Here is a 277,067-nt window from a genome sequence, read left to right as displayed (position 1 = left end):
ACTTAAGATCATCTAGGCAAGCTACACAGTTGGGATCTGCATGACTCCCAAGGTTTGAGCCTATGATAGACAGCCTCTTGGATGGGTAAGGGGTCTGTGTTTAGACATAGCTAGAACAGGCACCGTGACAGAACGTGTCTGTCACAGAGAACTCAGTGTAGCAATGAGGGATCATTCATTCAAGACTAACGTGATGTTACAGACGTAAAATTCCCCACCTCCTGCCAGAACTCAACAATGGATTCCTCCATGCTCTTACTGAAATTAAGTTACCACAGCCCTGGCCAGGTAGCTCAGTTGGTTAGAGTATTATCCTGATATGCCAAGGTTGCAGGTTAGATCCCTGGTCAGGGCACCAGTAAGTGAATAAATAAATGGAACAGCAAATTGATGTCTCTCTCTCTCTCTAAAAATCAGTAAAAAAATTAAGTTATTATAGTTAGGGGAGGTGGTATATGTGAAATTAATAGCTTTGACTCAGCTTCACTGGAGAGGACACTCCAGCGTCATCGCAAGATGTCGATTCAACACAGGAGGAGACAGATACCGTGTCACTCCCGAGTCGGACTGCACAGCCATTCTCGGCGGTGCAGATAGACTCTTAAGAAGCTACACCATCGTCTCTCGAGACGGACGGCTGCCGACGAATAGCTTTGACTTATTTCTGTCTTTTGTGAAATTTCTTAACAAACATATTATGCAGGTCCATAGAAATCATTCTGACTATCCCACTGGATGATGAGCTCCAGGTAGCAGAGATGGATCTTCTTCCAGCTGTCTCCCCAGCACCTAACAATGTCTGATACACAGTAGGTGTTCAATAAAATATCTGTAGAATGAATGAGTGAGGCTCAGAGGAAGTAAATTGACTTGTCAAGGTCACACATACCAAGGTTCTGTTTACATCCACCTGATTTAGAAGCTCATGCTATCACTTCTACACCTTCCTGCCTCTTGGGAAGAGTCAAGAGAAAGATGACTCCAGATCAAGGATCATGAGTCCAGGAGCTTCTACTTCTTTGGACTCCTGTAGAGTAAGGAGTTGGTGGAAGTGGTGATAGGGGTAAGCACCTACTAATTAAGCCATTATCTACCATAATACCTTTTGGAAACCACACATTATAGTCTTGACAACCCTGAGCCTGGCTCTTAGGGTATTTACAGAGGGTGGCAGGGTACAAAGGACAGGCCCTAGGTTTTCCATTGGCTAAGTTCCCATTTCCGTTCTGCTGTGTGACCTTGACCTTTAATTGCCCCTTTCTGAGCCTCCTTCCTGCACCCTGTGGATAAAAAAGCTTTATTTATGGGGTTATCGGGTTGAAATGAGATAATCAATGGAATTGGCTGCTCGATAATTGTGGATTTTTTGGAAGCCTACCAGCCTGAGGAGGACTGTTGACATTGAGAACAGTCTTATCAGGATCAGCCAGGCTTAGGGCCAAGGGGCCCCATCTATCAAGCCTGTGCTGCTGTCAAGTGGGTATTAATAGATACAGAAGGCCCTTATCTCTTCCTTCTTTCACCTGGGAATTCTAGTCTTCGCTCCTTTCTGCTGAGCAGGAGAAGAGGGATTGTGGGAAGGAGTGCATCTGCTTCTACCTGGGAGGGTGTGTGCTTGAATACTTTGGAGAGGGTAGGGCTTTGGAAAACCCCTGGCTTTGACCTACCAAACCTGAATAATAGACTTTTCACTGCTAGGTAAGCTCCTGTCTTTTGGGTCTCAAGTTTCCTCATCATAAAATGGGTCAATAATAACTATGTCTTCCTTCTCCAGCAACCAGTACAGTGCTTGGCACATGACAGGTGATCAATAAGTGTTTGCTGAATGACTTTTGGGTATGAGAGGGCTTTAAAAAGTGAATATTACTGTTACTGAAACCCTTTGGGAAGATGTGAAGAAAGGAAACTTCATCTTGAATGGGAATGTTGCTGAATTCTCTCACCCTCTGTCAGGTTCTAGCTTGTTTTTTTAAAAAACAAGACTTATCATTCAATGGTAATTTCTCTAGAAGGAAAAGGGAGATAGCTGACCCCATAGCTGGGAATCCAGTTGTAGGCCAGATTCTATCACTGGCAGGCTTCAAAAGTCCCTCCCTACCCCTAATGGGCCTCCATTTTCTCATCTTAATATGTATAGCAAGAAACTACATAGTCTCTATGGTCATTTTTCATGCTGACACAGTCTAGGATTTGCAATGAATAATTTCACAAACTGCTTAGGAGACTCCTACTGTTTTCCTAAACCACTTCATAGTTTATAAACTACTTTGAGATCCCTTATGCTTTTCATCCTCATGGCAACCCTGGAAGAGGCCAGGGCAATTTGCCCATCCTACAGATGAGAAGTGTCCTCAAAGGGCTGTAATTTGAGACTGCACCATTTTGATTTAACAGGTATACCAATTTGTTCTCAAGTGTAATCGTGCATAAAAATCACCTAGATGGGGGTGGGGGCTTGTTTGTGCAAATGTGGATTCCTGAACACTTAGAGATTCTAAATTGGCAGGGGCTCAGGTGGGCCCAAAGTGAACAAGTGCCCAGGTGATTCTGAAGCTAGGGGCCTAAGGACTATTCTTGGAGAACGAGGGCCTCCTGTTGCTTTCTAGATAGCCTCCAGCATCAGCCTGTTTTCCTTCATAATCCCTCTCAGCACCTGCTTTGAGCTGTGCTCACGCTAGTATTGGGAGGAATCTGGTAGGGGAGGCAGATGGAAAAACTGTGTGTAGTCAGTGCTGGAACAGAGGCAATATCAGGCAATGGAAGAAGTGAGTAACTCTGGAGGGCTCTCTGGAGGAAGTGATGTTTATACTGGGCCTAGGGATTTGATTCTCGTTTGTCTTTCAGTTACTTTTTTTTTCTTTTTGTGGGGCATCCCCACCAGATGGCAGGCAAGTTCATAGAAATGATGAAGTCTTTCACATCTCTGCCCTCAGTGCTGGAACAAAGGAAAGGACAATATTGGTCAAATCAGCTGATCTGAGCAATGAAAATGGCGGATGGAGAGGTCCCAGGGTCTCAGAATTAAATGCATTTTCATTTTTAGCATCTTCACCTCCTCCCTTTGTGAGAACTAATATGGAGTTAGTTTAATGGTGTAAACATGTTACCTCTCTGCTTCCCCTCCTCCCCTTTCCACTAGACTAAGCTCCTCAAGGTCTGAACTAAGAATGAGGCACAGAGCAGTCTCTCAAAATGTTTGTTGAATGAATGAATGAATGAATGAATGAGTTCCATCAGCTGTGCTTGGCTATTGAAGATAAAAGGGAGCTTGCATGAAAACCCCAAACTGTATTGGGGCAGACATCTCCGCATTTCCTGGCAGCCCCCTTCTGCTTTGACTCTGGGTGAGAGGGATAGGGTGGGCGCAGGCTTTTAAAGTAAATGGCATTCGTGGGCCAAGGATGGGAGATGTGTCTGGGGCTTAAGAGGTGGACTTGAGAACCGGGAAAAGAGGAGGGGCAGATTCTACAGATTTGGGCTGAAAGCACTGGGGCTACAGGTGTATGTGGGGGTGCCTGGGGGGTCAACTGGTGTTTGCTGACGGTGAGATGTACACACTGGACATCCCGTCCTTAAGGTCTACACTTATAGAGGGATCGACTGTGCGAGAGGTGTTGGACCCGCTAGCACGCCGCACGCAGGGGACTCCCTGCCTGGGGGCGGGGATTGAGAACGCGCCTGGCACCGCCCCGACAAAGCCTGCGCGCGCCCCGTTCCGCGATTGGCAGTGCTTCCTCGCACCGCCGCCCCGTTCCGCCCTCTGCCTCCGGTCCGGCGCGCTGAAGCCAATGGGCGCCATCGCCGTCGCCTTCGTCACTGTCTGCACAGCCTATCGTGGCAGAGCTCGGCGGCTCGTGGCTCTTTCGCGGCAAAAAGGATTTGGCGCGCAAAAGTGGCCGGGACTTTGCAGGCAGCGGCAGCCGGGGGCGGAGCGGGATCCAGAGTGGGAACTAGCTCTCACCGCGGCCTGCCACCATGGGCCCGCGCCGCCGCCGCCGCCTGCCACCCGGGCCGCGCGGGCCGTGAGCGCCATGGCCGTGGCCCCCGCGGGCGGCCCATGCGCGCCGGCGCTGGAGGCCCTGCTCGGGGCTGGCGCGCTGCGGCTGCTTGACTCCTCGCAGATCGTCATTATCTCCACGGCGCAGGACGCCAGTGCCCCGTCGGCTCCCACTGGCCCCGAAGTGCCTGCCACGCGCCCCCGTGACCCCGACCTGCTGCTCTTCGCTACGCCGCAGGCACCCCGGCCCACACCCAGCGCGTCGCGCCCTGCTCTCGGCCGCCCGCCGGTACGGACAGCAGGGACACTGGGCCAAATGTTCTGCTTGGACTCCCCGCGCGGACCCTGGTGGGGTGCGGTTTTGAACCCGGAGGCAGCAAGAGCGGGGGAGGGGTGGACTGAGGCACCGGGGCTGGGTTGGGCCTCCGGGCCCCGCCCCGGGGTTCGGGGTGACCTAGGGCCAGTGCCTGTTTGCTCCGCTGTGCTCTGCGCCTCAGCTTCCTCACTGGAGCCGGCCAGACTCAGTAATAATAATGGCCCACGTGTATTCAGCTGCCGCTGCCTGCGTGCCAGGCCTCTGGCCGACTTCAAGCCAGCTAAATCTTACAGCCAGGGCTGTGAGCTCGGTGTTGTCACAGTGCCCATCTAAACTGAGGCCCAGAAAGGGGAAATGACTTGCCCTGGGTCACACGGCTGCAAGTGGTAGGACCGGGATTTGAACTGAGTTGTTCTGGCTTCATACCAAAACTTGTGGCTGCTTGGGGAGGTGGAGGGGGGCATCCTGGGATCAGACTGAAGAGCCATTGAGAAAGCCCTCTTCTTGCCTTGATGCTAGACTGCCAGGTGCAGGCCTTGGCCTCTGGGGCTCTGAGGACAGGCCTGGCTGGGAGGCCTTCTCTGCAGGGCGGGGTGGCTAGGCCAGCTGCTGATTCCCCTCCTTCTGCCTGTCCTTCCATCTGCTACCCTCCACCCTCCCAGGCTCTGGTTGCCATGGAACCTCATTAATCAGGCAAGCAGACCCCTGGGCCCCTTGGAAGTAGGGGGTGGGCTGGGCCTCTGGGAGCTGGAGAGGAAGGAGGCTCCTAGTGTCAGGAGAGAGTAAACATCCTGGGGAGATGTCTCGATAAAGTGCTCCCTGAGTGGCAAGAGGCTCAAGATCAGTTCATGTTGGGGGTAAAGAAGAGATGGCTAAATTACTTGGGAAGGAGGGGGCGGAGCCCTGGAGCTTGGACCTGTGGGCTGCAGGACAGGGCGTGGTGACCAGTTTGACTGGCGCCACCAGTGGGTGAAGGTAGTGCACAGACTGGCAGGCAGGGACTACTTGCCAGGCAGAATAGGGTCTCAGCAGGGGGCTTGGAGCTGGTGGGAGGGGTAAGGCAGGGCCCAGGGTGAGGAGGTGGAAGCTGCTCAACTGCCGCTGGAGGCCTAGGTGGCAGCTGGTCCCTGAGGCATCCCTTAACCCCTTTGGCCCTGTGCCCAGTGCTGCCTTCCTTCCGGAATCACCAAGATGCTAATAATAATAATAGTAGCACCATTGTTCTGGGCCGATTTTGTTTGTCAGGCTCTGTGCTAAGCACTCTACCCAATTAACTCATTTAACCCTCTCAACAACCTTCCCCTTTTTAAAGATGTGGAAGCTGAGGCCGAGAGATGTTAGAACCTTACCTAGTCATTCAGCTAGTGAATGGTGGGACCAGTCCAAATTTTGTGAGTGGTTAACCTAACCATTGGGTGTCTTGCCTACCGGAGATGCTAATAGAGATAGAAGGAAGCCCAGGGGCCCTTCTACCTAATAGGTGAGGAGGTGGGAGGGGGTGTGGACCAGGGGAGGGTCCTCTGGCTTATCTCCTTTACCCCAGTGGCCTGTGCCTGCTAGTACCGGCTATGGGTCCTGCCCTCAGGGAACTGAATTCCAGGCTCAGAATGACTCTGCCAACAAACTGCCCTCTGCTCCACCCCCAGTGGTGTCCAAGGGCCTGAGCATTCCACTCATTCAACAGTTGTTGAGTTAGTGAGGCCTCTGCCCTCACAGTACTTAGGGCCAATAGGTATTTTCTGGTGGTGGTGCCAGTTGGGGGCTGGCACCATCCTGGAGTTGAAGTCCAGAAAAATTGGGCCCAGCTTTTGCCCACCAACACTTCCCCACTCATATTTTGGGTCGCCACTGGCCATATGAGCTGTGGCCTCCACCGACCCACTGCATTAGTGTTTTCTGGGGGGCAGTTCTTGAAACAAGCTACAGGCTCAGCTTCTGCATCAGTGAGCATTCATTGAATACCTCCTGCAAACAAGGCTCTGCCATTCAGCCATTTCTCTTGGCCCTTCCTATCTACCTCAACCTGTTGTCATGGCTTAAAAAAAAAACACCAAAAAAAAAACAACTAAGTATAATACACGCTAACTATAGAAAAAGATTTAAGAGACTAAAAAGTTGAAGGAGGCAGAATCCCAGCTCCATCCATTTTTCCTTCTGTTTTCTTTTTCTAAGCCTATCTTTATTTTTAGGTGGTTATGACCGTTTTCTTTTTCTCAAATTAAAAAAATTGTGGCCTTTATTTTCATGTTCAAACTGCACAATCTTTAACAATCCCCCATGGCCCTTCCCCCATACATAGGTTACCCCTGAGATGCATTCTGTAATAATAGAAACAACCAGAGAAAAAAGCTTTCATGAGCATTCTTAATCCAAAAGGGGATTATATACATACATTGCCCTAGAACGATGTTTTTCTTGTCAGTGTCTTTGAGAGGATTCTGTGTTGACCTGCCTCAGTCTTTCACAGTTGTGTGGCATTCCAGAGTCTGGGGGAACTACAGTTTCTGTAGCTTCCTTCCATGGTTGAGTACTGGAGCTGTTCAGATTTTTTCACCAGTCTTCTATGCCTTTTGGGGCCCCTGTGCCTCAGTCTGTAGAGAGCATTGGCAGGAATGGTCGTCCATCTGCTTGAGCCCTTGCTTTAGAGTGTGGCATTGACCTGCCTTCAGGTGGGCAAAGGCATGGGGAGCAGGGAGAAGGCAAGGGATGCGCTTGTCAGGGCCTGCTAGTGTTCAGGCTATAGGGGAAAGCTAGAGAGGGGGAACATTCTGGTTGGCTTTTAGGGGCCTGGCTTCTGGGCTAGGGTCTAGGGAGGCAGGACCTGTGGTGGATGTTAATGTGGGCTCTCTGCCAGCCTATTAAGGTTTAAATCCTGCCTCCACCTCTCACTGTCTTGTGTGGCCTCTCAGGCGCGGGCTCCTCATGAAGTGGAGGTCATGATAGCACCTGCTGCGAGGTTTGGTTGGGGGGTGTGATGAATGAATGTAGGTGAAACAGTTAATGGGTTGGCCAAAAAGTCCGTATGTTTTTTTTTTTTTTTTTTTTGTAAAACAAAAGGCATTTTTCATTTTCACCAACAACTATTGATTTGGATATTTTGAGTATGTCAGCCATCTCCCACGTGGTAAATTGTCGATTGTTCTCCGTGTCCCAGTTTGATCGCTATCCACCTCAACTGGTCTACCTGACCGTGGAGCATCGTCCAGCGAGAAATCTCCAGCATGAAACTTCACAAACCACTTTTGACATGTTCGATCAGTCACAGCACCTTCTCCATACGCTGCACAAATCTTTTTTTCTGCATTTCAGTTGCATTTTTACTTTTCTTGCAATAATAAAGCTTATTTTCTATCCTCAATATAAAAATGGCTACATAAAGATTCACCAATTTTGAGAAGCTTTTTTTTTTAAAAATGGATCCTGATATGACAGCTGTCACAATACAATCTAAGAAAATTGTTTCAAATTAATTAAAGACAACTAAGCACTAGAGTCATCGTATGGAAAAAAACTAACGAACTTTTTGACCAACCCAAAGCATGGGCAGTACACAGGAAGTATCCCACGTGTGTTAGCTCTTTTACCCCTGGGACACCTGAGGGAATCCATGAGTGTATGTGAGAGGGGGTACCCAGGTCCGTCAGCATGTGGAGAGGTTCATACAGGAAACATTTGTTGATGCCAGGCTCTGTTCCAGACACTACAGAGATTATTTGGACCCAGTGCCTGCCTCTCAGGGGCTCCCTGGCTTCTTGGTGAGGCACACACCTGCAGTAATTTGTAGTGAGAGACAATGTGGGATAAGGTTAGATCCCAGGCAATTCCAGGGGCGGGGAGGCCCAGTCTGTTGCAGGGTCAGACAGACTTAGGTGCCTGCCCACAGAAGTCAACAGAGTAGGTGTGAAGGGTAGGAAGGAGGAAGTCAGGCAATCTGGGAGGGAACCAGCATGGGCTAAGGCTTGGAGGCACACAAGTTTTTGAAGGAACATGTCAGCAGAGGTTTATGTGGAGAAGTGACAGATGAGGATACTAAGGCAGAAGGGGACAGATGGATGCGGGGGGACCAGTGGGGAGACGGCTGAAAGGTCCAGATGGGAGGTAGTAGTGGCTCTGGTGATAGGATTTCTTCGAAAGTAGATGTGATAAGGTCAGCATCAGGGCTAAATGAGGTTCTAGCTTGGGAAACCCTGTGGAGTGGGGAGGGGAGGTACGTCTGGTTCTGGATGTGTTTGAGATGCCTCTGAGACTTAGAGGACAGTCTCCATCCTTGCGCGTGTGTAACTGAATCTGAGAAACCTGGCTCTGCCACTTTCTGGCTGTATGACCTTGGGCCTCGCTGGGCCTCAGTAGCTTTTTCTGTAAAATGGGGCTGTTGTGCTGCTAGTCCATAGGATAGAAGGAACTACTCTGCAAAGTACATGGTGAACACTAGCTGCTGCCGTGTTCTCAGACAGAAACCAGAGAGGGTTGGTGACTTGCCCAAGGGTCCTGTATCCAAGTGGCTTAAAACATACATTTATTATCATATAGTTTCTGTGGGGAGACTTAGTTGGGTGCTTCTTGCTCAGGGTGTCTTCTGAGATTGCAGCTAAAATGTTGGACTCGGCTACTGTCGTCAAAAGGCAGGACTATTTCTAAGCTTACCCATGTTGGGAAGAGGCCTCAGTTCCCTGTCATGTGGTCCTGTCCTTAAGGCTACTTGAGGACCTGCATGACATGGCAGCTGGCTCCCCAGAGTGAGTGATCCAAAATAGCAAGGGGGAAGCTCCAGGGGGTCTCTGATCCAGTCTCAGAAGAGACAGTCACTTCTCTCACACTCAGTTCATTAGAAGCAAGTTACCAGATCTGGCCCATATTTAAGGGGATCCTCCACCTTGTGAAAGGAGTAGTATCGAAATTTTTACAGACATATTTTAAAATCACCACAAGTCTCCAGGTAGGTGGCGGTAGAGCTAGGACTTGAATGTGTTTTCTGCCTTCAGTTGAGTGGTCTGTCCTGTGTGGTAGAGTTGTGTACTGTAAGGTCTCCCCTCACATAGGCATCCTAGTAGAGAAACTGAGGCAGGGTAGCCCAGGAGCCTCAGCTAGGTCTCCTGTGGCCTCACTCTTTGTTACTGGGTATCCTTCCATTATTTTTGCCACAGGTGAAGCGGAGGCTGGACCTGGAAACTGATCATCAATATTTGGCTGAGAGCAGTGGGCCAGCCAGGGGGAGAGGCCGCCATCCAGGAAAAGGTACCTCCAGAGCTCAGGCTACAGCAGGCCCCCTGACTGGGCCCAGGTTGGGGGTGTGGACAGACAAACATGCTTGCAAACTAAGCTCTGGTCTGTCAGGCCTGGGCCCGAGCCAGGCCTCTGGGGGCCTCAAAGGGCAGCTGGAGTGGCCGCCTGGCATGGCTTCCCCAGGCCCCAGGGGTGGGGAGTTCCCGGCGGGAAAAGGAATGCTGTGGTTGGCAGGCAGCAGCCTCAGGGCCTCCCTGCTTAGCCTCACCAAGGGAAGGAGCCATCTGCCCACCCCAGCCCCATCCTCCTACCCTGCATTGCCAGGGAGGCTGGCCTAACTGGGAGTGGGGTTGGTCCTGAAGGACCCTGCCCTGCCTGTCCCTTCCCCAAGGTGTGAAATCTCCAGGGGAGAAGTCACGCTATGAGACATCCCTGAATCTGACCACCAAACGCTTCCTGGAGCTGCTGAGCCGCTCAGCTGATGGTGTTGTTGACCTGAACTGGGCAGCTGAGGTGCTGAAGGTGCAGAAACGGCGCATCTATGACATCACCAATGTCCTTGAGGGCATCCAGCTCATTGCCAAGAAGTCCAAGAACCATATCCAATGGCTGTAGGTACCCGCCAAACAGGAGGGCGGGCAGAGGCCTGGGCCAGGGCAGCCTGGAGGAGCTGACAACAAGGCCACTGTGGCACTGCATCCTCATCCTGTAGCTGGGGAAATTGAGGCTTACAGGGGAGAGGTGTCTTTCCTGAGGTGACAGATGCAGGAAAGTACACAAATTTTGTATATCCGGCTCAGTGCAGCTTTGCATATTTCTTCACCTGGGCAGCCACCCTCCAGATCAGGATAAAAGAGCATTTTCAGCACCCCAGGAAGTTTCCTTGTGCCCTTCCCAATCGTTGCACACCAATCATACCACCAGGTGACCACTATTCTGGCTTCTGTTGCCAGAAATGAGATTGTCTAACATACGTGTTTTATTCTTGTTAATTTTTAAATTTTTTCCTTCTAGCCTCTTCCCCTGGTCTTCCTACTTTCCTCTCCTTGACACATCTGCCTTTTCCTTTTCTTTCTTTCTTTTTTCCAATTACAGTTTGCATTCCAAATTATTTTGTATTAGTTTCAGGTATGCAACATAGTGCTTAGGCAATCACACTTTATAGTGTCCCCCCCAATATTTCCAGTACCCAATGGCACCATACATAGTTATTATAATATTATTAACTATAGTCCCTATGATGTACTTTATATCCCTGTGACTGTTTTGTTACTAACAATCCATACTTCTCAATTCCTTCAACTTTTCCACCCAGTTCCCCAATCCCCTACCCCTCTGGCAACCATCAGTCTGTTCTCTGTACCTATGCATCTGTTTCTGTTTTGTTTATATTGTTCTTCAGATTCCACATAGTATATGTGAAATCATATGGTATTTGTCTTTCTATTACTGACTTATTTCACTTAGCTTACTACCCTTTAGGTCCATCCATGCTGTTGCAATGGTAAGATTTCATTTTTTATGGCTGAGTAATATTTCATTTTATATATGTGTACCACAGCTTTTTTATCCACTTGTCTATTGATGGCACTTGTGTTGCTTCCATACCTTAGCTATTGTAAATAATGCTACAATGAACAAAGTGCTACATATATCCTTTTGAATTAGTGTTTTGGATTTCTTTGGATATATACCCAGAAGTGGAATCACTGGGTTATATGCCTTTTCAGTTTTTGATAGCTCATTTCATTCTGCATCTTTTTTCTTCTTTTTACTCGACAGCATCTTAGTACTTCTGTGTCTGTATAGAGGGTCAGGGCTCCTTGGCAGAGGGCCCAGGAGCTGTTAACCCTCTCTGCCTTCCCACAGAGGCAGCCATGCAACGGTGGGGATCAGTGGGCGGCTTGAAGAACTGACCCAGGACCTCCAGCAACTGCAAGAGAATGAGCAGCAGCTGGACCACCTGATCCACGCCTGTACCACTCAACTTCGGCTGCTCTCTGAGGATGCTGACAGCCAACGATATCCTTGGACTGTGTGGAGGGCAGGCCTGGCAGGCTGGACCCTACCCAAGTGAGACTAGAGAGGCTACCTCAGGCCTGGATTCAGGAGAGGGCTCTGGCTTTGCGTGCAAGTGCTGGCTCATTGATGCTGAACAAGTTACATAAGCTCTCTGAGACTCAGCTTCATCTGTAAAAGGAGGGAAAAAACCCAATTCCAACATTACTAAATTAAAACAAGAAAAGCGAGTACCAGCAATAATAAGCATTTAGTACAGTGATTCAGCACATGATTGTAGCTTCAAGGTTAGAGATAGAAGTTTTTATATCACAAAAATAGACACTTTAGTTTAAAATAACCTTTCTTTTTCTTTTAAGTGAATACCCAAATTATGTTTATAAATTTTGGACAACTACTAATTGACACCAAGATCATGAGTCAATAAATTCTCAGCACCAGGCCTTATTGCAGGCAGCCATCATTACCTTGAGATTAGATGGGTAGAATGGACTCATCGTACAGATGTGGAAATCGAGGTTCAGGGGCACAAGATAGGCTTGAGCACCCACTATTTACCAACTGAAGGATGGAGGGGACACGAGTGAGTAAGCAAGTGTGGACTCTGCCTTAGTTAAGTGGGTGGCCTCCCAGAGATCAAAGGTCATGTGGCTCTTGACTCCACCAACCCTGGCCTATGTGACTTGCCAGGACCTTCGTAGCATCGCAGACCCTGCAGAGCAGATGGTCATGGTGATCAAGGCCCCTCCTGAGACCCAGCTTCAAGCCATGGACTCCTCAGAGGTGAGGCGTGGGACCTCAGGCCCAACCAAGGTAGGCTGGGCTGTGGTGGTAGTTAGAACCTCAGTTTACCCTGTCTCCTGCCTCCACCCAGACCTTTCAGATCTCCCTTAAGAGCAAACAAGGCCCCATTGATGTTTTCCTGTGCCCTGAGGAGAGTGTGGGCGGGATCAGCCCTGAGAAGAACCCGTCCCAGGGGCCAGCTTCTGGGGAGGAGGACAAGGCAGCTGATCCTACCACCACAGTGCCACCATCATCATCTCCCCTTTCAACCCCCAACACGGATCCCAGCCAGTCCCTGCTCAGCCTGGAGCAAGGTAAGTGAAGGGTGAGTGGGTGAAAGGTAGGTGGGTGGCATGACAGGCCCCTCTGCCCTCCCTGCTGGGGCATCCCTGGCCTGTGATGCTCCCCCATCTCCTCAGAACCTCTGCTTTCCCGGACGGGTGGCCTGCGGGCCCCCATGGACGAGGACCACCTGTCCCCGCTGGTGGCGGCCGACTCACTCCTGGAGCATGTGCGGGAGGACTTCTCCAACCTCCTCCCTGAGGAGTTCATCAGCCTGTCTCCCCCTGATGGGGCCCTCGACTACCACTTTGGCCTTGAGGAGGGCGAGGGCATCAGAGACCTCTTTGACTGTGACTTCGGCGACATCACCCCCCTGGATTTCTGATGGGGCTTACAGAGTCTGGGGCCTCCTGGGATGTCCTCCCTGTCTCTGCAGTCCTGGAGTCCCTGCCCCTGACTGTTGTCCTACCTGATTGGAAATGTTTAACTTATACCCCTTTTCCCTATCTCCAGAAGCTTCTAGCTCTGGAGTCTGGCTACTGCCAAGAGACTAAACAAGCCAGGAAGGGAAGGATTCAGTTTGTGGTGTGTATGCGCATGCACCCAGCACCCAACACGTGTATACACGGGGTGAGTGGTGTGTAAGCATGTGTGTGTGCATGAACCGGGGAATGAAGGTGAACACATCTGTGTGTGCACTGAAAACATGCCCCAGTGTGTCCACATGTGTGTGCATGAGTGTGTGTGTGTGTGTGTGTGTATGTGGTGGGGGCTCTAACTGCACTTTTGGTCTCCTTGCTCTAGGGGCCCCACAAGGCCCAGGGTGGCCACCTGCCCCCAGAATCCTGCATCCTGACCAGGCCAGGTGGTAAGGCCTTGGCCAGCTTGTGTGCAGGACAGCGAGAGCACTTCTGTTGTCTTAAAGGTTTTTCTGATTGAAGCTTTAATGGAGCGTTATTTATTTATCAAGGCCTCTTTGGCAAGCCTGGGGCACCAGCAAAGGGTAGGAGGGATGTGGGCTGATGTCCTAACTTCCTATACCCCTGAGTGAGGGCAGGGGTCTCTAAGCGGTTCTTTGCCCCACTCTGAAGGAGCTGAGGCCTGAGCGGTTTTATTTATTGGGAGAGTGAGGGAGGAAGACTGACTGACTGACTGACAGCCACGGGTGGATGAAGGGGGTGGTCCCTCCCCAGGGGATCACTGCAGGGCTCCAGCTGCCCCCCAGGACGGATGTGAGATGGGAGAGGTGAGTGGGGGACCTTCACTGACAGGGTGGGCAGGAGGGGTGGGTGAAGGGCCTCCCTCGCAAGCCCAGCCCACTGTGGCATCTGAAGTGCCCCCAACCACTCCACTTGCTCTGCCCCACCCTCCAATCTGCACTTTGATTTGCCTTCCTAACAGCTCTGTTCCTCCTGCTTTGGTTTCAATAAATGTTTTGATGGTTTGCCTGGGTTTTGGGACTGTTTACTGAGAACAAATCTAGGGGTAGAAAAGGTCAAGATTGCTGGGAAAATGCCCATTCTCTACTCCCCTTCTCCCTGTCTGCTCGGTTTCCTATCTTTTGAGCCTCACAGCCACAAGAAAGAAGGTAGGCCTCATCACCATTTTTGTCCCAACTTAAAAACTGGCTTAATAAAGTAATGGGAACTCACCTCCTTTCCTCACCCTGAGACAGACTACTCCTCTGTGTTCCTTCCAGATGTTTCCGGACATTTGGAAACATGCAACAAATAATTACAACTGGCCAGTTCTGTGTCAGTATCTTTCAGGTTCCTTCCCCTGATGGGACTCAGGGTCTGGAGGAGACTCACACAAATAAGAAACAGGGAAGGCTTCCTGAAAGAGATGGTGCTTGAGCTGAGAGTAGTAGATAGTTAACAGAGGAGGAAAACATGAACACACTAAGCAGAGGGCAGTGTGGACAAAGGCCCTGGGCCAGGAGGGAGCAAGGCACAGGACCGGAGGTGAGGGCCAGAGTGGAGGGAAGTTCAGTGGGCTTTGAGCCAGTCCCAGTTCTTAAGCCCTATTACCCCCATTTTGCAAAGAGGATACAGATGCTCAGAGGTGAAGTCGCTTGTGGTTTAACCTACAAGGTGTCACAGTATTGCACCGCAGTTTGCTGACCCTACAATGGCGTGGGACCTACCCTTGGGCAAGTGCAGTCCCTCTTCCTGGCTGTATAGTACTCCCAAAATGACATTTTTCTCAGCCTGTCCTCGGTGGAAAACCCTGTGTGGTTCCTTAATGGTGACTACCCTGCCAGGAACCTCTGGTGGCAGAACCTTGAAGGTGAATGGTGTTAGGAGTCTCCATTGTGCAGCTTTTAATAACCTACCGGCTGGAGTTCGCTCCCTTTTGCCAGACTGGGAAACGGGCCCTGCAGGAGCGTGCAGAGGGCTCCCCGCCGGTGGGGAGGGGGCTCGGCAGCCGGTCTACAGTGGGCGGGGCCGCGGGGCGGGGCCCTGGTGTCTGCGCCGGCGCCGATCGTCGATGGTCGACGCTCCCTCCGCATTTACCCAGTCCCTGGCGGCGGCGGCGACCAGAGCCCGGATCCTCAGCCCAGCGCTGGCGGCGCCATGGCGTGCGCGGGGCTGCTCACCGTGTGCCTGATCCAGCCGCCTGCGCCCCAGCTCCCGCGGCCCCCCACGCCAGCCACTGGTTCTGCTGGACACGCGCTATTCCAGGATGTGAGTGGGGGGCGGGCCGGGGGCTTCGGCAGCCGCGGCCCTGCGGGGTCGCAGTGTCTGGCAGTCTCTCCAGGGCTTGCCTCTCCCTGTGTCTCACTGAGCTGTCCTTCTCTCACTGTCTACTTGTTCCTGCCTCTTCCCTGTCAGTGTCGCGCCCTCCAGGTCTGTGGGGCCATGTCTCTCACTTTCTCTGGCTCTGCTGTCTGTTTCCATGTCTCCCTTATCTCGCTGCCTTTGGGTCTCGTTCTGTCTCTCACTCTTCCTCACATCTTTGGTTCAGTGTCACTGCCCCTGTGCCCGTGCCCCCTGCCCTCTGAACCCACCCCATCTGTGTGTCTGGTAAGGGGGAGGCTATCAACACTTGATCACAGGAGCAGTTGCAACACTCCTCTATGGCAGCCCCTGGCTGGGCTGGTCCACCCAGGGGACCTGGAAGAATAAGACCCAGTTCTGACCCCAGAGTCCCTTAGACCTGACCCAAGGGCTGTGGAGGTTGTCCATAATCATCCTCTGTGGTCTGTACACCCTTGTGGTGGCAGGTGGCCTGCAGTCCCCATGGGCACCAGCGTGGAGCAGCCTGGCCTGGCTTAGTCGCTGCCCTGAACCCCTTTCCCACCTTTCCCCCCAGGGCACAGTCCCTGTCTGGCCCTCTCCCACTCCTAGAGGTCCCTGCCTGTGGGAAAGGCTGTACTCCTGTTTCTTCCCCACTGCCCCCTGGTGACTCAGCACCTTGACCACAGTCCTGGCTGGAAAGGGACCTGACCCTCCCATTTCTCGGAAAAACTGCCCCCCGGGTCCTCATTCCCAGCTTAGCACCTCCAGCATCTCTGTCTCCTCAAGCCAGCGGCAGACCTCTGAGTTAGGCTTCTGGTTAGTAGTTAGATTCATCCCTGAGCCTCATCTACACTGAGAAAAAGCCAAAGGTGGGTGGCGTTTAGAACCTGGAGCTGATCGGGGCTCTGACCAGGCTGTGGCCTGCCCCTCCTTGACAGGCTGCTGGTCTCCTTTGCTGGGCTGGTTTGGGTGACCTGGGATTCTCTGGTCTCCCTGGGAGAGGCAGGACCGTGTCTTGACTCTGCGCCTCTCTGTTTACCTGCCTCTGTTATCCTGCATCTCTGCTTCTCTAAATACAATTCATCCACCCTTGCCTACCACCACCCTCCCTGGCCCCTGCATGCACACATGCGTACACACACAGACACATTCTGAGTCAGCCTCAAGGCCAGCCCCAGCCCTGGAAGGGTTAACCCCAGCCTGCTCTCCCATGTCCTAGGGCAAAAACTGAGGCACCCACCAAGGAAGGACAAAGCACACAAGGGTGGGCGAAGTCTGGGATAGACCATGGCCACACAGCAGAGTTGAGGGTTCAGGTCTGGGACAGTTGCCCAGGATTCTCAGGCCACATCTTGGCTCATCTCCCTACCTTCCTCAAGCTGGGGCTGTGCCAAGGGCTGATGCATCAAACAGAAGTCAGGATAGACTCTGTGGAAGATGGGTGTACAGGGAGCTGGCCTAGAGCAGCCCCCTATGAGGCCAGGCCCTGCGGGGGGTTGGGGGGCGTGGAGTGAGCAAGCAGTTGGACCTGCTGTGTACTCTTCCTCTGCTCCTCTCATTGGAAAATCTCCTGCAGGGCTGAGCTGGGGAGGAGGAAAAGCTAGGCAGGGGGCCGGCTGGTCAGCTGGAGCTCTGTTGAGTTGGGTGGGGGCCTCTTACTTCCCAGACTCCGCTCACTGCTCCCATCCATGCCCCTTTGTCCTCTAGGTTTTTCGCAGAGCAGACAAGAATGGTGAGTGTGGCTTCCCCTGGGTTCCACAGTGCGGCGGGGAAAGGTTGGGGACATCATGGAGGCTGGGTGGGGATTTGGAGGCACAGTCTAGAACACAGAGAAATCTTGGGGGACTCAAATCAAGAGATGCAATCAAGGCTTCCTTCCCAGAGGAAGTGCTGTTTTGAGCCAAGTTCAGCAGGATGGAGAGTGGTAGGAATGTTCTTTAACCAGAGGCTGAAAGTAGAGGCTTACTTTCATGCACTGCCCTGTACAGGGGTGGGTACCTTCCTGTGTATGACCTTGTGTTCTTACCACATTTCACAGACAAAGGAGTAGGGGCCCAGAGAAGTGAAGCTGGTTGCCTGAGGTAGCACAGCCTTTAAATAGTGGACCTTGAACCCAGGTCTGTGTGATACTTGGTCCTAGGCTCCCTGTGTGAGAGGCTGGGAAGTGTGGGCTAATAGAAATGAGGCCCTGTGAGTGTAAGGTTTTTAGAGGGTACAGTAACTTTGCGTATGACCAACCATCTGGACCCAGGGAGGGCCTAGGCATGATAAAGCTGGCTTTAGGGAATCAGCTCCTTCTGTCCTGGGTCCTGGGAAAACCTTGAAAGCAGGGCACCCTGCAAGCAAGCAGATTACTGCTCAGAGATGACCCAAAACAGCCCAGTGTACCCTGACTGGCCAGCTCAGGATCTGAGCTGAGACTTTCTATTTGGGGTCTTCAGATCCTCTTGTGTTTCAGCCCCCTTGAGAGAGGATTGTGCCCCACCCTTTGGCCTTCCTCCTTGGGTCTCTTCAAATTGGTGGAGACCAAATTCCCAGCGCACTGATCAGGATGCACAGCCTCATTTGGATCAGAGTATTCTGTCTGCTCCCCCTGCTTAGAAACCTTACAGGCCAGATCCCCAGTGTCCTTGGCCACCCCACTTAAGTGCTCTCAGCCTCTGCTGCGTCTCTCCTGTGACAGGGAAGTTATCCCCTCTGGGGCCAGCCTCCTACTGCTTTTTTCTTTTTCTTTCTTTCTTTCTTTTATTTATTTTTTAGAGAGAGGGTAAGGGAGGGAGAAAGAGAGAAACATTGAATTGTTGCTTCTTGCACACGCCCTAACTGGGGACCAAACCTGCAACCCAGGCATGTGCCCAGACTGGGAATCAAACCAGCAACCTTTTGCTTTGCAGCATGATGCCCAGCTGAGCCACACCAGTCGGGGCAGCCTGCTGCTTCTTACAGGCGCCACAACCCTTAGGCAGTTCTTATCAGCCTCCCTATGGCTTCTTAGTGAAGGGCCTGGCTCCACACCACAAAGGTTCCCTCTACCCTGAGGCCAGGATGGCCAGCATGTGGGGCAGAGTCTCAGCCCCCAAATTCTCCAGGAGACCCTGCCATGATCTGGCTGCGTCCCAGGCTGTTGTTCATTTGTTTCCTTATTTGGCAAATATTTACTGAGTCCATACCCAATGGCGAGTGTGTAATGCCCTGTCCCTAGGGTGCATGCAAAGTGGTCCCTGTTGCCTTAAGTGGGCATCTCTGGGGGCTCCAGCCCTTTTGTCTCCAACAGTGAGGTCCCCCACCAAGCTCAGAATCCCAATGTATCTGGCTGGGTGGGTGTGAAATGCTGTGAGGACTTTGGAGAACCTGGACCTGGTGGCAGGGGTGCAGCCAGGGGTCAGGGGTATTGACTGCTTCCTGTCTACCCATCAGATGATGGTAAGCTCTCATTTGAGGAATTCCGGAATTACTTTGCCGATGGAGTTCTCAGCCCTGGGGAGCTGCGAGAGCTGTTCAGCGGCATTGATGGGCATTCCACCGAGTGAGTACAAGAGGGAGAAGGAGGAGCCATGGATAGATGTAAGGCCAGGCTGTCCCTACCCCACTAGGTCCCCTGCTGCTTTGGTTCCTTATGGAGGACAGGAGGAGCAGGGAAGTAGGGAGAGGGGTGCCAGGGCCTAGTGCCAAGTTTTTCCTGCCCACTTACTGCCTCCATCTCCAGTCTTGTCCATCACACTACTTGCAACTGGGACCCTAAAATAGCCAGGTCTGAGTCACCACCCATGGTTCAGCCCACAGGTGCCCCCTCTCAATCCCACTTTCTACAGGGAACAGAGGATGCCTGGGACAGCTGGGTCCTGCCTGCTTTCACCCATGGGTGCAGGTGCATGAACACGCACATACCTCCCCACGTATACTCCCACATCTACAGGCCTTTGCATGAGTTTGCATGCTTTCCTCCTCATACTTCCTCACATGGGTACAACAAACACACACAGCTGTCCCTCCATCTCACTTCCCTTCCTCCCTCATCTCCTTAGAATACATTTGAGACTCTGGGTCGACATTGAAGGCTCCTATGCCCCCAACCCTCCATCCTGAGGCTTGGACTGGACCCTTTGCACCACCCCCTATAAGATAGTTCAGTCAAATTCCTTGTCCTTCACGGCCTGACATAGGCAGCCACTCCTCCAGGAAGCCCTCCCTAGTCTAAGTAATACCCCATGCCTTCTCTGTACTTTCCCAGCCCTGGCTTTCCCTTCTCAGCTCTGACCACTCCTCTCTGGCCTGTGTCCACATCTGCTTCTCTTGGCCTGAAATTTCCTTGAAGGCCAAGAGCTTTTGCCCTCAGACACTGTTCGATGGGGTAGTAGTATCCTTGTCCCCGCCACCCCCACCCCACAACATCTGTGCCCTGAGCAACTTAACCTGCGGTGGAGGCAGGAGTTGCCACCTTGTCAGACTGAACTGGGTGGGGAGAGGAGAGGAGCGTTGGCTTTAAAGTCCCAGTTCACCAGGCTCAAATGGGAGGGTCTGAAGGGCACCTTCTCTTTTCCCTGCAGCGATCTGGAAACGGAGAAACTGTGTGGTGAGTAGGCCCACTGGAGCTCTTGTCTCTCGGGACCTCTGGGCAGGTGGGTGTGATGAGGGTCCCTTGCTGGTCTCCTGGTAGAGTAGGATGGTCTGGGCTCACAATGTGAGGCCTGGTTGGCTGTGGAGGAATTCTGGGTTGGGTAGATGGGGGTGCGGGGAAGAACCTTGGAGCACCCCCTCTGCCCACAGACTACTTCTCAGAACACCTGGGTGTCTACCGGCCTGTGCTGGCAGCGCTGGAGTCCCTGAACCGTGCAGTGCTCACTGCCATGGACACTACCAAGTTGGTGAGTGAAAGGGCTGGTAGTATAGCTGAAGGGCCCAAAATGAGCACAGGGGGTGTCTGCGGTACTGTGGGGGCCTCCACTGTCTTACGGCTATGGAGCTAGAAGCATGGGTTCAAATCCTAGCTCTCCCACTCTCTGTGCACTTTCCCCTCTCTGGGCCTCGGTTCCCTCATCTGTAAACTGGGGATGAACATAGAGCCTGCCTCCATACACTTGTAACAAATGAGAATGAAGGCAGAGGTTTCGTCTATCTTGTTCTCTGTCCTCATTACCCAGAATTATGCGTGGCACACAGTAGGTGTGTAATACCTGGCAGTGCTGCTGCTACTGTTTTTATTATTGGCCAGACCTAACTATTATGGGATATCAAGCCTTGGACCCAGTAGAGATGGGCTGGGGTGTGGTGTGCTTGCACTTGTCCACAGGCCCATGCTGCTGTGCAAAGCCTTTGGGGGCAGAGCCTGGCCTGAGGACATGTAGGAGTAGGCAGGCATGTGTACACCCATGTTTGTGTGCACATGTGGATGTGTGTGTAAGCATAAACAGTGCTCACAGCCAGAGCTTCAGGCCTTTGTATGGTGACTTCAAAAAATCCACAAGCCACCCTTGTCTTTATGGTGTTTCCTTTAGAGATAGTTCCTCTTCTCTTTGTCCCATAGCTCTTAATAAGGGGGCAAGGAGGGAGCAGTGAGCAAGCCTGGGATTGTGCCTGACTTTTTTATAGAAGGGGAAACTGATGCCTTCAGCCAGTGGATGATCAGCTGAGGACAGTGCTACCCCTCTGGTTGCTTTCACATGGGATCTAGTGGCTGTTCAAAGGGTCACCCCTTGGAGTCTGGCATGGGATGGGAATCCAAATGGTACAATATGAGGGGCTGGCATGTTGCAGCAACTTTTGCATCTGTGGCCTATACACAAGTGTGGTCGTTGCCTTTCTTATTGCCATTGAAATGGCACTGGGTGTGGACAGCTGGAGTGCATTCTCTTGAGCTGGCACTGGTTAGGGGGAATTCAAAACTACAGGTCACAGTGAAGGCCCCAGACCACCTCCTCCTCCTGGCCCAGCAAGGGATAGGAGGTGACCCAGCACCACACGATGACTGCCAACTCCAATCATCTGAGACTTTTATCTGGCACTCTGTGCCTCTGATAGAGCTTCAGCTCAGCCTGCCAAGCCTCTGCCTCTGCAGCCCCTGGGTGGCACCACCTCTTCTAGTATAGTATGACTCAGTCAAAGACTTTATGTACCAGCCTGGAGCCACACTCCTGGTACATGGCCCGGGTCATCCAGTGGCGTTGGAAGTTGTGCAGTGAGGCCACCATGGAGCCACCTGTCCACACTGCTGTGCCACGCCCAGGCTTGGCCACTAGGTGTGGCTGCAGTGCCCCATAGCCATGCTGCCGGCACTGGGCTTCCAGCTCCAGCTCCAGGCGCTCAGTGAAACCAGGGAAAAGTGTGGAGCCACCGGCCAGCACCACAGTGTCAGCCAGCCTCCTCCGCAGTGTTTCAGGCACCCTCTGCAGTGCCCAGAAAGCCAGAGTGGGCAGTCCTGGCTCAGCGTGGCCTAGCAGACCAGGCTGAAAGATGGGTTCAGGGCAGCGGAAGCGCTCGCTGCTGAGGCAGACTGAGCATCCATTGCCTAAGCAGAAACTGGCTGGATGGTGGCGGGCAGGATTATGGAGGTCCCCCTCAAAGTCCAGCGACACGTAGCAGCAGCGCTTCTTGAGCTGTGTGATGGCCTTTCGGGGTAGGGTTTGCTGCATTAGATCAGGACACGCTGCCATCAGCAGATCCCGCAGATAGCGCGACAGGGTGGTGCCTGCCACCTGCAGTCGGAAAGTGGCCTTGCGCCATGAGTGGCCCGCATAGATGGGAGTGGCATGGCACACACCCGCGCCTGCCTCCACGGCCAGCCCGCTGAACGCACCTGTGGAGCAGAGAGCCAACATCGCCGTACTCGCCATGTGGCACGCGGGTACTGCCAGGGATTCGAAGAGCAGCTCGATCAGCCTCTCGCGGCTTGAGGGCGGCGCCGACGGTGAATCGCTAACCAGCACTGGCCACTGCTCTGGGCACACCCGCAGACCGCCGACCAGCAGTCGTTCCCAGAGCCCCTCCAGCGCCTCCCAGTCCACCACCACACCATGCTTGATGGGGTGCGCCCGTGCCACGCCGCCCGCCAGCTCACAGCCCGGCGCCCCAGGCAGCACGGGCCGGTCCCAGCTGGGCACTAGACTGGAGCTCTTCAGCACCAGACGCGGTTGTTTCTCGCCCGCGAAGCCCGCCTTGGTGAATCCCGAGCCCTGGTCCACCACCACGGCAATGCGGCCCAGCGAAGGCGGCCGCTGGACCCGGCGGCTCCCAGACGCCGACGCCACCTTGCGGGCTCAGCTCCGCCCCAAGAGTCTTGGCTCTGCCCGCTGGCCTAGAAGAAGACCCGCCTTTCAGCTCTTGGCTCTGCCCCTTGGGCCTAAATCCCTACCTTGACAGATTAGATAAGTACTCTGTCAGTTCTTGGCTCCGCCCTTTTGTCCCGAGGGTCGTTTTTTCTTCTGGCCTGAGTGGAGGTCTCTTCAGCTTTGGCTCTGTCCTTGGACCTGAGGCCCCTCCTCTGTTTTCCACTCTTGCTGTGATCCCGCAGTTACTTGCCCTCTAGGTCCACCTCTGGCTCAAGGCCCCCACCTTGCACTGGGTCGCACCCTCTGAGGACTGACTGGCCTTGTGGCTCCGCTCCTTCAGCCCTTGCAGAGGTGGATGATGAGAGTGTCGGGCCAAACCCTTTTAGATATTGAGAAGCCGTCAGGAGCCGCTTTGAGAATAAAGGGACCTTGTGGCAACTGTCATCCGGACATACATGCCCTCCTTGGGGACCCAGGAGTCCAGCCCCGTCCTTGAGCCACAGGCAATGTCTTGGACCTCTCACCTGAGCTTGAAGTACTTCCTGGTTGTGGAGGTGGGAGGGGGTCGTCAGAGAAGGAAGGAAAAGAACTTGGATCTAATTGTGACCTCAGTCCTCAGCATCTGCTGTGCTTCCGCAGCCTTCTCCTCCAATGAAAACACCCTGGACCCATCCTCTCTCCTGGGACTGCGGGTCTGGCAGCAGCTACCCAGCAAAATCAATCTGATTCCTTCCCCAAACCACTTTGGATTATCTGATGTACTCTGGCCAAATGTGGGGGCTCCTCCCCTCCCAATGCTGAAGAGAAAGCCCTTAATTGTAATCACAGATCCCCAGCCACCCTGAGTATCTGTGTGCTCATCTTTGAGGGGCCCAGGCCTCCCACAGAGGTAATCTACTTTCAGGGGCACCCACCCGTGGGCCTGAGTTTGTGACTCAGTTCTGAAGCTGACTCTGTGAAAGCAAGTCCTAATCTCCAAGTTCAGGTTCTTCCTGCAAGAGGTAGTAATCCTCACACAGAAAAGAGTCCACTTTTGTTCTCTACGGAATCTCATTAATCTCTTTAGGGCCATTTTGGTTGAAAGTTGAAGACCCACTCACATGAGTGTAAGCTAAAATAGGGATTTTATTACAAGTATCTTGTATGTATTACCGATACCAAGGCAAAAGGGTGAAATCAGGTTTCAGGAACAGACTGGAAGCAGGGCCTGACTGCAGGGCTGTGGGGAACCCAGGATGTGCAGTGACTGCACTATGTTTTTATTCTTCTGAAGACTGGCTTCAGCCTGTGCATGTTCATGTAGAAAACAGTCTCTTATAGCTCCTGAACTACCGTCCCAGGGAAGGGGCTGATACCAGCTTGGGCTGCTGGCTTACGGCCAGGAGGTGTGGCCACATCGAGGAACATGGTTACCCTGATTGTAATCATGTGGATGGTAGGGAAGGGTCAGTTCTTACAAGCATCGGGGAGTTGCTATGGGTTGTGCAGCCTTCAATATGCTGTAGGCAATGTGGAGGGGACGTTGATGGTGACGAAAGTGCATCTTTAGCAGAAGCTGGACTGTGGCTTTAGTGAGCTGGGACCGTCACCTGCTGCATCTGACCCCAAAAGGGGCATTCTAAGGTTGGTCACCAGTGGAAAACAGGCTGCAGATTGGGAAGGGCTGGGGACACTCTAGGTTCTGGAACTGGAATTGGGAGTGAAGAGAAGCAGTTGCACGTGGAAAATGTGCTGGGCCTCTCATGGGTGAATTAGGGAGGTGAGCCTCATACTGGAGACCGCAAGCAGCAATATACCCAGAGCAGGGGTGAGAGTGGAAGTCGCTGAGAAGCCCTAGAGAGGAGGACAGGTAGGGGGCTGGGACTGCACATCCCAGTAATAGGTTTGTGGGCAATGGAGAACCAGTGTGAGCTTAGGAGCAGAGTGAACTGCCCTGCAGATAAGTGGTTTTGAAGGCTACTTCGGCTGTAATGTGGAGAAGGGGATGGGACCGGGGATGGGTTGGGAGACAAGTGACTGTTGTTGCCTGTGCGTTACCAAGCAGAGTGGGACAGCAGTGAGAAGTCAAGAGGCTGAGGAACCCTGGTTCCGACTGGGTGCTCACAAGCAGAGGAGTCTCAGCCCTCCACCCCTACCCCCGCTGACCGTAGGATCCTCATAGTTCTTCTCCAAAGTGGTGGCTGTTTGCCTGGGACCCTCCCTCTGCTTGAGAAGGACTGGTGAATGCTGGAGACTCTTGGAGATGCCATGCTTCTACCCCTTATGGCCAAGACTGGGTTTGCCCAAGCTCACTTATCTTGGGCCTACAGACCTGGCAAGGTCTGACCTAAGCCTGGAGTTGTGGTGGGAAGGGGTAACAGCCTCCCTTCTCCACTGTGGTAAGATGCCCTCCTCCCCAGGGGCAGGGGTTCTGACCCTTGGGTCACAAGGAAGGAGAAATCAGTTGGCTCCAGACCATGTCCCTTGCTCAGCCCTCAATCCGCCTGTCCATCCCTGTCTCGCTGTCGCACATGGACATCTCAGACAGAACTAGAAGAATCCAGGATTGCTATGCACTCTTTATTGGGCCGGGGTTGGGGGCCTGGGCAGCGGTGCCTCTTGCGCGTGTGCTCCTTAAGTAGGGTCGGCCTCGTTCTCGGTCACCAGGCGAGTGCAGAGCCGCTGCCGGCCCTGCGCGGGCCAGGCCCCGCCCCCGGTCCCGCCCGCTGGGCGGTGTCCGGCCTGCATCCGCGAGGGCAGTGACAGCTCCGGGACCAGGATCTTCATCTTGTGCGTGCGCGCACTCGGGCAACTCCGCGCAGTCGCCAGCTCCTCTCATCATGGGTGGCGGGGAACCCACCTGGGCGCCCATCGCCTCCTCACTCCGCTGCCCGGACTGCGTACGTGGGCCCGCCGCCACCTCAGCTAGCTGCTGCCGCTTGTCCGGGAGTAAAAGCAGCACGATCTTGGTCTTGGGTAGGGCAGCGGTGGGAGGGAAAAATGTGCGCCCTGCTTTCTTCTCCGAACCCTCACCCACCCCGGTCCTATCTCCCAAGACTGCCGGAACTCCCGCCATACTTACACGCCTGGTAGGGGGATCCCCACCCTGCCCCATCATCAGGGACCCCTGTCTCTCCTGGAAATCCTCACCCACCCAGGCTAACCGAGAACCCGGTTGTCAGACCCCTGCTTGCCCTCCCAGCCTTGATGCTGGACCCTCTCTGAGAGCGTCCGCCCATTTGAAGAGGCTGATTTGAGGCCGGAGGAGGAACAGGGGCATAAGGAACTCCTGGTGCTCATAGCCCAATGATACCAACCATGCTGGGACCTCCACCCATTCATCCAGGTTGTGGAATCCCCTCCTGCCCACCTTTCTGACTCCCAAGTCTTATCCAGCTCCTGGTTTCTGGAATCCCTGCTTTCCCTTTTGGGCTTTTAGGACTCCATCCACACCAATGTGGGTCTCTGGGATCCTCATCCTCAGGAGGGGTTCTCTAACCCCATAGTCCATGTCCCTAGGACTTAGGCCCACAAGGCCTAGACTCTCAACATTCCCTCCTGCCCACCTGTCTGTGTTTCCCCCACCTGCCTCTCACCCCCTGGCACTTAGGCCTGGCTTCTGCCTGAGATGGCTGATGAACTGCTGGTTCCTGTGGGCCTTGTTCATATCAGTGGCCTCTCTTTGCCAACCTACTTGGGCACTTTGGTCCTCTTGTGGGAACTGTTGTTTCCCATGGAAAGGCTGGTCAACACTGGAGTCTACAGCCCATGCTGCTCTGCCCTGCCCTCTGGCTAGGGGTCCCCTGCCCTACCAGTGTCCCAGAGAGGCCACATTGTGACCTCACCAGTTGACCTCACCAGCTCCAGGCACTGAGTGTCTTCCAGAACCCACAGGTGAATCTTGGCGCTATTCACTGTGACTTCTGTCCTTGGTTTCTCAGCTGTAAAAGGGCTAGTGATCATAAATGAGGTGTTTCATTATTGGGTCAGGTATAATAATGAAGGTGCTAAGATGAGTACAGGGGAATTTCTGTGGCCTGAGTTTGAATTCTGGCTCTGTCACTAGTTGCGTGACTTTGGCCAAGGTGATCTACTGCTCTAGGCCTCTCAGTCTTCTCATCTGCAAAATGGGGTAAGTTGTTATAAGGATTAAATGAAATTATGCTTGGAACAGGGCCTGGCACAGAATGGGTGTGTATATCAGCAGGGTTCTTTGGTTGCAAGCAACAGAAACTGACCAATCATTTTTGTTTAAGATTTTATGGATTTATTTTTAGAAAGAGGAGAAGGCAGAGAGGAAGAGAGGGAGAGAAACATCAATGTGCAAGAGAAACATTGATTGGTTGCCTCTCATATGCCCCCAGCTGGGGACCTGGCCTGCATCCTAGGCATGTGTCCTGCCTGGGAATCAAACCAGTGACCTTTCAGTTTGCAGGCTGGTGCTCAACCCACTGAGATGCACCAGTCAGTGCTGACCAATCATTTTAAGTGCCCAAAAAAGAATTTATTGGAAGGATTTTAGAGAGCTCAGAGTGTGGCCAGGAAGACGGGTAGGACAGAAGTCTAGACAGAGAACATAAACCACTGGCCTGTTTGAGAATGAGAGGACCCATCCTCCTCTCTGTCCTTGCGTCCCTTAAGCCTCCTCATAAGCCTGCCCCAGCAGGGTCCATCTGAGGCAGGTCATGGGCAGGAGACAAAGCCCCTGATGGATGGTGCCTCTGGGGCCCCTTGTAGATTGAGGGCAGGAACCTGGACCACAGCTCCCGAGGGCCAGGCACATGGTCTGCCTCTCTCTCCCTCTTTGCCCTTCAGAGGCTGGGGTGTGTGTGCTATGACAGTAACTTGGCTGTCTTGTGTCTGCAGCTCCTAGTGAAAGGTGCTCGGTACATGTTTGTTACATTGATAGATGAATGGATGAATGCATGTATACATAGACTGTGTGTTTGTGGTCAGCTGGTGAGTAGGGGGCACACCACACCATCATTTTGTCTCGTGTCAAAATAGGCCTTTGGATGTCCTGTGACCTGCCCTACCCCCAACCCCCCACCAGCCTAGCTGTGCAGGGACCTCACTGGCTGAAGGTGGAAGCCCCAGTATGGAAGTGGCCTTGGGGCCCAGAGAATGGCAGATGCCTCCCTGTAAGTTGGCCTCATACTTCCCAGGAAGGGAGGCCAGGCCCTGCCCCTGGTCCCTGTGCCCTCCTGCTTATGCCAGGTCTGCAGGCCTCTGTTGTGCTGATGGGGAGGAGGTGGAGGAACAGGGGAGTGTCTCCCCATTCAGAACAACATGCTTGGGGTCTAGGTGTGCTGACTATGCGCCTCTGCCCGCAGGAGTATGAGCAGGCCTCCAAGGTGGACCAGTTTGTGACACGCTTCCTACTGCGGGAGACGGTGAGCCAGCTACAAGCCCTGCAGAGCTCTCTGGAGGGGGCGTCAGATACCTTGGAGGCCCAGGCCCAGGCCTGTGGGCCACGGTATGTGAGGAGCCCTGCCGTCTACAGGTCCAGTTCATGATACCCATTATCCCCACATTCCAAGTCCCAGAGCTTTGATTACATCCCTTAGTTTCAGCAGCCTGGAGCACAATTTTTATTTTTATTTTTTAAGATTTTATTTATTTATTTATTTTTAGAGATTGGGAAAGGGAGGGAGAAAGAAAGAGAGAGAGAGAGAGAAAAAAACTGATCGGTTGCCTCTCACACACCCCCGCCTGGGGGCCTGGCTTGCAACCCAGGCATGTGCTCTGACTGGGAATCCAACAGGCAACCGTTGGGTTTGCAGGACAACGCCCAACCCTCTCAGCCCCGCCAGCTAGGGCGTGGAGCCCAAATTCTTGTTCTGGGGCAGGAAGGCCAAGAAGGTGTGAGAGGGTAGCTGGCATGTCCCTGGAAGCCTGTCCTGCCCCACCCTGACCTCGCCCTGTTTTGGGACCCCTGAGGGCCTGCCAGCAGTGGACTGAGCCCCCACTTCCCTTAGGTCAGATGAAGAGAGAGTGGAGGTACAGAGCAGGCCCCGTGGCAGCCGGCGGGCAGGGCGCAGGGTCTTGCGGAGCATCAGTCGGTCACCCACCTGGTCTCCTGACTCCTCTGACACAGGTGTGCCTGTGGGGGGTGGGAGGGCTGGCTGAGGAGGGTCCAGAGCAGTGCCCCCAATGCCTGCTCCTTCACTGCCCCTCAGTTCACCCTGAGAGACCTCCCAGCCTAATGTCCCACGGGCTCCCACACTCAGGACGGAGTTCAGAGGCCGAGATGCAGTGGCGGCTCCAGGTCAACCGTCTGCAGGAGCTCATTGACCAACTCGAGTGCAAAGTGAGTGTCCAAGTGGCCAGCGCCCCATGGGGGTAGACCTTCCTGGAGTCTGTCCAAGACAGGCACCTGGCCCACACTCTGTCCCTCACAGGGCCCTCGGCTGGAACCCCTACGTGAAGAGGAGCTTACCAAGGGGCCTGACTCGGTGAGTCTGGGAAAGGGATAGACAGCTAGGTATTGGGGGGTGGGTATCATGAAGAGAGGGGGTTCACAGGGCACCTACAGACCTGGCCTCTGCCTTGCACACATACCTCCTTTCCCAATTTTGGCCCAGCCCTCATCCCCCAGGCCCTGCAGGTAGATGCTGGGTTGTGGTTCTTACTCTGTGGCCCTGCAGAAATTGCTGCCCCTCTCTGGGCATCAGTGTCCCTTATCTGCATTTCTGAAAGCTGGGTCTGGGGCAGTGTGGATGGAGGCTGGAGGGGCCAGTAAGAAGTGGTGGCCTGCTGTAGGAGAAAGGGACAATGTACTGGATCAAGGTAGTAGTGGCCTTGGTGATGGGGAGAGGAGGATGGAGTCAGGGATGTTGGGGGCCAGGTTGGGACAGGAGCCCAGCCTCAAGGTAGGCCAGGTCTGGTGCAAGTCAAGGAGGGTGGGGTCCCCTTGGAGGCTACAGCCAGTCCCTCACTGTGTCTTGCCCTACCTGAGTTAACTGGCTACCTCTCTTGCCAGCATATCCTCGTGGCCCAGAGGCAGGTGCAGGTGGCAGAAGCAGCCCTGCAGGACTTCCACTGTGCCCTGAGCTGCTACGTGGACTTCACAGAGGCCCAGAGCCATTGCCTGCAGTGAGTCCCTAGCCCCCTAGTGGGCCGGCCAAGTCCAGGGGATGAGTGGGGAGGGACACTGGGGCTGCTGGGTGGGCAGCGCTGGTGGCAGCCCAGGCCTGGCCTGGCCGGCCATCTCTTTGGCTCTGCAGTGTATCTGCCCGGAAGATGCTAGACAAGGGCTCCTTCACCCTGTACGAGTTCTGGCAGGATGAGGCCTCCTGGAGAAGGTATGAGTGATGGCTTAACAGCTAATGTTTATAGAGTATGGGCCCTGGAGTGAGTCAGGCCTGGTACAAATCCTCTCCTCCTACTCATTGGCTATGTGACCTCAGGAGGGTTACTTAACCCCTCTGAGCCCTAGTGGCCTCCTTTCCAAAATGGGAGTGATGACAGTCCATCCTCATTTGAGCTGAATGAGATGAGGTATAAATAACTGAACACAGAGCCAGGTACACAGTAGGTGCTCCATGAATATACACTGTCACCATTGTGTCACATCCTATGCCAAGTACCTGTGTGGTACTTCATGGAATCCTCACAGTTTCCTAGTACAGTAGAGATTATTGTCCCATTTCACAGAGAAAACTGAGGCTCAGAGGCAGTATGAGGATGAATTGGGATCTAAATCCAGGCAGCAGGACTGGGGAGGGAGTGGGGAGCTTTTTCTTGATCACTGGGGGACTAGCTTGAGTCTACCCCATGGCCCTCCCCAGGCACCAGCAGTCTGCTTGCAGTAAGGCCTTCCAGCGCATCCTCATTGACCATCTGCGGGCTCCGGACACCCTTACCACTGTGTTCTTCCCAGGTGTGCTGAAGCCCCCATCCCTCTCCGTAGCCCTGGGACGTGAGGAGGGTCAGTGGGCCCCCGATGGCCTCTGACTCCCAACCTCTGACCCCCAGCCTCCTGGTGGATTATGAATAATAATTGAGCCTGACCTGCATTAGCCAAGGACCCTGGGGCCCTGCCTGCCTCCTTCTGGAGCTTCTGGACTGCTCCATTCAGCACCAAGACCAAGGACGCTGCTGCTCCTAGACCTGGAGCCTGGCTCTCAGAGGCCTCCCAGGGATCAGGGACCAGGCTGCTTGCTTTCTGTTTGTCAGTGTATTTGTAGTTTTGGTCTCTGATGCACTCTGGCCTCTGCCTGGCTCAGGAGGCCTGGATTCTGGTTCCCTCTGCCTCTGCCTTGCTGTATGACCCAGGACAGATCTCTTCCCTCTCTGGGTGGGCCTCGGGCTGTCTGGCTGCCTACTGGGTGCCCTGCTTTCTTTCTGCTGTCTTGGGGCCAAGTTTCTGCTCTTCCTCAACCAACAGCAGAACCAGGACTGATGCTCAGGGACCCCCCAACCCTACCCTGCACCTCGACCCTTCTGGCTGGGCTGGATCTATCTGCAGTGTGGGGTAAGGACCTGGGTGTCCCCATCACCTTCCTGGGCTGGCAGGCTTCTGACTCTTCCAGCATCCTCCACTGCACGAGAGACATCTGGAAGATCCTGGGTTGGTTTGCATGTCATTTGCATATTATTTGCATGTCCATGCCCACCTATACTCAGCATACTATGGGAAGCCCCAAGGTGACCTTGCCAAGTAGCAATAACCCAGCCCACGACCCCAGCAGAGAGACAATAAAGGCAGTGCTCACCTCCGGTGTCGCATCCTGTCTCTCCCTTGGCAAGAAGGCCAGACTGTGGGGCTGGTTTGCATCTTAGACCACAGGCTCAGGGCAGGAAGCCTTTCTTCAGAAATTAATCCATTCCCATCTCAAGCGCCCCTGCCTGCAGATGGTGGGAACTTCATCATCACTGCTGACCCAGTTTTCCCCAATTCAGGGCCCTCTCACCCCCACAAGCCCTGGTTCTGGGAGTGAATATGGTCTGTGTTTTCAGTGCCCCCCAACAGTTGGCAGGGTGCTAGCTTTACCCCCTACCTTGCTGAAAGGGTGTGCAATGGAGTTGAGGACTATGCACAGAACCTTCTCAGCGTCACAGGGACCATGGTTGGGTTCTGTGAAACGTGTTCCCAGACAGGACCTCCCCTCTGCCCTTCCTCACCCCCTTCCAGGCCACCTCTGCCATGTGACATAGAGCAGTTCTGGGAGAGTGAAGGCCCAGGTGGTCTGTCCAGCCTCGGGGGTGGGGGAGCTGGGGGCATGGGGGCATGGGGGCATGGAGGGCGATGACTGACATGAGAGCACCGGATGTCCTCTGACCTTGTCTAGGGGGTCTTCGGTCAGGACTTTTTCCGGATTTCAGGGGAAAGAACTTGCTTTGTTGAACTGAAAGAAGCCCAGCACTGGGCTGCGGCTGGGATGAAGGGGAAGTGGGCTGAAGCCAAGGTGGGGAGGTGTCAGCATCTCGAAAGTGCTTCATCCTGAGGAAGCCATGGCGGGTTTTAAGCCAAGGGTGACTGGCGGACATGTGACCAATGTTCTTGAATGCCCTGGTGGTGCCAGGTCTTTGCTGGGCACTGGGGTGTGGCCAGGAACACAGCTCAGGGCCAATGTCCTTGTCTGGGACTCCAGGCAGGATCTTCCCTGGGGTTTTATTCCCCAGTGACCCCTGTGGGGATTGAGACTTGTAGGGACACATGGAGCTGCTCCCATTGGCCTGGCCACCCATAGAACCAGCACAGGGCTCCCCGGTGGCTCCTTGGCCAGTGCTGTGCCAGGCTGCCCTCCTGCCACCCCACTTCCCAGACTCCTGCCAGCACCTGTGCCACATGGCTCTGAGGAGGTTTCAGTATCTGTCCTTGTTAGAGAAGAAGCCCACCCGGGAGAAATAATCGTGCTTTCTGTTCTGTATTCGAATTCCCCTGTTTTCTCCACAAAAACAGCAACAGCCAACCTTCAAAACTAAAAAGAAATTTCCTGTTGCCATCTTTGAACAAAGATGCTGAAATCCTTAAACTGACACCTTTTCAAGTTTCTCCTTAAATTTGGCACCCTTGCCTGCCTCACTCTGCAGTGGGGTTGTAAAAGTTTAACACCTTAAAAAATATAGAACCCTGGCCAGGTAGCTCAGCTGGTTAGAGCCTTGGCCTGATACACCAAGGTTGTGGGTTTGATCCCTGGGCAGGGCACATACAAGTATCAACCAATTAATGCATAAATTAGTGGAACAACAAATTGCACTCTTTCTAAAACAAAAACAATGAGTAAATAAGATGGGCTGAGTCCTCCCTCCCTTGCTGAAGGCTTGGAGATGCTGGGACAGCCCTGCAGGGTCAGGGAAGGCCTCTTGAAGATGGTGATATTTGCTAGAGCTGTGCAACATGAGTAGGGGTCTCCAGACAGATATGGGGGGCAGATAGTGAGAATACTGCAAAGGGAGCAGAAGGTGGAACCTCTTAAGTGTAAGGAACTGGAGGCAAGCCTGGGTGGCCAGGCCAGAGGGAGTTTTAATGATATCTTGCAGGTAATAGAGAGCAAGGAGGTTGCCAGACAGGAGTTTCTGGGTGGGCATGGGGGCTGGACCACAGACAGGAGGCTGGAGTTAGAGCCGCAGGAAGAACAAAGCTCTGAGTTGGAGCTGTGGGGGCACAGAGGGAGTCCCCAGGCCTTTACATTGTGTCTATTTAACTGTCACAAGCAAGCCCCCCTTCATCTCCAACTTGCCATCCCTCTACCCCCAGGTCTTGACCACCATCATCTCTGGCTTGGAAGACTATGGTGACCTCTTTTTTGGTCTTCTTGTCCCCACCCCATCCTTAACAGTCCATTCCCCATAATGGAACAGCCAGAAGAGCTTTCAAAACATTGTCATGATGACCCCACCCTTTTTGCTAAGATCCTTCAATGCCTAACTCCCTTTACCCCCTGGAACTGTCTTCAGTATCAAGATCAAGTTTGGGCCCTGGCTGGGTAACTCAGTTGGTTAGAGCATGGTCCCAATATGCCAAGGTTGCAGGTTCGATCCCTGGTCAGGGCAAATACAAGAATGAACTAATGAATGTGTCAATAAGTGGAACAACAAATAGAAGTTTACTTCTCTCCCTCTCTCTCCAAAAATCAATACAAATTTTTTTTAAAAAGTCAGCGAATAAATGCCTAAATAAGTGGAACAGCAAATTGATGTTTCTCTCTCCTCTCTAAAATCAATAAATGAAATTAAAAAAAAAAAAAAGATCAAGTTTGATTTCTTGACTTGGCATTCGAGGCCCTTAGCAATCAGCCCCCATTCCCAGAATGTGCAGCCTCCTCTCCATAAAACACACTCCAGATAAGCTGGGCTATTTACAACCTTAGTCATCCCCACTCTTGGCCTTTGTTCTCCCCCACCTCTACTCACTACAGAAACACCTTAGCCTTTGTATATATAAGGTTAAAGCTATCAGGTCTGGGTTACCTTTCCCAATTCTTGCTCTCAATATCCTGCTCTTGCTGGCTCTGCAGCTAATTTCAACAGCCACTGGGAACCTGCTTTGTGGAAGTGCTGGGGATGACGAAATGTCTTGGGCTGGTGATAGTACCCAGGTCAAGGGCTGACAGAGTACTGAAGCTGGCAGAGCTCTCGGCTCCGTCCAGTAGCTGCCACTCCCCACCCATTCACCCATTCCCTACACCTGCCTCCTCACCTTCCTCCCACCTGCGCCAGTGACTCACCTGCATACATTCAAACCTGTCCTAGGGAATGGCCTAGTGCCAGGCCAGGTGTTAAGAATCTAGGTTGCTGCCACTGGCCTCCAGTGCTCAATGAGAAACACACCAAGTGCACTTAACAGCCTCTGATGGGGTGAAATGGACTGAGAATTCGGTGGGCCTTCACGAAGTTATTCCCAAAACAAATACTATTTGAATCAGGCTCCAGGCAGGATGCTGGGACAAAGATGAATCCTCAGGGGAATGATATACTGGCAGAGAGAGAAGCAGGTTGTGATGGCATCCTCTGTTTACAGGGACTTCCTGGGTGCTAGGGTGACTCCTATAGGACCACATTTCATCTCACAGCAACCAAATGACGTAAGCGTCGTTTGCACCCCCAGGTTGCAGATGGAGAACACAGACGCTCTGTGAGCAAATACCCTGCTCCGGGTCACTCCGCTGGATCTACTCCCGGGCACCAATGTGACTAGCGGGGAGGGAGATGGGCACCCTCTGATAACGGAAACCGGCTCAGAGCTGGAGGACAGTGGCAGCTATAACAAAATGAGTGGGGCCAAGCCCTGGGGCTGCAGGGTGGCAAATGGGGCAGCAAGAAAAGAGCCATGGGATCAAAGCACGGAGCACAAGGTGGCGGGTGCTTCTGGTACGGACTATCCAGGGCGATGCAGGGCTACCCACCTCAGAAGGTAGGTGGTGGTGGAGCCAAAGTTCATTTCTGGAACTTCTTAGGAGGCACTCAGAGAATGTTAGCTAAATTCGTGGGGCAGAAAGGCAGGCTCAGAAAACGTTGGTGCAAAGAAAGCAAACGTTGCTGGGGTGTGTGCCCTTGATAGGTATCTGGCTTGTGGTTGGAGGCGGCAGAGGTAGCATGTCTGGCTTTGTCCACAAGAGGGCACCCGGCACCAAGCAAAGAAAGCTGTCCTGGCGAATGGCGGGGTGGGGGGGTGGTTTGCTGTTGTTTTTCCCAGCCCCTCAGAGGAAGGAACTGGATACATCCAACTCACGACCCTGAAATTCCAGCAGTTAGGAAACAAGCACAGACGGGCACGATGGGTTTATAGATCGGTGTATGTTTGCTTATTCTGAGATTATATCATCATCTGAGACCAAGTATTTCCCTTTCTACTGAGAAACACAAGTCAACGAGCTCCTTGACTCTACCAGGTAAAATGTGAAAGGTTTCTCCTCTAGCAATTATCTTCCAGAAGAAATAACCTATTTTCCGTCTCTTTGTCTATGACAAAGATTCATGTAGTAATGCTTCACTCATTTTCAGATTAATTGAATATGTTGTATTTATTTCATGACTGTCATTTTTAGAATTCTATTTTCAAATCTGCCTAGTTTTATTATTATTTTTTTTAAGCTTGATTATTGCTTTGTCCCTCCCAGATTAGAGGCCCTGGGAGGGCTGTCTGCCTAGTTATTTTTAGTCTCATAGTTTTTGCTATTATTTTCTAGAGGTTTCTGTATCTGATACTGTAATAACAATATCTGAAGTCCCAGGGGTCTAAATTGATGGTTTATTGCTCCTGCTGACTCTTGCTTATAAATGGGTCATTTTCCATGGAAGTTCACTAATTTTTCTGAATAGTTTACAATTGGTTGATATGCAATATTATTTTGGTATTTTTCTCTGGAGGATCTTCATTTTTGCTCCTGCCAGACACCTGGAGGTACTGCAAGCCTAGAATCATCTTCATTTCTCAGCCCAGAGATTCTTTGACCTTGGAGTAATGAAAATCTGAACCCCCAGTAGAGGGCAGACATACATAATAGTCTCTGGTCAGATTTTTTTTTCCCCCTTCACACAGGGGCAGAATGTTCTGCTCAGTTCCCTTTTATAGACAGGCATGTTTTCCTGCTTGCCTTTTCACTGCAGCCAAAGCCAAAGTGATCTTGCCTCTAGCCTCATGGAGAGGTCTCGGTTTTGTTCTTTTTGTATAGACTCAAAGCTCAGTCTCATGTTTCCCATACAGGCAACCAACTCCTCAAATTCTTCACTTCAAGAATGTCTTGCTCCCCGCTCCCCTGCAGCACAGGTTTCCTCTTTTGTGTTCAACTACCTCTGTGGCTCAGTTGAACTCAACTTTTTCCTGGCCCTTAAGCATATCCAACTTTCTTATCTGTGACCACAGCAATGCAGTTACAAGCACATTCATTAAAGTTTACCCTATATCTGGGTGTTCCATGGTAATGGCAAATTTAACACAGCATTTCACTATGTTATCACTAGGGTCCCTGGGATCCTTTATTTCCAGAGCTAAGGCAGACTGTGGACTCCTGACTTGTCTACCGAATGTGGTTTTTATGGTGAGTTGCCAGTCTCAGGGCTGAGATCCCATTAATTGTTCTGGGTGGTGGATTGCAGTGCTGGGCAGCTGCGGAGGGGCAAGCAGTTGGTACCATGCGCATATATTAAGATCATGCAGCTGAGCCCCCACCTTGCCTACTGGTGCCAAGGCTACAGCTCAGCTGTTCTCCCTACCCTGAGATTTAGTAGCCAACCCCCTCCCTTTGCATTTTGGAGGCCTGTGACACAGATGGTGCCAGTATGCCCTTTGGGCAAGATTGCTCAGTAGGGCAGAGGCCAGAACTGGATATTCAGGCAACAGTGAGGCCTTAGATCACCAGCTAAGAAAACAGACTGACACCCAGGACTCCATACACACAGGTGCACACAAGTATGCCCATACAAATCTGTGTCATGTCACAGCTGGTTAAACCATATCAGAGTCCGGGAAAGTATGGCCTGGGGCCTGCTGGAGGCACAGCAAACTGGTGCGCTTTCAGGGATCTGAAAAGTGTTCAGTTGCAGAAATCCCATTTCAAAAAATTATTCCAAAGAAAGCAAGTGAAGGAAGATGTTCAGTTCAGTATGCTGGACAGGGAAAATGGGAAAGCAATCCAATTGCCCAGCAGGAGGTGAAGAGTTAAGAAAATTATGGCCTAGATTAAGTCACATGACCATTAAGCAAATAAATGGGAAGGCAATGATAAAATTTATGATTTAACATCAGTGTGAAAAGGACATGAAAAATTTCAAACTTTTTGTGGTTGTAGTTTCGTTATTAAATCACTTAAGGGTGAAGAAACTTAAGGAACTGGGAGTGTCTGTGAGCTGTTATTGGCATTTAACTGCAGGTGGGCAGGGAAGTCATGGCCTAGGCCCCTCAGCTGGCTTCCCAGAGGCCCAGCAACTGGAACCATCTCCTTGGCAGCAGGGTCTGATTTCATCCCCCCACCCCAAGTGCTCTTTAGGCCATAGCAAGGACCACTGGAGGTCCCCCCACCCCACCTTCCAGCCAAAGATTGGGGAACAAGGGGGTGAGAACACAAAAGGACATCTCACGGTGTACGGTGTACATACCACCTTCCCTCCCAGCAGCATTCCAGCGTGAGTCAAAAAAGGAATATAGCCTTTTTATTGACTACTTTAAGTAGAACAAACTAAATACATATTTAACAGTTTTGGTTCATTTATACAGTACATTAAATAAGTTATGCACAGAGTTAAGTAACAAAGTTCCTACCATAGAAATGACAAAACACAGAAAAACCAGACTCTACTGCATCCTGTGGGTGGTTTCACATTCATCATCTCTTTAAAAATCATGCTTGGAGGCTTAGTTTTTCAATTTATTTACATTATTGGCTTTCTTTTTAGAAATGGAGCTTTTTTAGCCTCATCAGGAACTTGGAAAGGTGTGAAAGTGGACCGAAGGCCTCTTGGCCAAACAGCACTTTCACCATTCACCTAATGCTTATTGCTGCTTCTCTGCCAACTCCAATGCAGGGACACGCTGTCCCTGCCAGCCACCAGCCACACATGCCCTATTTGGTATAAGCATCAATGAGTGTACACTGGGCAGCAGTGGGTCTGACCAGGTGGGGTCTGCAGGGGAAGCACCATCTCTGTGGCTTGGAGGGAAGGGGGACATGCAAGGTCTGCTGCCCTCAGACCGCCTTTTTCTTGGCTCTCGGTGGAAAAGGCCACCTGCACCATCATCTTTGGAAATGAGCAAGTCAATGCATGTGGGCAAAGAGGCAGGGAGTCAATGTTTTGGTTTCACAAGAACTAGACACCCAGAGTTGGAAGGGCCCTATTGGGCAGCTAGCCCAGCACCCCACCCCACCCTGAGCAGGACTCCTGACAGCTGGCTGTTTGGCCCAGGTTGCAACAGCCCAGGTTCCTCTGGCTTTTCTTACATTTGGTTCAAACACACCATTCAGTTCTCTGCAAATAGCTAAAAAGTAATAGTAAATTTAAGAAGCTGACTTGGTCTACTGACCCAGGAGTCTAGAAACCAGTTCTGAAGAAAGCCTCCGGGATGTGTTCCATTTTAAATGATTTATTCAATCCACAGTTCCTTCCACAACTTCCAGGATGGCCACCTGCTCATTACCTATGCTTTCATTCTGAAGAACTCACTAGCAAACAATTCCAATATGTGTTGCTGAACCTTCAAATCCACTTGCTATTTTCTGGAACTGCTTAGAACAAGGTCTACACCCTTTGCTAGCAGGTGGCAGCATTGGGCATAAATCTGACTTTGGAACAAGGCTGTACAAAGTGAAGTGTAGCTTCCCTGTCTAGAAGCTGAAGATACTCACACTGACACCAAGAAGTGAGGAGCTCCTGGTAGACTAACTGGCCTGGATGGGCAAAGAACATCAGCATGCAGAGAGCACACTGATGCTGGGCAGATACGTCCTGTTTCCAGACAGATCCATTGAGACATACACCCATGACTCAGCACTGTCCAAGAAGAAATCCACTCGCTCTGAGACCTCAGGGCCGCATGACCCCTGGAGCCGCACAGCCCTCCCAAGTGGAGTGCTCACACCTCATAAGGTAGAATGGCTATTTTTGCGCAGGTGGAAATAACAAACTTCTTCCACAGTCAATTTTCATCACTGGATAGTCAAGCATGCTGCAGGAAGTGCAGACCGAAAGGATGAGTGGAGACATGAGGATCCAGTCCTCGAGTGTCCCTTGGAACATTTAGAAATGGCCCCCACATTGCCCTCTTTTGGTCTTTGGTTCCTGCAACCGTTCCTCACCAGACAGGACAATATCCTGTCACTTGTCAGTGTCCTCAGTGGGCGATGCTGAACACTGGCCTTATCCTCTCGATGTGCTCTGACAGTTGGGCAGGCTCATGTCACATTTGCTTTTATTTCTAGGATAACATCAAAGAGCCTGTGACTGCACTGACAACACCTTCAGTATCATCACTTTGAACCCTTCTGCCTTTTTGTCCCCCCAAATATTAACTATAAAAGTTGGTCCTCTAAGCAGCCTGATTATATTGTTTAAAATTCAACTAGATGAAAGTGGGAGGCCTGACATTGGACCCCCAACCTGGTAGCTGGGGTGGTGTCAGCAGAAACTGGAAATGAAGTGGGGCACTTTGAGTGACCCCTGCCTCTCCAGCCCTGTCACCCCACCCCAATACATTGCCCTTCTTCCTTCCAACCAGAGAGCTGGAGAACTTCAGAAAGGAGGGAGCTAGAGAAAGGGATTCTTTGAAGCTTAATCAGTAAGTCTTGGACAGATGCCTGCAACCTATGTGTGAAACCGACCAAAATGAACATAGCAGGTGGTTTGAGAACTGATCTACAGCGTGAAATATTGCCCAGGTTTTCAGTTTGGCCTCTGGGTAGCACAGGAGCAAAGCAGTGTCTAGCAGCATTACAAAAACTCTGAAAACTAAGCTGTCATTGGAACCACAGCCCAGAGTCAGCTAGGACCTGCACAAGTAAACCTAAGCCTTAACTTAAAAAAAAAAAAAAAAAGACATCAAGCTCTGATGAATAATCTTTTGTTGGTTTTGGATCTTTATTCCCGGAAAAATCTGGTTTACCCTGACTACTCCTGTGGTCACTGAAGATTAAAAGGACCTGCCTAGGTGTTCATCCGACTGGCCAAAAAGTGAGCGAGCTGAAGACAGACCCAGTGGACACCACAGGACCTTGCTATAACTGATTTATAGGCTCCCTGGTCTCTCTATGGGACACCCTACATCTTAATGAAAATGTAGGCAAGTCCTGTCAGGGGTGCCAATTTCATCCATTGAAGTCATAACACCCCACCAGCTACTGTAGCTTCAAGAGTTCCAAATTAATATAACATGACTCTGCTATTCCTTTTCTGGGTATACTTTACCTTGTGCAATGGAAATACAGGTATTTTAAAGGTGTCTTGTATGGAGTTTCTTTATAAGATAGAAAATCCTTGGGTAAGGTAAAATGGGGAGTAAAAATTCTTAAACACACACCAAATGCAAGGACAATGCTATTATGCTGACTACTGTTCCTTTATAGGACTAAGAGCTTTTATTTCACTCTCGTCAGTGCACAGAAAAGGCGGCCACCGAAAGCTGGGCTTTCAAGTGCCAGCAGGAGCAGGGTCAACAAACTCACCCCACCTGATTCCATGGGGAGAGAGGGTGCTGGCGGCATGGGGGTGGAGTGGAAAGGTCAGGGTCCTTGGGCTCCCAACAAAACCCGAAAGGCAGGGGAAAATGTGTGTGCCAGTTCTTAACATTTTAAAAGGGGTTTAGGTGATGTCTTACTTGGAGAGCCAGGTCAGCAGCTGGAAACTCCCTGAAGACAGGAAGAAAAATTGGTCAGGTTCTCAAAACAGTTCTTGCGTTAGACAACATTTCTTAGCTCAAAGGGTACTTATCAAACATACGAGGAAATCTGAGACTGTTTGCCCAATAATAAACTGACGTACTATGTTTAATGACGTGAAACCATGAGGTCTGAAGAATTCCTTCAGGTCCAGGAGGGCTGCTCAGAAGTGGCCGGTCTAGTCACAGCATGTCATATCCTATGGGGCAACTGTGGCTTAAGAGGCGCCAAACAGAGACCCCAGGATGAAGATCCACACAGTCATTTGGACACACGTGGTCTGATAAAGGGACACAGAACAAGGTGACTGTGCCAACAGCCAAGCGGTGACAAAAGGTCCTGCGTTTCCAATAGATGATCCGTTCAGTAACTTGACGACAGTAGTTGGCCAACATGCTCAGAGGGAACAGACTATCCACAACAGAGTCTCATTCTCCCTCAGACCAATCCATGCGCTGGAAACTATTTTCTGCACAAGCAAAATTAAATGAGAGAGAAAACAGGGTCTCAAAGTAAAGCAGCCCCAGGCTGGAAAGTCTTGTCCAAAATTCTTTGTGATGCTTGGTGGAAGTGTTACTATTTTTTATTGTTATGGGTACTTTTACTGAAATGGTGACTTTCCTGTAGTTTCTGAGAATCTTAAAAAGTCTGAACAGCAGGGTCAAGGGAGTCCTGAGTGCTGCTTTTTGCCTCCCCGAAGTCCCTGTGGGGAAATGGGGCTCATCCGAGCTGTTGGGAGCGAGGGGGCCGTTCCCTATCAGGAGGGCCTCCTCCATGGCCTGCTGTCAGCCTCCAGGCCTCACAGGAGGACAGAGGAGCAGGAGATTGTGCATGGGCGAGCTGCCTCAAGCCTGGCTGGGCACATTTGACAATCTGCTGCCCCAAGAGGCAGAGAGGGGAGCTGGTGATCTACACTGAAAAGGGGCCCGCCATGCCAGCTCCAGCTGGGAGAGGAACAAACCAGAAAGCCTTGGAGGAGGGAACTCCTGCCAGCTGCCTGTGTGCAGAGAGAACAGACACTAGGTCTCCTAGGACACAGATGGGAAACAGGCAAATGTCTGCAGAGGCTGCGGAGCAGTGTTTGCTGGGCTTGGGCTCTTTCTGTCTCCACCCCCCTTCTTGCTGATGACCCAACAGCTACTTGCACTGGTCCAAACAGCCAGCCTTTGTGTTGTGAGGTCATCAGGGGGAAGTGAGTCTGGGGTTCAGAGTCCATTGGTATCGATGGCTGTCACAGAGGCAGGTGTGGAGGAACGCGAGGTGGTTGCTGAGGTCTTGTCCAAGGCTGGGCTTGGAACACTGCAATCGGTGGACCTGGCTGATCTCCCTCCAGGAAGCAATGGCCGGCTCTGGCTGTGAGGACTCTGGCCGTGCAGGTTCTGGCCACAGAGGCGGTGGTGGCGCTCCCAGTCCTTATGCTGGCAGAAAGAGCCGCAGTATCGCGCGATGTTGCAGCCACTGCAGGTCTCGCTGGCTTTGCGGCCACAGTTCCAGCAGTTCTGCAAGACATCGGCATGGGTTAGTTGCTTGGGTATTGTGGGGCAGACTTGTCATCACTTGTCATTTGCACTGTAGAAGAGGGGCCTGCGTGGGAAGAGCTTGGGCCTGGAGCTACACATACCTGTGCTCGTTCTGCATCTACTATCATCAGCTTTCTGAGTTTCCTGAGTAAAACAGAAGAGTATCTACCCCGACTAAGGGGACAGCGAGATGAGGGGGATGTGGAAACACACAAACAGCACCACCGTAGGGCAGGCAGAAGTCCCATCTCCTGCTGAAGGCACAACTCACGTTTTATCCCTCAGCAACCAAACCGACCTCTCTGTTCCAGGGTCCCCCCACCATAGCTATCTATTCTAAGACCACACATAATTTTCCCTCTTGGTCCCCCAAACAGAGGAATAATCTTATTTTCACTAACACCTGATTCTGTAAAAAAGTCACCTGCTAGGAGACCGGGATGGCTGAACAGGAGTGTGGGTGGTTGTGCCACTTCCTCTGCGTCCATTCGCCTTTCAGAGATGTGCCTTGTTATGGGTGGACTGGGGGTTGTGAGGATACTTCTGGCTTGTTTACGGGAGCCCCCACAGTAGCTCAGAGCTTAGGACCCTAGAGGTCTAGGTCAGGGAGTTTTCTTACTACTCTGAACTCTCCTAGAGGAGGCAGGCACTGCTAGGGTTTAGCAGAAACCATGGGGGGGGGCAGCGGAAGCCAGGGGTGGGGAGCGCACCATTTGAGAATCTCTAATCCTATGGCAGAGGATACAAGCTACATGAGGCACGGTTAGAGCCAGAAGGAGCTGAAACAGTCACTGGCCAACGTCAAGCTTCAGCATCATGAAGAATGTAACCCCCCAGCACCTGTCCCTTGGTACTCTTCTCCTTCCTCTAGTTCCTGTGATGACTCTTAATAGTGACATGAGTGTTTTCTCTGCACTCAAGGTCTCCAGGATCCACTTACAAGAAGAGAAAAGCCTATGGCATTGGCCAGAAGAAGCTACCAGGAGGTGGCAAAGATTTCTTAGGTATCAGGAAGGACTTGAATCCTCCCTTCCCAAGTTATCCAGAATGGCGGGGCCAATCCCAAGGCTCAGTCTGAATACTGCTTAGAGAAGAAAGACACCATCCCCCCTGAAATCAGGACTTTTGCTCAAGTGAAAAAAGAGCAATATGTGTTGTAAAGGGCCACCTAGCCCACCTCTTGCATTGTACAGATGGGATGCCGAGGGCCAGTGGGCAGACACTGTCTAAGGTTATAAAATGATTACTTGGCCACACAAAGCCTGGAACCCAAACCTTGTGACTCCACTATACCTGTATAAGTTTAGTTTCAGAGAACATTAGGAAGGGCTGTATACTCCCTTCTAACAACAGATTTCTCAGGAAGTACGCGCTAGGGACTGGCCAAATTTGCCAACACCAACACCAGAGGACCAAAATAGGAAACTGAAGTAATTCTTAAGGCTCAAGCAAACTGCATTCCAGAGAATCTAGTACTTTGGGAAAAGTCTGACAGACTGACTCCCAACAGTGCTGTGGGGAGACGTCCGTGGCCGGCTACACAGGCTGTTGTGGAAACACAGGCCAACGGGAGCGCCTACTGCCTCTGTCCAAGTCTGCAAGAACATCTCAAACTGGGGCAGGGCACCAAAGCACTGGTGCTTTCACCTTGGTTGCCATTCTATTTAAAATAGCTTATTTCATAGTTTATGACATATAATAAAAACAAAATAAACAGCCTCCGGTGAGGCAGGATCACAGACATGCAGGAGTGATGTGTTAAGTGTCAGAGCAGCCAGGGTGAAAAGGACACTGGCATGTTCCCTTTCCCTGTGGCTTTCTCCTGACGTAACCATGAGGTTTTTGCCAAGATAAAAGACAAAAAAAGGTTTATTGTTGCAGTCGCTCTTCAAGTCGGCATTCCTCAAAGCTAGGGGGAAAGACTTGGCCGAGCAGTCCTTTCTAACTCCAGGGGAGACGCGTAGGCCTGGCCTCAGAGGAGGCAGGAGCTGCCACAGCTCGCACACATATGTTGCTAACCACATAATAAAATCCTTTCCATCTGCACAGTGCATTCAGTGCAGTGCACTGTAAAAACACTTTCACAACCACAATCGAACTGTATCTTCGGAGAAACTATGAGACCAGCAGGACAGGGGCTGCCACACACCCACTATTACACTGTTAGTGTGAGGGGCAACAAGGATAGGAACTCAGGGTTCTTAACCGCCGGCCCTGGGCTCCTTCTGCTAACCAAGCCATCTCACAGGATGAACAACAAACTCCAGGGATACCCTGCTAGACTTTAAATATGTACAATGTTTAAAATTACAGCTCCTTAAAAGCAGACTGCATAAATGGAGAGATGGGGTTTAAATCATGCTGCAGTCCAGACCTAGAACTCATGCTCGTAGCCAGAATGTTACAGTCCTTCTTTGGAGAAGACACAGAAAAATATAAACACAGATATAAAAGTAGATAAACAGAAACAAATATAGATATTGATGTGAACAGTTATAGATATAGAATAAAATACACACCACAGAAAAAGATATCACTTGCTCAAAAACAATTCTAAAGTAGAAGTAGGAGGGGAGAAGAAAAAGGGGAGAATTAAAGGAACTATTTCCTTTTCTTCTCCTTGAGTCTAAACTTCAAATAAAATCACTTTCTCACCAATATAACCATTCACTCCTCTGAAGCCAGGTTCACTAGTCAGTCTACAGAGTAAATTAAAGGAATTATTTTCTCATAATCCAGTGTCCTCATTATAGTGCTACAGTAAAGAATTTTTCCACATCCTCTGTGGTGGCCACATATTTAGACATTTTCATATTTACATTGCCATGCTTGGTATTGCTATATTGAAAGGGGTCATTTAAATAGATTTGAGAAAATAAACTTCCTATTCTTTAAATAAAAAACAACAATAACTAAAATACCCAGTTAACTTTATAACTTCAAGAGAATGTTCTAAACATAGTTAATCACTCAACTAGTAGACAGGATCTACCTACTTAGGAAAAAACAAGCTTGCTTAGGATTCTTAAAACTGAAAAACAACTAAAATAAACGTTATAGAAAAACTTCATTATATTCAAAAGGACGGCTATGGGGTTTTTGTCATGTGCTTTTTTATTTCCAGTTAGTTCATTTTTATCTTCATTGTTGTACAAGTGTTGTTTCTCTTAGAAGCATCACCAATTCGTGGGCCCTGGGTCATGAGAGTTGGGCAGGTCTGCCTGTTCTGTCATTTCCAACCATAAAAGCAGCACCCTATTTACAAGTAGACTAGATGCTACCGGGGCCTACATTTCCTTACTTCTGTACCCTGGCTTCAGCACTGTGGGATTATGTCAGTTAAATTCCCTAATACACAGTTTCCTCACTTGAAAGATCAGAATCCAACATCCACCTCATAGGGTCATTGTGAGGATCAAAAAGACAACACACACACTTAGCTCTGTGGCTGGCACACAGTAAATAAGCCCACTCCCTCAAGTGGAGAGTCACTGTTACCATGCAATTCCACAAACTCTGTCTTTAGGGTGAGTTTTCAAAATTTAAACCAATATAGTAAGCTAACAGATATAAGAGAGAACAGGGTGGGGCAAAAGTAGGTTTACAGTTGTGAGTATGCAAAACAGTTTATTCTTTTATTAATTATTGTATTATTTTCCATATGAACATCTGTAAACCTACCTTTGCCCTTTGCCCCTCCCCCACCCCCATATAATTAAGAAATAAAACCCTTTGGTACTGGATAGAAATTACAGCTGTCTGGTTCAAGAGTGGACGGTTCTATCTTATTGCTTAGTACTTGAGAAGAAGCAGTGGGCTGGGTCAGGCCAGCTGCCCGACACCAGCCCCCAGGGCCAACAGCACGCTGACCTCTGTTGACTCTTCTTGCTCATTTATGACGAGGAAGGCATCCTCTGCAGCCTGCCGCTTGACGTCAGCTATGGTTTGCTCCATTCGCGCTCTCTCCGTTGCAATCACTTCAAAGGCTTTTTGCTCTGCCTCAGCAACGGCCTTCTGTACTTCTGACATGGCCTGAATCTTCACCTTATTCACAGCTTCTTCTAGAAGAAAGTGACAATAAAATCAACTGGCCGAGAAATCTTTTCCCTCCTGCCCTCCATCGGTTCTAAAAAGGGACAGAACTGAAACAAGATGACTGTTCTATAAACACACAAAAGCTGAACATACGGCACGTGTGTTCAGCTTTTATTTGTATACTCACTTGTCCATTCATGCAACTATTTGCTGGGTGGGCACTGTGCTAGAGATGGGAACACCTAAGTGACTAAGTCGTAGTCCATGTTCTCATAACTGTGATCAAGTATAAAGGTGGCTTAGGTGTATGAGATGAGACCCAAGGGGAAAGTGGTCGGCGCTAAAAGTGGCAGGGGAGGATCAAGAAAATGTGTCTTGGTTGAGATGGTAGGTAGAAATGGATATTTGGAAAGTCTTGCATCTAACGCTAAGAAATCTGGCCCCTTGTCTAAATAAACTGTGAACTCTAAAAGGTTCTATGCAAGCAGAAAAGGTTGAAGACAGAGATACCAATTGAGAGACTGGGACATTAATTTAGAAGAGATAGAAGAGACTGCATTTAGGCAGAAGCAAGTGGGCTGGGAGGGGATGGGGCAGAACGAGACTGGTAACACCTAAGGTCCGAAGGTGGAGGTAAAGGTGAAGAATGGTGGTGCTGGACAATGACACAGATAATAAACAAAATGCTGGTGTGGAGGTAAGTGAGGCTGAGGTGCCTCTGGGGCATCCAGGTCCAAACAAACAGGAGGCAGTCAGGTATACAGACTGACCCCGGTGGAGAAAACTGGGCTGTAGATACAGATTGGGGAAGGTTGCCGGCTCTGGGCTTCCAAAGCCCTGTCCCATTCCCATCACCCCACTTGGTTCCTGATCACTCCATCCCATCAGCACCATCCTGCTAGGCTGCCACAGGATGGACACTCCAGATGACACACTCCATGCGCTTGAGCCTCAGACCTAAGTCCCAGTGTAAATGACTTCCCTCCTGACACAAGGAAGGAAACTCCCTCACTGCTTGGCTCTTGAACATGGCCTACGCTCTAAGGAGGTTTAATTAGTGTTCTAGGCTGTCATCCTAGAACTTTCCATTTTAACGCTCCAGCCTTAACCCTTTGAGTGCCAACATCACTGTGGCGATGCTGACAAATTTTCCCAAAAGTGCCCTCACTCCTAGCGACTTTTTTCAATGGCTATAAATGTAAATAACAATAAAATAATTCGTATTTTATGTTTTGTTCTTTTTGTACCTCAGGTTATATACTGATATAACTTCTTCTCATGTTGATCCGGATTTCAAATTATGCATAGCACTGAAAGGGTAAGAAAAGAAAGTTTCCACCTCAAAGGTCAAGCAAGGATGACACTGAGCCCACTTCACACTGAACTCCATGCTTCCTTTACTCTTGATGTCCACACCGGTCCATTGTGGCCCACCACAGCTACCTTTCATATCTGCTTATTAATTACCAGGAAGGTATTAAGTCTCTTTTATTAAGCCAACATAACCCCTGAAGAACATTTATCCTCTCAGTTTAAGTATCAGTAAGAATCACAGTTTGGATAACTACCTTGTTGAAGGTCATCTAAGGTCACAGATGGCACTATAGCAGAACAAGGACTCAAATTTAGCTGGCCCAATGTCACAGCCTTGTTGTTAGCCACAGTTAACCAAAGGTACCTCCCAAGTAGAAAATAACTAGTTACCAAAGAGATCTTATGCATGGTAATTTTTCTGATTGCCAGTAAGAATGAACATTTTGCAATATGTTTATTTGTATTTCTCATCATTTGTCTGTTCATATCTTTTGTCCATTTGTTTATTATGGTCTTGATGCTCTTGAAAGTCTTAATGAACAATAGGCATTAACTTTCTGCTGAAGAAAATTTTATCTTAGGAGGAAAAGCAAAAACTGTACTGGATTTAAATGTTACTGGGAAAGGAGGCAAGAAGAAAAGGCAGCTGGTATTTGGATAAGAGAAATATTAAAGATGTGAAGTTAGATTAATCCCCTATCTTACCACTACAGGCAGTTCCTCCTTTCTTTATTCCTGTAGAAATTGAGGCCTCCCCAGAACAATGAGCTGTTCCAAGAGAAGAATGAATGCAATGTGGTAGTGTGTGAACACAGTGTGTATAGATTCTATTGAACAGAACAGACAGAAATGAATCAACCTACATGCCCAGAAACAGGGCATATAAATAGGAAGGAAGAGTCGGTTACTTAATGCCTCAGTGTGACCCAGAAGAATGGCGTGAAAGGGACCTGGATGAACTGTAGGGAGGCATTCCAAGTTCTTGACCTGCAAAGTAACATGCGCGGCATTCAGATGTTTGGAAAAGCTGGAGGGGAGGAGGCAGGAGCCTAGAGCTCTATGAGGAGGATGTTATGAGACAACAATCTTTCCATCAAATAGCTGCTACACACTGGCACATTATCAGCAAGTACATGCAACCTTATATAAGCAGGCAGACACATACCAGTTTTTTTCCAAAACTCCACAGGTACATATCCTGTTGCCGGCCTACTACTGAATTCCCGCTGAGACTCTAAAGGAGAGAGATAAGTAGTATAAAGTCAGGAGCTATTTATGATGGCATGTTTTATTTTTATGAAAAACTGATCAGACCTTTCATTCCCCACTTAAGACTCAAACACACATTAGTGCAAAAATATTCTGATAAGGGTTAAAATCAAATTATAAAATAGCACACTTAATTTTTAAAATATCCTAAAACAGTTTATTAATTCTAATGTAGACAAAACCAAACATCAAAGGTTGCTACTCCATTAATTTTAAAATTTATACTCTGAGCTTTTTCTTGCTCCTGAGCTGGTTCTGGTTCTCTCTCAGGCTCAGGCTCAGGCTCAGGCTCTCTGGCTCTCCTTACTTGTGGATGCCTGGATGCTGCTGCTGCAGCTGCCACATTTCCCAACAGACAGTATTTTAGATGGGAAGGAACTCTGGGCACAGCCTAGGGTCAGGCTGGTCTGGCGGAGAGTGGCAGGTTTATTCTCGGGTGTTCTAGAGGGGACAGGCCCTGAGGCAGAAGCCTGCCATTCTTCCGGAATTGTGTAGCTTTTGTGCATTATGTTGTTTTAGTTTGTAAACTAACCCTACAGAAACTAACGGGAAAAACTAGGAGAACCCAGGTATTCAGTTTAGCCTTAACTGATAGGCTTAAGTGATTAAAGCTGTAACGTGATAGGCTTAAGTGACTGCTTTTGAATAGGCTTTATCACATACACAAAAAAATTTATACTCCATAAAAAAATGACAATGAATGTGTGCGCAAAAATAAGTTATATTATCTCATGCTCACAAAACAATATTATTAAACCATAGAAAGTCATAGCAATAATTTATTTATTTTTAGAGAGAGGGAAAGGGAGGGAGAAAGGGAAAGAAACATAGATGTGCAAGATAAACATTGATCAGTTGCAATCATTTCATACAACAGAGGACAAGTGAAGATATACACATTAAACCAAGAAAATAAAACAGAAAAGCAATACTTAACATAACAAAAAGAAATTACGCATTTGGGACTGATTTCTCTGGTAAAAATTTTATCTAATAAGCAGCTATTCTTACATTTCAACCAAATAACATAAGTTCAACAAAATTTACCACCAAAACACTTCTTTCAAGTAATGACTAGTTTTCAGGTAGCTAAATTTTCCATTCTTAACATGATCCAAAAAGTGAAAGTGTTATCAAGTTACTATAAATGCTAATACCAGAGTTAAAAATAAATCTAGTCAAATTTTAATTTGATTAGGGACAGAGCCTTCTGTGATCCACGAAGACACCAATGGCTTCGGGGATGGGGACAACACTATATTTCCTGATGTTAGTTGTGGTTACACAAGTGTTCTCTCTATGCCATTACAGTTTGCATTTATGCTGTGTGTATATTTTATACATGGTAAAAATTTTATAATAAAAAGTAAAAATAAGAAACACCTTTAAAATAAATGATTTAACTAACTTAATTTATCCACTGTATAAAGACCCATTTTGAAACTAAAAATCCCAACAGAATGGAGGCCAATTCATTCCAAAATGGAGTCATATTTTCTGCTATTCCTTTCTGAAAATACTAATTTTTTATAAACATCAATCAGATCTAACATATTACTATTCTTTAAGAAATTATGATAAGTACTCCCAATGTCCTCATAACGGTCCATCGCTTTTTGAACAGGTAAGTTAAATTTCTCACGCAGTCAGTGTTTCCAGGTCAGTAAGACACTGGTGAGAGACTAAATTACCTGCTGTGCTGCTGGTCTCTGCCATGGAAAGCTGCAAGGCCAAGAGCACGAAGTCTGCACCACATACAGTAGTGCTCTCAGTCACAAAGAGTGTGTCACTTCCTTCTGAACACTTTAATCAGACTGGAGACAGGCTTCTGATGAAGCACAGCCGTCCTCTGTCTCAGGGGAGAGACACGGGAGGTGCAGACCCAACAGAAGTGAAGTCCTTTCCAGCTGCAGTCTCTCTAGCACACTTAATTTTTACTTTTAAAGCACACACTGCATGCCTTGAATATTGAAAGTATTTCAAAGTAGTGAGATTAAAAGAGATTTTCACTTTTTTCTTTTTACTTATTTGTATTTCCTTACTTTCCCCCTATGGACAATATATATTTTTAAGGTACTTTCTAAAATATAAATAGTTATAGATATTTATGTGTTACATTTGTGTATTTCCATATCCAGTTTAACTGTCCCCATCATGCACAGAGTGCTGGCAAGTGCTCTATAAGTATGTCAGGAAACATAGCTTTTGTTTCTTTGCAACTCTGAGCCCTTATATATGATTTAAGGAGGTTTCCTGTAAATTTCTTTAAATGCTTACAAACAAACAAAAAAGCAAGTACTAAAGAAAAAACTCTGATCTGGAACACCGCACTTAAAATGTACTCCAAAGAGGCACGCTGGGGGTTGCTAGGAAGGACACTGGGGTGGAGGGTGACTTATCCATATATGTTCATTGTGGTTTTAAGATATAATATTCTGTAAGAAATGGATCCACTGCTTTCAAAAATGTGAAAACTAAGGCAATTTGAGGTTTTTAAAAATTTTTATTTTCTAATCAGTGCTAGCAGACTCCCTCATTTCCTTATGCTTTGGTGTGGCTATTTAAAAAGTAGATTTTATGCTCTGAGCTTTTAACCAACCTATGGTGCAAAGAGGAAGCAGGAGAACAGCCAGTGTGGCAGGGGAGGCCAGCCTGGCACAAAACATTTGTCAGAGAAGTTTAGTAAAATGGCTAGTCCTCATGAGAATCCCTGGGAATTGGCTACAAACTGGCCTTGGATAGGGAGAGAATCTGCACAAAGAACCTACTTTTGCCCTGGCTGGTGTAGTTCAGTGGACTGAGTGCTGACCTGTGAACCACAGGGTCACCAGTTTGATTACCAGTCAGGGAACATGCCTGGGTTGAGGTCTAGGTCCCCAGCTGGAGGCGTGTAAGAGGCAGCCACATGTTGATAATTCTCTCCCTCTCTTTCTCTCTCCCTTCCCTGCTCTCTAAAAATAAATAAATAAAATCTTTAAAAAAAGAAAACAAACAAAAAAACTCTACTTTTGTAGTCACTCGAAGCTATGAGGGGATAAGGAGACTTTTTTAAATCCTGGGAAATATTCACAACATTTACCATTTTAAATTGTATAATTTAGTGATACTTTGTACAGTACAATGCTTTGCAACCATCACCCCTATCTAGTTCCAGAACACTATTGTCACCCCAGAAGGGAATCCCATAAGCTACACATTCTGATTGTATTAATGCTTTTCGTGACATTGTGCAAAAAAAAAAAAAAAAAAAAAAAGCAAGCAAACAAAAACACCCAACTGAAGGGTTCTCTTCAACATAGGTGAGGTGCCTAATTCAAATGTCACACTAAGTATGAGACTTATGAAATACGGAGAAAAATCTAGGACTGGAAGAGGCAAAGTAACACAAGCTAAAAATGTAGTGGATCAATTTCAACTAAGTCCCCCCCGCCCCAGCTGAGTCTTAAATAAGGAAAGCCAGTGAGAAAAAGGGGTTTTGAGCATGTAAGGTAAGTCATCACCGAAGTTAAATGACAGAAGAAACACATGTTTACTTGTGGGGATGTGGGTGAGTCTTGACCAATGAAGGAAAAGCCACTCCTTTAGTCATTAATAAACCCATGGCATATCCTTCGAGGCCCTGCCCAGTTCTCAGCATTCTATTTTTAGAACAGATGTAAAAGGTGAGATGCACCTGACCCTAAAGGAACTTCTCAGCTTACTCAGGAAATGCTTGGAAGGTAGGGCCATTTTCATGGTATTTCTCGAAGCCAAATTAACTATTTTTATATCTCTAACCTGGAAGGAGACAGAAGTCAGTTCACTAAGAAAACTAGAGTTTCAGAGGCTATTGTAATCAAAGGCCAGGAAGATAATGCAAATAAATTAGTCAAAAATGGGGTACCAATGGCATTGTGGTTGTGTAGAATGCTCTAGCTCTCAGAAAAAAATAGAATGAAGCATTTAAGGATGGCGATAAAAGTCTTCAGTGTGGGATAATGAGCTAGTAAATTCTTTATATATTTCTGTATTTTCTACAATGAGCCATGCAGTTTCACTTTAAAAAATAAATAAATAAGATACCTTAGTGAAGTTGCTGTGAATTAAACGATACTGTACATAAAGGAAGGTTCTCAACTCTGGCAGCCCACGTTCCATCTCAGACCAATTAAACCAGAAAATCAGAAACCTGAGATGGGGCCAGGACATCAGGATTTTTCCAAAGCCCCCACATGGGTTCTAATGGGCACCTTGGGTTAACCACTGAAGAAGAGTGCCTGGCTTAGAACACAGTGTTCATATTTAAAGGACTTCCAAATCACACTTGGAGCATCACCTCTCTGTAGGTCATATATATTTTCTACTGTAACAATGATAAAGTGTCCTTTTAAAAGGCTATTCTTTTGGTATTGCTACAACTTGATTTTTTCATTTTGGGGCATTATTAATTGACTAGCTCTTTCAATAGGAATTTCATTCTTTTAAGCTCTACTCCCAGCCCACCACAGACACATTCACAATTCCTTCTTCCATTCCCCCAAATAGAGGTAGACTCAAATTCTGTTACAACAGTCAACATCTACAGAAATCAATGCAAATACTTATCACAGCTGATTCTTACGGTTCAGATTTTATGAATCTTTTATTTTCCTGAACAAGTTTTATTTGTTTTCTCTGAGAGTTAATAATTGCCTTTTTCATTCATGTGCTAAGTTTCTTATGTGATTATTTCTAATTCAACCTCAAATTCTCTTCTTATTGTATAAATGTCTTATGAATTTCATTTTCTTATAAAAATCTCCAGGAACCTTCTGGACTATTCCAGTCTGAACTGGCTATTTTCTAGACTTGCTATACCACTGTTCCTTGGGACTGACCCTCCCTCACTGTCCAAGGGACTCCTTTCTGTTCTCTTTCTTGAGTTAGTTCCTATTTCATCAATTCTCTCTCTTCCACCTTCTGTTTTACTTTCCTCTATTGGGATATATACCCTTCCCAACCATAGTAGACACCACAACAAATGGGTTGATGGAAGGTGCATTTCTTGAAAAATTGTGGGTTGTTAAGCCAATGCTTGTTTTGGTTGAGTACAGAATTCTAAGTTAATTTTCCTTCAGATTTATATTCTAACTTACTTTTAAAAAAATTTAAAAAATCTATATCTAGCTATATTTAAGATTTTATATATTTTTAGAGAGAGGGAAAGGGAGGGAGAAAGACAGGGAGAGAAACATCGATGTGTGAAGAGATGCATTGACTGGCTGCCTCTCATACACCCCCAACTGGGGACCCAGCCCAAAACCCAGGCATGTACCGTGACCGGGAACTGAACCTGCGATTTTTTGGTTCGCAGGTTGGCACTCAATCTGCTGAACCACACTAGATAAGGGCTGTATTCTAACTTTTAATGATGCTCACTGAGAAGTCTGTTTCTTCCACTGTGTTGTTTACTTGGTAGAATGGTTCAACCTGTAATACTGTCTTTTGGTTCTGGGTAGTTTTTTTTGAATTATTTCAATAAGTATCTTCTCTTTCTGTTCTGTTCAACATTTCTAAAATTCATGATTTGGATATTTGCTTGATGGAACCTCCAATATTTTTAATCATTTTTCTCTCTAACTTGACTGATTACAGGATTCATTAAACATATATATTCCTTGGTCTCTGAATCATAACCTCTAGGGAAAGGCATAGAATGTGTATTTGTAATAGGTTACTCTCATTCTCAGGAAAACTGATAGCTGAGTCAGTTTCTTTCCTTTAAATTTTTTTTTAGATTGTCAAAACATTAGCTGACTACCAAGTTCATAAAAACTTTAATGTACAACTTAACGAAAAATTATAAACACCCATAATCTCCAGATCAAGAGAGAGAACACTTCCAGAAAGCCCAAATCCCCAAGAAGTGGTAAGGCACAGTGTTGTTTCAATGACTAGCCAGACTTGTAATCCTGTCTTGAGAACTGCTGATAAAGATGATGAGGCCTCACTCTGCCTCAACTAGATCCTCTATCCCATGCTCCTGAATTCTCCTGAATTCTATGATAATCATTTTATTTCTCCTTTATGGTTTTTGCACTTATTTATGAATCCTTAAATAAAACACTGAACTACACCCCTTCTTGTCTGAATAAAATCTGTTTCTGAAAATATTACGAATCACAAATTTTCAGCTAGAAGGAACACAGATTCATTATTTTAAATGGGTAAAGTAATACTAATGCCAATTTCTCTCAAATCATCAGAACACTTAAATACTAAATACTTAAATTAAAATCCACCAGGAGTTTCTGCCAAACTCAAAATGTTCAGAACATGAATTATCGAACTATTTAAAAGTCTTGGTATGCCTGTGTGCTATACCTCAAAATACTGTTCAGTGTAGGACAGTGCTACTCAAAGTGCTGGTCTGCAAACTTTTTTTTTTTTTTCCTGGTCCAGGAAAAGATATGGAACTTATGCCAGAATGCAAAACAACTGTCTCTAAGCACATTTAGTTTAGAGGATTCTTCCCATAGTGAAGCTAAAGGAGCCTGATACATCCTGCGGTAGGCTTTTCATATTATCACACACCAGTAACAAGTAGTTTTGGAGGGGTTTTGGTTCACAGTTTAAATAGTACACTTGTTTAGGATATAAATTATGTTTTCCTTCTATACTGCAACAAATATATACTATAAAACAGTGAAATAAAATATTAAATACATACAATATGCAAAGATAGATATCCTAGAGTGCTAATTTATTGTCCCAATTGTCCTCATTTGAGAGTGAGGAAGGTGTTAGTAATTATTATGATAGGATAACAGCCATAAACAGGGACTTAGCCAGGCAAACTGGAACATACAGTCACCCTAGCCAAACACTCAAAGAAAGAGTGAAAAAGATGAAACATTAATGCAAAGCAAAAAATTGCAATCCTGGCTGGAGGGGAGGTGACTCATGACTATACATCTCACTTTGCATTCATGCAGACTCATCGATGTAAGGTTTGTGATTTGGATGGTGAACTGCTAGTTGTTATAGGTATTCTTTGCTGTCTTGCTGTGCTAGATACTCCACACAACAATGCTAATCTATGGTTGGTTCAAGAGTCATTTCTGTGGATGAGGTGCGGGGAGGGGGGGGTGGGGTGTCCCAGTGTCTTTGCATCGATTTTTTTAGTAGTCTTTTTGAGGTTAACAGCTGCCTTCTTTGGAACATGCTGTCTATCATAAGAGATTCATTCTCCCTGGTGAGACTTGAAGTGGGTGAATGGGGAAAATCTGATCACACATGGCCCCTCATTTATCTGTCTTTGGATATGGCACCTTTTCAGTTTTTAGGTGAATGTGATGGAACACTGCAGCAAATAGATGTGGCATCCTGGATGTACCCTAGATTGAGAGAACAGTTGTTGCTTCAGGCTGGGAAAAGGGAAGATGGGACAACCCAGCTTGATATAGTAAAACTTTTTGTAGAGGACTCCAGGCAGAGGATGATAAATGGCAGTTTCCTGATGGGGAGTGGAAAAAAGATGAGGAAAAGTGAAGCAAACACATTCAGGGCTACTGTGAGGAATAAGTGCAATGTACATGAAAGTACCAAGTGCTTCCGTGCAGGCTGGATTTAATAACTAAATACTCTTTGATCATCATTTAGCACATATATAAGGAGTTAAAAAAGAACAAAATCATAAATATCCTCATTTTCCATGAAGAAGACAATTATTTCTTGAACATGTCAGGTACTGAGTCCTTGACATAAGAGGTCTGTCTGGAAAAACTCCAGCCATTATTAATATAATGAGAACAGTTCACGCAACATTGATGTAACCTGGCAGCCAAGGAGAGGGGACTGGAATGCACATGTGTGAACAATGACAACTTCATTGTACTAGTCAGTGGGGATGGTAGATGCATGTGTACGGTGTGGCCGTCGCATTCAGAACAACTGAGTATAGCAAGAAATCTGCAACAAATTTTGCGTTAAGCTGGGACATTCCTCCACAGAAACTATTGGGATGATTCAGAAGGCCACAGCTGTGGACAACTGGTGATTAGCAGCTTCATCATGACAATGTGCCTGTTCATGCATGTCTTGTGCAGTTTTTTTGGCAAAACATCCAATTACCCAGGTGACTCAGCCCCACTACAGCCCAGATTTGGCACCCTGCAACTTCTGGCTTTTCCCAAAATGAAATTCACCTTTGAAAGGGCAAAAATTTCAGACCACTGATAAGATTCAGGGAAATAAGACGGGGCAGCTGATGGCAATTAGGAGAATGGTATAAGGTCCCAAGGTGACTACTTTGAAGGGACTGAGGTGTCATTGTCCTATGTACAATGTTTCTTGTCTCCTATGTCTTCTTCAATAAATATATCTATTTCTCACATTACTTGGCTGGATACTTTCTGGATTTAACTCCACATTCTAGCACCATTTTCCTTTAAAGGAAAATATAACAAGTCAGCCTACCATCTTACCATTGCTGAGAGAATCTGCGCTCCCAGGACTGTGCTGCCTGGAGACCAGTTCGCTCCCCGTTTTCCTCATCTCTGTGTTTTCATTATATCGTCTTTTCCAGTAGTTGAGTTCTTCACGATCAGATTCCTGACAGCGCCTCAGTACTGCCATAGAGCGCCTTGTTTTTTCTACCATTTCCATAATGCAGTTCAGGGCCTGAACCAGAGAGAAGTGAGGACATTCAAACACCAATGTTGCAAATCAAGGACAGGTAAACAAAATATATAAAGAATGAAGGTTTAAGTACGTTATAGATTTAGCAATAACAAGTTTATATTTTAAAGCCTTTCTTACCACTTCTTTTAAAGTATGTATATGTGTATGTAAATACGTATGTATACACACACATCATTTATTTTTTGTTTGGATTTCAAAATAACACTTTGGATTCCTCAAGGTTGAAGCAGCAGGTCTCACTGTAATATGGTCCTTTGAAGACTATGGTGAAACCACATTATATATCTGCCTAATGGCATCTGATAAAGCTGAAGATTTATTAAGGCTACAGTCAGAAATAATCAGAGACAATATCACTCAAGATGCTGAAAGCTACTGTACGTACACTTTAATGAAGTACTACAGCTTCTCTTCCCTTTTCAGTGAGAAGGGAAACCCTCTCACAATGGGGACAAGAACTTGAACTTACATTCTCTACTAGTATGCCAATTCTCATTTGTTTTTGGAAAAGTTCCATTTATGTAACACGTCCTATATACCAGGCCCTGTGATAAACACCTTAACTATTACAACCTTCCTGTGAATTCAAATACAGCACTTTTTTTTTTTTTTAGAATTTAAGAGACCTGTTTATTACAAGTTTAAGTCTGAATAATATTATTCAATATTATTCAGCACTTTTTTTAATTAAGAAAAATATAAATATTTTATTTATTTTCAGAGAGAGGGGAAGGAGGGAGAAAGAGGGAGAAACACTGATCAACTGCCTCTCACACACCCTCAAATCCTCAAATGGGACCTGGCACACAACTCAGGCACATGCCCTTACTGGGAATCGAATTGGCAGCCTTTTGGTTTGCAGGCTGGGGCTCAATCCACTGAGACACACCAGCAAGGGTGAGAAGAAAGAATGTATTTTGACACACAATATTTTATTAGTTTCAGGTATACAACATAATGATGACACATATATACCTTACTAAGGGATCTGACATCATACAAGGCTATTACAATATTATTGACTATATTTCCCTATGTTGTATATTACATCCACATGACATTTATTTTATAACCAGAGGTTTGTACCTCTTAATCCCCCCTTCACCTTTTTCACCCACCTCCTACCCTAATCCCTCCTCTCTGGCAACCATCAGTTTGTTTTCTGTATCTGAGTCTCATCCTGTTTTCTATTGTTTGTGCATTTGTTTGCTTTTTATTTCCACTTGAATGAAATCATATGGTATTGGTCTTCTTTTGTCTGACTTATTTCACTTAGCAGACACCCTCTAAGTCCATTCATGTTGTTGTAAATGGCAAGGTTTCATTCTTTTTTATGGCTGAGTTAAAAAAAAAAAGAAATGGATTTAATGGATTCTTTTCTAAGTTATAAAATTCAAGCTAAAAATAGTGAAACAACTTACCCATCACACAACGACAGAATGTGGCAAAGCTGGGACCTAAACTCACAAACCTCTATTACATCAGGTTACTTGGTTATGACTTGAAGTGATCAACCCACTACAAAGATCTGGGAGTTACTCTTAGCTCTTTTAGCTGGATGAGTAATAGATAAATCAGCTTTTATTGCTAAGACACTGTGGCTCTGGTTAAGTTCACTTGTAACAAACACACTCTATTACTATTGCTAATATTAAGAATTAGAAGTAATAGTTAGGAAAATTATACACTGTAAGATTCTTACATGATCAAGATGTTTCCATTCATCAGCCCATTCCCTTTCTGTCAAACGGTGGTCTACCAACTCATCTTGATAGCCTCCATTTAGACCTATTAGAAATTGAGATCAAATTTGAAGATGGTGTAAACACATTAAATAGAATTCTATACAGTAAGCACACACACATTCATACCAACTATGAGCATACTACTAAGGCAATGATTCACAACAAAGTGCAGGACCCACAAAATGAAACAAAAATAAAAAATATTACCACTGTGAATATATTTAAAAACTCTTATACACTGATTATGAAAGACAGAAAAAAAAATAAGAAAGAAAGGAAAACAAACAGGCTTATGTCACTTACTAAGATTGTGGTGTCTATCACGAACTTCTCGGTGTTCTAGCATCTTGTTGGGTTCACGATACAGGTGGGAAGTTGCAATGTCTTCTAAGGTGTAATGTTGAAGAGGTGGAGGTGTAGGATGGAACTGGCCCCCAGGATTCATAAGGGGCACAGTGAGGGCAGGACTGTGCCGAGGAGCAGGGCTGATTGTACACACTCTCTTGGCAGGAGGCTCAGGAGGAATTGTATCTCTTTCAAAATTGTTTTCCTCCCTCCTGTGCAAGAACAGAAAGTACATATCTGAGTCAGTCAAAAAGTGTTCACACAAACATGTCTTTGAGCATCTACTTTGTGCTATGTGTTGTGCTGAAGCACTTTCACAAACAGGAAGACCATAAGGAAAGGTTTGACATAAGGCATCAACTGAAATATCTTCAGAGGCCAAAGAAATAATGGAAATTGCTGACTTATTCCAGCATGAAAAGAGGTCAAATTCGTCCACAATAAGGCAGAAACATCTAAACTTCATGAAGCAAAGTGTGAGATTAAGGAGATGATGACATGTCCTTATGTGACTGAAATATGATACTGCTGTGGAGATCAGTCATTGAAAACAATTCTCTGCATGGGGGAAAAAAGGCTCAATAATTAATAAACTTGTGAATTGGTAGGGCTTTTAGTCATTTAGCTTCAATTGCAACAATTTTCTACTGCTGTTAAAATGTTGCTTCCTTGACAAGCCATAAAGTATTGTGGTAGACACTCATACTCAAATTTCCAGAATAATTTAATAAATTTCAGTCTTTAAAGTAATGGTGATTCATTAGCAAGTATCAATAATTAATTGTTATACATACTTTTACAAAACCTCACACCTCAGCCCTGCCCAGTTTGGCTCAGTTGGTTGAGTACTGTCCCACAAAGCAAAAAGGTCGCTGGTTTGAGTCCTGGTCAGGGCACATGTCTGGGGTGCAGTTTGGTCCCCAGTTGGGACACGCATGGTTGTAACCGATTGATGTTTCTCTCTCACACTGATGTTTCTCTCCCTCTCTTCCCCCTCTCTAAAAATAAGTAATAAACAAAATCTCCCCCTCCTCCAAAAAGAAACCCCACACATCAGAAAAAATGCCTTGGGCAGATTGTTTTTTATGGTTCTAGAGCAATGGACACACAGAATCCTCTAGAGCAGAGTTTCTCACCAGAGGCATACAGAGTCATCTGAAAAGTTTTTGAAAAATACTCATGTCTAGGAGCTACACTTCCAGATTTGAGAAGCATTCTGCTGCCTGATGTTGGGACAGAGCAATACTAGAAATTCTGAGTTCATACCTATAATATAACCACAGCAATCAAATTTTATTTCACAAGCAGAAGGGAAGCTCAAAGTGGTTCCAAAAAGGAAGGACAGCCGCGCTCTTCTCTGCTCACCTTTCTGGGCTGGGCCTCTTGCCATTTCCATGCACTTCCATGAGCAGCTCAGAAGAGTCAGCAGGTGACGCGATACTTGTGTTGAGCAGGAGGTGTTCGTGCTGAGCCAGGTACTGGGATGGGGTCTGCTTGGCGGCCCGAGCGCAGTGCAGCAGTTCTCTCTGCAGCAGGGGCAGGTTGGCCTTGAAAAGAAGAGGCAGGGGCTGGAAGGCAGTTTTCCCAGTGTTGGGCTCCACACAATAGGGCCCAACACCTCAAATGGCTTTCGCAAACAAGATGACACATGACCAAAGTCCTTTCCTTCTCAGTCTGATTTTCATATACCTTTGTGAGTAAAGTGACATCTATTACACTGAACATGAACAATTGGTTGACCTGTCTCTTGTCCCCACAAAATTTAAGTCCCCTTAAGGAAGAGAATGTGCTTTCTATACCTTTGTGGCCTAATACAGAGTCAAACAAAACTCAATAAAAGTTTGTTGAAAATAATTTAAAAACTTAAATGTTTTTGAGGACTTCGGTCAATTACAGAATTAATGTGCCTTCACAGGAGTAAGAGGACTTCATTCTTCCATTTATCATTACAAGGCCTGGTTTCTCTGAGTACTATTTAACCTTCCCTTCATGTCCTTTATGAGAATTGCCATGGAAGTCTGGAAATGGTGATTATTCTAGCTTGGCTGGAACATGGGGTTTCAAAAGCAAGTATTTGAAATGACTGGAATGAAGCCTTAGACTAGGCTCTGGGGATACACAAGTAACCCATTGGTAGAATCCATTTCTTAGTGTGGCACCCTCACTGGGCACATTTCCTTCTTTTGTAAAAGGATAATTAATTATGTACTGATTATTTTTCTTCCTCCTCAAACTGAGAAAACTTTTAGTGTGGACAAAACATTAAAAACAAAACAAAACAAAACAACAACAACAAAAACAACCCACATACTCTTTCAACTGAATTCTTAATTCCTTCATATATAAATGTACTTTTCCCATATTTATTAAAAAAATAGGATTTACATTTTCACCCCAAATTTAAAAACAATTCAAACTGAGCCCATAACAGAAGTCTTTATTCCAATGGAAACAGATGAGCAAACGAAAAGAGTTCTAATATATGCAAGTAGTCATCCCTTTCCCAAGGGTTAATTTAGCAAGCACCATAATTAGTGACTGTGTTAAAGCAGAAATAAATCAACAAAAACCCGAAAGCAAGCCAAAAAGCTGCCATAACAACCTACCTCATGCTGTTTTCCAAAATAACAGTTAAGAATAGGGAATTTTATGATATAAGACACTTCTTAAGTCTATTCTATAATCTCAATCTGTAGCAACTGTAAAACCTTAATTGAAAAAATACCATGCCAGTTCTTTACATCTGTGACATGTGCATACCCTTTGATGAACTTTTTAAAAAAGAGCTAATTCTTTCCTAATAACACAAATTTCACAGATCCTTCTTGATTTGAGTCTTGGGGGAAATAATTGTCTACTAGCTTTGACATACAGAAAACAGACTGAATTAAAAAAAACTAGCACAACTGTTTAAAGGCTAAACAAGGTACCACAGACTGCTCTGAGGGGTTGAGGTTCACTGCTGTCAAAACAGAGCTATAACACCGGCCAAGCACCTATGCATTCTCCTACAGATCTCCTATGCTCCAATTTAAAAAGTTTTAAAATTCGGTATAGATTTTCAGTAGGATGACCCATCTTCCTGATGTTATTTTTGCCCAGATATTTAGACTTTGTGGATTAAAAGAAAAAAATTGAAGATATTATGTGGATACTCATATATAAGATAGGAAACACATTTCGCAATGACAATAGTCAAATTACAAAAAAACAACTGAATATGTACAGTTTTTTGGTAGTATCAGTCTAAGAATGGGATTCATTGGGGAAGGGAGTAGATTAACAAAAGCAGTTTAATTGAGGTTCAAAGTTAAGTGTTCCTTATTGCCAAATCAATTACAAATGTCCACTTGTAAAACTAATTCTCTGTGGGGCTGTATAAAACTAGGTGGTAGGTTGGATTTGGGTCACAGGTATCTAAACTATGCCTGGTCTAGAGCACACTAGTATATGACTATAGTTTTTCACTGCCTTTAAGCTATGCATAACTCTGCAAATTATAGATAAGTGATAACAATGCAAAATAATTGTTGTCCATGGATTTGCATAAAGTTATGTCTCCAGTACAGATTCAATTGACTTCCTTGCCCACCACAGAAGCCAATTATATCTGTGTGCCCATTCATATCAATAATCCTGATCTATAAATATGAATTTTTTTGGATTCTCTTCCAAATTGGTTCCAACACCTTACTGTTTCCTTCATTAATAATGAGTTAAATAAAATCTTTGATACAGGTTCATTTTTTCCCCTTTGAGTCACAATGATACCTGTTTTGGAAAATTATTGTTTAATAGGAAAAAGTAGTAACTTTATAGTGGAAAAGCATGACAGACATAGCCTTTACCAAATGATCAAAGTCAACACCAAATTATGAGACCAATTAACATATGTCTCCTGAGAGTATCAGTGATATCTTATCTGCTACTTACTGCCTAAAATACATAACCCGATTCTCATCATGAGGAAGTGTCAGGAAAATCCAAATTCAGGTACATATATAAATTAACCATCTTGTACTCTTAGTGGGACATTTGGTGAAACATGAATAAGGTCTGTAGTAATAGTATTTTACCAATGTTAATTTCTTGATTTGATAATTATATGAAAGTATTTTTTTTAAAGATTTTAATTATTTTTAGAGAGGGGAAGGGAGGGAGAAAGAGAGGGAGAGATACATCAACTGGTTGCCTCTTGCACGCCCCCAACCGGGGACTTGGCCTGCAACCCAGGCACGTGCCCTGACTGGGGATCAAATTAGTGACCTTTCGGTTTGAGGGATGATGCCAAAGCCACTGAGCCACACCACCCAGGGCTATACTAAAGTAATTTTATATATCATGTCTGTAGCTTACTCTCAAACATTTCTGAGGAAAAAATAAATCTAAGACAGAATAATATGCAGATGTGATAAAATATTAATATTCAGAGAAGCTGAGTGAAGGATACAGAAATTTTCTTGTACCATTTTGTAACTTTTCTGTGAGCATAAAATTATTTCAAAATAAAGATTTTTTAAAAGCGCATGACATATAGATCTATCATTGTCTTACTTACCACCTATTTAGTCAGGGGCAGTGACCTTTACCTTAGCCTGTCAAATAAAAAAATGACAGCAGCCAACAAAACAATAGACGTTTGGTGTGAATGAATCAAATTTATACCTATTTTTGTCAGATTGGCAAAAAATATATTTTTTGGCACACGTGTGTCATGAGATGAAAAAGGTTGACAATTGCTGCCTTAGGGTACATGTCTGAATTGCAAAGGCCTCAGTTTTGTCTGACAGCCCCCTCTCAGCTAATACACTCTTCATCCTCTGGCCACAAGTTCTGCAGAGCCCCGCCTGCACACCACCTCTACACTTCTGGCCCTTTCCCTCCTGCTCCACCCTCTGCCTGCTTTTGTGTGTTACCAGCAGAGTCTGCATACAGACCAAGCTCGAGGCTTTTGCAATTCTCATCAAGTATAGGGCTCACCTGCAGACTGCACTCACATTTCTCTAGCAACCCGATGTAAAAGAAAGATATGAAAATGTGCGAGCTATCCCAATTTAGATCACAGGACAGGGACCAGTAGCAGATCTTGAGGAAATGTTAAGATAAAAAATTATATTCAGCAATTATCTCACAAAATTTACCTTGAGGAATGGAATCACAAAAGGACGAAGAGGAAAGTTTGTAGCTTCTTGGAGCTTGCAATGGAATTCTTCAATTGTTACTGTTGAGTTCTGAAAAGAGAAATAACCCTGTTCAATTTCTGAAACTGGACACTGTCCTTCTCATAAAAATCCCTTTTAAATAATAAAGAAAAGGTTAATCCCAGAGCACTATTGTGAACTCAGATCCCTCTCAAGGGTTAACCAAATTGTTCCTTTATAAAAGAAATTTGGCCTTCTTGATTTTCTTTTCTCTACAACCCCAAATCTAAATTCCCCTCTATGTTCAGCAGCCTGGATTGCAGAATAGGGTACTGCCTTCCTCAACGCCTGTGACGACAGGTACTCAGGTCCCTTGTACTGCACGGTTCATTGCAAGTCACATCAGGTACAGGAAACCAAGCTTGTAATTCTGCCAGTTGAACAGATCCTGATCAGTCTAAAATGTCAACTTAAAGACTCAAGCCAGAACTACATTTCTTCAGAAGTTCTTCTCTTCATAGGTTCTGCCTACCTCCTAGTTCCCCAGATAGTCTAAATTCAAAGTTTTAAAAAAACAACCACCACAAAACGGGCCTTCTGCCTGGAAGGGTTATTTGCAAATCAGAGCACCTCCAAACACGTAGACTCCTACTGGTAGATTTTAGTATTCCCAGGAAAGTTATTAGCATTTCCTGTTTTTTTTCAAAAGTCTGACTTAAAACTAGGATTCTCAGCTCCTCTGCTAAAGGAAATGTACAAATAAAAATACTGTTATTTTCTTCAAAGTTCACAGAATACTTTTATTTCAATTTCCCCAAAGCACAGTACAATATCAAGTTTAAAACAAACAAACAAACAAAACACTTGGCATTAAACTGAATTCTTGATCCCCTGAACCACTTTTGGAATTTTTACAAAATCATCAAGTGTTCAAAAATGTAACAGGTACCATATGAATTATTCGTCAGTACCATATTGCTTCTTAACAATAAGAAACGGCAAAAATATAGGTCCACCAACAAGAAACTGCATTAAAAATGACAATACAATCATGCCTCAGAATTTGTATGAATTAATGAGGAAAGGTGTCTATAATATACCGTTAAATAAAAACTCAGAAGAAACAGAACTGTGTATTTTACAAAAATCTATTCAATAAAACACACAGTATTTTAACTGTCTGAAAGGATAATTACAACAGTAGTTATTTCAGGATGTGAAATTATGTTGTTGGATTTTCCAAATATATCCTACCAATCTTCAGTAAAAATAAAATTTTATTTCACCATGTTTAATAAAAATATTTGAACAGTTTACCTCATTTCATATTAAAGAATTCATTTAAACTTTAAGTACTTGTTTCAAGTACATGACATTTATATAATGCAACCAAAGGTACCAATACTCAGGAATAAAAATTAAATGTAAGAGAATGATATTCTTTCCCTACTACAGTGAATTCAATCAGGCCTCAAAGAGTAAAAGCAAGTAAAGTAAATGTAAGGCAAGTTTTCTTGTGGATGGACAAAGGAGGAAAAGAAAAAAACTGTACAGCACAGAGAAAAAGTGACTCAGGCCAGTGAAACTGACTCAAGGCTATGAGTAGTGCAGATACAAGGCAACCCTCTCTACCTAAGATTGATGATAAGCCACTGTTCTTTTATACCTTGCTCTCATTCAATTATTTAGTAAATAAAAACATAGTTCCTTTCTTTTTTTTTTTTTTTTTTTGCCGTAATAACTCATAGTCTAGTGCAGTGACTTTCAACCTTTTTCATCTTATGGCACACATAAATTAATAAAATTCTGCGGTACACACACACACACAAAAGGTATTATTTTGATTCATTCACACAGAGGGCTATTGTGTTTGCTGCTGTCATTTTTCTTCTTTTTTAAGAGACATGGGAAGGGAGGGAGAAAGACGGAGAGAAAGATCCATTGGTTGCCTCCCATATGCGCCCTGATGGGGGATGGGACAGGCAATCTTTCTTACAGGACACTGCTCCAACCAACTGAACCATACTGGCCAGGGCAGCTGCTGTCATTTTTTAATTTGACAATCTAAGGGAAAAGATCAGTGCCCCTGGTTAAACAGTCAGGTACTGAATGTTTTCAGAATTCTTGTGGCACATCGTGGTCTAGTGGGAAAACAGATAAATAAGCTATTGATTACAATGTGATTGAGGTACACATGTGCAGGACACTACTGGGACATGGAGAAGACATGTCGGAATCAAACTTAGGAGGACAAGAAAGGATTTCAGAAATGTCATCTGAAGAAGTAAAGACACAGCCTTGGGAAAGATGCTTCTGACAAAGAGAGAATATAAAAAGGTACAATGTTGGGTAATCTGGCCTCTGGATTGCAAGGGGAACATTGGAAGGCAATGAGTATAGATTTTTATTCCTTTAAAATTGAAATAATTATTGTAACAGGAAGTTGTGAATATAGAACAGACAGGTTCCCATGCATCCTAGCACCCAGGTTCCCTCAATGGTCACGTTTTACATGGCTAAAGTGCAATATCAAAACTAGGAAACTAACATTGGGAAGATGTGTGTATAGTTCTATATCATTTTATTATATTCATTAAATCACCACTGCAATCAAAATACAAAAATGTAGAAAATTTATCTATCTTTAGCCCCCCGAATTTATATAATTGTCTCAAATATTTCCCATATATATACACTGACAACCATATTAGACATTTCTATTTTTTTTTTTTTTAAGATTTGGATACAGCAGGGTAGTGGATAAGACAGCAAGCAAACTTTGATATTAGATCTCTGAGTTCAAATCGTGCCTGGACCTCTGGCTAGCACTGTGGTCCTGAGGGAGACATTCACTTTTTCTAAAAACTATATTTTATTGATTATTCTATTACAGTTGTCAGGATCCCCCCCCCCTTTACCCACCTCCACCCAGCACCCCCCACCATTATTCATGTCCACAGGTCATGCATATAAGTACTTTGGCTACTCCATTTCCTATGCTGTACTTCACATCCTTATGGCTATTCTATAACTACCTATTTGTACTTCTAAATCCCCTCACCTCTTCATCCCCGCCCCTACACTCCCCCCCCAATCTGGCAACCATCAAAACCTGTTCGCATGACTGTCTGTTCTTGTTTCCTTAGTTTGTTTTTTAGATTCAATTGTTAATAGTTTTATTTTTTTGCTATTTTATTGTTCATAGTTTTGATCTTCTTTTTCTTAAATAAGTCCCTTTAACATTTCATTTAATGATTTGGTGATGAGGAACTCCTTTAGTTTTTTCTTGTCTAAGTAGCTCTTTATCTGCGCTTCGATTCTAAATGATGTCTTTGCTGGGTAGAGTAATCTTGGCCATAGGTCCCTGCTTTTCATGACTTTGAAAATATCTTGCCAATCCCTTATACCCTGCAAAGTTTCTTTTGAGAAAAGAGCTGACAATCTTAAGGGAAATCTCCTGTAGATAACTAACTTCTTTTCTCTTGCTGCTTTTAAGATTCTCTCATCTTTAACCTTTGGCATTTTAATTATGATGTGCCTTGGAGTGGGCCACTTTGTATCCATTCTACTTGGGACTCTCTGTGCTTCATTATTTTTTTCAAATAGATTTCTAATTTTTTGCTCCTTCTCTTCTCCTTCTGGCACCCCTGTGTTGCAAATGTTGCACCCCTTGAAGTTGGTCCAGAGGCTGCTTGTATTATCCTCATTTTTTTTTATTTTTTTCTTCTTGTTTTTTGCTTCTTTATGTTCCATATCATTGATTTGATTCTCAGCTTCATCCACTCTACTGTTGTTTCCCTGTAAATTGTTCTTTCTTTGAATTAGTGTCCTTCATTTCTGACTGGATTGTTTTATGCTGCTGAGGTCCTAAGTTCCTTGGGCATCCTTATAACTATTGTTTTGAACTCTGCATCTGATAGATTGCTTATCTCTATTTTGTGTAGCTCTTTTTCTTGAGATTTGATCTGTTCTTTCATTTGGGCTATGTTTCTTTGTCTCCTTGTTTTGGCAGCCTCCCTGTGTTTGTTTCTATGTATTAGGTAGAGCTGCTTTGACTCTGTGTCTTGGTAGTGTGGCCTAATGTAGTAGGTGTCTCGTAGGGTCCAGTGGCACAGCCTCCCCTATCACCCAAACTGGGTAGTGGAGGCATGCCCTTCATGTGGGCTGAGTACACCCTCCTCTTGTAGTTGAGCCTGAGTTGCTGTTGACAGATCAATGGGAGGGATTTACCCAGGCCAGTCAGCTGCAAGGACTGGCTGTGACTGCTGACCACCAACCTCCACCCTCCATGGAGGATTAGCTGTGCAGGGGCAGGGTGGTGGTGCTCTGACATGGTCTGTAGCTGTCCACTGGGTGCACTGACCCTGGGATTCCCCAAGTGGTGCAGGCCAAGGCCTGCCACTACCTGTGTTTTGCCTGGGGCTACCCTGCCTGAGCTGTAAAGCAATCTGAGATGGCTGCTACTTGTGCTCGGCTTGGAGATTTCCAGGCAAAGCCAAGCTTGAATCTAGGCTGGCTGCTGCTAGTGCCATGACTGGGGCTCACTGAGGCCAGCTGTTGCTTGTTTGTTAGTATTTATGAAGTTGTGAAGGATGAGCCAAGACCAGTCATCATATAGAAAAGCAGCTAGTGTGGGCCTGTAAGTTGGGTGGGGTGGAATCTCTGAGGATCTTCAAGGTGGGTCAAACCCTGTTAGCCAGGTTGATCAAGTCTCAGTTAGGGCACCAGCTTGCTGGCTCTGTGGGAGGGGGGTTTAGAAAAGGACAATGGCCTCTGCTAGCCTTGATACCAGACACTTAATTTTCTCTCTGCATACCACTGGTGACTTTCAAGCTGCTACCCCTGTGCTGGAGCTCAGAGGGAGTGAGACTGAGTAGGTGAGTCCGTGTGTGGGTTCTTTAAGAGGAGCTACTTAGGGCTTCCGTAGTTTCTTCCAGACTCAATGCCTGCTGGTTTTTGAAGTCAGAAATTGTGGAGACTTCATCTTCCTGACACCGGAGCCCTGGGCTAGAGGACCTGGTGTTGGACTGGGACTCCTTGCTCTGAGATCTCCCTCCAGAATTTTTATCCCACACGTGTTAGTGAGACCAGCCCATTCTGTGTCTGCGCCCCTCCTACCAGTCTGGATTGATGTGGTTTCTTTAATACTGTAATTGTCAGACTTTCATTTAACTCGATTTCTGATGGTTCTGGTGATGCTTGTTCTACATTTTAGTTGTAATTAGGATGTGGTTGTGTGAAGAGATGAGCCACATCTGCCTAGGCTGTCATCTTGGACTGAAGTCTCGAGATGTTTACCTTTAAGACAGGAGGAAAGCTCTTCTATGAAATACCTGCCTGTGGAGTGTGAGAGACCTGGCTTTAAGAGGTGGTGAAGCAGTGACTCTCAGTGTGCAGCTTGTTCCTGGTTAAATTGCAGACTCTTGGATGACAAGGACCAAGATCGTTTTTGTTTTTTTTTAAGATTTTTTTTCTTTCTTTTTTCTCCTCCTTTTTCAAGAGAGGGAGAGAAACATCAATGTGTGGTTGCCTCTCATGTGCCCTCAATCGGGGACCTAGCCCACAACCCAGGAATTCGCCCTGACTGGGAATCAAATCAGAGACCCTTTGGTTCACAGGTCAGCACTCAATCTACTGAGACACACCAGCCAGGCCTAAATTTATTTTTAGAGAGAGAGAAAGGGAGGTAGAAAGAGGAGAGAAACTTTGATATGTGACAGAAACATTGATCTGTTGCCTCTTGCACGCCCCCAACTGGGGACGTGGCCCACAACCCAGGCATGTGCCACAACTGCGAATTGAACCAGTGACCTTTTGGTCTGTAGGATACCCAACCCACTGAGCCACACCAGTCACGGCAAGACTGTATTCTTCATGATCATTCTGAAACTAAACAGAAACTCAGTGTTGGAATCAGAAACTATCTTACTTGTTATGGCCCCTGGGCAGGTTCACCTTAAAACCATCCTTCCAGCCCAGTGTCTGGCTAAAGAGCTCCAAAGAAGTGGGTTCCATGGTTAATGCTGATGATCTCTTCCTAGGAGACTTTCCTAAACCTCCATTTAGTGCCTTTAGACTTGTATGAACAGTTCACACATAGAGAAAAAGATCCTTACATCCACCACTGCTATATTATCTCATCTGGTATTTTTGTAAACTGCATGTTTTATAATATTGGTGTCCGAATGTATGCATTCTTTTTCTATCCAGCTCTTTTCTCTTAACATTAGTTTATCATTAAATATTTTTGAGAACATAAAAAAATAAAAAAATTCCTTCTATCCTTTTTTTTCTTTTTGAGGAAACTTCCTTTACCAATTGTTTTAGGGTAGGTTGGCTAGAGACAAACTGGCTTCCTTTTACTTCATCTGAGAATATTTTGATCCCTACATCCTTCATAAAAGTAGGGTATTTTCAATAGATGTAAGATTTTGGGATAACAGTTCTTTTTTTCAGCACTTAAAAAATGTGCCACTTCCTTCTGGTCTCATGGTTACTCATAAGAAGTTCACTGTCACTGGAATTTCTCTGGTAAATTAAGATGTTTCTCTCCTGCTGTTTTCAAGTTTGTTTATTTTTGCAGGGGCTAGCACAGGAGTAAGGGAGATGGGGTATTTTGTTTGAGGTCTGCTCAGCTTTTCTGAATCTGTAGATTTAGGTATTTTGTCAAATTTGGGGAAATTTCAGCCAGTATCTTCTTACTGTGATTCAGATATTGTGTTATAGACTCTTTTAAGTATGAGGTTTGGTTCACTTTCTTTAAAGCTATTTTTATGATGGCTGCTTTAAAATCCTTGCCAGATAATCCCAACATGTGTGCCAGCTTAACTGTTATCTGTTGGTTATCTTTTCTCATTTCAGTCGAGATGGTCCTGGTTCCTGAAAATGTGATTTTCTGTTGTATCTTGGATATTTTGGTTCTATGTTCTAATACTCATCTGGCTAGAAAGAGGCTTTACTCCCCTGCTTGTCTGTGCTCATAAGTGTTTCCAGGTTTCTAGCTTCTCAAGACTGCAGTCTAGGATATATGATGAAAACATAAAACCTAGGAAACTCACTACTTCCTTGGGTCCCAAGGTCATCAGTCAATCTGCCTTCTCTCCATCTTTCAGACTTATTTTTAAAAAGATTCCACTTATTTTTAGAGAGGGGAAGGAATGGAGAAAGAGAGGGAGAGAAATATTGAGAGAGAAACAGCAATCAGCTGTCAGTTTTATTCTCGATCTATCCATAAAACCCTAAGATTTTTTGCTCTGTCAGGAGAAAAAGACAGTATACCTTTCTGTTGTGCCTCCGAACCAGATTTGATATTTAATAACTATGTCATATTCCATTAATCTCAAGTATTGTAACTTAGGCTGTTATAAAACATTTAGCTGATTTCAACGTTTATAAATAATGGTGAACTGATTATCTTGGTAAAGATTATTATTTTGTTAGGATGAATTTCAAGGAGAGAAACTGGTGAGTCACAGAAACTGCTAGTTTAAAGTACCTGGAACACTGCCAAACTACCCTCCAGAATCTGTATTCTCCAAGCAAGCAGGTAGAGTACAGAACATTTTCCTTTACCTTGCAGTGGAAATTGTCCATGCTTGCTCTTGGGTATAGTTAGGGATTAACAACATTTTACCTTACATACCAGAAACATGAAATGCACATAGGTGAACTAAAATCTAGCGACCCAATTTCACTGCCTTTTCTGACTTAGCTAATCAAGTTTCCTCCACAGGGAAAAATGTTACACTTACAAATGCCTTCTAAAATTTTACTATTCTCTTCATAAATAGAAGACTTATAGGCTTTCTTTCTTTTAATTAAATTTTTATTGATTATAGCCAGAGAGGAAAGGGGGTGGGGAGAGAGAGGGAGAGGGAAGGGGAGAGAGAAACATCTATTTGTTATTCCATTTATTGATGCATTCACTGGTTCGTTCTTATATGTGTGCTGACCAGGGATCAGACTTGCAACCTTGGTTTATAGGGATGATTTAACTAACTGAACTACTCGTCCAGGGCCGTACAAGGCTTTCTTGAATAGGGAAACAAAACAATTAAAAAGATGTTCATTTTCCTCCAAATTAGAAAATGTTTTCAACAAGCTGGAAGCAAATCAGCCACAACCCAAAAAGAAATGAGTGGTAGGTAAGTTCAAATGCAACACAGGTAAGATAATCATTTAATCTATAAATGATGGTGGTTTTATTTATCTCGCTCCAATCCTTATACTTCTTTGGTAGGCTAGAATGTTCTGGATTACACTGAATGGAGGAGACAACCTTATATAGTTCCTAATATCAGAGGGAAAGTTTTCAAAATTTTACCATAAAACATGAGGCTTGCTTATAAGTTTTTATATGTAACTATCATCAGATTAAGAAAGTTCCAGCTATAACTGATTTAAGTGTTTTTATTAAAATAATAAATGGGTATTAAATTTACAAACCTTTTTCCTGTATCCTCAACAAATACATATAGTTTCAATACCAACTGACTCCTCAAAATACATGTAAAAACCTAATCCCCAGTGTGTTGGTATCTGGAGGTGGGGTCTTTGGGATAAGATCAGGTCATTGGTGCCCTTATAAAGAGAATCCCTGAGAACTCCCTTGCTCCTGCTGCCCTATGTGGACACAGTGAGAAGATAGCTGTCTATGAATCAGAAAATGGGCTCTCACCAGACACCGAATCTGCCAGAACCTTGATCTTAGACTTATCAGAATCATGAAAGATTAAGTATTGTTTCTAAATCACCCAGTCTATGGAATTCTATTATAACAGACTAGGTTCTAATATAACAAGCTGACACTGATCTTAATGAACATACTAGTACGTGAAAGTATAAGTTGGTATTACATTTGAGAAAACAATTTGGCCTTGTATACTAAATTTGTATGTATGCATACTCCATGAATTTTTAATTCCATTGTTTGGTGCAATGATTGCACACATGTAACATTGTATAGGAACATTCACAGCAAGATTATTTGTAATAGCCTCTGTAGAGAAGAGTTAACATAGCAGATCTAAAATGAGTGACCTTAGAAAAGTCTGAGAGGTTGAACCATTGGCTGCTATCTACAAACTTGGCTAATAAAGAGTTTCCTACACTGGTATAAAACTTTTCCTAACCAAAAAGGTGGAAGCATCTCAAGTGTCCAGCAATGGATGAATGGGTAAGCAAAATGTGGTATATACATACAATGGAATATTATTTAGTCATAGAAGGGGTAGAAAACTCTGACACATGCTACAACATAGAAGAACCTTGAAGACATTATGCAAAGTGAACTAAGCCAACCAGGAGCACTCTCCCTCTCTGGGGCACACACCCACACCCGAGCCTTTCTCTTCCTCTTCTCTCCTCTCTCTTTCTCCCTCCCTTTCCCCTCTCTCTAAAGTTAATGAGCATGTCCTTGGGTGAGGATAAAAAATAAGATAAATTAAAAAATACAGGCTTTTTTTTTTTTTTGGTAAATGAGGCCTCTTGTTTCTTTTCTTTTACTGTTGAAATTATCGTTAAGCACAGGTTCTACTTAAAGTAATTTGTTGCTGGAACTGGCATAATATTCTGATGTCTGCTTTGCTTCCAATTAAGTTCAATCTCATTTTGATATTTATAGCCAATTTTATTAGTCTAGATCCAGTAAGATTTTTTTCCCATAGTGTAAAATGTGATGAATAAACACTTTTTTCAAAACAAAAACTTTCCCTACCTGATGAATGTGGTTCACTGTGCCTAGACCTGTTTTTGCAAACAATATAGTTTATGCTGAATACTGGTCTCTTTCTGGGAGTCTGGAATTTGCAAAGTGCTAGGCAAAGTGTGCCTATGTGTCCAGACAACAGTAAAAACTTTGAGCACTGGGTTCCTAATACGTTCCCCTGGGCAGAAACATTGCACACATGTTGCTGTATTTTCACTGCTGGTGTTAACAGTGAACTCTGTGTGACCAATCACAGGAGGCCTGTACATGGATTCCTAGAGATTCCAACTGTGTCTCTCTTCTTAATGATCCAATTGTGTATTCTTATTTTACCTCTGCAATAAATCTTAGTTATGAACATGACTGTGTGCCAGGTCCTGGGAATTGTTCTAGCGAAATCTCAGAACATGGGGGTATAAATAGTATAAATTGTGGTATATCCTACAATAAAACACAGCAATGAAATTAACAATTTATAGCTATATGAAACAGCAGAGACTGAATCTCAAATAATTAAACCATCACTTATTGCATTTGGTCTTGCACTGAAAGTTGTTTTTTCACACTACACCAAGAATCATTTAAGGTAGCAGTTCTTAAACTTTTTAGTCTCAGAATCCCTCTAATTTATTTGGATTACCTCTATCAATCACCAGCCACATCAGAAATTAAAACTGAGAAACCTGAAAAATATTATTATTAATCCATTAGAAATTAACTATATTTTCCCCAAAAAAGTAGTGAGAAGAATGACACCATTGTTAGTTTTGCAAATCTCTTTCATACCTAACTTAATAAAAGACAGCTGTGTTCTCCAAGACACTCTGCATTTAATCTGTTGCAACACTCTATATCACGCAGCCTCTAGAAAATTCCATCATACACTCACATGAGAATAAGAGTTAAAAGGCAAGTAACATCTTAGTATGATTATGAAAATTTTTACCTCCTGGACTTTCTAACAGTCTGAGGGAATCCCAGGGGTCCTTGATTACACTCTGAGACTTGCAACATGAAAGAAAATTGAATACTGTGATTCATCTTTACCACATATAGAGGCTAACACGCAGGAGCATGGGGTGCTTTTACTGGAGGTAAATCTTGAAGAATTCTATTTGCAGACATTGGGAACTGGCAGAACCTCCCTTACATACACTTCGAGTCAGATTCTACCCTGCTGTCAGAAAATCACTCCCTTATACCACGAATACACCACACTCAGGACAGAAAGAAAGATTATGTGTACCTTAAAAACGCTAAAGAAACTGTACTTGCACGAGGAGTTAAAGAACATAATCCATTTGATAGTACTTATTTAGATCATGAAACTTAAAATTTTACAAATTCTTCTTCTGAAAATTAAACTTGCTACTTTTCCTTTCTCTCTGGCTTGGAAACAATGCATTAGGCACAGAATATATTAAGTAACAAAGTCTGGCATTAATTTGGTTGAACCTTAGTGCCCTGATGAAACTTAGTTTTAAGATATATTCCAAGCTGCTTAATGGCCCTGACCAGTGTGGCTCAGTTAGTTGGGCATCATCCCGCAGAGGGAAAGGATGCCAGTTCAATTCCTGGTCCGGATACACGCCTGGCTTGTGGGGATGCGTGCAAGAGATAACCGATCCGTTTCTCTCCATCTCTTTCTTCTTCCCCTCCACTCTCTCTAAAAATAAATAAATAAAACCTTTTTTTTTTTTTTAAAGCTGCTTAATGGAATTAAATCAACACCATAGGAAATAATCAGGTAAACATTACAGATTTGTTTCTTTGACAAACACTTTTATATACAATTGAAACCCACAAATCAACAGTTTTACACAAGTTATACTAATAACTAATCTAGTCTGTAGATTTTGCCACATTGCTCTCTGTGTGGAAGTGAGAAGAAACGTGTACAGCTTCTCTGCTTCGATTCTGAGCCATATACTCAGGCAACCGTTGACAGTGATGCTGTACTTACCACCAGTGCTAGAACAAGAGTCCGCACTTTCTCCCCAATCTCAGGTGAGATGTCGTTGCCAAACTGCTGCAGGGTGGTGAGGAAGCGTTTTAACTTGCTGAGCTGCCGAGCACCACAAGTGGCTGGCAATTGCTGATTTGTTAGTGCAGATGATGTGGAAGAGGCAGGACCATTGCTGAATCTCTGTGGTGGTGATGGGGCACCATTCAGGGTTGGAGGAGAATGGTTGGTGCCATTGCTTACTAAAAGAAAGCCAAAAAGAAAGACTCAGTTTCTAAGTGCAAAATGTAAGAATCTTTGATTCATTCTTATTGTTTGCATGATCCCTCATTTATTCACTTCAATTTTATAAAGTACATGTTACAAGAGTTATCAAAACACTGTTTCTGCCCAGCAAGACTGCTATATAAGACAGACTGTACCAAGTAACACAGAAGTGTTAAAACTTTTAGAAGAGTAGAGTGTTAATCAGCAGAGAAGGGACATCTAACCCTATCTACAGGTGTCATGGGAATGTGTAGGTAGTTTTAAGACTTCCTGCAACAGGTACTGCATGAGATGAGTATGGGAGAATATGTATTTCCAATGAACGGATATTCATGCCCATTTTTTATGTCACATCTTCCCAATCTTAGGGTCTCAGGGAAGCTAAGGTAGTCAGAATGTAGCATGTGAACAATACACCCAAAAAATAGTTGTGTTCCTATGAAAAATGTTTTTTTGCAGGCTATAGGTTTAATGACCTATTCCTGCAGTAAGGTATATATCTCTTTGACCATTCAGAACATTCATGCCCCTCAGAGTAGTTTTACCTCTGCCAAATTCTTGGTCATTCAATAAAGCATTTTTCTCGACTCCATACAGGACACTCCCATTTTAATTTCTATACAAATTATAATACATGTGATAAGTTCCATTTTTTCTATTTTCCCATTGTTCTAGTCCTTTTTTTGCTAGTTTTAATTTGGAACACAATCCTAGAGCTAAGTTCTTGGCAGCCTTCAGTAAAAATTTCCTTCTTCACTGAGCAGTAAAATAAAATTACCTACTGCCTGAGAGTCAACAGATTTTCACTTATTCATAACCAGGCTTGAAAATCTAAGAAGATAAAACTGTGTCTAAAAACAAGAGAAAATTTCAGTCAAGACTTAAACTTAAGCCAAATTTAAAGAACCCAATCATTTAATCTTTACCTAACTTACAAGTTTCATCTACTTATATTTTGCCTAGTGCCAACTTGTTAATCATGGAAAATCTTCCACTTCCCTTCTTCCAAGCCAGTCAGTTGCTTGACTAGCACTATTCCTATTTCTTGACTGACCTTTATTCAAATCTGATTTGTAAACTCTTCTTCATCCTATACAGATAACACCTGCATTAAGGATTCCTTGAGACTCTGCCGATCCACATTAAAGTAAACCCTAGGGGATTTAGTAATTCTTCTCTGCTATACATGCTTTCATTATGTTACTTACCAAATTATACTTATTTGCATTGCCTTAATAGATGTACAGTTCTTGATGAACACTCTTACACATTTAGGCATAGTAAAATTAGCTAAGTTTTGTAAACTATGTATACTATATATATATTAGCTTTGTTCATTAGCTAGCAATGTAAAGTGTTCAGAAAAATGCTGCTGAATATGACTCTCAGTGCTTAAAAGACTAACAGGCTGAGGTAAAAACAGAGTGATTTCTGTGTCTTCCATTTAAAAAGATCACTAAAGCTACTGGAAAGAAAGTTCAACACTCAACCTCAGCAATCCAGAAAATCCGTTGTAGTGGTCTGCCATTTCTTTGTGTTCACAGAAAGGTCAACTGCCACTAGAGAGCTGCCCTTTTTTGAAGCAGCCCATTAAAATAACACATTATTGTGCTTTTAGCCACCCTAATGGCCAGACAAGCTTTTTCCTGGCCTCTTCAGTGAAAGCATATGATTACATTTTCTGAAATAAAACATATCCACTACCAAGAAGTCAAATATGGAGGTAGAAAGAGCTAAATTTGTACATATATTTAGCCCAGATATCTGTATCTTAAAATCTGAATGATACCCTGGCTTTAGATCTTTTTCATATTTGAAGATGGTACCTCTATCTAAGGATGTATCACTTTGAGACAGAAAACCTAATTTAGGAAAAAGGATATGAAAATGCACTTCTTTCACTCTGGCTCAGACTGCTGCAGTTACCCACTCACTCAATTTCAACGTTTGGGAAAATAAAAATTAAACCTTCTATTAAAGCTGTACTTCTTAGAGTTTCTTGTCTTTAAAAAAATTAACACAGAAAACAAATGTTTGAGCAAAAATAATGTGCAAACTTGTGAAATTGTGTCTAAATAAGAAAGTGCATATAGTATCTCCTACAGTGCTCTGACATGCTGTGGGCACTGCATAAAGAGCCATCTTCTTCTACTTTACGAGGAAAAATACCTATAAAGGTTAATGTGAACTGGGTAGCATGGGCATGGGAAGGCAGAACTCAAAATCTAGACTTGTGCATGCACACATGGCATGTCTTTAAATTTTAGATTTTAAATTGAGGTGTTTTTTTGTTTTTTAAAGTATGTATGTGGGATTGAAATGCTGAGTTACAGGGTTTGTGGAAATTCAGCTTTAGTAGATACTGCCAAACAATCACTTAAATAATCTATGAGTGTTCAGGCTGCTCCACACATATTCACCAAAACTTGATATTTGAACATTCTTATGTGTGTATATGATATTGCACTGGGTTTTAGTTTATATTTTCTTGATGCCTAGTGAATTTGAATGCCTTAGATTTATTGGCTGATATAATTCTTATGAGCTGAATTGTGTCCCTCACAAATTCCTATATTGAAGTTCTAACCCCTCAGTACCTCAGAATATGCCTATCTTTGGAGACAGGACCTTTAAAGGTTAAATGAGGGTCATATGGGTAGGCCCCTAATCCATCATGACTATTGTCCTTATAAGAAGAGAAGAGGACAATGTGAATGCATGGGCACAGAGGAAAGGGCATGGGAGGATATAGCAAGAAGGTCACTTTTGCAAGCCAAGAAGAGGGCTCAGGAAGGAAAAAAAAAAACCAAACTCCTTGACACCTTGATCTTGGACTTCTATCCTCTAACTATGGCATTTTGTTATGGCAGCCCTAGCAAAATAACTAACACAATAACTATGCTCTTTTTATGTAAAGAGATTTACCATGACAGTTCTAGAAAACTTTTAGAACTAATTTGATAATTTTATGAAATCTACTTTAATTCCTATAAATATGATAATTTTAATTCATTATTTTAGAGCCAAAGAAATTAAAATAGTTACTTATCACACAAATAATATGAAAAAAATATTGGGATCCCTAAGTTTGCAAATGCCCAAATTAGCTAAGTACCATTCTCAGAGGCCAAAAGCAATTTATAAAAGGAATAACCAGATATATGTTTCTGACATATATTATCTTTTGATCACCATTTGGAAAATCTTGTGAATAGTATACGCAGAAGGCTTAATGGCAGTCAGTTGCTTAGATACAAATGTCACTCTGAACCACAAACCCAAGTATTTAAGAGATCTCACATGCTGTAGGAGTAAATGACACTGGTCTGGGTCCTCCAGAATTTATTGGTGGGAGGGGTGGCATGGTGGGAGGTGAGGATCTTGACTGTATCTTCACTTCCACAGGTGATCCAGGCATTGCTGGCACCCTTTTCTCAGGAGCAACTGTAGAGAATAAAAGAAATGGAGGTCAGAGTTTTCTATAAAATAATAAGAAGTGACAGTAATTTGAAATACTAACATATTTTCCTAGAGGACTGAGAAGAAAACGCTTATTTTAATAGGCTGAATAGTGGCTCCCAGAAAGATATGTACCTCTTAAACCCTTGACCTGTAAATGTTTCCTTGTTTGGAAAAAGCGTCTTTGAAAATGTAGTTAAGGATCTTAAGAGGAGGAGATCATCCTGGATTATCTGGTGGGCTCTAAATCCAATATGAATGAAACCCTCATGAGAAGAGTTAAAGAGACACATACACAAAGGAGATACTACATGAAGACAGTCAGTCACTCAAAGAGGATGCAGTATGACGATGGAGGCAGAGATTGGAATGATGCATCTACAAGCCAAGGAATACTAAGGATCGTAAGCAACCACTGGAAGCTAGGAAGAGATGTATGGAATAGATTCCTCCTCTGAGGCCCCATGAAGGAATCAACCTTGACGATGCCTCGATTTTGGAAGACAGCCCCCTGAACTGTGAGAGAAGATTGTTGTTTTAAGACATCCAGTTTGTGGAACTTTATTACAGCAATCCTAGAAAACTAAAACAGGGCAGCAAGGTCAAGGATTGATGAGATCAGAACATTAACAGTGAAGATAGTGGCTGAGAAAGAAACAAGGCTATAAACTCTTGAATATCTCAACTACAGTCTTTCTGAACTTCTCTTTATAAATAAATCAAATTAGTAGAAGTGGGGAGCTAATGTGGGGACTATCTAGACCAGTAGGTGTCAACGGCATGGCACAGAAACAAATACAATTAGTTGTATATAAATTACTATGAATGATAAAGTATTAAATTTTTATACATATCAACTGCTCTAAGTAGGAAGAAAAAGGTGAGTTCAACATCTTTGACATCAGGCATATAAATGTCGCTTATAACATTTGTTCAAAAAGATAAAAAGTAGTGATGATTCTAAACTAAGCACAGGCTAATTAACCCTCGAGGATAATTCATAAGCAGTGTTTGGTAACACTAGATAGCAACAAATTCCAGAAAGAGAAAGTTGACAGATTAAGCTAACTGATGTTCGAATTAGCTCTGAGCTAACATGGATAGGACCTGATACTGAGGAGTAATATTCTAATATCTTCAAAGTTATTTTTCCACATTAAAGGGAACTTGTTTATATACTAGGTTAATAATAGGGCCAGGGCTACCATAATCACCTTTAAATTGTGCTATTTTCCTCTCAATAATTCCAAGCTTTTCACTTAAGTACCATCTACTTACTCTCCAATGAATTCAATGTAACGCACAAAAAAGAGACAACAAAGGTTCAAATGAGCATGTTAATCAAAGATTTCTTTCTGTGGGATCACAGTTGTAAACACAATACATATAAGAGTACTCATGACCCAGGCAGCAGGGACATCTCTGCACATTCATGGGCACAGTCTAATGAGGAAAATATACCCGAATATTATTTTCAATGTTTCAGGTTTGCCACATTTTTGAGAAGAGATATAATGAATACAGAGTCAATCAAAGAAGTATTGCCCCTAAATTGCAAATGCCCTGACAAAAATGTGCAGCTCTCCAAGAGCCATGTGGGCAACACTCTGCCAGCCTTCCCCATCTTTGTGTCCAGGACATTTTCTTTGTAAAATTGATGATGGTACTGTGATTGGTGGACTAATGAGCTGTTGCATTTGCCTTTTTCTTCTTGACAGTATTTTCTCAATGCCCTTCAGAGAACAGTTGACATGTTTCCAGCACTTCCATCTGGGGCCTAGCTTTCTGGAGACTTGGGGGAGAGGGGAAGGAAGGAACTGACAGTTGTCTCACACTGTTATGTGTTGTGAATAGCGCACAACAACCTAGAGGGAGCCTTTCTTCAGGCCACCTGCCTTTACAGCAAGGGCGCCAAAGGCCCGAGGACGGCTTAGCAGTGAGACGTGTTTTAGCATTCAGTACTTGGCAAAATAAAAATCTCAGAGCAGTCCAACTGCAGAACACTGAATAATATACCAAGTAAAAATTTAGATACTGGGAAAAACTTAGCCCCCAAGAGTACTGTTTACAGATTAAAACTATACATCTCTTGTTAAGGTCACTACTCACAAACCTGCAATACTAGTTTTACTCTTTATGTTTCAAGCAATAATACTGTCTAGTAGAAAAAGCGTAAGTACGAAGACTGAGAGATTTGGTATGAATTCTCATTGTTACTAACGGCCTACATAAATTTTATCAAATTGTTTCATCATTCTGGGTCTCATTTTCTTTTTAAATTTTACTTATTAATTTGAGAAGGGGGGAGGGAGGGGAAGGAGGTGTGAGAAACGCTCACAATAAAACACCAGGACACAGGACTTGAGCAGCAAAGTGAGGCATTTATTCACAAGTCTGCCAGCCAGGGGCATGCGCACACGAAGTAGACAAAGAAAACTGGTTTTATACAAATGCAAATAGCTCCCCCTCCCCTCTCCTCCCCCATTTCTCCATTACTGGTTAATCTGGGTTCACAATCTAACGCAATTAACTACTTAACTAAAGGTGTGATTAACTAAGGGTAATCTAGTTATAGGTCTATTCTCAACTTATTTGCAAAGTTATCTAGCTACATCTTCCCATTTCTCTGTGTTTGGTGTAGACAATCTTCCTACTTTTGATCCCAGAGATATGTGTGAGGAGCTGCCCTCACCCCTTTTCCATGATTCATCTGTTAATTATCTCCTACTGGTTTGAGAGTCACTGGCTTCCTTATCTGTTACTGTGAAAGAGAGAGGGAGAGAGAGAGGGGGAGGGAGAGATATCAATCTGTTGTTCCACTTATTTACACATTCATTGGTTGAGTCTTGCATGTGCCCTGACAGGGGGATTGAACCCACAACCTTGGTGTATGGGGACAATGCTAGCCAGGGCCCTGGGCCTCATTTTTAACATATGTAAAATGAGAGATAATAAGACCTACCTGGAAGGAAAGATTTAAAGGTTAGCGATAATGCTTAGACTAATGCTAGGTATAAGGAAGGTACTCAACACACAGTGATGATGACTAGAAAACAAGAAGACCAGTGTCAAGTTCTGATTTTACCACTTAACTGGCCATGTGACCATGCTGAAGTTAATATTAACATTTGTTTTCCAGAGAAAACAGGTATACTATCAACAATTAATCCACCTAATGTCACAGATGTTATATAGAAAGATCGAAAAATTAACAGTTGCAAAATCATTCAGGGCTAGGTGTCATGAATGTACTTCATGGTGAGAGATCCATCCACGTGGTTTATAACTTGACAAACTCAGCAGCTGCTAACATGGTGGGAAAGGGTATACTCCAAAGTAGGCATTTTAACACCCTTCCTGGTGGCCATCACATACCTTCATGCCATCATGGTTAGAGTGAATTCATTTCTGAGTATTTATGAAACTGGTGTTGATGTTTTATATTGTAGCTGTATCTAGTGAAAGAACTAACCATATCTCGAGCTCTTTTTAATTCCAGAGAACCTTAGATAAAATTCAAGGAGAAGAAATTCCTTTATCTCAAGTGTGACTTGAGCCCGTAAATACTATTGCTTGGACTATCAAAGAGATTTAAAAGTACTGAGTTGTAGAAAAGTCAAAAAAACCCTTTAGTTTTGTCATAAAAGTTCAACTCAATTCAAGACATTGATTTTTAAGAATCAAAGTAAGTGATAATTTAGTCAGTCTGTGAGTTTGTGCTTTGGTAATTTTGAATATTTGGATATATATTAATTAAAAAATAAACTTAGAACATATGTCCACATACATTTACAAAGTCACTGTTTCAATACCTAACCATATAAAGCAAAACAGGAGCTAAAGAAGAGGAGTGAACATGGAAAAGTAGGTCTGAATAATGATTTTACTTCTCCACTGTGCAATATGCTAAGGATGTCATGAAAACAGAGAAATGTGAAAAGAGAGAGCAAAGGAATCAACAGTTCTTTCTCTGTGTGATAGCAGTGCTCTTTTCCCCCAGATAGAAATTTGAAGAATCAAACATAAAACTAAAGAGTAGAACTGCCCTGGCTGGTGTGGCTCAGTGGGCTGAGTGTCAACCTGCGGACCAAAAGGTAGCTGGTTTGATTCCCAGTCAGGGCACATGCCTGGGTTGCGGGCCAAGTCCCCACTTGTGGGGCAGGTGAGAGGCAACCGATCAGTTTCTCTCCCTCTTTTTCTCCCTCCCTCCTCTCTAAAAATAAATTTAAAAAATATTCTTTAAAAAGAGTAACACTAAGAGAAAGAAATGATGAACATAATAACATTCCAGACAAGTGTACCCTGAGAAGAATCCTATATGATAAATTCCCCACAAATGAGAGCATTTTCAAATCATTATAATAAATTGCTTTTTCTTTTTCATTTTAAAAAGATTTTTATCTATTTATTTTTAGAGAAAGGGGAGGGGAGGGAGAAAAAGAAGGAAGGAAACATCAAGTGTGCAAGAGAAACCTCAATCAGTTGCCTCTCGCATGCCCCAACTGGGGACTGGCCCGCAACCCAGGCATGTGCCCTGACTGGGAATCAAACTGGTGACCTTTCAGTTTGCAGGCTGACCGGTGCTCAATCCGCTGAGCCACACCAACCAGGGCTGCTTTTTCTTTAAAGTTTTTTAAAAATTACTTTGATGATGACAAAGGAACAATAAAAAGAGGTATAAATTTGAGAATAAAAATGCCATTATGTGAGGAGAATCAGATAAAAATTTACTTGAATCACATTAAGAATCTATTAGAATTAATGATTTCATTTGGCCACTGAGATGTTTATGCTGAGTTCTGGGTAGAAGAAGATATGGTCGAGTGTTCCTGATTATCATCACTGAGAAAAATGAGCTGAATATAGATCTTTCAGATCATAGTACATGAATCTTGACCATTCCAAACAGGTTGACCAGGGAAAACCACATTAAACAAAAAATAAAACAATCAAGACTCCTAATGAGAAAAAAGAAAGAAAATAAATAAATAAATAAAAAACAATTGGGGTGTTTTAAAGCACATTATCTTTGGAGGCAAGGCCAAAGATAGATGATTTTTTTAAATATGTATAAGCATACATTTATATGGTTCAAAAATCAATACCCCACCCCCATAGGAAACCATTTTAATTGGCTTCTTGTGTATCCTTCTATTCTTTCTCTATACAAATGAGCAAATGCAAATATAAATTTGTATCTCACCCCATTTATACAAGGGTAGCATAATTACATTAAACTGATTGCTCCCAATAATGGCCTCTTCACAGCAACACCTTTTGCAAATGCATCAGGAAGTGGGGTCTATTTCCCTATCCCCTATATCTGGCCATGCCTTTCTGACTTGCTTTGGCCAATGTAATGTGATGCAAGTGACAGTGCCAGTTCTAAGCATCTCTTGGAACCCTGATGCTGCCATTAAAGCAAATTTAGACTAGTCTGCTGGATGATGAGACCACATGGAGCAGTGATGAGTTGTACCAGCTAAAGCCAGCTGATCCCTGAACATGTGAGAGCCTAACTTAATGAGTCTGACCTGCAGCTAGCTGACTGCAGACATAGGAATGAGTACAACCAAGAACTGGTTGACTCATAAGCAAAAAAATGAAAGGATAAAAAAATTAAAAAGCTTATTGTTTTAGGTCACTAAGTTTTGGCATGGTTTGTTATATAGTAACATACCAATTGGCAACTAATCTGTACCATATATAAATTGTACTGCTCCTTGGTTTTCAATTATTTTCATTGTTTTATAATTTCAAAATATGTCCTAAAATTCTTAATTCCATAACCTTAAAAAAATAACAGATGTACCATAATTTATTTATATAATCCCCTAATGATGGATAACTGGGTTGTTTCCAATCATTGTTAGTTGAATTTTGAGGCTCTCTAGATCCTATGCTACTGACTGCCCTTTATTTGCCAAATTTGGGGAAACAGATAAAAGAAAACAGGAGCCTGAATTATGGGAAAGCCTGTTATATTCAAATGTGTACAAAGTACTAAGAAAATAAAGAAGTAGAAATGTTACTCTCCATGAACTCCACGGAACTTGTTAGAGGCCAGTAAGTAATTTACTGGGAAGGCTATGGATATAGTTTCAATAGTGCACCTAAAGCTGGGATCAGAGCCAAGAGAAAAATCAGGAAAAAAAACCTTGACCATAGTCCCTATTTAACCATTGGCAAGGGTAGGTAAATGTTCTGGAGGATTAAACTATCAGAGGAGAAGCATTTCCAACACTGACAATTCTAATCTGCTAAAGACAGAGGAAAGAACATCAAAATCACTGTTGCGCTTACATAAGAGTTTATACGGATGGCTAAACTGATTATGGGCAAAGCACACGTTTCCCATCCTTGTTGCTCTACCACAACCTGAAAACAAATCCAACTTCCTAACAACAGGCAAGCTTCATATGCAGAGACAGCCAGGAATAACTGTCTACAATGACAGATCATTTATCATTCAACAAAAACTGAGGCATAAGGACTCAAGGAAAGAAATCACCAGAAAATGTTTTACCAGGGACCTTGAAGACAGAGTTCAATTAAAATAAATTAATGGTTTGCTATATACTAACAATATGGATTAAAAAACAAACAATTTTTCCATTCCACATTTATAAATCCTTTGGAAAATTAATTTATCTATTACATCTCTGGCTCAAGGATCGGCAAACTTCTTCTGTAAAGGACAAGATACTAAATATTTTTGGCATTGTGGATTATATGATCTTTCACAACTATAGAACTCTACTGTTGTAGCATACTCTAAATAATACATAAGCCAATGGGCTTGGCTATGTTCTAATGAAACTTTATTTACAAAAATAGGCAGTGGGCCATAGTCTAAGGACCTCTGCTATGGCTGATTAAAAAACTGGAAAAATCAAATGTCTAATTCTTACTTTATGTCTATGCCTATAAAATCTAATTTATAGCATCCACTGAAGTGATTCACTGAAGAACATTTTATTTTCTTAAGACGATATAAAGAGACCTTTACTCATTGGCTGGCAAAAAAAAATAACATACAAAACAGAACAATATTTAAAGGCAAAATAACTGCCCTGGCTGGTGTGGCTTGGTTGGTTGGAGTGTTGTCTTGTAACCAAAGGTTGTGGGTTCAATTATCAGTCAGGGCACATACCTAGGTTATGGGTTTGATCCCCAGTCTAGGTGTGTATGATTCCTGGTGGTAACTGATTGATGCTTCTCTCTCCCATTGATGTTTTTCTCTCTCCCTTCCCCTCTCTCTAAAAAGCAATGGAAAAGAAAAAAGTCCTTGGATGAGAATTAGGAAGGAAGGAAGGAAGGAAGGAAGGAAAAGAATACTAACAACATGAAGTCAGGGCTGAGGAGTAGCGAAGAGGAAGCTAGTTATCTGATGGCCTTCCAAAAATCAGACAGACCTAAGAGAACCTCAAAGATGACTGGTATAACTGAGAGATCACTTGTTTCATTAATAAATTATACTAATTTAGTCATCCATCTTTTCTCTTTCTCCTACCAGTGCCATCTGACCTGAGACAGAGAACTGCACAGAATATATAAGTAATTCTTAACAAACAACCTAATTTTAAGAATGAGCAAAAAAGACTTAAGACAATTCCAGCCTCTTTCTCTTCCTGTCCAGGTGCTTTGGGAGCCACAGGCTCTGGTGCAGATATGGCCAAGTCCAAGAACCGCACCAGGTACAACCAGTTCCAAAAATGGCACAGAAACAGCATCAAGAATCCCCAATCACAAAGATAAGAATCTCTTAAGGGTGCAGACCCCAAGTTCCTGAGGAACATGCACTCTGCCAAGAAGCACAACAAGAAGGGCATGAAGAAGATGAAGGGCAACAATGTCGAGGCCATGAGCTCATATGCCAAGGCTATCAAGGCCCTCATCAAGCCCAAGGAGGTCAAGCTCAAGATCCCAAAGGGTGGGAGCTACAAGCTTAGTCGACTTGCCTACATTGCTTACCCCAAGCTTGGCAAATGTGCTCGTGCCCACATTGCCAAGGGTCTCAGGCTCTGCCAGCTAAAGTCCAAGGCCAAAGCTTAAACCAAGCCTGGCTGCAGCTGCAGTTCAGGCTCCAACAGGTGCCCAGAACCCCCCAAATGATGAGACAGAGGTCTGCTGATGTGAGGAAGAACGAACTGGTGTGACCCTTGGGCTGCTGTCTGCATGGAGCTGGTTTCCACCTGTGCTGTTTGTACAAATAAACCTAAGGCAGGATCTGTCCAAAAAAAAAAAGGCAACTCACAAAAGAAGGTATAGAAATGGTTGATAAAGACATAAAAAGATGCTTGACATACTAGTCATCAAAGAAAACAAGAATTATAACACGTCAACAAGAAGGAACACACCACTGATATATACCCAACAACATGGTTAACTGTCAAAAGCATTAAGCTAAGTGAGAGATGCCAGATCCACAGCAAAACCATTCAGACAAGATAAAAATTAGTGACAAAAAGCAGATCAGTGGCTGCTTGAGACGGATGGGAAAAACTGATTACCAAGGAGCATACTGGGGGCATGATAAATTTTTTTATGGTGATGGAAATATTCTGTATCTTTTTTTAAAGATGTTTTACAGAGAGGGGAAGGGAGGGAGAAAGAGAGAAAGAGAAACATGGATGTGCGAGAGAAACATAGATCTCTTGCCTCTCACATGCCCCCGACTGGGGACCTGGCCTACAACCGAGGCATGTGCCATAACTGGGGATCAAACTGGTGACCTTTTGGTTCGCAATCCAGTGCTCAATCCACTGAGCTACATCAATCAGGGCAGAAATATTCTGTACCTTGATTACCATGGCACTAACACAACTAAATACAACAGCTGAAAGTCAAACTGTATATATAAAATGGGTAAATTTTATTACATAGAAAGTATACCACGCTCTGACTGGTGTGGCTGAGTTGGATGGGAGTCCTTTTGCAAAGTGAAAAGGCTGCCAGTTCGATTCCCGGTCAGGGCACATGCTGGGGTTGAAGGTTTGGTGCCCAGTCAGCATGCGTTGGAGAGGTAACCAATCAATGTTTCTCTCTCCCTCTTTCCCTCTCTTTAAAAATAAATAAAAAAAAAGATTTTAAAAAAAGTATACCACAATAAAGGTGAGAAAAAAAAATAGCAAACTAAATCCAGCAATGTATTTTATTTTTAAAAATCTCAATCAAGTTGACTTCATCCAAGAAAGCAGATATTAGAAAAATCTAGTATAATTCACCATATTAACAGATTAAAAAAAAAAACACTGTAAAATCACCTCAATAATTATAGAAATAGAAGATCAATTCCTTAGTTTGATAAAGGGTCTCTCCCAAAAATTCCTACCAAATGTCATACTTATTGGTCAAAAATTATAAGCACTGCCTTTCAACTTAGACAGATAAAGATATCCCGTACCAATGCTTCTATTCAGCATTTATTCAAGAGTCAGTTAGAAAAACGGGACAGTTAAAAAGGATTGGAAAGGAAGAAATAAAATCATTCTTTTGTACACATCACTCAAGTATTAGAATTAACATGCAGATTCAGCAAAGTTACTAGATAAAAGCCCAGTCTTTTAAAATTTAATTGCATTTCTATGAGCAAACATGCATTAATTTCAAAAAGATATGAATATAAAGCAAAAATTACAAATCACCTAGGAATAAACATAACATAAGACATATATGATCGACCATAGAAGAACATAATGTAAGTAGACTGAAAGACACAGAAAGGGAGACAAATAATTTGGAAGATCATGATTATGTATGGGAAAACTCACTATCACCAATATTTTCTCTTCATTTTAATGTATGATTTCAATGTAATTCTTATTATATGCCAACACATTTTTGGTGTGTAACTTGATAAGCAAATACTAAAATATATACCTTAGAGAAACATGTTAAGTATCTAGCAACAGGACAATAGGCAACTAAACCGTGGCATATTCATAAATGAAATAGTAGATATTAAAATAAGTGAATTATAGTTATATGTATCAAATGAATAAATACCAAAATATGTAGTGATACTGGGTAAAAAAAATAGGTTACAACCAGGGTCATCCCAATAAATTTTATAAAAAGGAAAAAAAAAAAAAAGAACAGGTTATAAGAAAAATGTGGCTATTATAATACTTTTATAAAGTCTAAAACCATAAAAATTTATGTTTTTAGTAAAATAATTTTTAAAAGCAAGGAAATAATAAACACCACATTCAGGAAGGAAAGGGATGGAATCAGACATAGTTACAAATTGTAGTTCAAATATTTTACTTCTTTAAAAGCTGTGAAGCAAAATATAGGACAAAACATTAAAATCTGCCAAGCTTAAAGTGGGCATATAAATGTTTGTTATATTGTGTTTTCTTATTTTGTAAACTTGAAATATTTCATAAGAAAAGACCTCTGGCTGCAGTGGGGAATATGGTGAGATCACAGTGCAGGCACAAACGACTTACAAGATTGTTATAGTGAGAGATGATTGTGGTCCAAGACAAGATTATCAATAGGAACGGAAAAAGGGGAGATGGATTTCAAAGATATTTAGAGTTAGAACAGGACAGAGTTAGAATAGGATTTGTTGACTGATTAGATGAGGGAGATAAATCAGAGTAACATCTGGAATTACTGACTGAGATAGAGGCAGCTAGAGGGAGGGAGTATGTTGGAGGGGAGAGATGATGAGTTTGGTACATATTGAACATATAATGCTTTCATGATGCCTCTGAGATACCTAAGAGGAGGTTTCCAGTTGATAAATTCAAAAATCTGGAGTTGAAAAGAAAAATTTGGTCTAGAATAACTCCCAGTTATGAGATAGAAAGGAAAAGATGTGATGTTTCAAAAACAACTAAAATGAATTTTGCCTGCTGATTTTTTTCCTATTTCCTTTTACTCCATAATCAGTGTTGATTAAGAATAGCTAGTAACTATTGTACATTAACTATCTGGTTCATACTTTAGTAGTTTATTCATATCCTCTTCTTCAAGCTAGTAATTGGTTTCTTTAGATCTGCTCTAAAGTCAAAGATTTATAACATGTTTACAAGCCCCTAACTTGCGCTATTTTCTATGTTCTGCCATTTGTCCATACTGTTCCAAAGAAAATTCTGTTTTGCATTTCTCTGCTGATGTTTTCAGTTCCCAATTCTAGAAAGCCAGGCTCAGCTAGCCATGTCCATCTTCTATCTAAACCAAAGCCCTTTTAGGATAATTCCACTCACAGGGAAAGTATGAGTAAGACAGGAAATAAGGACAGAAAAAGGAACATGGTAAGAAAGGTGTCATTTTCACAGACTGCAATATTAAAAAAAGATAATTACTTTTTGTGAAAAATTTTTTGTTGTTATTAGTTTGTTAGGGGTGTCATAACAAAGTATCACAGACTGGGTTGCGTAAATAATAGAAATCTATTTTCTCAAAATTCTGGAAGCTAGAAGTCCAAGGTGTTTGACAAGGGTGGTTTCTTCTGAGGTGTCTCTCCTTGGCTTGTGAGTGGCTGTTTTCTCCCTGTTTCTCAATACATATCTAAATCTCCTCTTCTTATAAGGACACAAGTCATACTGACCCACCCTAATGACCTCATTTTAACTTAATTACTATATTAAACTGTCCTGGCTGGTTTGGCTCAGTGGATTGAGCATCGGCCTGCGAGCTAAGTGTCGCTGGTTCGATCTTCCAGTCACGGCACATCAGAGAAGGAAAACTCTGATTCCAAAAAACCTCCGCTGCCTTGCGGCATACCTCTTCAGGGGAAAGGCTAAGGGAGTAAACCCCGACAGAAAATCCGGAGCCGGAGTCCCTAAGGCGGTTTGACGTTGTAGTCAACACCGGCAACTCCTGCGGCGCACCTGAAGCCAAGCTGTATTGACTCCGTCTTTCCCTTGGACCCTTCAGCTGCGAAGAGAGGGGGGTCTGCTGCATGGGCAACAGCAGACCCTCCATATCACCCTGCCCAGGCTCTGTAGCTTCAGCTTCACTGGAGAGGACACTCCAGCGTCATCGCAAGATGTCGATTCAACACGGGAGGAGACAGATACCGTGTCACTCCCGAGTCGGACTGCACAGCCATTCTCGGCGGTGCAGATAGACTCTTAAGAAGCTACACCATCGTCTCTCGAGACGGACGGCTGCCGAATAACTATATTAAAGACCTTATCTACAAATTCAATCACATTCTGAGGCACTGGGGGGTTAGGACTTCAACATATAAATTTTTAGGGAACACAATTCAACCCAACAGTGGAGGTGGAGAGGGTGAAAAAAGCAGAATAAGGAGGTAGAACAGATTTTCCTGAATTCTCTCAATTATTCACTTGAAAATTGTTGGGTAACTAAAAGGTATCCTACTGCTGAGGATACAGCAATGAATAAAAGGTAGAGCTCAAGGAACAACTCTGTGCTTTTTAGCTGGAAGGATGGAGTTGCCATTTACTGAGAAGGGAGAAAATGTGAAAGGAAGATAGATGGGAGTGGTAGTTCCAGAGCAGGGCTATATTTGAAATGCCCAGTAGATATTCAAATGGGGATGTTGGGATAGGCAGCTGAGGCCTGGAGTGGGAAAGTCTGAGTTCCTGATTAAATGTTGTCAACTGATGAAATATTGATGCTATTTAAAGCCTGAGCTCTGACCAGGTAGCTCAGTTGGTTACAGCATTGTCCCAATACGCCAAGGCCGAGGGCACATACAAGAATCAACCAGTGAATGCTTGAATAAGCAGAACAACAAATCGATGTTTCTTTCTCACTCTCTATAAAGTCTGAAACTGCCCTGATTGATGTGGATCAGTGGGGCTGGGTGTCCTCCGGCAAACCAAAAGGGTGGCCTATTTGATTCCCAGTTAGGGTACATGCCTGGGTTGTGAGCCAGGTCCCTGGTGGGGGGTCGTGCAAGAGGTGACCTGTTGATGTTTCTCTCCCTCTTCTTTCTCCCTCCCTCCCCCTGTCTCTAAAAATAAATAAATAAAATCTTTTTTTTAAAAAGAGCCTGAAACTGAATTATTTTAGAGGAAATGAGTACAGAAATACATTTTAGCTGTTTAGGTTATTATAGGGATTAGGTCTATGGTTAAGAAAATACCTTTTAAAACCCATTATTTTAAAACTTTTGCTTTTGTCAAAGTATAAGGAAACAAGAATATAGTTACGAAGAAGGTCAGAAGAAATATATTATTTGTAGCAAAGGTTTAAAAAGCATTTAAGAGACTGCATACAAACCTCACTCCAGAATTTAATTGGATAAGTCATGTACAATGGCTAAAGTACTTAGGCCAAATAAAATAGTTAATATAAAATTTTCCCTTCTGCCCCCAATTTAAGACTATCTCTTAGCTAAAACAGATTATACCTGTGTAGTAAATATAAAAAAGATTCATTTTCAAAAAATAAGATGAAAAGGGCAGTTTGACAAATGGGCCAAATCCAAACCAGCTGGATATTTATGTCCTTAAAGAGTCAAAGGCAGGCTAATGTAGACTACAGATAACTGGGTATGAAACTAAAACATGTGACTGAATCCTGATTTGTCAGTTGTGGGCTCTTGGACAAGTCACTCCAGAGCCTTGCTTTTCTCTTCTGTAACATGGAGGGGAGGGAGGTGTTGAAAAGCCAATAAAGTGACAACTACAACTAAGAAAGTACTGTGTTACACTGTTGAGGTATAAGATATTATTAGATAGCTATCCATTAGAAATGTATTAACAATCATTATGCTACTAATATGTTGGAAGTAACTGAAGAGTCTCTTCCAATGCTAATGATTTTAATATTTAAAGATATGTTGTAATTGCCTGCCAACATCAAAACCCTGTTGATAACCTTAATGCAAGTTAAAAGCAGCAGCAATACAGCTCGCTGACTTGATAATGTAAATAGGGAAAAGTGAAATATGGATTGTTGCCTCCCAGCTACAGCAAATGTTTATTTGGAATAATATAGTTATCTACTCCAACTGCACACCATCTGTTTCAAGTCTCCACTAAGTTAATATTTCTCACACGAACAGAAATGACTAAAAATTACATTTGATTAGCATCTTGTCCTCCCATGGAAGTTATCCCTACCAAAATCTCAATCTACTGAACCTCCGCCTCTTAACATTGTATATATAGCATTACTGTTCTGGCCAAACACATGTAGCAAAAGTCAGATAACTCAGAGAACTGAGACTGTCAGAGAATAAATAAGCTAACGCTCTAGACCTTTTTGGTCTAATAAAATCCTTTATACTTATTTTTCTGGAGACAGGGAGAAATGATGTGAATTTCTCACACAGCTTTCCTATGATTCAAACCTAGGTCTCTCTGGTTCCATTTATTGATGCATCTGTGCTATAATTTCTTTGTAACAAAAGAACCTTCTAGAATAATACTTCAGTAAATCCTGACAAGTCAGCTCCAAAATCTATCTCAACAATATCACCTCCACTGTTCTACTTCAGCTCAAGCCTCTGTCATCTCTCACCTGTACCACTACAGCTGCCTCCTAACTATATTTTTTCTGCTTCTGCTTTTGTTTCTTCCAATCCATTCTCCATGTAGCAGCCAAAACGGCTGATTTAAAAACCTCATAAAGGTCTTTTCACAGACCTTTTTACTTTTTAAACTCCTCTAATGACTTCCCAATGCTCTTACTTTGGCTTAAATATAAAGATCTACCCAAAGTGTGTGGTCTGGGAACCCTTGGGAATTCTGGAGACCCTACAGGTGTGTGTGCGCGCGCGCTTGCGCCCACACTTGGAAGGGTCAATTTTCATAATAAGAGGTTATCTGTCTTCTTCACTCTTACTCTTTTGTGAGTGTACCGTAATTTTCCCCCCAGTGATCACATAATGAATGACAGCACAAGAGACTTAATGCAGAAGCAGATATGAGAATCCAGTTATATTCTATTAAGCCAGTTATTAAAGATTTGCAAAACTATAAAACAGTGCCACTCTTCTTATTAAAGTTTGCTTTGAAAAATAATTTTCACCCTGGTCGGGTAGCTCAATCGGTTAGAACGTTATCCTGATACACCAAGGTTGCAGGTTCAATCTCAGGTCAGGGCACATACAAGAATCAACCAATGAATGCACAAATAAATGGAACAACAAATCAATGTTTCTCTCTCTCTAAAAAATTAAAGTGATGGGTGACAGAATCCCAGAAACTTAAAAATCAAAAGAATTTTTATAAAAATGTTATTTACTTTAATATGTAGTGAATTTATTTATTTAAGGGAATTAATATTCTTAAGAAATTTTAAGACTTCATTTATTAATTTTAGAGAGAGGGGAGAAAGATTTTAGATGAAGGGAGAAAGAGAGGGACAGAAACATCGATGGGCAAGAGAAACATGGATTGGCTGCCCCTCATGTACCGTAACCACCAAGTTGTTACATGACTGACTCATCCATCACTGAGACGTCAGCACAAATGTCATTTCCTCAGAGGGGGCTTCCCTAACTAAAGTTGCTCTCCACTCTCCTACCAGACCATTCTATGATGCTGGTTATTTTCTTCATACACTTATTACCATTGCACCAATCAAGCAAGCAATTGATGTCCATCTTTGGGGGAAATAAAGGCTTTTTAAATTTCTTTTCCACACCTGCAGCACCTAGAGCATGCAACACCAAATCACAATGATCAAAAGTGGCATATTTCCAAAGCTTGTCTGAACTTGAATTATCTTCTCTCTCATAGCTCCCCATTTACAGTAAGTCAGCCCAACTTTGTCACTTCCACCTTGTCATAACTATCTTCAACCCTCTCTCTGCTCTCAGAGCCACTGTCTGAGATTAGTCCTCATTACTGTAACTGAACTTTCTCTGAATTCAATGTATTCTGCACTCTCCTACCAGTAATCTAGTTCATAAAGAATCCCCATTCTTTATTGGTCTTTTGTTATTTAGACTGACTTTCACAGCTCTCAGCTGCTAAATACTCATGCATAGCATCCATTCTCATGAACAGTTCTACATATATCCCCATTAGGAGGGTCTCCTGTAAGTCGTGGTCATACTGTCTCCATTTCCTAGAACTCCTCCCCCTTCTTTAGATACATTTAAATCTTCCCCAACACTTCTGTTCCAATTTGTTGGTCTTGTTTTCATCATTTGTCACCATGCAAGACTATAGGACATTATAAGCAAGAATAGTGGTTTGATAACAATTGTTAGCTGATGAACAGGAAAAAAAAAAAGACATAAAAGGTAATTAGGCTATTTAGTTCTGTTGAAGTATGATAATATAATAACACAACTATAAGCAAATTATGCTTACTCTAATTCTAGGCCACAGATTGTCCCATTAATAATAAAAATTCATACAATTTTATTTGACACTAAGACAAAGTAGGAAGATACAGCTATGTGAATCCATGAGTACCCTTTTTGTAAAAATTACCCTTCAGAATACATGTACTATCAATGCACCACCATTATATGCGCATCACCACTCGTATAATGAAGACAGTATGTTATATAAATCAAATCTATTAATTGTGTTAACTATACAAGCTGAATAACTTTTTAAATTGCTGAGGAATATCACAGGTTAATATAGACATAAAATCGTTTTTGTTCATGTAACTCCTTTCGTAAGGCCTTTCCATTGCAAAGATGCTATATTTATCTAGATCCATCCTCCCCCTTATACACACAGCTGTTACTCTTTCAGATTGAAAAATATTAAATTTTAAAAGGCTGTTAACTTTTCCTATTTTAATTATATTCTATTAAGTAAAATGTTTGTCCAATGTAAAGGCATATGTGCCCAGTACCATCTTTCAAGTATTATTAGTAAGGTAATCGTCAGGTTAATGGTGACTAAAAAAAATTTTGTTTTGGTAAATCATATTACCATGCTCAGTTAACTTAGATGTACAAATATATAATTTTTCTGTACATATTTATTTTTCAAACTTTAAAAAGAGCTTGCCAGTGCTGGCGCTCCCCTTGGTTCCAATGTCTCTTGATATCTGAACAACTGATTCATGTTCCCCCAGTGTGAAGAATGGCCAGTCAGTCAAGTGTCTGCCTTGGGTGAATAACCACAAAAACAGAACTGCAGGTTTGGGGTTATCAGACACCAAATATCAAGCTGTCTTCCAAGATGGGAAGCCCCTGGACAAACTACCTGAATGGCTGACATCCAGCTTCTGTTAGGGAACTTTGGGCACTTGGAGTTTGCCTTACCACAAATATAGCACATGCCATTGCTGGACAACTTAGAAATGGTTCTTGGCAATGGTCACTAACTAGTAATCAATCTGCCTTCTGTGATCTTTCTACTGTCAAATACTTGAAGAAAACTATCTTATCATGATTAATCAAAATATAAGTGATTGTGCAAACACACCAAACCTCATATTCCTGCTGCACAGTTACTGGAAAGCTAAGGGAAAAAATGAAGCTCTTGGCGTTTGATTCAATCTGGTTCTAAGAGTTTACCTATTAAAACCTCGTTCTGGGGAAACAAGGACTTTAAAACAATAACAAAAACAAATGAGCTGAGGGTTTCATGGTTTCAACTACTTTCTGGAAGCTCTTGGGTAGGACAATGGGATTACAGACATTTTTGAGTTTATGAGCAGGTGTTCTCCTGAGTCATGTCAACAAATATGCAATGAATTTTGGTTATTTAGAGAAAGCTTCTGGTGAAGCCCCGTAGAAGGCAAAGATTCCTTCTGTAACATTATATAACTTAGTACAAAATTCATATATTTTTAAGTGTATTCTTGCACAGGATTTCATAATACAGAACTGAATTGCCCAATACAGTAATCATTAGCCACATGCGGCTAATGAGCATTTGAGATATAAGTAAAATAATACCACATTTGAAAGATTGTCTAAAAATGGGAATGTAAATTAATCTCAACAGTTTTATAGTAAGTTGAAATATTTTAGATATATTAACTTAAATATATTATTAAAGTAACTTCACCTGTTTCTTTTTTTTTTCTTAAATAAGGCTACTAGAAAATTTTACATATGTGATCCCTATTTGTGGCTTGCATTATATTTCAATCGGACAGGTGTGATATAGGAATATGATACAATGATAGAAAAAAAAAGTCTGTATTCAGACAAATCAGGATTCAAATAGAGGATCTGCTAATTTGAGGGGAAATAGTTCCTCTTCAGTCTGCTTCCTTATTTATAATGTGCCGTCAATACTGTCCAGCTGCCAGGGTTGTTGCTGATAATCAAATCAAATAAAAATAGTACAACCTAACACAGACCCCATACCAAAGAAACAAATTCATCTTTTTTTTCTGTTTGAGGAAAATCTGGACAATGATGACCTCACAGTATTTCAGGCTAAGCAATTAAAGATAGTTTATTTTTCCTTTTCAGAATATAAGCTTAATATAGAGTTCACATAAATTATCTTTTCTGGGCTAAATCTTTGAGGAATGTATAATACATATGCAAATGAAGTGCTTTATTACAATGAGTCTGAGGGAAGCAGTATCAGATAAATATCCCCACAACAGGTAAAGAATAGGGAAGGCATCTCCTCAGTCTCATTGTGCTCTTTCTGCCTGGTTGGACTTCTTGTGTATGACTTCCAGTCCCGAAAGTCATACGCTTTGTCCGATTCATTCATCTCTGCCTCTTCCACAGTCCCAAACTGTCTCCTGCTATTCTTTACCACTTTTTAAGTTTCAGCTCCAATTTAAGCCATATGTTTTGCATTTACACCCTTGAAGTTTCCAACTACCAGAAACTTGCCTTTTTACTTAAAAAAAAAAATTATAAATAGGTCTTTAGTTCAATCAAAAGCTTTTTTTTTAATGAAGGGGAATGGGATCTAATTATAAAAATGGTCATTTTTTTCTCCTTTCAGTTCCTTAATGTAAAACCATCCTTGCATTATGAGATCACTTTGCTCGATTAGGCTATATTACTCTTAAACACAGTGTTGTTTTTGACAATAAACCAAGGAATAAAGAGAAAAGATAACACAGTATAAGGCTTTCAAACAGGACAGAAGTGAAGGAGCAAAGAAATATAATCTCAATGACAATGGTACTATTTTGGTTAAAATATATATTTGTTCATTTGCTCTCAGCTTTCTATTTTAATCACAGAAAATATTCCCAAATGATTGCTTTTTCTTCTATAAGTTCATTGTTTTTATTAACTCTTAAGCAAAGCTACAACACAAACAACAAATATTTTAAATTAAAATATCAATAAAAACTAATACGTAGTTGAGTCTATATGCCTACATTGAATTGGAAGTTTCAATCTTCCCCTTTCAATGGGAAGACCCAATGATTCACTCCAAATTCCTGACTTCATCACTATCAAAATTTTCTAATGCAATTTAAACTATGTGAATAAAACAACATTTGCAAGAAATAGTCCCGATGTGAGCATGTGCCTCTCATCTGTCTTGGGACAGAAATCCTGAGTTAAGATTAATGGCTTTAAATCCCAAACAGCCCATACACAACAAGTTAAAAATGAATACACGTAAATGATTCAACTTTTGGTCTTGGAAGTAGCCAAGTTATTTTCTATACAAGTCCACTTAAGAAAATGTAATTAAAACTAATCTCAATCAACAAAGGCAAAGAGTATTACATATTTAAGTAGTGAAATTTAGATTCAGATAGAGACAATTCTAGGAGACTCTCCTATATACTTTTAGAAAGCTAGCAATCAAGTTTATAGCTTCCAAACTAGAACAATCCTGAATTTCTGTGCCCTAATTATGAACTTTCTGAGAAAAAAAAAATTAAGTCAAATCACATAACTTTTTCCTGATTCAGAGCTGCCTTTATCTCTTTACTTCCCTATTATGAGTTTCCTTGGCCCTTCATGACCTAACCACTAAGTACTTTTGATTATTTAAAAACTCTTTTGACTATGAAGGATCTTAAGATTTTCTCTATTTTAAACTCAAACCCAATGTGAGATCTGCTATAGAATATGAATGGCTTTCATGAATCCAGTCTGAGCTTAAAACTTTCAGAGAAAGACAGGATGAGCATGTTCCACTGTTTTGGGTCAAGAAACAATACCAATAAGAACCTCAGTTTACTCATTTCTAAAATAAGGGATAACGCCCTGGCTGGTGTGGCTCAGTGGACTGAGCACCAGCCTGCGAACCAGGGGTTTGTCGGTTCGGTTCCTGGTCAGGGCACATGCCTGGGTTGTGGGCCGGGTCCCTGGCTGGGGTGCATGAGAGGCAACCACATGTTGATGTTTTTCTCCCTCTCTTTCTCCTTCCCTTCTCCTCTCTAAAAATAAATAAATAAAATGTTTAAAAATAAAATAAGGGATAACAATGATAATAATTAATTACAATGCTGATAGGATTACATGAGCATATACAGACAGCCCAGTCCTTTTACACACTGTAAAGTGCCATTAATTAGCTACCTTTTTAGGGAAATGGGGCAAATGATAAAATAGAGACTGGTAGGCAAAGAAAAACAAAAGAATCAAACTTATATTTCAATAGCCAACCATAAAGAGTAATCATTCTTTTCTAACTTTCAATCTACCATAGCCAAGGTTTTAATACGAATTTCTCCACATTTCCTCAGCCAGTCAGTCCTCCATTACTCTGCCAAACCATAACAAAATGGGATGGGTAAATTTTGAGAGAAAATAATGATATATTTCCAGTTCAAACAGTAAGGCTTTCTAGATTATCCATATGCTTGTTACTTTCCATTAGTTACAGGATCTGATTACTAATGTACTAAGAAGAAAGCGTACAGAAATAAATGTATCATATTTTGAAGTACCAACATTCAATTAGTGGGTTAAAACATAATTTTTCTGCCAGAAAAACATTAATACCATTTTACTATGCGATCTCACTCCTGGGAATTTGTCCTTAAGAAAATAACTCAAGAGAAAAAGCAATTTATACCACAAAGGGATGGTTAATTAAATGGTGAACCTGCATTTCAATGTGAACTGTGAAGACATTAAAAATTATAATTATGAAAACTATTCAATACTTGGGGAAATGCATACAATACAAAACTAGTGGGTGAAAACCACCTAATGCAGTACAATTACAATTATTCATAAAAAATCGATACTTCTGCTCACAGTAAGGAACCTGAAAACGAACTGAGGACGTGGCAGGCATTACAGGTAAACACCAATTTCCTTGAATCATTCTGGAACACTGCTTATAAAATATTTTCATTTGCTCTCTCACTAAATTTTCTTTGCTACAAGAATTATAAAACACCGACTGGGCTGCCAAGCATTCCTAACATGTTAAGTCTTTCTTCACACACAAGCAGTATGATCTAGTTACAGTGACCTCATTTTTGAAGTCAAAATTTTGACAAGGAGTTAGGTTCAGGAACAATGGGACAAATTATTTGAAATAGAAAGCACGACAGAAAAAACAAGATTTGAAAGTCAAAAGTCCTAGACTCCAGTCCTTCTCAACCTGTACAGCATAGATGGGTAAAAACACGCTCTTAGTATAGACTGAATCTCCTAGGTTACAATTCCAACTACTTGGTTGTATGACCAAAGGCATGTCAGTTAACTTGTCAAAACCTCATTGTGAGCTTAAAGAATATCATTTTTTGTTATATTGTAAGTGTTTAAACAAACAAGTACACCTAAAGTACTGGATTGCTATAAAAGAGGCGATTAAGTCTGCCTCTCTCTCCAACCCATTTTGTCATCAGGAAGCAAAGTTAACAGTCCTGTTCTAAACTGCAAACCATTTTTAAAAACACACCATCACCACCACCATCACAAGCATCTACTATTACTGTTATTACTAGCATTACTGTTCCTACCAAGAAGCCAGCTGAAGAAGCTGGCTAGATTTTTTTACCTAATGTGCTAAGGAAGAAATCTTCCAATCCAAAAAATGTCACTTAAACCTAATGACAAAGATGAGAATATGCAATCAAGAAGGGGAATAGCATGGCCACAATTAAATGCAAGGCATGGTTAGTTTAAGAGGGGGGTATAGGAAAGTGCTTGCAGCATTTTCAGAAAATGAATGAATACAATACAGAGACCTCCCTGCAGAAAGAACACATCTGAGTAAATGGTTTCTAAATGCACTGCTGGTAGAGACTTGATGACCACCTAAATCCAAACATGAGCATATAACTGGCAGTCCTTAAATATGTCTTAGGACTTAAATATGTCCTACCAACATCATTCTATGATTTCAAATCATTCACTCTCACCTGTATGTATTTTTATCCTTTTTAGAAACAAGATTATTGAAAATATTTGCTAAATATGATTTTACTGAATGTAAAATATGACCTTTCATATAAACATACTCAATGCAGAAATAAATACCCTAAAACCTTATTAAACATTTTATGCAAATTATTGGTTCATAGAAACAATTCCATCTTCCCAAAAAAGGTTTACAATTTGTTAAAGAATTTTAAACTAGAAAGCCATGGAGTCAGTCTGACCAAAGAAAATAATACCCAGACAAGGTTATGGGACTTGGACTTTGGCCCTACAAAAAGGCTCATTATCATGTTTATAGGACAATTTTAGAGTAATTACTAAACCAAAATAACTAATTCTCAATTTAGTACAATAATGTTCTTATACAGTATAAAGAATTGGTAGATGGCAACACAATCTAATGTAAATAATATATGACAAAAACAATTGCACATTCTGGGTCTACTTTTCTGTTGAAATAACAATAGATATATAACAACATAGAAAAGGCCTTGATATAATTATGTAAAGGGAAGGAGCAGTATATAATATGTTCATAGATATACACACACATTCATAGGCAAAAACTGGAAGGAAATGTGGAAAAATTACTTTGTTTTTAATAAAAAGTAGTGCCATCATTACTAAAGCAAGAAGTTGCTGTGATGATTCAATTTTTTAATCAATCACCACTGAAAGGCTAACATGACCCTACTAGCACTCAGTGCTCAGAATACAAAGATGAAGCTACAATTCCAATCCTCAAGAGTTCGTGGTGTAGCTGGGTGATAAGAGTTAAGTTAAAGGAAGGTACCTCAAGTAGACTGAAAGTGAAGACACACATAAAAGATTTTGATGAACCTTATAAAGATAATCAAATCATATTGTATTATCATCTAAGATGCTGTGGTGTTTCATGGCTACCACCGAGAATCAGCTAATGAAGACTCCTGTCCACCAAATGAAGAGTATATTCATATACCCTAGTGCTTTCGCAACCAAATCCAGGAGTGTCAATATACACATCCCAAGTTACATGTCTAACTAGAAAATTGACTCGATCTACATTTCTAATGTACATCTTAGTTCACTGGCTTGCAAATTTTAAGGCTGACTTTTCATTCTGTTTGAGAACAGGGAACAGATGGCCTACACTGCATAAACTCTCCCAAGAACTAATTTTTACCAATCACATGTAGTTAAAATCCAAATTTATACCTACAGATTAGTGAGCAACAGAAACCCTCACAATGACTTGACAATTATTCAGTGTGACAGCTGTCTGCACCACTACCAAATTTGAGTTTTAAAACACAGGCTAACACCTCTGGTTCCTCTGGATTAAACCAAAACATAAAACAAAGAACCTGAGTTACCATACCAATCGCAGGTATAAAACAAGTCTTTACAAAGAAATTTTTATAAGGTGAGAAATATTTAAAAACTACATAACCAACAATGAAAACCATAACTATATATACCCACTCATTCCAATGTTCATACTGTAAACCATGGCTTCAGAACATATTTTTATTAAAAAACAAAACAAGCCCTGGCTGCTGTGGCTCAGTGGATTGAGTGTTGGCCTGCTAACCAAGTGTCGCTGGTTCGATTCCCAGTCAGGGTACATAATTAGGTTGCACGTCAGGTCCCCAGTTGGGGGCGCGTGAGAGGCAACCACACAGTGATAAAAAACAAAACAAAACAAAACAAAAAAATAGCAATGTTATCTGTATGCTGCAGATGAGTCCTACCCAAAAAATAAGAAATATTACCTTCTTGGGTGATATTTTCTTTTTTTAAAGATATTATTTATTTACTTTTTAGAGAGATGGGAAGGGAGGAAGAGAGGGAGAGAAACATCCATGTGTGAGAGATACATCGATCAGTTGCCTCTCACACACCCCTAACTGGGGACCTGACCAGCAATGCAGGCGTGTGCCCTGACTGGGAATCAAACCAGCGACCTTTTGGTTCGCAGGTCGGCACTCAATCCGTTGAGCCACACCAGCCAGGGCTTGGGTGATATTTTCGATGCTCTATCAGCTGTTGCATAATGAAGAACATCAAAAAGTTTCCTGTTCACGTAAGGACCCAAATATATAATTTGTTAATTTTCGTTTCAGAAGAGACCAGCCTCTCTCTATTTCTTATGTTGTAAGTCCCTTGAGAGTTGGGGCCATGCCTGTCTTGATCCCTGCTGTATTTCAGGTACCAAGTCCAGTGGCCAAAACATAATACACACTTGATTCTTACTTAATATTTAAAAAATTTTGTTTAAGTTGCCGTGACCAGTGTAGCTCGGTTGGGCACCATCCTGCAAAGTGAAGGGCCTCCAATTCAGTGGCCAATTGGGGCACATGCCTGAGTTGCAGCCAGTCCCCGGCTGCAGCATTTGTGGGAGGTGGGCCATCAGCGTTTCTCTCACTCTCTGTCTCCCTCCCTTCCTCTCTCTCTAAGAATAAGTAGTCTTCAATTTGTTGTTGTTTAACTCAACTGTTAGGTTATTTCTTCGTGAGTTATACAAAATGACCATGTTTTCCTAGTACCTAGACTACTAGGTTAAAAAGAAAATCAGGATGGGAAATTAGAACTAGAAATCCAACTCTGACTTAAATCCAGTTAAAAACAAGGTAAATACTGGCTTTGCTTCTAATGGGGGAAAACCCAAAACACTCTTCTATTTTAAAGTAACTTACTCCATGTCTTTACATATATATTTTTTATTTTAAACATAAAAGAGAAACTACAGTGTGGTAATATTACTCCGCAACTTTTCAATAAACCTACACTAAATGTATTATTTCAAATTTTGTAGAAGTTTTAGAAATTCAGCAATATCTCTACATTAAAAAACAAAAGGACAAGAGGGATAGACACTAAGAAGTTAGTTATGACAATAAACTACAGAACTATTACTCCAAACCACCAGAAATAGAGCTGAATGCAAGACCTACAAATATGGAATTAAAGAAGAAATCACATTCAAGACTGGCAGGAGGCGTGGAGTTGCGGAACAGGATGAGGCTGGTCCCACACCCATGCATGGGGGATAAAAAATCAGGATGGATATCTTGGGAGCAAGGAGTCCCAGCCCCGCACTAGGCCGCCCCAGCCCAGAGTTCCAGTGCCAGGAAGATAAGTCCCCATAACTTCTGACTGTGAAAACCAGAGGGGGGCAAAGTTGTGGCAGACAAACTGGTAGAGTCCAAGGCAGTTCTTCTTTAAGGGCCCCCACACAGACTTACTCGGATTCATTCCCTCTGAGCTCCAGCACGGCAACAGCAGACTGAAAGGCACCAGAGGCATACCAGGAGGAACGAGTGTCTAGCATCAGGGCGAGAGCTGGGGGGCAGCTTTCTCCCAGAGAGAAGTGCTGGCAGAGGCCATTGTTCCTTTTCCGAACCCTCCCATAACAGAGCGGGTAAGAGGGGTGCCATTACTGAGACTCCATCAACCTAGCTCACACTATTTGCCCCACTCTGGTGATTCCCTAAGGACCTCTCCCACCTAACTTTCAAGTCAGCCCAAGCTGTTTCCAGTGACTTTTCCATACAAATGGCTTGTCTTGACTCATGCTTCAGATTTTCCTAAAATCTCTCAAACAAGCAGCATCTGGGCTCAGCACACCCCGCACTTATTGCTAAGTGACCCCAGGCCTGGAACTAGCAGCAGCAGCTGGCCTTTGTTCGCCGTAGGCACCTCCAAACCCAGCACAAATAGCAGTGAACTGCAGATCTGCAGATCGCTTTGTAGATTATGCTGGATGGCCCCAGTCAGAACACAGGTGATGGCTGACCTTGGTCTCCACCTCCTAGGAGGCCCAAAGCCGCACACCCAGTGGACAGTTACAGACTACATTGGAGCACTACCACCTAACCACCTCCACAAATGACATGCTCAAGGGGCAAACTCAGTAGGCATCAGAGCCCTACTGAAGTAAGCCCTGCTCTGTGGAGTGGGCTACTGCACAGGTAATTGGTCTGGGTAAACCCCTCCCGTGGACCTGCCAACAGCAATCAAGGCTCAACTACAAGAGGAAGATGTATACAGCCCACATGGTGGGCACACCTTGAGTATCCAGCTTGGATGATAGGGGAGGCTGTGCATCTGGACTTTACAAGACACTTACTACATTAGGCAACTCTTTAAGCCAGAGAGTCGCAGAAGCTCTACCTAATACATAGAAACAAACGCAGGACCCTGGCTGAGGTGGCTCAGTGGATTGCATGCTGACCTGTGAACCAAAAGGTTGCTGGTTTGATTCCCAGTCAGGGCACATGCCTGGGTTGTGGGCCGGGTCCCCAGTTAGGGGTGCTCAAGAGACAAACAATCTATGTATCTCTCACACATCGATGTTTCTCTCTCTCTCTCTAAAAATAAATAAAAAAAAATTTTTTGTAAGTAACAAACTCAGAGAGGCTGCCAAAATGAGGAGACAAAGAAACATGGTCCATGTGAAAGAACAGAACAAAACTCCAAATTAAACAAAATGAAGACAAGTAATCTACTAGATGCAGAGTTGAAAACAGTGGTTATACAGATGCTCAGTGAACTTAGTGAGAACTTCAACAGCATAAAAAAGGCATGGAAATCATAAAAAAGAACCGGTGAGAAATGAAGGATACACTAACTGAAATGAAGAACAATTTACAGGGAATCAACAGTAAGGGGATGAAACAGAGAATCAAAACCAGCATTTTATAATATAATGAAACAAACAAACAAAATGAAATCAGAACAACGGGAAGGAAAAACAATTTTTAAAAAATGAGGATAGTGTAAGGAGCCTCTGGGACAGCTTCAAGCATACCAACATATGCATCATGAGGGTGACTGAAGGAAAAGAGCAAGAGCAAGAAATTGAAAACCTATTTGAAAAAAATGACAGAAAACTTTCCTACCTTGATGAAGGAAACAAGACTTAAAAGTCCAGAAAGTGCAGTTCCAAACAAGATGAACCCAAAGAGGCCCACATCAAGACACATCATAATTAAAATGCCAAAGGTTAAAGACAAAGAGAGAATCTTAAAAGCAGCAAGAGAAGAGCAGTTAGTTACTTATAGCAGAGCTCCCGTAAGACTGTCAGCTTATTTCTCAAAAGAAACTCTTCAGGCTAGAAGGGTCTGGCAAGAAATATTCAGTCATAAAAAGGAGAAACCCACAGCTTAGTTCGCTCTACCCAGCAAAGATATCATTTAGAATCAAAGGACAGATAAAGAGCTTCCCAGACAAGAAAAAGCTAAAGGTCATCATCACCAAACCAGTATTAAATGAAATGTTAAAGGTTCTTCTTTAAAAAGAAAATAAAAAAATATGAACAATAAAAAGGCAATAAATACATATCTGTCAATAATTGAATCTAAAAACAAAATAAGCAAACAAGCAGACGAGAAACAGAATCACAGATGCAGAGAATATTTTGAGGGTTGCCAGATAGGAGAGGGGTTGGGGGGATGGGAGAAAAAAGTGAAGGGATTAAGTATAAGTTGGTTGTCACAGGATAGTCATAGGGATGTAAAGTATAGCATAGGAAATATAGTAGCCAAAGAATATACATATATGCACGACTCATAGGCATGGACAACAGTGAGGGGGTCGCCGGAGGGAGTGGGAGGGCCTTGGGTGGAGGGGAGCAAAGGGGAAAAAATTGGGACAACGGTAAAAGTATAAACAAAATATAATTTAAATTTTAAAGTTATGATAATGATTAGATATATGATAATCAAAACCTCAAAAAAAGAACAAAGTTAGAAGACAAACTACTCAATGGCAAGTGATTTTTAGTAAAATTGTCAAATCAATTCAATAGGGAAAGAAAACCTTTTTATTTTTAAATTTTAAAAAGATTTTATTTATTTATTTTTAGAGAGGGAAGGGGAGGGACAAAGAGGGAGAAACATTAATTTGAGTGAGATACATTGATCGGTTGCCTCTCGTACATTCCCTGACCAGGGACCAAAACTGCAACCTAGCCTTGTGCCCTGACCGGGAATCGAACCTGCGACCCCTTGCTTTGCAGACTGCCCCCCAACCAACTGAGCCATACCCAGGGCAGGGAAGAAAATATTCTTAACAAATATTGCTGGAACTGAATATTTAAGTGAAAAAAATTAATCCTATGTCACTCCTTCCACAAAAACTAATTCAAGGTGGATCATAGACTAAAACCTAGAATCAGGAAGCTTCTACACGAAGAAAAGCAGAACATTTTCATGACCTCATGTCAAACAAAGAATTCTTGGACAGGTTACCAAAAAAAGCACAACCATAAACTTTTTTAAATTGATAAATTAGACTTTATAAAAATTAAGGTATTCTGCACATCAAAAGATACCATTAAGAAAACAGACTTAGAAAAAATACAATAAAGATTAAATAAATAAAAGAAGAAGAAGAAGAAAATGGACAGATGGGCCTTCGGGAAGAAAAATTATTCACAGCTCATAATCTAACAAAGAACTCATATCTCGAATGTAAAAAGAATTCTGACAAATAAATAATAAAAACACAAATAACCTAATTTTTGAAAATGAGATATGAAGATTGTTGAAATGAAACAGATTAATGTAAAAAATAAATTTAAAAGATTGATCACATTAAGAAGGACATGGAGCATATACAATGCTGGTGAGTATAAAATGGTACAACCACTTTGGACTGCTGGGGAACTGTTTAACACTTAAACATACATTTACCCAATGACTGAATAATCCCATCCCAAGAGAAATTAAAATATGTTCACGAAAAGTACAGGAATGTTTATGTATCAGCCTAATTCATAATAACTGAAAACTGGAAATAACCCAAATGCCCATCAACAGATAAGCTAAGTTACATCCATACAGTGTAATACTACAACGTTAAAAAGGAATGAGTCAAGCAATTACATGTATAAAACTTAAAAACATAAAAGCCAGACACTAAAGAATACACATTGTATGACTGCATTTACATGAAGTAGAAATACAGGGGGAGAAATGAGATACTGGTTGCAGGACATTAAGTGGGTATTTTCTGGTAAATTTAAGTATTCTAAATTTTGTTCAAGACTTTGTTTACAAAAGAGTAGACAACTATGAAAATGCATTGGATTAAACAAAATATTTGTGCATTTTATTTTACATTAATTACACATATTTTAAAAAATAAACAGGAAAGGCTTCTACCACCATTCCACTGACCCCCTCTAAGGACAGTTTCTGTGTGTAGATGTTATGGTACCTTCTCAGTATGTGGAAGTCACTCAAGCTGCCTCTGTACATGAGATTACTCTGGGCAACAGCTATGAAAGGGTGTTCTTTCAGATCTTCTGTACAGCCAATTTATGCCATCCTTCAGATTTCTTGCAGTATTTTATCCTGAAGGGTGAGCTTGACAATCAGACCAGCACTCCTGCATCCTGACTGACCAGCATTCACATCTAATAAATAACAGATGTGGGAATGGTGCCAGGGTGGGCCTTATGCCAAAGTAACAATTTTGCTCCTATTCAAGAGCAAATATCCTTCTTAAGCTCCAAGTCATCCAAACAGAGAGAATGACATCTGGAAACTCACTACAATGCCATGTGTTTGGCCCCTTTGGATGATAGCTGTAGGCACTGCAAACAGAGGGATGCTGCGCCAGCCTCAAGGGACACTGCCGCGTATAGCAACTCCACAACTAGGCAGTGTGAAGAAAGCACTAAAAAAGCTCAAAGCAAAAGTAGTAGCAAATGGGTATAAGCAGAATTCATTTAATAAGATTCCCCCATTATGGTTCTTTTTACAAATAAATAGGAATTGTTTATCTCATTTTCATATTCAACTTAGGTGCCAATCTATCTTTTTTTTTCATCGCCTTGACTTCTCGACTCTTCACCACATTCCTGGGATCTATTTTTAAAAAATTAACACTCCCGCCCTGGACAGCATGGCTCAGTTGGGCACTGCCCCGCAAACCAAAAGGCTGCAGGTTCAATATCTGGTCAGGGCACTTTCCAGAGGCGGATGATCTATGTTTCTCACATCGATGTTTCTCTACCTCTCTTTCTCTCTCGTTTCCCCTCTCTCTACAATCAATAAAGAAAAACAAAATTAATGCTCCTAAGAAAACTAATACTCATATCAACAAATTCAATCATATAAACTCCCACAGAAAATATTACAAAATTTTAGAGATGAATTAGGTGTCCAAACACCAAAGCAGCCAGCTGTAAAGGGGAAAAGTGGGGTTGGGGTGCGTGGCCATCTACTTTTGGTCTTATATTGTTTATGCAACTGTTTGCATTATTCTTATTTTAACTTGTGATGTTTTAATGTTATTTGTATTATGCAGTCATTTATTCTAATGACTAAAAAGTGACCAACTGATAACAAAGGAAAACTGATTTCAAAGCCTTTCTTCATTTGCCCAGGAGCACTATACACCTTTCTTAATCCATGCTGCTGATGAGGCAGATTTCCAATTTCTTCAAGATTTGAATTGGGCAAGACTTTTCTTGCTGGGAAGGGTAAGCCAGGAAGTAACTATCATAATAGCTAGCATTACTCTCCATTTCTATTTATTCATTTGTAAATTATAACATTTATCTATTATGTGCAAAAAATGGTGCTAAGTTCAATCCTTCCCCATGTGGGAAGGCCACCCTCCCCTCCACACCCCCACTATTATTAGGGATTTCTGGACCCAAGGGTAGGTAGGACGACGACCATGTCCAGCTTGAAGCAGCTAGAGGAGCTTGAGACCTTCGCCCATTGTCCTTTACAAGATTACAAAGGGTCTTAATATCTAAGAGGGAGGGATAGTTATTTTGTACGAACCATGGGTATGGACTTGGGGGGGGGTTGCTGAGGGAGGGAGATGCTGGGTGGAGGGGAATAAAGGGGAGAAAATTGGAACTATTGTAACAATATAATCAATAAAGAAAAGCTGGGGGAAAAAAAATGGCGCTAAGCACTCTTAAACCAAGACAATGGTGTGAGACATTACTATTTTACACAACCAGAAACTAAGGCTTAGGGAAGTTAAATTATGTTCAAGGTCATATAGCTAAAACAAGGTGACAGCTTTGCTGGACTCCAGTGCCCATAACTATAGCAAAAGGAATCTAAATTGAATGATGCTGAAAGAGTGAATTATTATAGAGCTCTAAGAGGTTTGTACAGTGTGACCAAGAATTTAATAAAAGATACAAACATTGATCATAGTGCAAAGACACTTCATATTCTTCTATAGTTCATGTCTTTCTTCACAAATATGTATGTAGAAAGTCTATAGCTGAATTGGGCCTTGGAGAGGTTAGAAGATTGACAAGTAGAAACTATTATGTAGAACTCAACAGACAATGAGAGAGGCTTCTGAGCAAGCAGACCCATTTTGTCAAATGAATAGGTTTGAAGAGTAAGAAAAAATAAACCATGGTTTGCAAATGTTGGCTCCACATCAAGATCATCCTTTTCTTCCCAGTAATATCCCTCAAACTTAATAATCCAAAAAGTTATTTTCTTCGCTACTGCCAAAAATCCAGGTACCTCTAAGAAAAATGAATAATTACTACATACCAATACAAATATAAAGGGTCAAGAGTTGTCATGGCTCACTAAAAAAGGCTATTTTTATAACAACACCCTAAAAACATAACCAGGTATTCTACTCTGTTTTCCAAGAGAGGCTGAAGAATAGAGGCAGATCAAAACCAGCTAGAAAATAAAATCTCTTTGGCAAACATTTCAGTGATGCAATTAGCACCTACTCAATTCATCTGTTAAGATAGTGCAATCTTATTTTGGCATTAAACTAAAATTGGTATAGAGAAAATGGAATAAACATGATAATAAATGAACTGGGAAAAGTACCAAGTATGAGATCTCATGAACAACTCCATCCAATACACAATGTAAGTCCTAGAGATGGAATACACTGTAAGTCTGGAATGGTTTAACTTGCATTCTTCCACCAAGCCCTGGGATTCTTCACAAGTGTGAACAGAAATATGAATATGCTGTAGCAAAAGGCTACAGCTGCAGCTTGCAGATGTTGGGCTGTTAGCTCTGTGATCAGCAACCATGCTATCTGCCTGCTGGCTCCCTCCTGGTCACTGCCTCATCAGTCAGCACTATGGCTGTAACCCAGCGGTTTCTACCTGGTGTACCATTTTTAAAACATGCAATACCTGACTATTTAGTCAGGGGCACCGACCTCTTTTCCTTTATACTGTCAAATTTAAAAAATGACAATAGCCAACACAACAGCAGCAGCCTGCTATGAATGAATCAAAATTATACCTAATTTTTGTCAGATCAGCAAAAAATATACCTTTTTTTTTTTTGGTGTGCCACAGAATTTGAGTAATTAGTTTAATGTGTGCCATAAGATAAGGACTGAGAGAGGTTCTTCCTGTTGGGCAGCATCATTTGTAATCAAACAAAGGAAAAAGATCTTATCTGGAAACTGAGAGTCACCACAGAAATTTCTCTTCAAGATGCTATATTCTTGTCTCTTAATGAAAAACCTCGAGTGGGGAAAATGCTGATATAATGATGTCTCAGTTTTCTCCATAAAAATAGAAAAACCACCACCTGGTTTTTATTTCCTATCTCTGGGGGGCTGTTATGAGGATAAAAAGCTTTGAAAATTAAAAGCACAATGCAAATATAAGACTATATTATTGTGGGGACTGAATCCAAACAACATAAATGGAATGTAGATGGGCACTTTGGCAGGGCCAATAACCATGTCTGCCATCAGAGCAAACTTCTAAGTTCCAATATCTACTTATTATATTATGAGGAGACCTCCAACAGAAATTAAAGAGGCCTGAATCCTATAAAACGAGTGGTGCCCTCTCCCTAAATTGCCCTGACTTCCCTGTCCTAGGCACTTAGGAACCTCCTACTTGAAGGTCTAACGCAAACCTCACCTCTTCATTAGCTCTCCCAGGTACTCAATTGCACGACAGAATTCAACTCTCCCATGTAGCTGCACTCACGGTCCCTTATAAACATCTGTACAATATCATTTGTCATATTGTGCCACCTGTAATTTGTTTCTGGGCCTTTCTCCATTAGCCCATGTGAGTTTCTTGAGCTCTTTAATTTTGTAACCAGGGAATCTACCTAGTGCATCTGATACAAAGTCTAGGCTATAACTCTGTCCTAATTTGAATTAACTAACCAAATTGCTATACTGGAAGGTTTCTATACCTTTTCTGTTAAGGCAGAACTTATGCTGTGTGCTAAGGAGCACTGGAGAGGTACTGAGGTTATTGATTTCCTCAGCCTGGGATGGCCAATCAGAACTTACCAATTTCTCTGAGTGCTACAATGTGAAAAGGTTGGAAAGTACTGTATAAACCTGTAGTAAAGACTTATTTCTAAAATACTAAACTAATAGAAAAGTAGGATTAAACATTATACTAATGATGATATCAACTGAAGCAGAAAGACAAAATACAATGAGTAGAATAACTGCTTCACATACTGCTCACTAGAAAATAAAGATTTCAGAATACTGGCATCAGGTAAAGTATCATATCCTGAAAGAGAAAAATAACACAGCCACCTCCCATAGCAGTCAGTCTGCACAAACACCATATGGTCTGCTAATTTAATCAAAAAGAACCCCAGAATTTACTTTTTCTTTCTGCAGATAGAAATGAAAATGAAGTTGCTAGAAATATTTTAGAAATTATTTTGCCAAATGTCTAATAAAAAACATACAGTACCCAAGTTTTCTCACCATTTTTAAACCTCCCGTTGAATGCATAAACACCCATATAGCCCTACATTAAAAACCGTAACTTATCAGCTCAGTCTTCATTTTCCTTTTCTAAAACCAATTATTTCTTTGTATCACCTTCCACCCCACCCTCACTTCCCCTCATCCACTGCCACCAAGTTCAACTCCTCAACAGACAAAATTCAGACCTTTATCTCTTGCCTTGATTACAGTACTCATCTCAAAATGGTCTCCCTGACTCTAAGACTGCCCCCTTGAAATTCAACTTTTGCCCAAATGCCAAGACATATTTCCCTGTTAAAAAAACAAACAAACATAAAACAACAGCGGCAAAAAAACAACTGTAAGACAGAATATAGAACACACTGTATAACCTAGACATTCACTACCTCTCCAGTCTCATTATCCTCCACTTTGACCTCATACTTTACTGGGAGATTCTTCTCTGTATCTCCTCCAGGCTAACGTTTATTCACACATGAAGAACTACCAGGGTATCATCTCTTCACTGGAGCACTTTTCCTGATTCACTACGCTAGGATAAAAGACTCTTCTAGATATGTGTTCTCTAACTAGATGAGAACAACATAAAAACCCAGAGTTTTTCCTTTTGGTTTTTTCTAAAAGGTTAGTGCAGGGCTGAGTGGCAACAGCTTCATTCCACTTAGGATCCTTCTCCAAATTCCTTGGGTCTTGATCTTTTGCTGGTTTTAAGGGCTGTTTTAAAAATGTCTTTTATTGTATGCCGCCTCAAAATCCATCTGATGAATGTTAAAAGTAAAAAGAACTTGCAATCTGCTTTTAGAAAAGAGTGTGTTTTGTTATTAGTCTCCTACAATATATGAATGTTTCACATGTAACTTTCCATGCCTCACCAAGACCTGCATTTCTTTAAACCTTACTCAAAATTCTTTAGCCTCTCAGTTTGGCGATTTCCTGCCTATATTCAAAAAAGATGAATGCAACATCACAGGTACAGTCAAAATTGTAACCCACAAGGAACTTTCATTCCCAATCTCTGTCATAATATATATGGAAAAGGTGAGAGGCAAAATGTGCCACAAAAAGCGCTGAAACGTTTTATATCCATCGTCTCCTTGCATGCTGAAAATCATCACCTTTTCAGTAGAGACCCTCCTTAACTATGCTTTATATACCTTCCTCAGCCCTGGCTGGTTTGGCTCAGTGGATTGAGCGTCGGCCTGCGAGCTAAGTGTCGCTGGTTCGATCTTCCAGTCAGGGCACATCAGAGAAGGAAAACTCTGATTCCAAAAAACCTCCGCTGCCTTGCGGCATACCTCTTCAGGGGAAAGGCTAAGGGAGTAAACCCCGACAGAAAATCCGGAGCCGGAGTCCCTAAGGCGGTTTGATGTTGTAGTCAACACCGGCAACTCCTGAGGCGCACCTGAAACCAAGCTGTATTGACTCCGTCTTTCCCTTGGACCCTTCAGCTGCGAAGAGAGGGGGGGTCTGCTGCATGGGCAACAGCAGACCCTCCATATCACCCTGCCCAGGCTCTGTAGCTTCAGCTTCACTGGAGAGGACACTCCAGCGTCATCGCAAGATGTCGATTCAACACGGGAGGAGACAGATACCGTGTCACTCCCGAGTCGGACTGCACAGCCATTCTCGGCGGTGCAGATAGACTCTTAAGAAGCTACACCATCGTCTCTCGAGACGGACGGCTGCCGCCGCCGCCGCCGACAACATACCTTCCTCAGCTAGACATGGATCTTAAACTGTTTCCCTTTCTCCTTAGCACTTCTCATTTTTGTAACATATTATCAAACATTTTAAATATATATAAAACATATAATTTAACCTACATATATAACTTACTAATCATCTTTACTATTTATCTCTCCCCAGATGATCTCCATTCACTGATGTAACTTCAATGCCTAGAACAGTGCCTGGCACACAGTGGGACTTAATAAATATTTAAATGAATGGATGAATAACAATGAGGGCTGATGTAACAATGATTTGAATGTAGTCTTTTCCTATCTCAACATTCTATCCATCAACAAGTTCAAAAAACTCAACCTACCTCTAAAACATACCAAATCATCTCCTCTCTATCTTCTGCTATGAACCTACTCCAAATTCACTATTTTTTACTTCTGGTTTTGCTGCTTTCAGCTATGCCTCCATATAATTTTTTCTCTATACCATAAGAAGAGTGATCTTTATAAAATATAAATCAGCTCACACTACCCCACTAATAACCCTTCAATGGTTACCATCACTCAGAATAAAACCCAATTCCTCACCTTGGCTTACAAAGCTCTACAGAAGCTACCTCCTTATCTCTCATCCACTCTGTCTTCTTTCCCCTGCTACATTATAAGTACAGTGTCCTTTTTTCTGTTCATTGAACACATAAAGCTCATTACTACCATACAACCTCTGCACTACTTTTCTCTGTAACATTCTTCCATCTGATATCTCCTAGACTACTTGTCATTCAGACAACAGCTCTGTTTACTGCTTCAGACAGCCTAAATCGATCATTCACTGTCATACCCTCTTTATTTGTTAATGGAATCTTTTGCTCAGTACTGTATTTCTATTACCCCAACTTAAAAACATAAAACAAACAAACAAAAGAAAAAACAGTATAAATAACTCCCTTGATACCATTTACCCAAATTCACTAATTAACTGACCTACCTCTTTTATCATTATCTACTTATCCACCTATAGCCCTGGCTGGTTTAGCTCAGTGGATTGAGCGTCGGCCTGCGAGCTAAGTGTCGCTGGTTCGATCTTCCAGTCAGGGTACATCAGAGAAGGAAAACTCTGACTCCAAAAAACCTCCGCTGCCTTGCGGCATACCTCTTCAGGGGAAAGGCTAAGGGAGTAAACCCCGACAGAAAATCCGGAGCCGGAGTCCCTAAGGCGGTTTGATGTTGTGATCAACACCGGCAACTCCTGCGGCGCACCTGAAGCCAAGCTGTATCGACTCCGTCTTTCCCTTGGACCCTTCAGCTGCGAAGAGAGGGGGGGTCTGCTGCATGGGCAACAGCAGACCCTCCATATCACCCTGCCCAGGCTCTGTAGCTTCAGCGTCATCGCAAGATGTCGATTCAACACGGGAGGAGACAGATACCATGTCACTCCCGAGTCGGACTGCACAGCCATTCTCGGCGGTGCAGATGGACTCTTAAGAAGCTACACCATCGTCTCTCGAGACGGACGGCTGCCGACGACTTATCCACCTATCCACTGTACCTACCCACCTACTTACTTTTTCGGTGTGTAATTGCTAAGAGATAGGATATTCATTTACATAAGCATAGTACAATTACCAAAATAATTAATATTAATGCTGTACCACTATCTAATCTACAAACTTTATTCTAAAACTCATATGGAAAAGCAACACTGAGGGGTCGAATGCCCTCGGCGGACCCCCAACCTGTCTCTTGCTTCAAAGCAGTGTTTGGACCAAACAGACCCAGGGATGCTCCCTTCTCCCAGCCTCCGACCACCCTCCAGCCTCTTTTCCAGTTACCACCTTGAGAACCACCTCAGCTATCCTCAGCCTGTGAGACCAGGCAACACTGGTTTCTACCTTAACTCCTTACCGCTGGGCAACTACGAGCTCCCACATTTGTCAGAATTATTCCACTGAGGTGGAGGCTGCTGTCAAACACCTGGTCAACCTGCATCTGTGGGCCTCCTACACCTACCTCTCTCTGGGCTTCTATTTTGACTGCAACAAGTGGTTCTGGAGGGTGTGGACCACTTCTTCAGTGAGTTGGCCCAGCAGAAATGCGAGGCTGCCAGCATCTCTTAAAGATGCAAAACCAACACAGTGGCTACATTCCCCTCTCCCAGGATGGACTGAAGCTCAAGATGAGTGGAGTAAATAAAACTCAGGATGCCATGGAAAGAACCCAATCCAGGCCCTTTTGGATCTGTATGCCCTGGATTCTACCCGAACAGACCCCCATCTCTGACTTCCTGAAGAACACTTTCCTGCATGAGGAGGTAAAACTCATCAAGAAGATGGCGACCACCTGACTAACCTCCACAGGCTGGCTGGCCTCCTGGTAGGTCTGGGCAAGTATCTCTTCGAAAGGCTCACCCTCAAGTATGACTAGGAGCTTTTGGAGACCAGAAGCCTTTGTGGGACGCCCCTCTGTGGTCCCCTGGTGTCTATCTAGCTTTAGACTAAGCCTCTCCCTGAAACCAGTAGGTATACTTTTAACCACCTTGGAACCCTATTCCATGAATTGGACCAAATGCAAACAATAAAGCTTTCTGCAGAGAGTAAAACAAAAAAACAACAACAACAAAAAAAACTGAGGGGGTCTCCTAAGAAAAGGAGACCCCTCAGTCATAAAAACAAACTATAGAGAAATGCAACAACATAGATGAATTACAAATGTATTATGCTAAGTGAAAGAAGCCAGAGATAAAGGCTACATAACATATGATTCAATTTATTTTTAAATATATTTTTTTCAGTTATAGTTGACATACAATAATACTACATTAGTTTCATGTGTACTACATAGTGATTAGACAATTTATACATGATAAAGCAGCATTCTGGAAAAGGCAAAACTATAGGAACAGAGAACAGATAAATGTTTGCCAGGGGCTGAGGTAAGAGGGCATGGGGATTGACTACAAAGGGGCACAAGCGGGTGATGGAAATGTTCTACACCTTGTTTGGTGGTGGCTACATGACTGTACACTTTGTCAGAATTCATAAAATCATACATCTAACAGAGTGAATTTTTTACTGTATATAAATTCTACCTCAAATAATCTAACTTTAAAAAAATTAAGGAGATTTTTTAAAATAATGAGAACAGGACCCAGGCTTTCTTAAAGCATATCTGCAAAGGAATTAAATAAAATTTGTAGAAAGGAAATGCCAAGAGCATGTCAGACAGAGTTTTAAAAATAGAGGACTATTAGAAGACACAGCTTAACAAACCACCTAGAATACAATACAAAAACATAATATAAAAAATACAAAAGAAAGGATAAGAAATATGGAGAGCAGGTAAGAGGGTCGGTCCAACCAAATCTAAGAGAAATTCTGGAAAGAGGTAACAGAGCAAATAAAAGTAAGGAAGAGACACTATTCAAAGACATCACAGACAAGAATTTTCCAAAACTGAGGATCTGAATCCTCAGATTAAGGAGTACAGTATAGTAAGTCCTGAGCACCACAAACTGGAAGCCTTCATGTCTCCAGAAAAACAGAAATCATCACTTCCAAGGGTTCATGGAAAATAACTATCAGCTCTTACCCTCTAACCTCAGTTAATCATCATTCAAGTAATAGTAGAAAAGCATATTTCCAGACTAACAAAAAGAGTTTACTACTCACTGACTGTTTTTCTCTAAGAAGTAGTAACAGCCCTGGTCAGGTAGCTCAAATGGTTAGAGCGTCCTCCTGATACGTCAAGGTTTTGGGTTCGATCCCCAGTGCGGGCACATACAAGAATCAACTAATGAATACATAAATAAGTGGAACAACAAATAGATGTTTCTCTTTCTCTCTCTCACACATACACAAAATCAATATATTAAAAAATATATTTTTTGAACTTGATGTTTCTCGATCCCTTCCTCTCAAGAAAAAAAAAAGAACTAGTAACCGAAGTACTTTGGCAGGAAGGAAAATCAACCTAATAGAAAAAATTAAAATTAAAATAAGGGATAAAATATGAGCAGATAATTTGATGTATATTGGTAAACCCACATTCATATTGGCTATAAAAATAGTAACAGTAATTATTCTGTTAACTGTGTGAGGAGTATAATAAAACACAAAGTAGAAATAAAATCCTAGACCACAGTAATATACTGAGAAGAAAAGTTGCTGATTTTGACGTGTTCTAAGATCTATTTTTTAAAAAAGGTGGGGGGTATATGTACACTAACATTTTAGATTTTAAGTGTACATATTAAAAATTTAAGAATAACCATCAAAAGAAGGGGAATGCAACATCCAAACAAAAAGAAACAGAGAAAGCAATTTTCACTCTCCAAGGAAAAAAGAAAGGAAGTAAAGGAAAAATTAAAAACCTAAAGTATCAGTTAGTCCAAATATAGAATCATTGGTTATAAACAGACCAGAGTACAAAGTCAAAGAATATTTTTAAATTGAATTCAAACAAAATTCAAGTATTTGCTTTTCTTAAGACTAATGATAGTATCATAATGATACTAAAAGTTTAAGAAAAAATGGTGAAAAAAGCAAGCAGATTAGCAATATTAATATTACAGAAAATAGGCTTTAATTTAAAAAGCTTTACTGGGGACACAAAAAGGGTCATTATCAAAATGATAAAGGAGAGATTCATTGGGAAAATATAATAATCCTGAAAAAAGTATGTACCCAACAACATAGGTTCAAAAACAATATTTTGACAAAACTGCAAGAAATGGAAAACATATATTCACAGTAGAAGGTTTGGGCTTACCTTTCTTAAAAACTGTTAAGACAGAAAAATTAGTATAGCTATAACATATTTGAACAATACAGTCAATGCATTTGAAATATATATAGAAATGTCATTGTTAGGCAGTAAGATGGTGATTCTGGAGCTTAAAAGACAAATATGATTCAGATACAAGTTTGGGAGTCATCAGGATATAGATGTGGTTAAAACCACAGGAAGATGAGTTGCAGTTAAAAGATATTAAGCAATCAGCTCTCAAAAAGCAGAAAAAGTGGAGTATGGAATATCCTTGAATGTCTATCTTCAAACTCACCCACTATTTTCATTTGTCCAGTACAATGGTATATATTGATTTGCATATTCAAAATGCCAAGAAGATAAAGTGGCATATTAAAAAGAAACAAAGAAAGTTGAAGGACCTCCAAAAATATGTACTACAGGATTTGAAATTGACTCCAAAAAAAAAAAATTTCCAAGACAAATCACTGATTTCTCCTGGCCCCTCCCTCTAAACACTTTGAAAAGATCAGGTGTTAAGAGATGGTTCCCTTGGCTGGAAAAACAAGAAAACACTTAGATTTAATTCACTCTCCAAAATAAAGATGGAAAATAACATTTCTAGATCAATTACACCAAGCCTGCCATCCTCTCTAACTTTAGAGCAGGGCTGGATGGACATGAGGCAAGTGATGCGCCCAGGGCCCAAATTTCAGTGTAGGTCTGACTAGGGAATGAGTGCCTCAAATTTTCACCCCAGTCCCAGCCCTGTTGAAGAATCTCTACTGTAACTGTCATCTGGGGCAATCAAAACACACCTGGTAATTTGCCATGCTTCTCTACTTGGGGCAACAGAAGAATGCTTGGCATTCTCATTCAAACAACAACAACAACAAACGACTGTTAGTCTCAGGAAAGGTATAGGACCATTCATCTCATACCAGTCCCGGACTGAATAGAAAATTAGTCTCACACTAGACTGCAAACTCCTTTTCCTATTCAATTTTGTTTGCATAATGCCTAGCATGATAGAATAAAGAACCATATTTCTTGTCTCACAGGCCACTAAAGGAAAACCCTATTCTTCATAAGCACCAAAAGAAAAACTAAAAACAGATGTACACACAACTCCAGACAATCACAGCTATAGTCACATCATGCTTAAAATCAATCCCAACTTTTACTAGCTCCAAACTTCAAAAGAAAGCATACTTTATTTTTAGATAGAAGACTCAAGTTTTAAATCTCAACTCTCCCTTTTCCCAACCTAACTTTCGATTTCTTCACTGCTTAAATGGGGGTGGGGGTGGGATTAGAAAGCTTGCAAAAGACTTCAGAAACTACAAATCCTAACCTGTTCTAAATGTAATCACATGGCTTTACCTGGAGACTTGCCTTCATCAGCGAGATCATGTAAAATGTGACTGCCATGGGCTCTTCAAATTCTAGGACCTTTTTAAACTCCAAATTCCAGAGGAAAAAGGAAAAGAAAAAAAAGAGGAAAAAGGCCAAAGGATATTTCCCCAATAGAAATGGCATTAAATTCCATAATTATTATACTTATGATATAAGCACCGTGTAGCTAAGCTCAAAATAGTGGAATTGTTAATCTAAATAACTTGAGATGTTGTAAACTCAACTTAAAAACTGGTTTGCACAGATAAATCAGCAGTCAAAAGATCTTAATTACCTCCACCTTGATTTTCTGGGCTGTTTACTTACAAAGGCTACTAGGACCAGATACTCTTCATGGATAGAGATATTGACTTTGTCATGATCACAATATAATTCATCAGGGGCCCATAACTATTTCAGGGTTTTAAGTCTCGTAACGTGTTTGTTAAGCTTTGGTAGCCTTGGTTTAGGCCAATACCAAAATAGAACACTTAATTTGTTTACTGAAGAAGGAAGAAAAACTTCTAGGACACCAACCTCCTAACTGTAGTATTTAACCCAATAAATAAACTGAGACAATTTGTGCAAACAACACAATAATGCAAAATTAAAGGACTTAACTAATTCTGATTGCATGTAGTTTTCCCATGAAATATATTACCATTTTAAACAAGGCCCGTTTCCTAACAACTGCTCATCTCAATTAAATTCAATAAACAGAAAAGCAAATGACCGAAAAATTTTTGTCCCCCACCCCCACTCTAGAGTCATGGTTTGCTTAAATGTTATAGATGTGGTATGAAACATTTAAATCGGTGACTAAAATTTTCCATAAAAGCCCATCCAAAGTCTAAAAGCTTTACTACTCAGATACAGATTTATCTCCAGACATCTAAAAGATTTACTGTTCCACTTATGACTCTCTAGGTTTTTTTACATTTAATATTTGGGTAGGAGGTGGTAAAGGGGGAGAAAGAGGGTGTAATTAGTTTTGCTTGTAAAACGTTCATTACAGTTGTAGTGCCAACTGAGCTATACAGCCTATTGGGGGGTCTAATAGATTTCAGGGTATTATAGTTTGAGTAATAGAGGTGGGGGTTGTGGTGGAAATCAATAAATCGCTACTACTTCTTTGCAGAGACCCATATGGAAGTAATCAAGCGCAAGGGTGGCAGCTGGGGCCAATAACAGTCACCTGCAGTTGAGGGACATGGGGGTTTCAGATGGGTTTTTAATGCTAATTTCCTACAGAAACAATGAGCTAGAAAGAGCAGAGTAACAGACGAGGCCGGATGAAGAGAGACCAGCCAGAACAATGCCTGCACCTGGTGCTGGGAGCAGAGGGATAGAGCCGGCACGCGCCGCCCGCCAGCAGCACAGGGCACATCTGTCACCCACAAAGCAGCCCATCCCCCAGCTCTTCCAGCAGGATAAGTAATAAAGGTCCCTAAACATTAACAGCTTGCCACACAGCAACAGGTTTGAGTTTTTCAGGATGCTACATTCTCTACACACACCCTTCTCCCATGACTAAGAATTAGTTAAGGAAACAAGGTCGTTTCCCTGTCAGTCTGGAGACTTGAAAATATACAAGAAACACATTTTAACTAAGTCTCTGAGTTATTGTGATTTGATGTAGGGGGAGACTAAGAAAAGTCATATGGAAAGATAAGTCTTATTAAGTATTCAAGCAGCAAGTATGATTGTTACTTTTTAACTGAATCCTTACATCCCACAATAACAGCATTTTTACTCCCGTTTTACAGGTGTGAGAATTTAGGCTTAGAAGTGAAGGTTAAATTAGCTGACAGCCCAGTGCCAAAGCCTACAGTCTTTTCACTACCTCTCCACCTGTCCTTAGGACCATAACCAAATAAAAATATTGTATTTACTTCAGATATCCAGCTATGAGAAAAAATTGCAGATGAATGTACATATATATCCTATGTATAACTAACTGCACCCCACCCCTTGCCAGGAATCTTTAACAAGCTGCTCAGGATTGAATGACAACAGGATTTCCACTAGCTGTTGCTTTAAACAAAGCACGAAAAGTTGCTTTTGCAGGTTTGGGGTGCCTTAGAAAAGAGAATCCACAGGCATTATAAATTTCCTAGAATAAATGTGAAAAGCCACGTGGGACTTAAAAAGTTAAATGCTGTTGGAAAACCCATCAACCAGTGAAAATATAAAAACCAGCTACATAGTGAGTTTTTCCTGCAAGTTACAGCCACCACTCATTCCTATGTTTACTGAGTTGAACTTGGAGGGAAAAAATTAAATATCCCACACAGTCCATCATAGTAGAAACCTTTTAAATTAGTGCTACCAAGTATAAATCACAAGTTTAAAAAAGGGATGTAGGGGGATAATGTACAATATATGTATATAGATATGTATCTCAGAAGTAAACAATTAAATCTTAGATTTGTAAAGACAGCAACAACAACTAGGCATAATAGAAAACAGTAGAAATTAACACTGTGTTAATTTGAAGTCTGATTTAAGGCACTGGAAGAGTTACATGGAAAATGAACCTTTCTGTCCACCCACTACGCTTCTTCTAATGCTACCTCTTCTAAGACAGTTTTAACTGTGAGTTGGCAGTAATTTCAAGGACTTACTTTTGTGCATTCATGTACATTTTACCTTGAGATTTTTTTTTTTTTTAAATCCCTTACCATATTATCACACACAACAGGCAAGAGAAAATGTTTGTAAAGTGAATGTCCTGGAAACTCAGAAGACTATTCAAGTCCAAGCTCAGCCACCTACTAAGGTATCAAGCTCTGGGCCAGACATACTTTTTACTTACTACTTACCCTTTCCTCAACTTTTCTTATCTAGAAAATAATGCATTTGACTAGATTATCCTTAAGATCCCTTTCTATCCTAACGCTTTCCACAGGTCATCATCGAGGACTTATGAACACTCCTAGCATGGAGTAGCCTTAAAATACCTTCAATGAACAGATCCCAATCAATTTTCAGATCCACTTGAATTCTTCCAATTTTGTATATAATATGCTCATTCAAACGCCGAAGCATTCTTTCTTGATGTTCCAAAGATGCAATTTAGACGTCATTATCCTCATTCTACATTTTGACATTATTGCATTATACACCTTCAGTCCAACATGGCCCCCTTGCTGTGAAAAAAATCCTTAGTCGAGTCATTCTGGAAGCCAATTTAGAAGGTTTCCTCTTTTCATAGTAGTCAAGATTCTCTGAATACGCCCTTTTAAAATTTATTTATTTATTTTTAGAGGGAGGGGAAGGGAGGGAGAAAGACACGGAAAGAAACTTCGATACAAGAGAGAAACAATCAATTGCCTCTCAGACTGCCCCCACAGGGACATAATAACCCCCCCAACCCAGGCAGCATTTGCCCTAACTGGAATCGAACTGGTGCAGAATGATGCCCAACGGAGCCACATCAGTCGGGGCTTTCCAAATACTTTAACAGTCTTCAGAAAGTACTATGATTTTTTCCCAGTGTTCAACTCTAAGACATCTTGATTATTACCTCGGTAACAAGCAACTATTCCTCCTGAACTTTGTAGTTCTAAGAGGACTTTTACCAACTACCTTTATTTGCATACACTGGATCCTCACATCTTACAATGAATACTATTTACCATTTGTTATGCTTTTTGAAACTCTAGCATCAAAAGTATTCCTAGTATGGACATACAGCAGTATGCAAGTCCCTTTTAAGCTCCTTCAGGGCAGACTCCAGCCTACATTGCACTTCAGCATTAAGTCCTTTTCTTTCAACTCCATCTAGGAGCATGTCTCCTAGGGTACTTGCTCACTGAAGGATTATCATGTAAATTCAGTATAAACATTATATTCTCTCAAAAATTCAGATAAGTCCCCAAAGATGCTGAACATTGTACTTATCAAAACATAAACTTGGAAATTCTTACTAAATCATTTAGTCAATTTGGGTTCATTTTAAACATGTTCCGCCACCTCAAAAATATATGCCTACAAAATTGAAAAAGTAGAATAGTACTGTACTGTCCTCCAGCTGACATAAGTGAAGGCTTAAGAGCTTTAAGGAATAAATGTATTTTTAAAAAATTCCTATTTGAGAACTAGTAGAATTTTCAAGGCAAAAAATACAGTTTAAACAGTACTGTCACAAAACAATATAACTCAGTACCTCATTCTTGTTTGTTGACTTTCTGAAGTTCTGTTCTGGTATAATATAAGAGGCTCATTTGCATTAGAATACTTAGAATGCTTTCCAAATCATTTATTACCATAGTGAGGCTTAACAACAGACATAGAGGATCTGGAAGGTAGGTACAGTGAGAGGAAGGTACCCTGAAAACTAAAGTTATATAGACAAGACCAATTCTTAATCTGAGTTTGAAGTTAAAAATTTAAATGGCTTAGTAACCCATCATAGCAGAATACTGAGTATCTAGAAACCTCCGAAATCTCTTTTATGCCTTCTATGTGCCAGACAAATTTCCCCAGTAATGACATGAGGCAGGAACTGCACAAAATAGACTCAGAGATTAACTAGCTTGCTTGAGATCAGAGAATGAGTGAATAATGGCTGTACAGTATGTGTAGCTCCCAAACCAATGCTATTCCCATAATTGTCTGAATTTGGAGGCCTGGAAACATGAATACAATGTACAGAAATTGCAAAAAGCTAAATTAGGCATCACAAACCAACAAAGGACACAGTAGCTGTGTGCATGTAAATTTACTGCATGACAAAACTACTCCAAACTCACCATTCAAGTCAGATCTGTTGATGTTACTTGTTTATTTTGTATGTGAATAGAAGAAAATAGCATAAGGGTAAAATGTAATGAAAAAGAAAGAAAGAGCTAAATGTATTAAAATTAAAAGATACTGTTAGTTTTATTGTGATATCTATTAGTTGTTATTCACCTGAACATGTTGAAATAAAATCTAACAATAAGATCACTTTATGAGCCATCATTTTAACACTGCCTATCTGTAGTATGCATACTAATGGAGAAAAATTTGTCAAAACATCACAAAAAGACTTAACATGGAATACCTTAGAGAAATATTTGTGGAACTACTTTCCTAGCCATAGAATTCATGTTACATGTGATTCAAGTTTTCATTCAGAAAAGCATGGCATTCAAATAAAAGTGGCAAATGAAAAATGATATAGAAATATGAACAAAATGAAGCAGCAAAACAACATTGAGTAACTGAATTCTAAACTCATATCAAATATCAAAAAACACTCATATCATCAATAATCTGAAATAAGTAAAAAGCCTTGAAAGGCAGAGAATTACCCAGTTTAGTTCCCAAAACTAAATTAAAATGTACTTACCCCAAATGCCCAATTATAACAATCCAGATTTTTAATACACCAAATTTATGTGAAATAGATATAAAAGAGCCCCTCTTTTTCTCCTCCTAATCTTCAAAGCCCAATCTGAAATCAGCCTTCCTCCTTTCATTAGCTGGACATGTGTCAGCGCTCTCACATCTGCGATTTCTCACTGACTAGAGCTGCCTGTGCCATTCCAGGGAAACACAGATGGATCCCAGATGGGAAGGTCCTGCCAAACAGACCAGCCCTTCACCTTGCCAGAATCCTCAGATACAGTCACAGTCTTTCTGTCTCTCTTTTTCCCTCCCTCCTACTCTTCCAACCCTCCTCCGTTACCAGCGCTCTTTGCCAGCTGATGTCACTAAGTACACACCTCCCAGTGGCTTCTGGCCAATCTGACATTAACTTGTTAAATACATGTAATTTGTTTATGGCTGACAATAACAGCAAGGATATTGTGGCAAAACCTATCTGTACAAGTCCCTAGTGAAATAACATGTAGAGACACAGACATACAGACTCACATTTTGGGGACCACAATTACTATTTAAAGTCCTACATATTGTCTGGTTTCTGCTATTGTTTCATACCTTCTGTTCTTTAAGCCAGGTTTTAAATCCTACATGACAAATTCCTTCTTAAAATGAATTAACATCTACTTTGGACATGTAATTAGATGAAAAATACAAAGTTGAAAATTAATTTGGGGAATATAAACAGAAATGTATGTAAATGATTCACACAAGCTGCCTCTCACATCCAGACTTGGTAGCACTGCAAAACCAGCACGTGATTAAAATAAGACAATGCAGGCAACATGGTTCTGATGCTGTAAAGATTATAAAATGAAACATGGTGACACAGTGCAAAAATTGTTTTAAAACAAGGCAAATAGGAATGTAATAACATAATGTTTAACATGAAAGAAACTGTTAATGCAAGTTCTAACAATGAAGAGAAAGAAAAAAAAATTTTCTTAGAAATATAACAATGAGAACCCAGGGAGAAGGACTGAACTGCTCAAGGTCAGGGTTTAATTACTTACACCCCCAAGTACCTAGCATATAATAACTGCTCAGTCAATTTCTGCTAAATGAGAATTGATCGTTGAAAACTGATACTGTATTTAGTTACATAAGATATTACCATTTGGGGTAAACTGGCTGAAGGGTCCACTGCACTTCCCATACATTTTTTTTTCAACTTCCTAAGAATTTATACTTTAAAATACAAGTAAAACATTTTTTAAAAGGAAGACAAAGGGAGGTTTGGCTGCTTCCTGGGTCACATTACATGAATACATACTCTGCACTAAAATCTCCATAAACAGATTAGAAATGAAAGATCCTCCATATACATAAACAAGCAGGTGAGACTACAATTCTCTAATCTTTAGTCTTCTAAAATACTTGAAATATTGGGAATCTGTAAACTATTGTTCTGTCATGGCAATTTTCAGCAAATGGAGAGATTATTTCTGTCAAGGGCAACTCACAGACTAGGTTTCAGGTCTTTAGTTCATCCTAGGGGTTGTAACAATAGCAACAGGAGCAGGCTGAGCACTTACCATGGGTACTCACTAAATATCAGAACTGTTCTAATTTCTGAATCTTCACAAAGACCCTACATATTACATAGGGCCTTTAGGTAGGTATTATCATTATCTCAATGTTATAGCTAAGTAAAGTAAGTAAGTCACAAAGAGTTAAGTAATTCACTTAACCTACATAGCTAGTATCAGCACCCGGTAGTCTGAGTTCAGAGCCACAGCATTAAATTACCCTCTATTGTCTAGTAGGAAAATGAATCTTAAGATGGTACTAGCTGTCCTAGATCATTGGCTCTGGGAAAAGACAGCCACCACGTTATGTCATGAAGACACAGGTGCAGCCCTAAGAGGTCCACATGGTGAAAAATGGAAGTCAATTGCCAATGCCAACATCAACTTGCTCACGTACCTAGCCACTACCAGCCAGGTAAACTGCCTCAAAATCTGATCCACAGGAACTGTGCTGGAGAATATTGATTGTTTACAAAGGAAAAAGAAGTGGTTCTTTCACTTCTTGCACCCAGATTATGCATCCTAAATCCATTTCCCACTAAGAGGAAACAGGGCTCTTTAGAAAAACAGTTAAGTCCAGGTATGAAGCAGGAAATATACAAAACTTTATCAGAAAGCAATAAAGCTGTCAAAGAATTCTGGAATTGTGTCCAAAGCACTTAGGAGCCAACCTAAAGAGACTCCCACCAACTAAAATGAGTTTGTAAAGGTACTTATTCAAAAACTAACTGATCTCTTACTGGCCAGTGTGGCTCAGTTGGTTGGGCATCGTCTGCAAACCAAAAAGTCTCCAGATTGATTCCCAGTGGGAGAACATGCCAGGGTGTGGGCTTGGTTCCCAGTTGTTGGGGCACATGTGGAAGGCAACCGGTAGATGTTTGTTTCTCTCCCTCTCTTTCTCCTTCCCTTCCCCTCTCTAAAAAACAAACAAACAAACAAAAAAAACAACAAAACCTAACTGATCTCTTTTTGAAAGATAACTACAGAACCAATTCATTATTCTAAAACTAGTAAATCAAGCATTTTATCTGCCTTCATATATGAACTATACCTCTATGTATTTGGTGAAAACTGATCCCTATTGAAATAATCCGACTAAAATTTAAAAAATTACATTTTTGCAGTATCATTTTGCAAATCCCAAATGAAAATTAACCTAGGTAATAATCAACTACCACTATAATGAGACAACCACTTATAAAGCATTATTAACAGAAAAAAGTAAATTTTTAACTGATGGAACCTCTAGATCTAATAACCAGTTTATAGAACATTGAGGGAACATGGGAATATATGAATGATAGCACAGAAATAAAATTAGTACTCTAAAATACAAGAAAATCTATAGTGCAAACAACCCCTATTTGTAGGAAAACGGGCTAAGAATCAGGTAAGGGAGTTGGAGGGGAATATACACATTAAAAGAGAAATAAAAGACTTGAATGCAATGTGTAAACCTTATTTAGATTCTAATTTGAACAAACCAAATATAAAAAACAAACTGAAATAAGTGGAGAAATTTTAAGACTCACTTGATATTTAATATATTACGGAATTATTTTAAGCTTTTAAGGTATGATAATAGATGTTTATATTTTTAAGAGAAGTCCTAATCTTTTAAGAGATATATACAGAAATGTTTATTGACGTTTATATGCTGTCTAGGATTTCCTTCAAGAAGAGCCAAGTTGGTAATTATTATAGGTGAATGTTTAAGTACATGAGAACCCATTTTTAAAGCCTGATATTTTCTATACTACAAAGAAAAATAAAAGCAGTGATTTCCTTTTTGAAAATTTTTATTTACTTATTTTTAGAGAGAGGGAAAGGGAGGGAGAAAGAGTGGGAGACAAACATCTATGTGAGAGAGAAACATCAATAGATTGCCTCTCGTATCCGCCCTGATCAGGGGGACCGAACTAGCAACCTGGGTATGTGCCCTGACCAGAACCAAACTGGCAACCTTTCCACTTTGTAGGACAATGCCCAATCAACTGAGCCACACCAGTCAGGGCACAGTAATTTTTTAAAACAGTGTGCCAAATTATGGTTGAAGCTGGCAGATGAATAGGAAAAAAAAATTAAATCACTCAGACAAAAGGAATTAAAGTCTGACATAAGGTTTAACGTGGGACCAGCATACTCATTTACTTCACTGACCACATAAGCTGATGCACCATCAACTTTTAAAAATAAAGGATTAGAAACCAACACTGCAATATATCAGGAATAGTGAACTGCTAACTTGGTTGCTTTACAACAGAATTTATGAAGGGTTTGGGTTTTCTTAGGAAGGAGGCTGTAAGAGAATTTTTATGATTTTAGTTGAGTCAAACTGAAGACATATGCCGGGGAGCAAGACCTCAAATGCTCCCAAGGTTTTTTTGTTTTTTTTCTTTTTATGTCCTTCTATAGGAAAACTAGAATATTTATAACCCTGAGTGTTAGGATTGAATGGAGCTGTCAATATCAACATCATTATTTTTATATTATATTTTATATTAAAAGTAACTGACATATAGACTTCCTGTCAAGATGGAGACGTAGGCAGACACGCTTCACATCCTCACGCAACCATAGAAAGAATTACAAGCAGATTTCAAAAACAAATAACAACCAGAACTATCAGAAAATGGAACTATAAGAAGTCCAACAACCAAGGCTTTAAAGAAGCCACATTCATCCAGGCGGGTAGGAGGGGCGAATTGTGGAGAAGGGGCAGAGAGGTGGTTTGGCTTGGACAATGGGCAGTGGGAGCTGAACAGATGGTCCCACATTCACGTGTGGAGATAAAAAACAGGAGGGATACCGTGGGAGCAAGTGATCCCAGCCCCAGGCCAGACAGCACAGCTCAGTGTTCCAGCACCAAGAAGATAAACCCCCATTACCTCTAGCTATAAAAACCAGCGGGGGGTGGGGTGGCAAAAAGGACTGCAGGATTTTCACCACCAAAAGGGCCAACGTGGTCTTAGAACATACACAAACCCCAGGGTGGTGGCTGGCAAGGCGCCAATCGCATATGGGAAGTGAGTCGCATATGGGAAGTGAGTGCATTGATTGGAAATGGGGTGAGTGCTGGACAAACCTCCAGAAGCCAGGCAGGGACATTGTCCCCTCTCTGAGTCCCCCACCACAGAGCCACAAAGTAGTAAAGCAGGGGACCCTGCCCTGGCAATTACCTAAGGCTCTGCCCCACACACTTTACAGGTGCCTTTGCTACCCAGGCCATACTACTAAGACAGGGAGTCAAAGCAACTCTACCTAATACACAGAAACAAACACAGGGAGGCTGCCAAATAGAGGAGGCAAAGAAATATGGCCCAAATTAAAGAACAGAACAAAACCCCAGAAAAAGAACTAAATGAAATGGAGATAGCCAACCTATCAGATGCAGAGTTCAAAACACTGGTGATAAGGATGCTCAGATTAACTCACTGAGTACAGGAAAAATATAAAGAAAAAATGAAGGGCACACAAAGTGAAACAAAGAAAAATATACAGGGAACCCACAGTGACGAGAAGGAAGGCGGCATAAAAAAGCAACGATTTGGAACAAAAGGAAGAATTAAACATTCAATCAGAACAGAAAGAAACAAGAATGCAAAAAACAAAACAAAATGAGGAGAGGCTTAGAAACCTCTGGAACAACTTCAAACGTACCAACATCCTAATCATAGGGGTGCCAGAAAGTGAAGAGGAAGAGAAAGAAATTGAAAACTTATTTGAAAAAATAATGAAAGAAAACTTCCCTAATTTGGAGAAGGAAATAGACATACAAGTCCAGGAAGCATTGAGAGTCCCAAATAAGTTGGGCCCAAAAAGGGCTACACCAAGAACATCATAATTAAAATGCCAAAGAGTAAAGATAAAGAGATAATCTTAAAAGCAGCAAGAGGGAAGCAGAGTTAACTACAAAGGAGTCCCAATGAGACTATTAGATGATTTCTCAAAAGAAAGTTTGCAGCAAGAAGTATTCAAAGTGATGAAAAGCAAGGACCTACAACCTAGATTACTCTATCCAGCAAAGCTATCATTTAGAATGGAAGGGCAGATAAAGTGCCTCCCAGACAAGGTAAAGCTAAAGAAATTCATCGTCACCAAGGCATTATTACATGAAATGTTAAAGGGACTTATTTAAAAAAAAGATCAAAACTATGAACATTAAAATGAGAAACTCACAACTATCAACAAATGAAGCTAAAAAAAAAAAAAAACCTAAGCAAACAAGCAGAACAGGAATAGAATCAAAGGTACAGGGATCATTTGGAGGGTTATCAGCTGGGAGGGAGAAGGAGAAAGGTGGAAAAGGTGCTGGGATTAAGAAGCATAGTTGGTACGAACAAAATAGATGGGGATGTTAAGAATAGGAAAGGGAGAAACCAAAGAACTTACACACATGGCCCATGGACATAGACTAAGGCAGCGGTTCTCAACCTGTGGGTCGCGACCCCTTTGGGGGTTGAACGACCCTTTCACAGGGGTTGCCTAAGACCATCGGAAAATACATATATAATTACATATTGTTTTTGTGATTAATCACTATGCTTTAGTTATGGTTGGGGATCACCACAACATGAGGAACTGTATTAAAGGGTCGCAGCATTAGGAAGTTTGAGAACCACTGGAGTAAGGGGACAGGGGATTGCTGAAGGGGACGGTGTATTGGATGGAGGAGAAAAAAGGGGGAAACACTGGACAACTGTAAAAGCATTATCAAATACTTAAAAAAAAATTGACAGAGAAACACACACATACATTCATACATATACTTCCTAGCTGTTTGCTGATACGGTCTAGGTGCAATGACACCTTATAGTAATGAACACATCTTACAGGTCTTGGTTTCTAAATCACATTTTCTACTGATACCAAAAGGTTCCTTGGAGAAATGGTCAATCCAGGGTGGGGGAGGGAAATTACAAAATAAGCAGGTAACATCTTGTACAAGAAAGTAAAAGACTACTCAGAAATGACGAGGAAAGGCCAAAAACACTCTGAAGCCAGTTAGAAGCCCACAGTCAACTGTGGGACAATTTGAGCATCAAAAACAATGACAGTAATGGTTGAAACATAATATGTTTGTAAAACAAACTATGAATTTTTTTAAATGAATCGATATTGAAGAAAGTTACTCCTTTTACTTTTTAAGTATATTTTATTGATTATGCTATTACAGTCGTACTAATTTTTTCCCCTTTGCCCTCCTCCACCTGGTACCTCCCTTCCTTCCAGCAATCTGCCCCTCTCCTTTAGTTCATGTCCATGGGTCATGCGTAAGTTCTCTGGCTTCTCCATTTACTTTACTATCCTTAACATCTCCCTATCTATCTTGTACCTATCAGTTATGCTTCTCGATCCCTTCACCTTTTGCCCCATTCTCCCCCTTCCCTCTTCCCACTGATAACCCTCCATAGGATCTCCGTATCTATGGTTCTGTTTGCTATTCCTTTTAGTGGGCGTCAACTTGAAATACAGAATAATGGAAGTAGAAAATACAGATTAGTGAATAGAAAGTTGATGAAAAGCAAGGTACATATCTACATTGTCTCAAAACACATCTTACAAGTTACTTATTGATTACGAAGAGGAAAACAGCAACTTTGCAGTGGAGTAACTGGGCAGACCAACTTTAATAAAATGAATTGGTGAGTTAACATCACCGATCACCAATATTAAGACAAAATGACATCATGAGCCTCTCTAAATGAAGAATACAATATTAGTTTTATAACATTCTGGCCCAAAATCCATAATCTAAATCTAAGCATAGAAAAACACCAGACAATAAAGGGACATTCTTTACATTTTGTACTCTTCAAAATTGCCTGGGTTAAGAAAGACTAAAAAAGATGGAAAGGCAGAAAAACGGGGAAAGAAGGGAGAGAGGAAGGAAGTAAAAATGCAGACCGACCTGAGAAATTGTTTCAGACTAAGAAAGTTTAGGGAGACACAACAATTAAATGCAGTGTGTGATACTGGGTTGGACTAGGGTACAGGAGTTATAGAAGGCATTATTGGAATAATTGATAAATTTTGAATATAGTCTGTGAATTAGGTAACAGCACTGTATCAATATTAAATTCCTGATTTTACTAATGTGGCTATATATGAGAATTCATTTGATTTTAGGAAACGTACATTAGGTACTTGAAGGCCAAAAAGGCATACTTTCCACTTACTCTCAAAAATGGTTCAGAAAAAAATTATATATCTCACACACACACAATGATAAAGCAAATGAGCAAAATATAAACAACTGGTAGACAAGAGTTGCTTTTATAATCCTTGAAACTTTATATAAATTTTCTATTGTATCAAATACATTTAAAAGTCCCCATTTACAACAAAACAGTTTGAAAATGTCCTTGGGGGTATTACATGAAACATGCAAAAGTCCATGGAGTTCTTATGAAGAACAACAGTCTCTAACCTTTGGTTTCTTACTCTGATGATCACTACTACTGCCATAATGGTTCTGAACAGTAAGTTATTAAAATTATTTTTAGTCATGTAATGTTCATTTTATACATATAATGGGTCACTGCTAAAAAAAGTGTAAGAAACTTAAATATATAATATACTATTAAATATGTTAGTGAGAAGCATAAAAATGATTCTACAAATATGCTTGAAATGTAGGCCTTTCCATTGGATTTACCAGATCAAATCTCTCATCCAGCACATATAAAGATGATTCTAATAAACAAGCATTGATACTTATAGTCAATTTGCCTTTCATTTCAGATTGTCTTTACTTGCATACTTGGAATCTTTATGTGTTGATGTGTGTATTTCAATTACTATTAAAAACAAAACAATGTTATATTTCATTTCAAGCATCATGTTATAAAAAGATTGTGCTTTTTAAAAAAACATAACACATTGTAAAATTTTAACCTATACTTTACCCAAAAACGAAAACAATCTTTTCACTTTTAAATTAATGTAATCAATCATGTTTTACTTAAACCGAAATGTAAAGTTAACAAAAACACAAGCATACTAGTTAAATTGGGTAAAGTAAAAATAGATATTATATGACAAAAAATTATAACAATCTTAAAGATCGTATTTTTAATGAAAAATTATTTTAAGATTGGTCTTTTAAAAATTGCTTCTTGGCCCTGGCCAGATAGCTCAGTTGTCTAGGGCACTGTCCCAATAAGCCAGGTTTGCACATATGAGAATCAACCAATGAAAGCATAAATAAGTGAAACAACAGATTGATCTCTCTCTCTCTCTCTTTTCCTTTCCTTTCCCTTCTCGCTCTAAAATCAATACAAATACATAAATATTACCTCTTTAACATCTACCATACGAAAATGAAATCATCTTTTAAAAAAAAAAAAAACCCTTAGGGAGAGCTTGCAAGATTGCATGAGAGTTCCTAAGTCCAACAAAATGATTATTTACAGCCAAGAATCAGCAAACTACAGCCTACTTACTGTTTTAGTAAATAAAGTTTTATTGGGACAGGACCATGTCTTATTCTTTTATATACTGTCTATCTATAGCTGCTTTCCATAACAACAGCAGAATTGGGACAGAGATCACAAAGCTCACAAAGCCAAAATTATTTATAATCTAGGCCTTTACAAAAATTATGTTGAACTCTGACTTATAGCAACAGAGCAGTTTTAGAAAGACTCAAAAACACCTACTGTGGGCCAGGCATTCTGCTCAGTGTTGAAGATATAACAGTCAACAAAAATAATCTCTGCCCACAGACAGCTTATATAGCCTGTTGGAGAGAAAACTACTAGAACCATCACAGACATAAATATACAGTAAATCCTCACTTAACAACATCAATAGGTTCTTGGAACTGTAGCTAAACTATGTAAAACAAAACCAATTTTACCACAAATTAATTGATATAAATAAGAGTTCCAACACATCTCATCAACATAATGAAGTAAACGCTCTAAAAGAAAACAAACACAAAGAAAAGATAGGCCTCACATCAGGGTGTGAAAGGCATGTTAGCGAGGGGTGTGTTACTATGGAGTATTATTCTCTGAAGAGGTAGAACTTAAAAGATGAGAAGTGAGCCCTGGCTGGTGTGGCTCAGTGCATTGAGTGACAGCCTATAAACAGAAAGGTGGCCAGTTCCATTCCCAGGCAGGGCACATACCTGGGTTGCAGGGAAGGTCCCCAGTTTGGGGATGTGTGAGAGGCAATTGTTCGATGTATCACACACTGATGTTTCTCTCCCTTCCCCTCTCTCTAAAAGTGAAATAAATAAAATCTTTAGAAAAAAAAAGAGAGAGAAGTGAACTAGGTTTTTGTTGTTGTTTTTAAAATGGTATGAGCATTTCAAGGATTTCAGGAGAGGGAAGAATGTATGGGAAGAAAGATGACTGATATGAAGAACTGGAAGGAGGTAAGCATGACTAGACAGCATTAAACCTTTAGAAGGAAGATTAAGTACACTTACAAGCAAGGGGACAGACCACACAGAGCTTTGCTGGGGATAGCAGGTGGATAACATAGACCAATTTGTCTCAGCTTCTCCATGTCAGATAATATTTTAAATTTCAAGGACAAAGGCTGTCTCTCACTTGCCTTCTTGGGTTCCATAGGTTTGGCAACTGTTTATAAAGTTTGAAATACACAACTGACCAGAAAATGGAGTATCTTCCTTTTTAGGTAATTTACAACACATATTTTAAGAAACACTAAACTTCTCTTATAATCCAATAGAAGGAGCCTGGAATAACTGTTCCAATTCAGCTACTAAGTGAATTATCTAAATCACTGACCCTTTCATCTGTTATATCAGAGGACAGGACTAGGTAGTATACGATGTACCCTACAGATTTCTATCTTGTTTAAACTTCATTTATTTGTCTCACTTAAACTGACCCTCAATGTAATCTAGTAATGACTTCATTAAGTTAAATAATCTGATAATAAAAAAGAGGTTCTAACTTTACAATTTACATGATAATGTACAATTTTTAATCAATTATTAAATACTTCATAATTTGTTGATTTGTAAAATACATTCAACATTACAAAGTTTGGACAAATTGTGTCAATTAAAAAAAAATACAGAGACATTATCAAATTCACAAGTGATCTTGAAAACAAACCAAAAAACAATTCTCTTGATGTTTGAGTCATCAGCCCTTGTGGGACACAAGTCAGACTGAAGCAGCTGTGGATTGCCATTGAAAAGCAATAATTCAATTTAATTGTGATAGCAGATTTTTTAAAGTTGAAGAATCAGAAGCACAGAAAATATATGAAGCAGGAATTATCATTTGCTGGAATAAACCAACACATAACCCTATATTCTAAAGAACAAAGAATGATATCCAGTTATTCTACTCAAATTAGACTATTCAATTTCCTTCACTATGAACACTCGGGTCAAATAAGCTCTTCTCTACACACCTAAAAAACTCAAGACTTATCTCAAGGGTCTTCCCTTTGGGAGAAATGAACCTGAAGCAAGCAGAGTTGATAACAGCCCCTCCTGGTGCTATCCAGGTAGCTTAATAGTACAGATTTCCAGTATTTGTTGACCTGAATCTCTATTATTATTCTCTGAGGGCAGGAGATATGTCTTTATCATCCTACTCAATGCTTATTTCTTGAGTAAATAAAAATATCCTATTTGTTTAAAAAATAAATTTAATAGGATCAAACTATAGAACATTAGCTTTACAATTTAATATAACCCCTTCATTTAATTAAAATAAGGCGGGGTAAGATATGGTCTGGAAAGTTGAATTAAATACTTATTAAATATAATGTATTCAAATCATATTATCTTCCCTTCAAGAATTCTTACAGAAGAGCTACTGGTTTTTGCAATGCAAAAAGACCACTTTGGTAATAACTATTAAAAATTACTAGCCCAGACTTGGTTTTCCCAAACACTGTGACCATTTTCTACACCTGCTCTGTCCCAAATAAGGTATTTATCTTAGGGGCATATACCTATGTGTAAGGATCATGTAGAATGTTACATTTGTCAAGTTTTTTTTAGGTTCTATAGCTCTTGCTATCTTTCAGAAGGCTTTATGTGAATAACAAAACTAGATGTCCAAATTCTTGTAAGGTTTTAAGTCAGGTATTTATTGAACCCTAGTTTACAAATTTAAAAACAAGTAAGGTTTGTGTCTTTGATGGGCCTAAGATTATAACATGAACCCTAACAAATCTGGTGTTCTAGCTGGTGCTGGTACCAAGCTCTCAGAAACACCCGAACTACATAAGCTGAAAGCATCAGCCACCTAAGTAAAGGCCACCTGCAGAGATCTGCTAAACTTGGGCCACTCCTTTGGGATAGGGAAAAAAAAAAAACCCAACATTTAAAATCGGAGTTTTACTGAGGTATAATATATATACCATAAAATTCACTTGTTTTAAATGCACAATTCAATGATTTTTAGTAAACTTAAGAGTTATTAAAATCATCACTACAATCCCATTTTAGAACACTTCCATCACCCCCTTAAAATCTCCTCTGTCACTTTACAGGAAACCCTATTTAAAACCATAGTCCCAGGCAACCACTTATCTGCTCACTCTGTCCCTATAAATGAACCATTTCTAGACATTTTACATAAACAATTATATAACATGTTGTCTTTTGAGTCTGCCATCTTTAACTTATTTATACTGTTTCTGAGGTTCATCCATGTTGTAGACTATATCAGTATTCATTCCTTTTTATTGCTATGTAGTAGTCAACAGATGAACATACCACATACCAATTTGTTATTGAATAACATTGCTGGGAACAATATAGTACAAGTTTAAAATGGTCGTTTTTAATGATTTTGCCCAGTTTTATCTGCTTTTGAAGAAGAGGAGTTGCCAAGCTCCTTAGTCTACCATTCAAGAAGTTCCACCCTAGCCATGTTTTTTAAGTGGTAATTTCTCTTTATTATTTTGAGATTATGCTCTTATCAGTAGTTTTTGCAGTTTTGATGTCTTGTTTAGAAAGATTATAATAATATACACCTATATGTTCACTTTTTTTAGTTCATTCTTAACTCCAAATAGAATTTGATGTATATAGAAAATTTGAGGTTAAAAAGCCTAAAATATGAGTTTTATTAAGATACATAAACCTGCCCTGGCTGTTGTGGCTCAGTGGATTGAGTGCCGGACTATGAACCAAAAGGCTGCCAGTTTGATTCCCAGTCAGGGCACATGCCTGGGTTGCAGGGCAGGTCCCCAGTTGGGGGTGTGTGAGAGGCAACAGTTTGATGTTTCTCTCACACACTGATGCTTCTTCTTCCTCTCTTCTCCCCTCACTTCCCCTCTAAAAGTGAATAAAATCTTAAAAAACAAAAACAAGATACATAAACCTACTGCTGAAGCCTAATTACCCAAAAGAAACTAAAGTCCAAAGATCACAGAAGTACTAATTAAAAGACCAAAACTCCGAGTTCTCAAGGTGAAAGAGTATCTACAGGTAAAGATTAAAACTCACACGAGACACTCGCCCACGTGGCTCAGTTGGTTGAAATGTTTATAATAAACCCAGAGGTCGTGGGTTCGATTCCCAGTCACAGTACACTCCTGGGTTGCAGATTTGGTCCCCAGTCGGGGCTTGCATACTGAAGGCAACTGGAAGGAAGGCAACCAATGTTTCTCTCCCTCTCTCCCTGAAGTCAAAAGGCATATCCTTGGGTGAAGATTTAAAAACAAACAAAAACCTCACAAGAGGCCTAGCACTTATGTAACAACAAGAATATAGAGGTGCTGATAAATTTCCCATTTTATATATTGGGGTTATTTCTTCTTTTTACTCTTTAGAAAAGTGTTTCTGATTTATAACAAAAAAGTTAGTGAAAAAATACGCCCTCCAGAGAGATTTTTATAACTAGATTTGTTGGAATGCCTCCATTCAAAAAATAAAACTGTCTATACAGATTTTTATATTATACCTAAGTTAAATTTTTGCCAGACAGCTTTTACTTCCTGTCTCTTGACAGAGTAAGATGCATGAGACTAAGAAAAATTAAACCATTCCGTATTTCAAGTATAGAATCTGATAGAGAAACAAAATATTAAGGTTAATAGTTTCTACTTTTATAAAATAACTATAAATCCTATAGATAAGTATTCATACATTCTGCTGGAAAACCCTACAAATTCTTCAGTTCATTCCAATTATCCCTGTATTTTCATAAAATATTTTACTTTTACCACATTCCCATAAAATTATCTTAAGACCTAGTATTTCACACCTTTAAAAAATTCTAGCTCTGAAATGAAACTAAACAGAGAGACAATAAAAACTTAATTTTCTTTGCTATTATATGTGATAAACTTTTTTCTTTAAAGGGTAGAATTAATATTTTATTGTCATTTGTATCAGATGGCAGTTGGGCATTACAGTATCTATACTTGATCTTTCTTTTTTGTAAATAAAAAAAATTACAAGAGCCAATCAATGGCTGGTTATGTTTTCAGAAAACATGATTAAACTAATTCACTGATGGTGGCTTCAAGTTTCTCCTTGTTCGCTCTGGAAAACTCACCCACTTTTTTTCCTTTTTTTAAAAAACTGGAAGGTTGGCATGCATTTGACTTCACACTCTGCAGCAACATCCTGACAGTCATCCACGTCGACCTCAAGGAACAGCACATTGGTGTACTTCTCAGAGAGGGAATGAAAGAAAGGCTTGATCATTTTGCAAGGCCCACACCACTGGCTGAGAGTCAACTACCACAAGTTTATCTCCTGCACTGTTCAAGGATTCCTGGAAAGCATCCTTGCTCTCAATCTGCTTCACCATTTTGGCAGCTGAGGTCTGATAAGCGACCGGAGAAAGCGATGGAAATGGATGCAAAGCAACGGACTCAACTTGGAGAGTGTGCAGCCCGCCTTTATAGCCACGGAGAAATCGGGCGGCCAGGTGGGCAGGCGCGCAGCGTGCGTGTGGCTGTGGTAAACTTTTAATTGCAAAGAAATACATCCAAACAGGCCATGATGAACTAAACTTAATTTTCAGAGTGAACAAATAGAAATTCAAAATTCACATCAACTGAAAATCTCTTTCCTTTAGTTTTTAGGGTTATGGCCACTAAGGCAAGGCTTTATAATCTTCACTATCCTAAATTTTCTTTTTTTAATTAATCCTCACCTGAGGGTATCTTTATCGATTTTAGAGTGAGAGGAAGGGAGAGAGAAAGACAGGAAGGGAAACATTGATTGGTTGCCTCCCATATGCGCCCTGACCAGGTCTCACATCAGCAACCTAGGTAAGGTACATGCCTTGAATGGGAATTGAACCAGCAACCTTCTGGTGTACAGGACAATGCTCCAACCAAGTGAGCCATCCAGCCAGGGCTATCCTAATTTTTTAAAGTATAAAAGGCATCCCAGAAGTCCTTATTATAAAATCATTGCAAATATTAAAAAAAAAAGGGGGCGGGGGAGAAAAATGTGTCAGTCACAAATAAACAAGATATATTAGCAGTCCCATTAAAGTTTCATATACAAGTAACTATCTTCTCCCCCAGCTAAACAATTTAAGAGGCAGAAAATTCAGTCTTATTATTTCCCAATTATTATTAAGTTGTAGGCTTACACAGAAGACACAGGCCTGTAGGACATTTAACAAAACAGCCTCCTACAGTCAATGATTTCATTATTTAAAATGACACATGGCAGATTACGTTAACAGATTTATTTATTGACTAAATGTAATCATATTTCCTCAGTTGGCATCAATATGATATCTACTATTTATGTTTGCTTCAACACTGGATATTTGTTCAAAAGTCTTCCATATTTGATTTCTACCATAGAATTTGGGGTTTAAATAAAATTTAGGATTTTTTAATGGTAGATTGCAAAAAGAATAAATAACCCTAATGAGAGCTAAAATCATTTTGTTTTTGAATCTCTGTTTTATAAGCCCAAGAATTTGCTTTCTCCTGGCTGGTGTGGCTCAGTGGATTGAGTGTCGGCCTGCGAGCCAAGTGTCGCTGGTTCGATTCCAAGTCAGGGCACATAACTAGGTTGCACGTCAGGTGCCCAGTTGGGGGCATGAGTGAGAGGAAACCACACAGTGATGTTTCTCTCCCTCCCTTTCTCCTTTCCCCTCTCTCTAAATAAATAAACAAACAAATGAACAAATTATTTAAAAAAAAAAGAAAAAAAAAGAATTTGCTTTCTATTGCAAGGAAATAGAACATTTAGTAATTAAGTGTTCCATAGTAATGTATTAAGATCCAAGGTAACCTAACAGTATTTTTCAAAAATTTGGTAAGTGAAACAAGCCAGTCAGAGGAAGACAAACACCATATAATTTCAGTCATATGTGGAATCTAATGAACAAATTGAACTAACAAGCAAAATAAGAGACAAACTCATAGAGAGCAGGCTGACAGCTCAGGTGGTTAGTTAAAGGGTAGAGGGATTGAGCAAAAAGGAAAAAGGACTCGTGGACATGGACAACAGTGTGGTGACTGGGGGGCAGAGGGGTAGAAGGGGACTAAATGGTAATGGAAAAATACAATAAATAAATTTTTAAAAAAGTGTCATGTCATCACCTTTTCTGTCATATGGCTTTTCAATTTTATTTTTTAAAAGATTTTGTTTATTTATTTTTAGAGGGGAAGGAAGGGAGAAAGAGGGAGTGAGAAAACATCAATGTGAGAGAGGAACACTGATCTTTGCCTCTTCCACACACCCTGACTAGAGACCGAACCTGCAACCCAGGCATGTGCCCTAACCAGGATCAAACCGGCGACCTCTCATTTTGTGGGATGACACCCAACTACCTGAGCCACAGCTGTCAGGGCTGACTTTTCTATTTTATTTTTTAAAGATTTTAGTTATTTATTGTTTAGAGACAGGGGAAGGGAGAGAGAAAGAGGGAGAGAAACATCAATGTGTGTTTGCCTCTTGTGCACCCCCAACTGGGGACCTGGCCCACAACCCAGGCATGTGCCCTGAGTGGGAACTGAACCAGTGACCCTTTGGTTTGCAGGCTGGTGCTCAATCCACTGAGCCACACCAGCCAGGGCTGGCTTTTCTATTTTAATGTTTAACAGTTTTCAGGTGATTTCAAAGCACAACTCAAGATTAACATTCTTTTTAAGAAATAATGCTTTCTAGGAGAAGGGGGAGGGAGGTAACAGGGGAAAGAAGAGGAAGGGTCTTGTCAAGAAACAAGTATAAAGGACCCATGGACATGGACAAGAAAGTGGGGATTGAATGTAGGATGGCGGGGCAGGGGAGAGCAATGGGAGAAAAAAAGGGACAACTGTAATTGAAAAACAATAAAAAAGAAAAAAGAAAAAAACTTAAAAAAAGAGAAATAATGCTTTCTAAAGTTTAAATGCCTATTATTTCACAAATATTTTTGAATTACACATATTTAAACCAAATGAAATATATAAAAAATATGAATAACTTCATTAAGGAGAAAGCAAATTATAAACTGTAAACTTCATGAGATTAGGGACAATATGTCTACTTGCTTTTTATTCTATTCATTTATTCAACCAATATTTATTGAGCATCTACCACATGCCTGACAACGTTCTAGGCAATGAAGATATATCAATAAACAAAACAGACAAACATCCCTGTCCTCTTTAGAACTTATTCTCTAGCAAGGAGAGACAGACGATAAACAAAATAAATAAAATATAGAGTATCTTAGAAAATGACAGCTGTTAAAGGGGGATAAGGAAGGCAGGGTGCAATTTTAAATGGCATAGCCTGGTTGGCCCAGTTGAGAAAGGAAGTGAAGAACTGAGCCATAGGATAGGTGAAGAAACAGCAGTCTAGGCCAAGGTCCTGACTCCAAGATGGGGACTAGATTATTCAAGGAACTGTAAGATCTGTGTGGCTGGAGCTGGGAAAGTAGAATATGAGTTCAGAGAAATTAAGGGGAGGGAGGTGTTTTAGATCACAGAAAATTTGAAGGTCACTGAAAACACTTTGGTTTTGAGTAAAGTGAGAGTCACTAACAGGGTTCTAATCAGTAAATTTACAAGACATGACTAGATTGATCACTCTGGCTGCTGTGTTCAAAACAGATGGTCAGGCAATAACGGAAGCAGGGATAACAACTGGCATGCAACTCCAATAAGCCAGGTCAGAGGTATTGGTGGCTTGGATCAGAATGGGAAGAGAGAAATTAAAATGCTGTTCAGATTCTATATATATTCTCAAGGTGGAGCAAGCAGGATCTCTGTCTGATTAGATGTGGAAAATAGGAAAAAAGTCAATAATATCCAAAGTTTCTGGTTAAAGACTAGAGCTGGGGAAGACTGAAGAATGACATGATCTGGGAGGAAACATCAAAGTTCAGCCTTAGACATTTTTCAGTTTGAGATATCTATCAGATATCCAAGTGGAGATGTCATGTAGGCAACTGGACAAACCAACTGAGAGTTCAGGTAAAAGTTAATGGGCTGGAGATATAAATCTGGAAGCTGTTAGCATACAGATAGCACTTAAAGCCATGAGATTCCATGAGTTAACCAAGATTCCATGAGTTAACCAAGGGAATGAGTATAAAGAGGTTCAAGTGCTTAACGTTGGGTTTTGGATAGCCCAATGTTGAAGAGATCTGAAGAAAAAGAGGAACCATCAAAGGAAACTGAGATGGTACAGCCAGCCAGTGAGATAGGAAGGAAAATAATAGAATGTTCGAAACTACACAGACACAAGGATTACATTTTATATTCATATTCTTTGATGTAAAAAGATACTCAGTGGAGAAAAGCTTAGACAATATGATTTTTAGTTATATTTCAAAAATATTAATAATTACATAATAGAGTAGAAATTATACTTGATGTGTACTCCAAGGACCATGAAGGACTCAGCCCTGATGGCACCTAGTATTGCAGCTTTGGGCAAGTAACTCAGTATTATGTGTTCTGGCCAGATGATCGTGAAGTCTCTTCAGATGAATCTACCTAATTCTATTGATTCTATGCTATGCCTTAAGTGAGACTTCATTACAATATATTTGTATGTGTGTGTGTATGGGGGGGGTTATTAAAAAAATAAATTGTGAGTTTATCCAGTCAAAAAAATAAAAATAAAACAAATAATAGAATGTGATGGTGCCCTAGAAACCAAATGAAGAAAATGTTTCAAGGAGAGTGAACAACTGGGTCAACTGCTTTAGGTAAGATGAGAACTAAGAATTACTACTGGATATCCTCACACCCACGAAAGGTGAGACATGCACTTATTACAATAAATATCTGTTTAATGAATATACAAAACATCATTATTTCAAATTCCCTTTAACACTTCTGAAAAGTCACTGTTGAAAATGCATCACTAAACATACTAATCAAAGATCAACTTTGTCAAATTCACAATTCTTCTGCAAAAAAAAATTTGATTTTGAACTTTCAGATTATCAGTTAAAATTGGAAATTGGCAGTGCTTTGATATATGACTACCATAAATAACACTAGCTGTCTTCTACTTGGTAACAGTGGAAACCTCTGAATGCTACATAAAGTATAAAGAGCAGTGATCAGGAAACTAGTACCTCCTCTTTCAGTCACTTTTCCCTTTCTGACCTTCCTTTTTTTTTTTTTTACCTGTAAAATGAATCTTCATTATGTTCTTGCATCTAAGAATGCACTCTTCTTCTGATCAAATACCAAAACACCTTCAGTTCAGCTCCTGTTATCTTCTCCTTGGAGACTTCCCAGGTTCTCTAGTCTCTGTTCATCTCCCCCTTCTCTGAACTCCAACAATCATTTACTTTCACTATGTAACGATTATTCATTTGGTCCTGTATCAATATTGCCTTGAGTGTGTGTTCTCTTAGCTGTTTCATGTGTGTATCTTAAGCACCCCCATTGCACAATGTGATTTTTAGTAAGGTTTATGAAGTGGCACAGAGAAAAGAAATAGTTTACTTACTCCAAACTTCCATCCTGTTACATGAATTACCCTGTGTGATAAGCAAAATCAAAATTAAAAAAGAACCCTGACCAGTGTGGCTCAGTTGGTTAGGCATCCTCCCGTAAAGCAAAAGGTTGCTAGTTTGAGTCCCATTCAGGGCGCACATTCCTCGGTGGTGGGTTCGGTCTCTGGTCAGGGCACATATGAGAGGCAACTGATCGATGTTTATCTCTCACATTGATGTTCTCTCCCTCCCTTCCAGTCTCTCTAAAAATAAATAAAATCTTTTAAAAATGTTAGCCTTGGCTGGTGTGGCTCAGTAGGTTGAGTGCCAGCCTGTGAACTGAAAGGTTGCCGGTCTGATTCCCAGTCAGGGCACATGCCTGGACTATGGGTCAGGTCCATGGCTGGGTGTGTGTGAGAGAAAACCAATCGATATTTCTCTTGTACATGGATGTTTGTTTCTCTCTCTTTCTCACTCCCTTTCCTCCTCTCTGAAAATAAATAAATAATTTAAAAATTAGAAAAAAAAAGTTAATTATTCAACCTTTAATGAAATATATTCCTACCATTTTCATTATATCATATAAAACTAAACTTATTTCCCCCTGAAACTTTAATCTCATCCCCCCAAAACCCAAATCTTACAAAGCATTTTGTTCTTTCTAAATTAACTACAGAAACAACTGTTTATTTTAGAAACTATAAGGCTGTATGAAGATGTTCAAAGTCCCAGTCCTTAACTGAGTAAGATGCCAACTCAAAAGGGATGTAAAGAACGGAAAAAAATGAGTAACTGAAATAGACTTCATGGACCCTGAAACATGAGGAAGGATTCATAGGACCTAAAAGATGAAGAGGGTATCCTGATATAGGATAACATGATAAACAACAATACAGAAAAAGGATAAGCAAGCATGCATGCATGCATTCACCCAGTGCTCACAATAGTGCCAGACTAAATAGATATTTACTGACTACCTACACTGTGTTCCTGGCACACAGCCAGGATTAATTTGTTCTTTTAATCTTCATATTGTGAGGACCTTCTCATATTAGCATCTTCCTACAAATGAGCACACAGTACCTAGAGGTTAAGGTCCTTATCAATGATAACATAGTTATTAAGTGGCAAAGCAGGAATTCAAACCAAATTCTCAATCTCAACTCTAATGCTCACGTCCCATGTACTGATATTACTTTGTGTGGGGACTGGACTAGAATAAGTTGGATGGGTGAACACAAGTCAATTATTAGTAGTAAGGAAAGATCTCAGTGTGGAAGGATACCTGGGAACCACAATGTGGCCTTAACAGAACGAAATCTGTGTTTTCTGAAGACAATTTTTCATAGTCACATGCAAGATATACGTGAGAGAACAGTATCTGGTATTAAGAGACTAATCAGTGATTTAAAAAATATATGATATGATAATGGCTAGAACCAATATCATAACAAGAGGGAATGAAAGAGGACAGATTTTTCTGAGGTAGTGACAACACAGAAAATACTGGTGTTAAGTAAATAAGTAAAATACTGTATTTTTCACTCTATAAGACACACCTGACCATAAGATGCACCTAGGTTTAGAGGAGGAAAACAAGAAAAAAATATTCTGAACCAAATGGTGCACTAAAATATTTAATAAAATATAACAGAACAATATTTCAACCATGTAAAGTGAACAGCAGTCAACAGGGGTATTAAGAACCATTATCACTGTCATTAACAAACGAGGAGAGACTTTAAGGTTCAAGTACTCGTCTAGTTTTCTGGGAACCCCAAGAACTCATCATCGCTAGTATCAGAATTTATGAAGTTCAGTTGCTCACAACCACTAATATCACTTTCTTTGCTATCTTCATACTGACCAGACGCCCTGAGATTCAGAAGTAAAGTGGGACATTTAAGCGTTCCCAGGGGTTTCATGTGGGCCCAACTGCTTCCTCTTCTAATAGCTGTTGCCACCGCTGACAGGTCAGGTAATACACATCACGGTCTGTGACGCAATATTCGCTCCATTAAGACGCACAGACATTCCCCCCGCCCACTTTTGGGGAAAAAAAGTGCATCTTATGGAGCGAAAAATATGGTAATTGATTATTAGAAAAAAGTAAAACTATCTATAGATGTTGTAGACAATCCAATGAAATCTACAAAAAAGCTATTAAAATAAGTGAATTTAGCAAAGTTGCAGAATGTAAAATCAATATACAAAAAACCAACTGTATTTGTTCTGCATAGTTGCAATGAGCAATCGAAGGCTGAAATTAAAAACAAAAACGGGGGAAGAAAGGGTCTAGTCAAGGAACTAGTATATGACCCACGGACAGGGACAACAGGGTGGGGATTGACTGTGGGAGAAGGGATTGGGGGGAGCAATGGGGGAAAAAGTGGGACAACTGTAACAGAAGAACAATAAATAAATAAGAAAACAACTTAAGTGCCTTCAAATGTGTGAAATACTTGAGATAAATTTGACAAAGATATATAAGAAAGGTACCTCAAAACTTCAAACATTGCCAAAAAAATTAATGAAAACCCAAATAAATGGAGAGATGTATTATTATAAGTTCACAAATGGGAAGATTCACTATTGTACGGTGTCAATTCTACCCCAAAGAAGATTCAAAGTGGCCCTGAATGGGGTGGTGGTGTCCTGCGAACCAATGGGTCATGGGTTAGGGCACATGTTACAAGGCCTCGGAGGCAGCCCATTGATGTTTCTTTGGGCATAGATGTTTCTCTTCCTCTCTTTCTCGCTCCCTTCCCCTCTCTCTAAAAATAAATCAATTAAATATTTTTTAAAAATTAAAAAGATTCAATGTGGTCCCAATCAAAATCACAGGCTTTTTTTTTGGTAGAAATTGTTCATTCTAAAATTTATTTGTAAACACAGAAGACATAGAGTAGCCAAAACAACTTTGAAAAAAAGGAGAGTACAGTTGGAGGACTAATACTAACTGATTTTACATTATGGTGAATGAAACTGAGTGGTATAGGCATAAAGATAAAGGAGGAAAAAAAGAACATTAACGCATATCTCACAACATATGCAAAATAAGCTAAAAATGGATAAAAGACCGAAATAAATGTAAAACCAAAGCTATACAAGTACTAGATGAAAGCATAAAAGAAAATCTTTTGTGACCTTGGGTTAGGCAAATATTTCCTAGATACAACAATGAAAGTGCAGCAGAGCCCATAAAAGAAAAAAATTGATAAATTGTACTTCAAAAAATTTTTTTTAGTGTCTACTCTTCAGAAAACATGACTACAACTGAGAGGAAAAAGACAAGCTACAGACTGGGAGAAAATAACTGATAAAGGCCTTGCATCCAGAGTAAATAAAGAACTCTCAAAACTCACTTAAGACAATAAACAACCCAATTTCTTTAAATGGGTAAAAGATTTAACCAGACATTTCATCAAAGATATATGGATGGCAAATAAGCACTTGAAAATATTTTTGAAAAAGTTAGCCAATTTCTTAAATAGTTATACATCTACCACATGATCCAGCCATGCCACTCCTGTTTATTTACAAAGGTAGCTTTATTTGTAATAGCCAAAAACTGTAAACAACTCAAGCATCTACCAACAGGTAACTAAATAAACACATGACATATGTCCATACAGTGTTATAGTACAACAATAAAAGGAAATGAACTATTGATACATAAACCTTATAACAGTTATGCTTTATGGAAGAAGCCAAAGGAATAGAGGAAGAAAAGAAAGATGGGAATGAGAATCAACTTAGGGTGAGACAGAGAAATTTACAAAGGGGCACAAGGAAATGTTACCTATCTCAAGGGGTTTTCCTCTTGGGGTGCTCGGTTCAAAAATGAGCCATGGTTGTCACAAGGTGGTTTTATTTACTTGAAGCAAGTAAAGGAGACTGGAGATTCATATCCAGAGCTCTGCCTCCCAGAAGGGAGCCTTAGCCACTGATTATATATTGTACATTATTTGGTCAATTACATTACACGTTGATTCCTTCCTTGCAGTTGACTACTTTCATCAGGTTGAGTACCTGTCAGTTCATTCTGTTTACAGGTGCATCTACAAAATACAATGCTACAATTTAAAACTTAGCAAGAAATAACATTTAAAACTGTCCAGACCTTGAGACCTTTGTCCGATCTTACAAACTTGTGGGAGCAACGATGTGTTCACTATCTTGATTGTGGCGATGATTTCACAAATACATTCATGTCAAAACTTTAATCAAGCTGTATACTTTAAATATACAGTTTATTGTGTATCCATGAAACCTCAGTTTCTCAAAAAATTAACAAAACAAAGTATATGCAAGGGAAAAGTGATAAAGGTTTAAGAAGAAAAGAGTCAAGAAGAAGCACTATTTGTTCAGGAGGGAGTGGGTAGATCCCTGAGGATTCTGTGCAGTTTGAAACAGCTGGGTATGAGAAGAGAGAGAATCAAACCAAACATCATCTGTAGGCATTGTGAAGTATGGGTCTGAAACACAAAAAGGAATCATTCCTTGAGAAACTGCAGAAGACAGAGAGCACAAGGCACAGGAAGGTGCCAGGTTAGCTCAATACCTCATTAATCTATAACATTATTTACGGTGCATTCCCCTTATTCTGTCAGCTTTTTAAAATGCAAGAGACTATTCTCCTGGCTTATGTCACTGACAAATATATTTGAAACAAGAGTCAGACAAAACCCACATCCTCTCAGAAGTCCCATCCAGAGAATCAAACTTGGCTCAACTTGCTTTGAAATGGTATTTCTCAAAGAATCTAACACACCTTGCAGAATTCATCTTAATAATAAGCATTCAAGGAGACACACAGTTTAGCAGAAAATATCTGAACAAGTCATATTTCTAAATTACTTAAAACAAGGAGGAAAAGCTAGTCCAAAATATATCTTGTGTTATATATGTAACAAAAATGTCACATTCTAAATATATAGCTCAGTGAAAGAGCTTATTAATACCTTGTATTGCTATCTGGACCAAATATCCAGTCCCTACCTCCTAGCTGCACCCCCTGCAGTAAACACAAATGCCACCTTCTCAATAGTCTTCGTTAAGTCCCCTCTTCACTGTGCTCCCTTGATAGAATTACTATACTTGAAGGACAGCACTTAGTTCCTTAAGCTATTAGAGGTTAAGTACTGATCTACTTATATCATAAATCCTAAACACCGTATTCTGTACACAAGGTGCTAAAACAGGAAAAAAGAGGAGTTGGATAGCATTAGGCCTAAAGTGACAAGATCTAAAGAGGCCTAGAAACCAAACCCAAGGCTCACCAGAGTTCTGGTTTCCCTTCATTAAGTGTGGCAGTTGCAGCTGACTGAAGCTGAGGGGGTAAGTACCTAGGGGTTCACTACATTATTCTGTCAACTTCATGCTCAAAATTCTCCAGAATAAATTGTTTAAAATAATATCAAGGTAGGTGAAGTTATGTCCAAACCCTTTTTGTTCTTACTTTCCTACCTTTGAACTTTTCTTTCCTTTTTCCTTTAAACTTGATCTTTACCAGCCTCCCTGCTTTGTTGTCAACAGGTCCACTGGGTCATTAGCCATTTAACAAATGTTGGTTTGAAGGAAAAAAGACAGATCCTTTACACAAGCAGTGGAATTCCAAATGCTGGACTCTTTGGCTCCACAATGTCTGATTCAGAAGAACTGCTGGGAGCTATTAGTTCAGCTCGCCCACCCAGGCATATGAAGACTCCTTCCTTTTGCACCACTCCCATATGCCTCTCATTTATGCCTACACAGTTTTGTGCCTGTGTGCTTTCATTTAGTGCAGGAACAGATCAGACCCAGTATGACCACAGAAATTATTGGGAGAGTCGAAGGATAAGGAATCCAGAATGAAGCAGTTTCAAATTGGAATTGCAACAGATCAGTGTTTCTCTAGTGGGGCAACAATCCAACAAAAATGCATTTTCAGAATCCCCAGACATAAAATGAGGATATATAATAACAGTATATGAGATACACCCTGGCCTAAATGAGAACATTTGCCATCTTGTAAGTGTATCTTGGGGCTTTCCCACATCTGAGCCTTTGTTAACATTCTCCCCTATACCTGGCACTATGGCCTAGGTCTTATCTGAATCTCTATTTTCACTAAAAAATATTTTAAGTATTACTGACCTTACTGACATAGCTCCGTTGATTGGGCATTGTTCCCCAAAGGGAAAGGTCACCAGTTTTGATTTCCAGTTAAGGCACAAGCCTGGGTTACAGATTCTGAACACGGGTCTGGGCACCTAGGAGAGGCTACAGATCGATGTTTCTCTCCCTTTCTTTCTCCCTGCCCTCCCCTATCTCTAAAAATAAATAAAATCATTAAAAAAATAAGTATTATTGCTTTCTTTCTTGACAGAGATACTGGGAGTAACTGTATGTGTAGTTTTTTTGTTTTTTTTTATTTTTTCTTAATTCACAAAGAGAACAAGGTAAAGGGGACAAAGATGGGAAGATCTGCAATAACGAAACTAGAATTGAAAGAGGAACAAAAGATTATTTAAAAAAAACATGAATGTGAAAGAAATGTCATAATGTGAAAATAACCAGGCTGTAGGCAGTACTAACTCCCAATGGGGAAAGGAAAAGACTCAAACTTCCTCAAACAAGCCAACTTGGTGACACCATCAGCCCCAGGCCTTGGTATTACTGGGTGGAACAGATTGATTAAGTAGGTTCTTCAGCATATAGTTTTGATTCTCACTCAAAAGAGTGGACATGTTAAGGAAGGTTACATTCATATACATAACTCTGGCAAAAAGGTGTAGAGCATATGATTTGTAAGTCATATTCCCGATTTCACACACCAGAATAAGGGACAGAAATATAACTGACACTTGAGGCAAAGGTTTATAATAAAGGCCTTATCTGATTCAAAGAAAAAGGGAAAACAGCCAACCAAACAAATCAAGCCAATCAAAAAAGTTTGGATTTGTGCAGTGATCTGCTCTTTAGATCACTTTGAAAGCTATCCTTCAAGGCCTGATTCAGATGATATTTTCCCCATGCAACCTTTACTGATGATCTCCTTTCTTTATATGTTCTCATCTTAACCTGTCTCACTCAGTTACGTAACACAAGCCATATACCTCTGACAAAGTATCAAGTTTCTTATAATCTGGAAAATTTATCTCTCTGCCTTTCATGAAAAATATGCTAAGTATATTTTTCTTTGGTTTTTGAAATTTGGACAAATCACAATACACAGAACTCAGAGGAATAAAATTTTAATAACCAGAAAACAAACACATTATAATGTGGTATATATAATAATTTTATCTAGGAAATCAAGGAGAACAATACTTTTAATAAGGTTCCTGGATTTAGCAAACTATCAAACATATGCAGTAGTTAGCTTAACATGGTCCCACAAATCTTGCAAAGTAGCTGAGGATTTGAAAAAAAGCAGCTTACTGCCAAGTGATGCTATAAAATTAGGCAACACTAAAATGATCACACTTAGATCATGACAGATATAAAGATCTGCTCAGACCAGCATTTAAATACATACTTGCGCTCTTGGACATGTGGCTTCCCAGCCCAACTCTTGCCCTAAACGCTTACATTAAATATTACAATGCAAGCCAGGTAAGGAAGATGTGAAACTAAAACTTTCAAGGCCTCCAACCATACACACACACACACACACACACACACAAAAGTAGACTGGGAAAAATTCCTCTCAAAATGGTATTCAAAGAACAGTCCTCCTCACATGGAAATATGGCTTAAGATATATACTTCCTTTACTACAATCAATTTGATTTTTTTTTTAAGGGGTGAGGGAGCTCTGCAGGGTCTTTTTTTCCTTAAATATTTTATTTATTTTTAGAGAGAGGGGAAGGGAGGGAGAAAGAGAGGGAGAGAAATATCAGTGTGTGGTTGCCTCTTGTACACCCCCAACTGGGGACCTGGCCTGCAACCCAGGCATGTGCCCTGACTGGAAATTGAACCAGCGACTCTTTGGTTTGCAGCCCGGGCTCAGTCCTCTGAGCCACAGCAGCTAGGACCAATTTGAAATTTTTATTTGTCTCAGTGAAAACAGGTGGAGTGCTACCCACAATAATCTATCTGCATCAAAAAAGCTATATTCTGGGCAAAGAGAAAAATTTCTCCAAAGAAGATATGCAAATGGTGATAAGGATGTGTAAAAATACTCAGTATTATTAGTCACTGGGGAAATGCAGATCAAAACCACAAGGTGATAGCACTTTCCATCCACTAGATGGCTGCAATAAAAAAGACAGGTAACAAGTAGTGGAGAGGATGTAGAGAAACTGGAACCTTCAGATACTGCTGTTGGGAATGTAAAATGGTCAGCCATTCTTCCAAAGTGATCTAGCAGGATTACCATATAACCCAGCAATTCCACTCCTAAGTATATACCCAAGATAACTGAAAACACATGCCCCTAAAAAACTTGTATAGAAATCTTTATAGCAGTATTCATAATAAGCCAGAAAGTTTAAACAAGTCAAATATCCATCAACTGATAAATGTTTAAGTCAAATGTGGTACAGCAGAATCTCATTATTCATGGTAGTTACATTCTATAAAGTTGACGCAAACACTGAATTAGCAAATACTGAACCATTGCTCCTAGGGAAATATAGGGTTAAGTTTCTTCAAGCCTCTAGTCATCACATTTTCATCAATGGATCAATACAGAGCTTTGTTTTTTGTGTTTCTGTTTACAGATACCTTATTTAATATGTACTGTTGACATTAACTCTGAACTCATGGCATGCCTGGACAAAGCTTATTTAACACATGTATCTTCTCCTTAAGGTGCGTCACAGCCTTCTTATGCTTAGGAACACTAAAGTACAGGCCATTACATTCTAAACAGTAAAATCACCAACAAAAAGCACAAAAATGTGAAAAACATGGCACTAAATAGACCAGGAAAAGGACTTGAGAGCTAAAGCAAGAAGGCAGAGCAACACCGTGTTCAACTTTAGCTGTGAATGTGAGTGTTGGGTGACATGTTAATCTCTAAGTACAATTTTTTTTAAATAAGAAGGAGCAATTGTGTATCACACAATGGATTTTATCCGCCATAAAAAGGAACGAAGTGCTGATACATGCTACAGCATAGATCAACCTCAAAAACATCATTCCAACATATGTCCCAAAAGACAACATATTGTATTTCCCCTGCAACTGTAAATATTAGCAATTCAGAAGAGTTTAAATATAATTCAATTCATCCTGGCTGGGGTGGCTCAGCTGTTTGGAGCCTCATCCCTTAAGGCCGAAGGGTCACAGATTCAATTCCTGGTCAGTGCACATACCTAGGTTTCAGGTTAGATCCCCATCAGGGCGTGTACAAGAAGGCAACCAATCGATATCTCTCTCTCTCTCTAAAAGCCATAAAAATATGTCCTCAGGTGAGGATTAAAAATAAATAAATATAAATAAGTTCAAACAAAGAATGTTTCTAACACTTCATACGAAATGTCCAGAACATGCAAATCCAGAAACAGAAAGTAGATTAGGGGATGGGAAATGGGAAGATATGGAGTAATTATTGATAGGGTTCATTTCAGGGATTTTGAAATATTCTAGTGTTGATGTTACAGAACCCCTGGGCTGCTCCAGTTGAAAACAAACCCGCGGGCTCTTTAGTTAGGGGCCCGATTGCCCGCCGCCAAAATTATAACTCTCAATACCAGAGTTTAGTGAAAAGAAAAAGAATAGTTTATTTAACAGTTATATAGATTTAGTTATTTGCGGATTTCTGTTGTTAAGTCTTATGTTCTTTAAAACACCCATAAACACATATCCTTGCCTCCCCCCTACCAAACCAGGCTAGTTTTAGAAAAGTCAGAGAAACCCTTTCCCTACTTTCCAAACACAGTTCAGCTTTACCAGTAGCTGCCAATCATTCAATCCTGATTGGGGAGACCTCGTCTGTGTTATGGGGTCCACCAGCTTTTAATCCAGAACCTCATGGATTCTCAGCCTCCTTGTAAACTGTATAGTTAGTCCTTTTGTAATCCGCACAGTCAGCCTCAGCCTTAGTCCAATTCGCACAGTACGCCTTAACCTTAGTTAAATCCGCACAGTCAGACCGCCTAAAATGTCTGCCGCTTATTTTTAAATCCCCGACTACATCCTCTGATGCAGTGGGTGCGGTAACCAGTTCTGACCATTCACAGAACCTTACGCAGGTTCTGTGTGCTTTCTCCATACCATCCCCTGGTTCAAGACTCCTCCTATCTACCTGAGGCTTTGGATGCATTAAAGCCATTTTGCATAAAAAAGACACTAGCCACCAGCCTCAGGCATGTGGAGGCATTCTGAAAAGCTGCTTCCTTCTCCCCATCCCCCAGCTGCAAACTCTGGGGTTTTTTGGAACACCCCTGTTTCTGTAACATTGACAGTTGCAAACTTGTGTATTTACTAAAAATGCATTATATGTACACACTTTATTTTTTATTGTTGTTCTATTATACTTGTCCTGTACACAATTTTAAAAAAGCAACGTATGGGAATTATGTACAGCTGTTTACAAAAAAATTATCCCCATTATTCTCTGACTTATGCATAGCAGTCATACATGTCTTTCTTTTCAAGTAAAAAAAAAAAAAAAAAATTATGCCTCATCATTATTACCTGAGTGTAACCTAACCAGTTCATTTCTAGCACAGCAAGCATAAAGTTAACCCTCTTCTAAGTGCACATTTCTCTCCTATTGATAAGATCGATCCTGTGCTTTTTTTTTTAATGTGTAATTAGGCACCCCCTGCAACAGTAGATCCCAGTATCCCTCTGGTTCTCCTGCTCATCATGGCCAAGAAGGAAGAAGCCTTTGATGACACATGAGATCAACAAAGAGCACAAAATATGGAAAAAGAACACCCCTTTTCTTTACTATTTGGTGATGACCCATGCTCTATAGTGGCCCCGCTTAACTGCACAGTGGCTTCCAGATGTAACCGGACCAGAAGGGAAAGATTTCAGCATTCATCGACTTGTCCCGGGGACTCACATGTCAGATGAACAAAACCTTGTGATAGCCAGCGTGCAACTCCCTCATGATGGTCAGTCTGATGCTTCATATTATCACAGTAAGAAAGGAGAATTTGGAGGTTTTGGCATTGGCCAGGGAGCTCTGTTAGTCAGAGCGTCGTCCTAATACATCAAGGTTGAGGATGCTATCCTTGGTCGGGGCACATACAAGAATCAACCTACAAAGGCTTAAATAAGTGGAACAAATCAATGTTTTTCTCCCTTCCTAAAAATAAATAAATAAAATTTAAAAAATAAGTAAATAAATAAACCAGATCCTTCTGGAGAGTGCAACCCAGACTTATGTTTCCGTGGACACCAGAAGGAAGGCTACAGGCTTTCTTGGAACCCAAATCTCAGTGGGCACTTACTTAGTGCTTCAGATGACCATACCATCTGCCGGTAGGACATCAGTGCTGTTCCAAAGGAGGGAAAAGTTGTGTGTGCGAAGACCATCTTCACAGGGCATATAGCAGTACGTGTTTCCTGGCATCTGCTCCATGAGTCTGTTTGGGTCAGCTGCTGATGATCAGAAACTGATCATCTGGGATACTAATTCAAACGATACAGTACTTCCACACCAAGCCACTCAGTTGATGCTCACACTGCTGATGTGAACTGCCTTTCTTTCTTTCAGTCCTTATAGTGAATTCATTTTTGCCACAGGATCAGCTGATAAGACTATTGCCTTGTGAGATCTGAGAAATCTGAAACTTAAGTCACATTTCTTTGAATTACATAAGGATGAACTATTCCAGGTTCAGTGGTCGCCTCACAACAAGACTATTTTGGCTTCTAGTGGTACTGATCGCAGACTGAATGTCTGAGATTTAAATAAAATTGGAGAGTAATGTTTCCTGGAAGATGCTGAAGATGGGCGACTGGAGGAGTTGTTTATTGAAGGTGGTCACACAGACAAGATATCTGATTTCTCCTGGAATCCCAATGAACCTTGGGTAATCTGTTCTTTGTTAAAATACAGTATCATGCAAGTGTGGCAAATGGCTGAGAACATTTATAATGATGAAGACCCTGATGGAAGGAAGTGTGGATCCAGAAGGACAGGAGTCTTAGACACGTCTGCACTTTTTGACTTTAGACTCCCCCTCTTTCCCTCTCAATGCTGATGTTGATTTAATACTGGTTTTGAGACACAGACTTTGTTCAGCTATCCCTCTATAATAGGTATCATCAACAATGCTGTTAGCCCATACTGAGGGTGTTTTATAAATATTAACTGGAGGACTTGATTTAGCAAAGCCACCGACTTATATTTAAATTTTCTTGCCCTGGCTGGTATGGCTCAGTGGATTGAGCGCCGGCCTGCAGACTGAGGGGTTATCAATTAGATTTCCGGTTGGGGCACATGTCTGGGTTGTGGGACACTTCCCCAGTTAGGGGTGTGTGAGAGGCAACCGATGGTTGTTTCTCCCACACATCTATGTTTCTCTCCCTCTTTTTCACTCTCTGAAAATAAAATCTTGAAAATAATATATAAATTAATTTTCTTCAAGAATTTTCTAGTAACAAAGATCTAAAGTAGCCACCAATTGGGAAATGTTATATATGGTTATCCTGTTTATCTTATCTATATCCTCAAGTTTTTCAGACTCATTTAAGTAAAGGCTAGAAGTAAGGAATAAAGCCAAGTGAGGTAGGTGTCTGAGCCATGAAATATTAAGATGTCATTTTATCCAGGAACTAGGAGATTCAAGTCATATAAATTCCTACTCTAAAATGTTCACATCTAACTTTCCAGTATACACATTTTCCTTTGTAGATCAGTTTTCTCTTAGTTTCTTAAGTCAAAACTATGTGTTTCCTCTTTCCCCAGATATTTTTGTTTGTTAGTGTATTTCTTGAGCTGTTTTCATATTATTCCTTTCCTTTCTGTGAAATGGTTTAAAAACAACCAAAAAACAACAAAAAACTTGGGACCACCAAGTTGTAAAAATGTATGTTTCTTTGTTTTTTAAAAGATATTATTTATTTTTAGAGAGAGGGGAAGGGAGGGAAAAAGAGGGAAAAAGAGGGAGAGAAACATGAATGTGTGGTTGCCTCTCACACACTCCCAAGTGGGGACGTGGCCTGCAGCCCAGGTATGTGCTCTGACTGGGAATCGAACTCGGGTCTGCTGCATGGGCAACAGCAGACCCTCCATATCACCCTGCCCAGGCTCTGTAGCTTCAGCTCCACTGGAGAGGACACTCCAGCGTCATCGCAAGATGTCGATTCAACACGGGAGGAGACAGATACCGTGTCACTCCCGAGTCGGACTGCACAGCCATTCTCGGCAGTGCAGATAGACTCTTAAGAAGCTACACCATCGTCTCTCGAGACGGACGGCTGCCGACGACGACGACGACGGGAATCGAACTGGCAACCCTTTGGTTCACAGGCAGGCACTCAATTCACTGAGCCACACCAGCCAAGACTAAAAATGTATGTTTTTACCTGACAGTTATATTGTTGCCAGTGGAAGTGGGGCTCTTTCATGGGATTGCGATTTGAAAAGTATTTCATGGACCCATGCATGGGAGATTGTGGTGTGGCAAGATTTATTCAGGTAGAAATAGAAGATTGGCCCTAGTCCCATCTCTGTCTGTCCCATCATGGAAAAAGTCTAAGCCTGTCTTCAGCAAAGGCCAAAACAAAGGCCAGTGTCCAGAGTTTGTTTCATTGTTCCAGCATGAGCAGTCTCAGTCTCTGTCCAGGTAGTTTAGCACTATTAACTGGCTGCTGCTATACCCAGGCTCCCACCTAAAACCTGCCTTCGGAGTCCTCGTGGCTGCTTAGACCCACAGGGTCAACTAACCAAAGAACTGAAAGAACGAGTGAATAAATGGGGCAAGGGCAGCCACGAGAAAGGGCTGAGGGAGGGGGAAGAAGGGGAGAGAGGGATAAACTGCTTCTTTGTTAAACTGGGTTATATTACCTCCAGTTTGGGACGCAATAGGAGCTTTTTCAAAATAACCAATCAACTTATCAAGCTTTCCCAGGTTGATGGGTCCACCTCCCAACCAATCCCTTCTTTCCCAAAGCTAGGATGACAGGCCTCTATGGTCACCATTTTGGTTCCTATTGTGCATGCCTCATAGAAGCACTTCCCCCTGTGCCATTTTGACTTCTAAGGTGCATATGCTTATTTCTCTTCAAAGTCTGGGTGAATGGACCAGGGAGATTGAAAAGCCAGTCCTTCCTCCCTGTGCAGGAGGGAAGGGTTGTTAATCACCTTTGCTGGGTAATGCTGTGATCCCCTGGAGTGTGTGAAATTGTAGCTTCCTGCCTAAGCAAGTAGGCTTATGCTCCCTGGTTGATTATACTCAACAATATCTGATTCCTTTGATTCCTCCCTCTATTAATAACCAGCTAACTACCAGAGGTAGACTATCCAGTTAAACTGAGGAGAATAAATCAATAGCTTGTATTTGTTTTTAGCACTGGCTGGTGTGGCTCAGTGGATTGAGTGCCAGCCTGTGAGCTGAAGAGTCACTGGTTTGATTCCCAATCAGGGCACATGCCTGGGTTGTGGGCCAGGGCCCCAGTTGGGGGTGTACGTGAGGCAACTATTCAACGTATTTCTTGCACAATGATATTTCTCTTCTTCTCACCTCTCTCAAATAAATAAATAAATAAATAAAATCTAAAAATTTTTTTTAAAGGCTTGTATTTGTTTTTAAAATTAACTTAATCCTGGGTAAGAAAAAAAATTAATTGAGCATGTTTAAAATAAATTTACAACAAAATTATTTTGAAATTATTTGAAAATGAGAATGTTTGCAAGTTTATAGCATGTCCATCAAGGCAACTTCCAGAAGAAAATGAGTACAAAGGAGAAAAATGTTACCCATCACTCAATAACCCAGAGTCTGAAAATCCCTTAGTTATTCCAAAACCATAGCCACCCTAGAAGGTTCCGTAAGCAACAGAGGAACCAGGTCTCTCTCTGTTCAAACCCTCAGGCTCTAGATCCCAGCACCCTTTCAAGGATCCAAGTCACAATAAATTAAAAGGGGAGCAAAAGAAGGAACTTCAAAAGTCATCTAAAGGTCACCTAATTTACCTAGGTTCCACATCCTTTTTTCCTAACCAACCAAGAATTCATCCCACATGACTCATTGGCAGGAACAGTTTTGATTTTCTTTATGAAAGATCTTACTTGAGGTTTATTAGGAAACATTCCAATTTTTATTAAATGACAACTATGTGCCAGGCACTAAGTTAAACATAATTCTCTAAACCAAAAAATATAATATCTGTACATATTTTTTAGTGGCCTTAAAAATGAAGGCTGCTCAACCTGAGAAAACTGATAACTGTAATTTTTAAAAAATGTCTAGGGAAATAAATTAGCTCTTAAACCAAAAGATTCTCCAAAAATCAATTCCATATAAAAGCAGCAAATCTCTCCATACTTTCCCTCTTCCACTACTTTCCAATCACTTGGCTTGCTGCTTTATTTTTCTTCAAAGCATTTCTCTCCACATGGGGTTTTAGCATATATTTGCTTGTTATTGGCCATCTCCTCACTAGGCTGTGAGCCCTATAGGAGCAAGGAATTCATTTTGACCACTGCTCTTATCTCTAGTACTTAAAACTGCACTTGACACACAGGAGATACTCCGTATTTGTTAAATAAAATATATTTATGAGTGAAGCCAAATACTTAGATGTTTTTCTCTGGCTTCCCTGCAGAACAATCTTCATAGACCTTTACTTTAATTTTGCAGGTAAGAAGCACAAGAGCCACACACTGTGCTTCCTTCATTTTCTTTAAAATTCTTAACCCACTGTTGCTCAACAACTCCTAAAGGACCATGTATGAATTCATTTTTGAATTCAAGGACAGGAGGGTGAGCTGGTATAGTGTCCTTGCTTGGAAATGGAAAAGCTGTATATATAACCCATAGTTTCCACAGTGGTTCTTAATCTGCCTTCCTACTTAGAGCTTCATCAACTTTGTATTTAATACTTGTACTTCTGCTTAGGCTGATATAATTTCCCTTTATCATATCACTCTACTACTTAATCCTTCTCAAGAAAGGTGTAAATATTCAAAAAACATAAACTACTCTGATCCTGGTAAGAATGCTATTTTTTTTAAATGCTCTTGGAAAATGAGACTCGGTCATCTTAATTCATTGTAAAGACTTCAGTGTAAACCCATACAGCTCAAATTTTAATGTATATATGAATCACCTGGGGAAATCTTATTAAAATGCATATTAAGTAGGTCTGAGCTTTTAAAGAAGCCCCTAGGTGACACTGATGCTGCTGGTCCTTAGAATATACAATGTGTATCTACTTTCCTCACGACTAAGGTCAATTTGATGCTGCCTGCCCCTGCTTGATTAGTTCTAAAGGGCCTAAGTATATACAACTAGCCAATTTCTGCAAAACAATCCTTAACAGCTTATCAATCCTCTAAGCTTTCTCTTCGACAGCTTCTTGAACTTTTCAACTGGAGTTTGTTTCTTAATCATACTTGGGGGATCTTCTTTGAACCCCCTCAAATGCTGTCCACATTTATCTCTTAAAATGAGGTGCATAAATATGAAGCTAAACCTTAAGTATGATAGGGAAGACTCCCAGCTCCTTCACCCAGCCCAGTAGTACGATGATTGTTTCTACAACACTGCACACAGACTCATTTTTAGTTTGTAGTCCTAGATGAGCAGAAATTACGTACACAGCTGATTGTTCACTACATTAAATTAGCCCATTCACTTTGCTATTTCTTTGTAAAATATCACTGGATTTGATCCACTTTTTCAGAATTATAGTTACTTTGAATTTTAACCCAATTCTCTAAGGAACCTGGCCCTGGTATAAGAGAAAGTATTTTCTCTAGGTCTTAGTCTTCTCATCTATGAAATAGTTAGGAATGAGGATCATGAATGCACTCTAGTCTCTCCTTCCAAGAATCTATGACTTACAGTCTATATTTCCCTTTTATTCTTCAGTGCACGTGATCTATGACCTTTTTCTTTCCTTAATGAAAGGCCTTTTTTGTTTACTTCTCAGTTCTCCAGAGACAAGAGCCTGACATAAAATACATACACATATTACTATACATATTTAACTATACTTAAAAAAACTCTCAGAAGTTATTGTAAGTTAGAAATATCCTCAAGTAACTAAAAACAAAAATAAAAACTAAAGTCAAGAAACCCTTAGGCCTGGCTGGTGTGGCTCAGTGGATTGAGCACTGGACTGTGTGTGAACCAAAGGGTCACTGGTTCAATTCCCAGGTCAGGGAACGTGCCTGGGTTTTGGGCCAGGTTCCCAGTTGGGGGCACACAAGAGGTAACCACACATTGATGTTTCTATACCTCTCTTTCTCCTTCCCTTCCCCTCTCTCTAAAAATAAATAAACTTTTAAAAATCCTTAAAAAAAGAGAAACCTTTAAATTATCTTTCTCGGTGCCAATCCAATAAATATACTCAGTCAAATGTATACCTTTTCTGTTCACTTTTGTGGTTGTTAGTGTCCTGACTAGTATCAACACCTGTGCACAGGTAAAAGCTGTGCGTAGGTGGATGTGACTCAAGAGAACTGTAGCTGAGGAAAACCACTCAATTAGCTCTCCTCCTAAGTCTCATCAGCTGTGTTTTCCTGATGACAAAGAACCTATCCACCTGCTTCCACAGATGGTACAGCTGCAGTTAAAAGTGAAACACCTGGTTCGTGTGCATCCATTCCATGAAGCTTGCTAGAACAATGCTAGCTATAGATCCAGCAAGCCCAAGACAGCATTTTCATTTTTTTTTGCCCCAATTAAAACCAACATCATTTTAAACTACTGGATGCTGAAACATGCCTTCATCCGCAATACAACAATGTTAAAGAAGTTACCATAACAACATCAAAGAATTGTTACAAATAGCAAGAATCCTAGGTTATAAATGATTGTTATTAACAACCATCTAAACTACTTAATTTAGAATATTTATAGGAAGCTACATAAAATGAGCTTATTATTGCCCATCAGTCGGCGCTTCATATTAAGAATAGTAATATCAATACCAGTGAATGTGCTGAATGAAAGGCTAATGCTAAATAAACAGCTTGTGAGAAATGAGAATTTCCTCCTAGTTTTATACCTAAGAAAGTTTACAACTGAGAAATTTTTTATTTTCCCCATGGAACCTTAAATTAACAACCTCTGCTTAAATCCTCAGAGGAATTTTCTCCCCATTAAGGAAGATTCATCATTACTAGTAAAGAAAAACAATGATTATTTCCTGAGCAAATAAATATAAACACTCATCAGGTGATAAATTATTTTATGTCATAAGTCCATGAGTTAGTTTGAATGTTGAAGTCATACTTTTGAGAATATTTTAATGTTTTATGGAGAAAATGGTGTGAAATACTGGAAATTAAGGATGTCCCAGGAATATAGTGAACTACGGATATGAAAGCTTGCTTACCAAAAGACAACACAGCATTATCTGACATATATATAATACGAAACAGTAAAATTAAAGATATGTTACTTGAGTAAAAAATAAAATCAAACATCAGGCCCTCCTCCCTACCTCAGTCAGCATTAACTAATATCTCCTCTCCCTAATACTTTCTCAGACATCTACATTTATCACTTACCAAAGAGTCCTATATCAAAACAATTTCTCCTCCCTGTAACTCTTCCTCCAATTAGATGTAGATGGTCTTTGTCAGTTTTAGACACTCAAAGGCAGTGTTTCTCAAATCAGTCTTTAGGCTAGCTATAAGATAATTAATTATTTAGCAAGTTTGGTGAAAATGCAGATTCCTGGGCCCTGCCCCAACCTCCAGAATTTACAACTCTGGGAGGTGAAATCCCAGGCACTGCATTTAAGAATCTTTCCAGATGCGTCAGACACACACCAAAGGATACACTGAATATAGTTATTTTTCCCTCCTTAACCACTATTTTAATATCAGCCTACATTTACCAGTTACTTGACATTAATTCACCTTCATTATTCTGGAATTCTGAGACCCATACAAATTCCTTTTTGGTCTGTCCTGTCTCCAGCAAGACCCTATCTACTTCATTGTCTCCCCAATATGAATTCCTAGTCCACTCTCTCCTCCAGAGCAGATTTTGTGTAAATGTTGAACTTATTCCACAATATCAGTTCAATTCCTTTTTGCTTCTGAGAAAAATACTAACAGCATGGGAATTTGATGATTGTATCATTAAAAGTTACATACTAAAAGCAAAATGCATTATCTGTCTTATGTATTAGTTTACAATGGTGGAAATAATCATCAAAATATCTGGAGAGTTTGCCCCACCTAAAGCTTTTCTTCTTCTATGTCATTCATAGCAGAAAAGACCTATTTTCATTTCCAAGACAGTTCTGTCTAGTTACACGATCATTAATTCCTTTTTCCACTATCAGACAGATTGAAAAATATCATCTCCTATAACCACAGGTAATAGGTATATCAGTTGCTCCAAAATGGATGACCTTGCACTTTCTGAGAAAGGGAAAAGTGACTTGAATATTGCTTGGCAGCTTCATGAAGCACTCAATCATATATCTGCCGTTTTTACAGAGCATTTGGAAAGCTCTCTGAAATGAAAGGTGTGATCATTTTAAAGGCATCTCACTACTAACATTGAACAAATCAATACTGAATGTTGCTGTCGTTCATAAAATCTGTGCCAAGGTACTTAAAGCAACAGAAGAGATAAATGTCTCTGCTGTTGTTTAAAGCAAAGATCTGACAGAACAGTTTTGTGGACTTCCCATCTGACTGAAATTAAGACTCCACAGAAAATTATGTACAGTATAATTCTGTTTATAAAAAATATTAAACATTTGTGTAATACAAGTAAGTGTAAAAGTATCCAAAAAAGTCTGGAAAAACACAAATTTTCAGTGATCATGTAAAAGGGAATTTTTACTTTTTATCTATTTGCTGCACTTTTTATAAAAATGTCTTGTATTACTTTTGTAAAAGATATTTTTCAAAAATTATACTGCCAGCCCTGGCTAGTGTGGCTCAGTGGATTGAGCACCAGCCTGAGAATCAATATGGTCGCTGCTTCGATTCCTGGTCAGGACACATGCCTGGATTGCAGGCTATGTCCCCAGTTGGGGGCGTGTAAGAGGCACCCAACCTCACACCAATGTTTCTCTTCCTCTCTTCTTCTTCTCTATCTAAAAATAAATAAGTAAAACCTAAAAATAAAAAAAAACTATACTGCCAGCGTGGGCTCCCCCTCCCAGTAGTACTCTCATGCCTTTTTCTTTCCCCTCTTCTTCAATCATAGGCATGTATCTCCTAAAGTATAAGCGTCTGCCGGAGACTTGCAACCAGGGGAGCAATGGGCAGTGGCAGCTCAACCAGGGCTGACCCCCTGAACCTGTCTCCAAGGCTCCTTTTCTCTGACTTCTCAGTGAGCCAAGCAGACCCACCTAGGCTCTCTTCTGTGGCTTCTTCTGTCCTAAGCCCTTCCTTGTTTCATTATCCCCAGCTTTAAAAAATGTACTCAAAATAAAAAAAAATTTAGTGTTAAAGTAGATAATATACAATAAATTACAATTCATTCAGCATAGCTAAGAAATGGAACATGGTAATGTTACAGAAACAGGGGAGTCCAAAAATCCCCAGAGTTTGTGGCTGGGGGATGGGGAGAAGGAAGCAGCTTTTAGAATGCCTCCACCTGCCTGAGGCTGGTGGCTAGTGTCTTTCTTATGCAAAATGGCTTTAATGCACCCAAAGCTTCAGGTAGATGGGAGGGGTCTTGAACCAGGGGATGGTATGGAGAAAGCACACAGAGTCTGCGTGAGGTTCTGTGAATGGTCAGAACTGGTTACCACACCCACTGCAACAGAGGACGGAGTCAGGGATTTAAAAATAAGCGGCAGACATTTTAACTGAGGCTGAGGCTGACTGCGAATTTAACTGGGGACTGACGATGCAATTTTAAGGAAGGGACGTACCTTGCTGCTTTGAAAAGGAACAGACTGACCATGTGGATTACAAAAGTACTAACTATACAGTTTACAAGGAGGCTGAGAATCCACGAGGTTCTGGATTAAAAACTGGTGGACCCCATAACACAGACGAGGTCTCCCCAGTCAGAATTGAATGATTGGCAGCTACTGGTAAAGCTAAACTGTGTTTGCAAAGTAGGGAAAGGGTTTCTCTAACTTTTCTAAAACTAGCCAGGTTTGGTAGGGGGGGAGGCAAGGATATGTGTTTATGGATGTTTTAAAAAACATAAGACTTAACAGCAGAAATCCACAAATAATCTAAATCTATATAACTGTTAAATAAACAATTCTTTTTCTTTTCACTGAACTCTGGTATTGAGAGTTATAATTCTGGCGACGGGCAATTGGGCCCCTAACTAAAGAGCCCGTGGGTTTGTTTTCAATTGGAGCAGCCCAGGGGTTCTGTAACAGTAATGCTGTGTGGAGTTAGGACTTGGATTAAGATCTTGTCTCTACTACTAACCAGAAAGACATGTCCTGCATCATTCAATTCATCACCCATGCAGCCTGTTTCCTCAACTGTAAAGATAGTAATAGTATTCAATTCACAGGCTGTTGTGAGCAGTGAATAAAGTAATTTATGTGAAATCACCATGTAAACTATTATTTTTCAAATTATATACTACATATATGCTTTAAAATACAAGGCAAAACAGCCCAGGCTTGTGTGGCTCTGTGGATTGAGCGTTGGCCTGCAAAAAGAAAGGGTGTGGGTTTGATTCCCAGCTAAGTCCCTGGGGGGGGCCATAGGAGAGGCAACCGATTAATGTTTCCCTCTCTTTCTCCCTCCCTCCCCTCTCTATAAAGAAATAAAACATTCAAAAAAAATTATTTCAAAGGAGTATAAACAGTGTTTTTTATAATGCTGATCACTATCCTTCAATATGTTTGTATTTTTCTAAAGCAGCTTATGGCATCTTGTAATATATTTAAGAAGAAATAAGACTATAGTTTAAATCACTTAGCAGACCAACCCACCAAAGGAAGATTAAGGAGGAGCTTATGAAAACTGGAGCTGCTGAGCTCTTAACAGCTTTAGGCGGCTGGAGAATGAGTGCTAGAGGGAGGAACTAAGACTTCTCCCTCATCACTCAGAACTTTCCTCTCCTAAACCACCTCTACCTTTAAGCTCATCCATAAAGAAGACTTGTTTTTTGCCTGCCTTCTCCTCCCTCAAAGATTGGTTCCACTTCTGTAGAGGGAAACAAAATGAAAGACAATCACTTTCTTAATATTAAGGACAAAAAAAGAGAAGAAAATATTCCATATATTTTGGTGGAGGAAAATGTCAGTAATATTTTAGCTTTTATTGAGAGGGTTGGGAGGAACAAGGACACGTACTGGTAAGGGATAGTAAACTAGCTAAACACTACATGAATCAGAGGATATGGTATGATTAGTGTAGCTCTAGAAATAAAAGGTAAAAATGAACAAATCTGTGTTGTCTCAAAGTCTCTTCTCACATGGTTTCAAAAATTAAAAGCAGGCAGGATCTCTCCATGGAGATGGCTAAGTTAACAAAATAAGGGGAACATTTGTAAGCGAGGAAAAGGTCAAAGTATTGTGTCAAGGGAGCTGTGCGATGCCTGGTATTAACATTTCACTTGAGCTACTGGAGAAGTCAGATTACATATTTGTCACCATCAGCTAATTTAATTGAAAGGCCTAGCCAACTCCAAAGCTATAAATCCAGACAAAAGGATACCTAGCTCTGCGTTATTCTGAATTTTACTTTGATTTATGAATTTAATTAAAGCAATACAAAATAGAAGGGTAGAATCAAATCTTAAAGAGCCACAAAGTAAAGGTCCATATACTTATACTTAATGATCCATAACTGACAGCTCCTCACAGGGCCAAGCAAAATTAGCATGGACGTTTCCCAGGCTTTCAATGTTCATTGCCATCATCTATCTGCTTCACTGCTAAGATCAATATGAACACATAGGATGCACTGGTAAAGGCTCTGAAAGTTTCTACATTTTTCAAAAAATTCATCTCCAGAGCAATTCAGGATATATACTCCTGAGCAAGACCAAGACCTAGTACAGCAGTCTGTAAATCACATCCAAATTCCTAGTAAGACTTAGAAACAGCTGTCGAAGAAAGCTGGAAATCAAGTACCTTCAGGGAGCTCTGGGATCCTCTGGAATACAGGCCTAAAACTTCTAGTCTAGCCCTAGCTGGTGTGGGTCAGTGGACTGAATGTTGGCCTATGAACCAAAAGGTTGCCAGTTTGATTCTCAGTCAGGGCACATGCCTAGGTTGTGGGCCAGGTCCCCAGCTGGGGCGTGCAAAAGGCAACCAATTGATGTATCTCTCGCACATCAATGTTTCTCTCCCTCATCAGTGTTTCTCCCTCTCCTTGCACTCTCTAAAAATAAATAAATAAATCTTAAAACAAACAAACTTCTAGCCTAGCCCTAGCCAGGTGGCTCAGTTAGTTGGAGCATCGTCCTGTGCACCAAAAGGTTGTGGGTTCAATCTCCACCCCTCCCCCTTACAAGAAGGAGCAGGTAGATGTTTCTCACTTCAATGTTTCTTTCTCTCTCCCTCTCTCTCTAAAATTAATAAACCTATAAAATCAATAAACCCATCCTCGGGTGAAGATTAAATAAAAACAAAACTAAAAACGTTAGTGTAGTTAGTAAAAAGCAGCAGCCATGTGCTATGATAGAGTTCAAAAATAGTGGGTTTTGGGATCAGATCTCAATGTATACTGAATGAACTCAACACCAGGACTGAACTAAGTTTGACTAGTGCATCTGCTACTTATGAATTGTGTGACCTTGAGCAACTTAACTTCTCTGAGCCTTATTTCCTCATCTGTAAAACAGAGATACTAACTTCCTCCCAAGGTTGTTCTAAGAATTATATGAGATGACATACATGAAAAGTGCCCAGCAGAAAATCTAGCAAAGACTCTTTAAAGAATTCAACTGCATCCCTGGGCAGGTAGCTCAGTTGCTTAAGAGTATTGTTCTGATACGTCAAGGTTGCAGGTTTGATCCCTGGTAAGGGCACATACAAGAATTAGCCAATGAATGCACAGATAAGTGGAACAACAAATCGATGTTTCTCTCTCAGTCTCCCTTCCTCTCTCTAAAAATTAATAAATTTTTTAAATTAAAAAAATTTCCAACTGGACTTAAAAGTCAGATTCAGTTGACATATCTGCAATAGATTAATTTCACAAGTTTAACTTAAGGTGCCCCAACCCCTATAATTTCAGATAACCTCAAGGCCTTCAATGGGCCAGAGACAGAAACCAGACAGAGGCAAAAAGCTACTTAACCAGCCATAATAAAACCCAGATACAGGCTCTGTCACATGTACACACACAAACTCATATTGTGCATGGGGCCAGTCAGTACAGAGCTAGTGAGAAACCCCTCTTGGTATTCTTACCAAAACAGAATCAATAACCAGGGGAAAGAGTCTCCCTTACTAACTTTCAAACTTTCAGGGATTTGAAGTAAATTTTTACAACTGAGTAAACATTTGCTGTAATATGAGGTTCAAAACAATACTCTAAAACTAAGGAATGAGGATAAAATTGGCAGGCGAGAAATCTTTCTTCCCCATTTTTTCCTCATATTTTTTCCTTACCCTGGAAGAGGTATAAGCTTAGTGAATTAACTCATCTTGATTCTAGTGCTGCATTCATTCATTGCACACTATAATTTAAATGATCCTCCCTGCCTAAAAGTATTAATTAAATCCAGACAACTGATCATAAAATCTAGATCTGCATACCCTACACAACAGGCTTAATATTAATAATCAAGAACAAGTTTTGCCCTGGCTGGATACTCTGTTGGTTAGTGTCATCAATGTGCCAGGGTTGCAGGTTCAATCCCCGGTCAGGGCATATGCAAGAATCAACTAATAAACGCAAAAATGGGCGGAACAACAAAACTGATGTCTTTCTCCCCCCCCCCTTCCTTTCTCTAAAATCAATAATTATTTAAAAAAGAAAAAGAAAGAAAAAGTTTAAAATCAGTCTCTGCTTATTTTTAGAATATATTGCCATGGATGGGCGTGGGGGGGGGTGCAGAGTTGGGAGGTACAGAACATGAGGCAACAAAGATTCTGAATATCCTTCCCAAAAAGGAAAAAAAAAAATAGCCAGGAAAAGTTCTATAGTACAGTAATGTTTAGATATCTATAAGCCCTGTTTTCCTCCACCTTATAAATACTGTATTTTGATAACTTAAATGACCTTTCAAAATGTAGGAATTTCACAATGACACAGTATAGGAACAAGGATTCAATTTTCCCATTTATTAATGGCCCAACATTTTAAACAACAGCTACCTTAATGCTAAGAGCTTAGGCTCTGTAGACACAGAGTTAGATTTTATATAGGCTTGATTATTTATTAGCTCTATGACATCTGAGTCAATATCCCAATTTGTAAAATTAGGACTTAACTAAAAGAGTGGAGAATTAAAAGGCACAAGGTGAGTATAATGCTTGGCATGTTATCTGGCCCAAAATAAACATTTAATATGTCATTATTATCAGGCATGAATTATCTCCATTTATAGATTAAACAAACAAACTCAAGTCCCAGAGGTTGAATAACTTTCCAGTAGAACTGGGCCTCAAGCTCAAAAGTCTGCCTCCAAACTCTTCTTCCATTATGCCAAACCATTTGCATCACATACATCTCTGCCTTTTTGGACAGGCTACTACTAATTGCAACTGAAATTGTTTTGATTGTGTAGCCACCAATTATGATACTTTTCATCTTACTCCATTGTTTTTCTTTTACCCAATAGTATTGCGGAGGGGTGGTGTAGATGACTAAACACATCAATGTGGCACATAGGTAAGGACCACAGAAGATGATGAGAACACTGTCTCTCATAGTCAGTATGCTTATCTGGGGTAGCCCCTCTCCTCTCCATGTGATTTGTTCCTTTTAAACCTGCTATAAGCTGGGCTGAGAAAATTTTCTTTGTTTTTAGTATTTGCAGAATATAACAAGCTTTGAATGAAAGTTTGAGGAGTTATCCTATAAACAAGGTATAAGTTTCAATCAGTCGTGGTCGCAGAAGGAAAGACAGTATAGTCCAATAAGGATAATTCACAGAGGGTTTAATAAGGGAACTATAAAGAAAGGTGCGGGCAGGCAGGGTACAAGATAATCACAAAGGATAGTTCTAGCCCCCTTGAACTAGTGAGAGCACCTGTAAGCCCAAGGAACAAAGGAAATTATTAGAATTTTCTAAACCTAGAAGGAGCAAGTCATGTAGAAAGAACCACCTTTAGAGGAATAGCAATCTTCAACCGAGGGGCATATCCAGCCAGAGACAACATCTATAAAAAGGGAGCATGGTAATTAAATTCTACAACCTCAGAGGGGAAGGAAGCCCAATGATGAAGTCCATGTAGTTAATAGTTAAGTCAGCCTCCCAAGGCAGAGAAGGGGGGCGGGGGGGTAGATGGAGAGTAGATCTAGAAGAGCAAATGGAAGGCATCAATTCAACCCCTGAGAAGTCTTTCTGGTGCACTTTCACATCTCTTTATCCTAATAGGTAAGTACCAGATACAGAAAAGTTACTGAACATGACAATTCTTACCCCCTTTTAAATGGTAATACACAGGTCTTAGCTACCATAAAATATTTGTAAGCATGTTTTTCACTAGTAAGTATTGTCATTTACCATTTCACTTGTAATTGTTCAGAATTCTTTGAAGGTTCAATGAATTATAGGCCTTTCACCGTGCTTAGGAACTTTCTTGATAGTAGGCAAAATGAAATCACAAAAAAATGCAGTTACTATCAGAACCCTCAAGGATATTAAGGGGGTTAAACTGTTAGATAACTAAGAAGACAGAGTAAGCTAAGTGCCACCAGAGAGGAAAGAGCTGTGGTACTGTGAAAAGTTCTGGAACTGGCTTTCTAGCCATCTGGACCCTGCCAGGCACAACTCCAGCCAGAATTCACTGTCACCCTATTCACAAAGTGAAGAAGCTTCAATCTCGTTCCCTGCAGGCCCAGATCTGGAGAACTACTCACCAAGCCCACAAAAGCCTCCAAATTTCCAGTGTACCCTCAGCGAACAAGATCTACGCCTTCCTCCTCCTGGAAAAGGCCCCTTTGCTTCCTAAGGCTGGTTCAAATGTCACCTCCTTGTCTGAATCTTACTTGGCTCCTCAAGAACAAGTAGTTTATGTCTTCTCTGCAGTCTCAAAAGGCTTTGCTTCAAGCACTCAAAGCACTTATTATCCATGTACCTTTGCAGGGTCCCCACTAGACTGTTGAGATCTTAAGGCAGCTTTGTATTCTCAGAGGCCTAAATAAGAGTGTGTCAAACACTGTATAAGTACTTTACATGTATTACCATATACATTAACATATACATACTATCCATCTCAGTAAAACTGCAAATGAGGTAAAAATTCTCATCATCTCAGTTTTACAGATGAGGAAAATAAAGCGCACAGAAAGGTTAAGTAGCTTGCTCAGTCTCAACGCTTGTAAGGATTGGATCCCAAGATTTCAACCTAGGCACAACTCCAGAATTGAATTTCAACAGATCTAATGGGCTGAGAAGGTCTCATTATAAAACCAATGGTCTCCACCCCAGGGGGCATAGTTACTATTCACCCCCTGGGGTACAGAAGGACAATATTGCAACTTCTAGTCATGCTTGTTTTAGCTCAGCCTTTCATAAAATGTCTATTTTTGCACATTATAAAATGTACATCATACAGAGTAGTCAACACTATAATTGTAATTGAAAACAAACATTCACATAATGTGTGTGCATACTCAACCCTATTTACTGACAGAACACTAAAAACATTTAAGGCTAACTGCTCTAGATTACTTCCCCAAGGGACACACTGAGCTCCTACATTCTCTCTGCCTAGCACTTCAGTTAAAAACATTAGCCAAATGTTTAGACTATAGGTAAGCTTCCAGAAGCAAGAGTCTGCTCTTGCATTCATCTTTGTAAGCCCTACATCAGCACAGAGCCTGGTGCTTAGCAGATGGTCAATGTTGAATCTAACTGTACCATAAGAACCTCACTGAAAAAAAAAAAAAAAATCTCAGTGTTTTAATGCAATTTACTGTATACTTCCAGATTAAAAGAAAATGTATACTAAGCACACACTGCCTAGGAATATAGAATTGTCTTAGAAATACCAAAAATATTTTAATAAATAAATAAACTTTAAATATGTCCTCATAGTTACATAATAGAACCCCCCCCAAAAAAATTGTACTTTGGGGCATATTTTAAACTGAAAACTGCGTAAGAGATTTGAACATAAAAAGATTAAGTTCAGATAAAAGGTTCTTTCACTTAAGAGATAGTGCACCTTTGTCAGACATAAAGGTCACTTGTCTGCCTTTCTTTAGTTATAAGCTCCAAGAGGAAGGGAATCAAACTATCCAAAGCTGCAACTGCAGAACTGACTATGAAGAGGCATCAACTGGGAGCGTCTACTTTGTATTTCTTCAATCCAACATTTAATGGGCATCAAACAAAGGAGAGAGACTGTAGAGCCTCCCTTTCAGGTGTTGACGGCGGGCTCTTAGGCTACATTTAGGTTGTTGGATTTCTTCTGTTCCTCTGTTTCATCCTCTGCAAAATGGGCATACTCAAATACTTAATTCTTATTTATAAAACTCACCAGGATTAAGTGAGAGAAAACATGCAAAATGGATTCGTTTCCTCCTTCACCATTTCTTCCCCCCACCCCACCACCTAAATTCAAAGCTCAAGTTTGACCTATCTAGTTTTTTGCTATATTTCCAGGGTTGAGAATGGTCCTTTTTACTTAATAGATTATTTAATAAATATTAAGTGAATAGAATGCAAAATGCCCGCTGTTCAAAAATTGTTGGCTATTACTGCTGTTGTAATGAGAAAATTAAAAAAATTTTATTGTTATTAAGAGGCCCCACCCCTCCCCCAAGGATCTCACAATTCCAGGAGCAACACTAGATAAATGCTGGAATGGAGATAAGAAAACCAACTGAATTACAAAGCAGGACTTAAAAGAAGGCAAAATAAAATCTTAAATACACAACCACAGTCCAATGTCGGGCTTTTCCGAGTGAGGTTTACCCTGAATGAGCTTTATGAGCGATTACGATGACAGTTTTCACGCTTGTGTGCGTGCCAGAGTCTGTGCCAGGCTTTCTACAGGCTTCACAAAACCCAAGAAACTGGGATGGGGTGGGGTGGGGAGCGGGGGTAGTGGAGATGATCTTCACACCCCCATTTTACAGATGGGAGAAGTGAGGCTCCTACAGATCCACTTAAGTGGTGGAGCCGGGATGTGAATCCCGGCAGTCCGACCTCTGAGCCTGCACTCAACAGGCCCCTCAGAGGGGCCATCTTCGCCTCCTCCACAATCGGCCACATACCCTTTAAAATTAGGAGTGTGTTATTAAGTTTCCCGGGAGCCTGACTTAGTGGCCCCAGCGCTGGGAGAACAAAACAATTCTTGTTTGTGGACAAGTACGAGGGACGCCGGCCCGGCCTGGGCTCCGAGGCCGCGGTGCCCACAGTTTCGCTCATACCGTGAGCGCAGAGTCCTCCAGACCGCGCAAGAAACGCCTGGGCAGCCTCAGGAGCCCAGGAAGGCCCTGCCCGGCGCATGACCTTGGATACGCAGCCCGACCTCTGGCCTCAGTTTCCCCACCCTGGCCTCGCGCCGGGGGGCCTTTCCGGAGCTCACGCCCGTGGAGCCGCAGGCCTCTCACACGCCCCCCTCAGCCGCCCGCCTTCCCGCCCCACTTACGCTGGAAGGCGGCCGCTCCAGGGACGCCCACCATTGCCAAGTGCCTCGGTCGCGAGCCTCCCGCCTCCGCCCACGGCCAGGGTCCCTCACAGACGCCGCCGCGGGACCTGTAGCCGCCAAGCTCCCCAACGCCAGCGCAGCCGCTTCAGGCGCTCCTACTGCCGCCGTTAGGCCGCGCACCGCACCGCCCCCCGGTTAGCCCCGCCCTGCCCGCCGGGGACGCCCCCAGCGCGCGCTCCCTGCCGCTAGACCAACGCACGCGGAAGCCCGGCCCCAAAACAGCTCCCATTAAACCCTGCCCCCCAACTTGTCCCGCCCCTTCCGCGCGAACCTATCGTCCTATCCCGGAGCATCCTGCTTCTCAAATCCGACCCTTCTGCGTCACGCACAGTCTACCAAGCCCAAGGCCCGCTCCTTAGGCGCTGGGCTTCCCGCTAAGGGCCAAGCAGCGGCCCGGGCCTGGAGACCGGGCGGACTCCTAGGGGTCAGAGCTTAGGGGAGAGGAAACGACTCACCTGAGTTCTTCATATGAAAGCCTGGTTGCCTGTGAGCTTGTCATTGGTAAGTCACTCATCCTTTTTGGCCTATCGTGTTCCAAATGTCCAAAATATCATTTATTATATTAATAACGGTTAACCATCATTATCATTGAGCTCTTTATCATGTTCAGGTCCTTTATACACTCCATCGGATTAAATCCTCACAATAAAGGAGAGAGGTATTATTATTTTTCCTTATCTGCACAAAGGGAAGGGCTTTACCACCAGCCAACTTCCCCACTGGCTACTGTTCGCAAAAAAGCAGAGGTGGCTCCTCTGAAACCTATATAATTTTATTAACCAATGTCACCCCAATAAATTCAATAATTTTAAAAGAGAGAGAGAGAGCTGGGAATGGTACCTAGAAACTCCTGACTTCAGACCCAGTACTTTGAGCTACTCTGAACTATTCTGCCTCCTAAGGACTCAAAAACAGGGACTAAAATGAAAACAAACTCCAAACTCCTCTATGTACAATGACACCGCAAACAATACTTAAAAAAAAAAATTATTGATGATTGGTTAATTTTAGAGAGAAACATCCGTTTGTTATTCTACTTATTTATGCATTCATTGGTTGATTCTTTTTTTTCTTTGAGTTTTTTTTTAATCTTGGCTCATGGCTCAGCAATATTCTTAATAGTTTTCATTTTTTAAAATTGTTCTATTACAGTTGTCCCGTTTTTCCCGTGTTGCTTTCTTCTGTCCCACCCACGTCCCCCTTCTCCCACAGTCAGTCCCCACCCTGTTGTCCATGTCCATGGGTCATTTATACTAGTTCCTTGACTAGACCCTTACCCTTCTTGCTTCCTTCTCCCCCTCACCCCTCCTCTCTGGTCACTGTCTGTCTGTTCCTTGTTTCCATGCCTCTGGTTCTATTTTGCTCTTTTGTTTGTTTTGTGATACTGGAAATCAAGACTTCTGATTTGAGATATGTTTACATGCCTCTCAGTCCAGGTGTTTAATGATCCAAGCAGTGAGCTGGACTCGCTGGTGCCGACAGTCTGACTGCTCAGGCCTCAGGATCTTAAAGACATCCTGTGACTTAAAAAGAATCTTGCCGAATACTCCATCTTCCCTGATGTTGATAAGGAAATCAAACAAAACTAAGCACAAATGGTGTTTAACCTTGATTGCTTTCTGAACAGTGCATCCGTTCCTTAGACTTAAAAGAATAAGTGATTGGATTTCTGTTTTTCTGTTTTTGAATCTATGGATGATATATAGACTTGTCAGGAAGCATTCCCTTCAGTTGACCTTTTAAGCTTCCTCTGTTGTAAGTTTCAAGTACATTGTAATCATTCCGGGGATGTGCCTGTGAGCTCATTCCTGGACCCTCCCTGTTGATTAGCATATCTGCAAAATCCAATAAAAGGAAGGTGCTTGCACTGCTCAGGGCTGATGTTCTGAGCAGCCACAGTCCTCAGTGTGTACTGCTCATTCATCCTGCTTGCTGGAATTATCTCAGTGTCCCCGACCATATTCAACACTTCAGTTTTGTTCATTAAGTTCCTATATATTGGTTGATTCTTATATGTGCCCTACTGGGGATCCAACCCCCAAACCTTGGGTATAGGGCCAAAGCTCTAACCAATTGTGCTACCTGGCCAGAGCAACAAAGTTATGTTACAAACAAAAAACTGGAATAAAATATTTGCAACATACTCAACAAAGAATAATCAGAATAAAGAACTCTTATAAACCAGTTAAAAATAATTTAATAAAAAATGGACAAAGAAAATAAATAGAAAATGAACGAAAGAAAATCTGAATGGTTAATAAACATTAAGAAAAGATGCTTGAGAGCAAAGGGGGAAAAATGGGACAACTGTAATAGAAAAACAATAAAAAATAAATTAAAAAATAAGAAAGGAAAGATGCTCAACCTCTCTAATAATCAGAAAAACACCAAACAATGAGTTGCCATATTTCATGCATTAGATTGGATATTTCACTTGTGGGTCTTCATGTCAAACAAATACTTGCTTATGTGCATAAGGAAGGAAGATTATCTCCAAATTATAAGAACAGAAATCTGAATTGTCTTGAATGCCCTTTGTGGAGAAGTGCAATAAACTATAAAGAATAATATTCAACATTTATTTTTTTAAAGATTTTATTTATTTTTTAGAGAGAGGGAGAAACAGGGAGAGATCTAGAAACTCTGATTGGTTGCGTCTGATATGCCCCCAACTGGGGACCTGTCCTGAAACCAAGGCATGTGCACAGGAATCGAACCAGCGACCTTTTGGTTTGCAGGCTGGCACTTAATCCACTGAGCTACACCAGCCAGAGTGAGAATATTCAACATTTAAAAAATAGGTAGATCTACCCTGACCTGTGTGTCTCGGTTGGTTGGGTGTCATCTGTGAAGCAACAGATGGCCAGATGATTCCTGGTCAAGGCACTTTCCTGGGTTACTGGTTTCGTCCCCAGTCTGGTGTGTATAGGAGGCAACTAATTGATGTTTCTCTTCCATGTCATTGTCTCTTTTTCTCTCTCTCTCAAATCAATAAACATATCCTTGGGTGAGGATTTTAAAAAACAAAAAACAAAAACAGAAGAAAAGCAAATTAAATCTAAAGCAAGCTGGTGGAAAAAAGATAATAAAGAAAAGCAGAACTCAATTGAAGGGAGGAAACAATGATAGAATCAATGAAACCGAAAGTTTGATTGTTTGAAAAACAGTAAGATTGATAAACCTCTAGCAAGACTAACAATGAAAAAAGAGATAATACATAATGTATCAATATTAAGAATGAGAGAACATTATTATAGACCCTACAGATAGTAAAGGATAATGAAGAATTATTATGAAGAATTTTATGTCCATAAATTTGACAATTTAGATGAGATTGACCAACTCCTTAAAATATACAAACTTCTCAAAAAAGTTGATAATTTGAATAATACTATTTTATTAACAAGATTAAATTTGTAGTTAAAAATCTTCCTACAAAGAAACCTCCAGACCCAGAATGCTTCACTGGCTAATTCTACTAAATATTTAAGAATAATATCAATTTTACAAAATCTGTTCCAGAAAATAAGAAAATAGTACTTCTGACTCATTTTATGAGGCCAGCATTATCCTTATACCAAAACCACACAAAGTTCTTACAGGAAAACTATAGACCAATATTTCTCATGAAGACATGCAAAAATCTTCAACCAAACATTAATTGAATCCAACAATTTATAAAAGGGATAATACATCAGGGTCAAATTGGGATTATCCTGAAAATGCAAGGCTGGTGTAAAAACTTTACACAAAAACCAGTACATGGCTATTTATAGCAGCTTAATTAAAAATTATCAAAAACTGGAAATAATGTAAGTGTTCCTGGTCTAATAAATAAACTGTGGTACACTCATTATTCAAATGAACACTATTCAGCAATGAAAAGGAACAGATTTCACTTTTTTAAAAGATTTTATTTATTTATTTTCAGAGAGAGGGGAAGGGAAGGAGAGAGAGAAAAACCTCAATCGGTTTCCTCTTGCATGCCCCCAACTGGGGACCTGGCCGAAAGAAACTCAAGCATGTGCCCTGATTGAGAATCAAACTGGAGACCCTTTGGTTCACAGGCCAGAGCTCAATCCACTGAGCCACACCAGCCACGGCTGTAAGGTATATTTTTTAAGACAAAATTATAGCAACAGAAATCAGGTCTGTGGTTGCCAGACACTTAAAGTAGGGCATAGGGAAATTCTGAGGTTGATGGAACGGTTTTACATCTTAATATCATCATGATAACATGATTGTATGCAATGTCAAAACTCATAGAACTGTGCATTTAAAAAATAAGTGACGTTGCCCTGACTGGTGTGGCTCAATGTGTTGGGCATCTTCCTGTAAAGCGAAAGGTCGCGGTTCCATTCCAGGTCAGGGCACATGCCTGAGTTACAGGCCAGGTCCCCTGTTGGCGGCATGCAAGAGGCAACCGATAGATGTTTCTCTTCCTCTCTTTCTTCCTCCTTTCCCTTCTCTCTAAAGATGAAAATAAAATAAAAAACCTTTAAAACAATGAGTGACTTTATGTAAAAATTTTAAAGTGCATTTAAAAGTAAAAAATTGTTCTGGCTGCTGTGGCTCAGTGGATTGAGCGCCGGCCTACGAACCAAAAGGTTGCAGGTTCGATTCCCAGTCAGGGCACATGTCTGGGTTGTGGGCCAGATTCCCAGTTGGGGGTGTGAGAAAGGCAACCAATTGATGTTTCTCTCCCTCTCTTTCTCCCTCCCTTCTTCTCTCTCTATAAAATAAATTTAAAAAATCTTTTTTTTAAGTAAAAAATTGAAGTACAATACAGGTATCCCCCATATAACATGGTATTTCTATAACACAGTTTCACTCTAACATGGTTAGAGAATTGGGGAAAACTCCCATATAACACGAAATTAGGGAAATCCACATACAATTCTGAATGTGATAGAAGCTTTTAAGAGCAAAAGATAACTCACTTAAAATTTTTCATTCGAGCTCATCCGTCATATGAGATTTGCCTGTAGAATTTTAAAATTAATCAGAATTTTAAATCCATTTTGTTCATGGAGTATTAATTACACTTTAAAACTTTAATTGTGTTTTTCTTTTTGCTACATTACACATATATTAAAATTTTTCAGATAATATCCATCCTTTTTTAAAGAAATGGTAATTGTGTTTTTATTTTTCTGAATTAATTTGTAGCCCTGAACTATGCCTGGCGGAAATAAAAAAATACCTCTTAAAAGACATTTCATCTCGCTGGAACAAAAATTACAGATTTTGAATCGGCTCCAAAAGGGTGAAAAAGTATCATATGTCGCAAAAACCTTGGATTTAAATGAAGCAACAGTCCGGACTATACAGAAAAATGAACATAAAATTAGAGCTTCTGTTGCTGCTGGTTGTTCTGTCTCTGCAAATATGACATCTCGTCCTAGAGCAGCAATAATTGTGAAGATGGAAAAAGCCCTTAGTATCTGGATTGATGATTGTTCAAAAAAACGAATTCCACTGGACACGAATATTATTAAACATACGGCTTTAAAAATTTACTATTACTTAAAGGAAAATGGAGAATCTGCTACAAACCCTGATTTTGTTGCTAGTAAAGGATGGTTTGACCGTTTGAGAAAACGTTTATCACTAAAAAACCTAAAAATACAAGGAGAAAGCAGATCAGCTGATGGAAGAAACAGCGAAAATTTATTCAATGGAATTGCAAAAAATTATTGAACAGGGTGGGTATTCAACACATCAGGTTTTTAATGCCAGTGAAACTGGTCTTTGGTGGGAAAAAATGCCCAAGAGAACATTTATTTCAAAAAATGAAAAAGTTGCACCAGGTTTTAAGGCAAAAAAAAGACCATGTAACATTACTTATGTGCAGTAATGCTTCAGGCAATCACATGTTAAAACCTATGCTGGTTTATAAATCTCTCAATCCTTGTACAATGAAAAACCTAAATAAGAGCACTGATAAAAATGAAGAAGTTAAACAGTTTACTCTAAAAAGCATAAAGAAAGGCCTAGACTTAGCCGAAAAGTTAGAGTCATATTTCTTAAATGAAGATCATTGCACTGAAAGGAGCACAAAGTTTAAGAGAGAACTTCAAAAGTGCTTAGCACCGTATAACAAAATTTATAAAGATCTCTCAGCTAAAAGCAAGCAATCTAAAAAAACAGATTTTTTGCAAAAAGTAGAGCATAGAAATCAAGATAATGCTGAAGAAGGTTCAGAGGATGAGGATATCTTGTCAAAAAGAAAACACATTCAGTTAATGGAACTTAGTAGTGATGATGAAGAAAACGTTACTTAATTCATACTAATATGTAATGCTTTTGATGAAATTGCTTTAATAAAGATATTTCTTAGTTATAAAAATATAATAGTATGTTTTTAAAATTTTTTGAACCTAACCCCCTTTTTGTAAGTCTTTGTTTCGTGTAACACAGATTCACATTACACAGCATTTGTTAGGAACCTAACAACTGTGTTATATGGGGGTTACATGTACATACATATAACAAAATGCACAAATCACAAGGATGCAGCTCAATGAGTTTGTTTTAGGCTTAACACCTTGTAACCACCATTCATATCAAGATACAAGTTCAGCCCTGCCTGGTGTGGGTCAGTGGAAACAGATCAGAGCCACAAAGCATCGGCCGGTATCCTTTGGTTACCTAAGGCCTACTTGGTCAGAGACACTTAACATTTAAGAGTCAGAGGCCCTGGCTGGGTAGCTCAGTTGGTTAGAGCATTGTCTTGATATGCTAAGGTTATGGATTCAATCCTGGTTAGGGCACATATAAGAATCAACCAATGAACCCTGAGCAGTATGACTCAGCTGATTGAGCATTGTCCCGCAAAGTGAAAGGTCGCCGGTTTGATTCTCTGTCGGGGCACATACCTGGGTTTTGGGTTCAGTCCTTGGTTGGGGCACGTACAGGGAGACAACCGATCCATGTTTCTCACACAAATGCTCCTCTCCCTTGGTTCGGACTTCCAGCCAAGATGGAGGTGTAGACAGACATGCTGTGACTCCCTCCACAACTGAGAAGGAATACAACTACCTCAAAACTAACAACAACCAGAAGTTCCAGAAAATAAAACTGCATGGAAGTCCAGCAAACAAAGATATAAAGAAGAAATACTCAATCCAGACAGGTAGGAGGGGCAGAGCTGGGGTGTAGAGGACACGGTGTGGTGGTGGCGGCAGTGGCGGCAGTGGCAGGCCAGTAGAAAGCGCGGTCACACATTTTAAAAAGTCAGGAGGGACACCTGGGGAGCATTCCCAGCTCCTCACCGGACCTAGCAGCTCATGGTTCCAGCACTGGGGAAAATCAAGTCTCATTGCTTCTGACTGTACAGACCAGTGGGGGTTGGGGTGGAGGCAGAAACTGCTGGTCTTAGCAGAGTCTGCTTGTTTAAAGGGCCCCCATGGTCCTAGAATGTCCACAGATCCACCCATTCTGGGAACAATAGCCAGGGCAGCAGCTAGATGGACGCCAGTTCAGAGCAGAAGAGGGAGAGGTGCCTGGAAAAGGGGCGAGTGCTGGGCAGGTGGCATTGTTCCCTCTTGGATCCCTCCCCCACAAACAGAGCCACAACATGGTGAAACAGGTTGCCCTGTACTGATGAATCCCTAAGGCTCCACCCCTTACAATGTAACAGGAGTGACAGCTCTACCTGGGACACGGAGGCAAACAAATACAGGAGCCTGCCAGAATGAGGAGACAGAGAAGTATGGCCCAAAAGGGGGAACGGATCGAGGTTCCAGTGGGAGAACCAAGCGATGAGATAGCCAGCCTAACAGATGAAGAATTCAAAACACTGGTGATAAAGTTGCTCACAGGCTTGACAGATATGCCTGAGTATGGCAGACGCATAAGGGAAAAAGTGAAGGCTATGCTAAGTGAAACGAAGGAAAATTCACACAAAACCAATGGTGAAGGGAAGGAAACCAGGGTTCAAATCAATGATTTGGAACATGAGGAAGAAAAAAGCAGTCAACCAGTACAGAATGAGGAAGCAAGAATTGAAAAAAATGAGGAAAACTTACCAAATTATGCGAAGGAGATGGACATACAAGTCCGGGAAGCACAGAAGGTCCCGGGCGAGCTGGACCCAGCGGGGACCACAACAGGATGCATCATCATTGAGATGCCAACGGTGAAAGATAAAGACAGAGTCCTGGGGGCAGCAGGAAAGAGGCGGAGAGTTGCCTACAGGAGGGTACCTATAGGACTATCAGCTGATTTCTCAGAGGACACTTTGCAGGCAGGAAGGGACTGGCAGGCAGTATTCAATGTGATGAAAAGCAACCTATAACCAAGATTACTCTATCCAGCAAAGCTATCATTTGGAATGGAGGGGCAGATGCAGTGCTTCCCAGACAAGGTGAAGCTAAAGGAGTTCATCATCACCAAGCCATTATTATATGAAATGTCAAAGGGACTTATTTAAGAAAAAGAAGATCAAAACTATGAACACTAAAATGACAACAAACTCACAACTATCAACAACTGAATCTAAAAAAATAAAAACAGAATCCAACTAAGCAAACCAGAATAGGAACAGAATCATTGTTATGGGGATCATTTGGAGAGTTATCAGCTGGGAGGGGGAAGGGGGGGAAATGGGGAAATGGTGCAGGGATTAAAAAGCATAATCAGTTGGTACAAAATAGACAGGGGGATGTTAAGCATAATATAGGAAAGGGTGAAGCCGAAGAACTTACATGCACGACCCATGGACATGAACTAAGCGGGGGTGGGATTGCTGGAGGGAAGTGGGGTACTGGGCAGAGGGGAGCAAAGGAGAAAAAAAATTTGAACTACTGTAACAACATAATAAAATATACTTAAAAAAAAAAGTTCCTCTCCCTCTCTTTTTCTCTCCCTTCCCCTCTCCAAATAAACAAATAGGTTTTAAATCATTATGATTCTTAAAAGAAAAAGAATCAACCAATGAATGCATAAATAAGTGGATCACCAAAATTGATGTCTCTCTCTCTCTCTCAAATATATGAAGAAAAAAAAAGAGAGAGAGACAGAGATAGGTGCCTTGCAAATTCAATTTGACTTCAGTTTTGCAACTGCTCCTTTTTCCAGTCAAAGAAACTGAGTCTCAGAGACTTTCCATAAAGTTTGCCTGAGTCAGCCCTGACTTGTGTGGCTCAGTGGACTAAGTGCCGGCCTTTGACCAAAAAGTTGCAGGTTTGGTTCCCAGTCAGGGTACATGCCTGGGTTGCAGGCCAGGTCCCCAGTTGAGGGTGCATGAAAGGCAGCCACACACTGATATTTCTCTCCCTCTCTTTCTCCCTTCCTTCCCCTCTTTCTAAAAATAAATAAATAAAATCTAAAAAAAAAATAGTTTGCCTGAGTCAAAAGCTTAGTCTCAGGTGACAGAATTGAATTCTGACATTCTTTTCCTAACCTAATAAAGGAATTATAGTCTCCACAGGCCAAAGGAAATTGCTCAGGGCCCTGGCTGTTTCTTGTCCAAACCAAGTAATTGTTTTTCTTTAACTAGTGACAAGGAGGATAACGATGGGTGGCAGGGAGAAATGCATGCTGCCTGCCATCTGCCCTGGCCATGCCTCTTCCGCTAATGAATGATAAACACAAGGCCCAGCCAGATGACAGTCACTGAAGGAAAGCTAATTTAAAGGTGTATGGTCCTGTTGAGTAAATAGGAGCCTGTAATGCCAACGGCTCTTTAAAAAGCCTATCTGTGCACCAGAGAAATATTTGGCATGGGTGGGACTTTTCTAATAAGCAAGGTTGTCTTTTCTCCATAGGAGGCTAAAGAAGACAAGAGTTACAGGGGGAGATGAACAAGTGGAGTTTCCTGACCCCAGGTTGTATTATTAAGATTCATTATTGTTTATGATTATGAGAGGAATGTGAGCATACTTATGATAAGGAATTTGTGTACTACACAACAAGATTAGGAAGAAAATGAAGCCCTGGCTGGGTATCTTAGTTGGTTAGAGCATTGTCCTGACATGCCAAGGTTGCAGGTTCAATCCCTGATGAGGGCACATATAAGAATCAACCAATGAGCCCTGACTGATGTGGCTCAGTGGGTTAAGCGTTGTTCCCGCAAACCAAAAGTCTCCTGTTTGACCCAGCCAGGGCACATGACTAGGTTGCACGTGAGGTCCCCAGTTGGGGGCACATGAGAGGCAACCACACAGTGATGTTTCTCTCCCTCTCCTTTCACCTCTCTCTAAAAACAAACAAACAAACAAATGAATAAATATAATTGTTTAAAAAAAAAAAAGTCTCCTGTTCGATTCCCAGGGCACATGCCTGGGTTGCTGGCCAAGTCACCAGTTGGGGGTGTGAAAGAGGCAACTAATCAATGTTTCTCTGGCACGAGGATGTTTCTCTTTCTCCCTCCCTTCCCCCTGTATACAAATAAATAAAGTCTTTTTAAATTCATTTTTTTAAAAAGAAGAAAAAGAAAAGAATCAACCAATGAATGCATTAAGTGGAACAACAAATCAGTGTTTTTCTCTTTCCCTCTCCTCCCCTCTTTCTCTCTAAAATCAGTTTTAAAAAAATGAAAACCACTCTTAATTTTTGACACTAAGAAAAAAATTGCTGTCACCATTTTACTATATATCCTTCTCAACTATTTTTTATTCATACATATTTACATAACTGAGATCATACTGACAATGCATTTCTGCATTTTGCCTTTTTCACTATTATATACATAAGCATTTTTTGACATCATTAAAAATTATTCGTAAACACTTTAATGAATGGTCACTTGACATTCCACTTTTGGTGGAATATGAATAGTTATTAGGGCTGCTTTTTCTTTTGTTTTTAACTTATTTTTTAAAGATTTTTTTATTTTTAGAGAGAGGGGGAAGGAGGGAAAAGGAGGGGGAGTGAAACATGATGTGAGAGAGAAACATCGATTGGTTGCCTCTCGCACGCCCCCAACAGGGGACCTGACCTGCAACCCAGGCATGTTCCCTGACTGGGAATCCAACCGACAACCTTTTGGTCCACAGACCCGCGCTCAATCTACTAGCCACACCAGCCAGGGCTCTTTTTCTTTTTTTCTATTACAATTACACCTTATTGAACATCACCATGCATCGCACTTTCCTATTTTCTGATTCTTACAGTTGGTTTTTCAAAATGATGTTGTTAGCAATGAAACAGCATTGGAATGTTATCGACAATTGGACTTCTGTTCAGCAACCTCAGTACTTGAGTTCTGGCTAAGAAAGAATTCAGAGCCAAGACTCAAATGCAAGCAAAAGTTTATTTAGAAAGACACAGAGGTAGAAATGAGCTGTGGAAGAAGTGAGTCAGCTGGGCTGTATGGGCTCAAGAAACAAGTTACAGAGGCAAAAGAAGGGCCCTTGGAGCTCAGGAAGAAGAAAGGCAGAGAGAAAGCACCAGGGGAAAGGAGAGGAGGGAAGGTGAGACTGTGCTCCAGAGAGAGCGTGTGCATCCTGGGAAAAGAGGGGGGAAATATGAGCATATGAGTGAAAGAGAGAGAGAGAGAGAAAGGCAGGGGGAGAGAGAGAGTGAGCGAATTCTGCGCTGGGTCCTTCATCTGAAGGGGTTTTATCTGGAGGTCTCAGGGGAAGATCTCTATAGACTATTCATCAGCTTTCCAGGTGTGTCCTTTCAGGGTCAGGGTCTTGGTCCCCACCGATTGGTCCTTGCCAGGACAGGGGGTCATTATTTAGCATAGCTGGTCCTGATGTCAGCCATGGCATCCCCCACCTGGCCTTGCTGCTTTTCTGGGCCTGGAGCTGAAACACAACTGAAGCCTAGATGTTATTACTAGGGCTTAATGCTTAAGGGAGTAGTCATGCAAGGGAGTCACATGAGGCTATTCTCCAGCTCCCTTGTTTCAACTCTTAGAAGGTCTACCACAGGACTAAGGATATGAAAGTTCAGGGTGTCTAAGGGCTTTCTGCCTTGGTGACCTTCAGTACTTGGCCTATGGGTCCTATTCTACTCATGCCTGTCTAATTGCCTACCACAGTATTACTGGATCAAATTACAGGTATAGCAATATTTTCAGTTTTACCAAATCATATTTCCACCAGTACAGGTTAAGCATGTTCATCTGATAACTCCCTTAACAATGAGTATTAAATTATTTTACAACATTTCCAAATTTATAGGTGAAAACATGGCACATTGCTAGTGGCCAGTATTGCTCCCTTATAGGTAAGTAAATTCATGACCTAGAAGTGCCCAAGAGGAGAAGGGGATGCCACCCCTAAGTAGTGGGCCTCTTGCCCAGAAGATAATAGTACAGAGGCTTGCTCCTTTCAGTTGTCACACCCAATTATCATCTCACTGACTTCAATGATAAGTGCCATGGGAATCCATGTCTTCCTCATATTGACTTCCACTCTCCAGGGTGAGGTTCTCATCACCTCTTTATGTTTTTGGTCTCCCTTTAGACATTTTATTATGAAATCTGTTGTGCCAAAAGAAATATACACTTTATTTTTGTAACAGTCTCCTAATTGGCTTCCCTGCCTCTAAGCTCACTTCACTAGCTGTCCTCTGCTGTCAGAGGATCTAACCATAATTCTCACCTCTGATTTGTTTCCCTGTCAACTCTTTAGCCTCCTTTAAAAATGCTAACTGGCTCCTATTTCTTGACAAAAACTATTTAAATTCATCATGGTATTCAAGGCTATACACACTCTCACCTTGTTTACCTTCTGCCTGCTCTGCCTTCCTGTCTAGTCACACAGAAATACTTCACAAGATGGCCCTGGCTGACTGACTCAGTTGGTGAGAGCATCATCCCTATACACCAAGGTTGCAGGTTTGATCCCTGGTCAGGGCACATACAAGAATTCAACTAATGAATACATAAATAAGTGGAACAAGAAATTAATGTTTCTCTTACTTTCAAAATAAATAAAAATTAAAAGAAATACTTCACGGGAGCTACTTTAAATATTTCCTATATGCCAGGTACTATACACAAAGCTTAAAGTCTAATTAACAGTCCTGCCAGGTTTAGTTTTCTTGTATTATCCCTTTTAACAGATGGGAAGTTTGAGGCTCACAAAAGTTGAATGATTTTTCCCAGCACACACAGCTGATAAGTGACTGACTATATTGAACCCATGTTTTTAACCCCAGGTCACCATATTTGGTCTTTTCCAGACAACGCTTTGTCTCCTAGGCCTTTGCCCAAACTGGTCCCTCTTTAGGCCTAGAGATAGATCTTAAAATCTTATCCACCTGTTACCATGTTCTTCCACCTCTCTTTCAACAGGTACCCTGGATCCCCCAGACAATTCAAGTTCTCTTGTACTGAACACAGGAACCCCACTGGAGCACAGTTTTAAACCTTTTATATAGTCTGTGTGTTCCTTAGTGTCAGAGACCTTTTCTTGTTTATGTCTGGTCTTTGGGCCCAGGGTTGTGTCTAGTGAGAAAGTGCTGCTCAGGAGAGTTCAGTGAGCCTCAGTCAGAACTGTCTCCCTTTTAGCTTGTGCTTGTGTATTCACTCAGTCACTCAAGAAACGTTTGACAGTATTGATGGTGGACTAGAGATTGTATCACTTCCTGCCTAAAATCCTCACGAACTCATACTCTGATGGTGGGAATATAAATGGTACAACCATTTAGGAAAACAGTATCTACTAAAGCTAAACACATGCCTGTTCTATGACCCAGCATTTCCACTTCTAGGTAAATACTGGAAAGGAATGCTACCATTTGTGCATGAAAGCATGTGATATGATTGTTTATAGGAGCTAAGGAATGAATGAAGACGGGATATATAAAATGGAATCACTTTAACCAAGTTCCTAAAATTATTAACATCTGAAGGTTGAGACATGAGGCAAGACTATTCTTGCTCTAACTAGCCTGGGAACGTAAACTTTTGAACTTTCCAATCCTATGTCAATGCCTGGATATACATCTAGACATACACCAGACCTCCAGGGGGGTAACCCTCTGATTACCCCCTGAAGGACTCAGGTATCCAGGCCAATGGACACCCACCTGACATCTATTATCCAAACCATTGGATGTGATCAGACCTCCTGGAATCTACCTTTGAGACCACCTGGCATCCACCTTCCAGACTGCATGACATCTGACTGATAACTATCCTGGACCAACCCTTGGGCTAAGAATGCAAGACTGAAATTTCTTTAGAATGTACTTTTTACTGTAAGAACTCTTTTCTTTCTTCTTCAGAACACTTCTGGGTTTTTGGCTACCTGTTTTCCCAGATTATAAACTCTTAAGACCCTTGAATAAATCTTTATCACTTGTTTCTAGCCAAAGCCTTCATACTCTTTCGAGTTCATACCACAGAGCATTATTTACAAAAGCCCAAACCAGAAAGTTCCCAAGTGTCTGTCAATAGGAATAGGATAAGTGGTGCTTTATTCATACAATGGAATACTACGTAACAATGAAAATGAATAAACTATATAAAAAATAGAGTGAAAGATGCCAGACACAAGAGTATATACAAACTCCATTTATATGTAAGGTTCACCTGGACCCCTGTGGCTCCGTGGGTTGGGCGTTGTCCTGCAAAACTAAAGGTTTCTGGTTCAATTCCCAGTCAGGACACATGCCTGGGTTGTGGGTTCAGTTCCCAATGGGTGCATAGCAGGAGTGGCCGATTGATGCTTCTCTTTCAGATAAATGATTTTCTCCCTTTCTTCCTCCCTCCCATCCCCTCTGTCTAAAAATAAGTAAAATCTTTAAAAAAAAAAAAAGTCAATATAGTAGGTCCTGGCCAGGTAGTCCATTTGGGTAGAGCATTGTCCCAATATGCCAAGGTTATGGGTTCAATCTGTGATCAGGGCACATAGAAGAACCAACCAATGAGTGCATAAATAAGTGGAACAACAAATCAGTACTTCTCTCCTTCCCTCCCCTCTCTCTCAAACCAATAAATTAAAAAAAAAAGTCAGGTTTAGAGATGTCAATAGACCAGCAATATTCAACCTTTTTAATCTCATGGCACACAAATCGGATTACTAAATTCTGTGGCATACCAAAAAATATGTTTTCTTTGCCAATCTGACAAAAATAAATAGGTATATTTTTTATCCATTTACACCCGATGGCTATTGTTATGTTGGCTGTTGTCATTTTTTAATTTGACGATCTAAGAGAAAAGAGGTCAGCACCTCACTAAATAATCATGTATTGCATGTTTTAAAAATTCTTGCAGCACACTGGTTGAAAATTGATGCAATAGATTGCCACATGGAGATGCTTTACATTTCTTGCTCTGGTTGTTAGAACTCCAGAGGTAAGAGCCCTGGCCCAGTAGCTCAGTTGGTTATCGAGTGTCATCCCAATATACCAAGGTTTGGGTTTGATCCCAGGTCAGGGAATATAGAAGAAACAACCAGTGAATGCATAAATAGGAGGACCAACAAATCAATGTCTCTCTCTCTCCTCTCCTCTCGCTCTAAAATCAGCTAAAAAAAAAAACCTTCCTTAAATAAGTGAAACAACAAATTAATGTTTCTTTCTTTCCTTCTCTCCCTTTCTCTCTCTCTCAAATTAATTTTAAAAACAAAGCTTGTTGCATATAGTTTGAAATAGTCTGAATGTGACCCATTTACTTACTCCTTTCAGCCTCTGATGTGGCTGAGGCCCTGGCATTGAGAGGTTGCTGATCCTTCCCTCCCCTCCACGCTGGGCCTCCCATCTGGTACACCTTCCCCAGGTGTCAGCTGTGTTTGGAAACTGCTCATCCCAGGCCCAGACACATTGTGTGACCTTAAGCTGCCTCGGGGCCCTCATTCACATCCGGGCCCTTGGAGGCTCCTGCTGGTGGCTGGGAAGAGTTGGGTGCAGCTGTTTGCTTTACAGCACAGACAATTGTGCCCACCCTCTAGGTGCTCCAAGGCACAGCTCCACACCTGTTCTCCACCCTCCTGCCCAGGTGCAGAGAACAAAACACCCACTCACCAAGGTCATTACCTCGATGGGGGTGGGGAGAAAGACTGCAGAAAGGAAGAAAAGCTCCTGGGAATACAGGGTTTGAACCAGCAGTCTGATACAATTTCTTGGATAATGGCGTTTGTCTATATTTGTGCTTCTCAGTATGACAGCCACCAGAACATGTGGCTATTGAGCACATAAATGTGGCTGGTGTTTTACTGAAGAGCTGGCATTCTAATATAATCTATTTTACATTTACCTAGCCACGTACACGGAGAGGCTGCCTTGTTAGACAGCACAGGTTTTAACAGTGGGCTCTGGAGGTCTTCAGGATGCTGATAATATGCTAAATAACAGCTGTCATCTGTTGGGCACATATTTTGTGCCAGGTACATTGCATGAGTTCTCTTGTTTACTCACTACAACCTCTAGAGGAAAGGTGTTATTGTCCCCATTTACAGATGATGAAACTGAGGATCAGAGTGACAAAGTTACTTGACCAAAGTCCCAGAATAAGGAAGTGCTGAAAGGGAGCACCCAAAATCACATTTCAAAACTGCACTCAAATAAAATGAACCCAAAGGACCCTGCAGGTTTTGCAGCATCTAGCTTTCTACAAATGAATGAAGTGTTCAAATTGCTAAAGGAATGCAAATCAGCCTATGTTTAAGGGACAAAAGCTCAGACCCTCTGGTCACACCCTGAGCCTTTCCAGGCGTAGCGGGGGGGGGGGGGGGGGGGGCATGGTGCAGCGGCTGAGTGACAGGAGGAACCTGGGAGGAAAGAGTATTGGGTGGGGGTAGGGCTGGCCAGCTGGTGTCGGCAACCCAGGACATCAGCTGGCTGGCGGGCTGGCGGGCTCAGACAATGAGCAGGGGGCCTGGTCCGAATCCTCTTTCCTCCTCACCCGGCCCTCTGCACACCCTGGCCAGCTGCTGTGGGCATCTTCTCTGGTCTGGGCTGAGGCCTGTGGGGAGCAGAAGAGCCTGGGGGGCTGGTGGAGGATGCTGGGGAGGTCTATCTGGAGTGGCCTATGGGTGGGAGACGGGAAGTTAGGAGCTTTTCTGGATATCTCCTTGGTGCAGACTTTGAGCTGGAAGATTTGCATATGTCCTTCAGTTTGCTCTTCCCAAAGTCCCCCTGGTAATAATAATAATAATGATCATTATTAACAATTGTAACCAAGTGGCTCATGCTGAGCTGGCCTGGCTGGAGCTGATGGCTTTATCTTAGTTAATCCTCTAGACCGTCTTAGGAACCAAGGATTTTTATCTCCCTTTTCCACTGGAGGAGCCCAAGGCTCAGAGTGGTCAAGTGACTTACTTGCCCAATGTCACAGACTACAGAGCAAATAACCCTTCTTCACCTAAGTTTCCCACCCTTTCTACTTAAAGCCTTATTTCAGGATTTTGCAAATTTATGAGGTGTTTACACTTTTTAACTGCTGAAAAGATCAAAGTTAAGAATGTTGTTTGTGACACATGAAAAATTAAATTGAAGTTTTAACACTGGAGACACAGCCATGCTTATTTACATATTATCTATGGTTGATTGCTCCAACAGCAGGCGGCCTCTGTTTTACTATCTGTCCATTTATAGGAAAAGTTTGCCCACCTCTACCCTATCTCTTAACCCTGGAGATGGCTTCCCAAACTCGCAGTCCCCTAGAGTTCTCCCTCTGGCATCCCCTGACCCTTGGCAGCTCTTTTCCCTAGCAGGTCCTTATCCATCCTGCCAGCAGGAATAGGATATGGTATTCGTACATTGATTCCACAAATCAGTCTGGAGCATCTAATGTGTGCCAGACACTGTTATAGGCATAAGGTTTAAAGCAGATGTGGTCTTTATCTGCAGATTTCAATCAAATGATCACCCAGCAAATCTCTAAATACAAAAGGTAAAGAGAGCTGTGAATAGAATTCTTTGAAGTTAAAGAGCATTTTGACAGGGGAGCCAAATTAATCTGGCCATCAAAGAGCATTTCCTGTAGGAGCTGATGGTAACATTTGAGGTCTGCAACCTTAGAAGATTCCAGGTCCTAGGATATCTTCTTTTAGACTCAACTCCACCCCCCTTCATTTTAATTTCTTTCCCTCTCCTAGGAGCCTAGATCTTGACTCAGATGAGACCTCTGTCTTAGGGAGAGAGGCACTCACTTCCCTCTCCCTCATTGGCTTGAAACATTGAGTGAGACATAGCATGCCAGAAAAGGTAGGTGGATAAGTTGGCAGTCACTGTTTTAAAAAGGATTAGGAAAAAAAAAGATAAAAATGGTTATATGGTACCTTTATGTAATAATAGCAACATTTTATTCATTCAGCAGTTCATTTATACATATTCAACAAATATTTATTGAGCATCTACTGTGTAACAAGCACTGTTCTAGCTCTGGGGGATACAGCAATGAACAAAACTGATAAAAATCCCTGCCCTGCCCTGGCTGGTGTGGCTCAGTGGATTGAGTACTGGCCTGCAAACCTAAAGATTGCCGGTTCAATTTCCGGTCCGGGCACATGCCTGGGCTGTGGACCATGTCCCACTCACATCAATGTTTCTCTCCTTCTCTTTCTTCTTTCCTTCCCCTCTCTCTAAAAATGAATAAATAAAATCTTATATATAAAAAAAAAATCCCCTGCCTTGCTGGAGTTTCTTATATTCTAGTGCAGGAAGCAATAAGTAATGTATTTGATAAGAAGTGGTGATCACCATGGAGAAAAATAAAGCAGGAGCAGGTGGCAGACAGACACTTTGAAATAGGGAGGTGAGGGTGAGATGACAGTTTGAGCAGAGAGCTAAGTGACCTGTGTAGCTATCTGGCGGAGGCATGCATTGCTGGAACACTAAGATGCTGTGAAATTCAAATCAATAGCATTCTCAAGTTATAAAATTCTAAGTAATAGAATTTTGGGGCCGTGTAATGCTAATCAATACTTCTCTGGTGCCATACAAGTCTGATCAATAGAATCCTCTGATTGTGAATTCTAAGTAATAGAACTCTGAGGCCATGAAATTCTAATTAATCAGGAAGGGTCCCTGTGAAAGCAGCTGGGGAGCAAAATTCTCAGTGTTCAGTGGGAGTTAACTAGGTGAGGAAGGAAGAATGCCCAGGAGAAGGGAATAAGTAGCATATACAAGGATCCTGTGGAACGAGGGTGGAGAGGTTGGGAGCCGGAACCTGTCCTTCACCCAGCCATTCAATTGGTAAGACAGCCTATTGCAAAAGGATCCATTTCTCTACCTTTTAGTGATAACACCACAGTTTCAACAGCAGAGAGGCTCGTGAAAATATAATGCTCAGAGGCACATCTGGGCTGAGCCAGGCCCCATTTCCAGGTCTCCCTCCAATCAGGTCTGTGGCCTCCGTAGTCCTCTACCTGCCCCATGGGACCTCAGAGGACTCTGGAGTGACTGTGTCTGGGCCTCAGTTCTACTTCTTCCCCTCTGAGTCTTAGCTATACTATGGTATTGTCCTCCCCACCCCCACGTTTATTATACACTACTATTTCCAATATTATTATTAATAATAGCAATGGCTGCAAGAGAGGTATTTGCCACAGTAAGCAAAGAGTTTGCCTAAACAAATTGGTTTGCGAGAATTTCCTCAGGGCCCTGGCTAGGTAGCTCAGTTGGTTAGAGTGCCATCCCAGTACACCAAGGTTGCAGGTTCACTCCCCAGTTGGGGCACATACAACAATCAACCAGTGAATGCATAAATAAGTGGAACAACAAATCAATGTCTTTCTCTCTCAAAATACTTAAGTAAGTAAATAAATAAGGATTTCCTGATGCAAATAGTAAAGTTACTTATTATTTTACAGTTTTCTCTTCCAGGGCAAGAATTTCCTGGAACAAACAATCAAGACATGTTGACATGGGGGTGGGGCTCAATACTCAATTGTGGACTATCATTAAGGAAGATGGTCTAGGTTCTTATATTTATTCAGTCCCCTACTGCTGGGCATTTAGGTTATTGCCAATGTTTCACACTCACACACACAGTGCTGCAGTAACACCCTGAGCATATATGCCTGAGCATTTCTCTGTGGAGTCCCCATCCAGAAGTGGAATTACTAGGTAGCAAGACGTGAGCATCTACAATTTCCTAGAGTTCTGTATTCTTTCTAGCTCACCTCCTTGGCTCCCAGAAGAGGAAAATTTCCCTCCAGGGCCACTAGAGCAGACAACATGAACTGCCAGGGCTTTGCCTAAGTTAGTTGCCAGCCTGCCCACTCGCCCTCCCTTGTTCTGGCAGATTAACAATGACCCGTGACCCTGACAGGCTGGCCACACTCCTGGCCAATTTCGGCCTGTCAAGAGACATCCCCAGGGGTGGTCAGGGCTCAGGGATGTGTTGGCCAGATGGGCCTGGGAGGTCTTGGGTTGGCTTATCCCAGGAGGCAGAGCAGGTGGGCTGCCTCCAGCACCCCCACCCCATTTCCCCATCATGCATCACTGGGTTGTAGCTAGAGCCAGATGGTGGGGATGGGGCAGCCTTACAGCTTCTGGTCTGACAAAGGATTCTCTATACTGCCTCCCCACCCTGACCAGCTTGGCCCGTCTAGTCTCTGACTGCCCAATCACTCAGCCTTGGCCTGCCTTGCCATAGGTAGTTTTTCTGCCAAGGTTGTCCCTTCCACCATCCTAGGTAATGTTGCTGGAGAGCCTTGGACTTGAAAACCCACTTACCCACCTGAGAGTGGTCAGGGTTGACTAACGTAGTAACACTGCATGGTTATAATGGGTCATGGATTCAAATACATTAATAAAATCAAGTGCAATGGGCCAGAAGGGATTGTGGCAAACAGGTGTCTGGCAAACAGTGAGCCCTCATCAACGAATGGTCCCTGTGATTACTTTGCGTAGGGAAATAGGCCTAGAGAGAAGGGTGCTTGCAGAAGAGGCTCATGGTTAGGAAAATAGACTCTGGAGTCTATTAATTCCAGATCTGCTACTGAAAGTCCTTGGGCAGATCACCTAAGCTCTCCTTCCTTATCTGAAATGGGGCTAATTAAATCTTTATCATAGAAAAGAGTCCTGGGAGAGAGGGAAGAGAATGCAGGATACAGAGTTAGCCCTCAGTACAGGACCTAATCTTATCATTCTGGAATTTCCAAACAGGTTTCAGGAATTGCTAGAGATAAGAGAGCCTCAAGATGGGGAGGGTAGGATCCCTGGACATCAGTAGTTGATTGGTTCAGGCCTGGAGTCCTCCCCAAGGACTCTACCAAATACAATTGTGTAACCTTCTTTGAGGTTGTGATTCAGTTTCCTTATCTGTAAAGTGGGTTCAGTAACAGTAGCTACCATGTAGGATGCTATGAGGATTAAATTAGTCATCCCCTGGAAAGTTTATGGACCATACTCAATAAGTATTAGTTACTATTGGGAGGTTAGCCCTGGCTGGTTTGGCTCAGTGGATTGAGCGTCGACCTGCGAGCTAAGTGTCGCTGGTTCGATCTTCCAGTCAGGGCACATCAGAGAAGGAAAACTCTGACTCCAAAAAACCTCCGCTGCCTTGCGGCATACCTCTTCAGGGGAAAGGCTAAGGGAGTAAACCCCGACAGAAAATCCGGAGCCGGAGTCCCTAAGGCGGTTCGACGTTATAGTCAACACCGGCAACTCCTGCGGCGCACCTGAAGCCAAGCTGTATTGACTCCGTCTTTCCCTTGGACCCTTCAGCTGCGAAGAGAGGGGGGGTCTGCTGCATGGGCAACAGCAGACCCTCCATATCACCCTGCCCAGGCTCTGTAGCTTCAGCTTCACTGGAGAGGACACTCCAGCGTCATCGCAAGATGTCGATTCAACACGGGAGGAGACAGATACCGTGTCACTCCCGAGTCGGACTGCACAACCATTCTCGGCGGTGCAGATAGACTCTTAAGAAGCTACACCATCGTCTCTCGAGACGGACGGCTGCCAACTATTGGGAGGTAAAGGGAGGCACTTAGGGAAGATTCCTGCCAAGGAGTTCTTGGGAGTGGGCCCCAGGTGCCCCTAATTCCTGTCATCTGAGACTCTTTTGTCTAGGCTAGGCTTTGGAGTGTCTCCAAGTCAGATCTGTCTTGAAGTGCAGCTGAGGGGAGGAAGGTGGAAGGGCTGCCCTGGGTGCCCAGGAGCCCTGGATACCCTTCCAGGTGTTGCCTCTACTTTGCTGTGTGACTCTAGGCCTCTGGGGAGTGGACAATTTATAGTCTCCAGCATTTCTCCGGAGTCAGGCTTCTGTAATGTGGACAAGAGCATGAGAGAGGAAGGTTGGTGGGGAGGAAAGTGAGCTGGGGTGAACCACCAGGCTGCAGCTAGGCCAGCTCTCCTTCGGGACTGACTCCAGGAGTCCCTCCCCAAACACAGGGCCTGGGAACTTTTCATTCGACGTCTTCTTGCCAAGTGAAGTCTATTAATATCAAAGTATGAGGTAATTACTATGATTTGGAAAAATTACTAGTGAATGCTTTTGAGCAGAGAGGAGGGTGAGTGAAACATCTGTGAGGAAAGGAACAAAGGGTTGTTCTGGATGCAGCATGAGGGTGAGTGAGCTCTGAGCCCAGGGGTGCTCCCTGCACAGCGTGGGACTCCTGCAGTGAGTGGTCAGTGGGGTGTGTGTAACACTCAGCTCTCAGGGTGTGTGTGTGTGTGTGTGTGTGTGTGTGTGTGTTGGGTGAGGGTTGGGAAAGGAACCAAGGGTGTGGGATTTTCAGGCCCTAAGATTACCCTAGCAGATTCCAGGGTGAAGGACAAGTACTGGATCCAGAGGCCAGTCCCCTTTTCATACCCCATCCTGCAACCTCTCCACCCCGAGAGCCACACTAGTTCTGAGAAAATTGAGATTAAAGACCCCTGAACCAGAGATGCTAGGAAGAGCTAAGAAGCAGAGGTTGTGAAAGTGTATTCTTGGACCACAGCATCATCATCACCTGGGTTACTTGCTACAAAATGCAAATTGTGAATCAGAAACTCTGGGATGGGGCCCAGCAAATTGTCTGAACAAGCCCCTAAAAAAGGTGTGAAATGATAGGCAGGCATAGGCCTGGGAAGTGGAGATGGAGATGGCTTCTAGGAGGTTGAACCCATAGGAATTGATACCAGGATGGGTGTGGAAGATCACATGATAGACATAGTTGAAGTAATAATAACAACAATAATAATAACCAAACATGTATTACTCTTTAGTAACTGTGCTAAGCACTTTCTAAGTATTATCTCATATAATTCTAACAACAACCTTAACAGGTAGGTACTATTATGATCCTTATTTTTCAGATAGGCAACTGAAAAACAGAGAGGCTGAATGACCAAGGCCACATAGCTGGTAGGTTGTGAAGCGTCTTTAGATGTGGGGTTTTTGCTTCTTATCTGATACCAGGTTGCTTTGGTAAATCCAAGAGGGGTGATTGGTGACCTGAGGAGCAGTGAGGACTGCTGTGGGTAGAAGTGACTTTAAGGGAGGCTAACACAATTTTGCTTTAAAAAACAAAAAAGATTTTAGAGGTGATTCCTACAGGCCCGAGTGGGTGACGGGGAGTCTCCACTCCCCTTTCCTTCCTCCTTTCCCTGCTCCTACGGGCACTTGAGTCAGTCTGGGAGTTTCCTCTTCTCTCCACCTCCCTTCCCTCTCTTTCCTCAATAAACAGAAGTAAAAAAGAGGGAGAGAAAGAAAAAGGATTTATTTTGAAAGATTGTATTTATTTATTTTTAGAGAGAGGGAAAGGGAGGGAGAGAAACATCGATGTGTGAGAGATACATTGATCAGTTGTCTCTCACACAACCCCAACTGAGGACCTGGCCCCAAACCCAGGAATCCAACTGGCAACCTTTTGGTTTGCAGGCTTGGTGCTTGATCCACTGAGCCACATCAGCCAGGGCGAAGATTATTTTTAATGATAGATTTTTAGATAATAGTTGTGGATATTGGAGAGGAGAATTGGTCAGCCATTGTGGAATAGTCGAATTTTTTTTTTTCACAAACTCATGTAATATGGAAGGTTTTGATAATCCCAATATTAAAGTTTTTTTGTTTTTGATTTTGGATATTCAGTATTTTGTTAGTTTGAGGTGTACAGATTAGACATTTATATAACTTATGAAATGATCACACCAATAAATCTAGTACCCATCTGACATTATACATAGTTATTATAATATTATAGAAATGGCATCTAAGGATCCCTACTTCTCACCCCATTCTAGACTCCCGTCTTCTGTCTAGGCTGAACGGCCAGCCTATCGAAGACCCTGCAGCCCTGACTCTCTGCTGCCCTCTGCTGTCATCTATCAGATGTGGCGCTAGGATGCTAAATCTGTGTGGCCTGAGCATCAGCCTGTCTCCAGTTCATTGACAATGTCTTTTTCAAGGTACTTATAGGGGTCTAGGGGACACAGGGCTGGTAAGGCTCTCTAGACCATCTGGTTCCTCCCTCTGAAAATGCTGGGTTGGGACTATAAATTCTTAGATCATGACTTTGAATCTGTTTCTGCCAAGGTTTAACACATTCCTGACTCCCCATTATCATTAGGGAAAAAAAACACTCATTAATTGCCCTGGCTCCTGTTCCCGGTACTTCCATTCTCTGAAAGCCTCTTGCTTCTCTCATAAGCACCCTCAAAACCCAGCTTAAACCATCACCATTGCTCCCACAAGATTCATTGTCTGGTTTAAGGAAGAATCCTCTCTTAATCACTTGCCCGGCCAACAACAAAGCACACACCCAACAGCAAATGTCCTGCTTCTTGAGATGGTCATCTACTCTTGCTCTCTCCTCCTCTTCTTTTTCTTCTTCTTTTTTTCACCAGAGGAAGCAGCTTTTATTGATGAGTTATCTCCAGAAACTGAAAAGACTGAACCCACTTTCCGTCACCCACTATCCCTCAGGACCTCGGGATACATAATAGCCTTTTGATTTTCGAAAGCCCCAGGCTTTTCCTTCCGTGTGTAGTCTTAGAAACTCAGTAGCAATACTGCCCCACCCACCCACCCAGTAATGCCTGCTACAGCTACTTAGTAACAATTGTGGGTGGAGGAGTGTGAGGGAAGCAGATAAGTAAGGAATGCACAGGGAAGCAGGAACATGGCCTATCAGAGGTCCCTCTCTCCAGCCTCAGTGGCTTGATTGTTCAGTTGCATTTCTCTTTATTCTGAATAATGCCTTTCTGAATCAGATCAAGGATTTCCACCGCCAGCCAGGGACCCAGCCCCAGAGCCATGAGATGAGCTAGTGCAAACCTGGACATGTTCCTGGCCCATATTTTGCAACCCCTGTACATCTTGGGTGTTTTTCCATCTATTTCAGGGAATGCAATTTTTGGAGCAGTAGTAGAATATGTGGTAGTATTACAGAAACAGGGGTGTCCAAAAACAAACCCCAGAGTTTGCGGCTGGGGGATGGGTAAAAGGAAGCAGCTTTTGAGATGCCTTTGCATGCCTGGGGTTAGTTGCTAGTGTCTTTGTTATGCAAATGGCTTTGATACTTCCAAGGCCCAAGAAGATGGGAGGAGTCTTGAACTGTGAGATGGTAAGGAAGGAACCTACAGAGCCTGCGTAGGGTTCTGTGAATGGTCAGAACTGGTTGCAGCACCCACTCCGGGATATATAAGCAGCTGTGGACATTTTAGCTCTGGCTTACTCAGGCTCTCTCTTTCTCTTTTTCGGTCTCAGGCTCTCTCTGGCTCTCTGGGTCTTGCTCTCTCCCTCTCTCTCTCTCTCTCTCTCTCTCGCTCTCGCTCTCGCTCTCACTCGCACCCCCTCCATGTGGCTTGGTGAAGGGACCTTCTCCATGGAGATTAAAGAAGCTGAGTTCTCCATGCGGTTTTGAGAGGGCTCTCCAGGCCGCTTTAAGAGGCTCTCGCCATGCAGTTTTGAGAAGGAGGGGAGATCCATGTGGTTTGCAGGAAGAAGGCAGTTTACGAGGAGGCTGAGAATCCAGGCGGTTCTCCATTGAGAGCTGGAGGGCACCACAGCACAGAAAGGACCTCCCCAATCAGAATTGAGTGATTGGCAGCTACTGGTAAAGCTGAACTGTGCCTAGGAAGTAGGGAAACTACTTCCGACTTTCCGACTTTTCTAAGGCTGGCCTGGTTTGGTAGGGGGAGGCAGAACTATGTGTTTTTGGGTATTTTAAAGAACATAAGACTCAACAGCAGAAACCCGCAGATACTCTAAATCTATTTAACTGTTAAATAAACAGTTCTTTTTATTTTCACTAAACTCTAGTACTGAGAGTTGTAATTCTGGCGGTGGGCAATCGGGCCCCTAACTAAATGGTCTGTGGGTTCTGTTTCAATCAGAGCAGCCCAGAGGTTCTGTTACAGTAGGAATGTCAAACTCATATTTGAGGAGATAGTGAATGTACCAGCACTTTCAAACCAGCAAGTCCCTTTCTTGTTGGAGTCCAGTCGGAACCAATCAGTTCTGCATTCTTGTTGTTCTCCACATACCGGATAAGAGACTGATATTCCTCCTTAAGTCGCTGCACCCACAACTCTCAATCTTGAGGTCCGGTGTTAGTCTTCAGCACTGGGATCTCTCTCAGACACGACACTCTGGGTGGCCTCGAATGCCATCTTCTCTCCTCTTCTTGATTTCTACTCCAGGACTCAGCCCTTGGTTCATTTTTATTTTCCTTTTCAATACTCTCTTCCTAAGTTATCTTGGACTGTCATGCACTTTAAAGCCTTCTTGTTAAAAGATTTTATTTATTTATTTTTTAGAGACACGGGGAAGGGAAGGAGAAAGAGAGGGAGAGAAACATCAATGTGAGAGAGAACGATTGATCTGTTTGTCTCTTGCAGGCACCCCAACTGGAGAAGGAACTGGGAATTAACCAGCAACCCATTGCTTTGCAGTAGAACACACCCCACCAACTGAGCCACACCAGTCAGGGCCACTTTAAAATCTGTTGTTGATTCTCCCTAATCTTCTTTTCACAAGCCATCAACAGGCCTTAACCTCCTCAACACCTCTTAATTATATTTACTCCTCTCCATCCTCTCTGCAGCCACCTCTCCAGTCCACGTCATCACCACTGCCATTCTAACACATTCAACAACCGCTGTGCAGACTGAACTTTTCAAAGAAGGCAGCAATAGTACTTCCCATCCCACATCCTCATCTGGAATCTTGTCATTCTTCTATCAAAAGGTGGAGTCAAAATTCCCCTCCTCTTGTATGTAGGAAGAAGACCTTTGTGATTGACATTAACATGACTTCTCAACCTAGATCTTAAAAACACCATGTTCTTCCACCTTGCTTTTTTGGGACACTATCTTACAACCCAACCACCATGCTGTGGGCAGGCCCAGCAGTTCATGGATAGAAATAGAAGCCCCTGGTCCCAGCCCCACGTGAGCTGCCAGCCAGAGTCCACATCAACATGCTAGCTTTGTGAGAGCCATCTTGAAAGTGGATCTTCCATCCTCTAGTCAAGCCACTGCATCCGACAATATGTGGAACAGAGATAAGCTGTCCCTACTGAGCCCTGTCCCAAAGCAAATAGTGAGAAATACAATTTATTGTCACTAGTTTAAGCTTCTGAGTGGGGTTGTATTTTACACAGTAAAATATATCACCTGAATACTCCCCTAAATGGTCTCCTTGCTTCCAGTCCACGCCCCCTCACACACACACTGTCAACATTCTGTTTAGTGGCAAGAAGGGTCTTTTAAAAATATAATCAGCCAATAGTTCAGAGGATTAGCTACTGTGAACAACTCTCTTGCTAAAACAAAACAAAACAAAACAAAACAAACTAAAAGTGCTGGGTAAAATCTAAAAGCACATTACCGAGCTGCTAAGAATGAAAGGGATATGTCAGCCCTGGCCAGGTGGCTCAGTTGCTTGGAGCATTGTCCCATACACCAAAAGGTTGTGGGTTCAATTCTTGGTTAAGACACATACCTAGGTTGTGGGTTTGATCCTTGGTAGGGTGCATACGGGAGGCAACCAAAGGATATTTCTCACATTAATATTTCTCTCTCTCTCTCTCTCTCTCTCTCTCTCCCTCCCTCCCTCTCTCTCTCTCTCTCTGTCTCCCTTCTCTTTCTCAAATCAATAAACATATCCTTGGGTGAGGGTTAAAAAAAAAAGGGATAAGGCAAAACCTATTTTGATACACAAGTATTTCTGCAACATCTAAATCACACAATTTATAATATGTAAATAAAGAACATTATCAATTTGTAAAGGCTTGTTACATGTAAATCTCAAACATGACTAGACAAGAGTAATTATACCAACCATTCTAGATCTTCTCTATCATATTTGGGGATATGAGTCAGGTATAACAGTGGAATCTTTGGTTCCGAAATTTTAAAATATTTCTTTAATTGTAATAAAACTGGAATTATATAAATATACAGTTTTATTGAGATAGAGACAGATGATAAGTAAACAGACATGTGAATCATGAAGTACAAATTGTGATGAGTCCTGTGAAGGAAATGAATAGGATGATTGCGGGAGAACTACTAAAATTTCTCTCAACCTTAATTTGGACAGTCATTTTAAGAAGGCAGCACCAACCCAGCAAAATTAAGAAGTGTGAGTTCACTCTCTCTGCCTTGGCTTGGGTTGTGGGAAGTGGCTGCTTCTTTTTTGTTTTTAAAAGATCTTATTTATTTATTTTTAAAGAGAAGGGAAGTGAGGGAGAAAGAGAGGAAGAGAAAAATCAATGTGAGAGAGAAACATTGATTGGTTGCCTTTCATAGGCTCCCCAACCAGGGACCAAACCTACAATCCAGGCATTTGCCCAGACTGGGAATTGAGCTGGTGACCTTTTGGTTTATAGGCCAGTGCTCAATCCACTGAGCCACACCATTTAGGGTGGGTATGACTTCTTAATTGAAATGGGCTGTCTTGTAGAGAGGTGAGCTCCCTGTTACTGAAGGCATCCAAGCTCAGCCTAGAGGGACTGCTCTAAAGGGGCTATAAAGACTCTTCTTACTTAGCAGTGGGGAGGGACTTGGGGAATTTAATGTGGTGACGTTTGGTGGGTTCCCTCTTACACACCAAGATTTTACAATGCTAACATTGCTTTACTTTAAATTTTACAAGCCTACGATTTGAATTCTCTGACATTCTTAGATTCTGATTTTAACTAGGATCTTGAGTAGCCCAGTAGAAAGGGATAAAGCTAAGGAATCAGAAATAATCTGTTTTGTATTCAGGCTTTGTCATGTATTGGCTGTATGACCTTGCACAAGTCACTTTCCCTCTTTAAGCCTTGGTTTTCTTATCTGTAAAATGGAGATAACAGTGCTTGCCTTACAAGGCTGCAATGAAGATTAAAAGGCAACATATAAGGGAAGCACCCGATTTGGTTTTCATTCCACAGGGCACCACAGTGTCTTAGTCTTTGGAAGCCTCCTATGCTCTGCTAAGATTCAAACCTCTCCCAGGGTGCAGTATCATGTCACAGTGAGTTCTGGTGCCAGACTCTTTGGGCTTTACATCATTTATCTGAGTCCCATTTTCCTCCTCTGCCTAGTGGAGATAACAGGACCTACTTCCTAGGTTAAGTGAGATGATGCAAGCAGTAAGTTCTGTTAACTTTCATTATTGCTGCCATGATAGAGTCTGGAAGGCCAGGAGTGTAGGAATCTCTGCTCCCTGTTTGGAACCTGTGCATAGTGGCCTCTCTGTCTATGCAGAGTCCTGGACTCCTGGTCCAATGGCTTGAGCCTGCAGGGACTTAAGTATAGAACTTAAGACTGGTGAGTTGGGCAGCTCCCCTCCCTCCTTCCTTTTCCCTTCCCCCTCTCTTATTCCTTGGGAGTGAATTGGTTTCCTCTGGAAGCTCTGCCCTGGGGTTTGGTGGGGAGCCAGGCTTGTGTGTGTTTGTGTCTGTGAGGACAATTTCTGAGCCACAGAGAGGCATCAGCTGACCACAGTGGAGGGAGGAGTAGAGCATTCCTCCAGCTACAGGGTTCCTGTGGGTGGGCTGACAGGGACACAGCTCATTGGCACCGCCCATATTGTGTGATCACGCACACACACTTGCACACTACTCATACACACACACACATATCACTGTTTTCTTTGGCTCTACATCTTTCTTCTCTGCTAGCCTACTCTTTCTGCACACATCACCCCTCTCCTTCCTCCCTTCCCATTATAACCACAGAAAACAGTCCCCTAGGGGAGGAACTCTGTATCAGGGCTCTTTCTCACCAAGTTTGTCTGGAGCTCATTAAGTCTTTTTTAAGCAGGGCAGTACGTGGGGGGACTTTTAAAGATCTGGCTCCAGGCTTTGGTCCTGGGAAAAGAGTCTTACCTCCCCCTGGTCCCTTGTTTTCTGCCTGATCCCTTTCCCCTCCCTTCTTACCATAATGAGAAGTTTCCAGAAGCCAAGTAAGATTGTAGTTTTTCTTTATCACAAGTGCTCATCTTCATATTTCTCAGGCTGCTCTGCAATCTTTAAGCACAGTCATACTTTTAAAGTATCAATGCATAGCCCTGGCCAGGTAGTTCAATTGGTTATTCTGTAGGTGGTTTCAGGAGGGGTTAGTGGTATAGAGCCGTTCCCCTATTGTTGCATGCTTGGGTTCATCTCTGGTTATTTGCAAACGTAAGTGTGCTGCGGACAGTTTGCATATATACCTGTTTCTTTGCTGTTTTCTTGCAAGTTTTTCTTTCTTGATGGTATGATATCTTTTGTGGATGGTGCTACCTGAAGATGCAGGGAGTTCAACATACTGATGTGGCCCTCACTATTTATTGAACACATTCCAGCTAGGATTGGAGGATGGAGACAGAAGTAGATATGAGGGCTGGTTGACGTGTGCAGGTGTAGTGGGATTTTTCTGATAACCATTACACCTCACTTCTGTATCTGGCAGCTGTGAAGCTGAGAAGGTCGGTCTCCAGGCACTGGTGCCAAATAGGCCTGAATTTGAATCCCAAATCCGTTCCACTCAGAAATGTGTGACCTGGACCAGTTAAGAGCTTCTCAACCCAGGTTTTCCCTTTTGTATAATGGGGTATTCATAGCTACTCTGCGAAACTACTATAAAGATGGAAATAGCGCTTGGAAAATATTCTGATCTACACCTGGCCGATAGTAAGCATTCAATAAATGAAAGTGATGATATTGATTCCATAGGGTTTTACAGTTTTCAACACGCCTTCACATCGGGAGACACAAGCCCTATGAGCTGGGCATTATATGACTCCCATTTCACAGATGAGGAAATTTAGGCTTAGAGAAGTGAAGCGATGAGGCTAAGGTCGACATGGAGCTAAGAGCGCCTGAGCAGGGACCCTAACCCAGGTCTCAAGAAGCCCAGACCCAGAGTCCCACCTTCCAGTCCTCATCCCTCACACCGGGAGCAGTTCGGGGTTTTCCAGACAGGTCTCTCAGTGTGGGGCTTCAGGTTTTTCTGTATTCGATTGTGAACAGAACAGGGGGTTAATCTTCTAAACTCCTTTGGAAGTGGGACTGTGTCCACCTCCTCCTTGAACCCTAAGCAGAGCCAGCCTTGCGCTCATCTCAGTAGGAGGGGCCTATAAGCGTTAGAAGCCACGCCCCACAATAAGCCACGCCCACACACCAACGCGCCAGCCCCACAGCTGTTTCCAAATCTACGCTAGCAACCGCGCTCGCAGCTCGGTGTCTACCTCTGAAACTCAAGCCCTGTCCCTGAGGTCCAGCGCTCTACCGTACACAGCCCCGCCCTGAAGAGGATTCCTGTGTCTTCTTCTTGTGTTCCTACGTGCCTGAGCTACGGACCCGGACCCCGACGGCCTGCCTAGCACACAATCTCCTCCCCAGGATCCTAGGGCTCCGCTCCCGAAACGAATTTCCGACCCCTTTATGGCCCAGTCAAGCTCCCACACCTCACCGGCTCCTCTCCTTACTTTGTGCTTCGCCTCAACGCCCTTGTCATCCCACCCCTCAAACATCCCACATCTGACAGCCTTCGGATCCTGGGCCCAACCCAGCCTCTGGCTAGCTTGCCCGCGGCCACGCCCCTCACCATTTGCCACACTCCCAGATAGCCCCGCCCCCAGAAGCTCCACCCCCAGCGGCCCGGGGTAGGGTGGCGGCTGGCCCAGCCGGGCCCCCGGTGCCCTCTGTCCTGGGAGCTTAGTTGGACCGGGCCGGGCACTGCAGGGCCCGGCGAACGCGGCGGCCCGGGGGCTCGTAGGCGAATATGGCGTCAGGCAGGCGCGCCCCGCGTACCGGGCTGCTGGAACTGCGCACCGGGGCGGGCTCGGGGGCCGGCAGCGAGCAGTGGCAGAGGGTGCTGCTTAGTCTGGCGGAGGACACGCTGACCGTGAGCCCCGCGGACTGCGAGGCCGGCAGGGAGCCCGGCGCCCCGCGGGAGCCAGAGCCCGCGCAGCTCAACGGAGCCGCGGACCCGGGCGCTGCGCCCCCACAGCTGCCCGAGGCGCTGCTGCTCCAGCGGCGCCGGGTGACTGTGCGCAAGGCCGACGCTGGCGGGCTGGGCATCAGCATCAAAGGTGGGCGAGGGGGCACCGAGGGCGCATGGGTCTCAGGGGCTGGCAGCGTACCGAGGACATGGAATTGGAGGACTTCTGTCTGGGGGTAAGAGGGTTTGAGGGAACAGAGGCAACGGAGGGCACCCGGAGCACCAAGGTCGGAGAGAGTTTCAAGAGTCCGAGGTCTCAGTCGAAAAACAGGTGTGGAGGGGGTTGGGGACGCACCAAGGACACGTGGGTGGGGAGTTCTGTGTGGAGGCATAGAAATCTGAGAGAGGTTCTCTCTCAGGGGTTGCATGGACATGAAGGACAAGAGGGGTCCCCAGGAGAGCAAAGGATGGAGAAAAGGGATTGAGGCCTGGGGGGTCACTAGGGCAGGGAGAGGGAAGTCCCTGAGGAACAAACAAGGTGAGGATTGGGGGTAAGGCCTGGAGTTCAAAACACAGGGGAGCTGGGCTTACAGACAGGGGGTCCAGAAAGGACCTAGAAATCTGAGGACCCAGGAATGCTATGTAGCTAGGCAGAGAGCTGGGTTTGAGTTTCTTGATCTGACATCTCCCCCTTGCACAGGATTGAGAGGGGAGGACATAATTGTTTCTTGTCTCTGAGCTCTCAGCTCCCAATACTGATAGCTTTTTGTAGGGTGCAACCAGACTGTGTTTGAGGATCAGCTGTGTGAACTCAAGTCACTTCACATCTCTGGACCTCAATTTCCTTAACTATATAATGAGGCTTGTGACAAAGTGTAATATTTCTATGAGAAAAGGAGTCTACAGCATTCACTGTGCCAGCACGTAGTAGGTGCCTGGTTAATTATTGCTGTTAGGTAAGGGGGAAAATGGAGGCCAGGAGAGATTTTCAAAGCAACTAAACAGTGCTTAAAATCCCTGAACATCCCCAGCTGCTGGGTTCACAATTACTTCTCAGGGCCTCAGCTCCCAGTAGTGTGTTGTCTGCCTTGGAAAAGGATGTCAGCCTTTGTATCATCCTGGATGTGCACTGTTCCATCTTCCTGGTGCTGGCTCTGTTCCTGTGCTCTTGGACTTTTTGGCCTGGTTGAGGGGGTGGAATGGTGGTGGCTCAGTTACCACTGTGTGCTAAGTGCTGCGCTTAGTACTCTAGGTTCCTAATCCACTTCATCCTGGCAACAAGAAGTAAAAGGTCAGGAGCACAGTCATTATTTTGCAGGTGAAGAAACTGAGACTCAGAAAAGAAACAATTTTTCCAGGATCACAAAATTAATGAGTGGCAGAGCTGGGATTTGAATCTTAATTATCAGGCCACTAGATAGTGCCCAGGGGAGTTGATCTTTCCCATGGAAGGGCAAATCCTCATGTACCCAACCAAAGGGGTATAAAAGAAGAAAATGGGGAATCCAGAGAGTGGGCACCAGTCTTACCCCCAAACTCCAGTGTCGGATAGGGTAACAGATCAATCCAGATATTATACATTTAATGTGTCAAAGCAGGAACTTAGAGTTAATATAGAGTCCCATTTTGCAGACAGACAAATAGACTTGGAGAGGAGTAGGGACTTTCCAAGGTCATGTAAAGTTACACCCTATCACCATCCTTCCAGGGGAGGGTGAAGTTACTTTTAGGAGGCATCAGTAGAAGTGCCAGCTTCATTCACTTCTTTATATATATAGATTGGGCTGCTGTTGCCATGATGACTTCCCCTCTGGGGTCCATACCAGCCCAGGCAGCCAAGAATGATCATAGTTTCATATTGAACTGAAGTCCCGAGTTTCAGGCAGAGCAGGGCAGATATAAATAGAAACCCCTTCCTTTCCTGGGTCTCAAGCTCTGTGCAGTACAATAAGCAAACTGTTGGGCCTGTGTGGGGGTCAGGAGAGACTTCCAATTCTACATCTGCCATCAATTTGTTTTGTAACTTTGGGATAATGACCACCTTCTCTGGGCCACTAGTTCCTCATTGTCAGTATTTTGGAGATGGACCACTGTGTGATGTCTGAGGATCCTACTTTCAGTCTGCCATAGGGTTAACAGTATTGGTTCTGAAGCCAAGAGACCTAGGTTCAAATACACACTGGCATTGCCACTTAGGCAAGGGGCTTCTCTCCATATTTCTTTCCACACTTCAATTTTCCTGAGAGAAAACTGAGCATGTCTATGTGATTGGGGTGTTGTGAAGATGCAATGAAATGCCATTGACAGCATTTAGCACAGTTTGGTACTTGGTACACGGCTCTAATGTGAACTGTTCTTTCTTATTTTAGAAGGATATTCAAGAGTTTGACAATAAAGCAATTTAGTAAAATGTGCTGGCTTTTTGTTATTGTTGTTTTTTGCATTAGAGATGCAATTCAGATAGGCTTTTGAAATCTTGACTTTAAGGCCTTGGCTCCCAGCCTGGATCCTGGATTGTGAAACTTGAAACTGTGGCGATAGCTAATTTTATCGTAATGCCAGATTAGGGGATATCAGTGGGTTTCCCTCACTGTGAGAAAATTGCTTAAAATTCAAAATATTTAAGAAAAACTAACTGAAGCACCTTGTAAATTAGTCAAATACTGGTGAACACCCAAAGCATTGGACCAAAAGATCCAGTAACCAAACTATACCATAGTTTTAGAAGATGACTTTCTCCCACTGAGGAAACATTCACATGTGTTAATCCTCTTCTAGTCCCAGAACCTGTCAAGGTGAACCCACTGGGGCTGGCTGGGGGAGACTGTTCCAGAAGGAACTGTCTGAGGGATTATAAGGATTTCTATACACAGAAAAGGGAAGAATAAATCACTTGTTGAAAGACTGTATATTTTTTCTAGGTCTGAAGGAAGAACAAAGGCTGTATAATAGACTACAACTCTTGGAAGAGATCAGAGAAGGAATTTTCAACTATCTAGCTAATCTAGCTATTCAAATTTGCATATAATTATTTCAGTCTTTGTAAATAAAAGGCTTTTCTTTAACCTTTAAAAATAAAATGACTTATTAGTACTATTAATGTCATAAACTTTTAAGATTCTTTGCTGAAATTCTCTTTACCCTTCCATCTCCCCTTTCCCAGCACTGTGCTGGGCAGCGCAAGAGACCTTCAAAAATAATTTCGCCTTGACATGACTTCCAAGTGATGGAGTGTCTGCTTCAGTTTCATCCTCTTTCTATGCCTGTGCAGGAGGCCGGGAGAACAAGATGCCTATTCTCATTTCCAAGATCTTCAAGGGCCTGGCAGCCGACCAGACAGAGGCCCTCTTTGTGGGGGATGCCATCCTGTCCGTGAATGGGGAAGACCTTTCCTCTGCCACCCATGATGAGGCGGTGCAGGTTCTGAAGAAGACAGGCAAAGAGGTGGTACTGGAGGGTAAGCACTGGGGAACCTGGGGTGTTTAGTGCTACCCTACCTGCTCCAGGCCTCAAGCAGTGGGAACTGAGGGGTGGGCAGAGTGGAAAACAAACAGAACTTGGGGACCTGCCTTGAGACAGCATGGGGTGGTGGTGGGAGAGCCAGCCCAGAGCCAGACAGACCTGGTTTTCATTTCCTCAGTCCCGCTCTCTACTTCTGTGGCCCTGGACATGTCACTTCATTTTCCTGCACTATAGTTTTCCTTATCTGTAAATCAAGAGCGTAACTTCTGCCTTGCTGGGTTGTGTGAATGGGACAAAATGTCCATGGCAGGATTTGCAACCAGTGAGTGACTCAAGGGAAGAGAGAGGAAAGGACTAGAGACAGGACTGCTGGGATTCTTTCCTGAGGAACCAGGAGAGCTCTTGAGTACAGGTTCTTCTGGTACTCAGTGGTCCTAAAACCCTGAGACCCATCCTCTTTTGGGAGAGGACTTGGCCTTTATGCAGCAGAATATCAAATCCAGCGAGGATCAGAGAGGTTTTTTTTGTTGTTGTTGGGGAACCTTGGAGGTTCCCCACCACTATCCCCTCGCTGTGAGGTCTTGGATGAGATCTTTGCCTTCTCTGGGCCTCAGTTCCTCATTGGTTGTTATAGGCCTCTTGCTGTGGGTGTTGCATATCCGCCTTTTGCCATCTCTCTCAGGAGGTTTCTGCTTTGCTCAGCCCTTTCTCCAAACTCCATGCTGCCAGTTCCGGAAGTTGTGGGGGCCTAAGGAATGTGTCTGGCTCATGGCCCAGAACAGACACAGGGAGGTGGCGGGGGTGATGGAGAATGCCATGCTGAGCTGAACCCCAGGCCCAGATACTGACAGGTTTCCTTTGTTTCCCCAGTGGATTCTCTTAAGAGGCCAGAGAAGCAAACAGGCTCTGGGTCTCTGAGTGACCTTTGGCATTCGTGTGGCCCCGACCTTGGTTCTCTCTCAGTTTTGTTTTATTTTGCATTTTAGGTGTATCTATTTAAATGCTACTGGTGTACTTTTAATTAATTAATTAATTTTACTGGTACACTTTAAAATTTTTAAATTTATTAATTTATTTATATTTTACTGGTGCACTTTTTAAATATACAGGGTATATTTTTAAAAAGCCAGCTCTATAGCATTGGTCCCTAAAAGCTTAAGTACATCAATCATATTTTAACAGCAAAGTTTAATAACAAGATCACACATAAATGATATGGATGTAAGAGACTTTTCCTTCCTGATGCCTCATTACTTTGGTATTTATAGCCAATAATGCAGTTTGAAACAGCTGAAATTTATCAAAATGTAATATTTTGGTTGACTTGAAAAGCTCTTTTAGTTTATGCTATTTGAAAGTTTAGCCTATAGATGGCAAATTTTCTACTGTAGATACATTTCTAATCCACACCGAGGTCCCCCTCAGCCTCTCAGCCCCTCAGCTCCTCATCTTTACGTTGAAAATATCTCTCTCTGGGTTCTCAGTGTGGATCATTCTGAGAAGGTGGCATTTCTGAATGTTGGACACTGGAAGCATCTCCTGGCTAACTCATTCTGTCTAACTCATTCATTCCATTCCCTCCTCTCTTAAGTCAAGAAACATTTGCAGACACCTACTGTGTACCTGGTGTGCATAACATTGAGTCAGAAGCTAAACTAGACCTAGGTCCACTCCTGAAGGAACTCCTCATATAGTGGGAGAGATAAAACACAAACACTGACTCCTCTACACAAACTATTGAAAAGTCAGTTTCTAAAATCCTGTCTACTCTGTGGAGAATCTCTGGCCTTGGGTAAGGCCCTTGCCATCTCTGGGTCTCTGTTTCCATATCAGCTGGAGTTAGACTAGAACAGAGATGACCAATAGCTTTCTTTTGAATTTTAGCGTTTCTGGTGGTCACTGGAAGTTCCATATTTAGAAAGATTGGGAGCTCCTGTCTGGACTCAGCAGAAAGGAACTGGAATTGATTAGCAAGGTCTACCATGAATATAGCAGGGAAGAGAAGTAACATGTGTACCATCCCAGGACTGAGGGTCTCTAGTGCTTGTGTTCTCTGAGACTTTTCACAGGGCAAGAACTTTCCTTGGCAAACCTTGCCCCAGGTCTCCAGCTGAAGCTAGGCTTCTCTCTTGTCCAGGATAGGATTTGGCACATAGTAGGCACTCAATAAATGTTAGTAAATTCCCTTCTGTTTCATTGCATTTAAATAGAGTTAATAGTATTTCTTCCTTAAGTGTTTTAGTAGCATTCTCCACGGAAGCCAGCCACCTTTCTTTCCTTATTTTTTAAATTAAAATTAAAAAAATTGATTTTAGACAGAGAGGAAGACTGGGGAGGGAGAAGGGGAGAGAGAGATATAGATGAGAGAAAGAGAAAGAAAGAGGAACAAAAAACATTGACCTTGTTTATGCATTCATTGGTTGATTCTTGTATGTGCCCTGACTGGCGATCTAATTGGCAACCCTGGTGCATCTGGATGATGCTCTAACCAACTGAGCTACCTGGCCAGGGCAATTTTTATTGATTTTAGAGAGAAAGAGAGAGAAACATTGATTGGTTGTTTTGTTGTTCCACTTATTTATGCATTTCTTGGTTGCTTCTTGTATGTGCAATGACTGGGGATGGAACCTGCAACCTTGGTGTATAGGGAGGACACTAACCAACTAAGCTACCCAGCCAGGGCCCAGTGGTTGATTTTTTTTTTGAAAACTTTCCTTTGTTTTCTTTTGTTAAATTGATCTGAGAGAGAGAGAGAGAGAGAGAGAGAGAGAGAGAGAAACATTGATTTGTTGTTTCACTTATTTATCCATTAATTGGTTGCTATTTGTACATGCCCAAACTGGGGATTGAACCTGCAATCTTGGCATATCCAGACGATGATCTAACCAACTGAGGTACCTGGCCAGAGCTGACTTTTATGTTTTTAATAGGGCGATTTAGAGGATCTGTTTTTTTTCTTTTCCTTTTTTTTTTCAATACTGCAATAACTTTATTTATTTATTGTTTTACTTTTTTCCCTCTCCATTTACTTTATTTTTTCCATTACTATTTATACCCCTTATACCTCCCTTTCCCCTCCAATCACCATACTGTCGTCCATGTCCACGACTCCTTTTTCTATTTTTTTTTTTCTTGAATGAATTTTGGTAGTTTATATCTTTCAAGGAATTTGTCCATTTCATCCAAGCTATCAGATTTATTGACATAAAGTCATTTATTAGTCTTCCCTCTTGGATGAGAGCTCTCACCCTCTTCTGGTTTCTCTTTCTCTCCTCTCCCTTTATACTGCTCTATTCAGTGGGTTTGAGGGCATTCTGTCTCACAGCTGAGAAACCTACCAGATCACCAACATGTCTCAGATACTGAGATAGGGTCTGCCCAGGGATTGAGGAGGAAGCGGTCGCTTCTTTCTGGTGGTCAGGAAAGACTTCCTGGATGAGAGGATGCTGGCACTTTATGAACAATAAGTAGAGGTGAGTATGGGGTGGAAGAAGGACAATACAGGCAGGAGAGCTGTGTGAACAAAACCACAGAGGGGTGAAGTGACTTGACTTACCTGGGGAACTGCCTGGGAAGTAATTCAGCTTTGCTTGAGCCTACGCTGTGAGGAAGGGAGTGGAAAGAGGAGGCTAACCAGGCTGACAGATCCTGTAAGGCCTTGAATGCCAGGCTAATGGAATTGGACTTTCTCTGGAGTGAAAGGAAGAGCCATTAAATGGTTCTCAGCAGGGGCTCACATGGCCAGCTCTGGGCTTTAGCAACCAGGCTGGTTTGGAGGGAGACACAAATAGATGCAGAATGGCAATGAGGAGACTAGAGCCATGAACAGGAGGGAGATGTTGGTGGTTTGATCTAAGCAGGTGTAAATAAGAAGAAGAATCTGGAGGTTGTGGACTTGTTAATTTTCCCAGCTTTTTTTTTAGTTGAAGTCTCTTTGAGCTACTTTCCTGGCCCAGCAGGCTTATGGAAGGAGATAATTTTACCCACAGTAGCAAAGGGGCGAGGGTGGGGGTTGCAATTCATATCTTTAAATTGCATGGGTGATCTGAGAAGTATGAGGACATGAGGGAGCTAAGATCCTGAGTTGTGGCTGATCCTTGAGATTTGGAGGAGTCTGTCAAGAAGCTAAGGGCTGGGCAGTGACCTGAGTCTGGAGCCAGTACTCCTGGAAGCCTCTCTGGGCCTAGGTTCTCTGCTAGAACCTCTGGCCTTATTGTTTAGAACTTCCCTGCCTCCATCCTACTCAGAAGGCTGCCCCCAAAGGGCCTGTCCTTTGGATGAGAACTTGGCGGGGAGCTGGGTATCTTTCCTGAGGTCTGGGTCTTGATGGTACAGAGTTCCTTGAGAATGTCCTACAAAGAAGTCACTGCAAACTCTGGGTGCCAGCCAGATCACTACTTCTCTGGCCTAAGTCAGGGGCCCAGACAGGCATCAGCAACCCCAGCCTGTCTTCTGGACCTTTTCTTCTGTGACGTCAGGTGTTTGCACAAATGTCTTGAGCCTGTTCTCAGTCACAGGGATGTGTTTGTAACCAGAGTCTGGGCCTAAGCTGGCAGCCAACACACCTCTTTCTGCTACTTAGAGAGGCCCATTGTGTGCACAGACCTGGAGCCAGAGCTAGCCAGGGCCCTTGAAGACCAGGCCTGTAGGAAAAGGGGGACAGCCAAATGCCTCCCTTCCCTCCACCCTCAGAGTGGCTGGCAAGACTGGGGCAATAGTGAGCCTGTGATACATTAAAAAAGTAGTACTAAAGGACAGTAAAAACGAATAAAGTTAATTTTGGTACTTTGTACAAAAGGAAAGTACACCCCACATAAAGATTGGGCTTTAAAAAGTACAGGAATAGAGTTAACATGTACATAAAAGGCAATTACAGTAATAGGAATTGCTGTAATCCCTGTGTTACAGACAAAGTCACCAAAGTTTTCGAGAATAAATAACTTTATTCAAGTCATACAACGAATAAATTGGCATACTCAGAATTCAAACCAAGGTCTGTCTGGCTGCAGAAGCCACTAGTGCCTCAGCCTTAAATAATACCTACCTTGTGTGGTTAATTGCAAGATTAAAAAATTATACATGGAGCATTTGAGATCTTGCTCCCCAGCATGTGTCATTAGTTTGGCTCAAATAAACTATTATAAAATTAAAAAAAAAATACATGTAAGCTGCAGGTAATATGCTGAGACCAGTGCCCACAGTAGTTACTTAGTTATTTATTTTATTTGCTGTTAAGGATGAGACAATGCATTTGAAGTGCATAGCACAATGGCTTCCACATGGTAAGCATTCAATAAAAGTCAACCTTTAATTATCATCACATCAACATCAGCAGCAGCATTGTTTTCCTTCAGTAAACTCAGAGGCCTTTGAGGGCAGGAATTGTGTGTACTTTGTCTCAGAGCCCCAGGCCTGGCATGGAGCCCAGCACACATTAGATCTTGGTGAGTGTTTGGGGAATGATCACTAGGGTACATCTCTGACCTTTTCTACTTTATCTTTAACCCTGTCAATTGCAGTTTACCTTCCTAAATGTTAAAGATGGGGCTCAAAGCTCAAGCTGGGTGTGATTGACACCTGAGAATTTCTATTATGAGTTCTTATAACTGCAAGTCCAGGCTCCTGCCAACTTCTCCCCTGGGAGATGGACACTGCCAGGTGTCCTGTCTGAATCTGGCTCAGTGCATCACCACTATCAAAAATGGGATGTTATTAATGACTGAAGCTAATTTGAGGTCACCCTAGTCAGCTTAGCCAAGTGATGCCATGCTCCTAAGGTCCCTGTGGGGCTCTTGTCCTGGGAACCGAATCATGAATGTAGCTCCCATTCAGTCCTCCCATGGCTGTAAAGACCTATTGTTCTATTCATTGTTTTCAAGGGAACATTATTTGGCTACACAACACACACGCATACACACACACACACACACACACACAGAGCTTTGGGCCATATGACTCCCCACAGACAAAATTTGGCTTAATGCAGTCCTGGCCTATTCCCTGGATCTTGATTCAAGTTTCTGTAGGGCTCTGGAGGGGGTTCTGGCCTCAATTAGCTGTGTGAACCTGGTTGCTGATGGTGGTAAAGGAAATAATAATGATGATAATTATAGTGATGTTTGTGTCTGCTGTTCATGTGCTAGGCACTGTGCTGAGTGCCTTCCATATGTTACTCATTGATTCCTCAAAACTACCCCTGTGAATTAGGTATATTATTTATCCTATTGTGCAGATGAGAACAATGAAACTCAGAGAGGTGAAGTTACTTGCCCAAGGTCACACAGTGGCAGAAACTGAATTTGAGCTCAGATCTGTGAGATGCAAAAATCCATGTTCTTAAATGTTTATACTGCACTGCAAGTCATTTAACCCACTGGAGATTCAGTTTATTCAATTTATGCAACTGTTGAAAAAGAACACAGATCCATTTCATTGAAATGGTGAGATTAGTTGAAGATGTGTTTGTGAGAGTTGAGCTTGGTGCTTGGAACATAGTAGGTGCTCAATAAGTACTTCTTTCCAAGATCCTAGAACCTTTTGCTTCTAGAAGTGTTGATGAGGGCCTCATTCCTTAATCCTGGCTTAGATTATTTGGAATGTGGTGATATATATATATTTGTAAAAAGTAGATTAAAAAGAAAGTAAAAAGTAATATATGTCCATTAAAAAAAAAAAACACAACACCCAGGAGATGTAAAGCAATTATCTTTTTATAGAGGTAACCACTGTTGATATTTTCACATTATTCTAGGAAGTTTCCACATTTGTTTTCTTTTTAAAGGTTTTATTTATTTATTTTCAGAGAGAGAGGGAGGGAGAAAGAGGGGGAAAACATCAATGTGCAAGAGAAACATTAATTGGTTACCTCTCACATGCCTCCAACTGGGGACCTGGCCCACAACCCAGGCATGTGCCCTGACTGGGAATCAAACTGGCGACCTTTTGGCTCGCAGGTGGGTGCTCAATCCATTGAGTCACACCAGCTTCACATTTGTTTTTATTATTTAAAGTTGAGGACATATTTCCAACTCAGTATGTGTAGCTCTCATTCTTTTTCTTTTCTTTTCTTTCTTTCTTTCTCTCTTTCTTTTTAAGAAAGAGAGAAAGGGAGAGAGAGTCTTTGATATGTTGTTCTATTTATACATTTACTGGCTGATTCTTATATGTGCCCAGACGGAGGATTGAACCCAAACCTTGATGTATCAGGATGAAGCTCTAACCAATTGAGTTACCCAGTCAGGGCTCATTCTTTTTAATGATTGCATAACATCCCATTATTGAGATTTGTACATTCATTTAACAAGTATTTACTGAGCTCTGTCTCTGTGCCGGGACTCGATGTAGGCACTGGTGATACATTCATGAACAAGACTGAATAAAAAAATTTGTATCTTGTATTTAGCAACACTTACCCATGGACTTTCTACTTGTTCCTAGCCTGTTGAACCAAAGATAATGGTGTTGTGACCCCTCTGTGCACCTAAGAGCATTTATCTGAAGCAGGGCTCCTGCAAGGGGTATTGTTAGGTCAAAGAGTTCACGTGCCTTTAGGATCTTGGTGCCCCCTATGCTGCACAAGGGTGGGGTGAGGTGAGATTTTTTTGCCCCAGAGTGTGGCAACCTAGGCTCTGTTGATCAGTCCTGCTGCAGGCCCTGCCAGGGTCTGGGGACTATTTATAGTCTAGCCTTGCAAGACCAGCAGGACTTTAAAGGTCACCCCTTCCAGAGCCTGTTGGAATTTCATGTCCACTCTGTACCATCCTGGGTGGGTGGGTGGGTAGCTTGAACTTGAATCGTTATAGTGCCTTACCCAGAGCCTGGTCTATCAGTGCTCATTATACAGGCAAAGAAACTGAAGCTCAGAGAGACCCCCTTGGGACTTGCCAAGACCAAATAGCAGGACACAGGGTCTGGATTGAAATCTTTATGTCTGTCACCACATTGTGTGCCTGTCCCCTTACACTGTTACACTGAGAACAGCAGCAGAAATAATAACCATACCACTGTTTATTGAAGATCTATTCTATGCCAGGCAGGGAAAGTGCCTTTCAGCTATTGAATCTCAATATGCTGGGCAGTAGACTTATTTTCTTTTATTATAAAGATGAGAAAATAGAGACTCACAGAAAGTCAAGTCAGTTGTCCAAGGTCACAGAGCAAGGAACTTAAACCTAAGCCTGCGTCATTCCAGAATCTAATTCTACATGGTCTCTCCAGGCTGAGATGCCCCAGGCCTGTCAATATTCTTCATTTAACAAATGTTTTATTTACTGATTACCTGGTATATGTCAGGTATTGTTCTAGATGCTGGGGATACCCTACTAAACAATAAAACAGGTCCCTGCCCTCACAGAACTGACATTTTGGTTGGAGGAGAAGGTCGTAGACTAGTAAACAAATGGATAGATCATGTAATTTCAGGTGGGGTGTAGTAAATGATCACTCACTGAACAGACAAGGAACAGCTTGAACTTAGAGGACAGGCTTCAGCCAATACTCAAAGCCAAGATATTCAGTCCCAAATATTTACTGAGCACTGGGATAAGTACTGGGGATACTGTATTGAACCAAATCGGATATATCCCCTTTTCTTTGCAACACATACACTCCCTCCCAATTGTACTGGGCCAGGCAAATGGTCCTGCCTTGTCTGTTACTTGTGTTTTTAAGAGAACCTATTCCTGGGTCCTTGGGGCCAGGCCTGGGTCCTGGCTTTCTCCTTGGCAGAGCTGGGAATTGGGGCCTCTGGAATGGGCAGTGTTTGTGTCTGTCTCAGCTTCCCTGAGGAAAAGGGGCCCACGTGTCACTGTTTTACAGGCTCCTGGCCAGGATCTTGGCTGGGGAGGTGGGGAGGGTGTGGATACCAACTGTGTCTATCCGTGGAGTCTCAAGAATGCTGGCCACGGGGCCACGGTTGTGCCCTCAGCTTTCCAGGCCACTGCCTTTGGGCAACCCTGCCCTGCTTGGTAGGGTGACTCAGGTAGAAATAAGAGCAGAGAGGAGACCTCAGAACTGGGCTATTTATGGTCGCTCTCTGGGGCCCCCAGGACTTCACCCCCACTCTGGGACAGGCCGATTGGTTTGTGAAATCCAAGCCCTGTTTTGGGCACCAGCTGGTGTGCTATCCATTTATAGCATGTTTGTGCGGGAAAGAAGGAGGACCCATGTTCACTTGTGGAACACATAGCATAGGAGGTCCCTGCTGCATTCTGGGGACACAGAGATGAGTCAGATGAGGTCCCCACCCTCCCAGTGCTCCCAGCCTTGTGGGGGACACAGATCTCCACACAGACAGAAGGGAGTGGGTGCTAGAGGAATGTACAAGTGATGGCTGTTGTGGATCCAGTGTGGGCCTCTGGGAAGGCTTCCTAGAGGGGTGTTGTTTGAGCTGAGCCGGAACCTCTTGGCCTGTGGCACCTTCTTCCTTCTGCTGAATGAACCTGTACTGCTCTGGCATTCATTTCTCCAGTCACAGAAACTGACTGTGGGTTTGAATCAAACCCAGTTTTTGTCCTCTGGGAGCTCCCATGTTGGTGGGAGAGACAACCCCAACACAAAAAATAACAACAACACAGTTGTAAAAAGTGTGGGCAAGGGTGGCTGATAGGTAAGAAACTCATACTTCTTGAGTCCCTAACCTGTGCCACATGTCATCTCATTTAATTCTAACATCTCTCTGAGGTAGACGTTGTCATTCTTCTTTTATAGACTAGCAATGTGAGGACCAGGGAGGTGAATTACCTTGTCCATGGTCATATAACTAGATAGTGCTGGAGGTGGAATTCAAGTCCAGGGGTGCATATCTCCAAATGATGTATTTAGAGCATGCTGTGCAGAGGTAATTGAATTTTCAAAGATGTGGAAGTTTGGAAGCTAATACAACTTTTGAGAATTCCCAGGAGAGCAGTATGATTGGACTAGATGGTGAGATTAGGGATCTGGTAAGAATAAAACCAGAGAGGTAGGTGGGGCCCAGGTCCTGGTGAGCCTTGAAGTTGGATGAAGGGTACAGGGGAGCCAGAGCAGGGCTTTGAGCAGGGTAGGGACATGGTTAGTTATAGCAGGGAAATCAGTTGCACGCCTGGGTGGGGGTGGGGGCTCTAGTGTCAGGATGCTTTCACCTGCAAGTCACAGGAACCCAATTTAAAGGGTTTTAAATACAGTATTGAAGAAAGCGTGTTTTCTTCCAGAATACCTAAAGGTAGCCTGGCTCTAGGGTGACTAATTTAAGGCCTCATCATTCTCAGTGGGTGGACCCCAATCTTTGTGGTTAAAAAGTGACTCTCATTGCTCTCGACCAATTTCCCTTCCAGTAACTTCTAAAGGCTGGGGGAGAGAAAAGAAGGGAATGTGCTTTTCTCTACATCTCATTGACCAGAATTGTATCACCTGCCTCTTTCTAAACCAGTCACAAGCAAGAGGGAGGGAATGATCATGATTACCTCTGGCCAATCAAGATTCTCCGCTTGGGTTGTGGGGAAGCCCAGCCTATGGGGCTCAGGGTTCTGTTAGCAAGGAGAAAAGGGCAAGGGATTGTTTGAATGTCAGATAGGCTGTGATGTGTCCCACCTCCGTTGCCCCTTGAGACATAATCCAACATTCAGTTTTGGGGTATGTCATTGCTGTAATGATGGGGATGAATCACTAGTAGTCCTAGTCCCCAAAACTTTGGGCCTAGGCTCAGTTCTCTCACAAAAACTTGCTCTTGTTTTTAGCATAACTTCTCTTCCAACCCAAAAGGGTTTCTAATTCCCTCTCACTTTCACCCCTCTTTGTCTTGGTTCCTATCTGAGCCTCCAAGGACAATCTCCTGGGAAAGAAATAGCTTCTTATCTGGTTCTTTCAGGGAGCTGAGCCAAAAACTGCTTCCTCACCCCATCGTGGCTTGTCCGCTCACAATCAGAACATACTGGTTGGGTCTTGACTGCAGACCTCAGATGGCTAGCAAGCCAGATAGTTGAGCAGAGAGGAAGGAAGGCTTCCCAGGGGCTAGCTGGGATAGGCACCGTTCAGTAGGGCAGTAGAGGGAACAGCCTGCCTGGGAGAAGAGAGACTAGTGCTTGGGCAAGTCTTTTAACCTCCTTGATATACAGATTGTCTTCCTAATAGCTCATTTTAGAGGTGAGGACACTGCTGCTCATGAGAATTGGGAATAGTCCAGATGCCAGGGCACATGTAGCATTCATTGTTGGTTGCCTGCCTACCAACCATTTCCCCTTCTTCCTTGTAAAGAGAAGCCTGATTTTATTCGGTGGGAATGTGCTCAGTCCCAGAGGCTGAATTGTGATTGGTCTAAGTCATGACTATTTCTTCTTGGTAATGATTGTGCTAGAAGTGGGCCGGCAGCCCACTTGGGCCAATGAGATATAAGCCTTCATGGAAATATTTACCTCTCTGATAAGAAGGAGGTGTTAGGAGACAATGCTTTTTCTGCCTGTCTTCTCCCTTCCAGCTTTGGGTTTTGTCAAGAGGCTTGAGCTGTGGTAGCTATTTTGTGGTCATGAAGGGAGGGCCTTAGAGACTGGCAGAGAGGCTTATTCTGAATCTGGTGTCATTGAACCACTGAACCAAACTTTAAATTGCTTTCCTCTAAACTTATTGTTATGTGAAATAATAAATACTTTTATTGCTTGAGGCACTATTATCATATATTCTATTATTTGCAGCCAGACTTACGTAATTTATATAGCAAGAACGACCAAAATGTTTTATTACCAATCAGCCTCAATTGATTGGTAATGGCTGCCATAGAATGCTATGATTGATTCATGATGTATTCCATGAGCAAGGGATAAAGCAGTGGTAGTGCAAGTCTTTTCATCACCTTGATATACAGTCCTACCCAGAGCCCGTTCAATACCTGGCACATAGCAGGTGCTCAGAAAAAACTGACTTGTTTCTGACTCTCCTCTCCCATCAAGCTCTTCTCAGATCAACCTTGTCATCATGTTGCCTTTTACTTTTAGCTGCCAGCGTTAGTGAGATCTTTCTTTCTTAGAAAAGCATGAGATCTAGGCCCCGATCAAGACTTTTTTGGTTGCAAATATCACAACTTCTGTTGATATGGCAGCCTGACTTTCTAAAGGACGAGTATCAGAAACTGGAACATTAGTAGGTGCCTGGCAAGACTTTCCAAACTATTTTTCAACATCCGTCTCCTCTAATCTTCTCTCTACAAACTAGCTGTCCCCTCTTCTTTGTCCCCACAGCAGAAGGTGGTTGACCCCCATAGCAAATTTGCTCAAGACACCAGTCTAGGATGTCTCCCAGTCTCAATTTGGGTAGCCGAATGTGGGTCAGGTATTCACCCCTAGTCCAGCTAGCCTAGCCAGGAAAGCAGGATCACATATCAGAACATGACTTTATAGGTAAGTTGGGCAGAGAACTAGGTCTGAACTGATATTCTAGAACTGTACTGTCCAATATGGTCACCATTAGCTCCATGTGACTATTTGAATTTAATTTTAAGTTAATTAAAATTAAATAAGAAGCCCATTCCCCTGTGTCTATGTGGAGGTCTGTGTCTCCTACTAGGCTGAGAGCACTGGGAAGGTGGGAACCTTGTCTGAATCATAAAAGAAAAAAATGCAGTTCCTCATTGTACTAGCCACATTTCAAATATTCAAGAGACATGTGTAGCTAATGGCTACTGTATTGGACAGTGTATATATAGAACATTTACATAATCACAAAAAGCTCTGTTGGACAATGCTATTCTAGAAGGTGTCCACTATATTCAGGGATGATTGGCTGGAGATAAGAGGGCCTCTAGGCACCTATATTGGTTAGGGTACAAGCTATACCGCTATAACAAGAAACCCATAACATACTATGGCTCCTTGCTTTCTTAGGTAATAGTACAAATCTGACATATCATCTCTAAAGTGTCAGCATCCATTTATTTCTGTTTTGTTGGTTAGCGTTTCTTAGAGTGTGGTTCATGTCCACATAGTCAAGATGGTACTCCACCAGTCTATATTCCAGCCAGCTCAACCATGCCAGGGGAAATGTAAGGAAAAGAAAGGGTATGCCCCTTGATTTTTTCACATATGCTCTTCTGCTCTTGTCCTATTGGCCAGACTTGGTCACATGAGCACTTATATAGCTGCAAGGGAGCCTGGAAAATGAAGTCTTAAAGTGGGAGGCTATCACTATATTGGAGGAAAATTAGGACTACTGCATTCAACCCCTCCTTTTTGCACCTCGGAAGACCGAAGAGATAGAGGCAAGCAATGGGACAGTGGCAGAATAGTCACATCTCCTACTCCAATCTTGGTGCTCTTTTACTGCCTTGTTGCAGCTGTTGTCTGTTCCCTTTAAGCAGCCACCCCAAAGGTCCAAACGCTTCTACTTATGTGGTTAGAACTTAGTCACATGGTCACACCTAGCTGCAAAGGAGGCTGGGACATGTAGCCTTTCTTCTAGGTCGCCATGTGTCTACAAACCAGGGGAAAAATGAAAGAATGAATATTGGAATGCATCTAGTATTTTTTACCATAAAGTCAGAGACTTTAGCCTAGAGGAGGACAGTGATATTAGACATAGATTAAACCCGTAATGAATTAGTGAAAATTGTGGTGTGTGCTTTATGGGAGCCCATGTCACAGTGGTAACTGCTGACCTGTCCTCTGACCAGTCAAGTACATGAAGGAGGTCTCACCACATTTCAAGAATTCTGCCAGCGGGACCTCGGTTGGCTGGAACTCGCCTCCTGCCTCACCCCTTCAGCGACAGCCTTCCTCCCCTGGCCCCCAACCCCGAGACCTCAACGGTACCAAACACATGTCCTTGAAGATGGCATATGTCTCAAGGAGGTGTACCCCCACTGACCCGGAGCCCAGGTAAGCCTTGGGTGAGGAGCACCTCAGACAGGTACGCCCTGATGTTGTTAGGTGGTGGGGCCAAAGGAAAAATACTATGCCTGAACATGGTAGGTGCTTAAGAAATGCTTGTTGAATGGATGATGAGGTTGTGCTTTGCTTTTCTCTTCTTCCTCTAGGCACTTCACATCCAAGGAGGAACTTGGTCTGTGGAGAGCCCTGGGTTCCAGCCCTGGATCTCCTTTAACTAGTTCCCTTTTCTCACTGACCTTAGATTCCCCATTGTGAAATAAGATTTTCAGACTCAGGGATCCTCTCAAGTCTCTTAGAATTCTGCTGAGGTTCTGAGATGCCTGGTAACATTTGTGTCAGAACCATGAAAAGTTATTATCCTTCACATCTGAGCAGCCCTTAACAGTTCATTGATGATGATTGACACCAGCTAACATTATTGTGTTTGCCACATGCAATTTTAACTCTCACAGCAATTCTATGAGCAAAGTCCTATTATTTCACCCCATTTATTAGATGAGGACAGAGAGAGGAAGTAAACTTGGGGAGATTAACCCAAGGTTAATCACACGACCAGGAAGGGACAGAACTTACCTCTTTCCAGAAAGCCCTCTCTGCTTTAGAATCTGCAGGTGCCTGAGTGATGGTGGTGGTTGAATGGAATGTATGTTGACCAAGTGGGGTATGCAGTATTGGGGGTGGTTGTATGTATAGCATCAAAGGTTGTGCTGTGGGTCCTAGTTACATCCAAGGTTCCATGTCAGTCAAATGGCCAACACTGGCTTAATGTTCAGCATCCAAATCTCCTGGCCCTGCTTGATGACCCAGCTCCACCCTGCCCCCAGGAGGTAATTCACAGGTCACTTACAGATGTTCCACCAAAGGGGCCTTTTGTGTTGGGTGAAGGTGAGGTGGTATTAGTCCTTCTTGAGACTCATAGAACCTTAAATTAATTGTGGTTTCCAGCCTGATCTCAGACATCAACTGAAGCATGTGTGTACATATATTTCTTTCTTTTTTTAAAAAAAGATTTATTTATTGATTTTAGAGAGAGAAAGAGAGGAAAGGAGAGAGAGAGAGAGAAACATTGATTTGTTGTTCCACTTGTTTATACATTCATTGGTTGCCTCTTGTATGTGCCCTTACAGGGATTGAACCCACAACCTTGATGTATCAGGATGGTGCTCTAACCAACTGAGCTACCTGGCCAGGGCTGTACATGTATTTTGATATATGTGCATGTGTAGATGAGATGTCATGTAAATGCAGGTGTTTGTGTGTATGTGTGAGCATTTGCAAGGGTATTGGTGTAGATTTGTGCATATGTGTTTGCGTATTTATGTTAATATTTATATGTGTATATACATATATCAGAGAAGGAAAACTCTGACTCCAAAAAACCTCCGCTGCCTTGCGGCATACCTCTTCAGGGGAAAGGCTAAGGGAGTAAACCCCGACAGAAAATCTGGAGCCGGAGTCCCTAAGGCGGTTCGACGTTGTAGTCAACACCGGCAACTCCTGCGGCGCACCTGAAGCCAAGCTGTATTGACTCTGTCTTTCCCTTGGATCCTTCAGCTGCGAAGAGAGGGGGGTCTGCTGCATGGGCAACAGCAGACCCTCCATATCACCCTGCCCAGGCTCTGTAGCTTCAGCTTCACTGGAGAGGACACTCCAGCGTCATCACAAGATGTCGATTCAACACGGGAGGAGACAGATACCATGTCACTCCCGAGTTGGACTGCACAGCCATTCTCGGCGGTGCAGATAGACTCTTAAGAAGCTACACCATCGTCTCTCGAGACGGACGGCTGCCGACGATATACATATATGTACATGTGCTTGACCATATAAATACATCTGTAACTACATGTATAACTTGAATATAACTGGGGTTCCACATCAGTTTAATATCCCAGAGGGATACAATTTAGTAATTAAAATATAATGAAAAATATTTCACTTCTACTCAGTGTTACATTGGGCTGCAAGTAGCAGAAACCTCAATAAGTAGTGGCTTAAATAATTGAGAGGCTTATTTTTCCACATGTTTAAAAAGTCCAGGGGTCAGCTGTTTATTTAGGCTGCTATCACTGCTCAACAATGCCCTCAAGGACTCAGGCTTCTAGCTTTTTCCTCTGCAATCTTTTTTATTTTTATTTTTATTTTGAGAGTATGTTTATTAAGCTGGGGACAGTGAGATGAAGGAAGGGCTTAAGGCAGAGAAACAATAGGAGAGAGCCTAGACAGTTCTCTGCTTTGGCTCTCTAGAAACATTATAGGAAAGAAATGAGCCATGTTGGGCTGCTGTCAGCTCATTGAAAAGCCTGAGAAAAGGGAGACTTAGAAACAGGTTCAAGGAGTAAGCCCAAGAAAAGCTGCCGCTGCCTGTTGCTCCTCTTGTTGCAAGTCTCATGGGGACCTTTAGAGTTTAAGAGAGAAAAGTAAAAATGTATACCTGAAAGGGAAGAAAGGCATGGGCATGCTCCAGAGAGAACCTGCTCCTCTACCACCTTCATTGTGTATTTTCTTCTTCTTTGAGACAGGATGGTGGCTACACCTCCAGGCATGTGTCCATGTTCCTGACAAGATGAAGGGAAAGGGGAAAGGAATTTTTCTCCTGGTATTTTGTTCTATTGCTGCATAACAATCCATCCTAAATTTTAGTGTCTTAGAAGATAATTGTTTATCATTTCTCACAACCCTGTCTGGCTCAATGGCCAGTTCTGCTCTATGTGGTCCCTGCTGGGGCTGGAGGTCCAAGACGAGTGCTTTACTCACAGCTGGGATGGTTGGGACAGCTAGGGGCTGGCTGAGCATTCCTCCTTCTGTATGGTCTTTCTAGGTGGCGAGCTTGTTCTTCTCAGGGTAGTTGGCTTCACGGTAGTCGAATTTCATGGTGGCTTCGGAATGTGCCAAAATGTCACTTCTGACACATTTTATTTGTCAAACCAAGTCACAAGGTCAAGGAGAGGAGAAGTGGATGTGTGTACAGGAAGGGATAGATTTGTTGGAGGCTGTTTTTGGAAACTAATTACCACATCTAGGAAACCATTACCTCTCATTCAGAACTGGGTCACGTGGCCAGCCCTAGCTGCAACAGAACCAGGAGAATGAAAGTATTTTGCTTTCTAGCTCTGCAGTAGAGGAAGGCGAAGCTGAATGGGGTTGGAGTGGGTGTTGTCGGAGCCATCATCCTGTTTCTACTCCACCTCATGTGTTACAGCAAGGCCAGAGGGGAGTAGATCTTTAATGTCTCATGCAACATTTAAAAATCTAATCCCTGCCACTGTTCCTTTGAGTATCTCCCTGAAAACTTCCCCAACACTTTCCTGCATGGCTTTTTATCTTCCTCCCTTTTTCCTACTCCATTAGTCTAGCTCTTTTTATATAGACCAATTTGGCCTATCAAGCCTCTTTGGTTTCTGTATTTTTTCCCCTAATTAGTGTATTACTTGGTTCTGTTCCACAAAGGAGGACCTGGGAGCCAGCTCAGCAAAGCAGTCCTTTTCCTTAAAAACCAGGAAAAAAGGGCAAGATAATGTATCCTCACACAGAGATAACTTTGGCCCCATTACACATGTTTGAGTGTGTGTGTATTTGTGTGTGTATGCCTATGTGTGTGTATCTCATAGTCTCTTGTCCCCATACCCCATGAGGCCCCAACAACTGTGGCCAGATTCCCAGCAGCGAGTACCTCTCTGACTCTCATGGACACCCTGTGGTTTCTTCTGGTTTGCAATAGTTGGGGTTTCTTGAGCCAGATCTCGGTTGGTCAGTACAGCAGCGAACAGACCCTCCCCTCTACCTCACTTGTGCCTGCAGGTATCTGGAGGTCTGTTCGGCAGATGGTCAAGACACCCTATTCTTGAGGGCCATGGATGAGGCTAGTGCAAGGTCGTGGACAGCTGCCATCCAAGTCCAGATCAATGCTCTCATGCCCTGGGTCAAGGACGAGCTGCAGGCACTGCTGGCAGCTACCAGCACAGCTGGGAGCCAGGACATCAAGCATATTGGATGGCTGACTGAGCAGGTGCCTGCTGGGTGGGGGACCTATTTTTCCCTCTCTTCCCCTCCCCTGGAGCTGCCTCTATTCCCATTGTCTCCCCACCCTGGCCCTCTGACCTCCCACCTCCCTGCCCCATTTTACTTCTGCCTTGTCCCCTGCAGCTGCCTAGTGGGGGCACGGCACCCACCTTGGCCTTGCTGACTGAAAAGGAGCTGCTCCTCTACTGCTGTCTCCCCCAGACCCGTGAGGCCCTGAGCCGACCAGCCCGGACTGCCCCACTCATCACCACCAGGTATCTGCAGGCAGGCAGGGGTGTGTGTCTCACCCAGAGCTTGACGTGATGATGCATTAATGGACTTTAGAAGCTGGGGACTTCAGCCCCATTTTGCCCTGAGTTATTCCCCCAGGGGTCTGAATCTAGTCTCTACCTTGTCTGGGCCTTGGCTTCCTTATCTGTAAAATAGGGGCTTGAAACAGAAGGATGTGAAGTCCCACTGGTCACTCATTCATTGACACTTACTCCGCCCTACCTTGTGCTGCATGGTTTGGGAGACAGGGAGCTGACCCCATAGTCTCTTCCCTCAGGGAGCACTGGGGACACTGACCTAGGAACAGCCTTTACAGTGCAGAATTGCAGGAACCATTTATCTCTACCTGGCCTGGTAGGGGAAGGCTTCAGGCAGGTGACATTTGAGCTGGACTTGGATAGATGAATAGAAGTTTGCTATTGAAGAAAGGGTGGAAGAGCATCTCCTACAGTGACAACAACATAGTCAAAGGTACAGAAGCATAGGGCTATAGTGTGTTCATGGAATTATGAGTGTCTTATAACCAGTGTGTAGAAACTATGCAGGAAATGGAGAGAAACGAGACAGGGAGTTGGCAGGGCCTGATTTTGCAGAGCCTCTGTTTCCTGGTTAAGAAATGTTAGCTTTATCTTAAGAGATGTGGCAGAGTTGAAGCATTTTAGCCTGAGAGTGAGGTGACTCAGGTTGTGTTTTAAAAGAATCCCTGTGGCTGCCAGGTGGAAAATGCACCTGAGCGGCAGGATGGAAGCTGGGAGGCTGCTGCAGAAAGATGGTGGAGGTGGTGAGAGGCAGCAGATGGAGATGAAAGGCTGCATTTGCATTGAAAAACACATGGGTGGTAAAATTAACCCAGCTTAGCACTTGCCAGATGGGGAGGGTGAGGGAGGTGTCCAGATGAATGGCTGATGGGAGGCTTGGAGCTTGTGTCTGGGCAGGCAGTAGGACTGGGGGTGAGAGTACAAAGGGAGGGGGTTGGAGCAAGATGCTAAGTTGAGTCAAGATTATGTGGGGGATGGGTAGGGAGCTTGGATAGGAAGTTTGGAGACTTGTTGGTCTGTAGCTCAGGGCTGGGAAGTGGGGAACCAGGTATCACCAGCAGCTTCAAGGGAAAACTAAAGCTACGTGAGAGAGAGGAGTATAGTGTGAGGAGCAAAGAGGACAGCGGTCCAGAACTCTGATGTCTGTTGCCCAGAGAGGGACAGTGAGCTGCCCAAGGTTATACAGCAGGGTCTGGGCCCTTGTCATCCATGTCTCCTCATTTTGGGATAGGCTGTGGCCCATGTGTCAGAAGCCTGCTGCCTACTAGGGATAAATGGGTCATGGATTGCTGACCTGATCAAGTGACTCATTAATTCTGGCTACAAATGTTTATTGAATACCTACTATATGACAAGTGTTATTTTAGTTGCTGGAAATGTAGTGGTGAACAAATTAGATAAAAATTTGTACCCTAGATGATATTCTAGTGAAAAAGACAATCAAAAACCAACTGAAACAAATAAATGTAATTTCTGGTACCATGATGAAAATTAAGGCTAGTGAGTGGCAGGGGTACGGTGTTATACAGGGAGGTCAGGGAGAGCTTCTCAGAGGAGATGACATTTGAGCAAAGGTCTGAAGGAAGTGAAGAGGTGAGCAGTGCAGATAATCACGGAAGAGTGTACTTGGCAGAAGGAACAACATGTGTAAAGGTGCTGAGACAGGGGTGTGCTTGGTGTGTTTGAAGACACTGGTGCAGCCGGAGCTGAGGGAGTGAAGGGGAGTGTGGCAGGGCATGATCTCCTATAAGTTAATCAGTGCTGGTCTGGAAGTCCTGTCCCTGCGTTAGGTGGTGAAGGAGTCACAGGGTCCCTTCCCAGGACTTCCCCTTGGCCGAGAATTATTTCCCTGCTGCCTGAGTCCTCCTATTTAGTCCTCTGCCCTCCCCATCCCCTGCCCTAGGCTGGTGCACTCAGGTCCTTCCAAGGGTTCGGTGCCCTATGACGCAGAGCTCTCCTTTGCCCTGCGCACGGGCACACGCCACGGTGTGGACACTCACCTGTTCAGCGTGGAGTCACCACAGGAGCTGGCTGCTTGGACCCGGCAGCTAGTGGACGGCTGTCACCGGGCTGCGGAGGGTGTGCAGGAGGTGTCTACAGGTGGGTTGGTTGGTCTGGGAGTGCCTCTCTGGTAATGCGTCTCTTATCAGAGATACTCAAGGTTCCATCTTTAGGGGGCTTCAGGATGGGGATAGAATGGGAGGTTTGGGGTCTCTGAACCAGGTGCCCTGGTAGGTAGAGAGACTCTTTTCCTTGGGGGTTTTGTTGTCCTGGCTTTGTGATTCTGCTGATGAGAATTTGAGAGATGGCATTTGGATTAGGGTTGCCAGAATGAAATACAGGATCCCCACTTAAATTTGAATTTCAGATAAACATCAATTTTTTTTAGTATAAATATGTCCAGATTATCCATTATTTACCTGAAATTCACTCACATTTAATTAGGCAATTCTACAGGTTTCTAAGGTCTCCAAAGGTCATGTTGGTGGATCTGCTGATGCCTTTATAGTGAGTGGGCATCCTGTCCCCCTTTCCCTTTTGATGCTGCTGGAAGTGGGACTACAAGTGGGGTATAATTTTTCTGTGGGCCCATCTTTTTCTATTTTAGGGTGGGGGTGACTCTGCCAGGTGGGCGTACAGATGGCCCCACTTTTGGAGCTGCCATTCGGGGTTGGAAGTAGGGCTTGTGGTCTCTGAGGGCCAGCTGTGCCCATTCCATGCACCCTCCCCATGGCCATGTGCCCTCTCTGCAGCCTGCACGTGGAATGGCCGTCCCTGCAGCCTCTCTGTGCACATTGACAAGGGCTTCACACTGTGGGCAGCTGAGCCAGGTGCGGCCCAAGCTGTGCTGCTCCGACAGCCCTTCGAGAAGCTGCAGATGTCCTCAGATGATGGTGCCAGCCTACTATTCCTGGACTTCGGGGGCACTGAAGGAGAGATTGTGAGTGGAGGGGGAGGGGGACTATGCTCTCCTGGAGGCTAAGCTAGATGGAGCTCCTGACCCTTCTCTCCATCCATCCTGCAGCAGCTGGACCTGCATTCGTGCCCCAAAACCATGGTCTTCATCATCCACTCCTTCCTCTCAGCCAAAGTCACCCGCCTGGGGCTCTTGGCCTAGAGGTTGCCAGATGCATTAGCCCCAAGGAGGGGGTGTCTACTCCATAGCCTGACCTGGCTCTCCACCAACTGCCTGCTTACCTCCAGGCTGAGGGAAGGGAGAGGAAAGGAACAAGAGTGCCGAGAGACCCAGCCACTGAGGAGGCTGGGATAGCCTTGGGGACTGGGACCCAGATTCAGGACACAGTGGATACTGCCTGTAATGGAGTAGTCTCCCTGCTATCCCCGCCCCCATCTCCCTACCAGTGCCTTTTGCAGAGAGATATTTTGTGTACACAGAAGCCATTCCAAGCCTGGGACCTGCCCCTGTGGGGATCCTGACCCCAGCCAACAACTGCCAACCCTCCTAGAGGCCCCCAAGCCACCCACAGAGACCCCATCTGAAGCTGGAGTTCCCTGGGGTCTGAGGCAAGAAAAGAGAAGGAGCCTTTCTGTTCATTTCTATCCTCAGCTCGACCACCTTGGGGCATGTGGTTTTCCCCTTCATTCTCTCCTTCCTTCTTATTCTTGGATAAATAAATGGCCTGTGAGCACATAGGCAGTCTGGCCTAGTGTCTGTGTTTTATGCCTTGGCCTTTGGGTCCTGTGGTGGTCCCTGAAGCCCCAAGATGGAGTAGATCCAAGACTGGGGCCCCTTTTCTGGGAGAAAAGCAGGCCTTTAACCATAGGGCCGAAGAGAGAATATGTTCCTTATCTGTTGTTGTGTAACAAATTACCCCAAAATTTAGCAGCTTAAAACAACAAACATTTATTATCTTTCAAGTCCTGTGGATTAGGAATTTGAGAGGGGCTCAGGTTGGTTGTTCTTGTCTCAGGGTAGATCACAAGGTTGTAGTCAAGATGCTGGCTGGAGCTGTACTCATCTGAAAGCTTGACTGGGACTAGAGGATCTGTTTCCAATATTGCTCACTCATTGCTTTTGGCAGGAAGCCCCAGTTCCTCACCACATGGACCTAACCATAGGGCTGCTTGAGTGTGTTCCCCCAGAGTGAGTAACACAGAAGAGAGAGCCAACAGAAATCCTCCCTGCCTCTTATGAGCCAGTCTTGGATGTCACATACTGTCACTTCTGCTCTATTCTATTCATTAGGAGTGAGTCAGTAAGCCCAGTCCACACTCAAGGGGAGGGGAATTCATTTGCATCTTTTTGTTGTTGTTGTTGTTAAAGATTTTATTTATTTTTTAGAGAGAGGGGAAGGGAGGGAGAATGAGAGACAGAGAAGCATCTATGTGCGAGGGATACATCAGTTGGTTGCCTCTCACACTCTCCCAACCAGGGACCTGGACCTCAACCCAGGCACGTGCCCTGACTGGGAATTGAACCGGCGACCTTTCAGTTTGCAGGCCAGCACTCAATCCACTGAGTCACACCAGGCAGGGCCATTTCCAGCTCTTGAAACAAAGAATGTCAGTGACTTTGTGGACCTATTTTAAAACCATCATAGAGAGTCTTAGGCCCCTTTCCTGAAGATGGGAGGATACTTGGGGTTGCTTAGTGGAACATTCTTTGGAAGCTATACCGTGTTGGCTGGATGTGAGTTTGCCACGTTTGCAACAACCTACATGCTTGCATTGTCCAGAAAATCACAGTGTTAACAGTAATGATAGCTTACATTTAAAGGGTGGTTGCTGTCCGCCAGGCACTGTACATGCATTTCCTCCCTGGATCTTCGCCACACATCTTTGTGGTAGACACAATGATCTCGTTTTCACAAGGAAGAAAACTGGGACTCAGAGGGGGAGAGTGACTTGCCCAAAGTCACACAGCTATGAAATGTCTGAGCTTGAATTTTCAAAGCAGGTCTTTCTGACTTCAAACCCTTGTTCACTTTAGAGACTTTCTGGCCCTGTACTATCCATTACAACCCTGGCTGGTTTGGCTCAGTGGATTGAGCGTCGGCCTGCGAGCTAAGTGTCGCTGGTTCGATCTTCCAGTCGGGGCACATCAGAGAAGGAAAACTCTGATTCCAAAAAACCTCCGCTGCCTTGCGGCATACCTCTTCAGGGGAAAGGCTAAGGGAGTAAACCCCGACAGAAAATCCGGAGCCGGAGTCCCTAAGGCGGTTTGACGTTGTAGTCAACACCGGCAACTCCTGAGGCGCACCTGAAACCAAGCTGTATTGACTCCGTCTTTCCCTTGGACCCTTCAGCTGCGAAGAGAGGGGGGGGGTCTGCTGCATGGGCAACAGCAGACCCTCCATATCACCCTGCCCAGGCTCTGTAGCTTCAGCTTCACTGGAGAGGACACTCCAGCGTCATCGCAAGATGTCGATTCAACACGGGAGGAGACAGATACCGTGTCACTCCCGAGTCGGACTGCACAACCATTCTCGGCGGTGCAGATAGACTCTTAAGAAGCTACACCATCGTCTCTCGAGACGGACGGCTGCCGACGACGACTATCCATTAGAAACATGATGTGAATGACACATGTAATTGCAAATTTTCTAGTAGCCACATTAAAAAAAGTAAAAAAAAAAAAAAGAAGATGAAAATAATTTTGATAATATATTTAACTTAATGCAATAAATCTAAAATATTATCACTTGAACACATAAGAGTTTATTAATGAATGTTTCACTTTCTTGTATTAAGTCCTTGAAATCTGGTATATATTTCGCACCTACACACATCTCTATTTAGATGTCATTTTCATAGGAAATACTTGATTTGTATTTAGATTTCATAAAATTTACAGTTTAAAAAAGTAGATTCACATATCTAACTTGTTTCAAATGTACCAAAGTTTTCCAATAACTAAATTGAGTGTTGGTTTTTATATTGAAATTAATTTAATTTCAGCTTCTCAGTCACACTAGCTGCAAATCAAGTGCTCAGTAGCCACTCATGGTTAGAGGCTATTGTACAGTATTAGGCTAAGTCTCCACATGAAGAAACTGGGGCCTACATAGTCACATAACAAACCAGAGCCAGAGCTTGTTCTAGAAACCTGGGGAAATACAGGTAAACAGGGATATTCCGGCCTTGCCCACCCATCCATCCATCGTCCTATCCATCTGTTAATCCACTCTTTTTTTTAACTAATGAGGGAGGGAGGGAATGAGGGAGAAAAGGGGAGACAGAGAGAGAGAGAGAGAGAAACATATTGTTCCACTTATTTATTATGCATTTATTGGTTAACTCTTGTACATACCCTGATGGGGGATCAAACTCGCAACCTTGGGATATTGGGATAACACTCTTAATGAACTGAGCTACCCTGCCAGGACCTGTTAATTTACTTTTCATTCAAGAGATGTCTAGTGCTTACATATTCTGTGCTTGTCCTTGGGGCCAGGAGCTGATTTCTGGTAGCCAGACTGATAGGTTCCCATGCACAGGGGAAAGTCAGCAACTCTCAAGTCAAATGTGTGACTCAGATTGGATAGACACATGGAAATATCAGAGAGTCTAGTGGGGATCTGACCTTCTCTGAGGGCTTAGAGTAGGTTTCAGAAGGAGACCTGAAGCTGATGTCCGACTGAAGGAGCATGATCAAGATCAGCTACTACTGCAATAATGCTGTGGAAAAAAACAACCCAGTCTCAGTGGCCACAGCAACAAGCATTTATTTTCATGCTCCTGAAGCTGCATGTTGACTGCAGTTTGACTATTGGAAGCTGGGTTTGGCTGGGTGGTTTTGGTAGAGGGTGTGGGTTGGGCTCAGGTCTACTCTGTTCATTTCTTCTGGAGCCCAGGATGAAGGGTATAAGCTCTCAGGGCAGGCTCTTCTCATGGCAAACCACTGGAGTTCAAAGACAAGCAAACTGCACAAGCACATTTATGTCCTCTCGGCATTATACCCACTCTCATTCCTTTGGAAAAACAAGTCATGTGGCTGAAACTGACATCAGTGAGGAAGGAGGAGGGAAGGAGTAATTGCTCAGTAGCAATTAGAATGATCATCAACCAGTAGGAGTTAGTCAGGTGGAAGGGATAATAGCACCCCTAGTGACAGATCCCAAGGTGGGATGGAACATGATGCTCTTAAACACCTGGAGTCTGGGGGCCTTGTTTTCATCACCTTTATTGCTCAAGACACAACACTGTACAAGACTCCACAACATGGCAACTGAAAGCGGACCCTTGTGGTTGTACTGTGGTGGGTAATGGGGGTGGTGGTCGGAAACGGTTCCTGGCCCCCATGTGAGCTGGTCGGTGTGGGGGGCAGGAAACTAGGGATGTTAGGAATGACTACTGAGTGTGCGAGGGTGCATGTGTGCAGGTGGGAGCAGCATAACAAGCACTAGAGAACGTCCCTCCCACTGCCAGCTTTGTGAGTAGCTCCAACATCCTCTTATCTGTTTCCTCCTGCTCTGGCCACAAATGGAGAAGGTGACACTTCCCCATGGGGCTCCTAGGGAGAAGGTCAAGATTTGAAAGAGCATAGTTCTAAGAGGTCAGGAGACCTGGGTTCAAATTCTAACTTTTCTCTGATTCCCATGTTGGGAGCCCTAAAAAGTGGCCTCCTATCAGTTCTAAAATTTCTCTCTCTTGTGATTCTAAGAGGACAAGACTGAGAATAAAGAGGGAAGGGCAATGATGAAATGATAAGTAGGACTTGAAACAGGAAACTGCTGTGCCTGGAAGGACAGGATCCATGCTTGGGGGTCACCAGAGAAGGAGAAGGAACATTTTCTTCCCTTAGTGTGGTGGGTGGAAGGCTAACTCCCTCAATATAACTTCTATTTGGATGCAGGTGCTGCTACCATGATGGGGCTTCCCCATGGCCAAATTAGGAGAGTACATCTGTGTGCAGTAAAAAATTTGGCAGTAAACCTGACTACTTCTCCACTGGGAATCTTTAGATCCCAGAGTGTCCAGCAACTTGTCTCTAGAGCCTAAGTGTTTTCCAAGAGGAATTCTGAAATTTTATACTTTCATGGTGCTAATAATTCCCCCAAATTATCAGATTGCATCCTAAATTATCTGGAGAACCAAAGTGAAAAAAAAAACAAACCATAATACAGTTCTTGGCCTGTGTTTGCCTTTGTATATTTGACTGAACTGGCACCCAGCAATCATCTAAGGAGACAGTGTAAACTTTATTGCAGTATGCTCAAACTTCTGAAATCCAGGTTCATTTCCATCATCTTCACTGCTCCAAGACACCACAGTGGTCCAGGACCACACTCTGGACAACTGCCACAGTCTCCCGAATGCTTTCTTGATTTGTTTCCATGCCTCCCGCCCTCTGCAATATAGTGTGTCCTCCATACAGCAGCCACTTATAGGCAATGAAACGGGGAGTCAGCAGGGGTAACTAACTTGGCCATGGCTATCATGGTAAGCATCAGAGCCTCAAGGAAAACCCAACCAGTTTGACTTTGAATTAGTCAGTGGTAATAATAGCGCTTTGGGATCAGATTGGCTTGTGGGTGGATCCCAGTTCTGCCATGAACTAGTGTGAGCTTCAGCACATGACTACCTTTTGTATCTTCTGTTTTCGTGCCTATAAAAAGGGTCAATAATAACCTCAAAGTTCTAATGAGGAGCCAAAAAGGTCAGTTGCAACAAGGGCTATCAGGCCCCCCAGAGCCTCGCTAATTCAGAGTACTGGGCCAGTGTCTGCATCTTAATGACAGATGGCTTTCTCCCAACCACAACCTCACTGCACAGGCAGAGCAGAGGCACTGAGAAATTAGCACATGTAGGAGCATCTTTTCACCATCACTGCTAGTATTATATAACTACCCCAGCTTCCTCTGCTGTTAGGTGAAAAAATTATGAGGTATCTGTTATACAGTGCTTCCCAGAACTCCCCAGCAGAATTAAGACCCAGATGCCCATGATGGTAACTGTCTTTATAACATACTCTTTATTGGCTGTCTCCCCTTCCCTGACAATTCCACCATTGTTTTTCCTGAGAACACTTACATGCACTCAAATCCATGTCTCAGGGTCTGCTTTTGGGGAACACAAGCAAAGACATAAAGCAATCATTTATTCATTCAACAAACATTTATTAAACTCTTCTATAAACCAGACTCTGGGCGAAAGCCTGAGGATATTGCAGTGAACAAGACAGGATATGTCCCTGCACTCAAGGAGCTAAAAGTCTGGGTATAGGCAATGACAAGTAAAAAAAAACAAAAGCTATCATTTTGCATAGTGATAAGTATTGTGAAGAAAATGATGTGATAGTGTTACAGAACCCCTGGGCCACTCCAGTTGAAAACAAACCCACGGGCTCTTTAGTTAGGGGCCCGATTGCCCGCCGCCAAAATTATAACTCTCAATACCAGAGTTTAGTGAAAAGAAAAAGAATTGTTTATTTAACAGTTATATAGATTTAGTTATTTGCGGATTTCTGTTGTTAAGTCTTATGTTCTTTAAAACACCCTTAAACACATATCCTTGCCTCCCCCCCTACCAAACCAGGCTAGTTTTAGAAAAGTTAGAGAAACCGCTTCCCTACTTTCCAAACACAGTTCAGCTTTACCAGCAGCTGCCAATCACTCAATTCTGATTGGGGAGGTCCTTTCTGTGCTGTGGTGCCCTCCAGCTCTCAATGCAGGACCGCCTGGATTCTCAGCCTCCTTGCAAACTGCCTTCTTCCTGCAAACCGCATGGATCTCCTCTCCTCAAAACCGCATGGCAAGAGCCTCTTAAAGCAGCCTGGAGACCCCCTCTCCGAGTCACATGGAGAAGGCCTCTTTACCAAGCCACGTGGAGGGAGCACACAAGAGAGCGAGAGAGCGAGAGCCCCAGACCGAGCGCGTGAGCGTGAAAGAGAGAGCTAAAATGTCCACAGCTGCTTATATATCCCTGACTGCGTCATCTGACGCAGTGGGCGTTGCAAACCGTTCCGACCATTCACAGACCCTTACGTAGGCTCTGTGTGCTTTCCATACCGTCCCCCGGTTCAAGACTCCTCCCATCTACCTGAGGCTTTGGATGCATTAAAGCCATTTTGCATAAAAAAGACACTAGCCACTGGCCTCAGGCATGTGGAGGCATTCTGAAAAGCTGCTTCCTTCTCCCCATCCCCCAGCTGCAAACTCTGGGGATTTTTGGACTCCCCTGTTTCTGTAACAATAGTGGTGGGAGCAGTGACTGTGGGGTGGTCAGAGACAGCTTCCCTGAAGAGATGATATTTAAGTTAGGACATGAAGGATGAGAAAGAGCCAACCATAAAACAACTTCCTCATTCCAGAAAGAGAATAGTAAGTACAAAGGCTCTGAGATAAACATGTGCTTGGCATAATGAAGGAGTAAAATAAAAGTACACAGTAGCAGTTTAGTCAACTAGAGAGAACATACTAGGAGCAGTGAGTAGTAAGAAGCGGTTGGAGAAGTGAAAGTAAGCAGAGGTCAGATCATGGAGTTTCTAGGACACAATAGGAAATTCGAGTTTATTGCAAAGGTAGTGGCAAGCCATCTTGAATTTTCAGCAGAGGAGTGATGTGATTTGAGTTAACAAAACAAATAAATGCTCTTAGGCTCTGTGTGGGAAATAGTCTGTAGGAGACAAGGACAAGGGCAGAATGGAAAAACGGGAAGTGGTCAGATTTGAGACATTTTGGAGTTAGAGCTGACAGGAGGATTTGCTGACAGACTGAGTGTAAAGATTGAGGGAAAGGAAACAAAAATGACTCCTCAGTTTCTCCTAGTGCATCTGGGAGGATGCTTTGGTCATCCACTGAGATGGGTCAGACTGGGCAGGTACAGATTTTGGGTGAGAATGTGTGTGTGTGGAAAGAAGAGTTCTGTATAAAGTTAGAGATGGCCATTAGACACCCAAGCGGAGGTGCCACGTAGGCAGCTGAATTATGGATCTGTAACTCCAGTGGGGGTGCAGGCTGGAGACTTGAATCTGGAAGTCTTTAACCTATAGTGCAGCAGAAATAGAATGTGAGTCACACATGTAATTTAAAGTTTCACAGTAGCCACATTAAAAAAGTAAAAAGAAACAGTTGAGATTAATTTAAATAATATATTTAATCCAATATATCCCAAATATTATTTCAACAAGTAATCAGTATAAAAAATATTGAGGAGACATTTTACATTCTTTCTTCGACATCCAGTATTTATTTCACATTTAGAGCCCATTTAACTCGTACTCAATTTCAAGGACTCGTCACGTGCTGGCTACTGGGAAACGTATTGTTCACCAGCAAGGAGCCTGGGTCAGGACGCATACAAGAATCAACCAAGGAATGTATCAATGGGTGGAGCAACAGCTGGGTGTTTCTCTCTCTAGAATCAATTAGAAAACAAAAACAAAAACAAAACCAAACCAAAAAAGTCTGGGAGCCTGGATCCGCCCGGACCTTACAGAGGAGGCACCTCCGTGGGAACCACCCGGACGGAAGTGGCGGAGGAACGGAAGTCGCGCGCGTGGCTGTGGACAACTGGGAGGGCAGCATAGCGGCTGAGCGGAGCTTTCGCAGCGCGACCCTGGGCGCTCGAGCTCCAGGAGGTGAGCGGCGCTCCGGGTGAAGGGGACCTGCGCACCCGCCCGTGGTCTACATGGGGGGAGGAGGGGCAGCTGAGGTCCGGAAGTTCGAGGGGAGCAGGGCGCGGTGGTCACTGCGCAGACCCTGGTGTCGGACTGCCTGGGTTCCCACCCCAGTCCCGCTGCCTGCTCACTTGTGACCTTAGGCAAGTCACCGTCCTTCACCCGGAGCATTAGCTTCGTCACCTGTGAAGTGGGGATGATCGTAGAATCTGCCTCACAGAGTTGCTGTGAGGATTAAATACGGTAATCAATGGCACACGCTTAGCACCACGCCTGACATATTGTTCCCACGCAGTAACATGGGATGTTTTATTGTTTATGTTCAATTATACTGAGATGAGGCCGCTGTCTCATGTTTTTGCCAGCTCCCAGTTAATTTCTGAGCCCCCACAGAGTCCCCTACATTGTGCTATGCGAACATTTTATTTACATTATCACGTTTGGCCCTTACAACAGACATAGAAGTATGTACTGTTATCCTTATTTTACACATGAAGAAATGGAAGCTCCCAGAGTTTAAGAAGCTCCCAAGTGCCCAAAGTTACCTGGCTGTTGGGTGAGACTCTTAAGTCTAGGGTTTTAACCACAATGCTCTATACTCACCGTGAGAAGGGGTGTGGGCTGCAGATGTGAAGTTACTGAAAATTTACCGTGTGCCAAGTTGGGATTTAAAAATGTTTAATTCTCACAACTCTCTGGAAGGTAGATACTACTTTTATCCTTATTTCACAGCTCAGGGTCAGGAATTTGACTTCCTCAAGGTCACACGACAAGTAAGGGGTGAAAATTGATGACTTTAAAGAGGATACTAAAAGTTTGCTGTTCTCTGACACTTGAAAGTAGGTTAATACTGCCTTTGCCTCAAGTACAGGTGGCATAAACAGCAGGTGATCAGCTTGGAGAGGTAACAGGTCACATCTGCTCATGTTACATGTACAGCACCTGATGTAGATATGAATGAGATTTGTTTCCTGCCTTCCTCGACCTCTCAACTTATAAGAGATGGCATAGTGTTAAGCGCTGACAGCAAAGTGTATTGACTCTTATGGTAGAGTCTATAAGGGGGCTTTGGAAACCTAGAGGAGGACCCGCAACCTAGACTTTGAGGGTGGTGGCCAGGATAGGCTTCCAGGGGGAAGCAGAGACTTAAAAAGTAGCATAGAAGTTGGCCAGATCAGTACAGAGAAGATATACCTGCCAGAGAGAAGAGTGAAAATCAGTATAAAGATTTCTGGTATGGTTGTGAGGCAGTCCATTAATAAGTGGTGGAAAGTATGTTTCCAAATTTAAAAAAATTATTGATTTTTTTAGAAAGAAAGAGAAACATCAATTTGTTGTTCCACCTATGCATTCATTGATTCCTTCTTGTATGTGACCTGACTGGGGATCAAACCTGCAACCTTGGCGTATCAGGATGATGCTCTAACCAACTGAGCTACCCGGCTAGGGCTCCAAATCTTGTACTTTGAGTCACCTGGGTTTATTCCTGGGAGGCAGTCACTGTTTCTTACACATTCTAGAGATACTGTGTGCACTTACAAATATGTACCTTAATCATCCCACCTTCCTGCCTCCACAGATTCAGTATAGCATACTATAGGTAGTATCCAGCATTTTGCTTCTTTGCTTTTGTCATGTATAGATTCAGCCCCACTTTCTGACAGTTGTGTTTTATTGCACTGTGTGGATGCACCATGACTTACTTAATGAGTCCACTGTTGATGATATTTAGATCTCTTTCATTCTCTTGCTATTAGAAACAGCGCTGCAACAACTATACATAGGTCATTTTGCACATGTCAGACTATATCTGTAGGATAAATATGTAGGAATGGAACTGCTTGGTCAAAGGGTTTGTGTGTGTGTAATTTCGATGGTAAGTGGCAAATTGCCCTCTGTAAAGGTTGTGCCTTTTTCCATCCCTCCAGCCATGGGTGGGAAGTTTGAAGGCAGTGACTTGAGACTTATGGAGGGTAGAAGGAGTCACTGATCAGGCATTACGGTACCCTGCATTAGATACATTCCTTTTGAAGAAACTCAAAGGAAGATGCCTTCAGAGAGTAAGTGGTTCTCACAGTGTTGGGAGGCAGTATAGCAAAGTGGCCAGCTCTGCTGCTTACTGGCTGTGGGAGCTTGGTAAGTACCTTTGCCCTTTTGTGTCTTTCCTTATTTCTGAATGGCATAATAATAGTGTCTTTTGCCTATATTGCTTAGGATTGCTGTGAAGATTTAAAGAGTTAATATGCTTAAAACCTTTGGAATTGTTCCTGCACGAGGTGCTACTTTATTTTGTCAGGGCTTCTCATCTCATCTCTGCCACCCCTTAGTTTGAAAACAGAATGCCTGGATTTGCATCTCATTTCTGGCACTCCTTGTATGACCTTGGGCAAGTTGCCTCAGTTTTTTCACCTGTAAAAATAGGGATACTGTTGTTAAAGGTATCTTCGTATTGGCTTTTTGTGAGGATTAAATGTATTAATACACTCGAAATACTTATAGTGCCCTGCACACAGTGTTCAAAAATGTTGATGTCTGTCATCCTTTTGCAGACGTCAGGCTGTTTTAGTGCCATGCATCGTTTACAGTGTATCCTCCAAGCACAGAGGTGTCCGGGGTGGGGGCCATTAGCCTCTCTGTCCTGGCTGCTGCTCCGGACCTGCAGGGCACACAGCAGTTTCTCCACCACCACGTGTCCCAGCCCAGAAGGACAGCAGGGGGATGGAGTTCGGAAGGATTTCAGCTCCAGACTGGCCACTGGACCGAGCTTGCAGCATTTTTTAAGAAGTGCTTCAGTTCCTCAAGAGAAGCTGTCTTCTCCAGATGTGGTGGACCCACCCCCATATCTCACACTGGATGAACTTTTAGGAAGTCAGAGAAAAGGTTGGTTTTACTTTTTGTCTCTCTTTGGGCTTTCTGCTGTGCTCTTTTCCAGCGTCCATGGCCTGATTCTTAACTGTTCTTTATATTACAGACCTGGCTTTGGAGGGTTAACAGTGTGGGAAGACTTGCTAAGTTATGGAATCATTAAGCTCCATCAAGTAACATTAATATAACGAAACTTATATTGTTGATACATGTGACTGGGGGGAGGTTAGAGTCCTGGTAGTCCTCTCCTTGGTTATCTTTGGAAACCCTATAATTTCTGTTCTAATTTTTAATTTGTTTTAAGTTATAAAGCAGCTTTCACAAATATTGCTGTAGAAATTCACTCATTATGCTTAGGCAGAGGATTTTTTTAGGAACATTATGCAATCAATTAAATGCCTTAAAAAAAGCTTGAAGAGAAATTAAGGGACAATCAGACCTTTCCCATTTGCCCAGTTTCAGAAAACTTTCCCTTTATAATTAAAAAAAAAAAAAATAAATTATTGATTGATTTTATAGAAAGAGGGAGGGAGAAAAACATCAGTTTTTTCTTCACTTATCTATGCATTCATTATTGCTTCTTGTATGTGCCCTGACTGGGGATTGAACCCAAAACCTTAGTGTATTGGGATGATGCTCTTAACCAACTGAGCTACCCAGCCAGGGCTCCCTTTATAATTCCTAAAGATTTGGTTGCAATCATAAAGTGAAAATTATTTGTAACCTGTTTTTAATATTTTCCCGAGTACATTATTCATAATTAAAATTTTAAAAATTGGTACAAAAATACCATATTGTACCATGTTTTCCAACCTGTATACTATAGTTGCAAATTAGGTTGTTTAAAAAACTTTTATATTATAAATAATACTACAAGTGTCTCATCTATATCTATGTCTATATGTCTTTCTCTCTATCTGACTCTATATATAAAGACAGAGAGTAGATAGATAGATATTGCTTCTGTTAATTTTTTTCCAGAGTAAGTCTTTAGAAGTTGAATTAGTCATGGAGTATGTATACCTCGTGACCTCTGCTAGGTATTTTGCAGTCCTTTATAATTTATTGTCCTGCAGTCCTTCTCTGACCTAAGTATTGGTGTTTTCTTTTTTTTGACAAGGAAGTGAGCCAAGGAAAGTTTTTTTAAAATCCTGATCTTTCCTTTTTCCTCCCTCTTTTCCTTCTTTCCTCCCTCCTTTTCTTTTAAAATTACTGCTGTTTTCTATTGATTTTTATATAATTCTTTGTCATTTAACTTAAAAAAAATTTTTTATTTATTTTTAGAGAGATGGGGAGGGAGGGAGAAAGGGAGAGAAGCGTCAATGCACGAGAAATACATGGATTGGTTGGTTGCCACTCCCATGCTCCCAACTGGGGACCTGGCCCACAGCCCAGACTTGTGCCCTGACTGGGAATCGAACTGGTGACCTTTTTGGTTCACAGGCTGGCTCTCAGCACACCAGCCATGGCTCAACTTTTAACTTTATTTAGAATTTATTTGGGTCTGTGAATTAAAGTGTATTGGTGGGGACAGGGGTTGATACAGGAATTTAGTTTGAAGGGGCTAGCCCGAGTGAAGTTGATGTTCTTAAAACTTTGTGCAAAAAATCATGGAATTGCACACTTACAATGGATAAAAACAAACAAACATAAAAACTTTGTGCAAATGTGTTTTATGTCATTATAACCATGCTTGCTTTTATTTAAGATGTTCGAAGTTACACTATGAAGTTGCCTCATCTTCATTTTGTGACTTTATGTATCCTCTGGCTTCTGATACTACTTCCAGAAGCCGGAGAACCTCATTTGAGAAGGAGTAGTGTAACGTGTGGATTTCAATTTAGTTTCCTCTAGGTTGATAATCAATGCTGTCAGCTAATCCCCTCTTTTCTGATAGTTTTTATAACCATATTTTCTTGTTTCTTAGGTGCATGTTTTTCCCATATTTAAATGACATGGTGTGTAATTGGTGGGTGTATATAATGTAGTATTTCTTTTGTTCTGAAAGGCTGTCGTTAATTTTGTGGCACACCTGGCAATTAATGGTGTCTTAGAAGTGAGGCAACTTACTGGATAATCAGTTGCATCAAATATTTCTGGGGCATTTGGGAAGGAGACTTTTTGAGATACATGGTCCCTTTTTGTCTGCCTACCATGGAACCCCCCTCTCGTTGCAGTCTACCTGGAGACCTATGGCTGCCAGATGAATGTGAATGACACAGAGATAGCCTGGTCTATCTTACGGAAGAGTGGCTACCTGCGGACTGATAATCTCCAAGAGGTACACATATTTCCTGTTGCCCTATGTTATCTGGGCCTGGGTAGGCTCTGCATTTGTGCCAGTTCTTAGGCGTAGTTTCAGGAACAGGGTATGGCCTGGAAAGAGTGAGTTATTTTGAGTAAAGTGTGCAGCATGGGACTGAGGTGTACATTTACAGTATTTCATTATTTTTGAAAATTTTATGGTGGTGCTCATTTTGGGTAAGGAACTAAGTTAAAAATGGACTGCATGTCCTGACCGGCATGGATCGGTTGAGCATCGCCCTGCAAGGCGAAAAGGTCAGTGGTTTGATTCCTGGTCAGGGCACATGCCTGGGGTATGGGCCCAGTACCCTGTTGGGGCGTGTGAGAGGCAACTGATTGATGTTTCTCTCCGTCTCTTTCTCCCTTCCCCTCTCTATAAAAATAAATAAATACAATCTTTTAAAAACAAAGGGGAAGAAATTTCTTTAAAAAACAATGGATTGCAAGGAGGTGGGAATGGGAATTAGTGTTTAATGGGTACAGAGTTTTAGTTGGGGAAGGTGAAATAGTTCTGGAAGGTTGATGGTGGAGATAGTTGGACAACAATGAGAATGTATTTAATCCTCCTGAACTCTACACTTAAAATTGGTTAAAATGGTAAATGTTGTGTACGTTTTTCCACAATTAAAATAAAAAGGGCCATGGGCAGTGATTCTACAAGTCTTAATTTCAAAGATTATAATTTTCTTTTTTTTTCCTTGCTCTCCACTCAGGCTGATGTGATTCTTCTTGTCACATGTTCAATCAGGTGGGAAATTATTCTTTACCTAGGAGTGAATATATCTTATTTAATAATGCTAGATCTAACAGTGCTAGGCTGGCCTACCTATGGAGATGAGCCAATGGATTTGTAGTTTTATGCAGTGCAGACAGTAATGATAGAACTGGTCGACATTTGCTGAGCATGTGCTGTTTGTCAGGTCCTGTGCTGAGTACTATACATGCACTAAGTAATTTAATTCTTATAGCAACTCAATGAGGTAGGTGATGTTATCAAATCCATTGTATAGATGAGACAACTGAGAGTGTGCTGAGTCACCCAATTTTCTGTAAGGTTTTTCTTGTAGCTAATGGCACATGTTTATTGATGTTGCTCACATCATAAGGGCTAGGTTGCAGTCAGTGGTTGGGGGACAGAGCTCTGAACAGAGATGAGTGGCATCCATCAAAGGTGAATATGCCCTATTTTGACCTTTGTTTTTATGTACGAGGCATGTTAATGTTAATGTTTCCTCAGCTGGCTGTACTATCAATTAATTCAACAAGACACAGAACTAGGTGCTTTGGGAGATTCAGAAATGAACTATTCCTTCATGGAACCAGGCTTTAAGGAGTTTAATCTGATATGGGAACTAAGATGCACAGATAGATATCATATCTGGTGAAAAGCAGTAGGTGAAAAAAGATCAAATAATAAAAATGATAAATGCTAAGTATAGGGAAAGTATAGTTAAAGTGATATGATAGTTAAAAGTAAGGAGAATAAACTTGTCAGCAGAGTAGAGTTGGGGAAGGCCTTGTGAAGTAGATTGTTTTTGAGTTTGGCTTAAAGGCTTGTCAGGATCTTGAGATGGGCAGGAAGGGCATCATTCTAGGACTATTATAGCAAGTGTTGTTTCTTCAGTTGGCTCCCTGCCTACCTTCTCTAAGCCTAAAAGTTAGGTATTTATTTAAAGCATTGAAGGTTTTTATTTTATTCCCATTGTTCTACCCTTTTCGATTGCTCTGTAGTTTATTTGCAGGTTCAGTCTACCTCTTGATCTCTGTAGGGAGAAGGCTGAACAGACCATCTGGAATCGTTTACGTCAGCTTAAAGCCCTGAAGACAAAACGGCTCCGTTCCCAAGTACCTCTGAAGATTGGGATTCTAGGTATCTGGTAATTTGCAAATTTAGTGAGTTTCAAGACTTGGGCTCCATGTAGCTTTATATGCTGGGGTTTCCCTTAGCGACCAGATTCCCAATGTATGAAGAAATCTTATATACCCTGTGCAACTCTTGTACTTATGTTAGAGGCTGTAGGATTAAATGAGATAACACTCACAAAAGGTCTTTTCCTAGTGCCTTGAGGTAATAGGTACTCAGAAAGTGGTGTGCCCCTCCTGGAGGCTAATGTGGCTCATGATGGCAGAGTTTTGGATAGGATAGCATTTGGAGTCCGAGTGGGCAGCAAGCATTCATTTACAGTGTAGGCATGTTTCATCTTGACTCCTGAAGCATGCCCAAGTGAAGATCTAGATCTGTAGTGACCAATGTCGTAGCCAGTAGCCACTTGTGGTTATTTGAATTTAATTAAACTTAAATAATACTAAAAATTTACTTCTTTAATCTCACTAGTCACATAGTGACTGCTTAGTAGCCACACTTGACTAGTGGCTACTAGTTTGAACAGCACCGATAAAGAACATCTCTGTCATCTGAGAAGTTCTGTTGGACAGCTCTGATATAGACAACTAGGAAGCATATTTTAAAAATAAATATTCTGTACCCTCTTGTTTCTAGAATTTAGTTAATATACTTAATCTTAAAACGGACTGTGCCCCTTGTAGAATATTTAAATTAATTCTTTTTGATGATGGTTCAAAACACAGTTGGCGCATATCCTGTTATACAGATGAGTTTATTAAGAAATACAAGAAAATGGAAGGATTAGTGAAATGTTCTGTTACATTTCAGTTCCTTCATTATAGAAGTCCCTGGGTAAATATTGGTTAGGAATTTTAGAAACCCCCAAAAGAGGCTTTTTAGTGGTAAAAATATATAACACGAAATGTACTATTTTAACCCTTTTTAAATGTACATTTCAGTGCCATCAAGTACATTCACATAGTTGTGCAACCGTCACCACCAGCCATTTTCAGAACTTCTTCATCTTCCCAAACTGACCCTCTGTACCTGTTAAACACTAACTTGCCAGTCCCCCCTCACCGCAGCCCCTGGCAGCCACTGGTCTACTTTCTGCCTCTATGAATTTGACTGCTCTAGGTACCTCATGTAAGTGGAGTCCTTTGGGGACTGGCTTATTTTACTTAGGATAATGTCAATTATGTGTCAGAATTCCATTAAAAAAATTTGTTTTAAATTTATTTTTAGAGGGGAAGGGAGGGAGAGAGGGAAGGAGAGAGAGAGGGAGAGAGACATCAATTGGCCACCTCTTGTAGGTGCCCTGACCAGGGACCTCATATACACACCCCAACCAGTGAGTGAACCCACAACCGAAGCATATGCCCTGACCGGAATTGAACCTGCAACCTTTCGGTTTATGGGACGACACTCCAGCCAAGTGAGCCACACTGGCCAGGGCAGAATGTCCTTTCTTTTTAAAGCTGAATAATAGTGCATTGTGGACACCTGGGTTGCTTTCACCTGTTGGCTGTTGTGAATGTTGCTGCTATGAACATGGATGTACAACCGAGAATAGTTCTTAAACAAGTATTTTCAAAGGATGTTTGTAATAAAATGGACTTTTTATTAATTTGATAGTCTTACTACTAATAATGGTTTTTAAGGATATGGAAGATACCAGCATGGATGGTTAACTCATTTTTTACAGGTTTTAGCAAGTATTTTGGGCAAGAAGAGGGATAAAAGAGTGTAAGTGCAGCTGTATATTGTTTTATTTTTAAAAATAAATTCCTGATGCAAAATAGTTATTTGTAGAAATGAGTAATTTTCAATTGAAAAAAACGAGGTGGTTCACATCTAGAAAGGTTTTTGGATGGTGGTTTAATTTTCCTGGGCATTTAATTGAGTTTGGAGCCCTTTCCCTTGTTTTCTTGTATAGGAAGATGGAGGTTCCAGTGCCATGGTAGTGTTGGGCAAATTTGAGGGATGATGCCAAACTCAGAGAAGTTTCTGTGCCCTGGTCCCCAATCCAGCTGGAGACAATGTCTACTAAGAAGGCATGAGACCATATGAATTTGGGAGCAGGTGTTTATTTCTTTTCCCTCCCAGGTTGCATGGCTGAGAGGTTGAAGGAGGAGATCCTCAACAAGGAGAAAATGGTGGATGTTTTGGCTGGTCCAGATGCCTATCGAGACCTTCCTCGGCTGCTGGCTGTTGCTGAGTCAGGCCAGCAAGCTGCCAATGTACTGCTCTCTCTGGATGAGACCTATGCTGACGTCATGCCAGTCCAGACGAGCCCCAGTGCTACTTCTGCTTTTGTGTGAGTTACCAACCAAGAGATAGGGAGTAAACCTCTTTCTCACTTTTAAAATAACACGTTAAGCTCAGCCAGTGTGGCTCAGTTGGTTAGAGTGTTGTCCGGTGAGTGAAAGGTTGCTGGTTTCATTCCCAGGCAGGGCACATACCTAGGTTGCGGGTTTGATCCCTGATTCAGGCATGTGTGATTCCTGGTCTGGGCACATATGGGAAGCAACCAATTGATGCTTCTCTCTCACATTGATGTTTCACCTCTCCCTTCCTCTCTCTAAAAGGAATAAAATGTCCTCGGGTATGGATTAAAAAAAAAAATTAAAATATGTTATTGTTATTACATTAAAAAATTAATGTATGTACACAGTACGAAAGACAAAAAATGATATATAAGACTCCTTTATACCTCCCATTCCCATTCTCCTAGGCCACCTCTCATAGGTGGCATGTTAGTTGTTTTATTTTTATTTTAATTATTGACTTTAGAGAGAAGGAGGGGGAGGGAGGGGGAAAGAGAGAGAAAGAGAGAGAGAAAGAGAAAGGAAACATTGATTTGTTGTTCCACTTATTTATGCATTCATTGGTTGCTGCTTGTATGTATGTACCCTGACAGAAGAGCAAATCCACAACCTTGGCATATCGGGACAACGCTCTAACCAACTGTGCTACAGGACAGGGCCTGGTTGTTTCTTGTGTAATTCTTTGAGAAGTGTTTTCTGCATATGTACTAGTGTACATAAAATGAGGTCTTTCCTATCCTCCCTTCAATACTCTTATTTTTTCACTTAAGAAAATATCTCAGCCTTTCCTGATTCTCTTATTCTTTCTCTGGATCCTTTTAAATTAAAAAAAAAAAGAAGTAGTTGACAAATAGTTATATTTGTTGAAGAATATGGTTTGGTTCATATCCTGGGGTTAAAGGCTAGTTTTTGGTTTTTTTTTTAGATTTTATTTACTTATTTTTAGAGAGAGGGGAAGGGAGAGAGAGAGGGAGAGAAACATCAATGTGTGGTTGCCTCTTGCACGCCCCCAACTGGGGATCCCACCTGCAACCCAGGCATGTGCCCTGACCAGGAATTGAACCAGTGACCCTTTGGTTCTCAGGCTGGCACCCAATCCACTGAGCCACACCAGCCAGGGCTAAAGCCTAAGTTTTTAAAGATAAAAAAATGTCTGCCTCGGCTCTTCTTATCTGGTCCAGTGTGAGTACGTTGCCAAGAGAATTTAGAGCCAAAGGATAATGCCAAAGAAGCTGTGACCTGCTCCTTTGGTTGGACCAAGTCATCCTGCTGCTGTTATTAAGTTCTGGTGCTTTCTTCTCCAGGTCTATCATGAGAGGCTGTGACAACATGTGCAGCTACTGCATTGTTCCTTTCACACGTGGCCGGGAGAGGAGTCGGCCTGTTGCCTCGATTCTGGAGGAAGTGAAAAAGCTTTCTGAGCAGGTGAAAAGTTATCCAGACTTTCTTACAGAGAGCATGCTTGTGGGAGGATGAGGACAACTTTATAGTTTTGCAGCTTATGCTATCACTGAATTGTACTAGTTTACGTACCTGGCCAGAAACCTGAGTGTACCTTTGGTTTGCTGCCCACAAGTTATAGGCAGATCTGCTGTGAAGTTTGCTTAGGAGGCGGGCAACACAGTAGAATGGAGAGAGCATGAGAGCATGAGTTTAGAATCAAATGATTGAGTATGAATTCTGGTTCCACCCTTCTCTGGCTTGGTGCCCTGGCACTGGTCATTTGACTACCTTCTTCAAAACACAATTTCCCCATCTATGAAAGAGGATAAGATAATACCTTTGTTGCCAGGTTGTTGGAAGGATATGGTAGTTTAAATGTTTTAAAACTACCTGGTACATAGTAATTTTTTTACAAAATGATTGATTTTATTAGTCTTTCTATTCTAGGGAATCCTCTCACATCTCTTGTTCATTTTACCATGGGCCAGTTTACAGAGAATAGATGAGGATAGTGATTCAGATCAGAGGCTAGAGGGGAGAGATACCTACTGCCTTCCTCCTATTGGGAGCTAATCTCAGCCCTTGAGGAGGTCTCTTGTTACCCCTGGGCCCAGATCATCTAGCCATGCAGAATAGGACAGTACCTGAGAACGTGGAGCTATTCTTCTGCTAGACTTTCCCTACTTCCTTGCTTACTTGGCTCAGGAGCCAAGGGAGGCTAGCTCCTGCCTCAGTTCTAAGTTAGCAGTTTGCCTTTGCTCTTTTATTCCCTTTTTAAAAGATTTTATTTATTTATTTTTAGAGAAGGGGGGAGGGAGGGAGAAGGAGAGGAAGAGAAACATTGATTGGTTGCCTCTCGCATGCCTCCAACCAGGGATCTGGCCCCAAATCCAGGCATTTACCCTGTCTGGGAATTGAAGTGGCGACCTTTTGGTTTGCAGGATGACACTCAACTCACTGAACCATACTCGTCAGGACTTTCTGAACCTTTTAGAAGTAAGTTGTAGACAGCAGGCTGCTTAACTCTGGATACTTCAGTGTATGTCTCAGAATAAGGATTTTTATCTTTTCAACCATAATACATTGTACATAATCTCATGTAGGAAATAACACAATTAACTTATCTAATATGCAACCCATATTCAAAATTTATTAATTGCCCCAAAATATCTTATTGCTGTTTGATTTTTAAACCAAGGTATGCTAAAGATTAGTGTAGTTTAATTTGGTTGTTATAGTTATTCAAACTCTTAATTATTTTTTTGTTGTTTGCTTTAAATGATTCATTCATTGTTTTAAAGAGGTCAGACACATTTGGATTTGTTTGATTGCTTCCTCAATTCAACTATTCCCCTGAGCCCTGATTGGTGTGGCTCAGTGGATTGAGCACCGGCCAGTGAGCCAAAAGGTTGCTGGTTCGAGTTCTTGCCAGGGCACATGCCTGGGTTGCAGGCCAGGTAGTGCGAAAGACAACCAACTTCTCTTGCATGTTGATGTTTTTTTCCCTCTCTTTCTCTCTCCCTTCCCTTCACTCTAAAAATAAAAAATAAATAAAATCTTAAGAAAAACTATTCCCCTGAATTTTGGTAAACTGGAGTTAGGTGTAAAAGCTTGATTTGATTTAGGCTAAACATTTTTGGTAAGAATACTATGAAGTATAGGCAATGTTTATATAACATTCACCTGACAGAATGATATCCTAGTTTGATTTATGTGTTATGAATTAACCATTATTGAATATTAAGTTTGCATCCAGTTTTTTCTACTCTAAAAAACATTTTGAAAATTAATGTTTACATAAGATGTTATTCTGAAGTTCAGTCTTCACACAAGATGCCCAAGCATGAAATTATTGGGTTAAAGACAACATGTTTATGGATGGCTCTTTTGTAGGTTCAGCTAATTTTGGTTAGTGATTTTTGCTTGATACTACCAAACTAGTTTTTAAATTGCTTTCAATATGTTTATTTCCTCCTTTTCAGGGGCTGAAAGAAGTGACCCTACTTGGTCAGAATGTTAATAGTTTTCGGGACAATTCAGAGGTCCAGTTCAGCAATGCAGTATCCACCAGCCTCAGCCGTGGCTTCTCTACCAACTATAAAACCAAGTACGGGGGCCTCCGTTTTTCGCACCTTCTGGATCAGGTTTCCAGAATAGATCCTGAAATGAGGATCCGTTTTACCTCTCCTCATCCCAAGGATTTTCCTGATGAGGTAAGTGTTGACAGTTAACTGTGCCAAACTGATATCAGTATCCTTAAGCAGTTCTGTCTGGGACAGACTGAACATGATATGAGGAAAAGTAAAGGATTTGGGTAATTTATGTGTTTGGTTTAATTAGCCCCTGAATTACTTGAAAATTAGCTTTGGCAGAGAATAGTGGGGGTGGTGTTCCTTTCTGCAAGATTCTTTGGTGAGACTTTGATGACCTTTAATGTGTTCTATTTGATCAGGTTCTTCAGCTGATTCACGAGAGAGACAACATCTGTAAACAGATCCACCTACCAGCCCAGAGTGGAAGTAGCCGTGTACTGGAAGCCATGCGGAGGGGGTCAGATTTGCTTGGGGAGGGGCTATCCCACACCTTTCAATGTTTCCTTAAGAACCAATGTATGACGTTTTAGTGTAATGTGTGGCGAATAGTAGTTGCTCAATAAATGTATGTTATGAGTAAACCCATGGACATTGTAAGTATAGACTAAGGACTGGATCACTCATTTCATTTGTTTAGCATGTTTTTTTATTAAGCACCAACTGTGTGGCACACCCTGAGATTTTAATCTTTAGCTTTTTTTTTTAAACAATTTTTTAAAGATTTTATTTTTTAAAGAGAGGAGAAGGGAGGGAGAAAGAGATAGAAACGTCGATGTGCAAGAGAAACAGTAATAGGTTACCTCTTGTACGCCCTCAACTGGGGATCTGGCCCACAACCCAGGCATGTGCCCTGACTGGGAATTGAACCAATGACCTTTGGTTTGCAGGCTGGTGCTCAACCCACTGAGCCAGGGCAATCCTTTAGCTTTTAACATTAAAGTTTTTTAGGTCTTGGAATTTATTTATTTTTTATTTTTATTTTTATTTTTCAATTACAGTTGTCCCCTTTTCCCCTAATTTCTCTCCCCCACCCAACCCACTGCCTCTAGGTCTTGGAATTTAAGTGTAACTCTTTGTGTTCACTTTCTTTGGGAATAAATATTGCAGGGATAGGACCGAAAGGAGAATGTGACAGATGGCAGGCTGTATGGAACTAATGTTTCACCTTGTTTTTGACATTGGCAAAGAGTTTTAGAGACCCTTTTAAATATTTAATCTATCTTTATTATTAGAGGCTACTTAAAATAATTCATGTTCTTGAACTAAAAATTCATAGGCCCTAGATTAGATTATAGTATAGATTTGAATCATGAGAGATCTTTTAGATACTTTAACCTACTCTGGGTGAAAAGTGATTACATGTGGTAGTTCAAAGCGTTATCCTTTTATAGAATTCATTTAAAGAAAACTGGTTCATTGAAGTCTTTTCTTTTTGTTCTTTATTGCAGCTATTCAAGAGAAGCTTATGTGGAGTTAATTCATCATATCAGAGAGTCTATTCCAGGTACATTTAAGAAGTGCTGAGCACATTACAGTGCCCACAATCTTTGTCAGATACAGGCAACACCTGTGGCAGTACCTTGTGACACCTTTACACTTCTTTTGCTTCTCTTCATTTCTCTTTCTCTCTTTTTTTCTTTCTGACTTTTTAAGTATTTTTGTCTTGCTAGAAATACTCAGAGATGTGGATCAGCTTGTGGCCTCAAGGCTAAAGAGATTCATTTTTCTTTAGTTTTGTGTTTCTGAACATATAGGAGAGACCTTGTTTTTCTTTTTTTTCTTTTTCTTTTTGTTAGTAGGCAAAGTTATATGTGCTCTAAATTAGTTCTGATTTGGGGGCAATCGATATGTTTAAAAATGTGTATTAGAGGTAATTCCTTTCCTATTTATCTTAACCCTTTTCCTTTCCTCCTAATAAGATTACTCTAGTCTTTTAGTTTAGATTTGGTTGACAATGTCTACATTTTTTCCAGATTTCTAATTATTGTAACTTGTATTATGCATAAATACTTTCATTTTGATGGGACAGGATAGTGTGGAGGTTCTTTGGGCTGCAGTTTCTCATCTCTAAAATGCCATTAATAAGCCTTGGCTGGTGTGGCTCAGTGGACCGAGGGCTGGCCTGTGAACCAAAAGATCACTGGTTTGACATGCCTGGGTTGTGGGCCAGGTCACCCGTTGGGGGTGTGTGAGACGCAACCACGCATTGATGCTTCTCTCCTTCTCTTTCTCTCTCCTTTCCCCTTTCTCTAAAAATAAAAAATATAAATCTTTAAAAAAAATGCAGTTAATAGTACTCACCTCATTGGATCATTGGGATAATTAAATAGGTTAAGTTAAATAGATATTAAAGTATAGTACTTAGTAAGTATTCAGTAAACAGTAGTTATTGTTATTATTTTAAATGAACATTGTATTAAACTAACTTCAACAGTGTATTTGTATGGGGCACTGCAAGGTTTTTACCAGTAAAAGCAGGACCAATTTGAACATGTCGACTCCTACTGTGTTCCTAACTCCCACATTTAAAGTGAAAATACTTTTTCTACTACTGAGGGGAGTGTAGAGTGAGAAGCCAGGCTCTGGCATGGGAATTTTGTAGGTAGCAGGCCTGTGCCCTGTTGCTCTTACACTTGCACATGGGCTGAAGCTCCAGGGAATGCCTTACAATTGTGGTCCCTCCCTCTGATAACCCACAAGTACCAAAGGCCTCTCTGGAAAGTAAGCAGCAGGGGACATGCTGTCCTCCTTTGTCCTTTGTTGTGTATTGCAGGTGTGAGCCTCAGCAGTGATTTCATTGCTGGCTTTTGTGGTGAGACAGAGGAAGATCACCTCCAGACAGTGTCTTTGCTTCGGGAAGTTCAGTACAATATGGGTTTCCTCTTTGCTTACAGCATGAGACAGGTGAGCTCTGGATTCGGGGAGGAACCACTTCTGTGCTCAGACTGATATCATTCCTGACTAGTTTGGGGTATACTGTAGAAAACTGGGAAGAAAAGTAAGTGGCAGCAAGGCAGTCCTTGAGAAACCACAGGGTCTTACCATTCATTTCTTTCTTTTATCTAATGAACCTGTCTGCTATTTTACATAGTTCAGCAATTGGAGATGAAAATAATTACCTGTGCCAACATTTATTAGAATATTTTAGGTTATGTTTAGGTTGTTTAGAATTTGAATGTGGAGGTAGAAACATTATTCTCTTTACAAGAAATCTAGTCCTGGCTCGTGTGGCTCAGTGGATTTGAGGGGCAGCCTGCAAACCGAAGGATTGCCGGTTTCCCAGTCAGGGCACTTGCCTGGGTTGTGGGCCAGGTCACCAGTTGGGGGCACGTAAGAGGCAATCACACATTAATGTTTCTCTCCCTCTCTTTCTCTCTCCCTTACCCTCTCTCTAAAAATAAATAAATAAAATCTTAAAAAGAAATAGAAGATAATTTCTTAATGTGCAGAACTTCTTTTTTGGCCCACAGATGTGATTTGTTTTACAGAGGCTTCTTGTCACCCTCCCAGCCATCGTCAGCTATTTTTAGTTTCCATTTTTCTGGGCCAAGTGAACTCCACTTTGGAGTTTCTCCTATAACACAGATTCCCAGGTAAACATTGCAGAGAGATGAGGAGTTTTGCATGTTTACCTTGTATCCTATGTCTTGTATCTTGTATTCTGAAGAGGGGATAGTCCTGGTGTGCTGCCATTTTTTTGGTGGTAGGGATGAATTGCATGGGTCATTTTTTATCCCCAGTCACCCTGGGGATAGCTTGCCTTGTGTTTGGGCTGGAGGCTGAGAGGCCTCTGTGTCCACAGGCTTAGGAAAACTGACTACATAGTGATTGAATGAACCCATGACCTTAGCTACTGTCAACTCAGCTGTAATCAGTCAAGCTAATTCATGTCTTTTAAAGCCCATTGTCTAGTGTTCTATAGGCAGTGTAAGAGGACCAATGTGTATATTCATGTCTCTTACAGAATTATTTCAGGGATGAAGCCTAAGAGGAGCTACTGGGTTCCATTTTGCTTATTTTCCACGAACATCACAAATGTGCCAGAGGAGTTCTTTGTAATGCTAAATTTGGGAGATGGGTTTTCATTGTGTTTTGGAAGCCTATTCTGTGGACATTGAATATGAGTGTTCACTTTGAGATCTAATTCCTACTTTAAGCTTAAGGTTACAGAGACTTAATGAAATAGCCTAGAAGATGAGACCAAGTACTTAAATTTCTCTTCTCTCATTTAATATCTATGTGATCTTGGGAAAAGTCCACGGTTTCTTCATTTCTGAAATGGGGATAACATTGTACCAAACCTTACATTGTTTTGAGGGTTAAATAAGATAATATATATAAAGCACTTAGAACAGTGCTTTGTAATGGTAAGTGTATAATAGTGGTAAGTTGTTGCTAATAATAAGATAATAGAGTAAACCCTGTAAAAGAATTCTGTTTTAGGCTTCTCTACTTATTCTCCATGTTCCTCTGTGGATTTGGTAGTTCTCTCAAAGGCAGATTGATTTGAATGTACAGACTCTGGTTTATTGATTTTTGTCTTATTCCATACTTTCGTGTAGCTTAGTGGTTTTCCAACTGTGTTATGAGCTCGTGTGTGTGTCTGTATAAACATATGCATACTATGGTGTTGGATGATGTAAAGGCTTTTCAAGGATAAAATTTATTTTTTTTGGACTAGGTGGTATAGGCTTATGGTATAAAATTGAAAAGGTCAGAATCGTATATAGTGAGAAGTTCTTGCTTCTTCTGAGGTTGCCTGGTTTTTCAGTTCCTTCCCTGAAGGCAGCTGCTCTTAGCAATTTCTTCTACAACCTTCCAGAGATATTTCATGCATTTTAAACATATTTATATGTATTCTTTCTACACCAAAGTTATACAGGTTCATTTGTTCCTTACTTCTGTTAAGGATTTATTTTGGAGAGCAATCATATCAGTATATATAAAACTATCTCATTCTCTTTTTTAAAAAAAATTTTATTGATTTGAGAGAGAGAGACAGAAACATCAATCTGTTGATCCACTTATTTATGCATTCATTGGTTGATTCTTGTATGTGCTCTGATCAAGGGATTGAACCTGCAACCTTGGTGTATCAGGACGATGCTCTAACCAACTGAGCTAGCCAGCCAGGGCCTATCTCATTCTTTTTAACAGCTGTGTAATAGTCTGTTATGTAAATAAACCATAATTTGTTTTACTGGTTACCTATTGATAAACATTTAGGCTGCTTTGCATCTTGTGGCTGAGTAACCTGGTACATGAGTTACTTAGTATATGTACAGATGTAACCTTTATCCTTAGGACATTCTATAAAAATATTAAGAACAGTTCTGAGTCTATGATTTTCTTTTCTTTGCCTTTAAAAAAAAATTGTTGTTCTTTTACAGTTGTCCCAGTTTTTCTCCCAAGAACTTATGATTTTCATGTGCTAAATTTAGAATTTAGTTTTTGGAAAAGCTATGACTTCACTGCATAGCTGCCTTTTTCTCTTAGAAGGCTCTCAGAACTAGAGAACCCTCATGGTGTGGCTTGGGTTTCCTATACATATGCCTGTAACTTGCAGGTGGAATGAACATGGGCCCCTGCTGTGCCTCAAGATGGATTCTGCAGGTCCTTGCTGACCTCTGTCTCTTTTTTTTTTTTTTGTAGAAGACACGGGCATATCATAGGCTGAAGGATGATGTCTTGGAAGAGGTAAAATTAAGACGTTTGAAGGAACTTATCACTGTCTTCCGAGAAGAAGCAACCAGAGCCAACAAGACCTCTGTGGGTTGTACCCAGCTGGTGCTGGTGGAGGGGGTGAGACCATATGTATATATGTATATTTTATTTGTTTTTTGGAACACAGTATATCTTCCTTTATTTAGATCTTTGATTCCTTTTATTGGTTTTTGTAGTTTTCATTGTACAGATCCTGTACACGTCTTGTTAGATTTACGCCTAAGGATTTTGGATGTTTTTGAGCTGTTGTAATTAGTGTTGTTTTTAACTTCAGATCTCCATGTGTTCATTGCTATCATATAGAAAAAAAATTGAGTTTTGTATGTTTATCTTGTATCCTGTGACCTTGCTGAATTCACTTAATAGGTCCAGGGATTTTGGGGGTTAGTTTTCTTGGGATTTTGTGTGTAGATAATCATGTCATTGTGTTTTTATTTCCCTTCCTGATGTTCCAGGGTTCTTTTTATTGTTTCCTTTTTGTTTAGAGAACTTCCTTTAACCAGTCTGGCAGCAGATTCCCTTTGTTTTCCTTTATCTTAGAATGTCTTAATTTATCTGTTTGTCCCCTGAAAGCATTAGGGAAAAGTATGTCTGCTTCATTTCTTTGGAACTCCACCCAAGAGCAAACTTATTGATTTTAGAGAGAGGAGAGGGGAGGGAGACAGAAGGATAGAAATACTGATGTGACATAGATGGGTCGCCTCTTCTACGTGCCCCAACCAGAGACTGAACCCACAACCTAGGCATGTGCTCTGACTGGGAATCAATCCTGTGACCTCTTAGTTTATGGGATGACACTCTAACCAACTGAGCCATATGAGCCACGGCTAATTTCCTGTAATTCCGGTGTGGTTGTGGGAGGAGGCGAGCATAGCATTTACCTACTCTGCCATCTTTTTTTTTTTAATGTTTTTTATTGATTATATTGTTACAACAGTTCCAATTTTCTCCCCCTTGCTCCCCTCCACCCAGCACCCCCCTCCCCCAGCAATCCCCCCCAAGTCCATACACCTGGTTCGTAAAAATTAACTATCCCCCCCCTCTCAAATATTAGGACCCTTTGTAATCTTGTAAAGGACAATGGGCGAAGGTCTCAAGCTCCTCTAGCTGCTTCAAGCTGGACATGGTCGTCGTCCTACCTACCCTTGGGTCCAGAAAACCCTAATAAGAGTGGGGGTGTGGAGGGGAGGGTGGCCTTCCCACATGGGGAAGGATCGTGCAGACTCCAGGTCAGTTGGCTGTCTCCGGTCAACGGCGTGCTTGGTTTAACAGGCTGGTGTCCTTGTTGTGTTCTGGGGGCAACAGATTTGGCGAAAAGGGTTAAAAGACATCATTCAATCCATAACTACTAGATGACAAAAGGCAGGGATTAATTTTTCAATGTTCCATATTAGGGAAAAAAATAAAAATAAAAACAAAAGGGCTTCTTTTTAAGAAGGTGTGCTAGGCACATCTCACCTGTCCAAAACCCTTTTGCCCATTATACTTAGTTTGGGCTGAGGTAAATAGTTTAGGTTTTCCCCCTCTCAGACCTCTGGGCCTTTTCTGTCCAAGCCATTAGGATAGAAAAGAGAAACCCGTTTTAAAGTGAAGCCCACAGACCACCCCATTCTTCCCCAACCCAGCCATTTAGTTCAGCCAAACCGTTGAGTCTCAGGAGGCAGCGCTGCAGAGAGGATTAAGTGAGGCTTATTTGTACAGATAATCACTCAGGTAATGCGATCATAGGCTTATGTCCTTTGAAAACAAAAAACACGTGTTAATTTATGTAACATAACCCACAAACAAGTCTCTAAATCTGTAAGACTGTCTTATTGGGAAGACATCTAGTTGCAAGGCAGTTGAAATTCTATTTGCCTGCAACTTGAATATCTTTGATGATATCACAGACATGGTTTAATTTTCAAGTGAAACCATATTTTAAATGAGAAGAAACTTTTAAGACGGTTAGTTGCCCTGTTTTATACTCTACTACTGATCATTGTGATTTTCCTTGAATAATAATTTTTCTCCCTAAGGTTACCCTCCTTGTCTTTAAAGGGACTACATTAAGTCCATTTTTAATTTATCCTGTTCGTTTGCATAAACATAACAAGAGCAGCAAATGATCACTTATGATCTTTAGTTCTGCTTTGCTGGAACTTACCCAAGGAATATTTGGGGTGACCTTCAGTCTGTTCTTCAGGGCACAGAAGCTGAGCCACATATCTGGCATTCATCCTTGCCTGTACACACCTGTTTTTTCCAAGTCTTTCTGGTTTTTCCTTGTGCCTTAAGGTCCCTACTCTGCCATCTTGATCAGAACTTTGTTTGGTCTGTTTCTATTGACTAATTTTTTTTTTTAAGTATTTTTTTCTCAAGTATCATTTTATTATTATTTTTTAGATTGTAGTTATTTATTTTCAGAGTGAGGGGAAGGGAGGGAGAAAGAGAAGGAAGCATCAATGTGTGGTTGCCTCTCATGCGCCCCCAACTGGGGACCTGGCCAGCAACCCAGGCATGTGCCCTGGCTGGGAATTGAACCAGCAACACTTGATTCGCAGGCCAATGCTCAATCCACTCAGCCACAGCAGCCAGGGCCTGACTGATTATTTTTTAATTGACTGGTTTTTGTCGTGATTATGGGTCACATTTTTCTGCTTCTGGACATTTTTGATCAGATGTTGGACATTGCAGTGTTTATTTCTGAGTGTCTGGATTGTGCTTTGATCTGCTAGGCAGTGATGTTACAGCTTGTTTCAAGGCTTGTTTTTAAGCTTCATTAGAAAAGTTTTTCATGTTAAATGGATAATTTTATTAACACAAAGTTCACATAACATAAAATTCACCATTTTAAAAATTTAAAGTGTATAATTTATGACCAACTGACTTTTGACAAGGATATGAGGGCAATTCAATGGATAATTAATAATCCTTTCTTTTTTAAATTTTGTTTTATTGATTATGCAATTGCAGTTGTCCCAATTTTTCCCCCTTTTCCCTCCTCCACCCAGCCTCACCCCCAACTCTTTCAGGCAATCCTTCCCCTGTTGTCCATGTCCATGGGTCATACATAATGTTCTTTGGTGACTCTATTCCTTATGCTGTACTTTGTATCCCCATGACTATTCTGTAACTACATATTTATACTTCTTAATCCCTTCATCTTTATCGCCAACCACTCCTAATCTGGCAACCATCAAAATATTTTCTATATCTATGATTCTGTTTCTGTTTTACTTGTTTGTTTGTTTTTAGATTCAGTTGTTGATAGATATGTATTTGTTGCCATTTTATTGTTAATATTTTTGATTTTCTTCTTCTTAAAGAAGGCCCTTTAACATTTCAAATAATGCTGGTTTGGTGGTGATGCACTTCTTTAGTTTTTTCTTGTCTGGGAAGCTCTTTATCTGTCTTTTGATTCTAAATGACAGCTTTGCTGGGTAATCTTGGTTGTAGGTCCTTGCTTTTCATCAATTTGAATATTTCTTTTTTTTTTTAACTGATATTCTTTTTTCTTATTTTAAAGATTTTATTTATTTATTTTTAGAGAGAGGGGAAAGGAGAGAGAAAGAGAGGGAGAGAAACATCAATGTGTGGTTGCCTCTCACGCGCCCCCAACTGGGGACCTGGCGTTCAACCTAGTCATGTGCCCTGACTGGGAATCGAACCAGCGACACTGGTTCACAGGCCGGTGCTCAATCCACTGAGCCACACCAGCTAGGGTTGAATATTTCTTGTCACTTCCTTCTGGCCTGCAAAGTTGTTTTTGAGAAATCATCTGACAGTCTTAGGGGATCTCTCTTGTAGGTAACTAACTGCTTTTCTCTTGCTGCTTTTAAGATTCTCTGTCTTTAACTTTTGGCATTTTAATTATGATGTGTCTTGGGGTGAGCATCTTTGAGCTCATTTTGTTTGGGACTCTCTCTGCTTCCTGGACTTGTATGTCTATTTCTTTCACCCAGTTAGGGAAGTTTTCTTTCATTATTTTTTCAAATAGGTGTTCAATTTCTTGCTCTTTCTCTTTTCTTTCCAGCTCCCCCATGATGCGAATATTGGTATGCTTGAAGTTATCCCAGAGGCGCCTTACACTATCCTCATTTTTTTGGATCCTGTTTATCTTCTTACTGTTCTGATTGGTTGTTTTTTGCTTCCTCATATTTCAAATTGCTGATTTGATTCTTGGCTTTATCCTATCTACTATTGATTCCCTGTAAATTGTTCTTCATTTCTAACTGCTTTTTAATGGTTTATTTGTTCTTTTTTTTTTTTGCTGTTGAAGTTCTCTCAGAGTTCATCTGCTCTTCCCCTAAGTTCATTGAGCATCTTTATCACCAGCGTTTTGAACTCTGTATCTAGTAGCTTGCTTGTCTCCATTTCGCTTAGTTCTTTTTCTGGAGTTTTGTTCTGTTCTTTCATTTGGGCCATGTTTCTTTGTCTTCTCATTTTGGCAGCCTCCCTGTGTGCGTTTCTATGTATTAGGTAGAGCTGCTATGTCTCCCAAGTGTGGTAGAGTGGCCTAATGTAGGTGTCCTGTAGGGCCCAGTGGCACAGCCCCTGCTATTACCCAAGCAGAGTACTTGAGGTGCACCCACTGTGTACATGCTTCTATTGTAGTTGAGCCTTTATTGCTCTTGGCACATTCAAAGTTAGTCACTGCCTTTGTTCTGTCCAAGGTCACACAGCATATGCTACAAAGTGATCTGCAGATATCTGCTACTTGTGCTGGGCTTGTAGGTGCCCAGGTGAGACCAAGCTGTGAACCAAGGCTGTCTGCTGCTAGTGCCAGGGCTGGAGCAACTTAGTGAGAAGTATGGGGCTTGCTGAAGCCATATGCTGCTTTTTGAGAGAATTTAGGAAAATCTGAAGCATGAGCCAAGACAAAGTCATTTGTATGGAAAAGCCACTGGAAACAGTTTGAATGGGGCAGGGCCTCATGGAATCACCAGGGTGGTGCAAACAGGGTGAACCAGGTTGGTAGAGTTTCAGATATGGAGCCTGCCTGCTGTCTCTGTGGCTCTGTTGAGGGCGGTGGTGCTCAGAAAATGAATAATGGCCTCTGTCAGCACTTCTCTCTGGGAGAAAAGTTACCCCCAGCTCTTGCCCTGATGCCAGACAATTCATTTCCTCTCCGTATGTCTCTGGTGCCTTTCAGTCTGCTGCCCCTGTGCTAGCGCTCAGAGTGAGTGAGTCTGGGTAAGTCTGTGTATAGGTCCTTTAAGAGGAACTTCCGGGAATTCCAGTAGTTTCTGTCTTTCAAAGCCTCAGTCCCCACTGGCTTGTACAGCTGGAAGTTATGGAGACTTACCTTCCTGGCACTGTAGCCCTGGGCTGGAGGGCCTGTTTATGGGGCTAGGATCCTTTGCTCCTGAGATACCCCTCCCATGTGGGTATGGGTCCAGCCTGTTCTGTGTCTCTGCCCCTCCTACCAGTTATGATGTAGTTTGTTCTTTAATTCTGTAGTTGTAGGACTTCTATTCAGCTCCATTTCTGTTGGTTCTGAATGATGATGGTTCTATAGTTTACTTGCTATTTTGATGTGGTTGTGCTAGGAGATGAGCTGTGTTTACCTATGCTGCCATTTTGACTAGAAGTCAGAAAAGCTTTTTTGTTGTAGGGATAGTTTAGCCTCATTACTACTTTGTGGCTCTTCTGGAGTCAGTACTGCCTATCCCAAGGAATCAATGAGGACTATTTGATTCCTGGCCCTATGTGAGCTGTGAGCTCTGGGAGCTGATAAGCTGACACTTCCTGGTTACGTTCTCTCTGCCTGACTTCATGAAGTTTCCCTCTACAGAGAAACATGTACTAGTAGTATTTAGCAAAGACCCAAGGAATCCTTTTGCACATTTTTATTGCTCTTGTTCTGCTTATCTCCTTCCTCTCTAGAACTAGTTCCACAATTTCTAGTTATGCAGGCTCCCTGTACTTTGATCCCTCAATCCATCGAGATTCACACCACGCTCTGCCTTGAGATTTTCCTCCCTGCTTTGCATACTTTGTCTGACATGTGCCTTCTGGCAAAACACAGGGGTGATTGGAGAGCTCATCTCATTTGTCTCTCTTCTCTTGGGGATCACAGTCTTACACAATGTCTATTGTCCAATATCTGAAAATAGTTATTTCATACCTTTTGTCCAGTTTCCTGGTTATTTAAGGCTGGAGGATAAATTTAGTTCTTGCCCCTTCATCATGGCTGTATGAGAAAGACTTGTGTATATTCTAGAAGTTAATTGCATTCTGCTTTTTAAAAATTTATTTTTTAAGAGATTTTATTTTTTAAAGTGAGGCTAAGGGAGGGAGAAAGAGGGATAGACACATTGTGTGAGAGATACATCACGCCCCCGGCTGTGGACCTGACCCGCAACCCAGGCATGTTCCCTGACTGGGAATCGAACCAATAATCCTTCAGTTTGCAGGCCCGCACTCAATTCATTGAGCCACACCAGCCAGGGCTATTCTGCTTTTATTATTCTCCTGACCTTGTCTTCTGCATGTTGTGATGGAAACTCTGATTTCAAGCCTGCCTACTCATTAGGGGCAAGTAACCCAGGGCAAACAACCCCAGAACATTCCTGAGTTATTACTGTGAAACTGGGTAAAGGGAAAGTTGGTTTGCCAAGAGCAGTCCTTGATTTCAGGACTGTTGGAGGTCCATTCCTGCTGAAGGGAATTTTGTAATCAAAGACTCATTGATTGAGTCATTCACTAATGTAGAGTTAGCAAAACTTCATTGAATTTCCATTGTGTGCCATGTACTGCCCTTGCTGGTAGAGCAGTGGTAAAGAGTCTTCTTCAGAGATTCCTTGGTTAAGGAATGCTCTGCAAGTAAGAACCTTGGGGATCTGAGACAGAGAAGGCATAATTTCTGCCTTCCAAGAACTAATGACTGTGATAGGTTCATAAAGCCTTTTCTGTTCTTTCTGCAGCTCAGTAAACGCTCTGCCACTGACTTGTGTGGCCGGAATGATGGAAACCTTAAGGTGATATTCCCTGATGTAGAGATGGAGGATGCCACTAACTCAGGGCTCAGGGTCAGAGCTCAGCCTGGAGACTATGTGCTGGTGAAGGTAAGATGTCCTTTTGGGCTTTGGGCTTGCTCTGTGAAATGGGGTGTTGGGTTAGATAATTTGGGGGAACAAATATTTTTCCCAGAGAAATTCTTTAATAGAATAAAAATCTCTTCTCAACCTGAATAATGGAAGGGCACCTTGAATTGAATTTTAGACTGTTTTTAACTAATGCCTTCTTGTTTTTGTTCTCCCCTACCCTGGAAGTGTTCTTTGTGGGAGTTTGGTGAGGTTGGAGTACATAGTAGCATATAGTTTCCTGCTGCAGAAAGGCCAGGAAATACAAGTGCTTTTTAGTGAGCTGATAGTTCTCTGAAGCACCAGCAATTTCAATAACTTGCCCAGAGTCACACAATTAGCAAGTGGTAAAATAGGGGTTTGAACTGAGGCAGCCTAGGTTCAGTGCCCACATTTTTAATCATTGTATTGGTCAGGCTTTCTGATAGTTTTTCTGTCAGGTTAGCATGCCCTTTAAGGCTGATGCTCCAGGCATCCTTAACCTACATGTGGTCCAGTTTCCTGGATCCCTTCCCTGGACTAGCAGATCTAGCTAAATGACTGTGGGATTTCCCTTTCTTTTTCCCCTTTCACTGGGGATACTCATCCTTTCTTCCCTCCTGCCTCTACTTTCTTCTTTCCTCCTTTCCTTCTTGCACTATCACAGGTCTGCTATTGCCATCTTCTTTCCCTTTTGGTTCTCATGTCCACTTTGCCCCAGAACTAGATGCTGGCAGGACACACACTGATGAGGCAGGCAGGAGCAAAGCTGCTTCTCCAGCACTGAGCTCTGGAGCATCTGCAAAAGAGAGAGGGGGTATTTCTTTTTCTGCTTAAGTTGACCAGTGTTTTGTTCTCTTACCTATTTCTTAGTGCCTTACTCTCCTCTCTGCTTTCTGTACTTGCTCTTACTGTCACCTCCGTCTTGAATCATGGGAGCCATAGTCCATGGCTTGCCGCTGAGGGAGGCTCACCCCCCGACGCCTGGCACATAACTTTATTGGATTAGCCTGGGAATTTTTACCAATACTTAGAACTTTTCTGTTCTGTCCATCTGACAAAAACTTATAACACAATCAGTTTGCTAGTTGGTGACTTTATGATCCCACTCCCTTCTGTCTTTGTCCTGACTGGGGTTGTCTTACAAAACATTGCCTAGGAATTTCCTAAGTAGAACAATTTTTACTAGGCAATAGGCTTCTCCACTGTTCTTTTTTTTTTTTTTTTTTTTTAGTCTTATTTTCTTATTCCTCTCTCTTCTGAATGTTTGTTTCTTTGATTTTTAGTTGCCTTCCCAGACCTCCTACTTTCTTTATACTGTAGCTAAGGGTTACTTGAAAAAAGGAATGAGGTTGATGGGTTGGGTTGTAGTGTTACTATGATATTCTTTTCTAAAATGGAAAAATTCCATTTGCTGAGAAAGGTAGAAAGTTATGCTGTGTTATTTAGTACTCTCTTTTATTCCCAAGTGTCATAAGCCCCACAAGTAAGATCTAGTGGGAGGATCAAAATGAAGGAGGAGCTGTGGAACCGGGGATCTGTTGGCTGTTTCTCTGTTTGCCTTCACTTAAAGTCTCTGGGCTGCGCTAGAACCACTCCCTTATAAATTTCACTTTCTTGTCTCCCTTTCTTCTTTGGTGCCTAGTTGGCTAAACCCCAACCCTGGTTAAAGTAGTTCTCTGCTTCCTTTGTATCTGCACCCTGTCAGCTGAACATTGCTGGGGAAAAGCACCAAGCTAATCTATTTTATAAATTAGGTCAGATGATGGTGATTGAAAACTCAAAATATAGTGGCTTAAATAAGGTAAAGAGTTCTCTTTCTCATAAAAATCTAGATATGGGAGGTCCAGGACTGGTGATTGTGATGGCTGTATGATCATTAAGGGTCCAGGCTCCATCTGTTTTTTTCCTCTGTGTGTGTGGCCTCCATCCTCAAGGTTGCCTCATGGTCCAAGATGGCTCCTCCAGCTACCTGTCTGTGCTCTCAGTAGCAGGAAGAAGAAAGGGGAAGGGCATGCCCTCCTTCTTTCAGGATACTGCAGAAGTTCCACACACTTTTTCTGCCATAGTAACACACCACACCATCTTCAAAAAATCTGAGAAATGTGGTTTTCGTTCTGAATGACCATGTGTCCAGTTAAAAATTGGGAGTTTTGTTTCTGGGGAAGAGGAGGAGAACTGTTGGGGGATAAGTAACAGTCTCTTCTACATAAATTGACTGTACTCAGTTGAAATTCATGACCACAAAACTCAAATGAGCACTGAACATGGCTCTGAAATCCTGATCCTATGCTATTTTCCTAGTAAATTGACTTTCCTACTCTTCTTAAATCCTCATTTACCTATCCAAACCCAAGTCTCAGCTGATGTGTGCCTTCTATTTTATAGAGAAAACAGATACAGCCTGCCGCAACCTCATTGTCTCATCATTATTGCCCCCAGCTCACTCCCATCTCTACCCATGCATGTGTCTGCCTGCGTGGCACGGCACAGGAAGCATCCGCATCTTCTGTCAGTGCTCTCCTTGTGCCTTCTCCTCCATCCCTCCCCATCTTCTTAACAGTTCTGCATTTATCTCCTTTCTGCCTTGCATCTTAAAGTTAATGTGGACAAAATAGAATGAATTCTTCCCACTTTCCTGCAGTTTTTGTCCCCATCTCAGTAAATGGCACCGCTCAGTTGCTCAAAACAAAAACTTAGGCGTCATCCTAGATACTTGCTTTCCACACTCCCATCCACGGTCCATCTGTTTCAGCTCTTCTTATGGAATATATTTTGGAACCTGACCTTTTTTTTTTTTTTAATCTCCAAGCCACCGTCACTTCTTGGCTGGGAGACTGCAGTATCCTCTTCAGTGGTCTTCTGCTTCTATACTTTAAAATTGAACGATCATATTTTATTGAAGTATAACATAAATGTAGAAAATTGCTCCTATTATAATTGTACTACTTGATGAATTGTCATAAAGTGAGCCTATCTATGTAATTTAACACCTGGATCAAGAAATAATATATTTTCAGAACCCCAGCTATCCCCCTTATGTTTCTGCCAGTTGGCCTGAATCCCGATTTCTAGTACCATAGTTTAGTTTTACCCTTTTTTTTTAAGCCTTCTTTATTAACATGTATGTAATATAAACATAGTGTCATCTCCTTAATGTCCATAAGATATATTTTTAAAGATTTTATTTATTTATTTTTAGAGAGGGGGGAGGGAAGGAGAAAGAGAGGGAGAGAAACATTGATGTGCAAGAGAAACATTGATTGGCTGCCTCTTGCACACCCCCAACTGGGGACCTGGCCTGCAACCCAGGTATGTGCCCTGACTGGGAATCAAACTTTTTTGGTCCACAGGCTGTCACTCAATCTATTGAGCCACACCAACCAGGGCAGTTTTGCTTGTTTTTTATTGTTATACAATTGAATCACACAGTATATATTTTTGGTGCCTGTTTTCTTTCCCTCAGACTTAACATTGTGCAGGTCATCTATAATTATATGGGGTTAACCAAAGTAGGTTTACAGTTGTTTGTATGGAAAAAGACACGCAGGTTATTATTATTACGATAGCTTTATTAACTCTGTGTTTCACATATTCACAACTGTAAACCTACTTTTGCCCACTCCTGTACTTATCCATGTTATATGAATATATATATATATATATATATATATATATATATATATATATATGCAACTTATTTATGTATTGTACTGTTGTTGGCCATTTTGGTTGTTTCCAGTTTGGAGCTATTATAAATAGAATTGCTATGAGTGTTCCTGTACACGTGTTTTAGTCCACATACATACTCATTTCTGTTGGGTATATGGCTTGGAATTGCTGGGTCATAGGGTTTGCATGATGGAAATAGCTGAAGTGATTGTACCATTTTACACTCCTACCAGCCATGCAGGAGAATTCCAAAGGCTTCATATTTCCTGCTTCCATTCTTGCCCTCCTCTAGTCTATCTGTCCTAGAATAGGCTGTGTGAGCTTTATAAATCACATTACTTACTCCTCTGCGGAAGCCCTCTAAAAGCTTCTCATTTGAGCCAGCATGAAATGTAAGGTGTCCAAGGCCTGATGTGAATTGTCCCAGCTACCTTTGCAACCTCTCGTTTCCTCCACTCTTCTTATTCCCTCTCCTCTAGCCTTGGTAGCCTTCTTTTTGTTCCTCAAACCTGTTTAGTGTCAGGGACTTTGTACCTGCCATGTTGCTTGGGAGTCTCTTGAGTCTCTTGATCTTTGCCTGGCTGCCTTCTTTTTTCTTTTTTACTAATTTATTTATTTTATTTGTAGAGAGAGGGGACAGGAGAAAGAGAGGGAGAGAAACATCACTGTGTGGTTGCCTTTCACTCGCACCCCCAAACGGGGACCTGATGTGCAACCTAGTCATGTGCCCTGACTGGGAATCGAACCAGCGACACTTGGCTCGCAGGCCGACACTCAATCCACTGAGCCACAGCAGCCAGGGCTTTTGGTTGCCTTTAAAACCTTGAGGTTCTTCAAATGTCACCTCCGTGAGAGGCCTGCTCTGGCTACTGTAGTGCCAGAGCAGCTTCCTTCCGCCTTGCTCTTGTCACTGTTGACCACATTAGCCCATTTTATCTTCATAGCACTTTTCAGTGTATGAAATCTTTCTTGTTTGCTTCTTTATATATTTATTGTCTGTTTTTTTCCTGAAAACTCCTTTGAGGTCAGGGAAAATATCTCTTTTCTTCATCTTCATATCTCTAGCACCTGGGACTATTCCTAGAACATAATAAGCACTCAATAAATATTTACTAATGGACTGACTTGTTCTCATGGTAAGAGATGAGGCCACTGTTACCTTTGGGGTCACATGCTTTTAGCTTTCAAGTAGGGAGGAAAGAGAATCTTTCTCACAAAATTTTGGCCATAAATATCCTAAGGAAATATTTGACAAGTCCAGCCTGGATTACAGCTGGGATTAGGAGTGCAGGGTCCGTGATGGGCAGCTCACACCTGAACCTGTATGATTGGTGCTGGGGAGGAGCCATCTTCCAAGAGAAAGGAAGAAGTCGCTGTTTGGGACTGACTGATTTGGAACTTTTAAAATTATATGCATTACTATTGCATCAGATGTCTTTTCCTTCCAGGATTGGGGGCATACAGGAACCATGCAGTCTCTGCTGTCCTGTCATCTCCATCAGATCCCTTTTGGTGGCCTCTCCTCTGGAGGCTCCACATTATATCCCTGTGGTGCAGTCTTGGTTACCTTGCCTTCTCCTGACTGGTTCTCTTTCAGATTACCTCCGCCAGCTCTCAGACACTTAGAGGACATGTTCTCTGCAGGACCACTCTTAAGGATTCCTCAGCACATTGCTCACCGGAGTGATGGCGTCAGCGTTGATGTGGGCAGTCCTTCCCAACGGGAAGGGACATAGGACTGGTCACTAATGAAAGAGGTAATGAAGCTTTGAAGACAAGCCACAAGTGGTGAAGCAACTTTATGTCAAATGGGAAATGCATCTCTTTGTTGCTACATGAGCAGCCTTTATAATCATTAAATTTACCTAAACTAAAGTGGTCCCTCTGTCTCTACATTTATATCATTTTTGCCTTGGTTAGTGTTTCTGGGATTTTGTTTAGTGTCTGTGTTAAGTGTTTCCCAACCCAGTTTCTGCTGTGGACACTGTTAACCTTTCTGGTTTTCTCTTCTGGACCGTAGGAGATAAGAGACTGAAGGGGAGAAGAGGGTGGAGAGAACCATTTACTTGGGAAAAACTGCTTTAGCTCTTTTGAACATTTTGGTTTGATGACATTTACTCACCTGTTTATCTGCTCACTTTATTCTCATATTTTACCTGAAGACTTCCCTCATGGATCTTCATTCTTTGCCTTCAGGTTTGACAGCACTTGGAGTTTTAGAAGACATCATTACCTACTAGTAGGCTTTGAACACTCATTCTTGGCCCATTCACTACTAAGATTATGTCCTTCTGTAGGTATCATGAAAAAAAATCCAAAAGATGATAGCACGGAATATTTGGAGTCAGAAGGACTTTGGTTCAACTCCCTACTCCATTGCTTAAGAGTTGTGTAGTTGAGTAGTTACTTTATTCTTCTGTGCCTGGGTTTTCTCATGCTACTTGGGTATAATAATAAAATATTTATCTCATCTGGAGGCCTGTGAGATTATACTCCTAAAGGGTTTAGTTAGCACTATCTATGGAACATACTAAGTTCTTATCAAATGGGAGCAATCATTGAATAATTTTGCTTCTAAAACAGGTGTCATATATTAGGATGTTCTTAGGGTTTTATTGTGTGTCTGCCCTTGATCTCCTTTGATACTCTCCACTGACCTGCATGAATGCTTTTGGGAACCCCCGGCTAGGAACCTCTTCCTCAGGTGCTGGTTCGGCCTGGAAGAGTGGTTTCTGCTCTCAAGGTCTATCTTCTACTGAGGAAAATATTTGTTGTGACTCTTCACCTTCATAATTTATTCAAAAGGCATTTTAAAACAAGTTTTGATATTTTATTATATTTTTTATGAAAAAAATCACACGCCGTAAATTATTCAAACAGTCTAATAGGTATCTGTAATTGGTCAGTTTCTCTCCTACTGCTTTTTCATAGTCCCCTAATTCCCTTTTATGAAGGACAGCACTTTTTATCATTTTCTGATATATGTTTTCAGAGATAATCTCTCAATATACAGTGATTAGTGTGTGTATTTGTTTGACACTGATGGTTAAATACCAGACACACTACATCTTAATAGCTTTATTGAGGTATATATAATTGACATACATATCTAAAGTATACAATCAAATCAAGATAGTGAATATACCCATCACCCCTGAAATTTTCTCATGTCCCTTTATAGTCCCTCTCCTCTGATTCCCAATCCCCAAACGACCATGGATTTTCTGGTCACACATTTTGACATGTTGTATTTTCATTTTTATTAATTTTAAAACTCATGTCCCTTTTAATATCTTCTTTGATTCATAGGTTATTTAGAACTGGGTTGTTTATGATAATTCCCACATATTTGGGGGTTTTCTTGAGATCTTGACATTATTGATTTCTAATTTAATTCTACTTTGTATGAATATACAAAGAGAATGTACTTTGTGTGACTTTAATTATTTGACTTTATTCAGACTTGTTTAATGGCTCAGAATATGATCTGTCTTGGTAGATATTTAGTGTACACTGGATAAGAATATGTATTCTGCTGTTGTTGGGTATAGAGTTCTATAAATGCCCATCAGTTCAGGTTCTTGTTCAAGTTTATAATATCCTTGCTTAGTATTTATCAAGTTCTATCAACTATTGAGGGAGGGGTATTGAGATTTTTAAAAATAATTATGGATTTGTCTCTAGTCCTCTTGCAGTTATGTCATGTTTTCCTTCATGTATTCTGAGGCTCTGCTAATTGTTGATTGGCAATTTTATACAAAAGCTATTCCATATCACTGGCTGTTTTTTCATAACTGAATAGGAAAATGAAGCAATCTAAATAAACTGCAGTATACTTTATTTATACATAATTATTGAAATGAAACTTTGTACATATTTTCTATATAACTTTTAATAACTTTCTTTGGTATGATAAACTGTATAGCGGTTTATCGTACTTGAAAACACGGAGTTTATTCATGACCGGTCAACAATGTGTAGGTGAATAAACATTTAGAATTTTTATATTCCCCTGATTGATTGATTCCTTAGTCATTATGAAATTACCTTCTTTAACCCTAGTAATATCTTTTATTTTGAAATCTACATTGTCTAATATTACTATAACCACCTTGACTGACTCCCTCCCTCCCTTTTCATTGAGAATATAATTCACATAGCATTAACTTTGCTATTTTAAAGTTACAAATCAGTGGGTTTTGGTATATTCACAAGGTTGTGTAACTATTGCCACTGTCTAATTCTATAACATTTTCATCTCTCCTAAAAAACACCCATACCCATTAGTGGTTACTCCTCATCACTCCTCATTTTCCCCTCTCCCTATCCATTACAAACACTACTATACCTCTGTCTCTGGATTTGCCTATTCTGGACATTTTATATAAATGTGATCATATAATAGGTGGCCTTTGTGTTTGGCTTCTTTCACTAAGTATAATGTTTTTAAGGTTTATCCATGTTGCATAATGTGGCAGTACTTCATTCCTTTTTTATGGTTAGATAATGTCAATGTAATACTATATATTAATAGACTGTATTGATTATTAGTTCAATCTTCTTACTAGTTCTAGGTCTACTTATATTTTCCATTTCTTCTTGAGTCAGATTTGGTAGTTTGTGTGTTTCGAGGACTTTGTTTATTTCAATCGGTTATCTTAATTTGTTGGCATACAATTGTTGATAGTATTCTTTTATAATCCTTTTATTTACCTAAGATTGATAGTAATATTCCCTCTTTCATTTCTGATTTAGTAACTTGAGTCTTCTCTTTTTTCCTTTGTCAGTTTAGTTAAAATTTTGTCAATTTTCAAGGAACCAGCTTTTGTTTTCATTGATTTAAAAATAAATTTTATTTTATTTTTAGAGAGAGAGGAGGAAGGGAGAAAGAGAGGGAGAGAAGCATTGACTGGTTGTCTCTCGAACGCCTGCAACTAGGTAACTGTCCACAACCCAGGCATGTGCCCTGATCAAGAATTGAACCAGTGACCTTTCAGTTCACAGGCTGATGCTCAACCAGCTGAGCCACACCAGCCAGGGCGTCATCGATGCTTTTGATTTTCTATTCTCTATTTCATTTGTCTCTGCTCTAATCTTTATTATTTCATTCCTTTTGCTTGCTTTGGGTTTATTTTGCTTTTTCTTTAGTCCTTAAGGTGGTAGGTAGTTTATTGATTCAAGATATTTCTTGTTTTTCTTTGTCTTTCTGAAAAAAGGACTTTATTTTTTTAGAGCAGTGTTAGGTTTACAGCAAAATAGACTTGAAAGCCCAGAGAATTCCCATATACCTCCTGCCCCCACACATGCGCAGCCTCCCTCAATATCCCTCACCAGAGTGGTACTTTTGGTGAACCTACTTTGATTCACCATTATCATCCAAAGTCCATAGTTTACACTAGGTTTCTCTCTTGGTTTATACTCTATAGGTTTTGACAATATATAGTGACTTGTATCCTCCATTATAGTATCATACAGAATAGTTCCATTGCCCTGAAATTCATCTGTGCTCTGCCTATTTGTTTTTCAATTCCCCCAACTCCTAGCAACCACTGAATTTGTTATGGTTTTCATATTTTTGCCTGTTCCAGAATGACATAGAGTTGGAATCATGCATTATGTGGCCTTTTCAGATTGGCTTCT

General features: G+C 42.1%; 6 protein-coding genes, 1 long non-coding RNA gene, 1 other non-coding gene and 4 pseudogenes across 14 annotated transcripts; 7 read left to right on the top strand and 5 right to left on the bottom strand.

Annotated features, from left to right (window-relative positions):
• Window positions 1-3,788: 3,788 nt before the first annotated feature.
• On the top strand, window positions 3,789-14,064 carry E2F1 (E2F transcription factor 1). Of its 2 annotated transcripts, none has more exons than XM_090286250.1 (7): window positions 3,789-4,286; window positions 9,458-9,548; window positions 9,928-10,147; window positions 11,406-11,558; window positions 12,224-12,338; window positions 12,430-12,652; window positions 12,758-14,064. In XM_090286250.1, exons 1-7 carry the CDS (start codon window positions 3,789-3,791, stop codon window positions 13,003-13,005), a joined length of 1,548 nt encoding a protein of 515 aa, XP_090142376.1. In that variant the 3' UTR covers window positions 13,006-14,064. The 2 variants fall into 2 exon arrangements, with proteins under 2 accessions (XP_090142376.1, XP_090142377.1); XM_090286251.1 differs by having other exon boundaries at window positions 4,021-4,286; window positions 9,943-10,147.
• Window positions 14,065-15,132: 1,068 nt separating this feature from the next.
• NECAB3 (N-terminal EF-hand calcium binding protein 3) lies at window positions 15,133-31,332 on the top strand. Of its 3 annotated transcripts, none has more exons than XM_090286249.1 (13): window positions 15,152-15,307; window positions 17,069-17,093; window positions 18,779-18,887; window positions 19,909-19,934; window positions 20,129-20,226; window positions 27,939-28,081; window positions 28,584-28,702; window positions 28,836-28,915; window positions 29,007-29,060; window positions 29,588-29,700; window positions 29,832-29,909; window positions 30,396-30,487; window positions 30,583-31,332. In XM_090286249.1, the coding sequence occupies exons 1-13, from the start codon at window positions 15,197-15,199 to the stop codon at window positions 30,609-30,611; spliced, it is 1,077 nt and encodes a 358-aa protein (XP_090142375.1). In that variant the 5' UTR covers window positions 15,152-15,196; the 3' UTR covers window positions 30,612-31,332. The 3 variants fall into 3 exon arrangements, with proteins under 3 accessions (XP_090142373.1, XP_090142375.1, XP_090142374.1); XM_090286248.1 differs by having other exon boundaries at window positions 28,785-28,915; XM_090286247.1 differs by lacking the exon at window positions 30,583-31,332 and having other exon boundaries at window positions 15,133-15,307; window positions 30,396-30,576.
• ACTL10 (actin like 10) lies at window positions 21,343-22,191 on the bottom strand. Its single transcript, XM_090285274.1, has one exon. It carries the CDS (start codon window positions 22,189-22,191, stop codon window positions 21,454-21,456), a length of 738 nt encoding a protein of 245 aa, XP_090141400.1. The 3' UTR covers window positions 21,343-21,453.
• Window positions 28,297-34,152, bottom strand: LOC150003440 (uncharacterized). The gene is made up of 3 exons (XR_016512765.1): window positions 34,024-34,152; window positions 31,323-31,455; window positions 28,297-28,708 (listed from the first exon to the last, which is right to left on the bottom strand). It is a non-coding gene; the product is annotated as an uncharacterized LOC150003440 (long non-coding RNA).
• Window positions 34,153-41,927: 7,775 nt separating this feature from the next.
• On the bottom strand, window positions 41,928-176,769 carry CBFA2T2 (CBFA2/RUNX1 partner transcriptional co-repressor 2). 2 transcript variants are annotated; one of them, XM_090286245.1, is made up of 11 exons: window positions 176,619-176,769; window positions 80,186-80,329; window positions 76,619-76,860; window positions 64,950-65,039; window positions 61,174-61,355; window positions 59,767-60,020; window positions 59,421-59,506; window positions 57,502-57,697; window positions 48,954-49,022; window positions 46,310-46,500; window positions 41,928-42,418 (listed from the first exon to the last, which is right to left on the bottom strand). In XM_090286245.1, the coding sequence occupies exons 1-11, from the start codon at window positions 176,650-176,652 to the stop codon at window positions 42,125-42,127; spliced, it is 1,782 nt and encodes a 593-aa protein (XP_090142371.1). In that variant the 5' UTR covers window positions 176,653-176,769; the 3' UTR covers window positions 41,928-42,124. The 2 variants fall into 2 exon arrangements, with proteins under 2 accessions (XP_090142371.1, XP_090142372.1); XM_090286246.1 differs by having other exon boundaries at window positions 46,310-46,497.
• LOC150003439 (large ribosomal subunit protein eL29 pseudogene) lies at window positions 88,016-88,459 on the top strand (annotated as a pseudogene).
• On the bottom strand, window positions 141,306-141,814 carry LOC150003438 (thioredoxin pseudogene; annotated as a pseudogene).
• LOC150003437 (histone-binding protein RBBP4 pseudogene) lies at window positions 157,629-158,924 on the top strand (annotated as a pseudogene).
• A 24,920-nt stretch (window positions 176,770-201,689) lies between the features above and the next one.
• LOC150003435 (ubiquitin-fold modifier-conjugating enzyme 1-like) lies at window positions 201,690-203,135 on the bottom strand (annotated as a pseudogene).
• A 5,457-nt stretch (window positions 203,136-208,592) lies between these two features.
• On the top strand, window positions 208,593-234,184 carry SNTA1 (syntrophin alpha 1). Its single transcript, XM_090286244.1, has 8 exons — window positions 208,593-209,031; window positions 212,152-212,337; window positions 225,979-226,183; window positions 229,997-230,204; window positions 230,342-230,472; window positions 232,430-232,626; window positions 233,280-233,467; window positions 233,552-234,184. Exons 1-8 carry the CDS (start codon window positions 208,722-208,724, stop codon window positions 233,642-233,644), a joined length of 1,518 nt encoding a protein of 505 aa, XP_090142370.1. The 5' UTR covers window positions 208,593-208,721; the 3' UTR covers window positions 233,645-234,184.
• On the top strand, window positions 211,618-211,732 carry LOC150003434 (small nucleolar RNA SNORD22). Its single transcript, XR_016512859.1, has one exon. It is a non-coding gene; the product is annotated as a small nucleolar RNA SNORD22 (small nucleolar RNA).
• Window positions 234,185-241,959: 7,775 nt separating the features above from the next.
• CDK5RAP1 (CDK5RAP1 mitochondrial tRNA methylthiotransferase) lies at window positions 241,960-273,302 on the top strand. Of its 3 annotated transcripts, none has more exons than XM_090286241.1 (14): window positions 241,961-242,068; window positions 244,657-244,987; window positions 247,150-247,253; window positions 247,990-248,024; window positions 249,046-249,146; window positions 251,229-251,439; window positions 252,754-252,874; window positions 254,875-255,105; window positions 255,345-255,442; window positions 256,434-256,489; window positions 257,759-257,889; window positions 260,638-260,787; window positions 267,618-267,758; window positions 273,025-273,302. In XM_090286241.1, the coding sequence occupies exons 2-14, from the start codon at window positions 244,678-244,680 to the stop codon at window positions 273,112-273,114; spliced, it is 1,779 nt and encodes a 592-aa protein (XP_090142367.1). In that variant the 5' UTR covers window positions 241,961-242,068; window positions 244,657-244,677; the 3' UTR covers window positions 273,115-273,302. The 3 variants fall into 3 exon arrangements, with proteins under 3 accessions (XP_090142369.1, XP_090142367.1, XP_090142368.1); XM_090286242.1 differs by lacking the exon at window positions 241,961-242,068 and adding an exon at window positions 243,890-244,243; XM_090286243.1 differs by lacking the exon at window positions 260,638-260,787 and having other exon boundaries at window positions 241,960-242,068.
• Window positions 273,303-277,067: the final 3,765 nt, after the last annotated feature.

The sequence above is a fragment of the Furipterus horrens genome, unplaced genomic scaffold, assembly GCF_987537825.1.
Source record: "Furipterus horrens unplaced genomic scaffold, mFurHor1.1.pri manual_scaffold_8, whole genome shotgun sequence".
In the NCBI taxonomy this organism is placed as follows: Eukaryota; Metazoa; Chordata; class Mammalia; order Chiroptera; family Furipteridae; genus Furipterus; species Furipterus horrens.
The sequence above is the reverse complement of the archived record's forward strand: the minus strand, read 5'-3'. Positions and strand labels throughout refer to the sequence as shown.

Excerpts from the sequence above, each read along its gene's own strand:
- E2F1 (XM_090286250.1), top strand. The coding sequence starts at position 3,789 with ATGGGCGCCATCGCCGTCGCCTTCGTCACTGTCTGCACAGCCTATCGT. Across the intron at positions 4,287-9,457 it reads CTGCTCTCGGCCGCCCGCCG|GTGAAGCGGAGGCTGGACCT; the intron begins GTACGGACAGCA and ends TTTTTGCCACAG. Across the intron at positions 9,549-9,927 it reads AGGCCGCCATCCAGGAAAAG|GTGTGAAATCTCCAGGGGAG; the intron begins GTACCTCCAGAG and ends CCCTTCCCCAAG.
- CBFA2T2 (XM_090286245.1), bottom strand. The coding sequence starts at position 176,652 with ATGGTGGGCGTCCCTGGAGCGGCCGCCTTCCAGC. Across the intron at positions 49,023-57,501 it reads CGCAGATTCTCTCAGCAATG|AGTCTCAGCGGGAATTCAGT; the intron begins GTAAGATGGTAG and ends TCTCTCCTTTAG. Across the intron at positions 46,501-48,953 it reads GGAGTTTTGGAAAAAAACTG|AAGAAGCTGTGAATAAGGTG; the intron begins GTATGTGTCTGC and ends ACTTTCTTCTAG.
- NECAB3 (XM_090286248.1), top strand. The coding sequence starts at position 15,197 with ATGGCGTGCGCGGGGCTGCTCACCGTGTGCCTGATCCAGCCGCCTGCG. Across the intron at positions 19,935-20,128 it reads GGAAACGGAGAAACTGTGTG|ACTACTTCTCAGAACACCTG; the intron begins GTGAGTAGGCCC and ends CTCTGCCCACAG. Across the intron at positions 30,488-30,582 it reads TACCACTGTGTTCTTCCCAG|CCTCCTGGTGGATTATGAAT; the intron begins GTGTGCTGAAGC and ends TCTGACCCCCAG.
- CDK5RAP1 (XM_090286241.1), top strand. The coding sequence starts at position 244,678 with ATGCATCGTTTACAGTGTATCCTCCAAGCACAGAGGTGTCCGGGGTGG. Across the intron at positions 249,147-251,228 it reads TCTGAAGATTGGGATTCTAG|GTTGCATGGCTGAGAGGTTG; the intron begins GTATCTGGTAAT and ends TTTCCCTCCCAG. Across the intron at positions 260,788-267,617 it reads AGCTGGTGCTGGTGGAGGGG|CTCAGTAAACGCTCTGCCAC; the intron begins GTGAGACCATAT and ends TTCTTTCTGCAG.
- SNTA1 (XM_090286244.1), top strand. The coding sequence starts at position 208,722 with ATGGCGTCAGGCAGGCGCGCCCCGCGTACCGGGCTGCTGGAACTGCGC. Across the intron at positions 230,473-232,429 it reads GCCCCACTCATCACCACCAG|GCTGGTGCACTCAGGTCCTT; the intron begins GTATCTGCAGGC and ends CCCCTGCCCTAG. Across the intron at positions 232,627-233,279 it reads TGTGCAGGAGGTGTCTACAG|CCTGCACGTGGAATGGCCGT; the intron begins GTGGGTTGGTTG and ends CCCTCTCTGCAG.
- ACTL10 (XM_090285274.1), bottom strand. The coding sequence starts at position 22,191 with ATGGCGAGTACGGCGATGTTGGCTCTCTGCTCCACAGGTGCGTTCAGC.